The sequence below is a fragment of the Budorcas taxicolor genome, chromosome 23 (assembly GCF_023091745.1).
Source record: "Budorcas taxicolor isolate Tak-1 chromosome 23, Takin1.1, whole genome shotgun sequence".
NCBI classification, from domain to species: Eukaryota; Metazoa; Chordata; class Mammalia; order Artiodactyla; family Bovidae; genus Budorcas; species Budorcas taxicolor.
In genome coordinates, this window is record NC_068932.1 from 16,538,434 (window position 1) to 16,805,570 (window position 267,137).

Sequence of the window (267,137 nt, forward strand, 5' to 3'; positions counted from 1 at the left end):
TGTGTGTATGGTGTGAGGGTATCTTCTAGCTGCATTGATTTACATGTGGCTGTCCAACTTTCCCAGCACCACTTATTGAAGAGACTGTCTTTTCTCCATTGTATGTTTTGCTTTCTTTGTTAAAGATTGACTGTGGGTGTGTGGGTTTATTTCTGGGCTCTCTATTCTGTTCCACTGAAACATATGTCTGTTTTTATGCCAATACCATACTGTTTTGATTACTGTAGCTTTGTGGTATTGTCTGAAGTCTGGGAGGGTGTGCCTCTTGCTTTGTTCTTTTTCCTCAGGATTGTGTTGGCAATTCTAGGTCCTTTATAAATTCCATATAAGTTTTAGCATTATTTGTTCCAGTTCTGTGAAAAATGTTCCAGCCTATTATTCATTTTAATGCCTCCTTTTGGATGTATTAGCACATTTATCCAACACAACAACTAGGACTTAGTTCTAAAGTGTAGTCCAAATAAAAGACAAAAGCCACAATGGCTTTTATGGCCTAGACTTGTTGTTGCCTTACCATCTCTTCTGCCATGTTCTAATGGCCACACAACCCATAGAATGCAGAAGGGGACCACAGAAGGGTGTGAAAACCCAGAGGTGCAGATCACTGAAGGCCTCCTCCAAAGCTGGCTACCGCAAATTATGAAAATAGTTGTTACTCTATGAATCTCCTGAAAGGGTCTGGGGACTCCTAGAGGTCCACAGACCATACTGTGCAATCCTCTGACCTTGATAATATAAGCTCTCATCAGTCTACATGATTTATGCTGATTTGAAGATGATTCTCAAATCTATCTCTTTTGTAATTTCACTCGAGTTTGTCAGAAGTCACTTTAAAAAGGAGTAAGCCAGAAAGATCCAGAGACTCAGTCTACCCAGGATTTTACCTCTGATGATGTCAGAGTGAGGGGCCTGGAAGAGCAGAGAAGTTGTTCTTTAGGACAGACTTCATAAAGTGTCACGTGGTCATTCATAGCCTCATATCACATAGCCTCACATCAGGCTTTTAATATCTATGGGTTCATCTTAAATTTTGTTTATATTTATTTATTTATTGGTACACCATGGCATGTGGGAGTTTCCTGCTCAGGGATCGAACCCATGTCCCTGCAGTGGAAATGCTGTCTTAACTACTGGACCCCCAGGGAAGTCCCCACATTTTTAAATACTTTCTTTGTTCTAGATATTTTTTTTCTTTTGATGTGTACCATTTTTAGTCTTTATTGAATTTGGTACAATATTGCTTCTGTTTTATGTTTTGGGTTTTTGGCCATGAGGCATGTGGGATCTTAGGTCCCCGACGAAGGATCAAACCCTCACCCCCTGCATTTGAAGGCAAAGTCATAACCACTGGACCACTTGAGAAGTCCCCTAATTTTCATTTTTTAAAAAATTGAAATATAGTTGATTTATAATGTCCCAACGTCTGCTGTACAGCAGTGACTCAGGTACGTGCATATAGACTTTCTTTTTTAAAAATTCTTTTCCATTATGGTTTATCATATGATATTGAATATAGTTCCCTGTGTTATGCAGTAGGACCTTGTTGTTTATCCATCCTATATTAATATTTTCAAACTGAACCACCATCTTGGCTAATGCATTCCACAGATTACCTGTTACCAAGCAGTAACTTCTTCCGTTTGTCCAAATCAGTCTCAGCCAAGTATCCCTGAGATAGGCTTGATTCCCTCATGCTAAGACTTGTCCAATACACACTCACAACATGTCCAAAATACAACAGTTGTATATACCACATGCAACTCACCCAAACTCTTCATGACTTTTGAGACACCCATCTTTGTTCTCTTTCAGAAGAACCAGTTTTTTAGTGTGTGATACAGTTGTGCCATGTCTCCTTGGTCACATCAGCCCTCTCCTCTGGATGGCTATACTCCTATGCTGTGTCCTTCTTAAGACCTTGGCTGGCAGAGCTTCAGCACAGAGAGCCAGCCTTCAGCTACACTGAATTTTGTCCTAGGACAGGAACACGGTATCTCATTTCCCAAAGTCTGTCACAACAATGCTTAAAGTCCACTTTGGGCCATTAAGTTATCTATCCACCTGGCTTCTTGTAGCAGGACACTCCCTCCCCTGGCCTTTACCTGTCCTCTATTCCATGACGTTCTGGTGGGCTTGCCAATCACACTGCCATCCCTTGAACCAAAGTGATGAATCCAGGAATGATAAACATCCAAGGCAGGCCCACCAGGATCCAGAATCATTTTCAGGGAAGCCGCAGGAAGCCCCATTTGCCTGATCTAGAGTCAGAGAACTGCAGGAATGAGGCTGGAACTGCCTGCAGCCACGGTTCCTGTCACCACATTCAGAAGGTGAAACTGTAGCCAAACGCCACCAACAGAGCCAAGACGAAGACAAATACAGAGAAAGACTGAGCCTTTGGATTCACTCCTGCTGGAGGCTAGTTCCAGCTCCTTTCTTCCCAGTGCAGTGACTCAATACCGGCCAGTAGGTTAGTTTTCCACCACTTATCAATGAAAGGAGCCATCAGACAATTGACTCTTTGGGCCAAATATTATCATAAGAAACTTGTTTCCTGAAAGAGCACATGTGGAGAGAAACTAACAGATGTGGTGAAGGTCTAGAAAGAGGACTGAGAAGCTGCCAGCTGTAAAACGCAGGCAAACCAAGGAGCCGCCTTTCATGGAAGCAGACAGTTGAGTGGTGGGGAAGCACACTCCCAAATTTGGTGGGATGAAAATCAATGCAGTTTTTTGAGATGGAATATTTCTTTAACATGTGAAATGTTCCTGCTCTTTGAGCCAACAATTTGCAATCAATGCTGCATTGTGTGTTGTGGTAAAGCTGGCAACAGCCTCAAACTCTTGCATCATTAATAGGCGACTGGTTAAGTAAATTATGGAAATGTGTTCAAGTTCCATTGTTAATAGGGAAAAGAGCATGTAAGACTGTGTTAAACATTTGCTTAGAGATGTGTTTTGTATATACATGTGCATACTAAGTCACTTCAGTCATGTCCGACTCTTCGTGATAACCATGGACTGTAGCCCACCAGGCTCCTCTGTCCATGGGATTCTCTAGGCAAGAATACTGCAGTTGCTTGCCATGCCCTCCTCCAGGGGATCATCCTGACCCAGGGATCAATATGCACAAAGCAAAAAGCTCGGAGGATCCTACATTGGATAATTAGGTGATCTGTGGGGAGGTGACTTTAATGACAGAGAGCTTTCACTTTCTATGTGTGCATGAGCCCAGAATATTGAAAAAGATTAATTTCTATTTTTGCTGCTGTTAGAAAGTGACATGATGATGGTCTCCTGCTTACACAATTAGTGTCAATATTCTGAGCTCTCTGGGCTAGAGGGGTTCATTTATCAATTCATTTGTTCAAAGGATTGAGTGACTGAGTGCCAGCTAGTTAGATGCTCTTCTTGGTGCTGGGCATGTAATAGTGAAACAGAATCATCACCCTTGTGGACTTGTATACAATTGATTGTGAAAACAAAAAGCAGATGGTGATCAATGTTTGGAGAAGCATAGAGGAAAACAATAGGGGAATAGAATGCTGGGGTGGAGACAGGAGGGTTCTGTTGTATATCAAGTGGCCAGAGAAAGCCTCCCTGAGCAGGCAACACACGGACCTAAAGGGATGAAGGAAGCCATGCAGCTCTTGGGGAAGGGTCTTTCAGGCCCAGGGGACAATATCTATAAGACACTAAAATTGAAGCATGCTTGATGAGATTGAAGCCAGAAGGACTTGTGTGGCTGGAAGGAACAATGAGAAAGTCAAAGGTAAGGAAGGGCAGGTCAGTGTCCACTGGACTTGAGGCCATTGCACCACTCTTGAGAGGAGCAGCCACCAGAGGGATCACACTGGTTGTTCTGTTCAGACTAAGAGGGGTCAGGGGTAGAAGCAGGGAGAGGACCAGCTGGAAAGTGATTGGATTGCAATGACCCAGGTGAGAAGATGGCTTGGACTATGGAGATAGAGCCAGACATCCTGGAATGTGAAGCCAAGAGGGCCTTAGGAAGCATCACTACGAACAAAGCTAGTGGAGGTGATGGAATTCCAGTTTGAGCTGTTTCAAATCCTGAAAGATGATGCTGTGAAAGTGCTGCACTCAATATGCCAGCAAGTTTGGAAAACTCAGCAGTGGCCACAGGACTGGAAAAGGTCAGTTTTCACTCCAATTCCAAAGAAAGGCAATGCCAAAGAATGCTCAAACTACCGCACAATTGCACTCATCTCACATGCTAGTAAAGTAATGCTCAAAATTCTCCAAGCCAGGCTTCAGCAATACATGAACCGTGAACTTCCAGATGTTCAAGCTGGTTTTAGAAAAGGCAGAGGAACCAGACATCAAATTGCCAGCATTTGCTGCATCATGGAAAAAGCAAGAGAGTTCAAGAAAAACATCTATTTCTGCTTTATTGACTAAGCTAAAGCCTTTGACTGTGTGGATCACAAGAAACTGTGGAAAATTCTTCAAGAGATGGGAATACCAGACCACCTGACCTGCCTCTTGAGAAAGCTGTACGTAAGCAACAGAAGTGGACATGGAACAACAGACTGGTTCCAAATAGGAAAGGGAGTACACATCAAGGCTGTATATTGTCACCCTGCTTATTTAACTTATATGCAGGGTACATCATGAGAAACGCTGGGCTGGAGGAAGCACAAGCTGGAATCAAGATTGCCAGGAGAAATATCAATAACCTCAGATATGCAGATGACACCACCCTTATGGCAGAAAGTGAGGAAGAACTAAAGAGCCTCTTGATGAAAGTGAAAGTGCAGAGTGAAAAAGTTGGCTTAAAGCTCAACATTCAGAAAACTAAGATCATGGCATCCAATCCCATCACTTCATGGCACGTAGATGGGGAAACAGTGGACACAGTGGCTATTTTTCTGGGCTCCAAAATCACTGCAGATGGTGACTGCAGCCATGAAATTAAAAGATGCTTGCTCCTTGGAAGGAAAGTTATGACCAACCTAGACAGCATATTAAAAAGCAGACATTACTTTACCAACAAAGGTCTGTCTAGTCAAGGCTATGGTTTTCCAGCAGTCATGCATGGATGTGAGATTTGGACTATAAAGAAGGCTGAGCACTGAAGAATTGATGCTTTTGAACTGTGGTGTTGGAGAGGACTGTTGAGAGTCCCTTAGACTGCAAGGAGAGCCAACCAGTCCATTCTGAAGGAGATCAGTCCTGGGTGTTCATTGGAGGGACTAATGTTGAAGCTGAAACTCCAATACTTTGACCACCTAATGAGAAGAGCTGACTCATTTCAAAAGACCCTGATGCTGGGAGGGATTGGGGGCAAGAAGGAGAAGGGGACAACAGAGGATGAGACGGCTGGGTGGCATTACTGACTCAGTGGATGTGAGTCTGAGTGAACTCCGGGAGTTGGTGATGGACAGGGAGGCCTGGCATGCTGCGGTTCATGGGGTCACAAAAGAGTTGGACATGACTGAGCGACTGAACTGAACTGTGCTTTTAAAGACATGTGTATTACTTTTATAATCAGAACAAAATTTTATAAAGAATGGCAAAATGGAGTTAGCCTCTTGAGAGTAGAATAAGTGATGTCTTCAGAGGGGGAGTGAAAATGAAAGTTGCTCAGTTGTGTCTGACCCTTTGCGACCCCATGGACTATACAGTTCATGGAATTCTCCAGGCCAGAATACTGGAATGGTTAGCCTTTCCCTTCTCCAGGGGAATCTTCCCAACCCAGGGATCAAACCCAGGTCTCCTGCATTGCAGGCAGATTCTTTACTGCCTTCGCGGGGGAAGCCAGGTATGAGTGTGCACCTTTGAAGCAGTGAATATAAGCTTCATTTGAGAAACTTGAAAGGGAAGGGAAGAAACAATAAATGGTAAGAATATGCATATGCCACACAATTTTGAATGAAGTTTATTAAATATTATATACAGCCAATGTAGTAATTCAACATCTATTTGTCAAATTGATCCACTGCATAAAGAAAAATAGATGAACAGAAAAATCTGTGTCTGCATGGTACATGCTCTTGGTGTGTAATTTAAATGGCAATACTTTAAATTAATTGGTTATATATAATGTCAGTTATTTTTCTTTCAGAATATAATCTTTTTTGTAGTAACCTAGCAATAGGACTTAATACTGCTGCAGATAAATAGGACTGCTAAAAAAAAAATCAAAAATGAAATAAGAAAAAATCACTATAACTGAGAAAACAGTTACTTTCTCTCCCAGAAAGAATGATTATTTAAAATTATAACACTTTACAATGGTATTTTTGTGCTAAAAATCTGCAGGTAAGTTTTTTGGAATTCCTTCATTTAAATATGCAAAAAACTTCATGACTTCCTTATTATACCCCCCCTCCCCTTCAGTTCAGAATTTTTAAAATTATTTTTCTATACAAAGTAGGTACATGGGCTATACAAAGTCAAATGTACATATTTACAGTCCCACTTCTTAAGCTTGTGATTTTTTTCTCTTACTGATCCCAGAGAGACTGCAAAAGGTAAGTAGTGTGGGGCTTGCTTTCACCCAGAAGCATGGCTAAGCTATTAAAATGTGTTGCAGGGCATGCCGCCAGTTAGTTACACTTGCGATTAATAAACCTGTATAAATATCTCAGCATAAAAATAGGTATTTTGTATTACTAAATGTGTGAAGACAAAGGAGCAGTTGGAACCCTTTGTTCCTTGTTTTGTCGTATGTAGGCAGCTGAAGTTTGATGCAGATTTTAACAGATGAGTTTATTAAAGATGGGCAAACTGGTGAGGCATACCTGGGATTCCGGAGATATACAAAGTTGGGAGGCTGGCGTCATATGCAAATGTGGCTTTACAAATTGGTTTATTTTCTAGCTGTATTTAAAGAGGTGTTCAAAATTAATAAGCTACTTAGTAAGCACCCCCTCAAAAAACAGATAAGGTTGTGTTATGGTTTGCATCTAAGAAAGACTAGGAAACACATTAGCCAGTATAAGAATTACATTCCAAAACATGTGAAACGCTGCTGTGCAAAGTGTATGTGGATATGCACGGGGTCTATATTCGAAGGGGGAGGACAGAAACACAGTGCCCTTGCATGGTGAGGTGGACCTTCCAAAGCAATGAGTCTTACTTAAGGAATAGCAAGAAGTCCCTTTCTACACAGGAAGCTCATCCACCCTTACCTGCACTCCCCAGCCCCACCCTCCACCATTGGTTCCACAGCCTTTCCCCTTGGAATTAAGGCTCTGTGATCTGTTCTAGTTAAAAACCAATGTTTCTGGGAAGAAGTAACACATTCTTCTCATCTGTCATTTACACTTCAGTGTGAAGAAGTCAGTGTCAGTTGCTTTCCTGAGAGCAGGATTTGAAGCAGAGGGAGTGAGGATACTGTGGCTGTCTGAAGGGTAGTCAGCTGATCAGAGGTTCTAAGATGAGTAGTGGAGACAGAAGCTGAGGCACTGAAGATGAACTTTGCCCACCTGGAAAGATTCCAGACTTTGGGACCTCAGGCCAATTCTGAGCTACCTGCGGAGAGCCAGGAGTCCTGTACACAACCCTACCAACCTGGAACTGCTTCTCCTGTGGATTTGTGGGGAGGATCAGAGTTAAAAGACCCTGGAAGCAGGTCTAAATATTTCCAGCCACAAACTACCCTCGGACAAAGGTTCTTCCAGCATCCTAGTTGTTCAAAAGTGAGCTAATGGAGAGAGAAATATGACAATGCTTTCTAGGATCCCTACAGAGAAAATTCATCTCTTCCTCTCACACCCTTCTTAGCACATATCGCAGTCTCTCTTGATTCAGTATTTTTGTGTGTCTGTCTCTCCAGTCACCTCTGAGTTCCCAGCAGGCAGGAAAATGGGTCATTTCTATCTTTATCTCTCCAAGGTGTCTAACAGAGGTCGATAAACATCCTTGAATTGGATAAAGTTGTGACTGTACACCCTAGGCATCACAGAGGCCTCCCTCCTTGGCTCTGGCCCCTCTACAAAAGACAGACCTCCTGAAAGTAGCAGAATTACAGCCTCAAATGTAGGGCCACTGCAGCTGCACCTTCTAAAGAGAAGCCTCACAGGGTGTGTCAGGATTCAGAACCCTGGATTCCTACATTCCGTGTGGTCCTTGGGCTCCTCGGGGGAGACATGGTGAAAATGGAGACGTGGTGAACCCTTTCTAAGGCCTGGAGCACGCCTTGCTCGTTGGTGGCCCCAGGCATCCAGTATACATCAGTGTGTATTACATTGAGTCACTGAACACCATCCCTTGTTCTAAGAATAAGCCTATCAACCCCCAACTGTCCTGGCCTAAAACAATCCAGAAAAGCAAGGGTAGAAATGGCATTCTGTAAATGACACTATGCTGCCCTGAAAGTGACTGCTTATACAAGCCAGTGATATGGAAGGAGCCATATGGCAGGGGACCTCAAGAGCTACAGGCTTCTCGCCTTAATCACCTGGAAATACAAATGGAACTATCTGCCTGACCACCCTGCTCCGGGGGCAAGCCTTGTGTGCTTTTCTGTCTGAACATCAGGGGTGTCAATGGTAAAGCTGCATGCATGCTGAGTGCATGGGGCGCCTTCTTTGACCTCTACTTCCCCACCTACCTCCAGTGGGGGACTTGGCCTTGGGTTGTTTGGGGTCTCCATGTCTGTTTAGGGATTGCCTCGGTGGCCCCAACTGATCTGTAGCAATGTTAGGGGACCAGGAGGCTCCAGGGCAACTGGGGGAGTCTGTGTGGAACCTTAGAGGATGGCTGGGGATCTGCCTGGTGCTCCGAGAGCACCTGCAGGCTAAATGACCCTTTTGAGCCAAAGCTGGTCAAGCCTGAAGCAGCACAAGGCAGTTCTGGCTTAACTGCTCTCTGGGACCATGCTGCCAGTCAGGTTACCCAAGCTGGGAAGAGGAGGGCAGGGCTGGCATGGCTCCCAGAAGCAGCTAAGTAAATACCGACTTGCTTCATTTCTTTTTTGCATGGTTCAGCCCTGTCCGATACACACAGTAAGCTTCGACAGGCTCAGGTTTTAAATACAACACTTCTCTGTCCTCTTTTGCTTCTTACTTTATCCACTGCATTAGTTTTCCTACTGACTCAACATTTAAATAGAGACCAATTCATGAATTATGCTTCGTCCTCCAATAAAAATCATCTCTGTGGTTTTCAGTCTTCTTATAGATACAAAGGCTTTACATAGTTGCCTGGGAAAGTACCAAACTGCCTTGTCCTTCTTGAAGTACCTATTAAAAACAAAAAAACACAGACACAATGAGAAGGCTGACTCAGAACTGAGTTCAGAGAGAGAGTCCTTGATAACAATCCCAAAGCTTGTAGAAGGACACAGGTTTCTAAATCACTTTGCCCTTTCTTATCTCGTTTAGGCTGCAGAATAGCTGGGTGATAAGCAAGACATTTATTTAACACTCCCATTTTTTTCAGATGAGGAAGCCCAAACTCTGAGAGGCAGACTTTAAACCCAGGGCTTCAGACTCCCGGCCCATGGCTCTTCCAGGACTTCTCTTTTCTGGAAGAATGAACACAGCTATCCAACTCACCAAGGTTAGGGGGACTTAGACATAGAAACTGTGGCATTTCTGAAAGTCCTCTGGATATGACCACACAGTGAAAGGAAATGTCTCTCCTAAGCCCGTGCCTATGCCCCAAATTGACTCCACGTCTTTGCTACCAACCTCATCCAGGATTCCAGAACATTGAGCTACCACAAAGCCCTTCCTGGACTGTTGCTAGGTCCCTAATCGAGCTCCTTCCCTTGGAATTTCTTTTCAAGTAATCAACTTTTAAAAATTAATTTATTTGACTGCTCCATGTCTTAGCTGCAGCATGCAGGATCTAGTTCCCTAATCAGGGATCAAACCTGGGCCCTCTACATTGGGAGTGCAGAGTCTTAGAAACTGGACTTTCCCTAAAGCTGGAGGGTGGGGCGGCAGACAGATGTTGCATCATCATTACTCTTATCAGCAGACAGCATAATTTGATCATTGCATCCTTTCCCCAGTTGGCTTGGATAGGGCTTCAGAATCCTTTGAACACATTTCAAGCAGCCACTACCACTGGGTTGGAGTTGTTGCACAAACTAAAATACCTAAAAGAATGTGTCAAAGCTGCTGCTGCTGCTGCTAAGTCACTTCAGTCGTGTCTGACTCTGTGCAACCCCATAGATGGCAGCCCACCAGGCTCCACCATCCCTGGGATTCTAAGGCCATTTAGAAGAGCTGAAGCCCCAGGGCAATGGTCAGGGAGGCTGCAGGGAACTGAGATGGTGAAGATTTTGAATCTGTGAAAAGAGGACTATTTTTGTCTTACAGGCTGTTTGTTGAAAGAACTTCAGTAAGAAAATATTATTAAGCATCTATTTTGTTACAGAATCTCAAATTCTGATCTTTCTCTGCTCTGTCCTATAAAGTTGACTCCTTTAATTCATCAGGTATTGCTTTGGTTAAAGTTACGAGAAGCCTGGAGTAAATGAGGTCTTCAGACTCTCTACATATATGCTTGCACTTCATGGCAGAAACCTACATGCACATGTTCTTGTGTTGTTCCACAGGAGTTTTAAAAATTAAAATTTCCAAATGTAGGACAGACAGATGCACAACAGAAATAGAAACAGGTGAATCCCCTGGCAGTCCAGTGGTTAGTATTTGGCTCTTTCATTGCTGGGGTCCAGGTTCAAGCCCTGGTCTGGGAACTAAGATCCCACAAGCCAGGCAGTGCCCCCCCCACCCCAAAAAATACAAATAGAACTCAATAAATGCAACTGGCAACTGCCCTTCTGTGCAGTCGATGTTGGCATATTTGGTCTTCAGGTTCATAGTTACTATCATCCACACTGATTTGAGAACAAACCTATACTGCGTGGCCCAGCATTTCTGACGGTGGTATAGGAACTGAGACGGCTCTCCTTCTGTGCAGAGAACAGTGCTCTTTTTGTGACTCATCACTCCAGGTTTTTCCTTCAGTACACAACAGATAAGAAAAGCGCGATATCACTTACCAACAAACCACCCATCATCACATTTTTCCATGACATCAACAATATCTCCATCTCGGAGTTCCAATTCATCATCATTCTGTGGTATATAGCTATACAATGCTTGGTAGCTAAATCTGTAAATTCAAAAAAATGATTAGTAGGTGACTCAAATGCTGACGGCATTAAATGAGTTTTCAAAACCTGTTTCAGTTAAATCAACATTTGGGTAGTGTTTCCTACTCATCAGTGGGGAAAAAAGTATTTTATTGGCTCTTTCTCTAATAACTTAGCATTAGGGGAGATCCATTCAACATGTGATAAGTAAATTAAGATTCAGAGGGACGGAGAATCTGAGAAGCGAGTCACGATTGGTGCTTTCATTTAGTTTCACCTGGTTGCTTTAGCCCAGCTTTTTTTATCTAGATGCTCCCCCTTGAAAGTTAATCAAGTTCTGAACACAAGATAACATGTGTAGATTGTCAAGGATAATCAGAAGTTACTTAGGTCCAGAGACAGAGATTATATCCTAGTCACATACATTGGAGAGCATGAAGCAATTGTCATGTGAATATATATAATTTTTTAAAAGTATATCCAGTTACCACACTGTTTAGCAATACTACCTTGAGTTTCTTTACATGCCAACACATATTTTATTAATTGCTTTGAAATGTGGATGCCATTTTTCTAAAACTCCTGAAGGCATATCTATCCCAGTACTGTCTGGGGTTAAAATTTTTATTTACTTGCTAGTTGGCCTAAGGCAATGTAGTCTGTGCTGTTCTGACAGGCTCTAGACAAAGCTGGCAGAGAAGACAATGGCAACCCACTCCAGTACCCTTGCCTGGAAAATCCCATGGACACAGGAGCCTGGTCGGCTGCGGTCCATGGGGTCGCTAAGGGACATGACTGAGCGACTTCACTCTCACTTTTCACTTTCATGCATTGGAGAAGGAAATGGCAACCCACTCCAGTGTTCTTGCCTGGAGAATCCCAGGACGGGGGAGCCTGGTAGGCTGCCGTCTATGGGGTCGCACAGAGTCAGACACAACTGAAGTGACTTAGCAGCAGCAGACAAAGCTGGACTACTTGTGAAATTGATACCTGCTTTGGCAACAAATAAAGCCTTGTTTTCATTTATTCTTTTGACAAATGCTTAAGAAGCACCTACTGGGACTTCCCTCGTGGCTCAGATGGTAAAGAATCCTCCTGCAATGCAGGAGGTGCAAGAGATGTGGGTTCGATCCCCTGTAGGTCAGGAATTTCCCCTGTAGAAGGGAATGGCAACCGACTCCAGTATTCTTGCCTGGAGAATTCCATGGACAGAGGAGCCTGGCGGGTTATAATCCATAGGGTTGCAAAGAGTCGTACACAACTGAGCGACTATCACACTTTCACTAAGAAACACCTAGCAGTTCACAATTCTATTTACCTGATACTTTGAAACGTAACAGTAGCAGACAAAACTTCCAAATGAGCCAATCCTCTACCACTTTCAGGGGATATCAGTGAATTCCAGGGTGTGGGTGAGAGGGATTAGAAATAAGCGGAATCAGTTTCCAGAAACAAGAGGTTCGTTGTCCTCTGCTAGCAAGCCAAAGGGGCAATTTAATTTTCCATATTTATCCAGATATCGTGAGACTTTGGTAGATGCATCTGTCTGCCAGAAGTAAGGTCTCTAATGCGGAAGAAGTGGCTCTGATGAACTTCCATTTGGTAACTGAATACACTTCAGTGTTTCTGTATTTGCCTGCTGTCTCTTGCCCAAACTGGACTCCTGATGGTGCCTCAGCCCCTTCACTGTTGTGACTTCCTTGCCTGCCTCATTTCCGCGAGGTTAGTCCTGTTACCTGCCTCTCTGCTCTCACCCCAGATAGCAGGAGACTGGCTGCACACAGTCCCGTGACCTTGCGGCTTGGGTCCCTAGTGGGCTCTGATTTTGGACAGGCCCCATGCTAACAGGGACACAGTTCTATAGAATCCTTCCCTCACTTCCTCTGCCAATTCTGGTGCCCGACTCTGAGCAGAACTTTAACTTTCCTCCCCTCCTGCCCCTGTTTCCATGTGTAAGGAAGGGTCCCTGCTCCTGGCCAGGCTAAGCTCCCTCCCCTGGGCTATCTCCTTGACTTATATCTTCTCTCTTATATCTCTGATTCTGTCAACTCCTCCTCAAGTGCTTGAGCCTCTGCATCCTGTAAACACCTCCCCTGCCCTGTTCTACTCCCTGACTCTCTAGCCCCCCATCTCCTAGCTCTTTCCACTCAGCATCACACTGACTCATCAGCCCTTTTCTAACAGAGTATCTGCCTACACCCAACACTGTCACTGCAAAGATCACCAACAACTGTTCCAACTTGCCACCTAGAGGACGTTTCTCATTTCTTACCCTCCTCGGCCTCTCTGAGGCAGGAGCACCCCTGACCACACCCTTCTTGCTCTGTTCAGTACCAGTGAACACTCCTAAACCCTCACCTGTGTCTCTTGCTGCTCCGCCTCAGTGTCCCTTGCTGGCTGCTACTCTGTGGCCTTAAAGGCTGGTTCCCCAAGGATCCATCCTCAGTTCTCTTCTCGCTTTACCCCTGTCTCCTTGGGGAATCTTGTATGCTTCCAAGCACAAGGTGCCCACTCTGTCCAAGCTCAGCCCCGCACCACTTTTTTGCTGTACTCATATCTCCAAACTACTATCTTTGTCCTTTGTCTCTGAAATCCACCCTCCATTCTATTGTCCAAGTTATCTCCCCAAAACGAAATCCAATCAGATACGTGTTCCACACATATTTTGGGGCCATGCTGTGCAGCCTGTGAGATCTTAGTTCCCTGACCAGGGATTGAACCCAGTGACCTGGCAGGGAAGCACCAAGTCCTAACAACTGGATAGCCAGGGAACTCCAAGTATGTTCCTTATTTTAAAATCCTTCATTGGCTCCTGAGTGGATACAGACTAACATCCAAATGTATTTCTATTGCATTCTGGCTTCTACAGTCTGGTCCTAACCTGCCCCTTGAACTTCATCTCCATTTCCTCCCTGAACTGTATCCTGTGGCTACAGGGGTCTCTTGGTGTTCTCCAAACACAGCACCTACCCTGGGTCTTTGTACATTTGGATTCCTCGGCTAGGAAGACTTTTACCTCTTTCCTCTAACTCTCAAATCCAACTTGTCTTTCAATGCTTATTCCCAAACCCCCTTCCCCTGTGGATGGAGCTTACTCCATTGTGCATGGAATATAGGAGATATCCAATACTCTCCTTTTTTAAGGAATGGATCAACCCTATTCATTCATCTCCAGTCAGGATTAACACTGCTTCCTCTGTACTCTCACGACACTAGGAATGAAACCAGTTAGCCCAGCTCCCCTTTGCCCTGTATGGCAGTCACACTTCCTTACCGCCTCTCCCCTCCCCGTAGAGGCCCTGACTGCCTTGATTCACCCCCCCACCTGTTTTCACATTGGCTGTTGGGAAACAGCGGTACCTAGAAGCCCTCAGAGAAGCTGGGAGTGATGGGTTCACTTCCCCTAAATGGCTGCTCCCACAGCCAGTCAATGACCCACTTCCTAAGGCCAACAGACTACGGACAATGCAAGAACCGAGGCTCGCCACGTGTACTTACAAATCCTGGGAGGTCTGACTCCTGTCTGGGGCGACTCTTCGCTGCTGGGCTTGAGGTTGCTGAGAAATGATTAAAGATGATTTATTGTCAGAAGGGGATACCTTGTGATGAAAGTCAAGGGGATGAGAAACAGTGCTGCAGTAATGAACAGATTTTTCGGCAATGTTTATGATCTCATTGCAAACTGCTTCCTGTGAGGTGGCCCCGAGATATCCAGAAACCCCCATAAAACAGTCAACATGGGGACAAAAAAGAAAAAAGAAAGAGAGGAAGAGATGTAACATTCCAGACGAAGCACATAAGTCCAAGGAAACAACAGAGTTGAAGATCCAGTTTAAAAAAAATAGATATTCCAGTAGTGGAGTGCAGGAGGGATCCAGGCGAAAGCATGGAAAAAACAGGTAAGATACAGAAGAATTTGGGATTTAGTATGAATATTAAATTAAAAAGGCAGCAGCATAAAGGCCTGTAATTAGTGAGTAACCGTTACAAATGGAGTAATTTCAGGATAGAGATGCAAGTATGTATCCCCAATCATGCACTAAAATATTAATCCCACATGTAGGCAGAGTAGAAATAGTCTCTAAATTCCTCTGCCTTTTTTTGAGAGGGGAGAGGGTAGCCTAGCATCGCTCTCTCTACTACAATAGCCATAAAATTCTTAAAAATAATGGCTCTGTGAGTCAACCAGTCTACTCCAGTCTAGACTCTAGAAATCAGTCAGAATTCTCTTTAGAAAAGCTACAGTCATATTCAATAGGCATCTTACCACATAGCTCTTTTCAGATTCTGTGAGATCAGGTCCTGCTCTCAATGAATGATGAGAAGGCTGTGATCACCAAGCAAATTATAAGGGAGACATTTTAGCAGATGTCACATTGAAAAGGATTAAAAATAAAAGTGTGAGCAAATACACATACCACACCATCACACTCGATGACACCGGATACTCGTGGCCTATGGCCACCGAGTTTCCATGACAACACGGTGGGTGCAGAGGAGAAAATGCAATGTACAGAGTTAGAAGCAAGCATCCGGGCAATGAGATGGGCAGTTGGGAGCATGGCTGCAGTGAGGTGAGAATGAACAACACAGGGACTCCAGACTGGCAGGGAAGAGACACAGAAGGGCTGCCTTAAGGACAGTCGTGTCCCTCTGTGAGCACGCACGCCAGTCCCCTCACTCTTAGCGGTAAGCATCTATGAAAGGACTGATGTACTGAAAGCCGGTTCCAGTTATTTTGTTGACAGGGAGCCTCCTCTGGCAAAGCAGGCTCATAAAACTATCAGGTATGCCATTTTCTTGTACTTGTAAAAACCAGAGAGTAACATTTTGAAAAACTCCCTGGTAGTATGTGGTGTATCAAACAAGGCTGTTCTCCCAGGAAAAACTTGTAAATGATACATTCCAGCTAAGTATGAGATAGATGAGTTCTCACATCTCATAGAGTAGGGCTTGCTTACAGAAACAGGACCGTGTGTCCTGACGCAGCAGTAGAAACCATCACTCTTCACTCACCAGCTCAGGTACTACATGATGACATGAAAATGAGGTGCAATCAGGCCAAGCAGACCTGCCTTTTAAGTAACAATCCTATAGTAGAGCTGGCCAGCCCTTCACTGGAAGAGTGTTGGGAATTATTTACCCCAGAGAAGATTCAATTCCAACTCTTAAAGTCTCCCTAATTGAACATTTGAAGAGCCATCTTTGGAGAAACCCTCCAGGTTACGTGCAATAATACTGATGGGCCACAGCAACTCCAGGGCCTTCTAGAAGAGCATTCAGATCTTTAGGGTCTGACCATTTGTTTCCCAGGAAGGCCCAGAGACACTGAGGACTTTCCCTGAGCTCATCCAACAAGTTAGCAGAAGCCCTGTCTCCTGGATTCATCTACTATCTCGTTGGACTTTCTCTTTCATCCTTGAACCATTTCCCACATTATTAATTGCCTCCACTGACATTATATTCAGTGAGTCCCACAGAAACCCTGGAGACTGGCAAGACAGGGTTATCACCCCATATTCTTTTAGATCCTAAGAAGCTGATGCTCAGAGGGGCTTAGTGCATTCCTCAGTGTCACACAGCCTGCAAGAGCTGACACTGCTCTACCACACCATCCCTTCCCATTCCCCTCTGCTGTAAATGTCCCATCCACTTGCATGCCCTGTGGGGCCAACTTCCATTCCAGACATCGCTTCCATACTCTTATTCTTTGAAAAACGGCTTCAAGTTCTCCAAACCCCTCCAAACCTCAGTCCCTTAAACCAGCCTCCCTGGTCTCTGGCAGGATTAAGAGAAGAGATAGAACTCAATTAAAAAGAGAACTGCAAGGGGTTTGCTCCTTAGATGTCTCAGAACCTACAGGCCTTTGCCAGATGACTGGGAGCTGACCTCACTGCCCATCCAGCCTCTGGATCAAGGCTTCTGTGTAACACAATGACACTCCCAAGCATCTACGATGTGAGCTTCTATGTGGCATCCCTGAGTGGGTGATCTCTACAGGCAGATTTTGACTTGACAGAAGGGAAAACTTTCTAAAAGTGAGAGCTGTCCAATAGAAAGGGCTGCCTTGAGAGGAAGCGGTTGTCGGTCCCAGCAGCTGTTCAAGCTGAGGTTGCATTGATAACTGCCACAGGGGAAGCTGTAGAGCACTGTCACAGTGCCCTGGGATCCGGTTAAAATGCAGATTCTGGTCTGACATGTCTGGGGTGTTCATTTCTACGTGGGGATGCCCATACTGCTGGTCCACAGACAACTTTGGGGAGCAAGGCTCTGGAGCATTTCATGTGTCTAACACTGAGGTTCCTTAGCTACACTGAGCTAAGACTGGTTGGTCTGGATCACACCTCATGAAAATAAAAGTTCTCATAAAAAAAAATTTCCAAACTCCAGCTGGTGGCCTACCAACCTCAGGTCAAGTGTAGTACACTCTACTGACATGACCTCCAGTTTACCGAAGCACTGTAGCATCAGTTTTAAGCCCAAAGGAATGACTGGGATCAACCACACAGCAAGTATTTCACACTTTAATTTAAAAGAGGTTTGGTGAATCAGATATATTATGAAGAACCTGATAGCTTACTATCCCTTTCTTTTGTAAAGCATCTTTTAAATTTTTTTAAAGTTGCTTTCAAAGCACATAGAGGTCCATTACCTAACCTGACTTTCATACTCACCCTTGGACTTAGGGGGGGGCGGGGGTGGGCAGAAGAGGAAAGTTTAAGGTTCAGGGAAGTCTGAAGATTTTCACAAGGTGCCAGAGCCATGGGGCACTGAAACTCTAGGGTCTAATCGCCATACACCACCTCCCTCTTAGCTGGTAATGGGAGGGCTGGGGTAAGAATGATAGCAACACCCAGCTTCTCCCACTTCTGTAACTTTCCTTGAATACTTTGTGTAAAAGGTGCAGTGTGTAGTAATGATATCATCCAGTCATTAACTCAAGGATCCAATAGTACTGAAAAGGGATCCTGACCCAGCTAGTACGTTCCTTGGACTCAGGTCACAGCCAAACCAGAGGATAATCATCACTGCAGCCTTCACATCTGGACACACTTAACATCTAGTACAAACTTAACTCCTCCCTTAGAGGTGACTGGTTCCCTACTTAATGTCTGTGGAATAAATGAAGGAAGAAGGTGAGGTAAATATTTATCCTGTTAGCTAAGATTCAGTTTCTCCCTATTTTAAATGCATTCCTTAGATTTAAACTAAACATCTCACAGAGCTGAAATGTAAACCAGTTTTTGAGGGGGTGAGTGGGTATGGCATGTGGATCCTTGTTGGAGATAGAAACCACTGATATCCACCATAGGGACTTCCCCTTTATTTTCAAGGCTGTTGACTTTCAGACTTTTTTTTTTACAAAGTTATTTCAAAACTTAGTATAAATAATTTAAAATATCTCAACAATTATCCTGATTATATATTAAAATGATACTATTTTAGATACGTTGGGTCAATAAGTCAAATATACTACTAAAATTAATTTCACTCACTCCATTTTACTACCAGAAAATTTTAAATTACATACATGATGTTATATTCCTGCTGGCCAGTGCTGCTCTAAACCCTCCCTGGGTCTCAGTGTACACCCTTCTTTAAGCCCCAAAGCAGACAAAGTTCTAATCACAATCTCAGCCAGGGCTAGGGATAAAAGGACTATTATCTCATGCTAAGGACATTTCAGACTCTTGGAAATACATCCCAGTTTTTCACATGTTTAGAAAAAGAACCACCACCCCCTCCACCCCAGCGTACCCTGCATAGCCCCATCAACAGTAAGCAGGTGATAGCTACTGATTGTGAAACTGCTTTGCTTCCATGTTTGCGCAGACACACACAAGTTGGCCCTCTTGGCCTGGAGCTTGTGTCTCATTCGTCCAAGAGAGCAACCTTGTGTGCGTCCCTGCTGCCCTTCCACCTCCAGTTCACAGTGAGCAGTCCCTCAGAAACCCGACACTGGTCTCTGGGGGCTGTTAATCCCTCTGGATCCACAAAAAAACACCTGGTGCTCCTGTGAGTTACTAAGCGTTCTCTTCCAGCTCTGGGTATTTGCCAAAGCCTTGAAGCCCAAAATAAAATGTCCACAGGCTGGAGGCCAGCAGGAAGTCCTGGAGCTGTGGGCAGGACAGAGAAGCCCCACCTCCATATGGCCTAGAGCCCTTCTAGGAGTGTCACGAGTCTCAGAGGTGGTGAGCCACTCCAAACGGTCTCCTTTCCTCAGACCCTAACTCTCTGGTGACTAACGCTGGCCTCCCAGGGGACACCGGACTAGAAGGGAAGGTTCCAGGACAGACTGTCACACTAATTCATTGTCACTTGAGCAAAATACTTAACTTCTTTGGATTTCACGTTCTCAGTAATATAAGAGGCTTGGGCATGATTTACATAAATATCCTCTTCGGCTCTGAAGTTCTCATGTAGTCAGTCATTAGTGTGCATGCATCCCATGAACTGAGAACAAAGACTGGGCCGGGCTGACCTGGTTTAGAAGGAGCAGCACTTCCTCACTGCTCACTGGAGATGGGGTGGAGGGCAGCTCTGACTGCAGCCTCCAGGGTATCTGGAGGGTTCCCTTCTGGCTTTGTGGGAGGTGAGGGGCTGCCCTGATGGCAGAGAAAGAGCCACAGCTCCTGGAGGACCACAGGCAGACTCTGCCAGAGGAGGCAGGAGACCTGAGTGATTCGGGCTCCTGGCTCTAGGAAACCTCGGCAGATCTGCAGAATAGTCTCAGCCCTTCTCTTGGGTGTACTAAGAGAAAGAACCCAGCTTACAAACAAAACAAACGATAACCAATCGGTTCAACTGCTCACCACCTAGACTCAGTCTCCTCGCAGATCAGTCCACAGACAAGCTCTGATGTAATCTGAACCTGATGCCAGCACTACACTTCCATGCTTAACCTTCTCATACAGTCTGTGGCGGGGTCTGTTTCTTTCCTAAAACAATGAGACAACTGATGCCAAATGTGTATCCAAGTACGGAGACACCAAAACTCTGCAAGAGGATGCCCTTGTACTCGAGGTGAGAGACTAAGAAGAAGCACTAATGTACAGGGTGCAAATTCTAAACTTGCTAAACTCTGGATTTGTGTGAGTAATCCAGCACATCCTTAAGGAAATCAACCCTGAATATTCATTGGAAGGACTGATGCTGAAGCTGAAGCTCCAATACTTTGGTCACCTGATGTGAAGACCCGACTCATTGCAAAAGACCCTGATGCTGGAAAACACTGAAGGCAAGAGGAGAAGGGGGCAACAGAGGATGAGATGGTTGGATGGCATCACTGACTCAATGGATATAAGTTAGAGCAAACTCCAGGAGACAGTAAAGGACAGGGAAGCCTGGCATGCTGCAGTCCACGGGGTCTCAGAGCCAGACACGACTGAGCAACCAAACAACGACAACAATCCAGTAAAAGGATTCTTCCATCTTCTACTTTCTTCTCTCCTCCAACCCCGTCTTCCTCTCTTAGGTGAAATGGAGTAAGGAGGATAAACTACTTTTCCTTTCCCTGTTACCTCGATATCACACAATATGTAATGAGTCCCAATTACATGCTCATCTCCGGAAAACCTCATTTAACTCAATAAACGAACTCCTCATAATAACTCAATAAAGTGGTCAATATTTACCTCATCTTATACAACTAAGACCCAGTGTGTCTGAATTGGGAAGTGAAGAGCCAGAATTTGGACCCTGGTCTCTCTGACTCCAGGTCCCATGCCTCCCATCATGCTTGATCTGCCGGGCTATGCTCTGCTGGAGGAAGATATCCGAATAGCTGGATGGATGTGCTGATCAAGAGGCCACCTTAGCTCACCCCGTGCTCTGCAGCTGGCATAAGCTGGGTTTCTACTGAAATCCTCCACTTCTCTCCTAACACCTCTTTTAGGGGTGGATATTGAAACTTCAGGTCTTAGTTCCCTGGGCCTTGACTATGGAATGTATACATACCTGCTGGTGATTTTTCTAAGAACTGCAACCAGCGTCTCTCCCCACCCTGTACATTGTTGAACGCTCTGTGTATATTTAGAGATTTCCCTTCTCAGTGAGTCAAAGGAAAATGTTTCCCATTATTAGGTAGGTGTTTTAACATTTAAATTTCCTTTTCATTCTTGTAAGTTGTATCACGTGCTTTCCCTTTTATTTCTGATTTCTATGCTCAAGGCAGGCCTACACCTTTTTTCTTAGTTCAGGGAACTCACCTAGTTTCCATGTGGTAAGGGCTGTTCCCTCTGAGTTCACCAAAGCACAAATTTTCTGTCCTGTTTCCCTTCCCACTCTCCTTTCTCTAAGGCTGTAGTGTTGTTCTTGTGCTTCCCAGAAGCTTTGAGGACACAGAGCTTTCCTGAATACTTTTATTTAAAAATTATTCCCCCAGATTATACTGTGATAATTAGGCAAAATTGTGTGTGTGCCACCCTCCTTCCCAAACCCCTGGCCTAGACTCAGCTAACCTAAGATTCTCAAAAGTTTTGTGATCCAGAAAACGTTACAAGTCACTAGAGTGACTTTAAAGATTTTCTTTTAAAGTCAAAAATTCTATGAAGATCTCTTATACCAGTTCTAGAAGCTCCTAACAACCAAGTCTGGAGGCTAGTCAGAGAACAGTGCTTCTCTCTTGGGGAAGGCTCAGAAAATATTGATGAATGCTGGAGAATCCCAAGACCATCTTCCCCTTCACTTTCTTGACCAACTGTCCTAAATCTTCCTAGCCAAAATTATGCTCAACAAAACCCAAGAACTTGGTTGATAATTCCAAACTCTTGGGCATTTTGTATATTTCTGTCCAATTAGTCGTCCCTCAAAAAACAAAGGAAAACACTTATTTTTCCACTATGAAGGTGCACAGGTCTATTATAAACCCCCTTCCTTAAAATTTTGTATTTTTTCTTTTTCCTTGTAACTGAAATTCACACAGGATTTTTAGTTAATCAGAGATTATCAAAACTAACAAGAAGTCAGCTTTGTCTGCATCTTTTGTCTATGGATGGTGAAGCCAGAGAAGGGAAGAGACTCACCCAGAGACACATAGCAGGCTCATGGCAAGGCAGGAGATAGAGCCCAGGAACCCTAACTTTGAATGCAGCTCTCTTCCCACTGATCCTGGCTTCCCCTAAATGCCCCTTGCCCCTCATTCACTCCCTTCTGCTGTTCAGAGAATTCCTAGTTAAAAACGTGCAACCGACCCAATGTCACATCAGGCTGGGAGTCTACAAAGGAGTGAAAAGTCAAACCCTTTCACAAGGAAGTGCTCACACGTCTGCAGAGTTGGGGGTTGTGGGATGGGCTGGACAGGTGACTCAGGAGAAAGAAAGCAGCAGAACAGGGACGAGCACCGAGTAGGGAATGCAGATGACCAGTTAGCAAGGGTCACAGGACCTGTGGAGGATGGCCAGACACTGTGCGGAGGTGCTGACCAGTATCCATGTGCACCGACCAGCCCTCCAAGCTTTGCTCACAGCCCCTTCTACCCACCTGTGGACCCACAAGCCCCACCCAAACCAGAACTCACCTGCCCTTTCACACTCCTACCCCTGGGGCTTAGCTAGGCTATTTGCTTGCTTCGAATGCTACCCTCCTGCTGTTCACCTATCATAAAACTCCCAGTTCCTTAAGCTCCAAATCAAAAGTCACTTTTCTCTTGAAATCTGTCCACCCCACCCCACACTCGCCGCCCCCCGACCCCCTGCTTATTCTCATCTTTAACTCCCCAAGGAAACTGTCCGTGACCCTCCTTCCTGGTCTGCTTACTTGTTTTTGTGAACATGTCTTATCCCCCAGGAGAGACCTACGCTCCATTACTTGGGGTCACTCATATTGTATCTCTGCTTTCACTCAACAAATACTTGTTGAGCACCTCCCTCCTATCAGGTGTCCTGGTCCCTTGCGCTCTGACGGTGACAGACAAAGGGACAAATACAACAGAGGTGATAAGTGCCCCTTAGATCAGGTGCTGGGGGCCGCGAAAGCACAAAGTCCAGCACTTAGTCTAGTCTTGCAGGGGGAGGGGAAAGTGGGCAGGAAAGGCTTCCGGGAAGGAGTGGAGAAGTAAAGGACGGGTGGAAATTTTCCAGATGCACAAGCAGGGGAGACTTGGGAGGGTGAGGCTGGCTTAGCTGTCAAAACAGGCAGTTCCATGAGGCCTTCTAAGCCCAGGAAGGAGGAGAGACTTTCCTGAGAGCAGGGGGGCCCCTGACAATGCTCACCCCTCTCTGCCTTTTGCAGCACTTCACACAGTGCCCGGAACATCCTAGACACTCAAATAGAAGAGGAAATGGTCAAAACACTTCCGAGTGTCTCTTCTTGCTCTCCGGTTAGATTCCCTTCACTTATAGATCAGAACATCTACCTAGGTTCCCAACACTGATAATAAAGTTGAATTATTGGTTCGGCTCCTCGCCCCCAGCAAGGACAAGAGCAGCTGACAGTTTTTCTGATAATACAAGCAGGTCTGGAATGCATTTGTTCAAATAAGTGACACAGACTGAGGTCACTGGGTCACGAGAGAATACCTGTCATTCAAGCCCTTCCCAACTTGGGCTCTGTCAGCCCAAGAGGGCCTCAAGAGAGGCAGAAAGCTTCCTTGGAAGGACCTCATTTCCCAAGCTGACTTCCAGGTCCCAGTCCTAGGAGGGGAAGGTGAAGGAGCTGGTGAGGGAGTGGGTGGGCAGCAGCCATTTTCACATCACCCCCTGGCTCTCAACATGGAGCAAGGCCAAGGCCCAGCTTTTTGCCGGGAGAGCAGGAGGGAGGGCATGGGAAGGGCTGCACCTGGGGCCTGGAGGCCCATCAGGAAATGAAAACCAGTTTTCAACAAGCTTGGCTTTCTGTATTGCCAGCATGCTGCCTCCTCTCCGAGTTAGGAAGTGGGAAGTGTGCACCCCCAGCCTCTCCAAGCACCGCGTGTGCTTCCTGTGTACACTGGGTCCTGGCATTGGGCCGCAATGACTCACTGCCAACCACGAGGAGGTCTCCAGGCCCCAAGGGCTGACTTAGAACCTTTCCAGAACTGTTCCTGTGTTGAGAAACTGACTTTTTTTCCATCAGTCACTTCACCGCCTCTCCCCCAGCAAATTATTTCTTTCCTTGACTGGACACACCCTTCTCTCCTCACAGAACATGCCTTCCAGGAACACCTGCCCAGGCAAAGCCTTCCCCAGGTATGGCTATTTCCTCAGCACTGGCCTCAGAGCTGGAGCAACATCCTGCTTCAGGGAGCCTTCCCGCCTGCCAGGCACCACACCTACCTCCTTTAATCCTTACACTGTCCTGTGAGTGAGAGACAAATTCCACTGCTACTTTGGACAGCAGAAAGCCAGTGGGAGGTAGAGCCTGACTACTGACCATTATCACACTGTCCTTCCCCGCAGCAATGACGCTCCAATCCCCATCATCAGGCTGGGGTCGCAGGTGTGGCCAAATCTGTGCTTCAGGCCACAGGCTCCTGCAGCCTCCAGGCAAACCTCTGCAGCTGTGTGTGCCAGTATCCCTGAAGCACAGGGCTCCAAAGGCAGAATGGGAAACCCTGTATCCTGCCCAGAGGTAGGTGACTACAATCCTCAAATGAGTATCTGTTGAGTAAATGACACTTTAAAGGGAAACTGAGATTAAACATTATCATCTACCATGGGCATTGTGCACAGTGGATAATAAATGGCTTGGAGACATCTTTAAGAATTCCATTTGGTTCAAAAGACATTCTAGAATGTTCTCAGCTCTAGAAGCTCCAAGGTGGAGAGCTTGCATTTATAAAGTGCTGATGTGTTCCATTCCCAGCCCCATGCTTAGCACTTAACATGCATCAATTCGTGAAATCCTCTCAACCAGACTGTAGAGGTAGTTGTTATCTCCATTTTACAGATGAGGAAACTGAGGCTGAGAAGGGGAAAGTAACTCAATTCCAAATCACTAGAGGGTAGAGGAGAGCAGGTATTCAGACTTGGCTACTTTGGAGAAGCTGCCCAAAGGCTCTGAATTCCGGGGTATTAAACAACATAGCCAGTATTAGAACTATGATCTAACTGCCACATTCACCTCCCCGCCACCTGCTCCCAATTTCTAAGCCCTCAAAACATCCTAGGGCCACCTCGGTCCAAATCCCAAAATCTTTGTAGTCGTCCCAAACAGAAAATGGGACAGTTGCCTAAAAACCTGGCCTATCCTTCAAGGATCCCAGCACTGGGTCGATCCCCCCAAAACCAAAACACAGGTGCCCATCAGCGAGCAGCTCAGCTCCCACACAAACACAAGACAGGACAGAGACCCAGCGGGGCTAAGCACTGGCAGGCAGAGCGCCAGGGGTTATGGAAACACAGCGCAGCACACAAACCAAACCACACGGAGCCAAACTGAAGCCTGGTGTTCTCAGCTGTGTTAGAGCAAACCGAGGGTCCTCTCCCCGGCGCGACTGGGCCAGGAGGAAGGCCTGCCTTCTTTCGAGTTTTCGTACCAGGCCAGGAGGTACCCAACAGTGTGGCTTACTTTGGAATCACTTCGAAAGGCTAGAATACACTGTCCCAGGCCTCCAGCTGTTTCAGCCCTGACAACCTAATGGATGACCCCTCCATTCCCTCCTGGGTCGTATTTTTGTTTCCAAACAAGCAAACGGGTCTTGCGGGCATCCACTTGGCTGTGGGTGAGGCCCCCGCTGCCCGAGACACCTGGGCACACACGGTCATGCTGCAGGCCTACCTGGCTCGCACCCGTCCGAGCGGCCTTCCTCTCGGCCGGCTCACCACCTCTCTGCAGCTCTGAGCGCTCAGCCTCCCTTCCCGAGAAAGGGCCCCCCGGGGGCTGCTGGCGGGGCCGGCTCTCCTCTGGGGTGTGGAGCTCTGTGAGTCTCTGTTCCGTGCTCAGGCACCTGACCACGTCTGACGGCCTCAAGCAGCTCTTCTTAGAGATGGCGGGTCCACCTGGGCATCTCTCACCCGCCTCCCTCTCTGCTTTCCTCTCACGCGCTCCATTTCCATCTCGCCATGGCTGCCGCTTACCCTGGCTGCTAAAGGCGTCGCTAAGCTCTGAGATGACCCTGTCAGATCGCCCAAGCCACGGCTGGGAGAAGCTATCCTGGAGGACCCCCGGAGATGGCACATAGGTACCACTGTCTCCATTGACGTGGAAGGAGGCCTGGGCCCCGGGCACTGGGGAGTGGGCTTTGTGCGGAGGTGGCAGGGCCAGCGGGGAGACCACTGAGTGTGGGGTGGACCGGTCCGACCAGCCCGAATGGGGAAAGTTAAGGGGCAGCGAGGAGCTGGGCCTTGCAAACAAGGCCAGGGGGTCACTGCTGTAGATAGAAGCCTCGGGCAGGGGAGGCAAGGGTGGGGTCAGGGCCAGAGGACGCCTGCTCGGGACCCCTACAGTCAACGAGATCCACTCAGAGGTGACAGCATGCATCTCCGGGGACAGGGCTCGGCGGGGGTGGGGCAGAGATGAGGGGGCTGGCATGAGGAGCTTGCTGTGACTGGGAAACTTCAAAAGAGAAGGAGAGAGAAGAAAACAAAAGAAGTAAAAGGCACAAGTGTCAGCACAGAGAATAAAGGAGGAAAATAATCACACGGGATGTCCGGAGAGGACCGAAATGGAGAGGATGAGCAGGGCACGCTGGAGTCCAGAAAGGAAATCATCTGGTCGGGCTGGGAGAGAACCTGGATGTGGATGCGTGTGCGTGTGTGTGGATGCAGGTGTGTGCATGTGAATGCATGGATGTGTGCAGGCGGGGGAGAATGGAGAAGCAGGTGGCATGGAGATGAGAGAAAGGGTCCCATCAGGACAGGAACAGATGCTGCTGGCTGGTCTGCAGAATCAGATTTAAAGGGACACACTGGGAGCTCCCTACCCCCACCCCATCCGACTGCCTCTGCAATGAACCCTGACCCGGAGCCATGAGGAGAGAAAGGTGGCCTCCTGAACCACTATGTTGTACACTGAGACAAATATAACAGTGTACGTCAACCATACTTGAGTAAAGAGAGTTTAAAAAGGTCTGCCACCACTCTGGCCCTTCTTGGGCATTTATTCTCTCTAGGGGGCTCAGCGAAGAGCCTTCCAGAGAGGTGTAGGAGCAGTGTAGCCATCTTGTTTCATAGTTGCACTTGGCTACAGTCAAGCGTAAAATCTAGCTGTGTTCCTCATGCTGTGACGAAGCAGAATGCCCTATGCCCGGCCCACACTCTCTCCCTGGGAGATCACGGGATCTAGATCTCGCCATGCAAAGAATCCTTGGGTCAGCCTGCCTCATGCTTTCAGCCAAGAACCATCTCCTGGGGTCGGGAATGGCAAGTGAGAGAGGACGATGAGAGAAAAGAGGCCCCTTCCAAGTGGCATCCTGGGCCCCCGGGTCCTGCTCTTGTTCCCCTGACCATCCTCCCTGTAACTTACCATTTACGGTCAGTCTTTCACAGAAGTCACCCCACTGTGCCTCTCCTGAACCCAAGGTTTAGTTTTTTTCCTTGGCTTTGGACAGTGGGGATGCGTTTGAAATAATTTATAGTTTAAAATAAGTTGGTTCATAATTAATGTTTAGGAAGCAAAGACCATATTATGCTTATAAATCTACTTCCTTTCAGCCTAGTATAGACAGAAATGCTGTAAATTCCTTTTGCAACCCGGGTCTTGACTGCAAAGAATACTCTGAATCTGGTCTATGTGTCTGAGGATGAGGACGTGGAATTCTTTCAGTCTTTGTGTTCTGCAGGCCAATCTTGACCAGTAAGATGACTAAGAAAACCATCCTGGCCATGGTATGTATGGGACAGCGGCGGTACCCAGACAACCAGCTTTGGTCAACATGGGATGCTGCCAGAACAGAGTTTTGGACCATCTGATAATGACAGTTATTTCTCTCCCTAATCATCTTGTCCCAAAGCAATCACCCTAAGTGCTTCCTTTTCCCTCAGATAATATTTCTCTCAGCAAATTCTTGAAAAATGCCGTTGTACACATGAAAACAAACCCTGGGGTGCATACTATCTGCACTGGTGCAGACCCACCCCAGAGGGGCTGTGTGCCATTAGCACTTAGATTTGTCGTGCTGAGTGTGAAAACCAGTGACGAGAAGCTTAGGTACCTGAGGGCTTGCAGTGGAGCTACGACTTGGGGAGGAGGAGAAAGGCAGGTCGATGTAATCTGTGGGATTTTTCACCAGTGGCCGTTTGATCACATCCACATAGGTGATGGGGAAGATGCCTTGCCGGGACGTGCCTGGGATCCTCCCTTCGTACCAGTTCTCGTCCACCTGTCGAAGCAGTGTGATCCTCTCGCCCTGCAAGACACAGTGAGGCAGTGGTCCTTGCCCTAGCAGACCTCAGCACATCTGAGGCCGCTGCCTGTACCCTGTGCTCTCCTGCATGACTTGTCACATTCTTCGATCAGAAAAACCTTCCATGCTCATCCTGGACGAAATTAATCATCACTGAGATGGAGATGCTAACAGCAGTTAGAACTGCCGGGAGTCTGTTAAGCTTGGTCTTTACATATTTCACTAAAGAAGGTCAGACTCATTACTCCAAGCTAACAGGAAAATGTAATGTCTTTTCTTTTTTGGCTGCATCACAAAGCTTGTAGAAAATAGTTCCCTGAATGGAGACTGAATCTGGACCCTTGGCAGTGAGAGCATAGTCCTAACCACTAGACCACCAGGGAATTCCCCAAATCTAGTGGTTTTGACTTGCTTAATGCAAAACAGACAGATATCCAATCTTCTTCTTTAAGGTAAAGGTTTGGGGGATTCTTTTTCATTTTTAATATAATTGTATTTTTCCTGTATCATTATAGGAAAATTAAAACATAAACGTAAGGCAGAAAATAATCACTACCCATAATATTATCACTTGAGGGTCACCCCTGGTAATATTTTGGTACAGATAATTCCACGTGAATTAGACTTGCATATATTTTTTCTTATAAAAACAATATGCACTGTATTCCCTTTTGTAATTTGCTTTTTTGGTACTGAATAACATACAGTACACATCCTTCTTTATCAAGAAATATAATTCTGTTTTTCCTACCAGTGCACAGCTTAATGGCCCACTGCAGATATTCGATTGTACATACATATAATGGTTTAATTATTGGTCTCCTGATGTAGGGCAACTAGGTTGCTTCCACTGTTTCTCTTTTCTGTAACGTGGTTCATCTTTTTTCAAGGCATACCTCACTTCCCTCAACCCTCAGTAAAATTCTTAACTTTAGTACCTTCAGCCAGCCAGAGAATTTTGACATATACAGAGTTTCTGAATTCCTGGGAAGAACAGTGTCTCTGCCTGGCTTAATTGTGTTCAAAATAAGTACAACCACCTTGAAGGCAATGATAACATTGTCATCTCCTGCTCGCTGAGGGCCAACTAAGTGCCCCGTGTCACACTGGGGACTTCCCTGAGGCTGCTTCATTTAATCTGCTCCTGGAGGCTCAGGGAGAGGGCCATTTATCTTCACTTAGCACAGGAGGAAATCACAGCTCTGAAAAATTATTTAACTCCCCAAAAGCTGCATGCCTGATAACCTATGACTCTTGGCTTCGAAGTTTTTCAGACTTCTGGTGTCCTAGGACGTCCCCTTCTCCACATTAATGTTGTATAACCTAGTTGGCAACACAGCGCTTCTCACATTACTAGGTACTCAATAAACACTGAATACAGTTAATGAAAGAGGTGGGTCTGTGATTTCAGAAATACTACCTTTCATCAGTAAATTCAGTGTATGGTCTGTTCTTTAACACTTCACTGTAGAAATCCCCCAAATGCCGTCAGTGCAATTCTTCATGGGGCACAGCTCTTGGGTATGCAACAGCCCCACCAGACTGGCCGGCACCGCAATGCCCCATCCCCACAGTGACAGCACCTCCCAAGTGGGGGGTCCCCTGGTGCAGTATGAGAGGGCAGCTTACCTTTCTGAAGGACATCTCTACTTGGGTATCACCATTAAAATTAAACTTGGCGATGGCTTCACCGTATTCCAGAACCTGTACTGGTGTCAGTTTTTTGGGTTGAGCCTTCTCAGCAGGAGGAAGAAGCTAAGAAAGGGGGGAAAAAAAAAAAGAGGCAAAGGAGAACAGAAAAGAGCAGAAGGCAAGGAAATGAGGAAACAAAACACAAGTTAGATAAATGGTGCTCTGGGCATGTCCGGGTTTTTCCTGAGAAAGAGACAGAGCCAGGGTACCTCGATGTAGGTGCGGGGGAAGATCCCCACCCGGCCGTGATGCTCTCCTTCGTACCAGTTCTGATCGATCTGCTTATAAATGTAAACGATGTCTCCCTTCTGCAGAGGAAGCTCCCTGTGGACAGAGGGTCACAGCATTTTAGGAGATGTTCCAATGAGTGTAAGACTGAGATGCTCGGTGTTTTAGCAAAAGAAGACTCTGAGTGAGGTCAAAGGGGGCAAGTTACATCAGTATTTGTGACATCCTGATATCCTTTTATCATTCTATCCATTTAGCCATCCACCTACCCACTCATTTCATTATCCATCCATCCGCCAATCTCATTATCCATCCATCCATCCATACATACACTCTTCTAGCATCATGCGGTAAAAAGGCTCTGAAATTAGGCAGATCTGGGTTCAAAACCCAGTTATTTCATTTGCTAGCTCTGGTACCTTGGGCAAGATACTTAATTCCTCTGAGGTGTTGAGTTGGCCAGAAACATCTTATGTGTGTGTGTGAAAGTCTCTCAGTCATGTCTGACTCTTTGTGATCCCATGGACTATACAGTCCATGGATTTCTTTAGGCCAGAATACTGGAGTGGGTAGCCTTTCCCTTCTCTGGGGATCTTACCAACCCAGGTCTCCTGCCCTGCAGGTAGATTCCTTACCAGTTGAGCGACCAGGGAAGCCAAGAAACATTTTATGGAAAAGCCCAAACGACTGTACAGGGTTTCTGGCCAACCCGATACTTTATCTGAAAACAGGAGCTAACTCAGAGCTTTTGGAGCAATCAGCAACAAACTACAAATAGAAGACCTAGCCTAGTGCCTGTGATAATGTTAACAGTCAGTAAATGTTCGTTCACTTCCTTTTCAACACAGAAAAGGGATCTTGGAAAAGAAAAGTGGATTTTCCCTCTTCATGCCCATTTGCAACTTTTCCATATACATCCCTTTGTTTGCCTCAATAACATGTTAATCTCTAGCCAGGACTCCATTTTTAAAAGTGAGACAGAAAAATAATAGATACATTTTAAGCAAAACAAAAACTGCAACTTGAAATTTTCTTGAATTAGAAAAAATGACCTGATCTTTTCCACGTGCATCAAACAAACAGCATGGAAAGACAGCTCTCTGACTGCAGTGTGGAGGGGGCATGCCTGCTTTGTGGTGTGCCAGGTGGTCCCACGGCACATAAAAGGGTACTGGCTAAACAACGGGGCACATCCAGAAAACCTCACACAGAGTCAGCCCTGTGCTGGATCAAAGAATAAGGCTGCCTGTGTGGGTCTCGCACCAGCAGGCAGAATTCTAAACCTAACGAGGCCTGTGAAGGGAATCCAGGGCGTTTGTCTCTAGAAAAAGAATGTCTTTCGTCAATTTTTTGCCATAGCCCCTCTCAGGGGAGTTCTGAATATCCCCCCTCCATTTACCCTCAACTATGGACACACAGATGAGCAGAATCCTCAGAATACCCACCCCTGCCGGAGAGCTACAGCTTCTCAACTCTGCTACTCTAAGTGATCGCAGGTATGGAGGTGGGTGGGAGCTGTGATTCCCACCCCCCACAATACTGCCACATCAGGTAAGCAAGGAGGAGGGGGACACTCATGAGAGGCTGAGAGGTCATGTATCATTGGGGGCTGAGGATGCCTCCTTCCTGCTCCATGGACCACACCCCATCCTCAAGGAACCAGTGGCAAGGTCTGATAGTAACAAGATTTGCAAAATGATAATGTGATATACTTTAGATCTTTTCTGGAGACTCATCATGCACTTCAGCACCCTGGCACCCTGGAGGAAGTCCTGTGGGACAGAAATCTGTTTAACTTGGTTGAATCAAGTGCTTCCACAGAACACTTTTTTGAGTAACATTTATGGGGGAAAACAGAACCCAGTGACTGGAGGTGTTTAACATATTCAAGTCTATGGATCTCTCATTTTCTCTTTAAAAAGTGTTATTATTAAGTTTTTTGGGGAAGCAACATGGTACAATGAAAGCACAGGGTCAGGAGGAAGGCACCCTGTCCCCAAAAGAAACAAGGTGGATAAATGGCACTTACTTTAGTGTCTGAGCTTTAAAGTCAAACTTGGCTCTGGCAGGTCTCATCTAAACACAAGAAACAGTGACAAGTTAAAATCGCAATTCATGTACAATGAAAAGAACACGTTCACAAGTTTCAGAAAGCAAAGCAGAAAAATCCGCCCTAACCAGTTTACTCTGGTATTGAAATATGAGTAGAATTCCACTTGTCTGACCTTAGCAGAGCACTAGATGAATATTCAGTCAGCTATGCCACGCGCGAGGATCTCCCTACGGAGGGCCAGATTTGGGGAAGAGATGGTTAGAAAAGTCCTAAAGCTGAAATGCTGGTTCTCAAAGCCGATACCGTTATTAAAAAAACAAACAAAAAACCAGCTGGAAATCCTGAGACATTCCTTATCTACTGTCTTCCTCTTTGGGGAACACATTCTGTTTGCATGACTTAAATTATGCCCTGCAAGTAGATGAACCCTGATTGACTTCTCACATCACCTCCAACTCCATATATTTCTCAACATCTGTGAAATCATCCAAAAAGCCAGATATATGAGCCCTGAGCTCATGCTCTTCCTCAAAGGCTCCCATTCTTGTCGGGGAGCCCTCTCCTCCTAGTCTCCCAAGCCTGGAAGTCGTCCGCAGCCCCGCCTCCACTTTCTCATCGAGCCTGTCATTAAGTCACGCCAACTCTCCCTCCGTCCCCTCCACAACCCCTCTCAGGTTCGACCTCTGGTCCCCACAAGCACAAAGCTTCCTTTGACTTCAGTTCTCTTTGCTCTAATCTGCTGTCACTCAGAGGCACAAATAACATTCCTCAAATGCCTCCATCACATCACTGCCTCACCCTGAAGTTGGCTGAGTCTCTCAACTATCCTTCAGGTCAACTCTCAATGCCTGAGGTAGGTTAAGGTCTCTGGGTAATTTCTCCCCACTCATACCTAACTGCCTTATCTCCTAGGACACTCTTCCTGTCCCAGTCAGGCAAGTCTATTTGCTGCATCTTGTCTCAACACCCTTCTGTGTCTGGAATTTCTTCATCACCAATTCCAGCAAAGAGAGGAAAAGGTTCTTCTTTACTTACCATGTTTACTTGCACATTTTTCTTCCCCACCACTAAGAGTAGTTACTTTTTTTTTTTTTTTTAAAGAAAGACAGAGGGGAGAAATCAAGTGAGCAAGCTGTGCATAGCTGCCAGTATAATTCTGCCCCAGCCATGAGCAGCTCCAACCTACTCAAATGCTATGACTTTTTGGTCTAGGGAAACAATGTGATGAAAATTAAGTTAGTACTTCCTACTTCAATATTAGAAGGCATGGACAAAGCAGAGGGGAATATCGGTGAGAAAAAAAATCACTTTCAGAAGCTTCATCAAACTTAGTTTTAGATCCTGATCCCTCAGTGAAATACCCCCACATTATCAGGCTCCTCGAGCTGGGGTCTTGTAGGGACCTTTTTAAGGCCATGAATTCTCTGCAGGAATTTTTTATTTTTGCATTTTTACGTGCTGTTTCTGTCTATCTCCGATACATACTAGAATTCAGCTAAATGCCAACCTTAGAATCAATGTCAGAATTTCAATGTCTGCATCTGTATCTGTTATGACTAAAGAGCATAATTTAACCACTATAAGCAAATAAGAAGAGAACAATCATGGAGTTATTTACAAATGACAAGTTCACAGAGAAGGCCAAAGGACCAACATTTTAAGGACACAAATGTCACAGTGGTTTCAATTTTTAAAAGGGGAGGGGGTGCTGGTTACCTCATGACAGCCAACTGCAGAGCTGTGTGAAATTAAAAACATATTTATACCAAAATAGCATGATATTCATACTGAGTGACAACTGAATTCAGGGAAATTATATCAACTATCAATTAAATTAGTAAAACCCAAGCCATGTGATGAACAGTCAGTGGTACCTTCTGTCACTCAAAAGATTGAGACATGAATATTAACCAACTCTCAATTAAATTAATAATTATCAAATAAAAACTGTATAGGAGTATAGTTTACTATTTAATCTGTAAATTGGCTTAGGTCAACACAGTTGGGTTGGTGAAAATTTGTCTTTAAAGGGAACCCATACGTTATTTAAGACTGAGAAGCACTGATTCCATCAAACATAAGATATAAGTCATCATTGCCTATATAAAGCATCATTTCCCTCTTTATCTTCCTCCATCTCCTTGAGGCTGAATCTATCTTTTCCTCTGTTCCCAAGGCATCGTGTTACTTACTACAACAGAGGTAACTGTTCCAAGGGTGCCTCTTCCACTAGACTGCCCGCTTCCCCAGAGCACAGTCTGAGTCTTGTTTCTGTCCCTTCATAGGGTCCTGGACAGGATTAGTGGTCACCCAAACTCTACTGAATGGGACAGAGTTCATCTACACAGCCTAGTACACTGGGACACAATGGTAATGGGACAGAAGTACGTCTACAGGGTCTGGAACACCAGGACTCATTGGTCTTTGTCTTCCGACGTCTGTCAGTCAGCATCTAGGGCACGGATTCTCAACATGCAGTCCCTGAACTGCTCAAAAATGCAAATTCTCAGATCATACCCCAGAATCAGAAACTTGGTGGATGGGGACCAGCAGCCTGTATTTTAACAAGCCTTGAGGGGATTCTGACGCTCTCAAGTTTGAGAACCTCTGCTCTAGAAGGGATGCAAGGTGGGTTAGGCAGAGTGACCTGCCTCTGTCTATGGTTACTGTGCCCTGGTTGCACTTCATTTGCATGTATTATCTACAAGGAGTAGGCAGCCCTAGGTTGCCTCTGCATGTTCCCATCTCCTCCCTCACTCACAACCAGGTAGGTCCGGGAACAAGGATAACCCATCACCAGAACCTTCAGAGCAGAGTGGTATGCAGGAACTGGAATGCTGAGGGCTGGGAGCTGTCTTTTCCTTGCATCTGAGTTACTCTTGATAACTTCTGCCTTTTTTTAAATTACATTTTATTTTTCTCTATCACCTTAGAGCCACTTTCCCCTCCCCAGCTTTCCTGTTCACCTGGTTCCCTTCTTCTCTGTCACAGTCACCTTCTATTCCTTTAAAAAAGAAAAAAAAGAAAACAAAACCCAAACCATTTGAAGAATAACCAGTGGTGCCTCTGTCACTCGAAAGACAGAGACATGAATATTAATCAGCTGTTACACTGAATGATTATAAAACTGGATACACTTTGGTGTCACTCCCCCATTCCTCCACCCCCATCCCCCAAGCCCAAGACACACACACTTCCCCAAAAGGAGCTAATCTTAGGCAGGGCTACTTAAGGGTCATGTGGCAAAACAAACTCTGACACAAAATGCAGCATTTGGCCGGCATGAGAATTTCAACATGCTGACCTTCGCGCAGGAGGCCAAGGTCCAGATAATATCACTTTAAAGGCTTGTGCCTCTTTGTTCCTTGTATAATATTAAGTTTCGTAATCTCAGCTGAGAAATGTCCAAATTAAGGGAATGGAGGAAATGGCTCTCAGAGAGTTCTTACCCTCCATGGCTTGCCCTAACTGCAAAACTCTCTGGCTTTCAAAATTCCTCAGTGAGGTTTCAGTTCTCTTGAACACTTCAATTATATCATTGTAGGATACCAAGCAGCAGTACTGCATGTAATACAAGTTTCACTAAACCATCTCTTCCAAGAAGCAGCTTGTAATTGTCCACACCATGGCCACTAATGCATATGAACTAAGGTACAGGTTTCTAAGCAGGACACACAGGCAACACAGTATCATGGTAAAATGCGGATGGAGGAGACGGGACTCATGAAGGCAGCCGATGCTCTAAGGCATGCATTCAGAGTGTGCACCAGTGGATCCCAGTCCCGCAGCCAGGCATGCTTGGACATACAGAGCACAGGACATTACGGGAATCATGTCCTCCGAGCAGCCAGAGAAGGGCCAAAGCAAGCCTAAGGGAAGCCAGGATGACAGATGCTGCTTGGAGAACTAATGTGGCCTGCAGAGGGCAATGCTGAGGGGAGGCAACTATTGCTTTGGGTCAAGCAGCAAATCGAGGTGACCAAAACAGACCTCTGACCCAGTTTTCCTTTTTGCCGTATCGTCTATATTGAGGAGGTCCCCAAAGCGCTCATTAGTGATAAATTGATGGTGCGTTGGAATGACGCCCGTGTGGCGTCGAGCTGCGATATCGGCTTCTTCTTGCTCGCGTTTAAGTCGTCTCTGGTCCGCTAAAAGTTTCTGCCATGAAATTGCATAAAATGGGCAGTGAATCATCTGGTCCAGGGCATTGGAAAACTGCCAACAAAAACAACTAAGGAAAAAGGTGCTGGGTCAATAGAGAGGAAACAGATGTTGGAGGGGCTTTATGTTCCCACTGTAACCACCCCCTGTGTGCTCTGTGTAGGGAGGAGCTGGCACTGCAGAAGAAATCCAGGCAGCACTAAAGGCTGGTCCCATGTGGTTACACTGTCTGCAGACTATCCGTCGGCTCAGCTGACAGCGTCCTGCCTCCAGATACAAGGCAGCCAAGGCCACATCATCCAGGGATCCTTCTGGAGCATTCACGAGCATGGAGCATGGCAGGAGGCCGGAAGTGCTATCCTTACCTCACTTAGCCAGTGATGAGCTCCCATAACGTATTCCCACAGTAGAACCAGGGCGGGCTCTTCCTCCTGCCCACATCTGGCCTGTTAAAACTGCTGTGGGCTTTTACTAAGGGGTTCTCTGGCCAGCAGGTCATTTTGTGCTTCCTATTGCTGCTATTTGAATATGCTCAAGAGAGGAGAAATACCCATTTCAGAAAATACGGCACCCTTCCTCCTAGGCCAGCCAACCCCTCCCCTGAGTACAATTTGAGGAGGCTTCAGCATGTGCACCAAAACCTATTTACGTGATGGACAGAAAGCATCATTTAGCATCCTAATGTACTTTTTACTCAACTTCTTCCTTAGAGAAATGAAGCTGAGTTTAAGGGAGTGCTATAGACTATACATATAGGAGATAAACTAAATAAGGTACCTGAGTTTAGAAGAAATATTCTCTCCTAAATGAAGGAAACAGTCATTCATTTCTGTTTTTAAAGGCTTTTTAAAATAAGTAAACAATATGACATTTAACTAAATGTCCTCACTGACTACTGAAAGGACCCTACAGAAGAGAATTTTAATGTTTTCTTATTCTAAACCAATCCCGGAATTATTCATTAATGCATTCATTAATGCATTCCCAGAATTAATATTGCTTGCAGGAAGGCATTAATTAGAACTGATCATTTTGAGCATTCTCAGTGAAGCATTAGCCTTCTCCTAGCAGGTAGTGAAATGCCTTAAGTGACACCTAGCTCCAAAGGAGGGTGGGCCCATCTTTCTATTCTTCTCCAGGGTCTACCAATGATAAAGCAGTAACTTGTCAAATAGCTATGGGATTTCCAGTGCACAGGTTAAGTTGGGGTAAAGATTCAGTGAGAAAAGACATGAGAAAGTGCTTTGTGAAACACCATAGGGCCCTGGTTTCCAGCCCTGCCTCTGTTACAAGGTAACTTTCTACGTGGTCTGGGGCTAGCCAGTACCCTGTGGTGGTCCTTTCCTGGATAAAACAAGGGAATTGGCTGGATGACCACCAATGTCCCTTCTAGGACTGACAGGTTCTTGTTTTCTGAATTGCATTATCATCAGTGTTAATAATAAGCCACTTGTGGGACTTTCCTGGCAGTCTAGTGGTTAAGACTCCATGCTCCCAACGCAGGGGGCACAAGCCATTCCTGGATGGGGAACTAAGATTCCACATGCTGCATGGCGTGGCCTAATAATAATATGAGTGAGTGCAAATGGAGCAGAGCTCCCCTCCCAGCTTGAATCTGACCTCAGTAAATTCATCATTTCCATAGTTTAAACATATAAGCCAAAACCCAGGTATAAGGACATCAGGATCTGTGAGCCAGTATATTCAGGAAACAAGCTGCTCATCCTCTGAATCGCTACATCAGCAAAGAAAAACCTGCCTCCCAAATGGTAGGTGAGAATTCTATCACAAAACCTCCCATGTTGGATGCTAGGGTTTATACTCCTGAAACGGAATGTCACCTCCCTTCATCATAGCAGGCCAGGTGTCAATAAGTGGAATCTCATATCTCAGTGACAGTGACAAACAGAAGTCTGTTCTGTGGCCTGATGGACATGCATTGTGACACTTTCACATTGTTATCACAAAATAATTCTGTCCAGCAAATGCTTTCTTGAGTATCTCTTCACAGGTGCAACTGTCTTACTGAGTGCCGCCTGTATGGCGCGCGGAGAAGGGCAGAACTGTGGTCTTTCTTGTCCTTTGTCTCTCCAGCTGACAGCATGTTACCCTCTAGCTCTCTTCCATGTCAGCCCGACCCTAAATTCTTAATAAAAATCCCCTTAGACTCGGAAACCACCCCAATGAAACAGAACATAGGAAAAGGGCTTTGGACTTTACAGGGAAGGGGACAGAGTTGTGTACACATGACCACCTTCCCCTGCTGCCACCAGCCTCAAAACAATTCTTCCATCTTTTCACTGCAGGAAAATGGTCCTCAGAGCTTGTTTAATCAACAGGACCCTTTCTTCTGGGAATGTGAAGTCTAGAAAGCACATCTTGTAATAACACTTCATCACAACAGCAGCTTGTGATTCTGCCCATTTAGCTGATATACAGAACCACCTCTTCCTAAATCCCAAGAGAATGTGCCCCTTTCCTGGCCCCACCAGTCAGATCACTGCTGTGCACACGTTTCAGCAGCTGCAAGACAAAGGCTGATCCTGAAGTTCTTGGGGTGGGGCACTGTCACTGTTTATTGGGGTATCTCTGAGTTAAAGGCAACTTCTTCCAAATGTTTTTATAAAGTGTCTTTATCATGGTCATTATTCTTTTTACGTTTCCTCTTTCTCCTATTGCATCCTTCTCACAATATGAACTGTGCTTTACAGGGTGAGTTTCCTTGGAGAATAATTAAGTGGGGGTGAGGGTGCTCCCCTTTCGACGCACTGAATGCAGAGGTGGGCAACCTCTTTCTGAACCTCCTGGGCAGTAGACTGGCAGGACGTGGCCTTTGGAAGTTCGTGTCTTGAAAAAAGTCAGTCCTACTTTTGGGAGAAGTGGACTAAAAAAGGAGTGATCGAGCCTGTGTCATATAAAAAGTCACCTGTGAAAATCCCTATGTTGGATTCTAACTGCTAGGTCATGTCACCTCCCCAAATATTTTTGCCTGCACAAGAGCTTAGAGAGTTCAAAGGTGGCGATTACCTCTTTATCATCATGACGCCGTCGAATAAATTCTTCCGTGGATTCCAAGTAATCAGCTGGTATAAAATGCCTTGGTGACTCTGAATCTTCAAAACAATAAAGCAGAATTAAAACAGGCAAAGATTTAGTGGGAAACCAGATTGGGAAAAGATTTCACCTTTCATCCATGATAAATATCAAGTTTTTACCATTGTTGTTTGGTGATCAGTATCCAAATTCTGAAGGAAAAAACCCAAACCCCCTCCCTCCTGCTTTTTGGATCTACCTGTGAACTAGTTTCATACACAGAAAACTAACGAGAGGCCAAAAGTGAGCAAAGAGAGGACCGTCTTAGAAAGGTGTCCCTATTAATAAGGCGTGCAGGGTCTTACAGGACACACACTGTACACTCACACACACACACACACGGCCACCGAGAGAGGCTGCCTCTCAAAAAACCTCAGCATGAGTCAGGATTGGTGTGAACTGCAAGGGGTTCAGGAGTTCAAATCAACAAATTTCTCAGATGAGCTAAACGGCCAATTTTTCTTTCGAAACAGAGTTTGGTGGTTAGTCTAAATGACATGGGGAATCTGTTTTTAAAGAAGAGCAGCCACTACGAGCCATGATTAATTGCCAAGCAAAACAAACAGAAAACAAAGGACGGACCAGAAAATGAGCACCAAGGGCACAGGGGAGGAGGGAACACAGCAAGCAGAATGGAGGGACGGGTGAGGTGAGACTGGTCAGACACACAGAAGGCAACCTCCGAGGGGCGCCCCCAGTTCCCCGCGGGGGTTGTTGTTCTTGTCCAGGCCCTGGTCTGAGTACGGCACAGAGTTCCCGTTACTAAAGGCCCTCGGGCAGAGCTCCGGGGTCGCGGGTCTCTCCTGAGGGGGCTCTGAGATCCGGCTCAGCCGGGCCATGGTGAGCCGGGAGGACAGGCGTTTGGGCACCGAGGGCCTCCCCTCGGAGGGAGGTTCGTCCCGATGAGGCTGACTGGGGGGCTCTGGCTTCTGGCCCGAGAAGTCCCCGGGGCCAGGCTGTCTGAGAGGGTGCTGGAGGGGCTTTTTCAAGCGAAAGGGGAGGGGGCTCATTAGGTAGATGTTCCTGAGGAGCGTGCCCTTGTCCCCCCGGGGATCCGGGCGCCAGTCGGGCCGCCGGGAGGCCTGCTGCTGCTCGTGCCTGCGGATGGTGGTGAAGCGGGTGTAGGAGGCCGGGCAGGTGCCCTTGCACTTGTTGAGGCGGTGTTTGGGGAAGTCCCCGTGAACGCTGCCGCTGCTGCCCTCTCGGCTGTCGCTGGACACGTTGGAGCAGCGGTCCAGCTCATCTGAGCAGGCGGAGAGGGGCTCAGAAGGCACAAGGCCCCGGAAGCCCAAGGCGGAGTCCGCCATCCGGCTACACGTCGGGGAGGCATAGATGATGCTCCCGGAGCTCAGCCCATCTACCTCCCGGGGCCGGAGCTTGGTTGACTCCAGGAGGGACTCGGCCGAGCGGGCGGACATGAGGCCGCTCCGGGCCAGCACGGGTGTGGGGGACTTGCTTAGCCTGCCGGACAGATCCAGGGACGGCATGGACCGGGATCGCTGAATCAGCTGCTCGAAAGCCGTGATGCGGGAGGAGACAGTGTGCTTGGGAATGTGCTCCGAGCCCTCCTGGCTGGGGCCCAGCTCGCCTCGGGCCAACGCCAGGCCGCTCCTCTCGAAGTGGGAGGCCAGATCCCGCACGCTGGAGGAGGAGCCGGACCCCAGGAAGAGTCCGGCCCGGTTGATGTGGTGCATGTCGCGGTAGAGCATGGTAAACTGCGGGCCGGCCTTCCTCGAGAGTGGACAGGGCCTCCTGGCAGCGGCGCCGAACTCCTGCAGGCTCAGCGTGCTGCTCGAGCGGCTGTCGTAGTCCCGCCGCGAGCGCATGAGCAGATTTTCCACGCTGCCCCCCACTGGCAGTGGGAGGCCTCTTCTGGAGTCGTTCAGAGAACCCGAGACACAAAGATTTTCGCAGCTCTGAGCCTTTTCTGACGGCAGAAGGATGCTCTTCCGATCCTGCAAGAGAGCGCTGGGAGCAGAGAGCCTGGGTTTGAATTTGGAGGGTAGGATTTCCGAAATGCAGGCTTTCGCGGCGGACAGGGGCTTCTTGTGCTTACACCCAGGGCCTAATGCACTGCTACTGTGAACTACTCGGCTATGAGCTGAAGATGAAGAAATCATGTGAGCATTCCCACCTTTACGATCCACTGGAAGCATGCAGAATAAAATAAACAGACCCATTAGGTTAAAGCTGAAAGCTGCTACCAAAAAAAAAAGAAAGGGGGAGAGGGAACATGCTTATTTGTCAGAGGGTTTTGGTGGTGGTGTTTTTTTTTTTTTTTGGTTTCTTTTGTTTTAATTTCCAGTCGATGTCCGGAAGCAAAATAATCTGTGCTGCAAAGCAGGTGCAAAGATGCAACAAAAAATGGCCACCCGGTTAGAATTAGGAAAAGCTCAGCTAATTTCTAAGAAAAGGGAACCAGAACAAAAAAGAGAGAGAGAGAGAGATGCTTCAGGGAGAGCAAGGTGGGGATTCAAAGGAAGGGAACTATTAATACCAGAAAGAAAAATGGCCGGTGAGAAACTCAGGAAGGGGGCCGGGAGGGCTCAGTGGCCTGGAAATGGATCTGAACAAGTCAACACTGATCCCAGTAGCTGGAGGTTTACTCTCACTGCCATCACCCTAGGAACAGGTACAGATGGCCAAGAGACACCCCAATAACACTGTAGATGGGCCAGAGTCTTGCAGGCTACACCTCGTTACCTTTAGTGGAGGCCGAGCTGGATGGCCGCTTGAGCCCACTCAGGCCCTGGAGGGGGATGTCTCCTCCTTCCAGGACACTTTTATAAATCTGCCTCTCATTCTCCAAGCTGGTGAGATCCCCAGGAGCCCCATCGGATTCCCTCTTCACCGCATGGAAGTTGGAAGAATATACACTGAGAACAATGAAATTTTTAAAAAGAAGAAAAAAAAAACCCAGCAGTTAGTATTTTTAACAGTTTTCTAAAAAGCACACTACTAGCTGATGATAAGGAAACATAGCTCCTGGAATCCTCACCAAGCACAGTCCTTCCTAAAGGGCATTCTTATTTAGCCACAGAGCTTGACAGACAAAGCAGGCCCTCAGGGGCCCCAGAATGTTCAGGAATTGTGTTCCAACAGCAAGGTGCTCTGAGATGACCGCATTTGTGCTTTAAAAGAATAACTGAGAAACACTGCCTGGGCACAGAGCGGGGTCAGACAGCAAGGGGTTCTGGGGCCCAATGACTGCACACAAGATGAGACAGCCAAGGACATAAGTGGTGCTTCTAACATGCCACCAGCCAGAGTGGGCCATTTCAAGTCCAGCACCTGCATAACCTTTCTAGGTTGTTCCTCACAAGTGCTTTGACCAACGGAGCATTAAATTGAACAACAAAAGGTAGTTGCCCAGCTGTCTTGGGTCTCCAGGAAAATCACCAAGTGCAACCGGAAACTGGCATTCTTTGTGCACTTATGCCATCCATTGCTTTCAAAATCTGTAACACCACCTTAGGACATGCATTATGGAGTATCAACTATCACTTGTTTATATTGCTCATTTATATTTATCTTGTTCAAAGTCTAGGTGTTTTTGCAAGTTACCACAAATCCTTTATGGAATGAGGTGGGGCACAGAAAAAATTAAGAGCACTTACTCACTGAACCCTCCCCTCCCCCTAATTCCAGTTTTCTATGCCTTCACCCACAGACACACTGACATGTGGGCATACTCACACATGTGTGCACACACACTCAGATCAGGGGTGACCGCCTTTCTCCCACAAAAGCACTCAGGCTCTCCCTAGGCTGCTTTTCTGTCCTACCGAATTCCATTTACCAGTATCAATATGGATTTTTCAACTGAAAGATATAAACAGCTTGATAACATTGATTCATTCCAATATTTTATTTATTATCAGCCATAACCAGCTGCCTGACCTCACACCCCCTCTACCTCACCAGTTATCAGGACCCACCCCCTACCCACAGCCACCTCACCTTTGGCCGTTATCCAGCCGTTATCACCATTTTTTCCTGCTTCCACCAGAACAACAAACCAGTACTCAGGAAACCTCTCAGAATGGATCTGCTCTAGCCAATTGTTTTCCTTCTGATACCAAAGCCAACATGCTTTTTCCAGATGTGTACACTTTGCTACTGAGGGGCTCGTTGTTTAAAAATAATATCTAAAAGCTCTTGAACAGTGTTTTAAAATATATCATCTCTATTAGATCTCCTAACGTTGGAAGGGCATATCATCTGACCCACTTTCTCCAAGGGAAAACCGAGGACCAGAGGGGTAAATGTATTTGTGGACGGTCACAGAGTTGTTGGATCTTGCTGTGTTCCAACAGATCAGAGAGGATGGGGAAACCAGTCAGACTGATCAAGAAAGGGCCAGTCAGGACTAGCACCCACAGATTACTCAACAAAAAAGTCAAATTCAGAAGCTCAGAGGAATCTTCTGGTATCCAGTGGTTAAGACTTGGCGACTTCACTGCTGAGGCCTGGGTTTCGATCCTTGGTCAGGGAACTAAGATCTTTCATGGTATATGAGAAGACCAAAAAAAAGAAGCTCAGCCCTTGGTAGTCTGAGTTGAGCCACTTTTGGTTCGGAAAGAACAAGCCAGGAGGAGACAGCATGGGGAACTCACCCCCTGGCTAAGATGCAGAGCTGACTGCTGAGCTTCAAGAGGGATTCAACAAAAACACTCACTCGAAGGATAAAGTGAGAGAACAGAGCAATCATCTCAGGGCCAACTGTTTCCAAACGTGCCACCAGGCGTGCTCTGGAGGAGGCAAGTTGGGTCCTGGCAGGCTGCGAGTCCAGCCTGGCTCCCATGAGGAAAGTGATCAGCTGAGGCAAGCCTGCTGTCTTTAAAAACTTGGAAACAATCTGTTTCTCTCAGCCTCAGTTTCTTTCATCTGCAAAACTAGTAGGTGTAATGAGACTGTCCACAAAATCCACCTTCAGATCCGTTATCTATACAGACATTTCTTTTGAGCTCCAGACACATTCAGCTATCTTCTACACATCCCCTACCGCATGATCCTCAGACATCTTGAACCCAGTCTGTTCCAAACCAAACCTAGCTCTGTCCCTCCGTCTTCCTTCACCCAAGCCAGAAAGCCAGTAGAATCATCCTCCTTTTCCCTCCCCAGACCTAAGTAATCCCAAGCCCTGCTTATTCCCTGTCCTGGACACAGTCACATGAATCCTTCTGCTCTCCTCCCCCCTGGGACTGCCCACGACTGCTCCACTACACCTCTGCAGGAAGTACATTGCCACTGCCCAAGTCTCCAGTCCTCACTTCCTCCAGTCATCTCTGCAAATCACTGCCAATGATATTTCTAGAGAAGATCTCAATTTGTCATTCCACTGCTCATTTTACTCACTCTACAAATATTTACTGAGCACCTACTAAAAGTCAATCATTCTCCTAGGTCGAAAGTAAACAGAGGACAAAACAAAGATTTCCTGCCTCATGGAGTCAGTATTCAAAACCATTCAGTGTTTTCAGCGGAAAAAAGAAAAAAAAAAAAAATAACTGTCTCTAGACTTTGGGGAATCTAGACTATCTTAGGTGCCTCCCTTTTAGCTCAGCTAGTAAAAAATCTGCTTGCAGTGCAGGAGACCTGGGCTTGATCTCTGGGTTGGTAAGATCTCCTGGAGAAGGGAAAGACTACCCACTCCAAGATTCTGGCCTGGAGAATTACATGGACTATACAGTCCATGGGATCACAAAGAGTCAGACTCAACTTTCAGACAATCTTAGAGTACTGCATGAAAAAAATTTTTTTGTATTTATAATATAATGCTACTGTCATTCACTTTTTTACAATATTTTTAAAACTTTTATCTATTTGGCTGTGCTGGGCCTTAGTTGCTGCATGTAGGATCTTAGTTGCCACAGGTGAACTCAGTTGTGCGTGTGAGATCCAGTTCCCTGACCAGGGATCGATGCCAGGTCTCCTGCATCGGGAGCATCAAGTTTTAGCCATTGAACCACCAGGGAAGTCCCTATCATTCACATTTTATTTGCTGCTGCACGATAAAACCTTTCTTTGATTTTCCCCTCAAACACTTCCTTGGTTCCATCTCTGAATTTACCACACTGCATTCTGATTGTCATGTACGATCATGTAATTTTCCAATGACACTTTTCCTTGAGGCCAGGCAGTTTATCTTAGGAATCTTTGCATGTCGGGTGTCTAGCACCGTTGTTCAATAAATACACATTGGTGGAATAAATGATTCAATGGAGTTAAATGCCAACATGCACACAGATTTATGACATTCTTAACGCCCAGGGGAGTTTCTAATCACTCATGTAAATCTACCCTAATGATTTGTGTTTTGATCTAAAATCAGATTAAGGGGGAAAAGTGATTTCTCTAGCAGACCATCACTATTGAGGAAAGAGCAGCTTGTTCTTGAGTGCCACCTGCTGGCCAAATAAAATAAAGCTCTTTGGCTAGGCAAAAAAAATATATTCGTGCCAAAATGCTAAGTCATGATGAAAATAATGAGTGCTGCTGCTGCTAAGTCGCTTCAGTCGTGTCCGACTCTGTGCGACGCCATAGACGGCAGCCCACCAGGCTCCCCCGTCCCTGGGATTCTCCAGGCAAGAATACTGGAGTGGGTTGCCATTTCCTTCTCCAATGCATGAAAGTGAAAAGTGAAAGTGAAGTTGCTCAGTCGTGTCCGACTCTTAGCGACCCCATGGACTGCAGCCCACCAAGCTCCTCCATCCATGGGATTTTCTAGGCAAGAGTACTAGAGTGGGGTGCCATTGCCTTCTCCAAAATAATGAGTAGTCTACACTGTTGACTTACAGATCTGACAACTCCAGGGAAATAAAATTCAAAATGGGATATACACTATGGTCACAAGTATGAAAGATACTTTTTGAGATGAAAGACTGACAGCTCTATTAGGATATTGGGACCATGGGTGAATTTCTTTCTCTCTCTTCCCAGGTTCTTCTCACATTGTGATAAGGAATCACGCTGATAAAATTCTAAACTGCAGTCTGCTCACGATGTGAAAGTGGATTTAAGACAACACCATCACTTCTTACAGACTGACCACAGAATTTTTGATTCTGGGCCATTCGGTGACTTGTCTTTCTCTGGTGCTTAGGTTAAGTCAAGTCTTGACATTTCTTTCACATGTGATTCGCATTCACAAGCTGCCTGCCTCAGTGCTAAGCAAGCTGGATTCCAATTAACTGAGATTTATAGGTGCATTCATTTATTCAGCAAACGCTTACTGTACATTTTCCTACATGTCAGGCCCTGCACTCAGGCTGATTCACCCCAACTGCAAACACCGAAAAACCTTACTCATTTGAACAAACTGGGAGAGAATCAAGCCTGAATTACTGAAAAGTCCCCACAAGGAAGAACAGCAGGAGGGAAAAGCTCATCTATTTCTGTCAAGATGAGAACTGGGCTATGACTGAAAAACAGAAGTCTCCAGAGACCCATTTCCATGATACAGACAGAAAGTGAAAGTGGCTCAGTCGTGTCCAACTCTTTGCAACCCCATGTAGGCCATGGAATTCACTAGGCCAGAATATTGGGGTGGGTAGCCTTTGCCCTCTCCAGGGCATCTTCCCAACCCAGGGATGGAACCCAGGTCTCCTGTATTGCAGGCAGATTCTTTACCAGCTGAGCCACCAGGGAAGCCCAACAACAGAGTACTTGATGAAGTAACACATCAAATAGCTTCATGTACACAAGTACTCAGAGTGTCTGACAGCAACTTGCTCTTTTAAAAGGCCTGCATGGAGGGGATTCCCTGGTAGCTCAGTGGTAAAGAATCCACCCACCAATGCAGGAGACACAGGTTCAATCCCTGGTCCAAGAGGATCCCACATGCTGAGGTGTGCCACAACTATCGAGCCTATGCTCTACAGCCTAGGAACTACAGCTGCTAGCCCATGTGCCTAGAGCCTGGCCTCTGCAACAAGAGAGTGTACCGCAGTGAGAAGCCTGCAAGCCACAGCTGGAGAGCAGCCCCTGCTGGCCGCAACTGGAGAAAAGTCTGTGTAGTAACAGACCCAGCACAGCCAATAAATAAATTTAAAAAATTATATATATTTTAAAAGTCTGCATGGAAACTTCCCTGGTGGTCCAGTGGTTAAGACTCTGTGCTTCCACTGCAGGGGATGTGGGTTTGATCCCTGGTTGGGGAACTAAGATCCCACATGCCATAGGGCACAGCCAAAAAAACATTCTTTATGCCCTCAATCCTGCTCACATACTATTACACGAATGGTTCCTTGTTTTTTCTTTCTTTTTTTAGTCACTCAAAACAGTAAACTCTAGCATGCCTTTCTTTGGTTAATTTAACACCCAACTTTGAATCAATACTGGTGCAGATGAGAGTTTATAGATGGCACCAGTAGACCTCAGCAGTTCCCTGGCCTAGCATGTCATTGCTCCTACTCTGGCGGTGGCTCTGCCACGCACAGCTCTGGAAGCCAGGCACACACTACCTTCACGTGCCTGTCTCCTCACCAATAAAATGCAGAATAAAAATAACAACTGATCCTAGAATGCTGAGGACTAAATGAGGTAAAGTATAATACAATGCTAAGCACAAGACTTGGCACACAGTTAAGTGTGCAAACAACCATTCAAATTCTTTCATTCAAGACCTCTTCATTCAAGATCTGTGTTCTTAACACTGACAGCCTGTGGGAGCTGCCTTCTGAATACTTTTAACCTCTACAATCTATTTTATTCAGTTGCCACAGTTGCCTTTTCATTTATTTATTTATTTATTTTGGCATGTTTTGCCCCTGAAACTATTAGGGGGCTATATGTTATGCTTCTATCAGAATACCCGGCATAAAGCCTTAGATCCATTAGAAATTCACTCAGCCAGCCACCTGAAACACTCTCACCAACACACCCTAATCCCAGATGGTTGGCTTTCAAATGAAACTACTCTTGCAAAATGTCTTCCCTGGCCAGATATGATAGACTGGATATGCCCAAGTGACTGTAATATTTGACCCCCAAATCCATAAACTCAGCATTCTCACCAAGTCAGACTTCTATCTGCACAGCTAAACTTTGCTCTGTGCAGAGTTACCCAACCCAAATGGAACAGGGAATAATAGTGGGCCTTTCCTCTCCGTCATATTTCAGAGTGAGATACGGATTATAATCTCATGGTGACAAGAAGCTGCTTCTACCAGAACAGTCCCCAAATCTACTTTTCGGGTATGGAGTCCTTACCCTCCTGGGGTTCAAAGTTTATTGTAGTCACAAAAATACAAGAGCACCAGTCAGGTATACAGGCACAGAAGGAAGCGCCAATAAGAGGTACCAACACGTTTGTAAGGGGGTGGGGCAACAATGAAACATTTCCAGCTGGGTTGACAGCTGCATAGCAAAGTGTGGAGACAAGAAACCTTGGAGAGGATGTAGGCTGGCTTGGGGGAGGGGAGGAGAGGCTGTAGTTACTCTACGTGGAAGCGCATGGGGTGTGCATTCACCCCCCAGGCAGAATTCCAAGAACTGGTATAGGGGAATAAACCCGGATCTCTGCGAATGAGACAAGTTGGCCCCATCTTTCCTTGTGACAGGTCCAGCCTGAAGACTTCACCCCCTCATCCCACTCACCTTTGTACCAGATGCACCTCAGTCACACACCCTTCCCCCCCCCCCAGGAATCAGCTTCTCAATTCAGACAAATACGCTTACGGCCAAAGGTAAAGAAGCCAACACAGGGAAAGGCTTATCAGAGGTAAGATGAATCATCACAACATTAATTTTGAAAAGGAAGAGAAAAAAAATAATTTTAAGACTATAATTGCTACTTATCACCAAACTGTACATCATTCGAAGCCACTAGACTGAAACAAACGAAACACAAGCCTTCCCCATTTTGGACATTTCATACATCAAGCCATGTAAACGATAACTTACTATCCAGGAGGCTCTGAAGAAATTTCTGGAGTCGGGCTGACTGCTGAGCTCTGTAAACATTAAAAAAAAAAAAAAAATTACTTTGACTCAGTTATTTCAAGCCAAGGGGAAAACAGAGAAGTCCCTTTCTTGTCCTAGTTTAGATGAAGCCCTCCGGGAAGCAGGGAGCCAAACTGAGCTGGAAAGGGCTCAGTGCAGGTGGATGGTGGTGTTCTTTCTCTGGGAGGAGGATTTCTGGGCTTTTGCCTCCCAGGGGCTGCACCCAAGGCTCTCTGCATGGGTCAGGAGATGCCCACTCCTCATGTGTATCTCCAGTCGCAGGCCCACTGGGTGGATGGCCCACCACTTCGCAACATGCATTAGTGATATGGACAGCACCTTGCACCAGCTTATCCTCAGCCCTCGGACCCCTTGCCAAGCCCACCAGGCTCCGTCATGCACCCAAATGCCACAACCAGAGAGTGTCACCCAACACTTCATCAGGTACATAACATACGAAAAGAAAAGCATTTTAAAAGACCATACTTCTAGATCATTCATTTACCCCTGGAAATGGGGAGCAATGCAGTTTCACAAAACCTCTTAATGCCTGTTTCACCAAGTAGGAGAGCGTGTTATCAAATGACAGGCCACTATGCAAAAGGGAGAAAACCAAGAGCTCTATGCAGATAAAAAGCAGCATAATTACAGAGTTTGGGGTGTCTATCATCTTGGAGAAGGAAAGGCAAAGGGTGTGATATATTTGCTTTTAAAAATAACATGGTAGCTGAATAAGTCAATGTACAGCTTCACTTTGAAAGATGCTCCGATGTCTGCTAATGACCACTTCAAGGAGAACAAGCTCTCTGGAAGAGAAGAGGCACTTGGGGAAAGGAGAGAAAGAAAACAGCAGGAGGAGGAGAAGGAAGATGCTGGGAAAGGAGGCGGAGATGGTGGGACGGGAGGCAGCCTTCTTTGGGGGCTCACGCCGGCTGTCCTCCGGCCCTTGCCCCCAGTGCTCCTGGGAAACCACTGCTCTCCCCTCCACGTCCAGCCCCGGTGCCCACACTGACCTCTCCCGCCCATCCTCTCCTGGAGCCTCCCTCAGCACCCACCCATGCTGGATTTCCATCGTGGAAGAGCTTCGGCACAACCCCGCTGGGTCCTCTGGAAACACCCGCTTCCTGCCTTCCCCTGTCACAGCTTGTCAGCCAGCGCTATACCTCTGGGGGCTCCCCTGATTCTTTACCGCATAACTCTAGCTCCCATCAGCTACTTTCCCAGCAACCTCTAAAGTGTTTAGAAGCCTGCTTGGTTATCAGATGCACTGAGCCTCCCTCAGAGTCTATTCTGGGGGGACCCCTCAGTTAGCGCTCACATTTGCCCCACCTTTCACTTTTCCTCCTTGCTCTGTTTTGCCCTCCTCCTCTGTTCTGTGTCAGACAAGATCCGCACGGGGGGCTACTGGTCCCCCACCCTCTCCCTTCCTTCAATCCTTGCTCTGCTCCCAGGCCTTCAACCAGCACTTCTCTTCGGGTGACTCTGACTGACTTTCAAAGCCCCTGCCTCTCACCCATTTCCAACTGTTGCCTGGATAGCCCCCATATGATCCACAGTCAACACCTCAGAAATACCTGAAACTGCCTCCTTCATCTTCCTTCTGCAATGACTTTCTCCCCATCTTTCTTATGTGACATACTGACATCCCCATCCCTCCTGCTTCCTTCCCCAAACCCTACACTTGTGTCTCCGTTCCCTACCCTCAGTTCTTTGTTCTTTACACCAATTAGTTAAAATGTCTCACTGTGGGACTTCCCTGGTGGTCCAGTGGTTCAGACTGTGCAGACTCTGTGCTTCCAATGCAGGGGGCAAGGGTTCAATCCCTGATCTGGGGACTAAGATTCCACATGCTGTGTGCCCCCATTAATAAAAAAAAAAAGAAAGAAAGAGAGAGAAATAAAGGAAGTTTTAAAAAAATTTTAAAATAAGGCATTGGCTAAATAATTCTTTCTAAAAAGTTCTCACTGCAATTTCCTCTGTGAGTTCTCTCTCATATCCACCCTCCCCCTTGCTTCACGCTGGTGCCAGTGGAGTAGAGGCTCTCGCCCCTGCATGCCCAGATCACTGTAGCAGTCTCCTTGTCCTCTCAACCTCCAACTGGAGGTTTTCCCTTCCTCTTGAGAGTGAGGACACTAAGCTTCCTAAAACACTTCCTGAATTACATTATTGGCTGGAAGGCAAAATCAATCATCCTCTTAACCATATTTTCTGAGCCTCTATAACCCAGGGTCAACCCTCTTTTCCCAAACCTGCCTCCCACTATTATCACCCAAAATGTTCTATTATAGCTGAATTCATCTACTTTATTCCTGAATCTATATTAAATATGTTTATTTTGTGCCTTCTACCATGCCTCCCATGGATGGCCCCCACTTTCACCAGGTACCTAAATTCCATCCATTCCTTAAGATGGGGCCCAACTCCTGAGAAGTCTCCCTTAATTTTCTGGAAGATTTCCCCCTCTCCTGAGCCTTTAGAGCCCACAGTGGTCATTCAGCTCTTACCAGGTTCTGCTATGTACTACTGGAGCTCTTTTATTTATGAGTGTGGCTAGCTGCCATGTTCCTGAAGGCAATGCGTCCACTCTTGTGCTGACTTAGAACCTCTCTCGGCACGTCTCACGTGCCTTAGCTAAGGGCAGTGGGTAACACATAACTGAATCAGGGTCAAGATGGCCCATCCATGCAACCTCTTCAGGCCCATCTAGCCACAGGCAGAGCTGTGGGTACCAGACGCCATCTCTGCCCAAGAGAGGCTGCCATGAGCTCAGTAACCTTTGGCTGCTGTCCATCCTGGCACCCGTTGCAGAACCACTCTCCCTAGGCTACTTTGACGGGCTGGGGCTCCCGTCCTGCCTCTTGACTCGCTTCAGGACTTACCTACAGCCACAATTCTTCAGAACCAGCTCAGGCCTCCATTCCCACAAGAGCGACAGCTGCTGCCAGTCTTTGCCCTGGGTGGAGACTCAGCCCCCTACCGTGCCGCGCCCCCAGCTCGGTCACCTATCCGCCCTGTTGCGAGCACTGTTGCTCATCTTCTGCGTTCCCCTGGGCCTAACCCCTGGTCCCTGCAGGCTAACTCTTCCTCTGGGGACTCTGGACTCCCCAAAGCTAACTCCTCTGCATTTGCTCACAGTCCCTTCCCTCTCTTATCCTGGTCCCCTTGGCTGTAGACATAATCACCGGTTTGAGTCTCTGGCTCTACATGACTTCACACCCAAGTAACCTATACTGGTGGCCTGACCCTGCTTGTCTCAGTTCTGTTTAAGAATAACGTGGTCCACAAGCATTTTCCATGTCTCTTGCCATAGTCTGTGGATGTCCTAGCTTCTTCAGCAGTGTTTGCATTCCTTTTTTATTTTCTGTAAAGATACCCTTTCCTGGTAAGAGTCTCCTTTGTTTTGTCAGGCAGCCATGGGGAGCCGTTCTCCTAACATTTGGTATTTTTCTTTCCCTTGGGAGCCCATTTATCTTGGACTCTCTTTTCTCTCTGACACATCCTTTAATAAACCACACTGGGACATAGCTCCCTGTAAAAATATCAATGCAAGCTGAGTTTCAAATGCATGTGGCCAGGCTGTCTGGCCTCTGGAGTACATTTTTTCAGTAATAACTTTCTGACCTTGCAAATTACAAATACTACTACTCTGACGGTGCCGTCCACATAAGAGGCACTCGATTCACAGCAGCTCTGTTTTTCAAAATGATCTCTGAGGTTTCTTTCTCCCAGGGCTGCAAAAAAATATACGGAAGTTGCCCACAAAGGCTCCCTGAAAATTCAGAGAAGGTATACACCCAAGAAGGCAGAGGGGAGCTATAAGGGTGACCCCTTGAAAGCAAAGAAAGAGGATGGTAAGAGCAGGGGAGCAGTTAAATCACCAGCCAGCCTGCATATATATATATATATATCTGAAAAATCCCCTGTAAGGAAAATGCCAAGCTCAAAAAAAAAAAAAAAAATCCAAGCAAAAATTAAGTTGAGGGTAAGGGGGATCTAAACCAGGACTCAGAGAGCCATGCAGCTTAAAAATAACCAGCATAACCATTTATCACCCCGACTACATCAAAAACCACAGAACAAAGAAGAGAGCAAAGGGAACTGAGGGCATGAGAAAAACTCAGAAATACCTGTGACAGGTTTGTACTGGGTGCTTTATTAAGCGTCTCCATTTTTTCTAAATCTGCCTCTAATTCTGTTTGGCAGAGGTTGAGATCAGTTTCTAGATTAGTCTGGTTCAAGAAAGAAAAGATGGGAAAGAGCGTTTTAGTTAGGAGGAAAGGCAGACAGCATGGAAGATTACATTAGAAAAATGAGTTTGTTTAGTATCATACATTAATAAGGCAAAGATGGGCACAACTGAAATACAAGAGCTTACTAGAAAGGAGTTAAAGGCAGGAAAACCGAGAAGGCAGCATTAGGCAGCGAGAATGTAAATCCTGTGGCAATCAGAGCTCCAAACGCTACTCTACTTGCTAAAGAGAGGAACTACACATTCCACAAAAACCTACCTTTGAGGAAACACCTATTTTTCTCTCTTTTCAGAGTATGGTGACTATGACACATACTATATGTCAGTAGAATAAGTAATTGCTTTTAAAACCTCTACATATTAGTATAAGTCTTAGAGACTTTGTTAAACTGTTTTATCCCAAGCAAAAAACAAAAAGTTATCATCAAGTTTTTTTTTCCCAAAAAAAAAAATGGGAGGGGGGGGAGGAGGGGATTTATTAAAAGAAGAACACCCCACAACACACTCACACTAGTCAGGCCAGCGCATACACACAGCCCGCAGGAGGAGCGCAGCGGAATTACCTTTCTATCCTCTCTAGGAAGGATAGAGCAGTCGCCAGGAGTATAATCCCATATCTTTTTGGGAGGCTGACGGGAAGCAGAGGAGGAAATGAAGAAATGAGCATAGAGACACAAAGACAAACATGGAGACCGGCTCAAACAAAGAGGGGCAACACTAGGAGAACTGTCTCAACACAGAAAAGTGTAGAAACAGAAGGAGCAGGCCCGCTGCCTCCTGAGGCTGCCTGGGGACCCCACGGAGCTCTTGGGAGCCGGAAACGTGAAGTGGGAGGTTTGCTTCTACATCTAGGTCTCAGGGAAATCACTGTTGGATACGAAATAATGAAAACTTTTAAAAGAACAGAGAAAAAGCATTAACACCACTTTAAATGAAAACAGAAACACTTCAATTCCACATTGTTCTTTTCCAACTAAGACTGACACTGTGAGCCTACCCTTTGGAGGCAGTCTTTCCCGCTGTAAACTTTATCATGTCTTCACAAATGTGTGAATTTGGAGATCTAACCAAGGGTCGGTAAATGGTGCTAAATGTGCTTTCGGTGATTTGTGGCAAGGGAATCCATGCATAAAATGGATGTTAAATGTTGCGCTGTATAACTAGATAATTTCATTAGATAATTTTTTTAATCTTTTACAGTTTAACAAGACTTGATAACATTGCTGACGTGAGAGTCAGACCTTCCATCTCTCTTAGAAGAAAGAGTTTATACTTTGAATTTAAACAGTGAACTGTAAGGTTATTTTCGTTTTCTCCTTTCACTCTTCTTGTTAGAATGAGCTGCATTTCCAAAGCAGCAATCTGCCAGGAGAATTGTTTTAAGGGGGATTCAGTGTGGGCACTTAGTTGCTTAGTCGTGTTCGACTCTTTGCAGCTCCACAGACTGAAGCCCACCAGGCTCCTCTGTCCAGCAGGATTCTCCAGGCAAGAATACTGGAGTGGGTAGCCAAGCACTCCTCCAGGGATCTTCCCAACCCAGGGATTGAACCCAGGTCTCCCGCATTGCAGGTGGATTCTCTACCATCTGAGCCACCAGGGAAGCCCAAGAATATTGGAGTGGGTAGCCTATCCCTTCTTTAGGGAATCTTCCTGACCCAGGAATCGAACCGGGGTCTCCTGCATTGCAGGTGGATTCTTTACCAGCTGAGCTACCAGGGAAGCCCCAAGAGGGATCCAGAGGACATCTGGCAGTTACAAGGTACTTCTAAACCTGCAATCTCTTTCCCACTCTGTACACCTTTTTGTTCTGCCTGTTTAGACTTGAAATTTCTTACACAATGACCTCTGAGGACACGAGTTCATTAGTAACTCCTATCATTCTGCACAAATTTCATCATAAACAACTCTGTGGCAGCGTTCAAATTAGTTTTAAATTTCACCTTGAGCTTACTTACAGAAATCACATCAATTTTGTCGAAATTTTAGCGGGGAGGGAGGAAGAAGAAAAGGCTGACACCCAGGCCCTTTGTAATGAATTTATAGATGAAAAGTAACCTGATTCCAAGGCGCCTTCACCACTAACATCAGCAGGTCAGTAATGTGATCTCGGTATGCTTATATTCTGCAATTTGTAGAGTAAGTGCCACTGACAATTATCACTCATCTTTAAGCACTTAATACACTTGAATCTTATTGGGGATGGAGACTTTTTCAAGTCACTGATGGTAGCCCTACTCATTTACTTCCTGCAAAATATTAGACAGTGCTTACAAATAAAATTAGTTTTAAATCATCTTCCCCGAATGGTCCCTGAAGTCTAAATCAGCTGATACTCTACAATTTGTTAGACCTAAAAGGTATTATAGTCAGGGTTTACTGAAGCTTTAGCTCACTAAATCAGGGTGGCTTTAAGTGAAGGGGCTGAGGAAAAAAGGAGTGCAGGGTAAACATCTACAGTTCTGGCTGGCTGGGACTGCAGGGTAGGGACACTGCTGGGAAGTGTGTCCTAGGTTCACGTGGAATAAAAAGGAGAAACGATGATCCACACGATTTGACTGGAGTTTTAATTTCATTCTGCTCCCAAATGACTGAAAAACCCTCCAAAACAACTTCCATGGTTTATACCCCTCTTATTTCTATCTCTTAATGGCTCAGAGTTGGTTGGGGTAGGAGAAGTGAAGAGAAGAAAACAAATTCTCCCCATCACACCTTCCTCCCAAGCCCTGGGAGTACTATCCAGTCATCAATCTGGTTCAACCAGGTAACAAGCTCACCCTTATGCCTCACACCATAAGGACCTGTTCATCTCAATGATATTCCTCAGGATATGGGCACTGATTAAGCTATTCTGGCAAGTCTTCAAAAGTATCATCTTTTATGACTTTAAAAGACTTACACAAGAAGTAGTAATCCCATTTAAGAAATCTAAGGTCTATGTTAGGAACATTCTGGCTTCAGAGAAAATGACATTTTGGAGAAAAGTATCTCTAAGTCTTTAAATAATTAAAAGTCAGTTGGGACAACAGGGCAGGAACACAAATTACAGGAAGGTCCCAGTACACAGATGGACTGTTTTCTCAACATTTGTCTGGATTGGCTGTGTGGTGTTCAGACTACCATTTCCCATAGAGACAATTAATTCACTGAGCTAGTCACAGAGCCTATCCAGGCACACTGTGGCTGAAATGCTGTCAATTGCTAACAGAAAGAGTATTAATTACAATGACAGATTCCGGCTTCATATCTTTCCCTAAAAGTTAATATTTCAGTAAAACCAGTTATCTGGCAAATGAGGAGATGGCTAGAAATTATAGATTCTCAACAGGGTTTAAAAAATCAATGGTACAGGCTCCTTATTATCAACAATTTAATGCTATGACTTTCTCTTAATATTTGGCATTTTTTACTTTGTAATATAAATTAGTCTTGGTTTCCGCTGCTACTAGGTCTTGTACATGTGTGATGATTCCTCTTCTTTGACTTAAAATATACTGTTAAATTATAGCCTCACCAAAGACTTAAAATTCTGGTTTCCCTCAGGGAAAAAAATACCTATAACTGGAGTTTATGAAAAATTGTTAGTTATAGCTAATCCTGGATAATAAATTGGATTTTTGAAAAAAATAATAAAGCTAATATCACTTTCTCTGATGAAAGTATGGCATTGTTATTGCATGTACTAATCATCGTCTTTTGGGGTGGGGGGAACACATTTCCAAAGGTTTTTTTCTATTGTGAGACAACTGAGCAGGTTTTAAGAAAAAGATTAGGATATTGCTAAAGTTCTGCACGTGGAAAAGACTGTGAGAGGTCGACTTCACTGGTGTGCTAATGGTGGACAGCAGAGAAAAAACGGAGAGCGGAGAAGTGAGGTGTGCACCAAAGTTTTGGGGAGGGGAGGAGACTGGGCACGCTTCGGGTTGGATGCGTCCCTCGCTTCTGACCACGAGGTGGCACTGTTCATCCAAGGCTGCCTGGCTGATAGTAGGTGAGAGAGAAGACAAAGTTGGACTGCCTGTTCCTACAAATGGAGTGTTTACAAGTCAGGTGCTCCTCACTCTGAAAATGCCTGAACATTCCAACAAAGCTCATCATGGCTAAATCAAATGAGCAACTTCAGAGCACCAGCTAAATTCCTCTGTCTTCATCTTCATGAAAAGTATGCTATGAAATTTAACATTTTCTTGAACTATAAAGTTATTGCTATCTACTAAAAAAAAAAAACCCCACATTATTCTAAATCATGTGATTCAAATGCCAGATTCAATGCTTAAAGTCTCATACAAACATCTAATAAAATGTTTTATTTTTATACACTTAATCTCTCTACCTGTAAATTCTTTCTGCAGCTGTCATAATTGAGACTTTATAGTAACTGAAATTTTAAAGTCAGTTTCCAGTCATGTCCAGTGGAAAAATGAGCTCAGTTCTCCCTTCTGTTTGATACTCCTTTGGGTGCAAGGCCAAGAAAATCCTCCTTGAAGTGCCCAAAATCAATTTGTACCAAAGCCAACTCAGATCCATCACAGGGAATTTGTAGGCTATTGGGCTGAATATTAAGTTTGCTAGAATTCCTAACTCACATGTATAATTTTGGGAAATAGTATCCCTACCTCATAGAGATCATTCCTTAAAAGTTGCCTGTAACAGGGGAGCATTCTCAGACCACCTGTGCACAGAAAGGCCCTTTTCCTTTTGCTCTGTCACTTCTGTTACATGTGTGTTTCTAAAATTTCTATTTAAAACAGGGACACTGCTGGCCTTTCTCAGTGTATATGCTTTTTCCTGCTTGTCTTCAGCACACTGTGAAGCCTTTGTTCAAGGGACTGAACCGAAGCCTGAAATCATGCAGTCTACAAGGTGTGTGACATTTGTTGCTAGTGGTGAGAGGTCCTAAGACAAGCAATGATTTAGCCGTGTCTCCCTGATATCTTCTAGCAAGAAACACTTCCCAGAGCTCACTGTCCCTTCTTGGTGAAGTAAAGCAGTGGAAAGCTCACAGGTTGTAGTGAGAACAGACAATCCCACCACTGACAGCCAACAAAACTCTTTCCCACTTCCTGAACTCTTTACAAACAGATCCGGTTCTTTGGCAGCAACAATGCATCAACAGCATTATTTAAAAAGGTGTCTATAACCACTGAAGCTATTAAACTTACCGGTTTCCCAAACTCCAATTCCGAAAAGAATTTATACCAAGGTTCATTCTTTAAATCTATCTCTTCTGGGCTTATATCCCGACTCTACAGGGGTTGGTGACAGGGAAATGGAAGAAAGAGAAGGATAACATTATGCAGAGATTACATAGGAACCGGCCAGTAGAGATGCAGTGGTTTCCAGAAATATATAGCACCTGCATTCAACAGCAGCAATCATCTTTTTTTTTTTTTTTAACAGACATGAGCAAAATCAGGAGCTGAAACGGGCAGGAAAGGATGTGTTTATGAAAACAGGCACACTGAGGTAGGCAGCAGTGAAGGAACTGTTCACTCGTCCCCAGGCAGAGGGACACATATGGAGAGCACTGTACCCCACGGCTGCCCTCTCAACACATCTGAACACGGGCATGACAGTTTTCCTTAATTGTCAGAGTGGTGGGAGAAAAGAGAGCCCCTCTTTCCTCTTTCCAAAGAGCTAAGAGTTACAAGCAAATAACCTGGTGAACACACCAAACATTTAGCCATCTACGTCAGATGAGTAGAGCAAACACTTTTTATGGGCTAGTATGGTTTTAGTGCTTATTTGCAAGGCTGTCTTCAGGTTTTCAAAAATCAACAGCAAATACTGACACTTTTATAAAAGCCAATTTGTTAATACTGCATCTTTAATGGCACATGAGTAGGTGAGAAACCAGTCCCACACAGAGTAAAGTGAACGATGATGGAAGTAAAAACAGAAGACACAAGTGAAAAAACATTTTAAACAAGCATCCATGGGGGATGAACACAGACAGATATACCTTGTGCTTTTAGAGATAAATGTTAAAGAACTGGGGGGAAAAAAAGGAAAAAGCTGAACAAGACAGATAACAGTACAACACGGGGGAGAAACTTCTGGGTTATGTTACAAAAATAAGTTAGCTTTCTCATTTTATACAGCTCTAAGAGGTAATTCACAGACTGATAATTTGATTCCTTGGGATTTCATGTTTCGTCAAATATTTATAAAGTTCTGGTACCTTGCTCTGTGGAAGAGCATACGTTTCTGGAAATAATTAGTTGGAAAATGAGTGCCTGGAAAGCAAATCAGTTTCCCTTTAATAAACTGGAGATATGATCACATCAGATGAAAGTGTTAGAGGCTCAAGGCTTAATTCTTATGTGTATATGTTTCAAAAAAGCTTAATAGTCACAGAAGAGAGAAATGGTGATATCCTGACGATATGAAATAGAAAATATACATTTTCCATTGAGATTGAAAACATCGTAAGAAACGTGCCCTCGGGGCCACAACACATAGAAAGGAAATCACACGTCCTGTGGACACATCTCCAAGTGACTCCTTCACAAAGCAGTTCCTCTGGACACATTTTTCTTAACATTCAGGTAACGGGGCTTTTGCAGCTTGTTGAAATGGCCGTAAACTTTCTTAGCAACCTTCACCAGTCTCTAAGATCCCTAATAAGGATCTTTACTATTATTTCTACTTTTGCTTTAAACCGGGGAAGATCTGATAGATAACTTTTCTTTAACTGAAATTAACTGAATAGAAGTTAGTTGAAATCAAAGGAAAATGTGTATTGAAACATTCTGTCCTCTTGCATCCAGACTAAACCTTCTTCCAACTGTCTTTAGGGGCAGAGGAGCTTAAAATCTGGAGAATGTGTGTTCCATCTCAGTGGATTCTGTAATTCTGTAAAATACTGGAATCTATATTTATTCAGCGAAATGAGGTGCAATACTGACAAGGACACCACCATTTAGGAGGGTCAGGTTAGACATGGGGACACCCTAGGTCCCTGTATGATGGGGCTTCGTGAAACCTATTTCATGTTTATTACTTTAAAAGACTACTTATGAACTGCTCCCTGGGAATAAATTTTTTTTTTTTTATAAAATGTACCAACTTTTTCAGACAACTGCCTGAATGTCCTGGTACTCAGTTCTGAAAGAATCAACCCATTTTATTGTCAAAGGTTTTCACAGATTGTTTTATTACCAAGGTTAATGATGGGTTGAGAATTTAATCAGGAGGCATGTCAACCAGCTTGCACCCAGAGCAGCCAACCTTAGCCCTTGGAGCTGCCCAGTGAGAAAGCTACAGAGGTAATAAATACCACGCAGCACTTGATTCTGCACTGAAAACTCCTTTCTAGGTCCAAGCACAGAATGGACAAATAGGGGACTGTCCTTCTGGATGGTCCCATCACTTCATGGGAAATAGATGGAGAAACAGTAGAAACAGTGTCAGACTTTATTTTGGGGGGCTCCAAAATCACTGCAGATGGTGGCTGCAGCCATGAAATTAAAAGACGCTTACTCCTTGGAAGAAAAGTTATGACCAACCTAGATAGTATATTCAAAAGCAGAGACATTACTTTACCAACTAAGGTCCGTCTAGTCAAGGCTATGGTTTTTCCTCTGGTCATGTATGGATGTGAGAGTTGGACCGTGAAGAAGGCTGAGCGCCGAAGAATTGATGCGTTTGAACTGTGGTGTTGGAGAAGACTCTTGAGGGTCCCTTGGACTGCAAGGAGATCCAACCAGTCCATTCTGAAGGAGACCAACCCTGGGATTTCTTTGGAAGGAATGATGCTAAAGCTGAAGCTCCAGTACTTTGGCTACCTCATGCGAAGAGTTGACTCATTGGAAAAGACTCTGATGCTGGGAGGGATTGGGGGCAGGAGGAGAAGAGAAGGGGACGACCGAGGATGAGATGGCTGGATGGCATCACGGACTCGATGGACGTGAGTCTGAGTGAACTCCGGGAGATGGTGAGGACAGGGAGGCCTGGCGTGCTGCGATTCATGGGGTCGCAAAGAGTCGGACACAACTGAGCAACTGAACTGAACTGAACTGAACTTCTGGATGGAGAGCAGGCTATCTGTTCTGGCAGGCAGAGCAGATTTCACAAAGCCAGGCTGAGGTCTCTGCGACAGGGAGCTATCTTTTCCCAGCTTGGCAAAATCCTCAGAAAAGGCAGGGGACTCATGAGGAGAATGCCTGATCGCTCAGAAGAATAGTTCTGCTGCTTGGATGGGAGCTGGAGACTAGCTTCAGACTGTAATTAAAGAATCTGAATGTGGTGTGTTCATTTACATGGCACTTTGTTATGCTCACAGATCTTTTTTACCCACATTATCACATGTGACCCTCTCACTCAATGCTCCGGTGAGGTTGGCAGGCCAGATAATAATTCCATTTTACAGGTGAAAAGGCTGTGGTTGTTCAGAAAAGTTAAGTGATGCCCCCAGACATAAGGCAGTGTCCGAATTGGAACTTGGAACTCAGAAACCTTCCAATTCCTAGTCCAGTGCTGCTTACCTTTCTCATCCTCCCCAGGAGAAGGGGGTGGGGCTGCTGAGTTTGCAGATGATACCAAGCTAACATAAGGGCAAGGGACAGACTTGAAAAGTCAGGAAGGAGCCCAAGGTGACTCTGAACTGGGAAGAAACTAAGTTGGGTAAATCCCCAGGTTTTACACTTCCAAATAAATACTGTGTTTATAATAATGATTTTTACATTTGTCCTTCTCACGTTATCCCTATGGGAGCAGGAACCCCAACATCTAACCCAGGGCTTGGGACATAAATGTTAATTCTACAAGCGGACCCTTGAACAACCTGGGCCTCAGGGATGCATGCAGTTGAAAATCCGAGTATAATTTACAGTATAATTACAGTATAATTTACTGGCCCTTAGTATCCAGGCTTCCTCCACATCCACAAACTCAACCAACTGCAGTTGTGCAGGGCTATAACAGTTACTACTGAAAAGAATCCACAATTAGGTTGACTGTGCAATTCTTCCAGCTGGAGGTGCTTGTGTCTGCTTAAGCCTGTGCAGTTCAAACCTGTGTTGTTCAAGGGTCAACTGTACATATTTACTGAATTGAGCTGAGGTTCAGTTCTGTAAGGGACTTGGGAGGGAAGTATGTAGAAGGGCCACAGCCTAAAAAACATCTATTTCTGACAAAGCAGGGACCAACCAGTAGCTCTCCAACTCCAAGACCAGAAGAAAATGGGCTCATACGACAATAAGAGGGAGGCCAAACAGTAACAAAGAACTTCATATGAGTTTGTCAAATAGCTGAACAGGTCACCACGGCTGCGAATCTCCTGCGAATCTTCTGAAGGTAGCACAGTGTTTGTCTGGGATTCTGTGGGTTTGCTGCAGGGACAAGATGAATGCTAAGGCAATCTTCAGAGTCTACCCTTCAGCCCTTTGTGTGAACAGGACAGATGTGCCTGTGAGGTCCCAGTTCAAATTGCCAGGCTTAAGCAGACACAAGCACCTCCAGCTGGAAAAACACTCGGGGGAAATAGGGATTCTCCCCCATAAGCAAAAGATGTGCCTTTCTGGGAGAAAATTTAGATCCTCTATCTGTCTCTAGTTGGTACACTTATTCACAGCTAACCACGACAAAAACGTGTGCACGTGCTCATGTGTGTGAATGTGGTGGTGGTGGTTGGGGAAGAAGGGGCCCCTCAAATTCTGGCAAACCAAACACTGAAACCAAGAGGCGGGACTCACACTGAAACTCCCATTCCAACTTTCCTGTTCACTTGGCAAAAACAGCAGGAAGAAAAATTCAAAGATGAAGGACTGATGCCACCTCTGTGAAGAACAGACTATGAAAAGATGAAGATTCTCTCTAAAATGAAAAACTACTCTTTGGGAAGAAACAGCTGGACAGCAATGTTCCTCTGCGGCCGGCCTTGGGTGTTATGTCCTAACTGGTTGGCCCAGGCCCTGGTACAGCTGGAGGGGCTTCCTATGTGGGAACAGCCAGAGGGTGCTTGAACATCTACGTGTAGGGTCATCACAGCTCTCCAAAGTGGGGCCCGTGGGCGAGTGAGCTACTTCTCAGGGTTTGTGAAAACAATATAAATGCTCCCAAGGACTATGAGATGGAGGATACTGTGACTGCTGTGGTATCAATGAGCACAAAATTATGGATTTGGGGTTTTTTTCCCCCCTAGTTTTGAGTAGTGGTCAAATTACTAGGAACCAAGGAAAGGAAGAGGAAACAAAGGAGAAATTAATAATAATATCGCCAAAACAAAAGCACACAGGGGCCTACAGAGTCTGGAAGCACGAAGTGTACGGATACGTGATGTATGTCCCTTGCTTGTTATTCAAGTATCAGGAACATACTCAAAGGACATAGCTTTCTTTCTAGGAAGACCTGTGTGGAAGGTTACCTTCCGTGTTTATTATCGTCTCACAGAGAGAGAACCTGCAGTGAAGGGAGGAGACAGAGGCAAAATTCTCTACTCCTCTCAGAACTTTTTGCTTAAAATAACTTTGGTGCACAGTAAATGCTGGAGAATGACAACTCTGAAGCATTTTGGTGAACTGTTGAACCTTTTTTCCTAACTAAAATTACTTACCCCTTTGTGCTTTTAAAGATGTCACCTTTGTATTTTAGTAAAAGTCAAATCAATTATTCCTTAAAAACATGTAGAGCGAAAGAGGCGGAGGGAGAAGAATTTGAACCCACATTTCAGGGGCCTTCTTATTCTGGACTCAGTGTGGTAACCTCATTTTAATGAGAATCAGTTCCCAGCATGACAATTCCCTCCTGCTAGAAAGGCCGGGAGGGCTGCAGGGTTTATGGAGCCTTGGAGGTCCCTTTAACCATGATCAGAATTCTGAAACCAGCTTGTTCTAATGAAGGGTGAATAAAAGGAAGTGTGACAGGCAGATATGAAACTCATCAGTCTGTAAAAATTCTCCCTTGTCTTTACAGGGTGGCCTCCTATGCCCATACAGGCCATTCTCCCTACTGATAACTGCTTGGAGATGTGAACTTGTGTAGCAAACCACAAATCAGATGGAACATGCAATGTGTCCTCTCTATTGAACTTGTCAGAAAAGGAAGACCTAAAAGCCACAGTCTAACAGCCTGGGGCTTTTTTCCCCCCAAGTAACATCATCATATTAATTACCTGGTTTTTAATGATGTACTTGTAACTTCAACAAAATGTATGCATGTTCAAGTAAGAGTCACCTCTAAAACTACAATTTTAGTCCGGTTAGTAATAAGCCTGATAAACGAATGGTTAGATGTTTTTTAAAAAAGCAGCAAAATCAACCTTTATACTAGCAGACTTAAAATTAGTGAAAATCACGCACAAAAAGAGCAACAAAGCCACAATGAGAGGATTCTTTCAATGCAGACTCTCAGCACTTATTTGTGAACACCTGCCAAATGAAAAGAGTAAAAATACTTCATATTGCCACTGTCTTCTAAACAAAGCAAGTCTATCTCAATGGAGAAAGAATGTAATCCAAGCGCACAATGCATCCGGATTAAAGAACTCGGGCAGGGCGAGACAAAAGCACTTCAATATGCACATTACCATCTTTTCGTTGGTCAGAACAGAGGACTTGCCCGGCTGATACTCGTAAATGCTTCTGGGCTCTGCGCGGTATTTTCTTGTATCCACTTTCTTATCTGGAGGCTCCCAGTCAGTCCTGTAGAAAGAAAATCCTATTAGAGCTATTCTCATGAAAATTGGCATCCAACTGTTCTGACGACTTTGGCCGACTGTAGTTTAATCAAGGAATTTTTATATCCGAGGCACAAAATGGGACTCTGCACAGAGCGGTCAGTTGTGCTGCTTTCCTTCTTCAAATAACCAGTTAGATCCCTGTGTTTGCTTCACAAAAGGCTTGAGGTGTCCTGTACTCGCAACCAGGCACCGGGAAGCAGGGAGACAAGAAAGGGAAGAAAAGCAGCAGCTGTAGCTGCAAAGTGTGCTCTGGAAAAAATCCTTCACCTTGCTCTGCTCTCAGGGGCTTATCACCTCCCAGACATGCCTGTACTTCCCACTCAGGCTGGTGCAGTGAGAGAGAATGCAGGACCTGGAGCCAGGCAGCTGTGGTTCCAACCCTACTACAGCCCTTGCTAGCTGGCTCTTCTGGGCCAAGCACTCAGCCTCTACTGAACTCAGTTTACTCAGCTGCTAAGTGCGGTTGTTGCAAGGATTAATGAGACAGTATGTCTCAGCATGTAAATCACTTTGCAAGAGACCAGGCCCACAGTAACCACTCTATAAACACTTTGGTTTGGTTTGGTTTGTTTTCGGGCGCACCGTGTGGCATGTGGGATCTTAGTTCTCCGATCAGGGATTGAACGTGCGACCTCTGCACTGGAAGCATGGAGTCTTCACCACTGAGCTGCCACGGAAGTTCGAAACGTTACTTGTTTTTATAACCATGTTCTTCTTCCCTATTCCACACCCTACCCTGGTAATCACCCAAAATGCAGCCTTTGGCACAAGTACTTAACCTGATCCAGTGGGGAATTTCAGAGGATACATGAAGCCTTGGAAATTACTTGCAAAATTTTCATGTAGGCACATAATTGCATTTTGCACTGTGATTATAATCAGTTTTTCCTGCAAGGCTACAAACTTCTTGAAGGCAGGGACAATGATCATGTGTGCAATGTGCCTCCATAGCATCTTGTTCAATCGCACACAGAATGCACCCAGTAGATGCTTAATGAATGCACTTGTAAGGATTTGCAGGTATACCCAGCCTTCCTTTCAGATTAGTTATCAAACTCTGAGGCAGATGTCATGTACATATACGTGGGATTTCAAAAATAGCCATTCATTTGTCATGAAGATGGAAGAAGTTTGGAGGTATGAAACAGTGTATATTTAAAGGGAAAATAATTTTGTTTAGCCAGAACCTATTTTGGGTTGAGAAGTGTTAGAAAATGGAGCTGGGAGATGCCTGGGACACTGGTCCAGATACCCTGGAGGCTGTTCCCAAGGGTATGCTGCTGCTGCTGCTGCTAAGTCGCATCAGTCCTGTCCGACTCTGTGCGACCCCATAGATGGCAGCCCACCAGGCTCCTCCGTCCCTGGGATTCTCCAAGCAAGAACACTGGAGTGGGTTGCCATTTCCTTCTTCAGTGTATGAAAGTGAAAAGTGAAAGTGAAGTCGCTCAGTCATGTCCGACTCTTAACGACCCCATGGACTGCAGCCCACCAGGGTCCTCCATCCATGGGATTTTCCAGGCAAGAGTACTGGAGTGGGGTGCCATTGCCTTCTCCGCCCAAGGGCATAAATAAGACTCAGTAAAAGACAACTGGGTCATTTAGTGTGGGCATTAACAAATGACAAATATCATTTCAACCGTCAAGCCTTATGTTTTGATAATGTGTTGAATAAAGAGATACTAAAAACTGTAGCTTCATTTTAAAATTATATTCTCTGCTATGGGCCCCATCAGTATGCATAGAGAGTATTAAAACACATGACAAATCTTATAGTTCAATATTCCTCTTGTGAAGAGGGAAAGAGTGATGATAATTATTGTCAACATTATTTAAGCCCATCTGATGAGCCAGGACTACAGGATATGTTACATGCATTATCTTGTTTTAGCCTTGCAGTATCCAGAGGAATGTAAAATGTTTCCCCATTTTACAGATGAGAACATTGAGAGTCAAAAAAATAAATCACTGCTAGTAAGTGATAGAGCAGGGATTCGAACTCAGGCCTGGCTCCAACACTGCCTGACTTAGAGAAAGAGATTATGTATTAGAGCCTAAAATCATGGAGCTTATGAGAACACTTACCTCTCTGGGCTTGATTTTAGCGAGGAAGAGCGGGTCGGGAGGGGAAGTGTGGCCGACCTCTTAACTACCTTCTCACCATCAATGCAGCTCATCTCACTTTTTGAGCGAGGCACAGAAAGGGGAGATTTGGCTGGAGAATGAAAAAGTGGGTGCAAAAGACTTTTAAAATGGATGAAAACAGGAAGATCCTTCCCTCGTCCACCACCCTGCCTTCCACCCCCACAACCAAGAAATTCTAAGTCACTTACTGTCTTCAGAAAAGGAATATCGAGGAGAGTACAGATCTGAGTCATCATCTAGTGAACAAAACAAGACGTAATCAGGAGACATCCGGCTCAGGTTAGAGAACTGCCACCATCCTACACCAACCGTTGTCCAGCCACACCTGGGAGCCCAGAGAAGGAGCCAAGCACCAGAAGCTACACCATGGCAAACCACACAGTTCAGAGCTGGGTTTGGAGAACCCACCCAACAGAACAGACCCGTAGTCAGAAAGGTACACTCACAAATCCTGTGGGAGGACTGCCCCTGACACCCAGAAACGCATGGGAACAAAGAGCCAAAGGTCCTCTCGAGAGAATTTCCACAAGCAAAGCTGGTCCCTAGCCTGGCTGAGTGGGAAACAGGCTGAGATGGATGCCTGGGTGTTGGCACTGCCTCTGGTCGATGCTGCTGAGTTTCAGAGTCCCCAGGCCTGCCCGGTGGGATGGGGAGGCCCCAGGTGCGGTTTCTAGTTGCCTGGCTCAGCTGTGACTCATCTCATATGCTAAGGTTCCATATATTGAGTTGGCCCCAAAGTTCATTGTTTCTTCCATAACAGCTTATGGGAAAACCTGAATGAACTCTGGGGCCAACCCAAAACAAAATCATTTAGCAAAGTGGTAGTGCAGCTAAGAAAACAGTTTGAGAAACCCCCTGTCATCATTTGTTTTGATTCCACTGTAAACGAGTCCCTCGAATAGCCTTCCTTCCTTGGAACCCCACATGCCCTTGGCAGATCCTCGCATAATCTGCTCTGCAAAAGTGCCACTTGGGGTCAGTGTCTAAATTGTGACTCTGGATTGAGTCAAACACGCAGGTTTCTGCGGTGGGAGATGACTCTCCAAGGGTGGGGGTGGGGTGGGGTGTGTGTGTGTATCTTGTTAAGTCACCCTATGGACTTTAGCCCACCAGGCTCCTCTGTCCATGGAATCCTCCAGGTAAGAATACTGGAGTGGGTTGCCATGCCCTCTTCCAGGGTATCTTTCTGACCCAGGGACTGAACCCATATCTCTTACGTCTCCTGCATTGGCAGGTGGGTTCTTTACCACGAGTGCCACTGTAAGCACAGGTCTCCAAATAAGCTGAACACCGACCCGGGCACCAAGACTTGCAGAATCAAGACTTGAACCCTTCGCAGACATGGCTGCGCGGAACTAAAAACAAGACCACGGGTACTCTCACTGGAACAGGTTTTTCAGCTGGGACTGCCCTGGAAACCCAGGATATTTAGTCACTATACCCATGATGACCCCTCCAAAGCATTTCTCCAACAAGAGTTAGGCTGAAATAGCCTCTTGCATTTTCTACTAGCTCACTAACCTGAATTCAGAATTCATGAATGTGGAATAAAGACCCAACTCCTCTTAAAATCAGTACAGCTTTAAATAACAAAGCACGAGAACTAGCTTGCAAAGACAAGTCAGAGAACCCAATATAATATGTTGATGGCCAGTCCTTGTCTCCATGTTAAGTTTCAAAGCCGAAAAGGCAAGAATATTTTATAAAATGTACATAAAGCTAACACTGCTATTCTTTCCAGTATTATTCAAAAACAGGATCTCTATTTCCCTTCCTACCTCCCCTCCCCTCTCACTATTGTATCTGTCCCAGGTTTTCCAGCTCCAAAAATGGAAAGGTTTTGGGTACTGAGATGTCTTTTCTCCTCCCTCCCTTCCTCCTTCTTTTTGCTTTGATATTGGCTAATTCTTATCCTTAAAGTTGAACAGAGCTTAAGGTTCTTCTACCAATATAGCTAAGCCTTTCCCTGCTATAAACTGAACATGAGAGCTTATTTAACTTTTGAAAATAGGGCAGAAGAGATAAAGTGGGATCCAGAAATAGATGTTTCGGAGTACCCTTCTGAAGACTTCTGTGTTGCCTGCTCTTGTTTGTTTTGCTGCTTTTGTTTTTCAATAGAGCTTCTGATTATTATACACATAAGAGACCACAGCATCAAAGAAAACTAAAAATTAGCTTTGATTGTAGTGATTTGATTGGAAAAATGGTGCCTGCCAAATGAGAAATTAGCTTAGTTAGGAACCAATGTAGGTATTGTTTAAAATCCAGCCTAGCACTCTAGCTCAAAACCCTGTCTATCTTTGAATCATGGAGAAGTTATAACCTAGCAACAGATGATAAGGTAAGGGTTAATTTATACCTATTATCTGGTTCTAAAGGTAAAAGCAGAGTTTTCACGGGGGAAAAACAGCATTTAAATATTCAAGGCTTTTTCTTTTTTTTAATTCTCAGCTTTTTAAAGATTTTTGCTCCCTAGAGCTTTCTAATGTGGAATTCCAGAACACTTGTTAAAAGAAAGTGAGAAATAGTTCTGAGATGGAAAACAAAAAACAAAAACAAAAGACAGCATGGCTGGGGGAGTTAATCTGTGTATTTTGATAGTGTGAATATGGAGGAAGGGGATTTCCCTGGTGGTCCAGCAGTTAGGACTCAGTATTATCGTTGCCAAAACCCTGGGTTCAATGCCTGGCCAGGTAACTAAAATCCCACAAGCCGCACAGCAAGGCCGGAAAGAGAAGTAGGAAAGAAGAGGGGTGGAAGGGGGTGAAGACAAGAGAGAAGTGTGAATGCCTGAACATTCTTAAAGCAATTTCTTTATCTGGTATAAGCGGAAAAAGAAATCTCCTCCATCTCAAGGTAGCACAGGACAGGGGCATCTCCATGAACAAGCTTTTCATTTTTCCCAGTGTCCATGGGATCCACCTCTGACATGTGGATTTCAGTTCACTGACTTTCAGGTGGGCAAACTCAAGTTGCCCAGATTCATCTGAACATTAGTAATTTGGACTAGTGCCAGGGGGGTGCATAATTTATTCCTTGAATTTTTGTCTTGCAAATCTAACGGAAGAAAACTTCACGTATGTTTACGAATAAAAATAATAGGTGCTGCCATTATTAAATGCCTAATAGTAACTGGTCATTTACTAATACTGCCTCACTCAATCCTTGGAAAAACTCCTGGAGGTATGTAAGTATATATCTCAGAGACAAGGAAATTAGGGCCCAGGGAGGTTATGAAAATTTGCCCCTAGCACAGTGCGGAAGACAAAGCAAGAATGCATTCAGGTCTTTCCAACCCCACTTCCCTACCTCTGCTGCTCCTCAGCCCTGAGATGATGATCAGACTCTTGTAACCTTCAGCCCAGCCTCATCTGCCTGATTGCAGGGAGAACTGTAGCTATTCCACTGTAATAGAATAGACTCTGTAATTGAGGAGGAGGCAAGGGAGGGTGTTGTGAAAGTCATACGCTGCAGTGCTGGCCTGGGTGACTTCTAGCCCTGGAGGCCTTTGCTCTTATATTTTCCACATCACCCCTTCCCTGGTGACACTTGAGCAAGTTTTTTGAGTTACCCCACCACCCGTCTAGCTTTCTTCCTGCTCTTCTCTGGGAAATGGGTAAAACTGAGTCACGCTTGCTACATCTTCCACTTGCTGCTTCTTGTACCTTCTCCTGGCAGGCTATGTCTATGCTGGGACAGATGGGGATGCAACTGGGTGTAAGGCTCACCTTCTGCATTTCTATACACCGGAGCCAGCCAAATGTGTGTGTGTTTAACCATAGTTAACACACACTAGACGAAAGAGCCAGCCAAATGTGTGCGTATTTAACCATAGTTAAGACACACTAAACAAAATGTTTCTCCAGTTGTTTATGAACACAGATATTGTCTATGCATGAAATCCTGCTTTACTATTTCTCCGAGTCCTTTCAAAGAAAGTCCCAGTGGGCTCAGCGGAGCTGGATCTTGTGATTGCTGCTAGTGGTGGAGCCACATGCTGTGTCCCCTAGAGCCCCAAGCAGCAAGCAGCAAATCTTGGCAGCGACACCAGAACTTCCTGTGCCAGTGACTTGCAGAAAACTCTACCGCCAAGCAGTATTTACTGGGTGTGAACAACTCACCCCAGGGCCCTGAAGACCCCTGCTGGGCTAAGATGTTTACACACCAATGGTTTCCCTCTGGGCTTTGGCAGTTGTCCTTGGAGGCTCCATTTGGGGATAGCTACTCTCCTAAAACTGCCAGGAGGCACATAACTGCCTTTTCAACCACAGTACTTTAAATAGACTAAAAAAGATTTCCTCTATTTTTTCAAGAATTTATAATAATCTTAAAGACACTGGAGAAAATGCTGGTTGTTCTATTTAAAAAAATATGTAATTGACCAAAATGAGATGATGGGCAAAAAGCACTATTTGCATAATCGCTTGCCTATATCAATTAAATTTCAATTTTATGCATTTTTTAGGCTTTAAACTTATTTTTCCAATTATCAGTGGTTCATTTTTAACTCAATCTTTTCCCACAGCTCAAGTTAATTCTTTTTCCTGCTTTACCCCACACACTTAAAAGGAAGGAGAAAGGAGTCAAGATAGACCCAATGCACCCACCCAACAAACAAAATGGTCAAAGAAAAGCATATACAGAGGCACATATACAGTCTGGGTGGGACTGGGGAGCAAGAATAAGAAAAAGGAGGAGCAGGGCAGGATGGTCAGGAAGAGTCCAGGGGGCTTGGGAAAGAGCCCCAAAGCTGTCTGTGCTCTGAGTGTACGCGAGTGTGCTAAGTGACTTCAGTCGCGTCTGACTCTCTGCGACCTTATAGACTGTAGCCCGCCAGGCTCCTCTGTCCATGAGGTTCTCCGGGTTAAGAATACTGGAGCGGGTTGCCATGTCCTCCTCCAGAGGATCTTCCTGACCAGGAATCAAAGCCGAGTCTCTTACACTTCCCGCATCGGCAGGCAAGTTCTTTACCACTAGCACCATCTGGGAAGACCCAAGTTCTGGTTAGACACAATCAAATTCTAAATAATGAAAAAAGATCAATATAGGATACAGAGTAGCTACAGAAGACAAACTTAGGGGAAAAAAAAATTGAATGTGAAGGAGTAAAGAGAAGGAGGTAGAACAGGACAGGAGCAGCCAGAACAGGAGTCTGAAAGGGCCAGAGGGCTAGAAGACGACTCACCGGCCTCATCTCTGAAGGCATTCGTTCCTCCCTTGAAGATGGAAAGGGACCAACGGTTACCTCGCTCCGCTATCTCACAGGTCAGACTTCTGCACTTACTCAGTGGAGGCCTTCTGGGCAGCTCTAGTTAGGGGACCAAAGGTGACCGCTGCGAGCACTCAGCTCCGCCTCTGGGCAGTACTCGCTGGAGCTTGGGCAGAGGATCCTGGCCAGCCACCCTCACAACAGAACCATTTGCTCGAACTCAAGCAAAATAAGGCTATCCTAAGAAATCCTGAAAGGCCAGTGGAGGATTATTTTAACTCAGATATAGATATGCCTAAGAAAATAAGCCTCCTAAATCCTTGCCTGAATGCATCCTCATCTAAGAATGGGGAAAAGGTCAGTGAGATGGATGACTGTGACGTGATACATCCCCACAACCTGAGGATGCCTTGAAGTGGGGTCTGGAGTCACTTCACCAGGAGATGGCAGTGACCGCCATCAGCCTGACAGCCTGAAGACGCATCCACAAGCAAGGGGAAAACGCTGGTCTCTGGGACTTCACCCTTGGCTGGTATAACAGCCCTTACGCTGACATGGTCAGACGGGTTCTCACTGGCCATGGACCACATGCTAACATTTTAGGTACTTGGTTTTGCTGATCTGGAGGCACCATTTGAAAATATCTCCCATCTTCTTGACATGAAGCATGTCAAGAAAGCCAACATCATCTGGCTACATTCAGAGCAGACAGGCTAGTTCTTTTCAATCTGTATTCCCCACTCTCATTCTGTATTCAAATCCCCCAAACTGCACTGGCAAGTATGTGCTTCCTGTTGTAGAGGGTGGAAAAGGGGGAGGGGGTCCTCCTCCACTGCAGTGGTCCCCAGTCCTGACCACGTGCCAAATCACTCGGGGAGCTCTCCTAACTTCATATTCCCAGACACCACCCCTGGAGCTGCTGGCTCAGCCAAGTGGAGCGTGACTGACTAAGAAGCAGGCCAGTTGGATGCCTGAGTTAGGCATCGGAGGGTCCTGGCGAAGGGGACAGCCAAGAACACAGAGTGCAACAGGAAAGGGGAAGGAATCCACAGAGTGAATAAACACCCATGTCTGGGGGGCCCCAGAGACCTGGGTTGAATTCCTCACTTTGCCACTTGCTGTGAGATCTTTCACAAATTGCTTAACCTTTCTGAGCCTCACGCCCTCACAAAAATGAGGACTTAGTTCACGGAGCTGCTGGGAGGATGAATACGAGATAACAATTGTGATGCAGCCAGCATGCAGCCTTGTATTCAGTAAGTGAAAACTGAAGTGTTAGTTGCTCAGTCATGTCCAACTCTTTGCGACCCCAAGGACTGGAGCCTGCCAGGCTCCTTTGTCCCTGGGGATTCTCCAGGCAAGAATACTAGAGTGGGTTGCCATTGCCTTCTCCGAGGGATCTTCCCGACCCAAGGATCGAACCCAGGTCTCCCACAGTGCAGGCAGAGTCTTTTACAGCGTGAGCCAGGGAAGGGCTCAATAAATGGCAGTGGCAGCAGTTACTGCGGTGGCTGTGCTATTATTAGTAGTAGTAGGATTATGAGTGTGAGACGCAGAGGTACTGGCCACCACACTGCCGTTTCCTAAAGCAGGAGGCAGTGGCGGGGCTTCTGAAGTGGTTTCTCTATAGCATGTTCCTGTGGCTTCCACTTCAGGAGGAAAATGTGGACAGGATGTCCAAAGACTCAGTCTAGCAGACCCTCTGCGGTCTGGGTGCAACGGTGGGTAGTGCTGGCTCTGGTCTCTGTCAACATTCCCTCTCTCCGCTCTCACAATCAAAAGACCTAGTAGCATCTCAGATGCTAGGAAAGGACATGTGCCTTTAAGAGAGAGAGTATGCTCCATGCTCACTTAGTCGTATCCTCCGACTGTGACCCCAAGGACTCTCTTTGTGACCGCATGGACTGGAGCCCACCAGGCTCCTCTGTCCATGGGATTCTCCAGGCAAGAATACTGGAGTGGGCTGCCATCTCCTTCTCCAGGGAATCTCCCTACCCAGGGACTGAATCCAGGTCTTTCGCACCTCCGACACTGGTAGGCAGATTCTTTACTATTGAGCCACCTGGGAAGCCCTTTAAGGGAGAGGCTGGATGGTAGGTAATTCATAGGCAAGTAGCTCATAGGCAGGGGAGAGTGGGTCAGGTGAAGGTTTAAAAGAAAAGGGAAGCAAAACTCATTTGCTTATTAGCCTTACTTCAGGGTTATTCCCAAAGGATTTCTGGTAAATTATTTTTATTTTTGTAAGCTTTCTAGGGACCAGGGTATTTTAGAGAAATTATAAGAAATAAGTCTCCTGAATTCATTCTACTCTTCCCCAATTTCCCAGCCTCAACCCCTCCCAGCTACCCCCTTGAAATAAAGAATGTAACATTGCTCCTTTCCCATAGAGTGGTCTGAAAGATTAGAAAATGATTACAAGTGACTGACTGCTCCTTGGTGGGATTTACGGCTTTTTAAAAGTACATTTTAAATCTCATTGATTAAGACATGATGATTCTACTTATCCTCTGTAAAGTCCAGCCAGAAGTTTACTTTTTCACTCTAGCTTGAGGGAAGGATGGGGTGGCTAAGCTTGACATAAACTTTCACATAGTCCTTTACTATTTGGAGAATCAGCTTTGAGACACTTAGAAATGTCTTTTATACTGTATAATCAACTAGAATTTAGGAAAAAAAAAAAAGCAGTAGCCCTTAGGCTAGGTTTTGATAGGTTTATTGCAAATAATTCTAGTTTCAAATTCTGCATTCAAACAAAACAAAAAAAGCAGCAACAGTCTTCTTCCCTCAGGGGACAGACTCAGAATGACAGCTCACATTTCTCAGTAAATCTGTTTTTTAAATGTTTGTTTAAAAAGGCTGCCCTTGTGGCTCAGCTGGTAAAGAATCCGCCTGCAAAGCAGGAGCCCTGGGTTCGAACCCTGGGTTGGGAAGAGCCCCTGGAGAAGGGAAAGACTACCCATTCCAGTATTCTGGCCTGGAGAATTCCATGGACTGGATAGTCCGTGAGGTCTCAAAGAATTGGACACGACTGAGCAATTTTCAATTTCAATGTTCATTAAAATCCACGAGTAGAGCCTGCCTTGATTAGGCACTGCACTGTGCTAAGTCGCTTCAGTCGTGTTGACTCTTTGTGACCCCATGGGCCGTAGCCCACCACGCTCGTCTATTCATTGGATTCTCCAGGCAAGAATACTGGAGTGGGTTGTCATTCCCTTCTCCAGGGGATCTTCCCGACCCAGGGATCAAACCTGTGCCCCTTATGTCTCAGCTTTGGCAGGCAGGTTCTTTACCACTAACGCCACCTCAGTTAGGTGCTAATCTGTCTTTGACACTCTTCTTAGAAAGGTATAAATCTTTCCCATATTAAGAAGGGTGTGCAGATCCCAGGGTCACTGACTGGCCGCACAGAGCTGGAGAGGTACTAAGGAAAGGGCTGATGAGGACCTGCCGAACGAAACTCACAGACATCAAAACCACAAACCAGAAGCTCTCTCATTACTTAACAAAAAATTAAAATGAAAACTTTACAGTGGGATAGCTCAAACAATGCACTCATTTGTAAAAAGCCGTCATCTAATTGAATACATCTGTGATCTAAGTCTGGCTTTGTCTTCCAGGCAAGAGCGGGGGCGAGACACAACCAACTCTGTTTTTAAAAAAAATCTCCAGGCAAGAAGACTTCTGAGAAACTTGCGTTAAAATCTAATCATCTTGGTTATTATGAATCTTTTATATCCAATCTAACTTTTTCCTCTTTATTCTTTAAGATGATTTCTTCCTTGTGGGTCTTTGAAAATAAAAACTAGTAAGGTCTGCTTCATAAACTATAAGTGAAAAGTTATCATGTCATCCCTGTTTATACCTCATGGTAAAATAAGCCCCACTCTCTCTCCTGTACCCGACTTGATGTGAGCCACCAAACAGACATCATTGTCAGCCAGGTTTGCTAGGTGTGGCAGTTGATGACATGGCAGCTCTGGTGTGAGGCTAGAAGGCAAAACTCTGCCTGCAGCTCAACAGCCAGGCTGCCTGGACACTGCTGGCACTGCCTGCGACAAGCTAAGGCATTCTTCCAGGCCAACGGGAGTCACTGTTTTTCTCCACAGGCCTCCTCCAGGTGGCCTTCCCCTGCCCATGTCTATGGGATTTTGCACCTTCAGGCATGCTGTGTGCTGGTCATCTTCCCTAGAAAGGAATCCTATCTTATGAGAGGGTTGGGTACTCATGTCCAAAAAAGCACAAATCAAAAACTGCAGTTGATTAAAAGTACCCTAAAAAACTTTCCCACTCATCCTGTTCAGCCCACTGTTTCTGAAGCAATGTTTTCGCTAGAATCAGCACCCCAAAGCAAAAGTGTGGGTTATCCCACACTAGAGACTCTTGCTGAAAATAAGGAGGTCACTGATTAAAATGAAATCATCAGCTTTAAATTTTTTAAGTATTGATTCCTTTGGCAGACTTTTCTTTTTGTTCAAAATAGGCCCCAGGTGTGAAAGTGCTGGAAACCACTGATGTGCACACCACAGGGAGACCGAAAATGGAATATAATATTTTAACTAAAATTGTATCTAATACAGCTCAGCGCATCATCTCACGTGCATTAAGTGATCGATAAAAGTTTGGTGAATGATCGAACAGACAACTTCACCAAAGATGAGAAGGGTTGAGCAGGGTGACATGCTGAGCTAATTAGAACAGAGATGAACTGAGGAGGGGGCGGCACTGGGCTTCATCCTTAGGAAAGAACTCAGATTCTGTGGTCCAAAGCCTTCACTCACCAACATTCTCCAGGCAGGTACTCAGGACCCACTGTGTGCCCACAAGATTTTCTGTGGCCTTCTGGACACGTGGTCTTGCAACTGCCACTACGCTGGACCTAGTACCATGAAGGAGCCTTGTCTAATTCCCTGCTTGATGTGAACTTTGGAGGACAGATGACATATCTTATTCATAGCACTAATCCTCAGTTCCCAGGACAGTGTCTGGCACACACAAGTGCTCAATAACTACTCGATTGGATGAAGCTCAGAGCATTCAACATCTTATCCTAGAAGAGAACACAGTCCAAGTTCCTTCTGCCTACTCCACCCACTCCCCCTTTCCTGGGTCACTCATCTGAAGAGCAGACAATCCTGGAGACCAGAATAATTCTCAGAATGTTGCCCTTCACTCACCTTTCAGAAACTTTGACACTTAAGACTATATACTCCAGAAAAGAATATTTTCTAGATACAAGTATAGCCATTCTCCCCTAGCAGGTCCAAATTCCTAGCCAGCTCTTTCATTAAAAGGTTTCTAGCTTGGCCAAAACCCTTATTATTTTTCAAGGGATATCATCTCCCACCGTGACTGAATTCCATACCTGGATACCTCTTGGGGAATTCCCTACCAAGGAAATATACCTGGAGATACACTGAGGACAAGAGGGGCCCAGTGGAGAGTGAGCTGCACTTATGGGAACCTGGTGATGTTTCTCTTGCTGATGCTGGCTCGTCCAACTCCCGCCCATGAACCCTAATGACTCAGCTTCCCTGAGTCACTGCCCAGCCACCAGCACCACGTGACCACCCCAGATACAAAGCCCTGGGTAGCTGGGCGCAGCCAGCTTTTCCCAGAGCCCTAATGTTCAAAGCATTACAACAAAGCCACATTGGTTACCCCATTAATCATGTCCACTTCAAGGGAACAGGATTAAAATACCATCTGGACAGACTCCAGTCACACAGTTAGCGAGGACTTGAGAACACCACAAAACACATGGTTACAGGGAGGCAAACGATGGGGAGACAGCTCTCAGCCCCCAGCAAGAGCCCCACGGTGAAAAAGAAAGTGATAGCACTGCTACGGAGAGAGGCACGTGATCTTCCTTTAATTACCTTCAGATTTAGGACTAGGAGTAGATGCAGGAAACTGGTAGGTAGGAGTGTAAGGGTTGTCCTCTGTAGCAGAGAAAAGCAGTGGATTTTGAAACTATCCACCACCCAGTGGAGGAAGTAACACATCTCCAATTGACTCTTTCAAATGACCGATTACCTATTTTAGTGTTATTAAAGCACACGGCATCACACTTGAAAAGAGATTAATGAATTAGAAAGGATTTGGTTATTTTCATATGGCACATCATGCAAATGAGTGAAATAAAATTTCTGCCAACCAAAAACGACTACAGAAAACAAAATCTAAAAGCCAAATCTTATTCCTAAAATGGAACTATAAGAATTTAAGGCTAGATACACTCTCTAAGTTCATGGTACCTTCAGAATTTTGCTGGATTTCAGGAAGTTCAGGGAATTTGTACGTAGGGAAATAAGGGTTTTCTTCAGGAGTGTCTAGGGAGAGGAGAGGGTTTGGGAGAGAGAATAGAGGAAGACACAAATGGAGAGAATGAACAAACAGAAATCCACACACAATTCAGGCTCCTTGAATTCTGGAACATACTAAGCTTCACCAGTGATGGAAGAAACTCAAACTGCTTTTAAAAATCCAGTCCTTTTGCCTGAATTACTGAGACACCTTTAAAGACACAACATCACTTCTCTTCTTAGACAAAGAATATATACAGGCTCCAAAAGGGAAGAGGCATTCAGTACAAAATTTCAAACTTTCCCCTTTTATAGGCAAAAAAAGGAAATATGCTAATAAACAGTGTGTAAAGAAAACACTATCATCAAATGATTTTTGTTTAAAAAAAATCAAAGCTTGTGCCATAGATATTAGAATCGGGGCAAATAAGTGGATTCTTAATGTTTCAAACACCTCTCTGCCTAGGGCAGGTAGTTTTGCTCAGAATCTGTAATTTAGGTTGAGTTAAAAGCTATAATATATGAGAAGACCAATGCTGCCAGAGGAGCAGAAATACATATTTTTCACATAGGCACCTGTGTCTCAGTATTCGGGTCACCAAAGCTGGGTCTAAATGTGAGAGAGACACAGAGTGCTGGAGGAAATGGATGTTGGCTTCTACAAGTGACCAGTAGAATGGGCATCATCTGAGAGCCAGCATGTAGCATCTCCACCATGACTGAGCTCATCTACCTCAAAAAAGAATGAATTTACTCCTGGCTCAGAAACACTAAATACTGAGCATCTCAATATTTACAAAACAGTTTGAAGAGGGGCACCACCAGTTTCGTTCTGAACATTGTAGGAGCTGGCATCCACAGTTAACCAGAGAGACCAATTGTCTGCAGCACAGGCTGACCAGACCCTGGCCAGAGGCTTTTCCTCTGCCTTCATGTGTCATCTGTGCCAGGCGGCCAGACTGGATTTGGCCACAGGGAAGGACAGGATGCTCTGCCCACTGGAGCAGTGGTACCCTTCCCATGGCACAGCTGCATCCCTGCCCAGCAGCTGACTGGCGCATTGGAGGATGGGAGCTGTGTGGGAGCGCTGACCTGGGGTTCTCCCACCATGCTGGGTCCCCTGCTGGCAGCCCGGCAGGCCCCTGATTAGGAAGCACGACTCCCCCAGCGTAAGCAGTTTTGTAGTGTCAGCTCTTGACTGTCTCTTGGGGCTACCTGCCAAGTTCTGGCTCCCAGCCGAGGAAGCTGATTTTTCATCTTAACACCACCATACATCCTACTTCACAAGGCAGAATCTGCTCTCATTCGGACCTTGCAGCTTCCCTCAGAGGGAGGCAGCAAAGGGGTCAACACACAGAGAGGGGAACACGATTGGTCCAAGGTCACCTGAGTACTTGGGGAACTAAACCCAGATGAGAACATTTTTGACTCCCAGTTCATGCCTTCTCAGCTCGCTCTGCCTACAAGGCAGTCATGGGCTGACACTGGGAGGTTCACCTAAAGCCAGAAGCGGGTGGGAGTCGAAGCTGCTTGCAGCCCAGGCAGGCAGATGCTGAAGAGCACACACAGGATGCTGAACTCGGCCTGCTGCGTCCCCAACATCTGGGAGGGAGGACCTGCGAGCTGCCCTCAGCTCCTCCCACACGTGGGGCAGGCACACAAGTTCTTCTGCCCCCTCTGTCCTGAAGGTGCACGGCTGGGTTCAGGCAGGTCAGGGCCTAATGAGGTCAAGCCGCAGGGCCCAGTCTGCCAGCCAAGTGAGTCTAGGTCCTCACTGCAATAGTCAACATATGGGCACAGCACAGTTTCTACAAATGAAAATCAGTACCTCTGTTTAGTTTGTGGATCTGTTTAAACATGGTCTTGTACCAGTCTTTTGATCTCTCGGTGTTCTGGAGAAAAACAAAGAGTAAAATAAAATGAGAATCTCAGCACACTTCAGAACTTTCGGGATTATAGAAGCAAAATGCAAAATGACAACATCTCAAGTCAAAATGCACGTAAGTCTATATATCTTTGTGATCTCTCGTTTAAACCTTTCTTAAGAAGTGTATTCAAGCCACCTCCATAGGGCCAGGTATAGAATGCATACATCAAGACCTAATCCCTTACAGCATCCAATGCTGGAGAATTTCCATCCTAACCACAAAGCTGGGTAGTTTTTTAAGATAAAAATAAAACAAGGAAAGAGACAGATAGGTGGTTAGATCAAATACCTTCACTTCCACTTAACAGATGAGAAAATGTGATAAAGAAAGTCAAAGCGATTGCCTGAAGTCACAGAGCAGGTGAGTTGGTCAGCGGGAAGGCTGCCCAACACAAGGGTTAGAAGGAAGTGTCTGCTCAGTTGCGCAATCGGGGCAAGTCATCCTTCCTTAGTTCCCATTTCCTTATCTATAAAATGGGAATGGTATTAGTATCTACCTTGTATGGTGAATCATGCTTAAATGAGACAGTGCATTTGGAAGTGGAAGATGCAATCATTATTAGTAACAAGTCTTCCTACCACTTATTATTATTATTTCTTAGGAACACATAACATTTTCCCCCCTCCCTGTGGTGCATGGCCTGTGGAATCTTTTGTTTCTCAACCAGGGATTGAACCTGTGCCCCCTGTATTGGAAGTAATGAGTTTTAACCGCTGGAACACCAGGGAAGTCCCATATAACGGTTCTTTTGAGGCTTAGTCCACTACTGTTTCTATCAGCCTCCCCCGCAAGGGACACAAAAACCTGTCCTTTGCTCAATGGAAATCACAGAGAAACACACTCCAGGCAGTGGTCTGGTCCTGGCACATGGAGAGGGATGGGATTCACCCCAATCCAGCTTCAAAAGTGAGGCATTCCTGGGAGCCCAGGCCTGCAGGAGGCTGGTGGATCTGCAGGGAGGGGAGGGCTGGGGCAGGGCTGCTAAGAGACCCACCCTGTCCCAGGCCCTGCAAGGGGAATGCACCCTGTGAGTCACTCAAGAGTTTCCTACTTTCCCGGATGACGAGGTTATCTCCCACCTCTCCACTAGGGGAACTTCTTCCTGAACCTGCTGCAGCAGGGACACTAAGCCTCACACCCTGCCCAGGGTTCTCTAAGCTTGGACCACAGAATGATGATAAAGGAGACAGGAAAAAGGGCCCACAACCTTCTCCTCTTGAACATGCATGTGCCTGCAGCCTCTCAACAAACAAATAGCCTTTCTGTTCTATTGCATAGAAACTGCTCTGCCATTGTTCCACCAGCTTCTCCCCACATTCATCTGACCACAAAAGCCTGTTCTCCTGGATTCAGTAACAGCTAACATATGCCTTGGGAAAAGCTGTCGCCAAGCTCTTAGAGTCTCCACCGGCCTCCGTGGGCTTGGAGAGGGGACAGTGGTGAGGATCCTCCTTTTGGGGTCTCTGCCACCCACAGAGGGAATTCACATGGACTCAGGAGTGTACACGTGTCACCAGCTTAGGACAAAGCCTAGGAAGGACTTCCAGGTCCACACTCGTACCCGGAGTGGGATGCCCACTTCATCCATGCAAACATCGCTTAGGTCCTGAGTGCTCTTGGCCACCCGCCGGCTGTCATCCTTCACCTTCCTCTCAGCTGCCCTGCTAGGGGAGGTGGGTTTTTCCTGAGCTGGTGCCGAGTCCTGCTCTCCCACTCTTCTTTCCGAGACAGGATCTAGAAGAGAAAAGCAACCATTAGCTGAAGCTCTTGTGGTAGCGCCAAAGCAAATTCCCCCCCAAACAATCCAGCTGGGGGAGAGTGTGTTTGCCAATTTGCAACTGGAAGGAGCTGTGCTTTGAGCACACCAGCACACCAGGGCCCAGCCCCTGGCTTCTGTAAATAAAGTTTTATTAGAACATAGACACAGCCTGCGCCAATACATTATTTATGGCTGCTCTGGAGCTACAACGGCAGATCAGAGTAGCTGCGACAGAAACCATATGGCCTGCGAAGCCTAACATGCTTACCATCTGGCTCCCCCTTCTTTTTTTTTTTTTTGGTATTTATTCTTTATTTATTGAATGAAAGATTCTTTAGATTCTGCAGTGTTTTACAAATTTTTAAAGTTTCACACACATGATTTCATATAATCCCATAACTCTTTTTCCCCCTGCCCTTAAATTCTGCCCCTCCCCATGCTGGTAACCACTAGCTTATTCTCTACATCTGTTTGCTCTGTTTTTTTCACTAGTTTGTTGTATTTTTTAGAGTCCACATGTAAGTGATATCATCAGCATTTGCCTTTCTCTGACTTATTTCACTTAGCACAGTGCCATCCAACTCCATGAATGTTACTGCAAATTTTCACTTTTTCTGGCTGAGTAGTATTCCACTGCAGGCGCACACCACATCTTCTTTATCCATTCATCTGTTGATGGACACTCACACTGCTTCCATACCTTGGCAACTGTAAATAACGCTGCTATAAACGCTGAGGTGTAAGTATCTTTTTGAATTGGTGTTTTTTTTGTTTTTTTCTTCAGCCATATACCCAAGAATGGAATTTCTGGGTCATGGGGTAGATCTATTGTTTAGTTTTTCCAAGAAACCTCCATACCATTTTTCATCCATTTGACCCTTTAAAAAAAATATGTAGACAGTGTGGTAAGTGCCCTACAGTGGTCTGTACCTGGTGCTCTAGAAATCCAGGTAGTTCTGATTCTTCTAGGAAGTCAGGGAACAGGTAAACCCACAAGAGGGTGGCCAAACACTACTTGGAAGTTCTTGTTTCACCTAGGGGAAGTCACTTAACTTTTCTGTCCCTCTGTTTTCCCATCCAGATATGGGGATAACACTTCAACTGGCCAGCTCACATCCACGTGGGAAGGCCCTAATAAGACAGCGTCTACCAAGTGCTCAGAAAACAGTAAACTGCTAAAAGGACATTATGGTTTATTTAATCCAATTCAGGAACAGAAGTTGCAGAGAGCTAATAAACATAGCACGTGAGGTCTATAGATTATAAACTTAGTGTATTCTGTTATTCCAAGGCACGTTATTTATTTACAGAGGGCATTTACTAAGTAAGCACCTGCCAGGTGCTGTGTGTTCACATGCACTGTGGATGCTATGCATTCACAGCAGGTGTACCTTTCCTAGCCTGGCCTTCAAGGAGCTCATGGGCTAGTGGCAGAAAGAGCAGGGCAGCCAGCAATGAGAACAGAGGCGACCAGGGCTGACAGAGGAGTCTGCACCCAGGTCAGCCAAGGAACTGGGGTTCAGGGCCACCTCTCAGAGGAGGGCTCAGTCAGACACATACAGGAGGGGAATAGTGCTCCCGGCAGAGGGAACGGTGCTCCCGGCAGAGGGAACAGTGTAAGCAAATGCCAGGGGCCCCTGAACTCCTCCTCTGAGCTTATCCTGTGCCAGGCATTGTGTTAAGCTCTTCAAGTTCATAATCTCGTCTCATCCTTCCAATAACCCTGTGTGGAAGAAACTACCATCATCCCTCCATCTACAGGTAAGGGGAACCAAGCACAGAGAAGTCAAGCTGCCTTCCTGAAGTCACACGGCAGCACATGGTCAAGCTGGGATTTGGCCTCGTGTCCACCTGACTTCAGCGGTCCTCCTGTCTGGCCACATCCTGTCTGGCCTTCCTTGCTCAAAGAGGGGACCAAGGTTTTGCCCTTGAGAGACTGACCTGATCTAAACAGAGAAGTTGAGAGAGAGAAATGGGCTGGAGAAGGCAGGGAGACGGCTACCTCCACTCTTTTCGACAGAGTAGAAGGGCCATGGAGACCCTGAAGAAGCATGAGAGCAAAGCCCAGGAAGAGGTCCCAGCAGAGGGTGATTATGGAGCCATCAGCACGAAAAGTGATGGCTAAAGGTAAAGAGATGGGTGAGGTCAGCAGAGGAGATAAGAGCAGAGTCAAGGGCCAAAGTCACATACTGAAGAATGTCATGGTTACAGGATGAAAAGCAAAAACAAGGCATCCCAGAAGCTTGCAGGAGTCACTGGAGGAATAGGAGATGAAACCAGAGAGGAACAAGCAAGTGTCACCGAAACCAGAGAAGACAGAGTTCCAAGAAGTGGGATGTTAAATGCGTCAGAGGAAAAAAGAAAAATAAAGCTGAGGCGGCAGCATTACCTTAGGCAAAAAGAGAGTCACAGGATCACTCTGGAGCACATTTCAGGAGGAGTGAGGGGGATGCCAGGTGGCAGGGAAAGGGAGGAATCCGTGAGCAGGAAGTGGGCAGTAAGTAGGAGCATTGAAGGAAGGAGTATGTCAGGATCTGCCCAATCTCCAACAAGCTTCTAAAACAAATACTCATTCTGGGGCCACAGAGAAATTTCTAAATGCTCTGTGTGAGACAGCTTTGCGAGTGCTTCAGAAAACCCCATCATTTTTTTTTTTTTTTTAAGATATAGGGATTTTCATTCATTAAAATGATTTCTCACAGCACTGATTTTTTAGATTTTTTATACAATTTTCAAAGGTTATACTCCATTTATGTGTGCTAAGTCACTTCAGTTGTGTCCGACTCTTTGCAACCCTTGGACTATATAACTCGCCAGGCTTATCTGTCCATGAGATTCTCTAGGCAAGAATACTGGCGTGGGTTGCTGTGCCCCCCATTTTTAGTTACTACAAAATATGGTGTGATCCCTCCTTGGAGCCTATCTTACCCCCGGCAGTTTGTATCTCCCACTTGCTCTTCTCCTCCCAGGTCACCATTAGTGGGTTCTCTACTTCTCTGAGTCTGCTTCTTTCTTGTTTTATTCACCAGTTTGTTGTATCTCTGACATCATCACCTTATGCTTTAAAGGATGCTAAGATCAGACTGGTTTTATGGGATGAGTTCTCAGGCTCCCAGGAAATTCTAATAGGAGGTCTCAAGGATTTGGCAGGAGGCCTGGGATGGTGGGGGGATGTCAGGGTGGGTGGATATTGACTTACCAGAGTTCACCCTTAACATGGCTCTGCTGAACACTCTCCTCCCCTCCCTGGAAAAGCTTTGTCTAAGTGTGATCAGGCAACACAGATGAGGCTGATTTCAGGCTTAGAGACGCTCACAGTCTGCAACCTCTACTGTCATCTTTTCAGGGAAAGACCACAGATAAGCCAGTCTCGGCATTTCCAGACCCAGAGTGACTCTTTAAGAAACTGTTAGGGCAGGTGGTTTGAGCAACAATCACTTAATTGCAAAACTCAGGCTGACAGTCCATGGATTTGCTCCCAAGCTGCCAGCATCCTTTTGATCTACAAAAATTAGCTCTGAATGATTTTATTTTAGAAGCCTGTGATCATGTGACTCGTGACTGACTGGGTTTCAATACACAGAGGGCTGAACTGCAGCCTCTAAAGAAATGTTTCTTTATACAGTGGAAATCCAAGGTGGCACTTCACTGAACCACGCAGGTAACAGGGCCACCCTCCGACATCTTAGGGGTTACAGCGAAGTCTTGCTGCTTTTTCTCACTAGGCAAACACATGACATCCTGGAGCACTTCCTTCTCGTTTTCTACTGTGCTTTCAAAGGCATGTCCTGGAAAGGGCCACTAAGTGAAGGATGCTGCTGACAAGCTGGACAGGGCATCTGTGTCTGTGAGAAGTGGAAAAGCATTTCTATTCTTCACACCCAAAGTGACTGAGGAACACAGCCACACTTGCACTTTCCTCGGGGAAGGGAGGGGGATCTCTCTGTACCCTATGCTGGCCCCTCTGTCCCAGCCTTTGTTTTCTGGTCTTCCTACAGTGGGCAAGAGCTTCGTGAGGCCAAATCCCAGGTCTCATTCCAGGATGAATCTCATTGAACATGACTCCCCTTAGAGGTTCAATACAAAATCTGTTATGAGAGGGAGGCTGGTGGGCCTTTCAGGGCCCATCACCACTGAGGTGAGGGGCAAAGCCCCACTCTCCTTACTCCAGAGCACCAGCCCCACCAGCCCTCTCTCCTGCAGGAGCTTCTGAACAAAACAGTGCTTTTTCTTTTTAAACAAAACTACTTTTAGTGAGTACCTACGTCACGTCCCATGCTATCAAACACGATTAGGAGGTCTGTCCCAAAACTAAAGGATGGAAGCGCTGGGCTTATTTTAGAGCAGAGGAAGTGGCCTGAGTCTGCCAACATTAAAGAGAAGCCGTGATATTCACAAAGCATCTTCCGGGGTGCAAAGCACATGCCCCCCTCCTATCACACAGGAGCCCTTATTGTTGCTGTTGAGTCACTCAGTTGTGTCTGTCACTCTTTGTGACACTGTGGAAGTATAGCCCACCAGGCTCCTCTGTCCACAGAGTTCTCCAGGCAAGAATACTGGAGTGGCTGCCATTTCCTTCTTCAGGCGATCTTCCTGACCCAGAGATCAAACCCACGTCTCCTGAACTGGCAGGTGGATTCTCTACCACTGAGCCACTTGGGAAGCCCCACAGGATCCCGACAGTGACTCTCTGAGGCAGGAGCGAGGATTACCAAGCCTATTTCCCAGATGAGAAAACTGGTTCAGAGAGGTAAAGTCACTTCCCCAGGGGCAAACAGCTACTATAAAAAAAGGAAGAATAAGGACCAAATTCTGTGTCCCTAACTTGTGTTGAGGTGCCCTTTCAGACTCCCAGAGGCAGGAGGGCGCCCAAAGGAGCTCCTTTTCAGAGCCACCCTATTCTCAGCCACCTGGGCTGAAGCCAGGGAATGAAGTGGGCTAGAGCAAGGCAGCTCCTGGAGGGGCCACAAAGGGCACCTGAGCTCAGCCACAGCTTGTCCTAACCCTGCAGCCAAGTACCGATAAAGTGGAGAGGGTGTGAGAACCCTGTATCTTCTCCACTGGGCTCTCCACGGATCACAAGGACTGCAGTGGGAGGAAGGGACCCAGAACTCACGGAGCAGCTGCTCAAGAAAACAGTGCTTCTATTATCCACCAGATCAGGATCCTCAAGCCCTGAGTTCATGAGCATCTGCAAATCCACCACATGTCATGTGTTTGCATACACGTGGTTTTTCCTTGAGACTGAATCTACTACCTTGTTTAGAGCCTCCAAATGAGTCTATGACCAAGGTTACAAGCCATAAGCCCACACCATAAGCTGCTCCAGGGAAGCACAGTTCCCTGATATAGCCCCAGATCCTGGCTTGGTGCCTGACGCCGAGGCGCTCAATACAATAACAAGTGAACCAACCGACTGACAACAGTAACTCGCGTCTATCAAGCACTTTCGAGCACCAGTGCTAAGCTGTTGACAAGCAGAACCCAGGGGCACTACTGCTTTCCCTATTCAGCAGATAAAAACTGATTTCATAGTTTAGATCATCAGGAACCTGCCTAAGGACACACCATCAGTAAGTGGGAGAACCAGGATTCTGGCTAGGCAAAGTCGGAAGGAAATGCCTAAAACATTCCCATTCCTGGGTTCCCTCCCCACCCCAACCATGCCCCAATTCTGCACACTTATCAGAGTGAGCCCTGACACATGATTATACTTGCAGTCACTCCCTGCCACTGTTGACCCTTGAAGACACTTGCAACGCTGGTACAGTCAGTACAGAGGGCAGCTCTAGGGCCACCGGGGAGTGAGAAATGCAACTTCTCGTCTACACCCATGACACCCAATCTCTGGAGGGGTGGCCCAGGAATCCGGGATTTGGCCAGCTCTCCAGGAGGGTCTGATGCCCCCTCAAGTTCAAGAGGCAGTGCTCTTCTGCCCTCTTCTAGGCACTGCTTGTCTGGAGGCTCTCCCCTAGGTCCATCATCCCAGGGTCACCTACTAGCACTTGGGGTTGCCAGCCAAAAAGAAGAGGACTTACCCACATTCCCCAGTCCCAAACCTGTCACATTCTAGAAGACAGACAGAAGCAATAGGAAGGTGACTTCTTCAATGACACTGGCCAGGAGCACTCCATCTAAAGCACAGTTCCTTATTGCTTTCATTCAGAATAGAATGTTCTTACCCATCAAGGTATTTGTCACAGCCCCACGGGACACATGTACCAGTTTGTACCATTAGGGTACAGCTACCAATCTGCAAGTTCCAGGGAGGCAGCAACCATGCCTGTTTTGATCACCCTTGCAGCCAGCAATAAGCTGAGTTCCCAGCACATCAGAGAAGCTCATGAGACTTCACTGATGCACACATCAGGTGGTGGGCAGATGGCTTTAGCAGGAACACGTGTTAATGTGTAAATAAATATTTCTTACCTACCTGAAAGGCTACTGAGTCGTTTCTGCTGTTCTGTGATAAAACAAACAAAAAAAAATACACAGTGTAAGTGAGATTTACACAGACACAGTAAGACCAAGAAGTCCTTGCACAACTCGTTAGGATCCCCAAATCTGTGTCTCACTGTCCTTTGAGCTTAGAAGCTAAACTGGTGTGTAGTCCAGCTGAATACAGGGGTATTAATGTGGCTCCATCATCTGGGTGTAGCGTCTCCTGTCCCTCCCCCACCAGGACTCAGAGAACTGTCACTGTTTTCTGGTTGTTTACATCCTGTATTAAGATGGTCTGATCACTGAAGGAGACCCTCAGCTCCCCTGGTCTCAAGAGAGCAGGACCTTATGCATCCCAGTCTTGGTGCCTCTGAGGAAATGGAATCATAACCATGGCAGCTACCATCTGAGGGCCTCTACACACCAGACACTGTTTCCAGAGCTTTCACTCATGTTAAGGGTTTTAATCTTCACAATAATCCTAGCAGGTAGGTCAGCACTGGCTGAGAGACCTCAGTCAAGAGGCACAAACTGCCCAAGATGACGGTGAAAATCAGAGCCGTGTCTAGAACCTGGGTCTCCAGGTTTCTTTTCAACTCTCTAATCACCAGGCCCGGCTATTTCTTAACATCAGAGGTCCATCGGTTTTCCCATCCTCCCAGCACCCTCACAGAGGGGGAGCCAGCATCTCCTCTGGAGAGTTTGGTGTGTACGTGCTTTGGGATAAGCACAGAAATGACCTTTACCTTCTACAGATGCTAAATATAAAGCAGCCACAAGTATAAAAATAGAACACTTGCCAGCCCCTGGGTGCTGTCACCATCCCCCTTGGCTGCGTCCCCACCCTCCTTCCAGAACCAGCGTGGCAAGAAGTAAACAGAGCAGCAGGGGAGCTCGCGGCCGGTGGAAGCCGCCGTGTTCGTGTCAGGCACACGGACGAGGTTCGCACCAGCTGGACCACAGAAGCTCAGCAGAGCCCCAGCTCAGCTCTGCTGGCAACCTGTCAGATGGCACTGACCAATCACGTGATGCCTCAGCCTCAGTTTCCTTGTCTGTTAAAGTGCTCATTGAATCTATGGTTCCCGAATGCTGGTCTCCAAGCTGCAGGCAAGGCCTTCCCCAGCAATCAAGAGGATGTTTATTCAACTGACGAGATGACGTGGTGTCCTGCCTCTGAGGTGTGGGAGGGCCTTTCTTTCCAAGGAGGAGATGTGTGCAATGTGGATCACAGCAGTTGCTTTTCAGGAGTGTTATTTAGGGCAAAGTTAGAAATGAGCAATCCTAGGGTGGTCCCCAGACTGTTTCACGTGACCATGAGATCCAGAAATTAGGGACCACCAAGCTCCTGTCCCCCATGTGGTCCATGGATATGTCTTGCAAGCTTGCTAAAATATGCAGAACTTCTCCCCAAACCCTCCCCCGTCACACATCAAAGACCTTCTGAATCCAACTCCCAGAATTCTGTGTGCACTGTGACTAAGAGCCTCCCGGGCACCCAGACCCTCTCTCAGTCCTCAGGGTTTTCCAGTTCAAACTCTCCTCCCCAGACTGATGGTAAGCCATCTGCCCTCCGACACATGTGGGATGGGAAACTCCAGAGGGAGTGATGGGGGCGACGTTTACACAACTGTGAGAGCCGAGCCAGAGGTGCAGCTGGGGTTACTGTCACATTGTGCCCCTGGGCAGGAACAAAGGGAGCGTTTTCTACGATGACCACACCAGAACTCTAGAAGTGGATCAGAGTTATCATTCCCTCAGGAGACTTTGCAATAGTTAAACTGCTTTCACGGGTTCTGTTGATGGGGCAAAGCAGGGCTGTCAGGCCGGGTACATTCCAAAGCAAAGCCCAAAACGCCTGACCTAAAGCAAGCTGATGACTCCCACTAGGGGCTTCCATTCTCCTGCACTCTTCTCGCCTCCTTAAGGAGGTTACGGTTTACTCTTTATGGGAAGTTACCTTTTAATTCCAAACAATGAAGGTATTTGAACCCTTTTCGGAAGGACGTGTGATTCAGGCTGCAAGGTTCTGATGTTTAAGCCCCAAGGCAGGACATGGGACAAAAGAGAAAGGCAAGAACCAAAGGCATCTGAGCAAACAAGAAGATTCCATTTGTTCAGGGAAGAAACAAAAAGGAATTGCAGGCACCACTGTGCCCAGAAACATCTCACTAGGTGTCATCAGAGGCAGCTGGCATTACACTTGGCATTTCCCAAAAACCAAGTTGCCTTGGGAATAAATCTTGTCTTTAGAGAAAATGCCTTTCCTTCTGGGAACTAAGTTGCTTCTTTTTGAGTGAGTTTTGTTTTTTGTTTAAAAAGATGAGTCATAAAGAAGTTCATAGAGAACCAAAATTTCACTTTGTCCTGCATAACGGACACTTTCTGGGCAGAAAAAGCTACTGCCAGTAAGGGGTATCCCACTGCTGGAAGGAAAATGGGCTCTTCTGTAGCTTAGTGTGGGGTTGGGACTCTTCATCTTTTGAAGGACACAGATTCATGGGTGAAAATTAATAGCGGAGCCCCACAAAATGAAAAAACAGGATTACTAAAATAACTTAAGATTTGAGTGGGAAGATTTTAAGTGAGAGAAAATGTTTCATTCATCTGCTTTTCCAGTTAGAGACAGGAAACAGAAGAACTCCATTTAATATGGAAAACAATTAAAAATAGACTCCAGTCGATTTTCATCCAAGTGAACACAGAGAGGGAGGGGCAGGGAGGAAAATTATGAAGTGGGTGAGCAGGCAGTCAAGGAAGATTCGGTACTGAGCAGAGCTCTGAATACAACGATTAAACCTCCACTGTGCTTTGAAATTCAGACTCAAGAGCCCCCTTTACATTAGGAAACTGCTTTAAAACTTTACATTTTACAGTGAAAAGGACTTTTGTAAAGGGAAAGTTCATTCCTGCATGGAATTTCAAAAATGAAAACTTTCAGGACCTCCTAGGTAACCAGTGGCTAGAATTCTGTGCTCCCAGCGCAGGGGGCCCAGGTTTGTTCCCTGGTCAGAGAAACAGATCCCAGCATGCTGCAACCAAAACCCAGTGCAGCCAAATAACTAAATTAAACTTTTACAAAAAGGAAAACTTGGGACTTAGAATCATCTTCTGGAATTTTAAAGCAGAAAGGTCAACATATACAATGATTACCTCAATGATTACCTTACCTCTTGTTTCCCCTAAGACACCCCTTCAGAGAAGGGGAAGAACCAACCAGAAGCAGTCAGAGAAACTCTAGAAAACAAACAGGAAAGCCCTCAGCAGCGCTGTCTGGGGCCACTTAGCATAAGGGACAAAGAATCACCCCAGGCCCAAGTCCCCAGAGGGCGCTGCTGAGGGGGCGCCCAGTGCAGCGACTTCTGGAGAATGAAGCCCACGAGTCACTAAGAGAAAGTTCAAAAACTTCTGTTGTAGAGATACAAAAGCAGTTTCTATTTTAGAAAATTTCCCATCCGGTAGGTTTTATTTTTAATTTTGGTGTTCAAAATTTTGCTTTCTAGAAATTCCATGTCACAGAACTTCAGGATTTAGAATGGTACTTAAAAGAGATGACGGCACCAAGATTTTCCCAGCAAAGCTCTGACTAGAATTCCCATGAGAGGAATTAAGGGGCAGACATTGTCCTTTCTGTCTTTTCTCTCTTTTTGGAGCTCCCATCTGAGGAAAACTGAATACCCAGGCTTTGGGACACACGTCACCTGCTTATTCAGACACCTGGCCTCATCCCCATACGGGGGCCTCTGTCTGCTGTTGCGATCTACTTTGTGGGTCATTGGAGGAAGTGAGCTGGGGCAGGCGGCCTTGGGGGAAGAATGGGATTTGTGAAAAATTCTGTGGAATGGCAGAATCCTTGCCGCAGACATCACAGGACAGCTAGGCTGATTCTGGCCAGCTGGGGGCGGGGTGCACCTCACAGACCCCTTACCTCGATTGTGTTGCAAGAGCACAATAGTGGGATTGACAATTGTCGTGGAGGGGTAGGCAGATGATGGCTTGCTAACTGATGCAAAGGTCTGGGAATCAGTTCCAGCGTGGGATGAAGAAACTTCATTTAATAGAGGGCTCGAGTCCTGAAAAGGAAGCAATCATTGTCACTCAGTGCAACTACATGAAACCGAGAGATAAGGCTTTCTAAAAAGAAGAGATTTCAAGCTTTACAAGGACCTTAAATATAAAAAGAAATGTAACCAGTGAGACATGTTGGTTCCAGTTAGGAGTTTAATGTGGAATGTTTATTCTTTTTGTTGGGATTAGTAAGGGGAGAGAAGGAAGGTGAATGTTACTCGAAGTCTCAGCAACATCATTCGTTATTTTCATCTGGTCAAAACTGTGGCTCAATCCGGTTACTGAAAAAGCAAATTCAAATCAAAGTAGCATAACATGCGAAACTCATGCAATCCACAATGCAATTTCAGAATGAGAGCTGGTTTAATTGGGGGAAAATCAGGAAAGTTTAGTACTTATGTAAAGAAACACTGAGACGCTGTGAGGACGAGAAGCCATCGACATATTAATAAGAACAGGGAAGAGTTAAGTATTGGAGCTCTTGGAAAGCTGTTCTCATCTGTACCACTGAACAACCCTACCAGCACTCACTGCTAGGACATTATCTATTCCTACTGCGGCATTTTTTCACGCCAATACTGAGTCACAAAGATCTCTGAAGACTTATGAAAATCCTGATTTTGAGAGTCTGAGGTGTCTGCCAGAAGTACCAATAAAATTATTACTACTGCTATTACAATCTGCATAATGGGAATCATATCGGTCTTCTTAGAGACATGAAAATAAGATCTCAAAATGTAGTAAGGATATGTAGTTTCCTCTATCACTCCTATAAATTTTGCAAAGTTTCTATTTTGAAGCTTACAGACCCTAAAGCCAGAATAAAAGGTTTGAAGAACAAGACTGATAGTTACCTTCCAGATAAAAGTGTAGCTCAAAGCAATCAGTATGCTCCACCAGAGACCAAGGACTCTATAAGCACCTGTGGGACGGGGGCCCCGCCTCCCTTCCTTATCTTCCCCCCGCACCTAGCACAATGACCTGCAGACCCCAGCGCTCAGTAAACGCCACAGGAATGACAGGAGACATCTACCAGCTACTTCTGTAGCAAGGGAACACGTGCCCATCAAAAGAGAGGATGTGCGTGTCAGCACCCAGGACAGCACCTGACACACAGTAGGGGCTTCCTTAGAAATACCGGCTTGATCAGCCCACCTTTTAACAGCTGTTAGTTATGAGTGGCAGCTCAATTTAGTGAATAAAACCTTTCTCCAAGACTCGAGAGACAAAATATGATCTTGGACAAAAGTGCCTCAAAAACAACTACACCTGTACTCATTTACTTCCAAAGTGATGTAATAAAGATAAATGACACAGGGGTGTCAAAACTCTGCCACAATTCACCCAAGAAACACACACAAAGTCAGGCATACAGCTCTTTAAAGTGTAAGTGCCTGGGTGGATCACATGAACATTAAGCATCTCCTAGATTTTACTCTGGCATAAATCTTATTTCTGGAACATCACAAAAATGACTATTGGCTAAAAGAACTTGGATCGATTAACATGAAATTTTCTTCCTTCTTACTCTTCAATCACTGCAAATGGAGCAGATATAAACTCACGGTTTGCCCACCATCCACAGGAGCTCCTGGTTCTCTTGATAATTCTCACTCAATGCAGGAACCTGACCAGTTTCCTTTTTCACCTGTTACTCTGTACCCAAGGCCAAACCAGAAGTTATCAGGCCAAAGGAAGTCCACACGAGGCTGACCAGACAAGTTTGAGAAACTAAAGATACTGGCCAACTAATCTTTCCTGGCACATCTGAAAAAAACTCAATATGAAAATCTAGATCTAAGCAAAGGACAAAGGTAGAGTCACATTTGTCACTGCAGTCATGTGACCTCTTTGTGACCCTACGGATTGTAGCCCACCAGGCTCCTCTGTCCATGGGATTCCCCAGGCAAGAACACTGGAGTGGGTTGCCATGCCCTCCTGCAGGGCATCTTCCCAACCCAGGGACCAAACCCACATCCCCTATGTCTCTTCTGTTACAAATTCTTTTACCGCTGAGCCACCAGGGAAGCCCAAAGTGTAGAATACACAACAGCGCTACTCATGATGATACTCTGGTGCCATAAAAACAAGACTGGCTTTACATGCTGCTCCAAAGAAACATTCCCCTGCCTGTACTTTCCAAAACAAGAGTGGCTTCTAAATTCATCTCTAAGTTGAGCTGGGGTGAGGAAAGCGCATCAGTGAATAATCTAGCACCTTTCTCCAACAGAGCTGAGGGGCAAGGCTCGAAGCTAGGATATCTAAGCCCCTGGGCCACATTTGGCCAGGTCCTCACCTAACCATTGGGTTTCCCTCGTGGCTCAGAGGGTAAAGAATGCCTGAGATTCGGGAGACTCGGGTTTGATCGTTGGGTTGGGAAGATCCCCTGGAGAAGGGAATGGCTACCCACTCCAGAATTTTTGCCTGGAAATTCCATGGATGGAGGAGCCCAGCAGGCTATAGTCCATAGCGTCGCAGAGTCGGACATGACTGAGTGACTCACATTTTCCATTTAACTGCATCACATTGTATCTAGAGGTCTGAGCAGAGGACCAAGCCTGGGATGTAGCCTTTCTCAGCTTTTCACCTGATAGCTCACTGTAATTTCTCTTACAAGCCAAAAAAAACAAGTTTATTCCCGGCTCTCTGCATGACTGGCTGATGTTTCATGAGCCACTGGAGCCAGTTTTGTAGGCACACCTCTTTAAGGAACATTTAGTTACATCAGCCAATTGCATGACCCACAAGGTCACTACATCTTAAAATGCGGTCCACAGATCCTCAGCATCAGAATTCCCCCCGATGCCTATTACCAAGCCTCAGTCCTCAGCCCCTCCCCAGACCCAGTCAATCAGAAACTCTAGGAGTATAACCTCAGAGGACTCCATGAACACTATACTTGAGCACCTACATACCACTCAGATAAATCCTGTTGATGGTTGTGCCTGCAGCATTTAGCAGAATACCTAGAACACAACCGGAACTCAATGATGAATGGTTAACTAGCTACATACTTATTTTTGAGGGGCTCTGGCTCATTTGCTAGGGCACGCCCTCAGCACCAAAGCCGACATTTGCTGAGCACCGTCTCTGTGCCAAGCCCTGAAAGAGAAACTTCTCTGTACTTGGTCCCACTGCGCCCACAGCCCCAGCAGATCATGCGTCCCCATTTTATGACTCACACTGAGGCTCTTTCAGCCTCTCGGTTCCCAGGGCTCCTGAGGAGAGAACAGACTTAGTCCTTTGACTCAGTCTTTCCTCTAAAGCTCTTGGCTTTGCCACTACGATGGGACGCGTCCCTCACAGATCAGGACCTGAAGTATCAGGACACTTAACTTCCCGTGACTGCTGGAGCACTGTTTTGCCTCAAAATTCCCTGGTGGCCACTATGCAGGGGCCTCGACAACATTCTTCCTTTTGAGGAAACGGTGCTAACACTTGTACCAGGCTTGTCTCTCCACATACTCAATTAAACTCCTTTTGTAAAACCCAGTCTCTGCCATTGCTGTATATAAAAGAAAGCCTGCTAGCTAGCAGAATCAACAAGAGTGAATCTCTGCCTTCCCTAGAACCTCCCTGCTCCCTGCTAGAGAAACGCTGAGCACCGGGCCTGCTGCTGGCTTTTCCATGCAATTCTGCAGCTCTCCTCAGCTCTCCATACTACATCTGCCCGGCCCCCCAAAGAGCACAGCTAGTCCAAGGAAAGGCCACGGAAGTGGTTTTCTCTGCAGGAAGATGTGCATTCCAAACAGGACAGAGAGGAAGAGCATCTCGACAGACTGGTGGACAGCCACGGGGGCCCATGGAACACACAGGGGAGGCATGCGCTAGTGGGGGTCATCACACAAACACAGGGCGGCCGACGTCGCTCTCAGAACTTAGTGCTTCAGTGAGAAAGGGGTTGGGGGTGGTTTGCTGTTTTCTGACTGCCGGGAGCAGACATTCAGGAAAGCTGGGAGAAAGGGGATCCCGCAAGGCTTACGGTACTTGAAACAGCTCCCGTGAGGTCAGGCTCCGAGACTCTGCGGAGGCCCTCGGGGACCGGAGGGACCAGCGGAGGCGGCGGTGAGAAGGACGGTGGAGTCTGGCTAGCTGGGGGGAGGGAGCCAGGGGCGCTGGCTGGCTGGCTGTGGTGGGACCGCCTCTGCAGATGAGGGGGAATGAAATCGTCTAGAGTCGGGAAGGTCAGAGGTGAGCCGGCAGGGGCAGCCGCCGGGACCGGGGGGCCGTGGGGCCCCAGAGATGCTGGAGGTCTGTCAGTGCCTTCGTGCCCTCTGTCGGTATTAACCCGGTAGAGAGGGACAACTATTACCTCAGGCGGGGCTGGGCTGGAGGAAGCGGCGTCCTGTGGGAAACAAGGGGGTCGTTACGTGAAGGGGAAGCGCGGGGAAGAAGGAATCCCATATTTAAGCAGGCGAGAGTGGACATGCAGTGAGGTACTCTGAGAAATATTTAATCAGTGCCCTTTCCTCCGAGTACACGAGACAGTCAGCGCTGGCCAGCTGGCCTCCTGACACTCTATGACACAGAGGGAACCCCATCCAACTTCACTTTCCATCCATCTATTTTTGAATCCTTTTAACACTTGAGAGAGAGAGAGAAAGAGAACAACAGGCAAGCAGGCTGTGTTTAACCCCCAAAATGGCTTGCAGAGCCTGAAAGCTTGGGAGTGAAGACCATTTCTCCGGCATCTTGATACAAAATGTATAAAACATATAATATCTCACCATGTTATTAGTCTACGGATTCCACGCTCCAGCATACTTACATATTTACAGGAAAGAGGCAGGGAGATCGAGAGGACTGTGCTGAGATGTTTAGAGAGAAGAATTTGGGATCAAGCTGCAGCATTATTAACAAGGAGAGGGAGGGTAGGGTGGCCCAGTAAACAAAAAAGAGCTGCTCACATGAGTTTTGAGAAGAGACGGTGGAGAAGACACACACACATTCCTAATTTCTTGCCTTGGCTGGATAACACGGCTGCAAAAGGTAAGGTTCTTTTTTCTTCCGGTTTTCGGGATCAGAGGTAACCTGGGGGCCTAGCCCAGGTGCTCTCACTGCGTCTGGGAACGAAGGCCAAGGCCCCAGGGAAAGACTCTGGCCACAGCCAACGGCATCTTTACGGATGTCAAAGGACAGCTTGGGAGGGCTGGGAGGGGCAGCAGAGGGCGGCGTCCCTGTGCCGGCTGTGCGGGAGACAATGGTGGGAGCCGGTGCCCGAGCGCCTGCAGCTTCAGTGCCTTTGGCTGGGTCACGTGCAACACCAGAGAGGTTTTCCGATGCCACCGGGCAAACGTTACGGGATAAACAAGGTACATATAAGCTGCTGACCTTTTTATTCCCAACTGCCTCATGATGTGGGTTAGAGCTCACATTCTCTCTATCGACTGTCCTGGCGGCTGCACAGCGCTGCTGGGGTTGGGACCAAGCGCCAGGGAATGTGGAACCTGGAAGCGGGGGCCCAGGACATGGCACACCTCGGGGGGCTGATCCGGCTGCCAGGGGTACAGAGATGAGCCGGGGTAGTGAGGGGCTCTGCTGGCTGAGGGTGCCAGGTGGGAGGTAAGGCTTTGGTGAGCTCAGGTAGAGTGAGTCCCTGGAGGGACTGCGGGTGCTGGGGGGCTGCCATGCAAAGCGGTCCTCTTTGCGGAAAGGAGGGCGTGGGAGAGAGAGGACCTTCGCAGTATTTTTGAGACACAGTAAAAAGAAAGAAAGAGGAGGGGAAACGGGAAGAAGGATGACCATTAGAAACAGCAGCACAACATGATCTGAAGAAAAAACAATTCCCGACATGACTGTAAGCAAACCCTCAGCTTAGACTCCTCCTGGCTTGTTCATTTCTCCTCACGATAAAGTCAAGAACTGGATCATACTCACCTGAAGAGGCAGGCTGGCTCCCCCCTACATCACACGATGCTGAGCTCGGCCCAAGTGCTAAGTCAGTCTGACACTAGTTCTGGACTGACCTGCACCCCCTGGGACCTCCTGACCCAACAAGGGTGCCCAAGGGCTAAGTGCCAGTGGAAGAAGCCTACGAGCTCCCAGCCTTCTCCCATCTCCTTTCCTCAAAGACTTTCCACTCCATGCCTTTGGCTTCCAAGCTTTGAGTTCCCTCAAATTCTTGAGCGTGTTTCATTCTTTTCCCTTAGGAAATGTAGGACCGGAAGAATCCTTCAGAGCTGTGTTCACCAGTCTCAGCTGAGTCCCTAAGATTCAGCACTAAATCCCACAGCAAAATAAGTTAAAGCCTACCAAGAAGAGATTGCTGAAGACTTAGAATCCATGAGTGCTCTTGTCTCCTAGGAAACAATTTGATGGAACCACTTATTAGACGGAAGACAGTCATGAGATTACAAGCATGTTGTCTTCTATTTTTGATGCACCCAGAACAAAGGGGCAGGCCATGAAGCAACTGACTGGCCGGATGGATTGGCATCTGATGGTGCCTGGTTTACCTGATTTCAGCCCATTCCCCATCCCCATCCGGCCACGAGGCACAGAGAATCCTAGAAAAGGGTGATCAGCCTCAGGCTCGTGGTTTCTGTGCAAAGCTCTGGTTCCAGGCTCAGAGCTAGAAAACTGCAGCCCTCATCTCATTTCCTCTCCCTCAACACGGCCCCTAGCTCCTCTTGGGGCTCAGTGGGGCAGAGGGTCGGGGAAAGGGATAAATCTCCAGATGATCTTCATGTCAAGGAGAGCCATCTATGAACCTGTAGTTCAGCTGGGAATTAGGCCATAAGGAAAGTTTATTTCCTGGGATGTGTGTCCCCACAAAATTCACAAGTTGAATCCCAAACCCCAAGGGATGGCATTTGGAGGTGGGGCCTGTGGGTGGTTACGAGGGTTAGGTGATGTCATGAGGGTGAGACCCTGTGATGGGACTGGCATCCTTATAGGATGAGCCAGAGAGACCAGCGCCCTCTCCTTCCATCAGGTGAGGTTACAGGAGAAGGGGGCCGTCTGCACTTCAGGAAGAGAGCCCTAACCAGAAACCTAACGGACAAATGCCTGACCTTGGACTTCCCAGCCTCCAGACATGTGACAAATAAATGTCTGCTCATCGAATCACCTGCCTTTGTTATTTTCTTACAGCAACTTAAGACACCCAGACTTTCTCCACTGGCCCCTATCTTTAAAGATCACCCACTATGAGAAGAAAACCAGAACCTTCCACTAAACTGCACCGGTGAGGCAGAGTTTGGATGATAAATGGATTATAACCCTAAACTGGGAGAGTGGAAGGGTGTGGTCTATTTGGGGGTTATTTTGTATTTCCTTTTTATTTTTTTGCAGAGTGCAGGCAGCAGGGGAACAGATGTTAGCGAGGGTGAATACGTGAAATAAAGTATGGGCCTGGACTATACTCTCAACCGAGAGACAGTAAACAATCTACCCCTTAGGCTAAGTAGATGCCTAGCCTCTCCACAGGGAGCCCAGGACAGTGCCCGTCGAATGTGGCCATATATCCACCAACCAAAAATACAAAATGTATTTTCAGCCACCGGCAGGAGCAGAACCTTCCAGGTGTACACTCTCCTGGTGAACTTAGGCTGGAAGTTGGGGTGTGCTACTGGACTAAAACAATGCTCTCTAGAAACAAAACACTTGAACGAGCATGCACCAAGGCGAGCTGATGTTGGTGGTCAGGGAGGTCAGTAAAAGGCAATTTTGAGTGAGGTTCAGAATTATTTTGAGCTCAAGTGTCCCCCATGCGATTCCTTCTGGTCCAAAGATAGCAATTGGTTTCATTGAGTTTTTAACTTAATGTGGCTGTGGCCATATAAGGGGCCAGGGCTGAATTACATCAGGGCTGAAGCTTCCCAGGGCCCTGACCCTGTAGAGAGGATGCTTCCCCAGAGTGCTGACAACGTTCTTGGAGCCAAGGCCTTCCTGTCCTGGGGCTCCTTTTAGCTCTGAGAAGGACGAGGGTAGGCACAGTCGCTTTACATGGAAGGAACTACTTTCTCTTTTATTGTAAACACGGTGGGAACCACCTAGGCAATTGGCACTTCTCCCCAGCTAGCTACTAATGAAATTCCATTTATCTTTTTAGAAGATGGGACAGTGAAAACCATGAGGCTGCTTGAAGAATCTGCCATGATCCCAGTGTATACAGTTTCAGAAACTACCAGTCCCTGCTCCATTGGGGCCCGCTACAATGATGCTGTCAGAGGTGGGAAAGCCCTGGTTGCCTGTCCCCGGGGGTAAGGCGAGCAGGGCAGTGGGAGGAAAGGCAGAGGTGGGAGCAGCAGGACACAGGATTCCCCTCTGGCCCATGAGTCCCTGGACTCCTCCTTAGGAAGAGATGCTAGGTCTGCAGGGGTCTGAGAGCTGTCTTCGTCTGAAACCAAGCCAGGGCAGTCAGCAGCCCAATTACCCAAGCTCCATCTATTTCAGCATACTCTATTAGCTCTGGCCATGGCTATGGAAACAAGAAGTCATTTTTGCATTCAGAAAACAAATCTATGACCTAAAGGCTCTTGAAAGCTGGACGGTCAACTTTACACTGAACATACAGAAAACCTCTTATCTCAGCAACCTGCCAGGTATCGTTTCAGACACCCCACTACAAAGAAACTTCTCAGACAGTAAGAGATGAGAAGATGCGTACACAATTCGTAGGCACTGTTACAGAATGGTCATCCTTCCTTTGAGGCTCACCCTCACAAACTCCTTGAGGGCAATGTTTCACACAGTGATCTGAATTCAACAAATGCTCGACAAAGTTGCCATCAGTAAGTGTATTTAAAGGGGATTTTTGTTCACTTGACATGCTCTTAAAATCCTCTCTATAGAAGAACTGTTTTAGAAGCCAAAAGGACTTAGTGAGCTACCCTTCGGGCTAAGTCACTGATAGTGGAAGAGGCTGTGCTTCTACATGCGCCCGGGGTTAATCAGCACTATCTCCTACCCCAGGTACAGAGCCAACTGTAGCCAACCTGAAGAGTGCTAAGAAGGAACTGTGCCCGCCACCAGCAGCAGACTTAGATGCTGGGAAAGGGCTTAGAAACGATGGCACATCATTTGCTGGACAAGGGAGCTCCCACGTCCCGAATCTAATGAGGCCTTCAGGAGGCCAGGCCCATTTGCAGCTCCTGGTTCTCATCAGTGGCCCTGCACCAGGGGTGGGAGTACAGGGGGGAACTTTGATCAGGGAACAGGGTTCTGAGCGAGGCTGCACACAACTCAGAAACCTCCTTTAAGCCTGTGGAGATGGGGTCTGCAGAGGGGAGGGAAGGCATCATTTCCGACTCAATTTCATTCCAGGGAAGAGTGTAATTTTATGTCCCCACGAGCAGAACCCAGAGAATCACTGGAAAAGCAGGGTGGGAAGTAGGAAGGCACGTGGATTCCCTGGGTTCCTGGGGAGTTCTGGGAGTACATGCACAGAAGGCGGGCGTGGGGAGGCGGACTGCGTAAGGAACACATTTCTGCTGTTTTTGAGCAGCACAGCTCTTTTTAAAAGAATGGATTGCTCCGTTCGATGGCTGTTACTCCGCTATGTAAAAACACTCTTTACGGATTGCCTGAATTACAACAGGGTCTATTCCTTTCGTCAAGCTGGCAAAGTGGCAACAGGGAGGGGAAGTAAGAAAGATCAGGAAAACAACTTGGGAGGAAAACTTCAGCAAAATTATCCCTCCTCCCATGTGTACCATGTGGGGGATTTTCTTTAGTGGGGTAGTGCTAGGCAGTTTTAAGCCGTTTGAACTTCCGTCTGCTGCTTCTAGGTTGCTAGATTAAGCGCTGGCCGCAGCTCCCTAATCTAAAAGCCATAAGGACAGAGTTGCTGGAACTCTTACAGTTCCAACTCTAGCAAATTAATGGACTAAACACAGGAGTGGACTCTCTTTTTGAATATTATACTCTAAAGAGTTGTTATAAAATAGGTTCAGACCTTTTTCCTGGCTTGGCATTCCCTCTTTCAGATCATTTCCATACACGTTTCAAACCTAGGAAACACTAGGCTGATATTTCTGATGCTCGGTACAGACCAGCCTCACCCTATGCTTCCGTTATCCTTGACCCCAACTCCTGTCTAACTCTGGTCCTCCTGGGGCTTTCCCAGAGGTGATCAAAAGTGCAACTCAGAACCCAGTCCATCATCCAGCCGAGTGAGTGGGCAGGCACAAGTGTAAGCTATCTGGCTCAAGAGTGGTCCCCATCCTGCCCTTGGGCACACGCCTACCTGGGGCTTGCTGGAGGGAAGGCTGGGATGCACACTTCGGTAGCCCTTGGCAGCAAGTGAAGAGGGCTGGGCATTTCCATTGGCATCGGCATTGGAAGAAAGCTTCCACTCATCTGAGGGATGAGAAAAAAAAAAAAGAACCCTTCACTCTCAGGAACATTCCTTGGGTCCCTCTGATTGAAGGGTTCCCAGTGGAAGGCAGGGATAGAACAGATACAAGAGAAACCATACCTGAGGAATTCTCTGACTCCAGAACTACGTGTGGCGCAGAAAGGAGGCAAACAGGCAGAAAAGAGGGAAAACAGAAATGGTTACATTTGCAGGAAACAAGCACGCTGTGCCCAGAAAGACGAAAATCCAGCACCCCGTTGCCTGACACAAAATGCCCTCAGTCACGATGGCCTAATTACCATAGGAACCCACTCTAAACCATGATGTGCTCACAGGCGCTGACCTTTGAAAACACAAGGCTCACATTCACAGTAATGAAGAAACAATTGTTCTTGACATTCTTACTTTACAGACAAAAAGGCCACAGAACTCTCCTGTCCAGTTCTGACTCACTGACTTGCACTCCCCTGTTTTTAAGCCTGATGTGGGCTCAGAATGACCTCCCCTCATTAGCAGGCTGGGCTAATGAACAGACCCGGAGAGGGAGACGTCCATAAGCACTTTTTCCACGGCTACTGGCGCTACGGGTCGGGAAGAACGTGATTTAAGCCCAGAGGTATCTGCTGTGATAAGGGCTTCTCTCTCCCTGCCTGCCCCTCTTCTTTCCATTAAACAAACCCCATAAACATTTCAAAATCTAGTCATGAGTTTTCATCAGACTACAAGGCACCCCTGTCTCCCGTCAGCCAGCTACCAACCTGCCCTCCATCTATTGCCTGGCACAGCTCAGAGACCCTAAGTCTCTTCTAACCTGACCCACTTAACCCCGCAAGGCAGGAGAGCACAGTGGTTCCAAGCTTGGCTGGGAAGGCAACTGGACCTCAATTCAAATCCTGGCGCCTCTGCCTATAGGTTCCGTGGCCCTGAGCAAGTTATAAGCCTCAGTTTTCCCACCTGAAAAATGGGGATAATGATATACTTGTGTTAAGAATTAAATGGTATAAGGTGCAAAGTGCTTAGCACAGTGCCTGGCAGAGCTCAGCAATGTGTGTTATCATCTCCATCTTCTGCATCGTCTCTTGCGTCTATTCTCTATCTTCTATGCAGCCCAGGGGTCAGCAAACCTTTTCTATAAAGGGCCAGATAGCAAATACTTTAGGCTTTGATGGCTACACGGGCTCAGTCACAACCATTCAACTCCGCTGCTCTAGTACAAAAGCAGCCACAGACAGTATCAAGTGAATGGGGTGGCTGTGCTCCAATAAACCTTCATTTATGGAAGCTGGAATTTGAATTTCATATAATTTTCACATAGCCCATTCTTTGATTTTTCTTTAACCCCTAAAAATATAAAAACCCAGATGCAAGGAAAAAATATGCTTATGCTTTCTGTCCAATTGTGGCAGCCCAGTTTGAATAGGAACTTTTTTTTTTTTTTGCAACTCAGAAGTAACCCTCTGATCAGTAAACAAAAGCCTGCTTTACTCCAAAGAAGAATTTGAGTTTACAAGTATTGGAAAATTACTTCCCGATACCCATGCCTTCTGATTGATTTCACTTTTAAAACTGCAAGAGTTCAGTCTAATTAAAGGCAAGCCAAAAAATAAAAATACACACACACACACACCCCATTCCAGGTTTACCAGCTGTACAAAAACAAGCATAGGCCAGATTAGGCCCAACCACCAGTTTGCCAACCCCTCATGGACTCAATCCCTCAGGCTCCTCCTCCTGGCTGCCACCTCTTATCTCATCCTATATAAAGAGGGGAATAATAGACTGCAGCTCTCACAGCCCATGGCCCCATTTCAACATGGGTCCCTCAGGGATTAGAGATATGTCTTCTGGATGTCTAGCTGAGATTTTAAAAAGCTATTTATTGAACACCTTTCTAAGTGTCAGATGCTGTTGGCCACTTTTACACATATTAGTATTTAATTCAGTGTACACAAGTCTGTGAGGTAGGTAACCACTCTGCTTCATGGATAAAGAAACAGAGAGGCCAAGTGACTTGCCCAAAGTCACAGAGCCAGGAAGTGACAAAGCAGTCAGCTCCGGTCTCTAGAATCAAGCGCGGCACTCTGTCTGCCACCCACAGCCACCAGTCCCACCATCTGCCACAAAGCAAAGCCTGCATTCCAGGGAGGTGGTGGAAGCCAAAGGGTGTCAGGACGAAAGGCTGGGCAGGAGAAGGGTTTCTAGTGGTCTGCATCCGTGTACAGCAGTCTAGCTGCATCAAGAACAACCAGGAGTGCCTGTTAAAATACACTTCACGGGGCCCCATCCCAGAGTTTTTGACTCAGATGAGAAGTCAGCCTTGAGAATTTACATTTCCAACAGGTCTCCAGGTTCTATTAAGGCCACTGGTCCACAGCCCAGAGCTCCCTTTGAGAATCAGTGCTATAATAATATATATTCAAAAACATCCTTATACTGAGGAAATGGTTATTTTTGCAAATTTCTTCCTCCTCTGAAGCAAAGCTTTTATAACCTGTTCCAACTGAATTATTTTTTGAGCAGATGGCCTGTCACATTTCTGCCACTACCTTAGGGACAATTCCTAGATATCTGCCTTCTTGTCCCAAACACGTAGCTGGGAAATTTATAGGACTTGATTTTTACTCATGTTACTGCAACATACAGGCTTGTGTGATCAAGGCCAAATATAATCCTCACCGCCTCGCACACCTCACAGGGTTGCTGAGGTCAGGGACGTGACATGTTTTAAAAGTGACCATTTTTAACACTTACTGGTGTATCCATCCAGATCTCTGGCCCCCAGATTTCCTTGCACACGAAGGCCTTCAAACATCAGAGGACACGTTGTGGCAATGGTTCTCCCTCCACCCCTGTACCTGTCACTTTTACTACCTTATTCTTCCTTTCTAGGTTATTTCTAGTCAGGTTTTGTTAAGTCATTCTACGAAATCTATCAGATTGACACACACGTTAAGTGTCAATAGATTCTGAAGAGGGGCTATCAGTAAAGGATGTGAACTTTGTACATGGATGTGGGGGCAGGTTATTTTGTCTGCTCTGTGGTTTGTTGGTTGGTTGGTTCTGTTCAGGTGATGCTGGCACACAGAGGTGTCATGGAAAGCCAAGGTAAGTCTGCTCCTCCAAACCCCCAGGTATCATAAAGGGACCATCACTGTTGAATCAGACAGCCTTGTTTGAGTCCTGTTTTGCTCACTTCATATCCTGAAGCAAGGGACAGAGCCTCCTATGTGAAATGGGAGATGATCTCTTTTAAATATTTACTGATTGTATTTTGGCTGCATTGGGTCTTCCCTGCTACTGGGGGACTTTTCTCTAGTTGCGGCAACCAGGGTTACCCTCCAGTTTCAGTGCACAGGCTTCTCACTGTGGTGACTTCTCTTGTTGCAGAGTACAGGCTCTAGGGCACAAGCGCTTCAGTGGTTGCAACCCCCTAGGCTCTGGAGCACAAGCTTAGTAGTTCTGGTGCACAGGCTTAGTTGCCCCGAGGCACGTGGGATCTTTCTGGATGGGGGATCGAACCCCTGTCCCCTGCATTGGCAGGAGGATTCTTATCCACTGGACCACCAGGGAAGCCCTATCTATCTCTTGAGTCACAAGGACTGAATGGAAGTATCTGGCATTAAGTGTGTGCTTAGTAAGATTGGAATCCAAAATATAAGGAAAAAGAAATTTCCCAGACATAGAAATTAGAGTGGTTGACTTCCGCCATTTGATAGGTAGTCATAAGAACATAATATCCTCAGGGATCAACCCATTTTTTTTTTTTTTCATTCCAAGTCTTTAAGACTGTTCCCCTATCTCCATCCCCAAAAAGGCAGTTCCCAGGACCCTACAGAACATTCTTTTCTTCCTTAAAAGAGCTGCGTTCCTGACGTTTCATCAGCCTTCATCTGGTACCTAGTCCTCTGAACCTTCAAAGCTGGTAGCAGCCCAGGGCCATTTGCGTCTAAGTGCGACAGGTGAAATTTTATATACATGGTCATCAATTATTAACTCCTGGTTAGGTATACTGTAAAAAATGCTTCTCTCAATAAACGTTGGCTCAGAGTTCCAAGGTGGAGGAGGGGATTAGAAAGCTGGATCCTCAGTTGCAGCTCTGAGGAGACCAAGCCTTTTCATGAGAAAAGTTCAATTTATTTTGCTTTATCTCTCCCTCCATCTGTTCTTGATACACAATCTTTTCTGGTCCGTGGCCACAGCTTGCTTATTTTCCTTTCTCTCATTCTGTGCTAATTTCATTTTGGTCTCTTGTAAGGTTGTTTGGCTGATCATTTCTCGGGATCTCAGGGCATTTTTCATTGAGTTAGTTCTGTTTCCCAGTAGGGTATCCAAGAGTTAGAGGAAAAGGTGTTAAAAGTGGGTCTAAGAGTGTTCCAAATCTTATTTAATTTTTATTAATGCTGTGTGGTAAAGAATTTACCCCTCTCCAAAAGGAGGGCTGGCCTTTGCTCTCTGGCTTCCAGGAGTCAATCTCTAAGAGCCTGGGATGTCATCTTCACAGGACTGTGTCTATGCTATGCCAACAGCATGACTGAGGTTGGGGGGACTTTTGAGTCCACAGCTAAAGGACTGGAGAGTGAAGCGAACCACTTGGGCAGTGGATGTGTTGCGTGTTAGTCGCTCAGTTGTGTCCAGTTCTTTATGACCCCATGGCCTGGAGCCCACCAGTCTCCTCCGTCCATGGGATCCTCCAGCCAAGAATACTGGAGTGGGTTGCCATCACCTTCTCCAAGGGATCTTCCCAACCCAGGGATCAAACCTCACGCATTGCAGGCAGATTCTTTACCATCTGAACCACCAGGGACACCCCAATGTAAAAGAGCCCCAATAAAAACCAGGGACACCACAGCTTGGATGACCTTCCTGATCACCACCGCTCTGAGTATGTTCTCACACGCAATGCTAGGAACTGACGCATCCTGACTTCACAAGTGAGAACCCCGCCAAAGCCATGTGTCCTTCCCCAGACTCCACCCTATACACTCCTTCTTTTCGCTGATTTTCATCTGCATCCTCTCACTGTTCACCAGAACTGTAAGTATAACAGCTTTCAAATGAGTTCTTTGAGTCCTGCTACCAAATTATCAAACCTGAGGGTGGTTTTGGGAATGCCCTGACCTTGCAGTTGGCACCACAGTGAGAGTCTTCCCTTGTCAGGACTTTGGCCTCCACTGACTTCTCATCTGGCCCCTTTTATCACATATGAGCTCATGAAAAAGACTCTTAGTTAATGGGGGTAAGGAATGTCTAACTATTTTAATGTCAATTTTCTTATCTCCTTGCTACTGCTATTTCTGGAGAGCAAATGCGAGGAAATGAGCTGGTTACAGGTCCAAGAATCTCTACATCCAAAGCTAACTTTGCAGTCAAGAATCAGACAGAAAGGATGAGAGCCAACAGGCACAGAATAAAGGATAAGGGTCGAACTGAAGCTTGGCTTTTGAGTCAGAACAAAGGGATTGATGGTCTCCAGGCCATACCAGACAGGATGACTGGCATCACGCCCACCACCAGTTCAGGCTCCCCATCTCCTCTTGAGTAAAACCACCCTGACCTGGGGACACAGGAGGAGCCACACCTGAACCAACAGGGCCATTACCCAAACCCAGCCAGGATATCACACCAGCAAGCAGGAAGAAGCTTCTCTTGGAGGCAGAGAATCAGCATTAAGATTACTATAGTTCTTTCCAGATGGTTCTGATCCAAAACCAAAGTCTACATTCAAAGACTAGGAGGGTGGTCAAGGATCCAGAGTCAAGCTGCCACTAAAGGCAGGAGTCTGGAGGCTGAGTTTTTTGTTTGGTTTTTTAGGTTGTTCTGGTTTTTTTTTTTTTGGCAGAGGTGCCAGGAACAGAACTGAGGGCCTCAAACACGGAGGCTCAGTTTAACCTGGGCAACTCTGAGGGCTCCATCTGTCACTCTACCTCAGAGAGCATCTCCACCCTCCCAGTGTTTACGTGGATGCCGACGGCTCCCAAGTCTGCAACTTAAGACTCCAAATTTCCGAATGCCTATTAGAAACTTCCTCCTAGAAGTCCTTCTCTTGCCAAGAAACTCAATACATCAAGGAATGGAATTCAACAGTCCTTCCGACTCCCCTATACCCAGCATCTCCATGAGTACATTTATTCTCCTGGTCAACCAGGGAAGGCGCCTCCTGCTCGGCACGGAGTCCCACCTCTCCAGGCTCCTGAGACATTGCGCCAGCCCTGCCGCTCCACTCTTCCAAATAAACGCCTCGCCTGCCCCCCATCACCACACTGGTCTAGGCCCTCAGAGTCTCTCACAGGAATTACTGTAGGTCTTTCTGCAGCGGGCTCCTGATTTTTAGTAACTAGGCTGGTTCCCATCCAAGAGCTCCTCGTGCGTGCCTGGCTCTGGGCTGCGTCCTGATATGGATGAGTCTGCGGAATCCCAACAGCCCTATGAAGTTCATCTCCACTTTACAGATGGGAAACTGAAGCTCCCCAAGGTTAACTGGTAAGTAGCAGAGCTGAGCCTTAAGAGAGGACTGTGTGATTTGAGAACTAGACCACCTCTCATAGGACAAGGGAAGCAAAGCAAGGACAGGGAATAGGGGACATCCCTGAAATGTGGATGTCAAGGGGCCATACAGAGAAGGAAATCAGGCCACAGGGGGCAGTAACGTGAGAACAAAGCTTCTAGTCCAGGCAAATGATCAACATCTTGGAGACTGGCAGGGATGGAAGACGGTGGTAAAGCCAAGGAGGAAGGCAGAGAGAAGCAGACCTAGAGGCTGGGGCACACACGCTGGGCCTGGTGGTGCAGGCGGAGCAGCTGGTATCTGACATGCGCTATCTGTAAAGACACCAGGAACAGGAAGCACACCTGATCCTTAGCAAGAGCCAGGCAAGGCGTCCTGCCTCATGCTTGGGCTCCCAGTCCAGGCTGGCATGGCTGCCTGCAAGCACAGCTGAGAACTGTTTTCATGAGGCGATTCAAGGCCCAGTGGCTTGGTGTGGGCCAGCAAGCTGTCATTCAGAGGCTCAGGTGAAGGGAGTAGGCAGGGGTGAGTAGGGCTGGAGAGCCACACACACCCAGCAGAGTCGAGAGACAGTAGGATGCTCACCAAGGACCCGAAGGATAAGAGAACAAGAATGTCCCTCCAGTCCTTAAAGGCTCACAGGAGCTGCATCCTCTTTTAAACTCACCTCCAGTGCTAACTTATTGCTGTTGGACACCCAATCAGTGTATTTCCCTGGCCTCCCACTCAACCCCAGCTTTTTCCTTTCCACCCAAACTGGCCTGGTATACGACCCTGAATTTGTCTCCAGTGAAGAAGACCCTGTATCAGTTTAATTTCCAAACTTCTAAATTTACAAAATATTTTGGAACTAGAAAGGCTTAGAAACCATTGAACCTTCACCCTTCACTCGTCTTTCAAACGTGTGACATTACGCATGGTCAGAAAACAGTGAAGCAGGGGCCCACACCTGATTCTCCTGTTGGAATAAACTGCTTTTTGTGCTCGCATAATGCACCTAAAATTTTTTCCCTTTTCTCCCTTTCTCATCACAATTCCTGGTGACTCCTGGTGATGTTTAGCTCCTATATGCTGCAGAATGAATGTCTGCTGATTTGGATTTAATGATCTCTGTTATCTGGCAGAAAATAATCTACAAAGATTAAATTTAGTGTAAGATATGGCTTCCCTGATAGCTCAGTTGGTAAAGAATCGGCCTGCAATGCAGGAGACCCCGGTTCAATTCCTGGGTCAGGAAGATCTGCTGGAGAAGGAATAGGCTACCCACTCCAGGACTCTTGGGCTTCCCTTGTGGCTCAGCTGGTAGAGAATCCGCCTGCAATGTGGGAGACCTGGTGGCTCAGATAGTAAAGAATCCACCTGCAATGCAGGAGACCTGAATTTGATCCCTGGATTGGGAACATCCCCTGGAGAAGGGAATGGCTACCCACTCCAGTATTCTTGCCTGGAGAATTTCACGGGGTCGCAAAGAGTCAGACATGACTGAGGGCCTAACATCTTCACTTTCATGTGAATGACTGATAGCCATCCCCTAATCCTTCATGGTATTTCCATTTTAAAAACAAGATCCTTTAAAATTCAAATTAGCTGTTACAAATCTGCAAGATATAGAATTATCTGGGGACTAGAGAGAGCTTCCTAAAGTGCCCAAACCACTGCATAGTACTGGAGTGCAAGCCTACAGATGGCAAGGCAGAGTAACATCGGGGCTCTGTGTTGTGCCACATTGTGACCACCAGGGGGAGCTCAAGGCCGCTTCTCGTCCCATTCACCACCAGAGGAAGGGCCAGGCAGTTGACTGGTTATTTTATCAGAACATGGGGCTGCAGTATGTTCTTTCTCTTCAAATTATCCCTTAGGGTTCTCTCTTCCCCAGAGGTCCTCCAGCTTGGGAGCTGCATCTTCCCAATGTCACCACCTTTCCTGAGACCAGAATGGCAAGCTGTAGTGGGGCAAGAGTTAGGTTCAGGAGGGCAAGAGTTAGGTCTAGGAATACAGTCAAGAAGCTGCTATCAGCCTACAGTGCTGGAGGCCATTTACACCTTCCCCTGAGCCTAGGGATAAAGCAGCTTTCCATGGGGACCAACACACCAGAATAGGGCTTGTACTCAAACCCCAGCCTGGACTTGTCCTTGGATATCTGCTTTGGTACCTGTTCCATGGGCTGGGATGGACAGAAAGTCAGGTTTCCAGGATGCTGGACACTAACCATCTTCATCCTATATAATTCCATCTATCACAGCACACCATTCCCCACCATACCAAGAGAGTCTGCATGTCTCTGGCCCCAAGGAAGTGGTCATCACCCCAATTCATTTTCTCTCTGCATTTCCTTCCTTCAAGATGGGAGAAAACACCCATCCCCTATAGTGAGAGTTCTCAGATGTGGTCCTGGGACCAGCAGCATCAGCATGACCTGATGGCAAAACCTCGGACCCCACCTCAGGCATACAGGTAGGAATCATAAAGCCTAGCACTCTGAGCTAGGTTCTGGGAACTTGGCTCTCCACTCAAGGTGATTCTGATACGATCGGCTGAAGTATGAGAAATACTGCCCTTCAGGTTGGAAAGGGGCTGCCCCAGCCTAAGGTAACAGTGCCTGGGGAACCTCAAAGTCAGCCTTTCCCAACTCCCAGAAACACCTGGGCTGCAGAAAGGGCTCCCCAGAGAGTTCCAAACCATCATAACCTGCTAAGAGCAGGTTAAGGTCTGCCAGCTCATCTCATGCCACCAGGTGTGGCACGAAACACTTTACACAGTTCATCCTCACAACAATGCTGGGAGGCAGGTATAGTTCTCAACCCCATTTTTCAGATGGGTTCACCAGAGTTAAGAGAGACCACCTATCTCATCCATGGCTGAATAGCCAACAGGGGGCGGAGGCAGGACATGAATCCCATCTATAATGTTCCAAAATCCCAGATCTGGGCAGTGGCTCAGATGGTAAAGTATCTGCCTGCAATGCAGGAGACCTGGGTTTGATCCCTGGATTGGGAAGAGCTCCTGAGAAGGGCATGGCAACCCCCTCCAGTTTTCTTGCCTGGAGAATCCCATAGACAGAGGAGCCCGGTGGGCTACAGTCCATGGGGTCTCAAAGAGCCAGACTCGACTGAAGTGACTTAGCATGCACGCACTTGTGTCTACTGTTTCTTAAAAATAACCAATCCAAAGTCCCAGGTCTCCACCACAATGTGGAGCTCTAGGCACCCGGGTTTCCTGAGAGACAGGATGGGGCGGAGAGGGGGCTTCGTTTGTCTCCTCCCTCGGTTCCTGGTCTGCACTGGCCTCAGACATGCTCTGCAGACCTGCTGCCTCAGGTTACCTCCCTGTCTTCTTGGAAGCTAATGAGGCCAGAAAGCCACCTACACTTCTCAGTCTCCCTGGGATTCTGCCCCTGCCCCACCTGGATGGTCACAGCTGAGCTCCCAGAAGTGGGGATGGGCTCCGAGAAGCCTAACCTGGAGGCTATCTCAGCACTCCCTCCCAAGACCCCTAAGCCTTCTCTGTCCTCCTGAACACAGTCTGCAGAGCTGCAGACTGCCCACTTTCCATCAAAAGCTAGAATACAGTGGTCGCTGCCATGCCTTTGCCTGAAGCCAGTGAGAACCTGTTCATTTAGGGCAGTGATCATCACCCACCACAGCAGGGACAGGAGCAGACTGTGCAGGGGCCCCTGAGAATCAGGAGGCAGCCGATGGATTCCACGCCCTCCCACCCCCACCCCTAGGTCTCCAAAGCAGCGCACCTGTTTTCCTCTCCTGCTTCGGGGTCTCCTGGGGGCTCACAGGGCTACTGCTTGGGATCTCCCTGTAGGAGGACGAGGCCCGGAGAGTCACCGCTCCCTTCCCAGTGCAGATTCTTGTCGGATCCATGTCTGAAAAGGAAAGATCCAAAAGGGGAGACTGAATCCAGGGCGCCTGAAGAATTAAACCTATAATCAGCCAGCAATTTGGTCCAGCTGGGGAATGAGATGAACCTGGTTACAAACAGGCAGAGTCTTGCAGTCAATGAAAATTAATCTGTGGATGGTGGAGAGGGACAAATCATATTTTCAGGGTTTCCCACCCATCATGAGGTTAGGAGTGAATGGAGGCACAGTGAGTTCTGAGTCAATGGATGCGTTACAATGTCGGCTGGGAATATCTCCAGACCAAAGAGGGTTGATTTCTTTTATTAAATGAAGTTTAGTCTGGTGAGCAGATTTCTGACCAATTAGTAAGGCACAGTTCAAGTAAGAATTTATAAAAGATATCTCAAGTTCCCACACCATCCTTCTAATAAAAGAGCAAGTTGACAGCACAGGGCATTCGGTGAAGGTTCAACAGACAATCATTGCTCAGAGCAGTCCCTCAGCGGAAAAAGCAAGACAATCTCCTTGTGCCAGCAAGCCAAGCCCCCTGCAGGGGTGAGACAGGATGTGCTGCCTGGGGAGAAAGATCACGAGGCCCGGAACTTCACATTCCAAACTTAATGAAGAAAATTCACACCAAAGAAAACGGCTAGAAACGCTAAATCCTTCGAGGAACAGTGTTTGCGGCACTTCCAGCCGAGCCTTCCCTGGGCCTTGACCCCTCCTACAGTTCACAGTGGCCTCACAGCAGACCCAGGTCATCTTTCAGAACTGCACTGAGGATTTCAAAATAGGCTTCAAAACAGGCTGTTCACCCTCCAGGAAAATCAGTAGGAGGAGGCAAGAAAGTCAGCAGACCACACAGTCTTGGGAGGCACACGTGCTGACCGTTTCTCTCCGTGAGGCTGAGTGGAGCTGAATTCCAGTTATCCAAGTTCTTAAGGCCCAGCCTGGATCTCAGGCCTAAAACTGTCACGAGTGGGATTGTGGGGAAAGTTAAAGGTGGGCAGCAGGCAGGATGTGGGCTCAGATGTCCACCTCCTCCCCGTTCCTGTGCCACGGCTGAGAAATACCAAGTCTTTTGGCTCCTCCTTCCCACTCAGCAGCCCCCTTTCCAACAGCATAAACAGAACGATCATTAGTCACAAAATGGATTGATCAGCTCCATCAGCACCTCTTGCACAAAACACACATTCAGCAGAGCGGGCAGTGGCCTTGAAGAGCATCTGACTTGTCCAATCCTACCAGGATAAGTGACCAATGTCAGGGAAATACTGGGAAACGTGATTCATGGGCTTTTCAAAAGGGTGAGGGGCACAGTGACAAAGCCAGCCCATCCACAGGGTCCTGTGTACACAGCCAGGTGGGCCCAACTCCTGAAAGCACCACCGCTGGGAATACAGAGCCACCTGGGCCTCACTTGTCCCATGCTGTGCAGGAGGAAGCTACTGAAGGAGGAAAGAGACATAACAGGCTCCATTTGGAAAGCAGGACTGCACCTTGGGCCTGACCGGACTTTGAGCTATATGCCCAGAATCTATGGAAACAACATACCAACTAGAAAACCAGGCCCCTCAGATGGAAGAGCCCCAGGGCCCATACCTAGATTCTCCATTGCCTAAAAGAATACCCTAATTATCTGTGTAACCAAATAGAATTATACATTCTATTATGCTTAGTGGGGTATGACCACAGGCCTATGGATAACTGTCTACTGTTAACTACCTAGGCTTAAGGCATATGAATCACGGGTTAACTTTGATTGTATCTTTCTCTTCCTTTGTTCAGACTAGTTTCAAGGAATTTGGGGAGGTGGGTTTAAGCAAGTACACTTAGGGTATATAAGGTTTTCACAAAAACTGGTCGGGATCCTTGGCTAAGAGGAGACTCTGCCTTGGGCCCGCCGGTGTAATCAACTGCACTCCACTATCTGCACTGTCCTTCTGAGTGAGTTTGTTTCCCGAAATGCGTGGCTACAACACTATGAGCTATGAGCTACGACCTGACATCTGAACTCTACCAGCTCCGAACTGTACCGGCTCCACAGAGAGGAGAGGCACGGAGCGAATGCGGGGGCGGGGGGCTGGAGGGGGCTGCGGGGGGGGGGGGGGGGGGGGGGAGGGAGTGCTCAGGGAAAAGGCCCTGCCAGCATCCCAGAGACACAGCCTGATCAGGCAGCAGCTTGAAGTCCAGCCCAATTCAGAAATGCCCTGGGCAGCCACGTTAGTTCCCGGGGACAGTGGAACTTTAAATAAACTCTGGGGAGCTGGCACCTCTAGGAAGAACCTAAGTCGCCCAAGGGGCTCAGACCTGTACCAGCTGGAATCAACGTTCAGCCTCTGGACTGACCTTCTCCCTAAGCAGGGAAGGGCAAAGCACCTGTCAGCCCCTTTCCACATTTGCCCGCGGCACACAGAAACACAGAAACACACACACACACACACACACACACACACACACACACACACACACACACGCGCACGCGCGAAAGGAAACCAGCCAGAGAAGTGAGAGGGAATGGCTCCTAAACATGCAAGAATTAAGCCTCCAAGTCTTTGTTAGAAGGAAAGAAGATCATGCATGATCTGCTAACAATGAAAAAATAAAAATAAAAAAGAAACCAACCCAAGGAGAGATACCTGGAGGGAGTACTAGGCCTGCAGAGTTTTTCACTGTCTTCACAGGGATTATTTTAACAGCAGAAATAGAGCGTGCACGTAAAGGGCCGGCAGTTGCTGAAAACACAAAAGGGTAAATGGTGCATCCAGAAAAAAAAACATTTGGGAAACCCTCAGGCAGTGGAGGAACCGGCAGGGACAATAGGAGGAAGTCACCCGCAGAGAACAATGGGAAGAGCAGTGGACGCAGGAACTTAAAATAGCCCGCTTTCGCTCTTCAGTCCTTCGCCCGGGTGGGCAGAACCCTCCCGCCGCTGTACCCCAAATGCAGCTGGCCAGTGCCTGTGCCGCCTGGCACACCAGGAACCTGCCAAGGCTCTGGGCAAATGGACTTACAGAGACGCAGATGGCCTGGCAAACAGGAAGGGGAGACCAAGTGGGGCCCACGGGGCCCCTGGGAGACGGCTGGGCTGTGTGTTGGGAGAAGGCTCCTTGGAGGAGAGTTACAGCTCACGGGCCCCAGAGGAGTGGAGGAAGGACAAGTCTGAGAGTCGCCTGGTGCTTTCGGCCCTCATAGTTGCTACTCCAGGATCTTAACTCCTGGGGTCTTGGGCCTGCTCTGACAACCATAGCCCTCTGGCCCCAGGCAAATCAGAATGGCCATCTGTTGGGCAGCAGATGGTCTACTTAAACCCACCCCTTCCTGGGCAAGAGTTTGCCAAAGTGTCTGAATGCACACTTAAGACTCTGGGCAGTGCCCACGTGTCTGGCCCAGGACGCTGACAGCAGCTGAGCTCCCTGAGTTGGGGTACTGCCTGGTATGCGGGCAGAGGCTGCTGACCTCAAATCCAGGTGCTCAGACCTCCCTGAGCCCCCTGCCTCCGCAGGTTCTGGAATCACAATGGTGGGCATTTTCCCAAACCCGCCTTCTCACAACAAGCATGTTGTGAGACCTCCTTCCGTGCCAATGGCAGCAAATAAAGAGAGGCGGACGCTCACATGCTATGGACCAACATCACACCAACAGGCAACACCCAGAGGCCTCAGGGCCCCAGATCCACATCATAACTGAGGAGGGGGTGGTTGGGCTGTTTGGGAACCAAGCCTGTCACGGCTGCATCAGTATCATGCTGACGGGCTTGCCAAGGGGACGGGAGGAAGGAGGGACCCCTGCAATGGGCAGTTCACCTTCCAGCCCACCAGGCCGCCCTGCTGGCTCCAGGGTGCGTCTGCCTTGACTTTCCGACCAAAGGTGGGTCTTAATCGAGGAGAGAGTAGAGTGGCGCGCACCTCCACCTGCCAGCCTGCCGTACACCCCCGAAGTCTCCTGACGGATTCACAGGGCTGGGGTTGACAGCGAGCATAAGACACCCACGTCTCCCTGCTTTCCTCAAAAGATGCTTAAACACTCCCCTAAGGGCACCGCCCTTCAACATCCCCTTAGCAACCTGGCCCAGGTTGGGAACACTGCCCCACACCAGGTAAGGAGGAGGGCAGCCAGGCAGGGAGGCACAAAGGGCAGGACAACAGGACCCCTCCTGCACAGGGACCCCTAACCCACCAGCCCAGGCTCCCCACCCCTCCTGTCTCCACGCCTTCACTCTTGGCTGCTCTTTCTGACTTTCCACTTCACCCTCTCTCAAAGGCAATACTTGGCTGACCCAGACAGTAATTACAGACAAAGTCCAAACATGTCAAACTGTAAACGTACTCTGAGAGAGGCTGCACTGTGACTCAAAAGCCCGATGACAGGACTTCTACCCTCCCTCTCTGATACCATAAGACATAACGGGATGATAGAATCACTGGAACCTGTGTTTCAAGAAGGGAAAAATACTACAGATCATCAAATTTCTTCATTTTCTACATAAGGAAACTCATAGCCATAAAGACAATGGGCCTCCGGAGAGGTGTCTGTTTCTGAGCGGCAGGCCAGGACTCGAACCCCTGCCTCCTCTCACTGCAGAGTGACATGGGAATCTCGCTGCTTGGCTGTTCAGGATAAGAGAGAGGATGACAGACAGGACCTCAAAGGTCATCCTATCCATCATTCCTTTCACACTTGCATCTTTTGTCCTAAAATTTTAAAAATTCAAAACCTGGGAGGATGCCCATGAAACGAATGTCACCAAAATGATTTATTTCAGCTATTTAGGCTCCAGCCTCAGGGTCAGGATGCTGAATACGTCACTGTTTATCACCGGTGAAGGTAAGATGCCAGGTAAGAGACACTGCGGGATGATAAACACCATATACATGAGGCCTCTGTGATTTGGTGGGTGGTTCGCAGCATCCTGTGAGCTGGGAACAGTTTAACATGTCATCTCACAGTGGGAAACGGCAGCCTCAGACTCAAGTCTCAGAAAGCCTGGGAACAGGTCTTCAGGTCATAGCCTAACTAGACCAGTGACTGTTCCCACCAGGCAGGTGGCCCTGGGCCCAGCTCTTTCTAAAAATGCCAGGCTTCCCTTCGAGAGCCTTACCTTTATCTTGCCCATTGCTGCCCGGTGCCAACCCATTCACCACGGCTTTGGAAGCACCCACGTCACATTCTGCAAGAAAGAAAGAATAAGAGCATGAGGCTTGTGATCACATCTCCCACCCTTTGTGAGTCCCGCCAGGGAAAAGTTCTGGGTCCCAGGGGCTCTCTCAGGCCTGGAAAGGGGCCCCGGAGCGTCATGGGAGAGCTCTGAGAATGCTTTGTGGCTTGAACCAGGGAGGATGCAAAAGCTGTTTGGATGGGATGTGTGTTGTGATTAATATTTTCTGGTCTCCTGGCTTGGTTTCACTTCTGACATTAAAAAAAAAAAAAATCTTAATTCCCTCAAAGTGGTATCTCCTGCCTGGCAAAGGCTTATCCACCATTCCAAGGCTGCTCAAAAGCATCCCTGTGAATCCTGAGAGCTGTCGGACAGTCAGGATAGAACCTCAGGCTCTGTGACACTTCCCTCCACACCACCCCACACCTACAGCCAGGGAAGCCACGCTGGCCCAGCCCCCCGCCCACAGTCCCCAGCCACGGCTCTTGTGTTCTGGTTGTGGAGATGACCTGGCTCCCTGACCGCTCTCCCTGGCTCCGTCCTGCCCCTTTCTCCACCCCAGCCCTCAGTCTGCATCACTAAGACCACCACCTACACCCCATAGGGCTGAAAATCCCCGGGGTGCAGGACAAAACAAGATGGGACAAAGCAATGTGATTTTCTAAGACCCTCCGTTTTAAATGTACTGCATTTCACTTCTAATTTGAAAATAAAAATACTACTGGAGTCTAGAGTTGGGAAGTAAATCTTTTTTTTTTTTTTAATTTATTGGGCTGCACTGGGTCTTAGTTGTGGCACACAACTAAGGATGTTCAGTTGCGACATTCGAACTCTCTCGATCCTGGCACGTGGGATCGAGTTTCCCAAACAGGGATGGAACCCAGGCCCCCTGCATTGGGAGCTCAGAGTCTTAGCCACTGGACCACCAGGCAAGTCTCCTGGGAAGTCAATCATTTACATTATCATTTCTACGAGGAAAAAAAAATTGAACTTGGAATCAAGTTCCCCCAAACGTACAAATGATTGTTCGGAATATACTTCTTTTAGTAAGTGAGATGGCCTGTATATTGGCATAAGTGGTTATATTCAAATTAACAAATTGACCTTCGTGATGATTAAAAGCAAACTGACATGCAAGACCCAGGGGCCAACAGCTACCCAGGGACACAGCCTGGGTACTCACCCCAGACTCTACGCCCTTCAGCCACTGGTCCCAGCCCTTTTCCGGCAGCAATTCCCTCCTGCGCCTGCCCACCGTGACGGTCTCCTCACAACCTCTTCAGTAAATCAGATGCTTTCTGATCTTCAGGCCTTGGATCTTGAGAGGCCCTCAGCCAGGAAGGCCTGCGCCTCCTCTTCTACCTTGGGGAAACCCCCTGTACCTCAAGGTTTACCTTGAATGTCACCTCGTTGTTGGTGGAGACCTTTCAAAGTTCTGCTCAGCTGAAGACACCGAGACCCTCACTGCCCACTGGCAGCCTGAGCGCCACCCAGTTCCCCATCCCAGAACTGATGGTGGAAGCCGGGAGAAGACAAGGGGCAGGACACATGATCAGCAAAGTTGGGGTGACTCCGCTGCAGCCAAGAGCCAAAAGTGTTAGCTGCTCAATCATGTCCGACTCTTTGCAGCCCCACGGGCTGTAGCTCACCAGGTTCCTCTGTCCATGGAATTCTCCAGGCAAGAATACTGGAGTGGGTTGCCATTCCCTTCTCCAGGGAATCTTTCTGACCCAGGGATAGAACCTGGATCTCCCACATTGCAGGCAGATTCTTAACTGTCTGAGATACCAGGGAAGCAGCCAAGAGCCAACCAAGTCACAGATATAACAGCCATGGTTTTATAAAGCCTCTATTTGCCTGATCTAAGGGCCCTTGCTAATCATTCCATAATTAGCACCTGATTTTTATCCTTAATATCCAAGCCCCTAGATTTAGGAGTTAAGAACTCTAATTTTATAGGTAAGAAATCTAAAGCTCAGAAAGGATGCCAGGCTCTAAGATCACTAAGAGGGGATTTGAAGTCTGTTCTGGTCCATCCCATGACTTATCTTCTTTGTACCCAGCTGGGATGAACATTTATTTTTAAAATAAAAAATGGCTTTTATATATAGAATACTCTCTATATACAAATCAGATATACTCTAATAATGGCTTATATAAATTCTACTTCCCCAAATGCCCCAAACCCCAATACCGAATTTGGCTGAGACTCAGTCATCCTACCTGAGCTCTTAATAATCAGCCTCTGTGACATCAACTACACCAACAGGTCAGCCCGGGTACTCCTAGATCCAGAGGCAAACAAGGCCGCTGCCCTCTCCCGCCCCCTCCAACCATAGCAGCCAGGACCACCTGATACTGGCCCCACAGGCCAGTCCTGTTCACTGCCCCCAATTCATCTACAGAAGGTTAGTTCTCCAAAGTTCCCTTTGCACCTACATTTCTGGGATAGATGGAAAGAGGGTGTTGGCAGAAAGCCAGAAATAAAAGTCAAAGAAATATCATCCATTTTCCTTCCCCATCTTTTCTCTCTGACTATTTTCTTGGGCTCCAAAATCACTGCAGACAGTGACTGAAACCATGAAATTAAAAGATGGCTTGCTCCTTGGAAGAAAAGCTATGACAAACCTAGATAGCATATTAAAAACCAGAGACATCACTTTGCCAACAAAAGCCCATATGGTCAAAGCTATGGTTTTTCCAGTAGTCATGTACAGATGTGAGAGCTGGATCATAAAGAAGGTTGAGTGACAAAGAACTGATGCTTTCAAATTGCTAGAGAAGACTCCTGAGAATCCTTTGGACTGCAAGGAGATCAAACGAGTCAATTCTCAAGGAAATCAACCCTGCATATTCATTGGAAGGACGATGCTAAAGCTCCAATACTTTGGTCACCTGATGCTAAGAGCCAGTCATTGGGAAAGACCCTGATGCTGGGACAGATTTGAGGGCATGAGAAGGGGGAGAGAGGATGAGATGGTTGGATGGCATCATCGACTCACTGGACATGAATTTGAGCAAGCTCCAGAAGGTGAAGGACAGGGAAGCCTGGCATGCTGCAGTCCGCGGGGTCACAAAGAGCTGGACATGACAAAGTGACTGAACAATGATCCCAGCCCCATGCACCTGCCCTCATTTCTCCTGATGGTCTCCTTCTTAGGACTGCAGGCCTGGCTTTAAGCATCCCTATCTGGCTGAAGTAGCCCCAGGGTGTGGGACAAAGAACAAAATGGGACGAGCATCCCCAAGCCAGCCGCCTCAGAGCTTCCACAAGGCCCAGACCCATGTTCTTCCTTTCCTGTTTTTTTTTCCCCCCCTTAAACTCAAACAACCAAACTTGAAGAAATTTGGAAAAATAATTCCATCACCACAGACTCTCACTTCTGCAGCACAGTGTGCTGGTGACCAGCCGCCTGGAGTTGGTTGCCTCAGCAGTCACTAGCCGGATGACCCCAGACAAATCATTGCCACACAGGGCCTCAGTTTCCCCATCTCTAGAATGGGAGTGGTAAGCCATGCCCACTTTTGTGGATCTGCAGGAGAACAAAAGGAGATAAGCAGGTAAAGCCCTGCCCTGATGACTGGCAGCTCAGCTCAAACTAGGAATAAAGACAATGCATTGTCTTCATGCTGCCCTTTCCATCAAAGGTTAACAAGTATTTTCTGCATAGCTGCCTTCTTTCTGATGATCATTGTTATGAGTGGTATAATCTCCCATCAAGTAAACACACAAAATGAATCTGCTCATTCCCCACCTTCACGGGGGTGATGTTTTTGTTTCCTTCAAATTAATACAGACATTCCCAAGAGGGGAATTATCGTGTCAAAGGGTCCAGATTTCTTGGACTCTGCCTAGGAAATGCCTCCTTTCAGGACCACGCCTAAGGGAAAACCTGGGGAGAAGTCCCAAGGGCATCTCCTCATCCTCCACGGCCCCTCCCTGCCCACCTCTTCTGCCCTTATTTCTGCCAGGAATGGTGATGCCAGTTCAGGTTAATCCTGATATTAGAAGGACAAGAAACTCTGGGTGTTGGGGGGAAGTGCTGGCCTATTTTAAATTACAGCAAGAACAAAAAGCCCAACGAGAAGAAAAATTGAGTTACAGAGTAGGGGCTACTGGTAATGCCCGAGCCCCTGTGGAGGGGAAAGGAAGGGGTGCAGCCTTTTCATGAAGCAGAAACATCACGGAGTCAAGGACCAGCCCAGTCCTGCTCCTTGCAAGGCTGGAAGCTGGGCTGATGACCCACGGATGGGACACTGGTCAGGCCTTGGGCAGCACAGAGCTCAGCACTTCAGAAGTGTTGCCTCACTTAATCCTCACAAACCCCCATTAGGCGATTCTTTCCTGATGGCCATCTTACAGAAGGGTTCACCACAAGCCAAAGCCTGCAGGGTGGTACTTGTGGCCCTGAGCTGACCCACCCGGGGCCCTTCTCCTCCCAATAAGCCCACGCTGTCCGGCAAGGGTTGGGATTCAGCTGAAAGGGCGTGTGAATGTGAACACACGGAAGGATTGGTTTTCACCTCCAGAGGTCTCTGATAACACTCTGGAGACATTGCAGGATTCGGAAGCGCCTAAGCAAGCTATCCACTAGGTCAGCCTGTGGCCCACCCGGCCTGCAGGCCTCGGGAGGTGCCAGGGAGCACACAGTAGCCAAGGTGGGCCTCGATCTCCAGATGGAAACTTCTCTGCCGCACATCCTGGCTGGAAAGCTGACAGCTCTTGGCTGCACCACAAGCAGGGACCTACCTATTCCCTTCTGTCTTCCCTAGCCCAGGTGTTCCGCCCCAACTTTAAATTAAAAACTGCTCAGTGTAGGTTTTGATTTTTGCTACCAGAAACATAGCAAAAGGGTGGCTTTGCCCTGTTAAAGGAAGCGATGGATTAGCTCATTCCTTGGGGCAATTATGGTCAATACGTTTACTTTTGCTACAGTCACTCAGATTAAGAAATGCCATCAGGTGTATACACATGTCAGCATTGATCAAATAGGAGCCTGCTGGGCTACAGTCCACAGGGTCGCAAAGAGTCGGGCACAACTGAGTGACTGAACACACACACACACACTTAAAATACCTAGTTTACTGTCAGCTCAGTTCAGTTGCTCAGTTGTGTCCAACTCTTTGTGACCCCATGGATTGCAGCACGCCAGGCCTCCCTGTCCATCACCAGCTTCCAGAACTTGCTCAAATTCATGTCTATCGACACGGTGATTCCATTCAACCATTTCATCCTCTGTCATCCCCTTCTCCTCCTGCCTTCAATCTTTCCCAGTATCTGGGTCTTTTCTAAGGAATCAGTTCTTCCCATCAGGTGGCCAAAATATTGGAGTTTCAGCTTCAGCATCAGTCCTTCCAATGACTATTCAGGCCTGATTTCCTTTAGGATGGACTGGTTGGATCTCCTTGCAGTCCAAGGGACTCTCAAGAGTCTTCTCCAACACCACAATTCAAAAGCATCAATTCTTCACTGCTTAGCTTTCTTTATTGTCCAACTCACACATCCATACATGACTACTAGAAAAACCAAAGCTTTGACTAGATAGACCTTTGTTGGCAAAGTAATGTCTCTGCTTTTAAATATTCTGTCTACGTTGGTCATAGCTTTTTTTCCAAGGAGCAAATGTCTTTTAATTTCATGGCTGCAGTCACCATCTGCAGTGACTTTGGGGCACAAGAAAATAAAGTTTGTCACTGTTTCCATTATTTCACATGAAGTGATGGGACTGGATGCCATGATCTTAGTTTTCTGAATGTTGAGTTTTAAGCCAACTTTTTCACTCTCCTCTTTCATTTTCATCAAGAGGCTCTTCAGTTCTTCTTCACTTTCTGCCATAAGGGTGGTATCATTTGCATATCTGAGGTTATTGATATTTCTCCCAGCAATCTTGATTTCAGCTTGTGCTTAATCCAGCCTGGCATTTCTCATGATGTATTCTGCATATAAGTTAAATAAGCAGGGTGACAATATACAGCCTTGACGTACTCCTTTCCCGATTTAGAACCAGTCTGTTGTTTCATGTCCAGTTCTAACTGTTGCTTCCTGACATGCATACAGACTTCTCAGGAGGCAGATCAGGTGGTCTGGTATTCCCATCTCTTGAAGAATTTTCCACAGTTTGTTGTGATCCACACAGTCAAAGGCTTTGGCGTAGCTAATGTAGCAGAAGTACATGTTTTTCTGGAACTCTCTTGCTTTCTCAATGATCTAGCGGATGTTAGAAATTTGATCTCTGGTTCCTCTGCCTTTTCTAAAATCACCTTGAACATCTGGGAGTTCACAGTTCATGTACTGTTGAAGCCTGGCTTGGAGAATTTTGAACATTACTGTGTAGCGTGTGAGATGAGCAATTGTGCGGTAGTTTGAGCATTCTTTGGCATTGCCTTTCTTTGGGATTGGAATGAAAACTGACCTTTTCCAGGCCTGTGGCCACTGCTGAGTTTTCCAAATTTGCCGGCATGTTGCGTGCAGTACTTTCACAGCATTATCTTTCAGGATTTGAAATAGCTCAGCTGGAATTCCATCACCTCCACTAGCTTTGTTCATAGTGATGCCTCCTAAGGCCTACTTGACTTCGCATTCCAGGATGTCTGGCTCTGAGTGAGTGATCACATTATCATGGTTATCTGGGTGATGAAGATCTTTTTTGTACATTTCTTCTGCGTATTCTTGATACCTATTCTTAATATCTTCTGCTTCTGTTAGGTCCATACTGTTTCTGTCCTTTATTGAGCCCATTTTTGCATGAAATGTTCCCCTGGTATCTCTAATTTTCTTGAAGAGATCTCTAATCATTCCCATTCTATTGTTTTCCTCTATTTCTTTGCACTAATCACCAAGGAAGGTTTTCTTATCTCTCCTTGCTATTCTTTGGAACTCTGCATTCAAATGGGTATATCTTTCCTTTTCTCCTTTGCCTTTAGCTTCTCTTTTTTTTTCTCAGCTATTGGTAAGCCCTCCTCAGACAACCATTTTGCCTCTTTGCATTTCTTTCTCTTGGGGATGGTCTTGATCACTGCCTCCTATACAATGTCACAAACCTCCATCCATAGTTCTTCAGGCACTCTATCAGATCCAATCCCTTGAATCTATTTGTCACTTCCACTGTATAATTGTAAGGGATGATTTTGGTCATACCTGAATGGTCCAGTGGTTTTCTCTACTTTCTTCAATCTAAGTCTAAATTTTGCAATAAAGAGTTCATGATTTGAGCCAGAGTCAGCTCCCAGTCTTGCTTTTGCTGACTGTATAGAGCTTCTCCATCTTTGGCTGCAAAGAATATAATCAATCTGACTTTGGTATTGACTATTTGGTGATGTCCATGTGTAGAGTATCTCTTGCATCGCTGGAAGAGGATGTTTGCTATGATCAGTGCATTCTCTTGGCAAAATTCTGCTAGCTTTTGCCCTGCTTCATTTTGTACTCCAAAGCCAAACTTGCCTGTTACTCCAGGTATCTCTTGACTTCCTACTTTTGCATTCCAGTCCCCTATAATGAAAAGGACATCTTTTTTGGGTGTTACTTTAGAAGGTCTTGTAGGTCTTCATAGAACCGTTCTATGGAACTGTACTGATGATGGAAGTAAAGTTCAATGCTGTAAAGAACAATATCGCATAGGAACCTGGAATGTTAGGTCCACGAATCAAGGTAAATTGGAAGTGGTCAAACAGGGGATGGCAAAAGTAAACATCAACATTTTAAGAATCAGTGAACTCAAATGGACTAGAATGGGCGAATTTAACTCAGATGACCATTATTTCTACTACTGTGTGCAAGAATCCCTTAGAAGAAATCGAGTAGCCCTAATAGTCAACAAAAGAGTCCAAAATGCAGTTCTCGGGTGCATTCTCAAAAACGACAGGATGATCTCTATTTGTTTCCAAGGCAAACCACTCAATATCACAGTAATCCAAGTCTATGCCCCAACCAGTAATGCTGAAGAAGCTGAACGGTTCTATGAAGTTTATTGTGTATCAATTATATCTCAATAAAGTTCTCAAATAGGGGGAAAGGGAACCCATTATAAAGATGAGAACATAGTACATGTAAAGCGTAGAGTGTAGTTCTTAATATACAGTAGGTACTCAGTAAATCATTACTAATAAAGCTGATGATGACAATTTATAACAAAGCTCTGGCACCTTCCCAGGACTCAAAAAATAAAAAAATGAAACACAGTTGGGGCCTTAAGAGTAAGTGAGAATTCTGAGCAAATGGTCCAGCTTTGTAGATTTGTCAAGAAGAGACAGACAGGATTTTAAATGACTTACCAGAGCTCATGGTGGTGACAAGTCTTCCGCAACTGGGGCTCTGTACTGCTCTGCATAAAAATACAAACATACAATGGAATTGATGAATGGCAGGTTCGAGATAAAGCCCTATGGTTCACTTTAAAAAATGCAAACACCGTATATACGCCTTGATAAAACCAGGGGGCTGAGCCAGGAGTCACTTAGCCAGGCTTCTGGTTCTTAACTGGCTGTGTACTGACATGACCTTGGACACATCACACAACCTCCTTGACCTCTGTTTCATCACCCATACTTGGTTTTGATACTATCCAAGAATCCATTCCACCTCTAACATTCTATTAAAAACCTCAAGTTACACAAGTCCCTGTGGATCGAGGAGAGGGTGAGGAAAGGACAAACTTTCAGGACAGAGAAGTAAAGTCACGACACAAACTGGTTACTGGGGACTAATAATAACATTATATATTGCTTACTATGCTCAAAGAAATGCTGTAGGTGCCTTAATTACATTAATTCACTTGATCCTCACAAAGACTCTACAAGGTAAGTACTAGCATTGTATTAGTTTACAGAGATGAGGAAACCAAAGCATACAGAGGTGAACAGCTTGCTGCCCATGTGACAGCTGCTTCTGGAATCCAGAGAGGCTGACCTGAAGGCCCAGGCACGTAGGAAAGACACTACTGCCTTGAGGTGGGAATGCAGTCCACTTACTCACTGATAACCCTCTCATTTAATACGGTCCCATCCGAAGTCCCCCCAAACCACTGGGCTGCTGTCACTATAGTTGCACCTCTTCTAGACTCTTATCTAAATGGTTTCATAGTATATGTAACCTTCTGTACTTGGCCTCTCTCATTTAGCATAGAACAATTTAGCAGCTGGCCATACACATGTGGGTCTATCTCTGGACTCTGTTCCATGGATCTGTCTTCATCTAATCCATGTCTTGATGACAAGAGCTTTATAGTAAGTCTTGAAATCAGGTAATGTGAGTCTTCCAGTTTCATTCTTCTTCAAAACCATTTTGGTTCTTCTAGGTCCTCCACATTTTCATAAAAATTTTAGAGCCATCATATCAATTCTCACCAAAAACAAAACCTACAAAGAGCCTGCTGGAATTCTGAATGAGAACATGCTGAGCCTGTATATCAATCTAGGGAAAATTAACGTTTTAACAATATTGAATTTTCCAGTTCATGAGAATAGACTCTCTCCTTTTATGCAGATCTCCTTTAATTTCCCTCAGCAGTGTTTTGCAGTTTTCAAGGTACAGGTCTCACACTTATTTTGAATACAATGTCTAGCTGAACACATCTGAAGGACAATCTGAAAAGCAAGTCTTCAAGAAATGAAGAACCTTGCTATTTAATATGTGGTCTGCAGACCAGCAGCACCAACATCAGCTGGGAACTTACTGAAAAATGGAGAAAGTTAGAAATCAAACCCTTCATCAGCTGCATCAGAACCTGCATTTTAACAAGATCTCCAGCGGGTCTCTCTGTACTTTCAAATGTGAGACATAATGGTATAGAGGCCATCAGCTTCCCAGTTCATGAATTCTGTAATAAGGTCATGGTATGGTCCCAGGGTCTTCACCAAGGGATATGCTTTAATTTCCTCTTTTAACACTTAAGTCAGGCACTGGTTTCCTTTCTGGGCAGTTACCTGGTTCACCGCCCTTGGAATTGACTGCATAGAGCCTGGGGGCAAAAGGGAAATCATTCTAAGTCCATCTCAGCTCAAAAGAGCAGTAATTCTGCCTGTCACTGTCAAGTACACCTGGGACTGCCCGTGACCTTCAACTGCCCCTCCAATTGTTCTCTAAGCTGTGGAACCATTCACTCTTTCAGTTAAGAACACATGCTGTGTTCTGCATGCTCGGGTGGTTTCCAATCTTGGTTATGATACCTCCATTTGCTTCCCAGGGCCAAAAAGGATGTCAGGATATCATCCAAATGCTTTACTTTTTATATAATTGTAATAATTATGCTACGGTTTTATTTAACATTTAAAGCACAACTGAAGAAACATTTTTGTTTCAACCATGCAGTTATCTTAACAGAGTATTTTTCTTTTACAATCCTTTCTAACCTTTATCTGTATAAACAGTATTTACATAGTTGTAAGCTATGTCTGGACAGCTTTGTGTTCCAGTTCTCAAATATTTCATGAATAGTTTTCTGGATTTTTACAGTCATATTCATCATTTTAATGGCTATAACATTCCATAGTTCATTTATCAACTCCCTCTGTACAGTTTGTTTAAATTTTTTAAATAAATACATAAATGGAATACTACTCAGCTATAAAAAGAATGAAATAATGCCATTTGTAGCAACACGGAAAGACAGCATCCATATTGAGCAAAGTAAATCTGACAAAGACAAATATCATATGGTATTAATTTTATGTGGCATCTAAAAAATGATACAAATGAGCTTATTTACAAAACAGAAATAGCCTCACAGACATAGAAAACAAACTTATGGTTACCAAAGGGGTAAGTGGGGAGAGGAGAATAAATTAGTTTGTGATTAACAGACACATACTACTATATATGAAATAAACAATAGGAATCTTCTGTATAATACAGAGAACTACATATACACACAATATACACATAAAACCGAATCATTCTGCTGTACACCTGAAACTAACAACACTGTACATCAACTACAGTTCAATTTTTTTTTTCAGAAGTACATAGCACAATAGCATTCTTAGGCTGGAGAAGAAATTGGAGAACTGGAGATTCTCCAATTGGAGAACTGGAAATGTCTTATAAAGCAAATAAAAAAGGGACAGAGGAGCCTGTTGGGCTGCCGTCTCTGGGGTCGCATAGAGTTGGACACGACTGACGTGACTTAGCAGCAGTAGCAGCAACTCATACGTGTTGAGTCTTGACCATCTGTTATATGTGGGTCACCCTTTGTACATTTTATATTTCTTAGTACAGATTCTAGTAGCTTCTACATGTCAGCCCAACCCTTATTTAAAAAGTGGTCTAAAGTACATATGGGCAGGGACAGAATCCCAAATACTACCTCAAACATCTACCAACCAGAGTAGATGCCAGGTGTAGCGCCCTCGGTGGGGGGAGGGGGGCCCTCCCCAGGCCAAGTGCTTACAGTTTAGTGGCTGGATGGCAAGAAGATGGAAAGAGAATGGGCCCAGGGTGATAGGACACAATTCCAGTACCTTAGGAACTTGTACGACAGTAGGAGGCGGTGATGGCAATGTCTAGGTAGTTACCAGCTCGGCACAGAGACTGTGGGGGCAGTAGATTCTGCTCTGCGCTCTCACTTGACTGTTTACACAGGCAGCAGGTGACACGAAGCAGGGGGTAGTTTAAAATAAAACCTGCAGCAGTAGCACCAGGGATGGCGCCTGGTATCCCGTCCCCGGCAGTGGCTGCAACAGCAACAACACCCCACCCAGGCTATTCTAGGGCCTTGCGTTGGCTCTGAGTCCACCAGCTCAGCCTCTCTGAATTTCTGCCCCTGTTCTGAGGGTGATTCTCCTGCTTCTGGCTAACTCCAAACTACCTGAGATCTTGCCAATAAATCCCCCTTTCAGTCTGAGTTAGCCAGAGGCAATGTTTGGATGTTTGCAACCCAAGCAGCACAAGATGAGGGGGAGGAGGGGGCCCCCAAGGTTTTGCTAGAGAAATGAGGCATCATTCCTCTCTCCTGAGTAAGGCCATCCACAGCTGAACCCCAAGAGGCTCAGCAATCGGTTTTGTCCCTATGGCCTGAAGAGCTCAGAGTCAGGGCGGTGGGGATGCAATCAGGAAGCGGCACAAACTGAGGCTGAGCAGAACACTGAAGGCTTTGGAAGCCTCAGTCTAATCCAGGCAGTTTATTTAGAGATAGTCCGAGTATTACCATCACATGTAGAATGTGAGAGTTTACTTTACATAAAAACCTCTGACACTTACTGTTTATTTAAAAATGAAGCTGTAAAGGGTTTGAGAACATGATGGCACATCTTTGGAATTTCTCCCCCAAGTCCCCTCCAAAGGAGGCAGAGAGCCTTTGGGTAAAAGCCAAAAAGATGAACAGTGCTGCCTAGTGGCAAAACTGGACCATTGCAAGGGAGCAGCAATCCCCTGGGGGGTTGCAGGAACCTACAGTGTCTCAGCTTGGGTGGGCCAGGTAGGGTCAAGCCGCCATTCCACCCCTTGGACTGTTGGGACATCTGTACTTGGTCAAAACACCACACATCAACACAAACATTCCACCAAAAGAACAAGATGTGAAGTAGCCAGTCTTGTTACGAATGCATCCCATCAGTCTGATTCCACAACCCTATAATTCTGAGATAAGTCTTAATGACACAGTGAATAATTACTAAAAAGCGAAAGTTATGCTCATGTTTCCAGCTGAAGCAGAATCCAATAACTAAATATGGACTGTTTATTGGGAAAGGAAAAAAGGTCCTTCCTTATATGGATGATTCAGGAATATATAACAAGGGAGGAGTTGAACTTGTCTGTAAAAATGAACTCAAGGTCCAGCAAAGATTCTTGGAAGAGAACGAGCCCCTGGGTGACCTCTCACACAGCATGCTCCCTATGACTTTTGGTGTTTTGTCTCCATTGCTTCTTCACACACACACACACACACACACACACACACAACTGCAAGATACTAGAAGGGTGACACTGTGTCATCCTCGGAACTGAGCATTTACTGTTCAGTTATGAACTTTGTCCCCATCTCTATTTAGTCTTCAGAACCTAACTTTCAAGTCTTACGTTCAAAATAATCAAAGACTGTCTTTAACTCCACTATAGCTTGGCTACAAGAAACTAGTTTCCCATTCAACCAAACTATGATAATATTCCAGCTTTGAAATCCAATCTGGGACTTCATATCTATACTGATAGTTACTTATCTAGAACTATCTATCTATAACTATGTTTGCAGGTACTTCCAATGGCTTGAAAAGAATAATATAGACAGCTCACAAAGCCCACAGTACATGCTTGACCTTACTGCTTTTATACCTGCTGACCAACCAGCAAAGGCATGTTTCTCCAATTTGACAGTTCATCCTCTTGTCAATCTCTAGTTGAGTCATTTCTCTTCAAATGTATTCTTGACATTATTAGAGAGGGTACAGAGACTCTTCAGAAAGCCAGAAAGGATAAACAATGAGTTGCTAACACCTCCTTTCAAGGGGAGGAAGTTAGGATACACTTGACCCTGACATTAACTTCAGCCTGGAATTCCATGACACGGTAGGGGGCTCAGAACACAACAAGCGCATGGTTTCTGTGAAAAGACTGGTGCTTCTGGAGAGAGAGCAATAGGAAAACACATCAGAAAGGCCATCCCCCCCATCCTCCCATTTCCTCCTGGAAACCCTCCAATATGGTTTCCGTTCTAACCAATTATCTAAAATGGCCTTCAGAAAGGTTTCCAGCGCACACACACGGCCAAGCCCAACAGTTTCTGCAGTGGTCGGGGCCTCACTGACCTTTCCACTGAATTTAAGACAGTTAACTCCTTCCTCCTCCCCCAAGCACTTTCTGGTACCAATTTACACTGAGTCATGAGGCTTCCTTCTACAACAGAATGGGACCTCTGCAGTTCTTCTAGGAGTTTAAAGATCTAGAGGACCCTGGGCTGTGTCCTCATTCCTTTCCAACTACATGCTCACTTCCTGGAGGATTTCACATGGACTGTTAGAACCAGAAGGATCCGTGCAGGTTACCTAGCCCCTTTGCCTGGTTTTCCACCTGTTTTGGAAGAAAATTCCATGAGCCCCTCAGGCTACTAGGATAGCAGTGCAATTATGGATTTCATTCATTTACTCTTGCTGAGCTTTCCTTGGATGAATGGGCTCTACGGCTACTAAAGAAACAGAAATCTAACACACGCCCTCATTATTTCGGTGCAAAAACAGATTCAGAAAAAGTCTCCCATAGTCTTGCTCTTCATTCCATCTACTAAGCCCTTGTTTCCCTCCTACTCCTCTTTTTTTCTTTAATTTTTACTGGAGTACAGTTGATTTAGACTTCCCTGGTGGCTCAGACGGTAAAGTGTCTGTCTACAACGCGGGAGACCCAGGTTTGATCCCCGGATTGGGAAGATCCGCTGGAGAAGGAAATGGCAATCCGCTCCAGTACCATTGCCTGGAAAATTCCATGGACAGAGGAGCCTGGTAGGCTACAGTCCATGGGGTCACAAAGAGTCAGACACGACTGAGCGACTTCACTCATTCATTCATAGCTGATTTACAATGTTGCGTTCGCTTCTGCTGTACAGCAAAGTGAATCAGTTACACACATACAGATATCCACTGTTTTTTAGATTTTTTTCCATATAGGCCACTACAGAGTATTCAGTAGAGTTCCCTGGGGTATATAGCAGGTCTCTATTAGTTATATATTTCATATTTATCTTTATTTTATATACAGTAGTGTGTATATGTTAGTTCCAATCTCACAGTTTACTCCCCCCACCCTCACTTCCCCCAGGTAGCCATAAGTTTGTTTCCCATGTCTGTGAGTCTGTTTCTGTTTCATAAGTAAGTTCATTTGTGTTGTTTTAGACTCCACCTATAAGGGATATCATGCGATATTTGTCTTTCTCTACCCGACTTACTTCTCTCAGCATGACGATCTCCAGGCCACCTCTGCTGCTGCAAGCGGCATTATTCCATTGCAGCACTATTTGCCATAGTCAGGACATGGGAGCAACCTAAATGTCCATCGACAGAGGAATGGATAAAAATGTGGTGCATATGCGCAATGGAGTCTTACTTAGCCTCATACCCTTCTTCCTCCTCAGGGCACCTGTGGTCTCCTGGCAATGGACACTGAATTCCAGAGCAGAATCAACCCTCCACAGCTAACGCATGAACTGGTCAGTGCCCCTTTCCCCTTCTAACTTCTGACATCACTCACCAAACGTGTCCTGTGTACTGTGTACTAAATGTTCACCAAACGTGCAACGTGACCTGGTAATCAGTTACCAAAACTGGCCAAGGCTGTTACTCATCTTTTCCCACCCTGCCTTCCCAGTCTCCACTCCTCCAATCAAGCCCTCTGGACAGTGAGGCCCCTCCAGCAGGGCAGGGTCTTGCTCATCTCTGTCTCCTAACGTCCAGCGTGATGCCTAGCTCAGAGCAGGCACGCATTAGTGTTGGTGGGGTGAGCGTCCCTTGTGCAGGTCTGAGTGCACTGCTTTCTCTCCCTCCCCCTGGCCTTCCATCCCGCACCTGCTGCATTGTCTCGTCAATTCTTCTGCCCTCATGACTCATGCTCCCCAGCCACCTCTGCTTTTCCATCCTCACACTCACCATTCCATTCCACTGCCTCATTCCCAGACCATTCAGTTCAGTTCAGTCACTCAGTCATGTCGGACTCTTTGCAACCCCATGAATCGCAGCACGCCAGGCCTCCCTGTCCATCACCAACTCCCGGAGTTCACTGAGACTCACGTCCATCGAGTCCGTGATGCCATCCAGCCATCTCATCCTCTGTCGTCCCCTTCTCCTCCTGCCCCCAATCCCTCCCAGCATCAGAGTCTTTTCCAATGACTCAACTCTTCGCATGAGGTGGCCAAAGTACTGGAGTTTCAGCTTTAGCATCATTCCCTCCAAAGAAATCCCAGGGCTGATCTCCTTCAGAACGGACTGGTTGGATCTCCTTGTGGTCCAAGGGACTCTCAAGAGTCTTCTCCAATGGCACTGAAACATGTATACTATCATGTAAGAAACGAATCGCCAGTCTATGTTTGATACAGGATACAGGATGCTTGGGGCTGCTGCACGGGGAAGATCCAGAGAGATGATATGGGGTGGGAGGTGGGAGGGGGGTTCAGGATTGGGAACTCATGTATACCCGTGGTGGATTTATGTCAATGTATGGCAAAACCAATACAGTACTGTAAAGCAAAATAAAGTAAAAATAAAATTTTAAAATAGAAAAAAAAAAAAAGACTCTTCTCCAACACCACAGTTCAAAAGCATCAATTCTTCGGCGCTCAGCCTTCCTCACAGTCCAACTCTCACATCCATACATGACCACGGGAAAAACCATAGCCTTGACTAGACAGACCTTCATTGGCAAAGTAATGTCTCTGCTTTTATATATGCTGTCTAGGTTGGTCAAAACTTTTCTTCCAAGGAGTAGGTGTCTTTTAATTTCATGGCTGCAGTCACCATCTGCAGTGATTTTGGAGCCCCCAAAAATAAAGTCTGACACTGTTTCCACTGTTTCCCCATAAGCCTCAGAATCACCGTATAGCCCATTGGAGGGGGAAAAAGAAAAAATCCATGGGGGGTCTATAAGCTCAGAGGGGCTGGTTGGACAGGACAGGGCAAAAGGAAAAAAGGCAGTGAACCTCCTAGGGAAGAAAAATGTTTATCTAAAATGCAGGCCAGATGATACCATCCAACAGCGTTTCTTTACACCTACTATGCATCCAAAATAGTGCCGAGCCCATAGGAGACCAATGTGAGTCAGACAGTTGCTGTCCCTGAGGCCATCATGGAGTTGCAAGAAAACAGATATGTCCCATTTAATATAAGATGGGTAACGCTCTGCTAGTGATCTGACCCAAGTGCTACAGGAACATAGAAAGAAGAGGAATAAATTCTGTAAGGAGAAAGAATCAAGGAATGATAAATACTAAAATGTTTAAATGTCCAATGGCACATATTCTAAAATCACCTGGAATGCCACACTTTGGGAAACATTGGTCTAAATGTCCAAACTCCTTAACCTACCGTAAGGCCCTGTAAGATGAAGTCCCAATGACTTTTCTAGTCTCATCTCCCCCAAGTACTCAATAAGCCCTAAACTCCATGTGTATAATATTTGTCATTCCCATGGAATCCTGAATGAGATTTCCCATTTCCAAGTCGTTAATCTCATTGTTGCTTCCCACTAAAGCCTGCTCCCTTATTTCCCCAAACATTCAGACCAATTCTAGTTGCCAGATGCACTGACCCAACAAAAATGGAAGATTTTAATTTTGGCTTTAGTCTTCCATTTTTAGTCACTATTAAGAGAGTCATGATGATAAGGAATTCATTTAATAAGACTTATTTAATAATCTTGGAATTCAGAAATCCCATGCTCAAGTTCCCACTGAATTCATCACACTTTCATCCCAGGCCCTTGCCAGAGGTAAGATCAAGCAAGATCTGGAGTTGGAAAGGTAGCTGCCGATAAATCTGCAATTACTGTTTTCCCTTTTATACTTATATGAAGTCTTTCAGTAAATATGCAAAGTTGATTCTGCCAACAAAATTGGCAATAAGCAAAAGAGCCCAAAAGAGTTTCAAGTCTTATACATGTAAAATTATTTCATCTTTGGACAACAGAATTTAGGAGGTAATGCATGATTACAAGTTATGTAGTACAATGGATGGTTGAAAATAAACACAATAGAGCGGTTTAATGTCCTTCTTTTACAGTGTAGTCAATACTTTTTGCAAGAAAAATTGTTAAAGGCATGAAGAAATTCCAAGGAAAAAATATGACTAATCATTTTTTCCACTTCTTAAATCAGTCCACAAGTTTAAAAACATTAATGCTCAGTGTGAACAAATGCAAAGCCACTGACATTTTCCTACAGTCAGTGACACTGTAAACTGTTACCATTGTTTTCAGCATAGAACATCAAGACTTTATGTAGCTCACATCCTTTGTGCTTTAGGGGAACCTAGCTCAGAGAACGGAGAAGGCAGTGGCAACCCACTCCAGTACTCTTGCCTGGAAAATCCCATGGACGGAGGAGCCTGGTAGGCTGCAGTCCATGGGGTCGAGAAGAGTCGGACACAACTGAGGGACTACACTTTCACTTTTCACTTTCATGCATTGGAGAGGGAAATGGCAACCCACTCCAGTGTTCTTGCCTGGAGAATCCCAGCGACGTGGGAGCCTGGTGGGCTGCCGTCTATGGGGTCGCACAGAGTTGGACACGGCTGAAGCGACTTAGCAGCAGCTCAGAGAAAGAACGCCAAATGACAATAAAGCTACGTAGACAGAAATGTTTACTACAGCTTTATTAATCATGAAAATCTAGAAACACTGCTGTGTTCAGTAACAGGGAGCCAATTACAACAGCCACTCACCTCCTACGTGGACTGAACCATTAAGAAAATAATGGTTATGTAGAACATACAACATGGGAAAACACTTCTTATAATATCCAGTGAATGCCACAATATTATAGAGTAATTAGCCTCCAATTCAAATAAATTAATTAATTTAAAAAGATTAGGTGAATAAAAAGCAGTAACAGGTCTGCATGACATTTCTGATTATAAATATGTAAAAATCAAAACACATGCACATACTACAAAGAAAATATGGCCAAACTCTAACAGTGATGTGGTGGAGTAGAGTTACAGGCAACTTTGAAATTTCATTTCTATTTTCCGAACAGTAGATAATGTGGTTATAAAACACTCCTTCTTTCATGATGGGAAATTGTTTTTCAATCTCATCCCTGGCATTTGATATGCAATTGTGTCATCTTTAGAACTTTAAAGAGCAAATTCTAGCAGACAAGCTAAAAAAAAAAAAAAAAAAAAAGGCCACCAACAATCTTGTCCACTAGAACATGGCAGCCCCACATGATGTAATCTTTTCTCACAACCCATAACAAACACCCCAAATATGGAATTACAGCATTAATTGCCAGTGTTTGCGTTAATGAAGCCAAACTACTCTCACGCAGTTCCTTATGAGGACAAGGGGGGCAATAAAATGACTAGAACGTTCAGCCAGATTTCCTAAAGAAGCAATGGTTCCAAAATATTTTATCTTAAAATAGTCCACAGAGACTGCCAGGTGACAACATGCACAGCAGCCCATGGCTCCTCCTCGCTGCCAATCCCCGACTCCTAAGTTGAGTCCATGGCATTCCAGAGCCCCGAGCTCCTCAAGCTCTTTATATGTACAACTCTGGGCACACACCATTTCTGAAGCATGCATTGTTCACCGAGACAAGTCTTAAATACAAAAACTGGCCCATTTGTGTTTCCCAAATATGGCTGCGTGTACAGACCCAAAACAAAGCTGTCTCATTGCAGCATCCAGTACACTCGAAAACTTCCACTTAGGAGATCTAGATAATTGAAACAAGGGCAGATTCCCAAATTTGTTAGATAACAGCAAAATATCTTAGCTCTGCTTAAATTGTAAATACATAACTTCAAACTAATAGAGGCAAGCCCAGCATATAAATGACACCTTTCTTCAGAAGTCGGCACTACACAATGTCTCCCTGAGGAGACTGCACAAATGAAAGCATTTTGAATTCTCAGGAGAGTGAAGGTTGAACCACAGGCTATAGGTAGAGAGACTAAGAAGTTACTGTGTGTGGCTGAAAAACAATTTAAAACAGCTGAAAGGGGGTCTTTTAGAGGTTGAGAACGAGAAAGAAGGGTGAGTTTGATATGGCAGGAGAGGTGTCCACTCTTAATCCCTAATTCCCACTCAACCTCTCTTTTAAACCACAAAATTCCTAAGGCTACGTATTCACCACATCATATATCATACAGACATCTGCAGTGCAGGCCCATACCACGCTCAGGAATGAGGGAACAGAAGTTCCATTCAGTAAAAAGACTCTGGGTCTTTTGCAAATACATAACTTAAATACCTCAATTCATAATACTGGCTTATTCAGAAATTGTTTGTTTTCTTTAGGTGTTCTGAAATTTTACTCACAGTACACTAACCTAGCAAAAACCCAGTAGAAACACTGAAAACATCATATTTTCTGAGAAAACCTCTCAGCAGCATTTGTCTAATAACTGAGGTGGAACACATAGTCTGACCAGAATCAATAACCCCTGAACCCAAGCCTTGGAGGCTGAGGACTGCATCAGACCCTTGGTGCCTAACAATAATATATGTGAGGTGCTGATTTCCATTCATCACGCGGTGAATTGCAGTACTTTGGCTGTTTTTCTTTTTTAATTGCATTCTGAACTAATTTTAGACAAATTTTTAGTTTATCAGGTATAAAAGCTACATCCAAGCATTTGAGAATACAGTGTAAATTTCTGAAACGAGTTTTCCTCCAACTAAGCTAAAATCACTAAAAATATTCAATATAGTGTCAAGGTCATAGCAAACATTCAATAAAAAGTTTTTGGTGTTTTTTTTTTTTTTAACCTATGTTATTTCTCAGACCAGATTACCTGGAAATCAGTTGGTACCTATTATACATTTATATATTAATAAACATTATATGTATGCATATATACACACACATTTATGACTTCAGTTGTTCTATGCATATCCAACTATATCAATAGTCACTTTGAATATCAATGTTCTAAATGCATCAATTAAAAGAGATTATTGCATGCTTAGTCACATCCAACTCTGTGACCCCAGGCTCCTCTGTCCCATGGATTCACCAGGCAGAGAATACTGGAGTGGGTAGCCGTTCCATTCTGGGGTATCTTTCCAGCCAGGGAGTCCTGCATTGCAGGTGGGTTCTTCACCGTTTGAGCCACATGGGAAGCCCAAAAGAGATTATTGGAGTGGATCAAACAGCAAGACCCAACTATGTGCTGTAAGAAAGCCACTTGAATTATAAAGACACAGATTAAAAGCAAACAGATGAAGAAAAATATATTGTGTTAACAGTTTCTATGTGTGTTTAGTGGCTATGCAAAACAACCACACACACAGAAAAAAAAAAAGTTAAGAGAACTGGATTTAAACCCAAACTCTATCAGCCTCAGTTTACTCACCTACAAAAAGAAGCAAATAAAAGCTAATTTCATAAGGTGTTTCTAAATTGTAAAAGCTATATGAAATATTGTAAAGTGCTGTTACAAAAGGAAAAGTATTCTGGTGAAGAGATGCCAATCTAGTCCTGTTATCCATTATTGCTTTAAGAGATGGATGAATATCTTATCACAAAGTTATTATCAGTACTTGATCATATAAAGCATCAGGCTATACTGAAGTAGCATCCAAAAACCAAGAAATTCATCTCTGGTTCCGCCTTCCTATGCAAAGTCAGGCAATGAAGGACACTCTGGACAAAAGCATCATATTTCAAGATACTTCAGAGTTGCTCTCTAAGGTTGGGTCTCAGGGAGCCACACCGTTATTTCAAGACCCATTTACTGTGCACGCATACTCTGCAGGCCTTCTGCACATGCTTCAGAACGGACAGATGAACCATCTCTTCGTTTCCTAAATGCCAACTGTGAGCCAGACCCTTCTGTACATTAGTTCTACTCTTAAGAACCCCTTATAAGGTTTCCAAACCCTTTTTGCAAATGAAGAAACTGAGCCTCAACAGATATGAAAAGACTCATTGAAAAATCTTGCAGAAGTAAGAAAGATCCTGGCACTGGCCCCCAAGCCTGGGTTCTTTCCAACCCATGATCCTCACCCAAAGAGGCACGACACAGTCCCTGCCAAAAGCAAGATGCCCTTGTGCGAAGGCTGTTCAGAGATCTGACATGCCTTCAAATGAGATGCATAATTTTCAGGGGGCATTTTTACCCAGCTGCGGTAATCAAAATTTATCAACCAAGGTAAGAGACGGTGCCTGCCCTCAGAGAGCTTACATTCTAGTTGAGAAGACTAACAGCCTTGAAACCCTGACGAGGCACTAAATACAGCATGAAGGAGCATTTCTGGACTGCCCTCCACTGTAGGAATATGCCAGCCAAATGCCAGCCAACAGAATGCCAAGCTTCGAGACTCACCTGGGAAAGACCAGGGGACATGCTGACAAAGCCACCCTCTGACTGTTTAAAATATCCTTGTAGTTCTTACAATATTAACTTCTCTGGAGAGGGTTCACTGGGGAGATTAGATCACACACAGTACTTGCTGGCAGCCTTTAGGAAGCAATGGCACCCATCAACACCCCCTTACCCACACACACCTGTAAAGACTTAGACGGACTCTAGAATAAACAACCTGGCTTTCAGCTGCTGCTCTGCCACTTAACTAGATGCTCCAGCCGACTTCTGTCAGCTAACCTTGGTAAGACTCAGTCTGCTCATCTATAAAACAGGAATAATAGCCATCAGCCTCAGAGGCTCATGGTGAGCATTAAATGAGGTCAAACGCATCAAGCGATGATCACAGTGTTCAAAGGGTTCAACAAATTCGAGCTTCTTTCAGGAGGATGAGCATCATCCAGGTATCTGAGGATCAAAACCACTTGGTTTCTCTGAGTAGGAGCTGATGTTCTCTTTTCAACTGCAGGTAGATTAGACTCTTCAAGTTAATTTAAATGAAAGTCTCACCCAGTTCTCCTTTCAAGACTCAGCTCACTGTATGCTCTTCCTGTCCCTCCTGAAGTCGCCTGGCCTGTCTTTTCCCAACATCACAAATCTCAACACCTCAGCTTCCCATAAGAAACAAAGTAGTAGCCTACCTTTTCTCCAAATAGTAAATTCTCACGGATAGTTGTGCTACTGCCTAGGGATCACTTAATTTCCATATAAAAATGATCATCTTCCATGTCTTCTGCTACTCACAAGGCTGTTTTACTCACGAAGTTGCTAAGGTGGAGATTCCAAGGTGGGCTGGGTAGCATTTGGTACCCAGCACTGAATGTACACAGAAAAGTATATGGAAAGAACCCTGGGTTGGCAGTGTGCCTCAACCACAAAATGGCCTTGAGTGCAGGCAATGGCATCTTTGCTGGTCTCTTCCAGGACACAGAATGCAAAATAAATTCTTTGGAAGTTTCCTAATTCAAGATTAATCTGCCTGGATGGGTGGGGAGACTGGGGGAGAATGAATACATGTGTATGTATGTCCACCTGAAACTATGACAACATTGTTAATTGGCTATACTCCCATGCAAAATAAAAAATTAAAATTAAAAAAAATTTTTGAATGATTAACCTGACTAAGGCATGCAGGATGAACCACAGAAGTGGGGGAGCAGGGAGAATATGGGGGCTGACTTCTGTGAGCTGAGGTCAAGCCAAGGGAGGGGACAGTGACATCAGTGATTTTTTTATAAGCCAGCCCCCTCCAAAAAAATTTTCCCTCCACCGTGGACACCCTCTCTACCCAGGAAAGCCACTCCCAGAGAACTTGTTTTGCTCATCTAGCTGGGCAAAAAAGCTCCATGGAGGCTTTGGTCACACCAATCACAGGTAGCAACTTCCACATTCATCTTGTCTTGCGTATCTGCAGCAATAACTGCAGAGAATTTGATTTTCTGAGCTTACTCCTTACATGTCATTCTGCCACATTTGCCCACAGCAAATTTTCTTTTTTCTGCTCAATTGCTTTGGTGGCTGACAACACAGAATTATCAAAAAGTAAAAGATGTCAAAAATCCTTTTAGAACTCAGACCAGCTTGCTAACCAAATAGGGACACAACAGCAACCACGAAAATAAAAGATGGCTGGGGTGCTTAAGAGTTCATTTTCAAACAAATGTCAAAGAGAACAGTTCTCAACACAAAATGACCTTGCCTTCACAACTCACACAACATAATGTACAAATAAGACACTGGAAGAAAAGAACGAGGTATTCAATCACACTCATCGTAGGACTGGGGACAGGAGAATGAGATGATGACGCTGAGCTCCTAAGAGAACATTAAATCCCTCACAGTCAACTATCAGCAAAAAGTTCTAGGTGCTCAGGCAGTGACTTTAACATTATGAACCTCAGCTTTCTGCCACATGCAAAACAGGGATTAAAATAGCACTAACTCGCCTCCTATAAGGATTAATTTCCCTCCTGTGCATTACCCACATAGCACAGTGAGAACTCAATAAATGGTCACATTGACATAACTGGTCTATTTCCCATCTGTCTCAGTCTCCCAATATTCGGAGACTTGGAGGTGAGTAGAAATATGGTTTAATAAAAGGCTTTAACTAGTCACTACTTTACTGTAACAGTTTGTCTACTGGGATTCTGCTTGAAGCGGGGACGGCAATGCCAAGAAATGAGGCTTTGTGCCTTGAACAGAAAGCATAAAACGTGTGGCAGCCCCACCCAGCACCCTACTTTTTCATAAAACTTTGCAGGTTACAGAACATCAGTGCCAGCGGTGGCCTTGGCCACCTACAATCTTTTAAATAAACAAATAAATAAAAAAAGAGTGGGGTGGGTGGGAATGCAATATGATCTGTCTTTAACAAGGTTTCATGGGGCCGAGGGACTCAGAGCATCACAGAATTTCAGGGCTGGAAAGGACCACAATTTCCAAATGTTATGAGTCTTGAAGTCCAGACCAATCCATCAAGATGAGAGAATACTACAACCAGTCACACACGCTCCCTGAAACAAAGAATCTCCACCCTGCCAAGCCCTTCCAATAGGACAAAGGGGAAAGCCAAGCCAGCCATACGTGTCATAGCTTCTATGCCCATTGTCCCACTGTGCTCTCTAGAATCTAAGCTCCCTGAAGCTAGGCATCTGTTACCACATGAGTCTGTAAGTCAGGAGGATACGACAATATCATTTTAAATTCCTTCTTAAAATTTCACTTTGCTCTTCCCTCTGAAAAAGCAGCAGCACAAAATTAACATCTAAAGTTTCATAACATTTATAGTAAGTCCAATGTCTCAAACTAAAGTAAAAAAATCGTATATACAAGTACAAGGCTAGGAAATAATAGCTTTCTCTTCGCAAAAAAAATAAATCATTAAGGCAAATCTGCCATCAAATGCCCTTTGGTGTTTCTGAACCCATTATTTCATTCAATAAAAGTTCACTAATGCGAGGCACTGAATAGTGTGGTTCTTCTATTTTAAATTTACAGTAAGTCTTACATGTCTGGAAATCAATCCCTCAAAATTCTAAACAGAGGGCATTTTAAGAAGACTGCAGAGATGGGAGAAAGGATAAAGGCCCCATGCAGAAATCACTCCCACCCTTTAAATATGCAACAAAAGTCTTTCATAAATATGTAACTTTAGAACTCTTGGGTTGGTTTCCACAAATACCAAAGCTCCCTTTTGGGGGACTGAGAATATAATACATTGGCGAATATAATTACACTTCTGAAGGGAATCTAGTTTAAGAACCATATAATTATAGACTCTTCTTATCTAATAATAAAAGTGCAAAGATAAATAAGTTTTCTCTTATGTAAAAATGTAAAGCCAAGCTAAACACACTAGATTATAAGGGGGGAAAAAAAACTAAAAGATGAGCTAAAACTCTTGAAACAAAAATGAAAAATACTTGAACTCTCAGCATGGTATGAAGCATTTCTAATTCCCATCTGCTAACATCACAGCTCAAAAAACTAGCCGGCAAATTTAAACGCAGAGAAATCTGGTGCAGTGAGATCTTGGGAAGCACAAAATCCAGGACGACACAAAGTTCTCTGACAAGGCTTTGCTAAATTGTCAAGTCCAACCAGTTGAACAGGGACAGAAAATCCCAGTTACATATACGTGGAATTGAAAATACTCACACTCCTACTTCATTGCCGGGAACACCGAAGTCCAAAGAGAGAGGAGGGAGGAGCAGGAGGGTTCAGGAATGTGCCCGAGACGCTGAGCAGAGGAGAACTGGCTGGAAAGGTCCTTTCTTGGGAGTCTCCCAGCAATCAGCATTTACTCACTTAACATGGACAAGTAAGTGCCTGAGCCCTTCCAATGAAATACCAGGCGGGAAACCCTTCTCTGGCCACTCAGCTCAGCTCCCTCATTAAATTCAGAGTGAAACCAGCTGCCGGGAAAGGCAAAGGGTGACCCCGCCAAGGCTCTGGAAATTCCTAGCCAAGAGTAGATTGAGTGCCTGGATCAGTGCTAGAAGGGAGATTTCAGGCCGGCTTACAGAAGATAAGGAAACCATCCTCAGAGTTCTGCTCTGCTCCTGGCTGGAAATAAAGTGTGGTTCTCCATAGAATGTGTTGGGTCCACATGCCAGTCCACTTCAGCCTCACTGTCATCAGGGAAGAAGGACAGATGGAGGAAGAGGGGCAGGGAAAACCCAAAGATGAATAAAATGAGGCAGATGAACAGACCAGCCAGGCAATATTTTAACAGGGGGAAAAAAGATCAATTCTCTACAAGAATTATTTACATTATATAGACAAAAATACACACAGAATTCTTCACTAAATAGAAGGGCTTGTTTACTATTTGTTTTTGTGGGTTTTTTGATCCTTGCAGCCTTTTTCTTTTTGATACTCTAAGATTGGACGTTGGATGTTTAGTCACTAAGTCATGCCCAACTCTTTGCAACCCCATGGACTATAGCCCACCAGGCTCCTTCTCTAGGCAAGAATACCAGAGAGGGTTGCCATTTCCTTCTCCAGGGAGCTTCCCTGACCCAGGGATTGAACCCAAGTCTCCTGCATTGCAGGTAGATTCTTCACCACTGATTTTTAAAAATTTATTCATTTAACTGGAGGATAATTACTTTACAATACTGTGATGGCCTCTGCCATATATCAACATGACTAGGCCATAGGCACACATGTGTCCCCATACATGTGTCCCCCCCACCGCTCCTCACTTCCCCTCCCCATCCCTCCAGGTTGTCACAGGGCACTGGCTTTAGGTCCCCTGCGTCATACATCAAACTCCCCCGGCTATCTGTTTTACATATGATAATGTGTATGTTCCGGTGCTGTTCTCTCAAGTCACCCACCCTCTCCTTTTCCCACTGCTTCCAAAAGTCTGACTTTCTTTTTAATTGAAGGATAGTTGATTTACAATATTGTGTTAGTTTCAGGTGAATAGCAAAGTGATTCAGTTATATATATATATATATATCTTTTTCAGATTATTTTCAATTATAGGTTATTACAAGATATTGTCAACAAAGATCCATCTAGTCAAGGCTATGGTTTTTCCAGTGGTCATGTATGGATGTGAGAGTTGGACTATAAAGAAAGCTGAGCGCCGAAGAATTGATGCTTTTGAATTGTGGCATTGGAGAAGATTCGAGAGTCCCTTGGACTGCAAGAAGATCGAACCAGTCCATCCTAAAGGAGATCAGTCCTGGGTGTTCTTTGGAAGGACTGATGCTGAAGCTGAAACTCCAATACTTTGGCCACCTGATGCAAAGAGCTGACTCATTTGAAAAGACCCTGATGCTGGGAGGGACTGGGGGCAGGAGAAGGGGACAACAGAGGATGAGATGGTTGGATGGCATCACCGACTCAACAGACATGAGTTTGGGTGAACTCCGGGAGTTGGTGATGGACAGGGAGGCCTGGCGTGCTGTGGTTCATGGGGTCGCAGAGTCGGACACGACTGAACAAGACATTGAATATAGCTCCCTGTGCTCTACAGTAAACCCCTGTTGCTTATCTGTTTTATGTATAGTGGCTTGTATCCATTAATCTCACACCCCTAATTTATCCTCCTCCTCCTGTTCCCCTTTGGTTTCTATAATTTTGTTTTCTATGTCTTTGGATCTGTTTCTGTTCTGTAAATAGATCCATTTGTATAATTTTTCTTGGATTCCACATATTAAGTGATATCATATTTGTCTTTCTAAACATAGGTTAAGTTGTATTTAAATCTTTATTTCATTTGTTTTGCCTATCTTTGAAGTCTACACAAATGACAGTACGAAATTATATTGAAATATAGATATGTGAAATCATTTTGAAGTCAAAGAACTTTAAGATAATCTAAGTGATAGCTGCTCTTATGTCTTGATCTTTTTTTTTTCCTTTTAAAATAAAGATAGATCTGTAACCAAGTATGGCAAGACAAAAACTGACATCTTTTGGCTTTCATTTCATTACTACAGAAGCCAAAAATGCTGTTTTGTGTAACTATGTGGTTGGAAGACCCCTAATAGAACAATCATTGCCTTTTTTGTGGAGAACTGTCTCTTCTCGTCTATCCCTAAATTAAATAAAATACTGGTTTTAGCTTTTGATTGATATGAGGTAGCAATTTCCTCCAAATTCAGTAATTTCCTCCAAAGATACTTTTATAAATTCACAAGTGACTTAATAACCGACGATTTTCTTAAATGTAAGTTTTCTTCTTATGGCTATTGAGAAGGTATTTTAAAGTCCAACTTGCAATGCTATTCCCAGTCAACTCAATGAATTAGAGAATTCAGAAAAAAGCAGGAGGTATCTAAAAATTGTTTTTCGTATGTGCCTTTCCACCAAATTTTTAATTTGTATTTTAATTTTCATTATAAATTTGAATTATCCAGATTTTAAACCATTTTCAATTCTGGTAACTAAAATAATTTTTGCAGGTCTCAATACTGCCATAGGTTGATAAACAGGCGAGGTACCTGTTTAAAATGGAGACTGTAGGTTCTGCTCTCAGATATGTTGACTGAGAAGTTCCAAGAAGGCCCCGGAATCTGCTCTTCTGACATACAGTTTCAGACCATCATTTGAGAAACACTGGTCAATGTGCCCAGCTGAAGCTCCAACACTCTGGCCACCTGATGTGAAGCACTGACCCATTGGAAAAGACCCTGATGGTGGGCAAGATTGAGGGCAGGGGCAGAAGGGGGCAGCAGAGGATGAGATGGTTGGATGGCATCACCGATTCAATGGACATGAGTTTGAGCAAGCTCCGAGAGATGGTGAAGGACAGGGAGGCCTGGTGTGCTGCAGTCCATGGGGTCGCAAAGAGTCGGACACCACTGAGCGACTGAACAACAACTGTATCACCAAGTATGAGACGCCCACAGCTCTCGCACAGAGCTGACCACAAAGCCGAAAACTACCATGAGCATGTTACATCACTTTAAACATAATTTCTAATTTGTACTGATTGTGTCAGAACTTCACTTAACCAGGGTGACAGTTTTTCATTTTTTCCCTGCAAAATGTTCACAGTGAATAAAACAATGTGCAAATGTAATTCCACTTGCAGGGCCTGCCAGGCATGACTGCTCCCCATCTGTACACAGTCTGGCACAGGGTTTCCGAATGAGGAAGTAGCTCTGCGTACACGAGTCTATTAGCTTAAATATTCCTAAACTGGATGTCTGAGAAAGCAAAGAATTCAACTGTACACAAAAGATAGGATGATTTCATACCATAACTCATAAAATGACTCTAACCTAGAGAAAGATGTATTTGGACACATCCAGCAACACATCTAAAGAGCAAATGTTTATTTTTTAATTAGACAGGCTTTGATTTCTAATAGTCCATTAATAATTTATTCTATCATGCTATTGTTAGGGGACAGTTCTCCCCTTATATCAGACTCAAACTCCCAACTTATAATGTGTTTCCACTAAATACAGTCTTATTAATTATACAGCAACAGGAAAGTTTCTTACAGAAAGCAATTAAACCCCCCCCAAAAAATCAAAAGTGGTTGTTTGAGTACTAAGCTTTTTAAGAAGAATTCCCTTTTCATCTCATTTCAAGAGTAATTTTTTTTTTAATCAAGTTCATTTTTTAAAACATGAAAGAAATATAAGCACAGAACTAAACATCTGAACATTAAAGATCCAAAATGTCAGCACCCAGCACAACCTCTTAATCTGTAGGACCAAACTGCCACAAATATCACTCATACCCGGGTGAACTTGTTTCTGATCCAGGTAACTGCTAGGTATTCAGGACTATACCTCTGTAACACATAAACTTTAATTTGGGGGTAAGAGGGATTCCCTGGCGGTCCAGTGGTTAGGACTCTGCCCTCTCACTGACAAGGGCCCAGGTTCAATCTCTGGTCAGAGAACCAAAATCATGTAAGCTTTGAAGCTTGGCAAAAAAAAAAAAAAAAAAAAAAGTAAAATTTGGGGATGGGGAGCATATATTCAAGCTCTGCTTCACATTTCTTTTTAGCCCAGTCTGATCCTTTTTCCTTAGTAATAAATTAAACACAACTAATGTTATCACCAAGAGCCCCCTCTTAGTACGGGCACTGTGCTTCACATGTCACATACAAGGGCTCATTTAACCCGCTAACCTTATGATATATGGACTGTGCTGCCAACTGCGAAAGCAGGCAAAGGCCCAGTGTCTTCTCTGGGGTCACACAACCAGGATGTGGTGGAGTCATGACAGAAAACCCCACCTGACCTTAAATTCCAGGCTCTTTTCTACGACCTCACTCTGTAAAGGTGTGTCTACACTGCTCTGCTCATTTTAAGGACGCCTTCCTAGTACACTCGCTTTTGTAGTAATGACTTGAACCTGCTCAACGGCATTCTGCACTATCACCCTGCCTTTCCGAAGTGTCTGCTTCATCCCCACACTGTGCTCAGTCCAGCTGCAGACAGGAACAGAGGCGCTGCCCTCGAGGGGCTTGCATTCCAAGCCCTGCAGGCAGCTTAAAAGCAGGACAGGGTTTGGGTTGTATTTTTTTTTTAAAGCCACGTGATGCTTGGCCTTGGTCCACTGCTGGCTGCTGAGAGTGTGACAGTGAACAGAAGCCTGGACTGAGGCTTGTGAGCAGAGACAAGGGACCCCTTTGGTCCACGACACAAACTGAGAGTTAATTAAAGACTCTTCACAGTGTTCACTCTGAGCCTTTCTCAGCACCAATTCCAAAACTAGAATTGCTTGTCTCTGCAAATTTCTAGCCACAAGCAAACTGAGTGCCTGAATCAGTGCTAGAAGGGAGATACTAAAAGGAAAATATTAAGGTTAAATCAAGTTTGTGGACATTTGAAGAAAAAATTTTAAACCTGTTCATAGTTACGATGCTGGCATCGTCATCAAATCCCAAACAGACCTGTTTACTCCCTTGACTCTTGTCAACTCAAGTGGCAAAGATATCGCAAGTTCCAGTAAACACATGGCTCATTCTCATGCTGGCAGAAGTGCTGGAGGGGGACTGGAAGGAGTGTCCATGGTCAAGCTTAGGCTACAGCCTTCACAGGGGCAGTATTCCCTACAGCCCAGCAAGGCAGTTACCAGTTATCAAGGGAAGAGGACCCTAACGTAATAGGTCAGTGTAGGTAGCCCATGGTCATAAACGTCCCATTTCCTCCCACCACTAACTCTTGGCAATTCCATGCTTCTCTTTAATGAGAAGCCTGTTGCCTCTCTACCCACACCCCTGCCTTCCCTCAGAGGCACTGATTAAGAATGCAGCCTCGATTTGCAGTAACATGGATGGACCAAGAGATGATCACAGTAAGTGAAGTCAGAAAGACAAACACATCACTTATACGTGGAATCTAAAATACGACACAAATAAACTTATCTACGAAACAGAAACAGACTCAGACATCGTGAACAGACATGTGGTTGCCAAGGGAGGAGGGAGCATGAGGTAGGATGGACTGGGAGTCTGGATTAGCAGATGCAAACTGCTATATGGAGAATGAACAAGAAGGTCCTACTGTATAACTGAATCCCTTTGCTATACAGCAGAAATTAACACACTATAAATCAACTATACATCAATTAAATCTTTTTAAAAAAGAATATAGGCTTAATGACAATTATCATTTCCACTTAGTGGATGTGCAACCGTGGGCAAGTTACCTGGGTTCCTCATCTCAAAATGGGGTGATCGCAAGTGGCTACCACAAGACTTGATTGGGATAATACAGGTGAAGCACTTGGCACAAAGCCAGGCATAGTGCACAGGCTTGATCAATGACCGTGGTCCCTCAGGAATCAGGGCACCCACAGTCTTGTCCACTCTTTGTCCCACTCACGTGACAGCTCCTGTAGCGTTTATTCCTCTGTAAAGCAGAGATGACTCTGAAGGGGGAGAGGTGAGAACTATACACATTCTGGCATTTTCTCTGCTCTTTGCAGGGATCTCTTCTTGCAGGATGGTCAACAGATGTTTTGAGTTTTTGCTTTATCTAACAAGGAAGAACCTTTTAAAACTCTCAGCAGACTCACACTTCTTTGGAATTCTCTCAGTACCTTACATAGTGGAAAGCATTCAGTAAAAATCATCATCGGGTCTGTTTTGATACGAAGGACCTTAGAATCTTTAGAAATAATCTTTACTGTATTAGATAAGAAAACAGTTTAGGTGGGGAAGGAGAAGGCTGCCCATGATGTCAGAGTGAGTTTGTGACCCAGACAGGAATGAAACTAGGGCTTTTAACTCTCATTTCAGCACTGCTTCCCCCCAAAAGATACTGCCCCGAGTCAAAACACAGCTAACCAGCTTTACCGTTCTACAGACCAAATGGTAAGGTCAGTGTCATGCTACTGTCACGTTTCAAGAGAAGCAAAATTCTGGGAATTCACTGATGGTCCAGGCGCTTTCACTGCCAGGGCCCGGGTTCAATCCCTGGTGGGGGAATTAAGACCTTGCATGCTGCGTGTGATGCAGCCGAAAAAAAAGCAAATGATACTAAGAAATATATCCTCACTATGAAAAATTCTTCATGATACTAACTTTCTATATACAAAGAAATAACAGAATGCTCTAGATAGTGAAATATACTGATTGCTAAGATTTGCAATGTTCTGTTTCCCCGCAAAAGTCACATGTTGAAAACCTCACGCTCAAGGTGATGATATTAGGAGGTGGCACCTTTGGAAAGTGCTTAGATTCAGGGCAGAGCCTTAATGAATGAGATTAATCCCCTTATAAAAGAGGCCCCACAGAGCACCCAGCCCTTCTGCCATGTGAGACAATAACAAGAAGCAGGCAACCTGGAAGAGGTGAGGGCCTTCTTCCAGGTGGAAGACCTTGCTGGAACCTTGACCTTGAAGTTCCTAGTCTCCAGAACTGTAAGAGGTAAGTGTCTGCTGTTTATAAGTCACCCAGCCTGTGGCATTTTGTTACAGCTGCCTAAGAAGATGAAGAAGTCCAACTTTTGAAGAATAAGAAATATTATGAAATGAAATACTCTGGCATCCTCAGTACAATTTCCCTTCTATGGGCCAGAAGGTATCTAGAGAGCATTACTTTAGGCGATGATGACAATCCTGGCTTGTGTCATATGTTCCAGACTCTTAGGACAGCACAGTCCGCAATCTTCTCTTTGTACCAACTCACAATGTAAAGTTCCACCCAGATTCCAGTTTTTAGTAACTAAATGAAATCAGTTAAGCATTTTAATTAAAAATAAACATAAGATTTAAACAATGGGGAACCCATAAAGAGAAGGCTCACAAGCTCACTCCCAGCAGCATCCACCCATGAACTTAGAACCGAGCCTGTGGACAGCTGTAGTTGCAACGCATTATCTGTCAAAGCCCTCCATGTATACCCAAGGTGACAGCAGACCCAGCTTGAGCAGCAATGTAGATTCCCCAACCAGAATCTTTAATTACCTATTTCCATGAGAAAGAAGCAAATGACAAGGTGAGTATCACGAATTTCTTTAAAAAAATTGTTTCTAGATATTTTTTTGAAGTCAGAAAACACTGAACTCCGACTCCTACACTTTCTATGATTACCAGACTGAACCATTTCAGTGGCTCTTTTAATTCAAAAATAGTCAAGTATTGGATTATCACACTGATCTAACATATGGCATTATAAGGATAGAACCCAAGATCTCGATCATCAAGAAATAATTTTCCTGAAACCCTCAAGTATGGTTTCAGGAAGATTATTTCATACTAACTTTCTTCAGTGAGTTCTGGGGTGGAAAAAGTGGGAAGATCTGGGGCTAACAGTTGTCCAAGTTACCAACAACTCCATTGACTAGAACTCAGAATTTCCTAAGCATTCCTATTAAAGTTTTACTGAGGAATAATTTATGAGAAGTCTGTGGCATGTTGTTAAAAAAAAAAATACATCTGACATTTAAGACCATTTTAAAACATCTCTCTTGTAAGAGGAGCTGGAGGTGCGGCAGGTTTCAGCCTCGCTCATGCCTGGGGGAGAGTTGAAGATTTTAGCAGTTCTGGGCAGGAGCCTGGCACTGCTTCAAAGCTCCGAGGCCTGGGCAGGCTCTCTTTACAACCTGAGGTGCTGTTGGGCAAACAGCATCTCCATTCCTATCTGGGGCCTCAGCACTGTTTGCCCTTCAAGGTTCCCTGCTGCCTAAGGAAACATGCGAAATATTTCCATGAAGGACTGCTGTGTGGAAGCAACAGGAAATAAAGGTTTACTCCAGTGACTCCCTGCTAATGCAGGGGCGGAGGTCGCATCTGAGAATCACAGTTTTCCAACTGACTTGTTATTTTTACCAGATGTGTTGTGCACACTATTTGAGAGGTGGTTTTGTTTTCTGGAATAAAGGGGACTTGATCATAAGCTATATTCTGGTTAAGCATTAAAAACCAGCCCAAATTCAAAGCGACAGGGAAGAAAGGAACCTCCTCAGAGACATGACTTTTATATTTTATTAGGGCATAAGAGACATGAGACATTCATGTACTCTGAAACTTCCTGAAGGAAGTAAAATGTCAGTTCTTAGAAAAGTCAACCTTTACAATCTTCTAACAAAGGTATTAGACTAAAGAGACTTTACTGGACCAGCGTGACCCCAATATGAAAACTGGAGCCAGGGGCACCCTGAGAGGCCCTCATGACATCTCTTGCTTCTCCCAACCACTTGCCCACCTCCCACCACTGGCACCATCTCCATTTGGATAAGGCACCTATGAATAGAGCGCCCTTTCTTTCCACTCCCACAGCCAAGCCTTTCCCAAGCTGTGCCATATGTTTGAACGTTCCTCTACCTTCTCCTAGCCCCTTCAAGCTAAGCTGTCTCATTCATGCCCTTCCAATGGTTCCCATATCCCCCCAAAACATTTTCTAGAATGGGACGGATCCCCCAAAAGGATGGAAGACAGACTTCCATAGCCCCAACCCACCTAGACGTGGAAACTACAGGTTTACATCTTTCTTGCCCATATATGTAATCTGCATACTTTTCTTATTAATTTATATATTTGTCCAAAGCACTATTTTCTCCCGTCTGCTGGTTCTAGCTCAGAACATGAGCTTCAGAGAGCAGTGTCATCAGCTTCCCCACATGCAGAAAGACTGACGACACAGGGGATATTCTGCCTACAGAAGTGTGGAGCGGAACCCGGGGGCTGAGAGGCTGGCAGGGCAGTGTGGAGTTTGCCTCCATTTCCCAGCTGCTACCTCCGGGTAATATGCCTTGCCTTTATAAGCTTCACTTTCCTCCTCTGCAAAGTGTGAAATAATAGGAACTTATCCTTGAGATCAGTATGAGGACTAAATGCAACATACATAAACCTTGCATACACAGAGGAATCCAAGTCCTGCACTGACCAAAGCCGCTTTTCCCAAACTCTGCCTACACCTTTTATAAATAGTTCACTTATTTAGATCTTCTTAAATTACCCGATTTGACTGTGGTGTGTTTCCTGCCAGGACTCCAATATGCTCAGTAAGTGACATTTTCCTTAATTCGTCTTCCCTTGCTCTCCCCTGATATCTGGCTTTCTACCCTGAGAAGAACTTGCTGCTTTAAAAAATATACAACCCTGTATTCTTCAACATGTAGTTACACAACACCTTGAACACTGACATGATATGTAAGTCTGGTTGACTCAAACCATAAGTTGTCATCATGGCCAGCTTGACCCCTATTTCAAGCTTCTGAATTCCTCACAGATCGGCAGGGCCATAAAATCTCCAGCCTTGAGGTATAGATCACCTAGACCAGCATCTCCCAAAATGTGTCCCACAAAACGCCACTGCCAGAGAAGTTAGCAGGTATGTAAAAGAAAAGGTATTACAGAATCTAACAAGTTTGCAACAACTTTCCATGTGACCCTCAATGACACTTAGGCATCTGAGAAGCACTGTCATAAAGAATCCTGTTGAAATTCACTAAAACAGCATTTCACCAACTTATCTGGCCACAGAACCCCTTGCCCATTCTTATTCTTGGAGCATCCATTAACATCGTGCAGAACAGATTTCTGAAAAACACCCCAGGATGGGGAAAGAGGAAAAATTCACTTTCCTAAAAACAGGTCAGTTATAAAGGGCAGAGCTGGCTTCAAACCCACGCCTCAGACCCCAAACCTCTGCTCCTCCCACTACGGCTGAGGCTTGCTAAGTTCACTGCCCAGCAGAATCACCAGGTGTGCTTGTTAAACTGCAGATGGCCGAATCCCACTTAGAATTTCTAATTCAGCGAGGTTGGTATGGGTTTCCAACTAGCTTTCAGGCAATGCTTGAAGCAGTGAGAACCCCTGCACTACACCCACCCGTAGTGGTACAAGGGTGAAGAGGGCCTTGGCCCAGAGACTGAGGACCTAGTGGGGAAGCCAGGGCATAAACACAGGAAAACGCCTAAACGGCCACAAGGTTAATAGCTAACAGCTCAGCACACAAGGCTACGTCTAACCCATATAGCAAATCCAACAGCCCAGAGTCCAGACTGAAAAACTGGACATTGGGAGCTAAACTAGACCTTAAAGGACAGGAAGGCCCAAGTGAAAAAGGAGGAGGGGAGCATTCCAAGTGGCAACGATAGTTGGTACTGCCCAAATATTTGTTTGTAGAGTCACAGCCTTTCGTAGCTGGAAGGGACCTGGCCTCATATCTCTTGAGAGCACCCTGGTTCTTACATTTGAATATGGGTGTGACTGCTATTTAAAAAATCCACAGCAAAACACTTAACACAGATAGAGAAGCTCCTCTCCAAGTAAGTGATTTGGAGGATCCAGCAAAGGTCTTCCTGCTCACTTACCGTGCTCATCCTCTCACCTGGTACCCAGCAGCCCACCGCCAGGACATTAAAGCAAGGCCCAAGGTCAGCTGGCCACTACGTCTGCAAGCTCATTCTTTTCTTAGAGGGTGTGAAACAGTCAAAATTGCTGCAAGTGCCGTTCTAATGGGGCTTTGAGGACATGCAAGTTTCTAGACATCTTCTTCACCCCCCACCCTTCAAATAAAAGACTATCTGGGAATATAAGCTTCCGAAGTTGGCTAAAGCAAAGTTGCTCCAAGGAATGTGCAAGAGTGAAAATGCCATTCTCTGTGATCGGGTCCATGTGGCCCCTAACTCCGGTCTTGCGATGCTGTCCCTAGCTGCTGCTTCCAGTGAAACAGCAATGCCCTCACTGGGGTAGGGATGCAGCAAGCCGGCCTTTCCCTCCTAACATTCAGTGAACCTAAGACAGAATGCAAGGGACACTAATTGAGACACGAGCCACCCTTTCAGTTAAGGCAGAGAAAACATGGGATAAATCAGAGGGCAAGTCCTGAGGAGAGTGAAGATGAAGAGCTGAGGGTGGAGGTGGTGATTTCCAGGGGAGTGAGGAAGAGGGATGCAGGAGGGGATGGTAGGATGGCAGATGGTTCATGAGCACCTGCCCACTCTCTGTCACCCTCATAACGTCCTCTGTGGTGGATCAATGCTTCCATTTACAGAGAAGGAAACAAGTGACTTGCCCCAGGTCACACAGCAAGCAAATGCCAACATGGGGGTTTTAGCTCTGGCTTGTCTGAATCCAAAAGTGGTGGCCTTCGATGATGTGAGATGTACAGGTAATACAGACCCTGTGACTTCCAAAGTCAACTAAAACAGTAAGTATATGCTCCAGTCTTTGCCAAAGAATGGACTTATAATTTAAAATACACTGAAATTAAATAAATTTGAGTCAGACAGACATAGACACACACAAACTATATATTTGCCTAAATGTAAAATGTAAGGATTCATTAAGCTCTACATTAGATATGTATGAGGGGAAAGTTTGGACCATTTGTTAAAAATTATCACCACTGGCAATACACTTTATGCCTTTGAAGGGATTTGGGCATATTAGTACGATAGCCTGAAATATAATCTTCTGTTTTCTCCTCCAGGATACTACACAAAAGCAACACAGAATAGAGGGAGGGAAGGGTGAACATTTCAGTATACTTAGGAGAGAAGGAACCCACAGATTCAAAAACTATATTATGCTTCTGAAAGCCACTAGGAGTGGTTCAGAAACAGGCAGAGGTAAGTACAGGATCCATGTGTTCCCACATCACCCAAAATGACTAACATTACTAAATACAGACCTGTCTACATGCCCAGCACTGGTCTGTAAGCTTTACATAAATCAGTGTCTTTAATCATTACCTCCTACCTATGAGATAAATACTCTCTTAGAAATGGGGCACAGAAGGATAAAGTAACCAAGACAAAATAGTTCAACAGTAAATGGAGAAAGGAGGATTTAAATCCAGGCCTTTGGGCTTCAGTGCCCACACTTATCAGCACTGAGACAGGTTGCCTATCCTACAGCAGATGTACGAGATAACACTATTCCATGATTTCACCGGCAAAGGATTAAAACAACCGAAACGACATTCCCAGGCCACTGTTGGTGTGTTATGACATCTATTCAATGGAAATAACAGATCATGAAGTAGCTCAAAATACAAGATGGAATGATTTCTGAGATGATGATTAAATAGAAAAGCCAAGTCCAAAACCCCGTGGACAGTATGTTGTCCTTTGTAGGAGGAAAATATACATACATACATATTTAAAACACAGAGAACATTTCCACAATAGTACACAAGAAACTGGTGCCCACAACTGATGCTGAAACAACAATGGAAGAGACAGAAGATTCGCTTTTTACTACAAATCTTTTTCTAATTTTTGAATTCTGAACATGGTCATATCTATGTTTTTAAGGCAAACTCAAAAACAAAGATCATTTGAAGAGAATCATGGTGAAACGGTTTCCAACCTAATTCCCAGTAGAAAGGATGAATACATGTATATGTATAACTGAATCACTTTGCAGTACACCTGAAACTAACTGACACAACATTGTAAATCAACCATATACTTCAATAAAATTAAAATTTTTTAAATAAGTCATCTTAAAACTAAAAAAGAAAAAGGAAGGGTGAGTAAACAAAAAGGGATCAGAACAGTCTTTCTGACAATTTTCTATTCATTCCATAGAGAGAAGTGAATAACTTCCTCCAATTTTTCATAATAGATTCTGAAATGCTGAGAACTAAAAAGGAAAAAAAAAAAATTACACCATTCACTTTCTTCAACTCAGGCATTTGTTTCTTAAAAATGCAGTGGACACGTAGCAATAAAGAATTCTTCGTGTAGCTGGCAATAAAAGGTGTTTCAATGCTTGGGCTTGGGGTGTGCATGAGAGCACGTGAGAAATCCCTAAAAAATAAAGATGACACAGGTAGAGACCCAGCACAACCGTGGTGTGGCCAAAATAGAAGTGGGCATGTCACCTCCATGCCACTAAAGAAGCGGAGTCGCTCATGTCCTACAAAGCATGCAAGGCATCTTGCTTTGCCAAATTTAACCAGGGACATTATTTTTAAGTTACTATAATTAGTTCACATTTGTCTATGAATCAGCCTTTATGAGGCAATCGTATCTAAGCCCCATCACATGAAACCTGAGGCGACATCATCTCTGTTTATTATTTTGAAAAGAAAGAAAGGGTGCCAAGTTTCCTGCAACACCCAACTCAAACCCTGAAATTTGGAGGACAGAATGTCCTGTTGTCCATGTTTGAAGATAGGAATATATTTTCATCTAATACATCAGTCCCAGGTTCAGCTGGCAACAGGAAGGAACTGAATTCCAGAGGTCAAAAATAGGACTTGAGTATTAAAGCACCTTTCAGTGCTCATATAGGATCCTATTTATGTTTTAGCCCTTTCCACTATGGCAGTTCTAAGAAGTGCTCATGCTTGTGAACAGACATGAAAACATTTCAATCTAAAGCTCTCTGCCTACAGATTGACAAGAGATTGGCAAATGTGAGCATTTCAAAGCTATTTTTACATTCCCTGATCCACGGCTTTCATAATTAAGTTTCTCACAAAGAATGAAGAGTTTCAACAGCAAATATAAAGGCAAGGGAAGGGGGAATGTTCCTGTTTAGCCAGGGCTTCTGCTGAATGAAATGGCTCATGAAATCAGGTACATAAATACAGTAGGATCTCCAAAAGGAGCCCAGCCAGGGAGCAGGCAACACTAAGGCAGTGAGCATCCGGAAGAGGTTTAAATGGGCAACATTAAGTCCCAGAAACAAACTGGAGGCTCAATGCTGTAATTCACAGAGAACATCAGCATGGCAGGAACCACAGCATGTTTGAGTGAGGCCAGGAGGTGCAGGAGAGAGATAGCTGCTATTCACCTGTCTAGAAATTATACTGAAGTATTAAAATTTGCATGTACATCCATGTGTCCTTGAAAAATACATATAGAAGTACCATATGCTCTTTTATGGCAAAGACCATGGGTTCCGGTTTTGATATTTACCAGCCAGATTCGCTTTTAACCCAAAAGAATTTCATTTCTTCCCCTCAAACATAACAAAAAAAAACAAATAAGCAACAGGGAATGATATGTGCCCTGTCTAACCTCACAGGAATTCTATAAGAACTCAAGTGAAATAGTTTTACAGTTTTTTAAAATTCACCAAACATTTATATGACACGATATGCCAGGCACAAGGTGCTGAACAATTCTTACTTTTAACAGACTGCTGACACAGGTACTGTTATTATCCCTGTTTTAAGGATAAGAAAACAGAGGCTCAATAATGTGCTTCTGGTTGCACAACTAGGAGGTGGGATCTGAGCTCTGGCAGACTAACTCTTTCCAGGTGAGGGCTCCACAGGTAGCTCAGTGGTGAAGAATCTGCCTGCCAATGCAGGAGACGTGAGTTAGATCCCTGAGTCAGGAAGACCCCTGGAGGAGGAAATGGCAACCCACTCCGGTATCCGTGCCTGGAAAGTCCCATGGGCATAGGAGCCTGGCAGGCTACAGTCCACGGGGTCGCAAAGAGTCAGACACGATTCAGCAACTGAGCACACACGCAGCCTGAGTCTCTAGTACGTGCTGCTATGCGCCACACTATGTAGCCCATCATAATTATCATGAATTCCTTCCCTAAATCCCAGTTTCACAAATGAGGAAAAGAATGCCCAGAGGTTAAGTCACAAGCAAGCCAAGATCATAAAGAATGCATGGCAAGGAGCCAGGATTTGAAATTGGGTCTGTGCCTCTCCAGACCCTGCACTTTCTTTTTTTTCTTTTTATGCCACAAGGTAAGGAGATCTTGGTTCCTGGAGCAGGGATCAAACCTGTGCCCCCTGCAACAGAAGCTCACAGTCCTAACCACTGCACTGTCAGGATATTCCCCAGACTCTGCACTCTTACTGAAGTTAAAAAATTTCAATCCACAAATATTTATCCTGCAACTCCTGTGTTCTAACACACTTCTTCAAAATGGTAAGGAGGTGGTGGTGGAACCGAAAGGCTTTTGTTATCACCTAGTACTAAACTAGCCCCACCCACGCTCACCAAGTCCAGACGCTGCTCACAGCAGGTGCCCAGCGATAGCTGATGCCACTGAGGATGAAGATGACGACAGGAGTATTTCAAGTGTTGGCATATAGTTTCAAAGGGGAATTAGACTCCTCAACCTGGAGGGGAAAAAGCCCTACAGGTCAGAATGCTGACAGTTATTAAGATGAACAGGTGTGACCGAGCTAACAGGTGGGACCTTTGTAGGTACTTTGTTAATTCCTACTCAGCTTTCAGCTGCAGAAGCCGGCTGACCAACTCATCCTGATTCTCCCTGGACTTCCCTAGTAGGCTCATGTCACCCTGGAGGGGTAAATATCAGGTTGGCCTTCCACCCCGACACCCCTGGTTCCAGCACAGGTGCTTGCAAATAAAAGGCACTCACTCACACTGTGGATCAGATGCATGGAAGGAGCAGTGTTTTATTACTCCCAGCGCACTCGCACTCCACAAGAGTTGCCAAGCAGCAGTTCCCACACAGCAAAAGGACTATGTGAGAATCATTTTAATTAGCACTTTCATTGTTTGTATGCAAATGTACATTCCTAAAAAAAAAAGAGCCCTTTATTTTATTTTTTTTAAACAAGCCCTTAAAAGAGCTCTCCCCTAGGTTGACATCCCTGAGATTTTTCTGTAAATCCTTTTACATAGATAGTAAAGAGAAACTTCAATCTAGCTTGAATCTGTAATAATGGAGTTAAGGTGCTTTTCTTTACAGGAATGACAAGCCTAAAATGAGGAAGGGGGAGACACAGGCGCCAGGACAGAGCTGCTCCTTGACTTACTCATCCCAAAATAGCATGCGCCTCAGAGCACTCTTCCAATACCCGCTTCCAGAAAAGTGACATGCCCCCCTACCTGCATCCCCCTGGATTAGAGAGCCCTCAAAGTTATCACAAGCAAACTTGCCAACCTCCCCTTCTGTTCCCTTCCCCAAATGCCCTGCTACAAGCTCAGGCAGTCCGTTCTCTCTGCTGGCCCATCCCTGGTCTGTTCCCTTCCTTTGGTTCTGACCCAGGGGCTTGGCAGCTTTGGTTCTGTGCCTTAGCTCAAGGAGAGGCCCAGATGCTCCTTGAGAATTCAACCCTGGCAGAGGGCTCCGTGGACCCAGCCCAGGCCAGCCCAGGCCAGCCCAGCCCTGGGTGGGTGTTCCAAAAAGTTCGTCTCTTGGGGAGTCAGGGTGGGAATAAAAGTTCTGGGTGGTCAGCAGGACTGAACCCTGTCGTGAGTCACTAACCCAGCCCTGTACAGTTATACCAGGCAGCCCAGGCAGCCAGTCACCACTTAAAATTAGAGAGAATGTGACAGCAAGAAGCAAACTTCTCAGAAGGGCACACAGGGAAGGCAGCAGTCGGTTACCTGAGCTCGGAGGGAAAACTCCTGCAGTCCAAAAGGGTGGGGAGGACTGGAGTCAGGAAAGCCCCGGAAAGTTCTTTAAAGGGCTGCAAAGCACTGGGAATGCTCAATTTGCATGTCTGGGCCACAGGAGGAGGGAACGCTTAGACACTGAACAAAAGGATGGTACTATCTGTCAGAAGATAAGTCCAGAGGCTAATGTCTGGAATGACTTAAAACACAGGAGAAATGTGAATAACTGTGAAGGGTGGGTGTTTGGTTTTTTTCCTTTCTTTTTTTTTTAAACCTATGATCAGAGCCAGAAGCAAAGCAAAGAAGTAACAGGCCTGCTTAGGGAAGCTAGTGTAATGCGACAGCAGGCAGAGAAACAGCTGCCGACCCGGTACTGCGCACCTCCTCCATCTGAGAGATGGTTCCTCATCCAGGAAGAAGCACCTCTGGTAAGAATGACTGAAAACTGAAGACAGGTGTGGAGCCAGGAGCACAGCCACAGCCACTTTAAGTCAAATCAGGTCTTCAGGCTCAGATGAATCAGAGCCACAGAACTGACAGCCACAGTCGAAGTATCAGCAGATGTCAGACATGAATCACTTAATCCTTCAGAAACCTCTGAGAAAGGAATGGTGTTGAAAGATGAGGAAGTGATTAACAAGAGGAAGGTTCTAGAAGATACCCAGAGAATCTCTAGCCTGGAGACTTCACAAGATCTGACAGGTTCACTAGGAATAAAAACCAAATTAACCATTCCGTTTTAGATTAGATTAGACTCATAGTTCAGTTGAGTGTAACTTCACTTGAGTCCCATAATGTCCTTGCAAATACCATCAAAGAAATGTGAGCAACTAGGCGGGTTTATATAGAGACAACTGAGCCACCAGGTCACCCGCATGTGGATTTAGCCCGACCCTCTTCATTTTGGTCAAGAACATGCATCTGGAGGTGACACAAATGAGGGAGGGACCATCACCTTGTAAGACGATAAAATTGCTCATAGGTTATAAAATGAATCAAATCTAACAAAATGAAATTAAGGTGAAAACGTGAAGGCTACATCTCTTTGGAGGAAACTGGAGAGGGGGCAGTACTTTGGCTGACCATATGCTTCATGTGACCAAGAGCCTGAAGTGGTTACCAACACTGGCAGCCAAGTCTTGGCTATCTCAGGGTCCTTATGATGAACCCCAGAGAGCCTCTGGGTAGGAGGTCCTTTAGCTTCAGCAACCAACACAGCTCTGGAACTGCAAGAGAGCCCCTTCTCATTTAGGGAGTTCTTGGAGGAGAGCTCAGCTCTGGCTGGGGCTACAGACAGGACCCCACTTGAGATACCTCTTAGGATACACCTTCAGGTAAGATGAGATGCTGCAGTGAGACGCTGACACCTTAGAAACACCTGCCAATTGACACCTGCTATCGTCAAGGCTGGTTCTGTCTCAAGGTGGTCATTCTCAAAACTGGCCAGCATAAGGACCACTGCTGATGATGGGATGGGAGAGGGAGGAGTGAGTGTCAGGAGCGTTGCAAATTTGGTGACGTCCTTCTCACCCAGTGACCCTGACTGACAAGCCAAGATCCCTGAATGGAAACGCCTGGTTGGAATGTCTTCTTAGCTCAGTGAGACAAGCACCTCGGGAGTCATTTATTCCAAGGAAGGGGACGTCCCTAAAGGAAATGAGTAGATGCTAAGCAGAGAATACAGCAAATCAAAATACTCCTGATGCAGTCCAAACCCTTGGCTGATGTACTTTCAGTTCAATACCTGGAACTCAAGACCAGCCCAGAGGGAATCCGAAACAGACTCCCAAGTGGCTGGGAGCCAAGAAGGTCTAAAGTGACTTCATAAACCTCTAATATCAAAGACGCTGGGCTCGTCTGAAGCCAAAGAACCTTTGAGCTGAAGTGGGCTAAAGGGGGCATTGGACACCATCTAGCTCTTACTATTAAAAGTGGGGAGGAGAATATGGAGGTGCTTGTGGAAGGCACTGCTGGAGAGTTCCCTAAAGTAATGAATTTGAAGACCCTGGTCTTCAGAGTACTTTTCAAAAATGAGCATTTTTTTTCCATCGTATGCTATTTGGTTAGTTAACAGAGGAACCAAAAGGTTCAAACCGGTCAACCCATCCCTTGTGCTCAATGACTGGACCTTCCATTCCTGGAACTGACCCTGAGATACTTTGGACCACGGGAGATGGGCAGAGAGTTCAGCCGATCTGCAGTGAACTGAAACTGACCTCACAAAACTGCATCATTCACGAACAGGCAGTAAGGGAACTAGCCACACCCCACCCTCTGTCGCTCCCAGACTTTAACCCTAAAAAGAACATTCTAAATCTCTGATACTGTCCAAAAGCTCAGAGACACATTTTGGAAATGGAAAATATACAAACAAGCATTTCTAGACACTCCACCTGGTATCCCATACTCCAGGGATGGGTCTGGAAACTGAGAGGTAACTTTCTCTCTTTCCCCCAAGGCGCCTCCTTTCAGTGCCCTGACGGTTCTGCTTGCTCCAAGAAGGAAACTTCCACCGGATACTACCGGTCTTCAACACGCGTTGAGGGCAATCTGGAGTCAGGCGCAGGAGTGACAACAGCCAGGAGGGACAGGCTGAAGCAAAAGCACTGAGTATTTGAAACCACAAGCCCTGAATCTGCAATTCCTCTGTTTACTTAGAAACAGTTGCTGATGCTCACCCCAAAGATAAACAAGGACAAACCCGGAAAGGGAAGGGGAAGCAGTGAGCTAAGAGCTGCCGTAAAGCTGGCAGCACGCGGAGGAAAAGCGCTGTCAGGACGCAGTCTTCCTGCCGACAAGAAGAATGAGATGACTGCTATGAATAGTGATTAGAGGCTGCACCCGGGCGCGAAGCAGACGCAGAGACTCACCACCTTCACACCCTGGAAAGTCATCCGCAGACAATTTGGAGGTTGCTATGCTAGAGCGGAAAGAACGTAGCATGTGAAGTCGGAAGAGGTGACTGAGTCCCGGCTCTGCCTCGAGCAAAGCTGTGTGACATCAGGCCTGGCACTCAAACTGTAAAATGAAGGAGTAGATTTACAATAGCCAAGACATGCAAACAACCTCAATGTCCATCAACAGATAAGTGCGAAAAGAAGACGTGGTGAAGGCCTACGATGAAATATTACCCAGTCTTAAAGAATGAAATGCCATTTGCTGCAACACGGATGCAACTAGAGATTATCACACTAAACAAAGTAACTCAGGAAGAGAAAGACAAATACCATATGATATGTGGATTCTAAAACACAAAACAAATGAACCTATCTATGGAATAGAAACAGGAGGTGGAGGGATGGAAGGGTTGGACTTTGGGGATTAGCAGATGTAAACTATTATATATAGGATGGATGAACGACAAAGTACTACTGTATATGCAGCGCAGGCAACTATACTCAGTATCCTGGATGGGAAAGAATATATGTCTATAAGAAAATAGAATTAAATGAATGAGTTAGACTAGCTGCCATCACAGTTTTCTTCCAGTTCTAACATTCCATTATACTATTATACTAAATACTGCCGCTCAACCAGTCATGTCCCCTTCTACTGAATCCTTCTGTATGTCCAGTGCTCTGCTTAGTACTAGAACAGTCTTGCACTCAAGGAACCATCCAATCATTTATGCCAGCAGCCTGTAAACAAGCTTCTACAGTATGCAGGGAGAGACATGTGGACAGGGCAAAGAGTCAGCTGACCCAGCATAGAAAGAGGGCAATCAGGAACAGCTTCCCAGAAGTGATGCCCAGCCCAGTAGTTGATAGACCAAAGGAAAGGGAAAAAGGAATCTTATGTACAAAATGATCCCCAGAGAGGAATGGCCCAATAGGGCACGCATGATGGGAGTTCAGAGAGAAAGTAGTAAGAAAAGCTACCGTCAGCACCCCAGAGCTCCTACAGCCCTCTGCCGTTCATCCTAACACCTCCCTATACAGCCACACTCTCAGGGTCAGCGCACGCCAACACAAGGCCAGTCCACCAAGCAACCATCCAACTCCTGCCCCCAGCCTGTCCCTCTTCCCCTGAGTCACATGGCCAAGCCACACCTGCTTCACACACAGGCTTCCTCCCTGTCACACAGCAGGCCTTGCTTTCAGCTCCTGCTCGGTCCCTGGTGCCCAACCCACAGCAGCTGTTCCAAATAGTTTCCATCTTCCTCAGAGCCACGGCCGCAGCCCACCCACCCCACTCACACTCAGCAGACCACCCTCCCCACCTCCTCTGCTCCTGGGAACGCCTGTCCAAGCACTGCTCTGTAGCAGCCTTTCTGCCCACCTGTCTCAGCTCCTTCCTGCATAGCCTGGGCCAAGCTGTGGGGACCTCTGCTCATCAATACAGAAGAAAGTAAAAGGAAATAGAAACCACAGTCATCCATTCATGCAGGCTGTTGCCCATGCTTCTGACTGGACTCTGAAACAGCACACCTAAGTGGGATGAGGTCTGTGTGTGTACCCACATGCCAAAAGGTTTTATGCAAATATTATTAGCTACTCCATAACCATTGCTTGAAGAAACAAGTAAACAAGATTTTGCTCACTTTTTTTGGGGGGGGGTGGGGGGCAGCACCATTCAGCATGCGGGATCTTAGTTCCCTGACCAGGGATCGAACCTATGCCCCCTGCAGCGGAAGCACAGAGTTCTAACCACTGAACCGCCAGAGAAGTCCCCAAACAAGTAAACAGATTTAGATGTTGAGTTGCAAATACACAGTATCTCCAGTCATGTGAACCAAGAACATAGCCTAGGACTCTGCCAAAAAGATCCTTTGTATTAACACAATGCCAAGGCCTTCACCAGCTGGTCCCTGCTTTGTTCCTACACACACAGTCCATTTAATGCCAACCCAAGCAGCACTGAATCATGGTAGTACCACTTAGTTCTGAAATAAATTTCCTAAAAACACAATATAAATGCTTGTAATATAAAAAGCATACTCCTATAGGTTCCATATATTGTATGTATATTAGACTAAACTGTGTGTATAGTTATTTATTTTTCCATGTTCTTGGTGCCAGCATAAGCTCTCAGCCAATGGACAGCATAGCACGGCCTGAGCCAACTGCTGATCCAGCCCCAAGCAAAACACCCTAGCGGCCTCTAGGGCATCGCCCTGTGTTAACATGTTTACCCCACTAACATCTGTCTGTCACTCATTTATTTTTTTGTTCTGGTCAACAATTTTGACTCATAATGGCCAACAGATGGTTCGCAACTGGTATTGGACCTGCTAACATGAAATAAAGGAAAAGCATCACCCAGGATTGGTAAATTCAAGTGTCCAAGAGACTGACCAGTTAACATGGGTCAGCTTATAGGCTGGGAGCTGATCAATGGAAATACTCTATAGAATGCCAGGAAGATAAATCCATCTGCCCACACCATCTACTAAACAGAGCTAGAGAACTCTCTTGCAAGCTCAGGGTGACACTGTGAGCTCCTGAGTACAGAGCTCCTTATACATTGTTCTCTCGTGTTTATTCCAGGTAACCACGAGGAAGAAATGGCATTAGAAATCCTCCTCCATTTGACAGGGACAGAGTTAAGGGACAAAATAGGTGATTAAATAGTTAATTCCACTAAGGAATTGAAAATTAAAAATATATATATATATATAAAATATATGGGAGACCCCTGAAGTTAATGAACACTCAGGAAAGCAGGGTTGCTGCTGCTGCCGCTAAGTTACTTCAGCCGTGTCCGACTCTGTGCGACCCCATAGACGGCAGCCCACCAGGCTCCGCCATCCCTGGGATTCTCCAGGCAAGAGTACTGGAGTGGGTCATCATTGCCTTCTCCAAAAGCAGGATTGCTTAGCAACAAAACCATGCAACAGAAGCACAAGACATGCCCAAAAACAATGGTGGCATGAGCCCCACATCCTGCCCAGTGAGCTCAGTAAGTTAATGACCCCAAATCATGCTGCTGCACACATGAAAACCAAGTTTATGGAAAGGTGACATTTCAGCGTGAAAGACCCTATCCACAGCCAGGACAGTATCAGCTTGACCATATAGAGACAAGAAAACTCCCCTGCTCAACCTGGAGGAGGAGCTAATGATGAAAGTGTGATGTCAACTCAAGAATGAGAAAGAAGGTGGTCTTTTTCCCCTCCCTGCTTTTCCTTTGATTATAAAGGAAAGTTTTCAGGGTGTGGCACTCTCTCACCCTGATGGCTTGTAAGTTACATGAACATGCTATTCATTTCTTATCTACCACTTTGCTTCTCATTGAATTCTTTCTGCGCTGAGACATAAAGAACTGGAGCTCCTCAGCACTTTCTGAAACACCACCTAATGGTTTCACATTGAGATGTTGGTCCTCTAACCCCCTAGAACTGGTTATGTAGTTGGTCCCCAGAGTTTCCCAGAACTCATGTGCAGGCAGCTCTGCGTGTGTGGGCACGTGACAGAACATGATAATTCTAGACTGTTGGGGTTTGAGTGAAATTCAAACACAGTCTCATTACATATAAGAAACAAAGCCTAGGAAGGGTGGGTTGTCCCAGGGTAGGTGGCCAGTAAGGGCCCAGGAGGTTACCAGAATGAGAACTACTGTCTCTTCCTTGACCAGTCCAGCAGACCAAGAGTGTCCGAAGAGCTTTCACCCAAAGCCAAGCAGCTAAAAATGAAAAAGGATTGAGAGGCTATCTCCATTCTGGCTAGCATTTAGTTTTCGGAAGTTTACAGGAATAATTTTAGGAGGAAAAGGGTGTTATTAGAAACAGACTGATCACAATAGCTTGTAAAATGGGAATGATTTAGATTAAATTCACATGGTTATTGAAGTGTTAGGATTGCTTGTTGGCTTTTGTTTGTATGACACTCCTTTCCTATAAGGTACCAGGGACCAAAAACCGAACAGCTCTGCTTCACCAAAACATCAGGGACTTCTGTCATCCATTTTTATATTTTTGTCTGCTCATTATAAAAAGGGAAACTAAGAAATGTTCAAGTTCCTTCAAGTTCAGTAGTTCAGCTCCATTTGAAAGAAAGAAAAAAAAAAAAAAACTGGAACTATTTAAGAGTAAATATAATTAGTAGATTTGTATAAATGTTTCCAACATGGTAATTTTATGAGCAAACCACATTATACAGAGTACATGATATGTTTCAAAATTAATATAATGATTGCATATCTGTAAAGAATACTGAAAAATTACATTATTGCTATCTTTCCTTCCCCTCTTATTTAAAAAGGCATAAATCTCTTCAAGGGAAAAAAAAAAAAACATGTTTCACTCCACAGTCAACTATGTTTCTATCACTGTAAATGTAGTTTCCACATTTAAAAAGGGGGATACCAAAATGATTCTTTGCTGAACCTCAAGATCCTTTGATCTGTCAAGATAAGATTTTAAACTGATACTGAAAGTAAGGAGTTACAAAGGCTGGAGTTATACAGGCTGAGAGGGCTAACCAGATAACAGAAGATGGTCTGGGGACTGCAACAAATTGGGACTCAGACGCTCTCACATGATGGGTCAATGGTTGTTCCACTCCAGCCCATACTATTCCATGTAAGAATATGGCTCAGCACTGTTAGATATTCTCATTGTGCACAGCAGCTAGAAACCCAATCATGTGAAATTTCCCCAACTTTGAAAATTCTGGTCACTTTCTTTAAAAATTTTTTAAATACTGGTGTTTTATAGACAGTTGCACCCCCACTCCAGTACTCCTGCCTGGAAAATCCCATGGACGGAGGAGCCTGGTGGGCTGCAGTCCATGAGGTCGCGAAGAGTCGGACACGACTGAGTGACTTCACTTTCACTTTTCACTTTCATGCATTGGAGAAGGAAATGGCAACCCACTCCAGTGTTCTTGCCTGGAGAATCCCAGGGATGGTGGAGCCTGGTGGGCTGCCGTCTATGGGGTCGCACAGAGTCAGACACAACTGAAGCGACTTAGCAGCAGCAGCAGCATAGACACTTAGTTTGAAGGACAAAATGCTATAAATATGATTAATTCACTGAAGCAAATTCAGTGTCTAGAAACACAAATTTATTGGAAAATGAAGAATGGATTCATATCACTGTTTTTTTTTTAATATGCTCTTTAAACCTATATTATTCCCTTATAATAGCTTTTCTCTTGCCCAAGGGGAATGAGGATGGGAGAATACATAAATTTGAGGGAAAAGATTGAAATTAGCTGTTAGAAAGCAAGAAGGGTAAAGATACCTTTACTTCCTTCTTTAATTAAAACAACAGAAATTCATTTAAGAGTATTTTCAGCTTTTGAGTCCATGTTGGGACAATTCCAGAAGTTGCACATTTCATCAAAGTCAGGCTGCCTTGAACATAGCAATTTTCCCTAAACTTTTTGTCTAATCAGAAATGCCACCCAGAGGTACCCAGAGGCAGCCACTTTTATAATGGTATGCTAATGGTTTATGTGAGTAAGTTAAAAGGCATGATAACCAGATGGGGGAATGTCATCTATTTAAAATGTGAAAGTACTATCTATGCAAATTATGTTGGTACATGTGCATCTGGGGTGGGGTGGGGTGGGTGTTCTTGACCTTTCCTCTCACAAAAGAGCCTAAGAATCAATACCTGATTAGAAAACTGAAAGTTCAATTGTGCAAGTTCAAGCACAAATAATGTAGTCTTTTTTTTTTTTTTTTCAAACACACTCCTGCAGGAGCCTTTTTTTTTTTTTTAACTTTTAAATCACTGATGGAATCAGCAGACCGGAGAAAATCTCTCTTACTGAGGAAAACAGAGTGAGTCATCTCTATGCTGATAAGAGACTGAAGGACGAGGGCACTGCTGAGAAGCAGGTATCAGGTGGTGGCTAGTCTAAATTAGTCAGTGGAGCAATCAAGATCATTTCTTTCCGTGACATTCAGTGATCACTGGAGGTGATGTTGATGGCCTTATCTCAGTGGCATCCCCAAGCACAATCTAACATTTTATTCCCCAAATCTGGTGAGGAGGATGAGGGACTGAAAATATCTCACTATTTGTAGTGACTAGATAGAAAAGGAGAAAGTATCTTGTTTTTACACATGGTTGGCTGGCAAACATGATACAACTCCCTGTTTGTTTTAAAAGTATAAAATCGAATGTGTGAATCTCTTGGAGAAACATCAACACCTAAGAAATGTGGCTGCTGCACGGAACGAATGTCATGCCTCTGTAGGACACAAAAACGTTGGCCGGAAAACAGTTTCATGAACCTCTGGGAACACAAGCGAACATGGTAGCCCAGGAAGATACTTTTAGACAATGACCCCTGTAGAAACGGACCCCGAAAGATCACACACTCCAGTGTGGTGATCCACTCATTAGTCCTAGACATTGGATTCAGGCTCTGCTTTCAAAAAAAGTTACAACTTGGGCAAATTACTGACATTTTCTGACAGGTACTGAGATGTTTAAAACAAGGAAAATGAGTTTGGGAAGATCATTTTGAATGAACTCTGGGGTTAGGAACTATCAACCACAACTGATTCCAAATCCCATGTTCTGATCCACAAAGCAATAGTAAGACTTTGCTCTACAGGGCAGCAGGGAGATGGCCCACTGAAACGAGTATAATTTGTGCCTCAACTCATGGCAACGACACCCCATTTGAATTCACATTTGTCTAAGGTGGCTGAGTAAAATATTAGCCAGAAACAGCCTTGATTCCTTTCTGAAAGAGCGAAAGAGGAAATGAAATTGGCCTGATTGACATTTTTGTAACACACAGAAATGTGAAGGTCAAGTTAAAGAGGCCGTAGGCGAACAGAATTTGCCACCCCAAAACATATCTCTTTGGCATATTATTTTAACCCGGTTATAGTTTCTAAGAAACAACAGACATGGGAAAAATTCTGAAAACCAAACAGAAGTGACCCTTTTAGAAGAAACATTTACAGGTAAATCTTCATTTGTAAGGGTGTCTCCCTGCTGTACCAGGGAGAGGAGGATGATCAGACCTCTAGAAACTCTTATCAATGGATAAGATGATGACTAATCTACGTAACAACCTTACCTTAGCTTACAGTCAACTCCCATAACTGACTCTCATCCTCTTTTATCTTTAGCTAAGGACAGTATCGAAAGCTAGAGTATTGGACACTTAGGGGAGTTAACTTGAGTTTTCCTGGGTTTCTCCCTTGCATACAGGTTGTTACACTTTTGTTTAGTTTTCTCCTGTTAATCTGTCTGATGTCAGTTCAAATCTTAGACCAGTCAGAAGGACCTAGAATAGTAAAGGAAAATTTCTTCCCAAAGCCTCACACCAAGTTGCTGATGATGACATGAAGCGTTACAACAAATAAAGGCAGTGGAGATTGAACCAGCAGTGACCTTGGTCAACATACACATCAAGCAAGAGTCCCGATAAAAACAAGTAGTGAAGGAACTTTAGATTTGTCTAGGTCATTTGTTAAGCCCAGAAGAGGTACTATTATTCTTTTGAAAGGTAATACATAAACCAAAAGGGTGGAGATTGAAAAGTAAGTTCCCTTCACATACCACTGCCCTCCTCCAAGGTTACTCATCTCCAGCAGCTCCTCCTAAGACGGCCCACATGCACATGAGCAATGAAGCCCTATTCTGCACACCTGGCTTTTTCAAAAAAACATAAGGCAGATAGTACCATTTTTAAATGTCCCACCACTCAAGTCTCTGGGGGCATGGGAAGGTACCAAAAAAACTTTTTTCCCCTCATTCCTAAAACCACTTACTGAAAAGGAAACAGGAGAAATCCTCACCCTATGACTGCCAGTACGTTTCATTCTTTTTAATGTTATTTAGGTTCCACTCTGAGAAAAGATGACGAGTGAAAACCAGGGTTGCAGTCAATCGTCATGAACATTCCACTGAAACCTTCGTTTTGCCATAAATCAGTGGTTTCAGACATAGAACGCTACCCAATAAGTGCTCATTTTCCAGAGATTAGATACTCCCTAAGGCTCACTGAGAGTATTTTCACTGAAACACAAGGGTCTTGAGATGCAAGTGAAGGCAGCCCATTACCCTGGGCAATTGGAAACAGCACATTTCAGCATGCTGCTTAGCCCACTGCCCTCAACAGCTGCACAGTTCTCCATGCTTTTGTCATTTGCACAAAGAGCCTATTAAAAAAAAAAAAGCCAAGCCTGGAGAAAAAGTGGAAATGTTTCAAAGAAGAGAATCTTGAAGATATCCAAGAAGGTCTGGGGAGGGCTAACCTGAGGCTCACAGGGCAGCCAGAGACGGTGGGACTCTAAACCTGCGAGAGGGAGGAGGCAGACAGGCTTTGAGCTGGTAACTTTGGAAAGGGGGCAAAAGTGTCTCTGGGGTCTCGAGATAAACAGACTAGAGATTTCCCAGGTAATGCGGGAACAGAAAAACCAAGGAGCCCAGGGAGAATATGCAGGAAGCTCAGTGGGGTGTTTTCTCTGGGAAGAGGACAAAAACAATATAGAGCTGTCTTCTGTGCCAGAAACCCACAAATAGATGAAAATGGAAAATGTGTTTGCTCAAAACATGACCTTCTCATATCAGTGGCTGGCGATTAAAGGTGTATGGGTGGCCCTGAAACACATACATCTACTACAACCATCACTGTCGGTTTCTGCTGCCTTATTATCTGGTAGCGGAGAAGGCGATTATCTTGCAGCATTTATCTTTGGTATTTCAAAGATATCAAAATATTTCATAAATTATGGTCCTGCAAATCAAGATTGTCTGTTTGGCTTTTTCATAAAATTATATCACAACTTTCACCGCCAAATTACTGATTTTCAGGGACTGCTTTCCATTTAACAAACCTTCATTTAATGAAATTTTGTGATCAGAGAATGAAAAAAATCTGTGATGTATTAACTAACAGTGAATTAAACTTCATCAAAATGGCTTGTCGAAGTTCTAGTGCATATAAAGAACAGTGTAACTTACAGGCTATTATTGGCAAAGGATGCTGGATCCTTCTGCTTGCCAGCCAAAGACAGCCATGTGCCAACTGCATAAATGCAGTTTATAATTCACTCAGCTGGCCAGATTTTAAATCATGCAATTCTAAAACTAATTTTCTTGATTTGGAGGAGTCACTGTATTTCCATTTTTTAAAAAAACATAAGGTGAGGCTTTATTACTATTTTCATGTCATCTCACTTGAATCATTTTTATTTGTATTACATGAACTTATCCCTTATTCAGCAGTTTACACCCTGATGCTGGGAAAGACTGAAAGCGGAAGGAGAAGAGGGTGACAGAGGATGAGATGGTTGGATGGCATCACCAGTTAAATGGACACAAACTTGGGCAAATTCTGGGAGATGGTGCAGGGCAGGACAGGGAAGCCCGGCGTGCTGCACCCCATGGGGTAGCTAACAGTCAGACACCACTTGGTGACTGAACAAATCCCTTATTCATTAGGGATGTGTCTTCATTCACCTCTTAGTAGGAATTTTATATGGAAAATCAACCCTTTGCCTTTCTTTTCTTTGTCCAAATTCTACCTATCCCTTCTTTCTCTCCCTGAATCATCATCTCCAGTCTCATAACTTAAAATACCATCTACATACTGATGACTCTCAAAGGTACCATTTCCAGCTCCAGCCAACTCTGAATTTCTAAATCTCTAAATGACTATTGAATGGGCATTTCAAACTTAAAATGCCCAAATGGAACTCTCAGGGTCCTCCCCAAACCTCCTTCTCTGTTCCCCATCTTAGTAAATAACACCACCATTCACCTAGCCAAAAACACTGGACTTACCCACTTTCCTTTTTGCTCATACCACACACTCAATCTAGCAAGTTCTACCTTCAAAATATACCCTGAGCTTGACCAGATCACATCATTGTATATTCACCATGTTAATCCAAGCCATGCCCTTATCTCTTGCCTAGACCACAAGGGCCACCTACTGATTCTATTCTTGCCCATTCAGAACCCAGAGAAATAATTTTAAAGCTCAAAGAAGATCATATCACTATTTAACTCAAACTTCTCAAAAGGTATCCAATCACACACAAGGTTTTGGAGTAAATCTCAACTCCTTATCATGCCTATAAGATCTACCACTGACCTCATTTCATATCACTCTGCTCCCTAGAACCACTCCCCAGCTCAAGGCCAGCCAGACTGGCTGCCTTCCTGCCCCTCTATCCTGCCAAGCTCAGCCTACACCAAGGCCTTTCTTTTTGCCTTCTGTTTCCTCTGCTAACCACTTCTCCCCAGATTCCTTCACCACATTCAGATCTCTGCACACAATTTCTACCCACCCCTCTCCAAACAAAGACCTTCTTAGACCTCTTTCAAAAGGAACCCCTCAGGTTTGGGGCAGAATGGATACATGCACATGTATGGCTGAGTCCCTTCACTACTCACCTGGAACCATCACATACCTGTTCATTGGCTATACCCCAATACAAAATGCTTCTGGTGTTAAAAAGAACTCCACACTTCTTTTATCGCACTTATCACTCCCTGAAGTTTTATTATCTATTTAGTTATTTCCTTCATTCATAAAACACTTATGTCATGAGCACCCACCACCATGTACAAGGTGCTCTTTTAGGAGCTGGGTAGAGAGCAGTGAATAAGTAAAGACCCCTGCCCTCATGGAGGTCACGTTCTTGTCACCCCACTCAAATCCAAGCATCAGTCCACTGAGTCCCCAGCGCCCAGAGCAGTGCCTTGGCACAGAGTGGGCATTCATGTATGTTTACTGAACGGAGGAAGTGTCCCACCCACCTGAGACCACCTGCTTCCCCGAAGACTCCACCGTAGACCTCTTCCTAAAAGATGGGACTCTGAGGAAGCCAGAATGTCCACTGTGTCCCTTTAGGCACATAATGGGGACAGTCAGCTTCCCATGTTTCAGTTGGGTCCCTAACCTTGGGCCTGACCAACTGCCCTTGTTTCCCGCCCCACCCCAGCAACCTGCATACTCCCCAGGTGGCCATGCCTCCAGGTCATGTCTCACTGGGTCATAACAGCATCTGATTCACCTAGTTAGGAGTGGACCAGGTAGTCAGCAGCAAACAAATCAGTTTCTCTCAATCAATAAAGAATGGCTGGAATCAAGACGCATGGGTCATACTGCCTTCCTGGCTCATGGTCCCCCCAGCTCAGAACTCACGTGAGACCTTCACCATCAACTAGCTAGTATGCCTCCAAGCACTCTTAGCATTAGAACCCACTGGTGTTAAGGACATATTTCTGCCTCTTTCAGCTGCCACACATGCAAGACATTTACCTGCTGTGATGAGTAATTAAGTTTCTTTTGGAAAGCGGAAGAACATTTGTTAACTGTGAAATTATCTGATGGCAAATAAAAATGAAGGTAATTGTGAAACAGAGTTAATTTATCTTTCTAAAAAATGGCAGCTGGAGTGGTAGGAAGGAAAAAAACGAAAATGCAAATCCCTTGAAGAACCACTCTGGAGGACTTGAAATACGTATTTAAAAATCCATGTTTCTAACATACACGTTTACTTCTCAACTTGTTAGCACAGAATCAACCGGCTCTACATCTCAGAACCAAACAGGATTACTCCATATTTGCTCAGCATTTGATTCCCTTGGAAGCATTTTCATATAATCTTTCAGCAGAGCAGGAGTCATTTCACTGTCTGCAGGCCCAGGGAGGTAAAAAAAAGAAAAAAAAAATGCACCTAAGAACCCACAAAAAATAGCAGGACCAAGGAGGTAGCGGAACTCATATATGCCTAGGCCAGCCCCAGTTTCCTTCCTTCTATGACAGAAAACGCAGTGTGGTTCTCTGAAAATCCCATTCTATAGTCCACTGAAAATATGGGCCTCCGTTGTAGCAACAGCAGCAACAAATAAAATAAAACACGTATTTACCAGTGGTGTAAGGTGCTGGAAAGATGCATTGGTCCTGGGGCTCTGGGCAGGGAGAAGGTCTCACAAACTCTTCCAGCAAATGCCACTCCTGCAATGACAAACATAAAAGACATCTGAAGCAGGCGCCCTGTGGCCTCTCTCCAAGGAGGCCTTCTAAATACCAATGGTTAGGCATTCTGTTTAGACTCAAAACCTCCCTCATCTTCCAGCCCCACTTCCTTCTCACCCTGACCTCCCCTGGTAGAAGCCGAATCTTTAGTTCACTGGCTGAAAAGGTCCTGTGAGAATCGATGGATCTCAGGCAGAAAGAAGCTCCTGAGACCATCTATGACAGGTGCCAAGTGGGTCACCTCTAGCCTGTAGACGTATCAGTAATCTGCAGGATATGTTCAGAAAATTTGAGCCAAAAATTCAAAAATCAAGAACTGTCACATAAAATCCCAGATTTCTGGCTTCTCTTTTCAAAAAAGAGAGGATCTGTCAACATGGCCCCTGTTCATGTCTGAAAATAATCAGCTGGTGCTAAGAAACAGCTGCCCTTCACAGCCAGGTTTGACTATTCCAATATGCCACAGTCCCTATCGCTCCCCTTCGTCTCAACACAGAGAAAAGCTGTGGTGATCACTGTCCTTGTGTTATTTTGTTTGAGATACAGAAATATTTCCCTCTTCCTGTGATTCTAACAAAAGTGGAAAATTTTGTTCTAAAGGGTTGAGCTCTAAGAGGGGGAAAAAAGGTATAAGCACATATAGCAACTTAAGTTAGTGACCTCATTTCTGTAGACATTTGCAACCCCTGAACAAGAATATCACTCCCATTTTACATAAGTGAAAGGAGGAAACTGACTTACCTACTCCTACAGTTAGAACTGGCTCTGTCTCTAGAACTAAGGTTCAACCCAGGACTCTTTCAGTATGCCCCCCTGCATAGCATCTTCTATTACAAAGCAAAAAGTCAATTTTATATATATATAACATACACACAGGGGTATGTGTGTGTTTCTCTCAAAGCTAAATACTCAATTCAAGGAAACACAGTTGAAGTAGCCAATCTACTCTGTACTAAAACGCTTGCCATACCTTCATTTGCCAAAGAATGTAAGAGTAAGTTATATCAGATTTCCTATGGGCCTGTTTCCTAATGTGACATTTTCAATAAAATTGTGCTGCTTTAAGTACAGAAGTAGTTCTCACAAATACCATGAACTGGCTACTTCAAAAGTGCTCAGTTAACATTCCAAACTGTCTGAAACACTCTTTATGCTAGAAAAATGTCCCTGAATATGCATCTAGAATGCAAGGCTATCCATAAGCTTATATACAGGTACAAGCACTGTAATAAATTAACAATGTTCAACTATAAGGTCAGGGAGTTATTTATATCATTCCCCTCAAAGAATGTATTGATTCTCTCACTCAGCAGGTATTTACTGAGTCCTATTACACGCCAGGCAGCAGGCGAGGTGATGGATACATGAAAAGGCTCTCTTTGGGCAAGAGATTCAGACACTCAGAGACTTCGACAACAACAGGCGGATGTAAAGATCTGGGCAGGCGCAGGTGCCACGGGAGCCCTGAGTAGGGGCTCCGAGAGCAACTGAGGGGGAGAGACACACCCTAACATGGCCAGGGGTCAGAGGAAAGCCTGAAGCAGGGATGGGAGTGCAGCAGGCAGGGGGCTAATCAAGGGGAGGTGGGAATGACAGGGACAGTGTGGGCTGGAGCAAAACTTATGAAAGCCCCTTCGATTTATACTGTCCAGACCTTGTATTATCTTATAGGTCTTAAAACACTCCACCTTATGCCACCTGACCCAGCAGCATCTATCAAGACTTGATGCACAGCCCACATGTGCTCTCTTGAAAGCTGACCTTGCCAAGTGCCCAGACCAAAAATGCCACTAGTTTCAGCCCCGCTGCCAGGCAATGCCCTCTGTCACTCCCTCAGGGCAATCAATGCTGTCCCAGAGTCTGCAGGACCCTAGAAGCAAAGGGGTCGAAACACTCAACCCTCCTGTATTTCCAGAACCTCCATGATGTCTGAGAAGACAGTAAACAGATTTTTCCCTGTGCCTTCACAGGATGGTCCTGTTTCTACCTCGAGACCTGGATTTCTACAGCCAGAATCGACTATGCAGTCGAGACTCAGGCAGCAAGTTTTGTGAGAAAACGTTCCCAAATATCTGCCCATCAAAATGCCCAAGTATTTGCAGGGCAGCAATGGAGACATAGAGAACAGACTTGTGAACACAGTGCAGGAAGGAGAGGGCGGGATGATTTGAGAGAAGAGCACGGAGACATATACCTCACCATGTTATAACAGATAGCCAGTGGGAATTTGCCGTGCGACACAGGGAGCTCAACCAGTGCTCTGTGACAGCCTAGAGGGGAGGGATGGGGAGGGCCACGGGAGGGGAGTTCAGGAGGGAAGGGACACAGGGATGCCTATGGCCAATTCATGCTGATGTATGGCAGAGGCCAACACAATATTGTAAAGCAATTATCCTCCAATGAAAAAAAAGAAAAAAAAAATGCCCAAGTGGAGGTTCCCCTTTCTTCACGGATAAGAAAGAGAGGAGCCGCTGGCCCTGATCCAGGTGTGGCAAAGCCAGGGCAGCATCCCCAAAAGACAAGCTTCGGGAAAGGGACATAAAGAGGAGTGAAGGCCAAATACACGGCGATGGTTAGGGTTCAGGGTCAAGGTCTGTACAAGGAAACAAGGACGCATCTCTGGATCTGTAACTGCGGGGCAGGTTCCCAAATCTGGCTGAAAATTAGAATCACTTAGAAAATGAAAACAGCTTCTTGGGCCTCAGACCTATCAAATCAGAATCTTTGGTTTGGAGGTCTAGGAATTATATAGGTGATTCTGATGCCCAGATTCTGATACTCATTTAGAAAAGGGTTGCCTCTCACCTTTTTCCAGAACAACCTTTCACCCTTCAGAACAATGTCAAGGGCATTAGCTGAGCATCTTTCTGGCAGGATTCAAGAATGCAGGCTTGGGGGGAGTTGTACATCCTTAGTCTGTTTATTACTATCCCTATCGCATACTGTCACCACGACCACTTAACTCCTCTTTACTTTAAATAAAAATAGAATGGCAGCAGCCAGGATGGCAGCTGGGTAAATGAAGCCAGCCTCCCTCTCTGCCCTAATCCCTGTATACCATGACCCAATGCCAGGGCACCCAGACTACTGGAATTGTCCAGTCTCAGCAAATCTGAGCCCTTTTACACCTGTGTCAGCTCACCCTGACAGAGCAAAGGGTCTGGGAGCATCTGATCACCAACATGGCCTTTGAAGAACAGCTCCAAGGCACACAGTACTCTGATCAGGTCTCTACTGCCCACCAAAGAGCAGGACACTGCAGATCGATGAAATGCCTGGAAACCTGCCAAGCTGGCCCAGCACTTCTCTTCCCAGATTCCCACTTGCGGTCAAGAAACGGCCTGAACAATCTCAAGCCAAGAATGGCAAAGTAAATGCTGTGTACCACAAGGATGACAGATCGGAGTAAGCCTGTTTCCTGAATGGACCAGCCTAGACAGATCTCTTCCCTGACATCAACAGATGCTACTGGGTGACCTTCAAACAGCCCAGCACTGGAGAAAACCACAGCTGACCAAGGTCAGTCTCCCTGGCTGCAAGGCCCAGCAGCAATCCATCGTATCCTTTACCAAAACAAGGAGACAAGCAGCCCCTTCAGTCTAAGGGCTCTCCTCTCTGGCCATAATGCAAATCTGGAAGGGCCCAGTGGGGCAGGAAGTCTAGCAAAAGCACCAGATGCTTCTGGGGGGATAAGCAATCCAAAATTTCTTGCAGTACCTTATATCCTTGCATAAAACAAGAGCTTTCTCTGACCTAACCCTCCAAAAGACACCACAAGAGTTGCCCAAAGCCCTGCCAAATACCCTGAACCATCAGCTCCCTCATCTATATCCCCATCTCTAGCCCAACCCAAGAACATTAAACAATCCTGGATGTTGGGAAAGTCACCCTGGCCACCTTCATTCCTACTCAACACCAATCCAGACCATCCAACCAACTCCGGACCAACAAAAGCCTCTCTGGACACATTCATAACTACCGCATATGTCTCCTTCAGAGCACAAATCATTTATTTTTATATTGTTTTCCCACTAACATATGGATAAGGATCCATGCTGCTGTCTGTTTTGTCTTTGTGTCGTTGTTTAAGCTCTTTTGTTTGTTTGACTGGTGATCTCTGTATCCCAAGTGACTTCAAACTCTCTAGGTTCCTTCAATGTATACCACAAATTTCATGCCTTCCAACTAAAGGATGACCAAGTCAATCCATTCCCTAACCGCTGAGTCTGGCCTCTGGAATCTAATTAGTCACATCCATCAGTTAGTCCACTAATTCAGTAGACTAGGGAGGACCTTGCTCAGAAGGTCAATGTAGGATTGGTAAAGTACTAATCCAGTTGTATTCCCAAGGTCAAGTTCAACTGCAAAAGCTGAAGTCAGCAGGGAAAGGTTTACCAAGTGATGAGGAGAGAAGAGTCAAGACATGCAATCTGAGGTTCCTAATGGACCCTAACCCTCAACCTGATGCTGAAAGCACCTGTCCTCTGCCTTAGAGGGATGGTGGGGCCTGGCTCCTATCTCCCACCAGGAATCTGATCATAATTCTGGCTATGAGGCATGATATGACACAGCTTCAAAGTTCTGGGACTGCTCAATTGCCAGAACTGTTCCCTGTTACTCTTCAGCTCCTGTGAACTTCTGGGTCCCTGACCATTGCCTGGAATTCTGGTTTCATGCCCTCCCCAACCCTGCTACTTCATTCGTGTGTGTCCTAACTCCACCTGACCTTGAGGCATCCTGCCCATGACATTCACCCAGATCCTGGCTCTACCCCCTCTGCACACACCCCTCCAAAGCCTGGCACACAGGAGTGTCCACTGAAGGTAACTCGAACTCCAAGGCCCAACTTTCTTCCCAAGCTCATGGGAGACTCTCCACCCTCACAAACTCCAACTCCTCCATCAATAAACCCAGATGGTCCAGGCGAGACAAATCAATCCCCAGCTGGCCTTCAGGCTGACCAGTTCAGGAAAGAAACAAACCACAATGATTATCTTTCCTTTTTATGCAGATTTAAAAAATCATATTGTATTTATTACTTTAAGATGTCTTTAATATATACGAAACGAACTGTTTTGACCTCTGAAAGCTCTTCCCTACTTCTCAAAGCAAATCCCACTGGGTCCAGGGCCACACCCTCAGGACCTGAGTGTCACTGAAGCTTCCAAGATGCTCAGTACTCAGCTGGCTCCTATCTCCCAAACCCTGCTCACCTCTGGTCTTATTGCCCAACTGTCCCCCTTCCACACCCAGTGACAGTAGAAAGATATCTTTGGGAGCTTTTTATAGCTCTCCCACCTACTCCACAGATTCAGTAGGAAGGAGAATGAAGTTTCCAAGTCCTCTGAATGACACAAAGCTCTTAAAGTAGAATAAAATTAGTCAAAAAATAGCAAAATGATTTTTAGCTCCCTTAAAAAAAAAAACAGCACACCTACTTTATTTAAATGACTCACAGTGACTTCATACTTTCTTCCACTGGGATATGCTCTCCTTCCTCCCAAAGGTGGTGGGACCCTCCTTTCTTCCCATCCACTCCTAAGATAAGATATCTCCACAAGACACTTGTTCGGATTTGGGGGCTCCCAGGGAAAATCTTGACAACGAACAAGTCAGGCAATATTCCTGCTCCCAGGATGTGATAAATAAGATAATTATGGATTGAAAGTAGTTTTTGCTGGTAGGATTGAAGTTAGGTAGTCAGGGCTGCTGCTGCTGCTAAGTTGCATCAGTCGTGTCCGACTCTGAGCGACCCCATAGATAGCAGCCCACCAGGCTCTGCCGTCCCTGGGATTCTCCAGGCAAGAACATTGGATTGGGTTGCCATTTCCTTCTCCAATGCATGAAAGTGAAAAGTGAAAGTGAAGTCGCTCAGTCGTGTCCAACTCTTCAGGACCCCATGGACTGCAGCCTACCAGGCTCCTCCATCCATGGGATTTTCCAGGCAAGAGTACTGGAGTGGGTTGCCATTGCCTTCTCCAAGTCAGGGCTAGGCTTAGTTAAGAAGCGATATTTGACCTGAGATCTCCCTGGTGAGAAAAATCCCAGCCACAATAAGAGACAGGGAAAGAGCTTTGCAGACAGAAGGAGGAGCAAATGTAGAGACTCACAGGGAACGAGCCTTGGGCCACCTACAAGGAGACTCTTCCAGCTCATCTCTCCAATACCCAGCTTTCCATGCACCTCCACAACACCACTAAGCTCAGTCTAATAAACCTTTGCTCAAGTGCTTCCCTAGTGGTACAGTAGTTAAGAATCCACCTTGAAATGCAGGGAATGTGGGTTCAATCCCTGGTCTAGGAACTAAGATCCCACATGATGCGGAGCAACTAAGCCCATTGCACTGCAATTACTGAGCCCAGGCTCTAGAGCCCACGTGCCGTAACTACTGAAGCCCATGGGTCCCAGAGCCCACGCTCCGCAACAAGAGAAGCCGGTGCAATGAGAAGCCTGCATACTGCAACTAGAAAAAGACGGCACGCAGCAACAAAGACCCAGCACAGCCAAAAATAGCTAAATAAAAATTTTTTTTAAATAAAGAAACCTTTGTTCAGGCAAACTCTGCTGCCTTAGTAGCTGTTAGCTCCCTCTTGTCCCTCAAGGTCCCTTTGGTTGTGCCCAGTGCCCTTCCCCTCTATCCCAGGGTGATATATCCTGAAATCCTTTAGTCTGTTTCCCCCGACCGACTGTCCCCTGATCACTGGGGTCCAATCTAACTCATCCCTGTTGGCCTTAAACCTGGCACATGGGTGGCACTTAGTCAAGGTGCACTAAATTAAATCACCTCGCACGCACACACGTAAATGAGTGCCTCTATAAACTGGTGAGATCTGAATAAGGAGAGCAGACTGCAGCAGTGCCCACTTCCTGGTCTGGATGCTGTACTAGTTATGTAAGATGCTACTAGGCGGAAGGGCACACGAGAACCCTGCATCTTTTGCAGTGGGGAGGAGGGGGAACTTCCTATGAGTCTGTATCTCTAAGTTTTAAAATTCTTTTAAAAACCTCAACAATTTTGTACCTTTTACATACTCTAGCTTTGTGGTTTCTCCTTAAAAATGGCACGATCTGGTGATACTAGGTTTCAAGACAACGGCAGAGGGGGCTGTGCAGTGACTGTCCTCCCTTAGGTGGGCCGAGCTCTCAGATTCCTCTCCCTAAACACCAAAGCCAAGTGTCAGCTGCTATTCCTCGGGGTGCCTGCACTGCATTTTCTCCTAGAAATATTTCTCTATCAAAAGTAGGGAAATGAAAGGCCAATAGGGTCTTCTACTCCCAGAAAAAAGAGAGACTGCCACATTTTGGTGACAAACATCCCCGTAAGTTTGGATTTGAAACCCCTCCACCCTTCGTGGCATGTTACCTGCCCGGCCTGAGGCACTTGAGGTTTGGACCCTGGACTGTAACTTTCTAGGATCAAAGTTTTTACTCTAAGTCAGCAAATAAATTTAAAAACCAAACCACTGGAAAAGAACGCAGTTTAAATACACAGTATCCCCTTTGGCCCTAAATATCAATATTTTGGTTCTCTCATCTCACCTTTCCTGAGCACACAAGATGCTGCCCTCAGCCACCAAAAAAGAAGGCTCTACCTCTTATGCATAATCACACCCAGATATATAAGCAGGATTTTGTTTTTCCACTGAAATGGCAGTTCTGTTCAGCAGGGGGAGGGAAAAGGCCCTTGGGGCATGCCTTTCCCCCACCTTTCCCATCACACCTCCACCACCACCTCCCAAAAGGAACGTGCTTGGAATGCAAGTGTCCCTGAAAGGGGGTGGGGCCAAGGCACAGAGCCCCGGTGAACTGCCCAGTGAATGTTTTCAGAGCAGCCGTTTCCAATCAGGCTAGAGAGTCACCTGGGGCGCTAGACGATGCTCCTCAGGTGACACTCTTGCAGACAGGCACAGCACTGATTCATCCCTTGGTGTTTTGAAACTATTATTTTAGAAAAACCCCTCACTAACCTGGGCACCAGGGCAGAACACACCTCTCCAGCCAAGAGATGCCAGAGCTGCGTGGTCCTGTAAGGCAGTCACTAGGCATACATGGCCACTGAGCCCTTGAAATGTGGCTGGTGTGAACTGAGACGTAAAAGGAACCTACACACTGGATTTTGAAGACTTGGTATGGAAAAGAACATAAAATAGCTCACTGATTTTTAAAAGTACTGATTATATATTGAAATAATGTTTAAATACACTGGGTTAAAACAAGCATGCATGCTAAGTCACTTCAGTCATGTCTGATTCTGTGCGACCTCATGAACTGCAGCCCACCAGACTCCTCTGACCATGGGATTCTCTAGGCAAGAAAACTGGAGTGGGTTGCTGTGCCCTTCTCCAGGGGGTCTTCCCAACCTAGGGATGGAACCTGTGTCTCTTATGTCTCCTATATTGGCAGGAGGGTTCTTTACCACTAGCACCACCTGGGAAGCCCAGATTTACAAGTATACAGTTAAAATTAATTTTATTTCTTTTTACCTTTTTAGTGTGGCTACTAGAACGTTTTTTAATTTATTTTTAATTGGAGGATTAGAAAATCTTAAATGGCACACACGGTTCACATCTATTACACAGCCACACTTGAGGAGACACTCAACGTTCTAGGGTAGGGATTAGAATCCTAATGGAAAAAAATGAGGGCTCTGGTCAGGCTTGTCAAGGCCTACCAAGGCCTACCAAGTACATGATACTCAGCAGGTTCTCGATGTCTCTGAAGCTCAGTTCCTCTCCAGATACAGGCATGAGAACACCCAGCACGCTGGGCCCAGGGAAGTAAAATAAGAGTATCTGGAAGCATCAGACTGATGTCTTCCTAAAGCTGGTACTCAACACTTGTGCCCTTCTTCCACTAGCAACATACAAGAGGGACCAGGGCAGGTCTTCTTTCTGTCCTTGCCTGATCCCCAAAACACCAACATTTCCTAGAACCTTCTGGATGTCAGGCCAACCCTTCATGCTTTTCTGCAGAAGTGTTTCTCCCGTGTTCCTAGGAGCCCAGAAAGGGGCCAGGATGCCCATGCACAAACCTGCAAGTTCCAGCAGCCTTTTTATTCTTCTGATACCTTCAGTCACTGGAAGAAGTCATCCTAATGAACACAAACACTAGACAGCAGAGCACATGGATCAATTCAACCCGGGAGGGGCTCTGGCAGAAGACAGCACCTTATCTCAAGCAAACAGTCACTGCTCCTTCCCTTCGATTAAAAACCTCCCCTGTGCTAAGCCATCTCTGTCTCAAACCAGTACAAAAGAGTAATTCTTGAAGAACAAAAATTTAAATATCCTTCCCAGTATTTCTGTCAGTAAAATATGACCATGAAACTCAACCTGTTCTTCCTTCTTAGGGCAAATCTCTCTATGGGGGGGAAAAAATACTACGTGAATGAATCACTACATTTTCCCCACTGAGTCTGAACTGTCTCATATTTTTTTTGGAAATAGGGTACAAAGTGAATAAGCACCAAATCTGAAAACTCGGATACATTTTTAAATTTTTCAATGCAGAAAAATGATCCGGGGTTTGTTCACTGTAATACAAACTACACGTTGACTCTGGCACATCAGCCCTAAGCCCCTGCACCCAAACCACAGAGCATTTTCCTAGATCACTTCCCCCAAGTCTGCTTCCCACATTGCTCTGCTCCATAACTAGCCTCCATCTCCCAGACAGAACGTGCCGGAGTAGCATGAACGTAACTGTCTCCATGCAGCCTTGTCTCACTCGGGAGTCATACTCACAATCACATAATCATAATTACAATCCAGCCCAAACAAAATTCAAAATGTTATTGATCTCTTGAATGCCAGTGGGAGGGAATGCAATTCTTAATGCATTGGAAAACATCTTTAAAACCCCTTCTCCTTCTCTACCACTTAGTAACCCATACACAGCCAGTAGCCACCCTTCTATAGATTCTCCTCTTCATCTCCCTCCAACCCCCAACTCGTACACACTTTCCCTCTCTTTTTCTTTAGCCTCTGTTTCTTCTTCTCACCACAAGTATTGGGCCTTTTCAGACACAAATACAAGCCCTCCTCGCACACATTCACACATACACACTCACACAAACTCTGACTGACCCATCTCCAGCACAGCCTCCACTCTACATGAAAAAGGCCCAGGAACTGAGCTAACCAGGAGAAAATTCTCCTTAAAAGGTAGAGTAACTGGGAAGGCTGAGTAATAGACAACAATTTTGTTTAGCAGAGAGAAGAGAAAGTCCATGAACACTGACAGTGGCATGTGGCCAAGGAGTGTTAAATGTTACTCCTTAAACCAGCCAGCCCAATTTCAGAGAAGATGCTCTTTATTGACACCCAGATTATACTAATACCTCTGCTGGAAAGACAGCCCAGCAGAGCCATGAAGAAGCCAGCCCACCCTGACCTCTAAAAGCTTCCAGCACATGTTGACTGTGTATATCCATCATTATATGAATGGGAAAAAGGAGCAAATGGAGAGGGGGAGTTCTGAGGTCTCTGCCTACAGCAGAGAGTCATCCTGGTGCTTGGAGAAGTTACCATGACCTGAATGTGTGGAACAGGGGGCCGAGCACCATATAAAGGACTTCAGAGATAGCTCTGTTTATGCAACAGCTTTGTGCCTTCATTCACCATGCACAGAGGCAGCATCAGATGCAGCGAGGAGGAACAAGGAGAAACTATGATGAGAATGACCCAGCCTCTACTTTCAAGGAAACAAGCAGAGGGGATAAGAGCTATACAAGGTCAAAACTGATGAAGAGTTATGTCTGCTCATGAACAAGGTAAGAAGACAGATAGGACAGCTGTTGGGCAGGCACAACTGAAAGAATGCCAACCTACAGCCTGGCTCTGCTAAGGATTCGCTGTGTGGCCTTGGGCAACTTCCTATACCTCTCTTAGTCTATCTCCACGCCTGCAAAATGAGAAGACTGGCCGTAGGCGATCAGTGTTCCCTTCCAGCACTGATGTTCCACAGTTCTCTGATTTTAAGGATACCTGCCATGTGGGTCATGAACAGGTGGAGAACAGAACAGAACAGCAGGCAGGACAAGGAGTACAAACGATTCCAAAAATCTGAATTACTAGGATCACTGTCACTCTGTGAAAATACTCACTGTACCTTCTAGAGCTACAAGCGTGGTCAGAGTTACAGGTCCGTTTCTAGCCCTCTAATACCAGAACAACATGCACACTGTACCTTGAGTAGGCTGCTTGCTAATGGGCCACACTGAAGACACATTAAGAGCACTGCCTTCCTCCCACAGTGGTGAGACCCTTCCTTGTCCTAATGAAAGTCAGAGTTCATCAAGCTCCCTAGTTGGCAAATGAGCAGAATGCCTCCCCACAAGTCACTGAGCTTGGAGAGGCAGAACCAGGAGAGAAGCCCAGATTGTCTGACTCCACACCTACTGTTAAATGCCAGTAAGTAAACTGCGTGGGAGCCCTGCAAAGCGTGGACACTTAGAAACTCCACGCAGACGCACCTGACTGGCCTAAGAGGATGGGGGAGGATCCTGTAAAGGCGGAGCCAGGAGCCACCTCTCCTTCCTCCACCTCCTTGACAAGCAGAGTCATCACCAGCTGCAGGGGTCGGTATCCATCTTATATCCCGTTACATGTGTATACATATCCCGTCTTTCAGCAATGCACGTGGTGACTTGTACTCTAGACTGAGGTACCCCAGATCCTGGGGTCCCACTGGAATCCTATGCAAATCTGACCACTTTCTAAATGCACATACATGGGCAAGTCATTAAACATCTCAGGGCCTCAGTCTCCTCATCTGTAGAATAGGGATAATAGAACTCTACACCTCACAGGGTTATGAGAAGGATTCGAGGAGGCGATACACATAAGTGCTTAGTACAATGCCTACAACCACATAAATGTTACAGTTATTACCACTGTACTTTTTCTGGGGAAGAGTCCACAAAGTTTTCATCAGCTTCTCAGACCCAATAAAAATTAACGTCAGCCCTCTTCCATGTGCTATCCTTGGAATGGAACCGAGGTCATCCTGTGGGAGGTTTCTCCCCTAGCTTCCTAAGGCTTCCTCACTGTTCCAGAAGGAAGGGATGCAAGGCTTTCTATGCTTCCTACTCGTGGAGAGCAGGAGAAAAAGAACTCTGCTGAACTGAATAAGCATTTCTGTGGCTGGGAAATGCCTCCTCGGACCCTAAGGCCCCACCCTAACAGTGGGAAATTAAAAAGGACAAGACCAGACCCCAACTCCAGTTTCTACACAGCTGGGAATAAGCCCACTCTGTCCTGACCCACTGGGGTGCAGGAGGAGGGCTACAGGTGCTGTGGCCCAGGCCCCCCTCCATCCCAGGTGTCTGGCCATCTTTCCTATACCCCCTGCTAGGGAGCTGTGAAGAGAGAAACCACTAACTCCAGGTACACAACAAGGTGATATACTTCCCCCAAGGTGACGGGACGCCAAGAAGATCCGAAGCTGAGGCCCTAGCCGAGAAAGAAAAGCTTGAGGAGGAAAGAGATGAGGAAAGAGATGAAAGTTTGAGGAGGAAAGAGATGAAAGAGACGGGAAGCTACTCGGGTCCAGGCTTGGCAGCTCTCTGGTCTCACGACCTTGGACACGTTACTCAACCTCTGAGTCTCAGCTTCCCTGTCAATAAAATGGAGGGGGTGGTGCTAATTAACAATCCTTGCTTCAGAGGCGTTATGAGGGTCAAATGAGGTCATCAGTGCAGACACTTAACACACATCCGACACACTGGAAGTGCTCACTCAGCTTGATGACCATGAGGAGGATGAGGATGATGAAGGCGGAGGCAGACGAAGGTTAGCACGGCCACGAACTCTTACTGTCCTACTGTTGTTCACATGTTGTATTAAATACAAAATCAAGGCCGGCTTGTGGGGGGAGAACTACCAGTACCAGAGGGACACACAGGGTCCTGAACCCAAAATACAGAAGAGCTCTAACTGCAGAACCCCAGCCCACCTTGGGTAACAATGAAGGTGGAGAACACAGTGCCTAACGAAGGGCCTCAAACATCACGCTTTACCCTCAGTGGGAACAGCACCACTTCACAAAATAACCCAGTAACTCACTAATAGGCATTTAGTCTTTGATCAACAATGAGGGAATTACTATTCAACAAACACGACACTGGCTTAGATGAAATCTTTTAAAGCAAGGGACATTTAGAAGAAAACTAAATACATGTGAAAATAAAAGAGGCACTTTTTTGACAGTAAGAAAGACTGGGGATATCAGTTCCCAGGGCAGCCCCGGCTCCCACCATCTCCGTGTTCCAATCTGTCATCCTTCCTGAGTTCTCTACCTTGTTACCTTGCTGGCAGACAAGGAGTAAGTTTGGAAGCAACCATGCCTTCCCAAATAATTTCCTCCAATATAAAAGCAATACATGTTTATCCTATAAAGCTGGGAAAACAAAGGAAATCTCAAAGGAAATGATAATCCAACCCCCAGCATTACCATGTTGATCTATCACTGCCTGTTTCTCAAAGTCAAATCTTTTTCAAAGAATGATATTCTATGGCTTTCCTAAGATAGCCAGCACGTCTGCAGATCAGTAAAAGCTGTAAGAATCAAGAAAAGTTTAGAACTAGTTGACAAAAGGGACACAAGACACGTGCACACACGCACACACACACGTGTAAGACCTGCCTCTCAGAGATCTCTCGAGCTTACAACACAGGATGGTCGCTGTGGCCACCCCTGAGCTAAGAAGTATAAACTCAGAGGATCAAACAAGAACTCCACCCACTAAAACAATGCTCTTTAAGTATCAAAAAGTCTAGCATTTCAAACAAGTGTTTTTTAAACACACATTGGGAAAAAAAAAAAAAAAAAAACCCAAAACCTAGGATGTGTTCCTTGGCATAAATCTGGGTCAGTTCCTGGTGGGGTTCCAGGCTAGAATTTCAAAAGATATGTAATTATTCCTCATGACACTGATACCATTCTATCAGACACAAATAAATCAAAATCATAACAATAAAGAAAAACAAAACTGAACCTCTCTGGCAAACACACTCAGTGCTTAGAAAACATGTTTTTACCAGCATCTTTCATGGCTGCCTCTTAAAACCACTTTCAATATCACTTATGCCAAAAAAATAGGAAGAATAATTTGTTGACAAGTTTCAAGGTTGCCCCCATTTGTTTATTGGAGGGGCATCTCAGACGAGGTTGTTAGCTCAGCAGGAAAAGACTTTGCAATAGATGAGCGCCGAGTTTTGGAACAGGGCAGCTCCTTGAGTGAGCAAGCTTCTCACTGTTGCAGGCTGTAAGCAGAGGTGTACAAACCATGTGGCTTCCAAGGTCCCTCACAACTTTAAGATTCGGTCTTCATTTCAGAGGGCACTGCCCTGTGGCCTTCCCTCATTCCACATTAAGGAGAAAGATGGCAAGATCACTAGCATGGATTCCAGTAGTCTTTTCCAGAACTCAGAAGGGCCTCAGAGACAGACAAGGACAAGAGGCGGGGGTCACTTCCCAGCCTGGAGGAGACAGGCTGGCCCAGAAGAATGGTCTCTAAGAATGAACAAAGAATTCAGAGGTGTCTGTGGGTGGCTCTGGAAACAGAGTGGAATGCCAAGACTTGGGAGTCCACAAGCCATATGCAACAGCTTTTCCGGAAAAGGCAGCACTTTTGGCACTTAATACAGATCGCTCTGGGTCCCCAGGACACAGGCAGCTCTGCCATTGCCCCACAAACCCCAGACATCACCAAATATAGGCAGAAGTCACTTCCTTGAGAATGTCCTGAAGCTCAGAGCTCAAGAAAGTTGCCTCCTAAGACCCCCAAAATAACCAAGCCCAGCAAACAATGACCTGCAATTAACTAGGATGATGTGTTTTCTCTATAATCTACAGTAAAAACAAAGAGTAACAAAATAGTTATTGGTCCAAAAAAACCACATCCAGAAGACGGCCTAATTCAACCCAGCTTCTTGGCCCTTGGTTACAGTTGATCCACGGACCTAGTAACAACACATGGCCCAATTAAAACCTAAAACTTAGAATTTTGGACAAACTTTAAAGTTTCATTGGCAAAATCATATAAGGCCAAAAGGTTTGCATGTTATTCCAAGTAAGGACCCTCCATGTCCCTTAGAATAAGGTATGACACTTGTGACTTTTGGAGAAGACAGGAATTTTTCCTCTGAAACTAAAGTGCGTGGGGCAAAGCACACAGGGTGGAGAAGAAGAGCAAAATCCTCAGGAGGAGTCAACAGATAATACCTTGAAGTAGCAAAACATGCAAGCTATTAAAAAACGTGGAATACCAAAAGACAGTGGCTACGACTTTTAAGTGATGCCATTGGGCTGTGGCAGGTGAAAGTGAGGCAGTAAACAGTTCTGTAAGACCCATCTGGTTCCTGAAACCATGCATGCACACACGTGTGTTTAGTCGCTCCAGTCGTGTCCAACGCTTTGCAACCCCCTGGACTGTAGCCCACCTGGTTCCTGTGTCCCTGGGATTCGCCAGGCAAGAATACTGGAGTGGGCTGCCATGCCCTTCTCCAGGGGATCTTCTAGATCCAGGGATCAAACCCAGATCTCTTACATCTCCTGCATTGGCAGGTGGGTTCTTCACCACTGTGCCATCTGGGAAGCACAAATGAAACCATATGCATGTGTCAGTTCAGTTCAGTTCAGTCGCTCAGTTGTGTCCGACTCTTTGCGAGCCCATGAACTGCAGCACGCCAGGCCTCCCTGTCCATCACCAACTCCCGGAGTTCACTCAGACTCACATCCATCGAGTCAGTGATGCCATCCAGCCATCTCATCCTCTGTTGTCCCCTTCTCCTCCTGCCCCCAATCCCTCCCAGCATCAGAGTCTTCTCCACTCTTTGACAAAACTACAAGTTATAAAAAGAAGAAAATGGGGGTGGGACTAGGGTACCTTGGATGCATGTATTTCCCAACTTAAATACTTTAGGGAAATGATAACACTTAACTGTTGTTTCTCCATATTTACTAACCAGAATATTATATTCTAGTAACTTTTCCTTGATTAAAGAAATATTGTTCATTGTAAGAAAAACTTGGAAAGTAACACCCCCTCCCAAAAGTGGAGAAGGAGGAAAAATAATTATACAATCATTCTCCAGAGAGAATTACTGGACGATTTGGAGGTAGTTTCTTTTTATACATATCTATAGGTACATATATCAGTAAAAAGAGAATTTGCTTTAACTCTCTGGAGTTATCCAATGACCATAAAGTTTTCGTTTGATTTTGGAGAAAGAACATTTTATTTTTTAAAGCATTAAGTAACTTAGGCCTTTGCTTCTTTTATTAGTCAAAATTAAGATTTTAAGGACAGGCATGCCAGGTTGTCATATTTTGACTACAGGGTGCATTTACAAAGAAAAAAAAAGTACTTTCTGGATAGCGGTGTGGCAACTTTCAGAATTCTTAGACATCAAATTGCAGCAGTGGGGTGAAAGCCTTACTGAAAATTGGTTTCACCTCAAAGGGTTTTCCAGCTCTCTGCCCGTGTGCCTGGTTCCTTCCCGTGCATGTCTTGCTTCTCTCTCCCTGCCCACGGTCACTAGCTCTCCTCCCTCCTCCACACCACTTTCCTGTTTCATCCGTCTCACACCTATACCATTCTCCCCGACACCCTAAACCTGACGGAATACGGACTTGAAGTCATATTCTTCTTACTTTTTGCATTTGCAGAATTGTCTTTAAGTTTAAAACAGGAACATAAAACATTCCATTCATCCATTTTCTAAGGTCCCTGCTGCCTTTTTTGTTCCTTTTTTTGAACAAAAGCAGCTGTAAGTCTGACTAGAAAACCCTCAGAAATAAGAGCTTTGACCCCTGTCTGGGAAAGCCAGTGTAGGCACAGAACGGGCCTTGTGTGGGCAAGGGAGTTTCCCAGAGAAGCCAGGGAGGGGGACTAAAGCCAGAGTCAGCTCACACTTCCCCTGGGGACCTGCAAGAGGAAGGGCCAGGCTCCCCCACACAGCACCACCCCCTGTGAGGACATCAATAGATCCAGAAGGCAAACCTGGGCTTCCCTGGTGACTCAGTGGTAAAGAATCATCTGCAATGCAGGAGACTTGGGTTCAATCCCTGGGTGGGGAAGATCCCCTAGAGAAGGAAATGGCAACCCATTCCAGTGTTCTTGCCTGGAGAAACCCACTGACAGAGGAGCCTGGCAGGCTATGGCCCATATGGTCGCCAGAGTCGTACATGACCTAGCAACTAAACTACCACCGAAAGGCAAACCTAAAACCATCAGGGTATCGAGCTAAAGAACCACCTACTCCTCCATCCCTCTGAGAAGGACCTGCATGTTTCTCTGATCATCCGAAACGTTTTGAGTCTTTTCTCCCCTACAAGAGCTTCTTCTAAAATCAGGTTACCCTCATGCTATACATATAGGGCTTTTGTAACTCAGATGTTGGATACATCTTAAAAGAACTTTCTGGTTCAGATTAATCTGAAAAACTGTGAGTTCTCTCTTCCAGCCCTAAGAGAACTGCATACTTCACACAGCTGACTTCAACAGCTGCAAGGGTCTGATGAAAAAGAATATTGACCAGGCACAATCCTAGGACGGCCTCCCATAGAAAATACAAATCTGATCTGATAACCCCGCCAGCAGTGAATTCACCTGCAGCTTTATCATCTGGCCCTCACTTTCCATTTTAGTTTTAGGCTCCTAATGGGATCCTTCCCCTTAGATGCTTCACTGAGCTCAGACATGGGTCACATACACATAGTTATAGCATCTATTGCAGGTCCCTGAGTCCATGTCAAGAAAGGGATAGATTCCATTTGACAGGCTTGCACTCTAGTATCAGAATGGTTCTTAGTCACTGCTGCATTCTTCCTGGTAACAGTTCTAAGCCATTTCCTTGTGAAGATATATGAACATATTTTAAAGAAAGAAAGGAACATAAATGAGGCAGTTCCGCTTTCCCCCAAGTATTTCCTGAAAAAAGGCTCCTGTTCTGAGAGGTATACCAGTAATTCCCATACCGTGAGTTTTTGGCAAATGAAGCCGGAAACTGGGGGAGGGGCGCAGAGGGGCGACCAGACGAGGTAGTTCGGTTCTCAAAGAGCAGCGAGACAAGTTTTTATACAGTGGCAAATGTTCCTTTTGGACTTGCTTCAAACCTGTGTGTGGGCCGATTCTCTGAAATAAACAAAATCCTCTTGTATAACAGAGGTTATGGGGTGATTAAAAGGGTGAAGATCCTGATGGAAAGGAAGTCACCCACGAATCACCTCTGACTTTAAATAAGATCACCTCATGCCTGCATTGCGTCTCAACTCGAAAAACCTGGTTAGCAATGTGGAGGGATATCAAAGGGTCTGTGTAGCCCTGGATGGATGGATGGATGTTGTCCCCCGCCCCCTAGCCTCCCCTTAAGTCCAGTGACAACCTGAGCTTGTCTAGCTTTTGAGAGCATTGAAACACCCTGATCCATCCAGCAAAGAGCTGGGATGCCAACCCTGGCTCCAATCAGCCCCCATACACCGCCAAGGGAGGCACAATGTCCCAAACAGCAGTTGGCCAAACACGTGAGAGGGAGGTGCAGCTGCCGAGCTTTCATATTTATCAGGAAGAAAGAATGTTGATTTTGCAGATTTTTGATAATGTTTTCCCAGCCAGTGTTATTCCCAACCCATTTAAAAATGCAATCAGAACACCACCCCTTTCCTCATCAGCCTCCTTGAACTTAAATGGTTCCATCCACCTCGGCCCTGGAAACCCTTCTCTCTCTACTAGCCACACCTCAGTTTGGCCATGTGGAGTAGCAGAGGAAAACCAGGAGCTTTGCAATGGCAGTTTCAGGGCAGGAGGAAGAATATTAAATTCAGACTTGGGCTTAAGACCCTGGCAGCACGTGGTTGCAAGATCTCTGTGGGCTAGCCAGGTTTATCCACAAGGGACTCTCGCAGCTCTGTCCTTGGGTCTGTGGTTGTACTGAATTGCTGCCATGGTCTCACTATAAATTTAGTAACCCAGATGCAATAAGCTACAAATTAAAAAAGACTAGAGTGAACCAAAAAGTTACTTTAGACTGAGAGCAAATAATGGGCCAAGCACCGGCCATCTTGCTGGAGGGAGCTGGCACGCCACCGCAGAAGGGATCCGGAGGAGAAAGAGCCCTTTAGAAAATGCTGAGACTTTGCCCAGGCCCTTTTGAAAACTGGGTTCTTGGGACATTTCCTGAATTTCCTCTCCACAATCTTGAACACTGACTATTATGTGGAAAAAAGAAACAAACATTTAAGAGGACAAAAATATATCCTTGGGAGACACAGGAAGAATGCTGTTTGAATTAAGGACTTTTTCTCCCTCATACACAAAAACTCATACTCAACCAGCCTTATGAGTAATCTACTGCCATGGTGGATGCCCGGCAAGCTCTGTCATAGCCAGCAGCCTCTGCCAACAAGTGGTGCAGTGGAAGAGTTGTCTGTCCAGCTCCCTTTCTGATGCTAGTCTATTTTTGGTTAAAAACTTCGTCTTCAGTTAGGGACCAGACTTGCCTGAGGCTCCCTCCTTGGAAATACTATTTGATGACAGCAATCCTCAAGAGCCTGTACTAAAAATGGCTTTCCAGCTAAGAGGCACTGTGGAGATCAAGGCAATTCTAGACCCTTATTGCCATGGTTCTGAGCTGAATGTAAGGATCAAGGGGTGACCAGCCCAAAAACATCATGGAAAAGCTACCTACCCCACCATTGATTAAATGTCTGTATGCCCATCACTATGCACACATCATAGCTTCTAAGAGGCTTATAGTTTGAGATAAAAATCATTCCAGTGACAGCTCATCAGACAGCCATATAAAGAAAAACTTAAAAACCCATTATGAGTCACAAAAAGTTGTGAGAATGGAGCAAATGTGGGCTACAAAGGTCACCCAGACTTTGCACTCGGAGAAGGCAATGGCAACCCCACTCCATACTCTTGCCTGGAAAATCCCATGGACAGAGGAGCTTGGTGATCTGCAGTCCATGGGGTCGCGAAGACTCAGACATGACTGAGCGACTTCACTTTTACTTTTCACTTTCATGCACTGGAGATGGAAATGGCACCCCACTCCAGTGTTCTTGCCTGGAGAATCCCAGGGACGGCGGAGCCTGGTGGGCTGCCGTCTCTGGGGTCGCACAGAGTCGGACACGACTAAAGCGACTTAGCAGCAGCAGCAGACTTTGCACTAAGAAACAGACTCCAAATAAGCCCTGAATATTCACCAGAAAGACTGATGTTGAAGCTGAAGCTCCAATACTTTGGCAACCTGATTCGAAGAACTGACTCATTAGAAAAGACCCTGATGCTGGGAAAGATTGAAGGCAGAAGGGAAGGGGACAACAGAGGATGCGATAGTTGGATGGTATCCCTGACTCAATGGACATGAGTTTGAGCAAGGTCTGGGAGTCAGTGATGGACAGGGAGGCCTGGCATGCTGCAGTCCATGGGGCCACAAAGGGCTGGACATGACTGAGCGACTGAACTAAACAGACCTCTCTTAGAGGACAAAACCAATATTCTGAGGTTTTCTTCTACTCCAAGAAGCTACAGCCCAGGTCATCTGCTGGTCGACCAAGAAAGAAACCATTAAGCAAACCGCATCCCCTTCTAGCTGTAAGTGTCTCCTGGAGCTAGAATACAGATTTAAAAGGGGGAGACTTTAAGGAGGACAGATGGCCAAGCAGCACTCTGGGGTGATTAGAATAAAAACGGTGCCCACCACACATTAGCAGACTAAAAAGCAGGTTAAAATCTCTTCAGTTATTTCCTTAAGTATCATTCTTCAATGCAAGCATCAGAATCCCTGGAATCTCTCTAGACCTGAGAAATCAAAGTCTCTGAGGGGCGTGGCCAGGGAATCGTTTTTAACCAGACACTCAACATGGCCCACAAAGTGTGAGAATTGCTGCTAGCCTATTCCAGCCTGTCCTCTTCTGACATGGGAGTAATTTAGGAAAAGGCTGGGTGCTTCAGTTAGGAAAGAGGTTTAAACAGAAACCACACATGTGAAGAGAGGGAAGAGGCTGGAACAATCAGAATCTCTTAGAGGGACAGACAGAGAATGTGCTGATGAGCCATAAAGCCCAGCAGGGAGACTCTCCCTCCCCTGCAACCTTGGAAGATCATAAGAAAGAAGGTGATTTCTTTGCAGGCACCAAAAAGGGCTGGAGTGTGGGTGGGTCTGGGCCAGCCTCAAGAATGGAGGAGCTCACCAATGTGGATGGGACTGTCCAAGTTAGGCCCAAAGCACGCTGCAATAAGTACCTTTTGCCCCACACACCGCAGTCCTGAGAAGCATAACTACCAAGTCCAAAGGGATCCAAGGGAACAGTGAAGTTGCTTCCACCCAACTCCACACATCACAGCCACCTGGCCAATGCCCACTTAGCTCTGGCTACCACACGGCCTGGAACTGACAGCTACACTCACCATTTCCCATCTCTCTCTCTGTTCAGTTCAGTTGTTCACTCGTGTCTGACTCTTTGCGACCCCATGGACTGCAGCACACCAGGCCTCCCTGTCGCTCACCAACTTCCGGAGTTTACCCAAACTCATTTCCATTGAGTTGATGATGACATCCAACCATTTCATCCTCTGTCATCCCCTTCTCCTCCTGCCTTCAATCTTTCCCAGCATCAGGGTCTTTTCAAATGAGTCAGCTCTTCGCCTCAGGTGGCCAAAGTATTGGCGTTTCAGCTTCAACATCAGTCCTTCCAATGACTATTCAGGACTGATTTCCTTTAGGATGGACTGGCTGGATCTCCCTGCAGTCCAAGGGACTCTGAAGAGTCTTCTCCAACACCACAGTTCAAAAGCATCAATTCTTCAGCGCTCAGCTTTCTTTATAGTCCAACTCTTACATCCATACATGACCACTGGAAAAACCATAGCCTTGATTAGACAGACCTTTGTTGGCAAAGTAATGTCTCTGCTTTTTAATATGCTGTCTAGATTGGTCATAACTTTCCTTCCAAAGAGTAAGCATCTTTTAATTTCATGGCTGCAGTCACCATCTGCAGTGATTTTGGAGGCCCCAAAAATAAAGTCTGCCGCTGTTTCCCCATCTATTTGCCATGAGGTGACAGCCCTGAGGCAGTGGCAGAGCCAAGCAGCTCCGGGTCTGGGCGGTATGTGCCAGTGGGTCTCAAAGTGTGGTCACCAGTATGGCAACATCAGCATCGTGTGGGGACGTATTAGATATACAAATCCTCTAGCCCCACCAGAGAGAGAGCTAGTAAATCAGAAATTCTGGAGAAGGAGCCTAGCAATCTGTAGCTTAATGAGCCCTGAAGGTGATTCTAATATAGCTGAAGTTTGAGAACAAGTATGGTATGCTATTAACATGAAGCATAATGGTGAGTCAACAAAAGTGACATTCATTTACTTAAGCCTACAGAACACTTTCAAATTTGGTATCTTAGGGATGCTCTCCTCTAATCCTAAGATCCTATAATTCATTTGAATTTCATAGCAATGCTGAGGTAGATAAAGCAGAATTAGTATCTCATTTTACAGGCAAAAGGATTGAGGTTGAGAGATGGGGTGACTGACAGAGATTACCTTACCCAGAGCCCTCACTGATGAGTCACTGGGAAGTTAGCAAGATTCACCTCTAAGTAATTAAGAGTTACCAGCCCACACCAATTTTTCTTCCCATGGCCCACAGGGACACTGCTGGCAGCAGCAGTGATATCAACATTACTTTTTATCCAGCCCACTGTCACTTACTTCAAGTGACTATTTCTATGACCTCCCTCCATTCACTCTGGATGTGAACTCAAAAAGCAATTTTAAAAACACCACAAGCCAAATTCACTTAGTCTCAGTGCTGACCTGACACAGACAGCAGTCCTCGACTGATAAGTGGACCATGCACCAAAAGCTCCTGTACGGACTGGAAGGCTGGACTCCAGATTGCAGAGATGGAGTTGGATCCTCAAGATGCAATCACAGAAGTCCATCCACAGAGGGAGAGGGAGAAGAGCACACAAGCAGATCTGGCAGGAGGCCAGAAGGTTTAAACCCCAGTTTTCCCATCACTGACCAAAAGGAGACAGACCCCAAGTCACTGAGCCTTTCTAGGCCTCCATTTCTTCACCCATAAGTCACAAGACTCGCCTGGCAGGGTTGGTCAGAGGATTAGATGACAATGTTTGTAAACCACAGAGTAGATCATATGCATGCCACAGAGCAGACATGTACCAAATGCCTGAAGATTATATTAACTCCTAAACCAGTAGCCATACTATATCATTGTCCTGAAAACTACGCAATTTTTAAAAATACGCATACATTTGGGACTTCCCTAGCAATATACCGGTTAAGACTCCGTGCTTTCACTGCCAGGGCCCTGGGTTCAATCCCTGGTCAGGGAACTAAGATTCGGCAAGCTAAGAGATGTGGCCAAAAATATAAATATATATATATATATATAGCATACATTTGAAATTACAGTAGGACTGACTGCGGGAGGATTAACTGCCTCCTAAAAGACCAACGGAAAAAGGGAGGGTGACAGGCTCAGAGGGTGTCACAGAAGGTCAGATCACCCATCCCATCCACTCCCCTAGTCTTTTTTCAGCTCAGTTCAATTGTCACTTCTTTGTGAACCTTTACTGGCCTCCCAGTCTGGGTTAACTCTCTCCAGTGTATCTAGACTGTAAGGGTAAAGTTCTAATCATTGTAAGGCAATGAAGAAGTCTGTCTTACAGTCTGTCTTCCCCATAACCACATAAAGCCCATGGAGTCAAGGCCCAGGTCTGTTTCTGCTCCCCAGTGTCTCCCTGATACTCTGTCCTGTGTCTGGAATACACTGGGCACTCAAATATTTGAGAAATGAATCATACCAGTCTATGTTCAGCTGGCTGTGCACATGAACAGATAAGTCACAAGGTCTTGACTCACAGTTACCTGAAAAGCATACAACTCTTTTGGCCCCAGTTAAAAAAAAAAAATCAATCTGCCTCTGCCAAATCAACTAGCTAATAAAGGCTGATTATAAAACCTGCAATGCTATTAAACCCACAGGCATCCTCTTCCAATGGGCACAGATCTCCCAGGGCCTTGGTTTGTTCACAGGGCAAGTGCTAAATGAAGTCAAGATCCAGGCAGGTTTGGAATTTGTTGGGGCTCTTCCTTCCTCAGGATCAGTGAAAGAGGGACAGATGACTCCAACCTCATCCTGGCTTGAACTCTGAAGGCATGGGAAATGCTGCTGTGAGCTGCAGTGTACCCAGTGGCTACATCCAGGAACAGTCCAGGGTGACCCTCAAAACCTAATGGAGCAGGTATGGGTCCCACTCTGCAGGTGAGGAAACAGACCCTCGTCGGTCAGGCACACACCATAGTTAATCACATAGTTGATCACATAGTTAATAAGTACCAGAGCTAGAATCAGAACCCAAATTAGATTGCAAAGGGTCTGCTATTAGCCATATTCAGGTTCCTCTCCCCACACTGAGTGTAAGTTCCTCCAGACTGAAGGGTATACAGGCTTCGGTGAGTCAATGCAACATGGTTAAAATACACTTGCAGAAAGACAACTGTTCTGGGTTCTTCCATGACTATACAACCCAGGATAAGTCCTTCACCTCCCTGGGCCCCAGAGAAGCTGTTTCCCCAGTAATATTGAAGTGGGCTGGATGGTCATTACAAGAGGAGACCCACTGAGCACATAACCATGCCTATAAGTCAAAACCTATCACAAAATCACATCTGCCTGGCCCCTGCCACGAGCCCACCATGCTGTGGCTCAGCCCTCCATCACCCAAAGTGAAGGTTAACTAGAGACTTTGAGGTTTCAGGTGGGGATGGAAGGAATGACAGGCCACAGACTTTCCTACTAGGCCCCCTGAAACTGACTTGGAATAAAGCAAGGATAAGCAACAAGCTGGGACTCTGGGGCTTCCCTGGTAGCTCAGATAGTAAAGAATCGGCCTGTAAAGCAGGAAAGCCAGGTTCGATCCCTGGGTCGGGAAGATCCCCTGGAGAAGGGAACAGCTACCCACTCCAGTATTCTTGCCTGGAGAATTCCATGGACAGAGGAGCCTGGCAGGTACAGTCCATGGGGCAGCAGAGTTGGACACAAACCAAAGCCAGAAACACTTTCTTTTCACTTTCAAGCAACAAGCTAAAGGAGGCTGTTTACCATACACTTAATTAAGCCAGAATCACTGGAACCAGCAGGAAATTGAAGGGAAAAAAAAAATGCTGTGAAAGAAGCAGGTATATATCCCCAAGCTTCCCTTGGGCTCAAACCCACCAGTTTTCCATGCAGCATCAGCTCCCTCTAAGATGTGTTCAACATACACTCAAGACCTACTGCAAAACAGCCTTCAGAGACCAAGGCCATCCACCCAAGCCACCTCACTCCCTAGCGTCGGCCCCGGCTGTAGAGAGTGATCTGGAATTTACAGTCTCTTCTACAGAGCCTTACAAGGTCAAAAATGTTCAAGCTGTATAATTCCAATGATGAAAAGGCTGTGGAACAGCACAGACTAAATGGCCAGTATGAACGACACTCCAGGAGCCAAAATACAAGAGCTGAAGGTGAAGTCAGCGGTGGGCACAGTGGGAGCCGAGGAGCCCAGCTGGCCAGGCTTCAGTGGCACTCGAGCCTGTGCTCCTGCCCGCCCTGGTGAAAGTCACCACCCCCTGCCGGTCCCCGCCAAGGGTGAGCACAGTCACCTCCCAGCACCAAAATAGGAGTCACAAGCAGCTGGCATCCATCCTGGAGAAGGCTGCTGACCCCTGAGCCATCACCCTCTTTGCAAAACCCATACTGACTTCTACATGTATGGCAAGACATGGGGAAACGGCCAAGGACATTATCTAAAATGTTCATCAAAATAAAGTCTGAACTATGAGGAGGAGCAGAAAGGGGAGTGAAGGCAGGCACAGCCCCCTTCTTTACCACAAGCCTAGGTGCACAAAGTCCAATAATGTATACAAAGTATTGCAGCGGCTGGAAAAGTAGGGGAAACAAGGGACACACAGCAAGAACAAAGGAGAAGGGGGTGTTCCCTGGAGGTCCATAGTTAGGTCTCTGCGCTTGCTGCCAAGGGCCTGGGATCAATCCCTGGTTGGGGAATTAAAATCCTGAAAACCATGCAACCAAAAAAAAAAAAAAAAACACAGAGAGAATAAAAAGTAAAGAGGAGAATGATGGTAACAGGAAGCCTAGTGTCAAGTTGCTCCTACCTGACGCTGCCTCGGTAGCCTTGGTCTTGCTCCCCTAGCCCTACTTACCAAGGCTGTTCAAGAGAGCAGTGTGTGATTGCCCTCAGCCTTGCTGCCAAACAGCAGACATCAAAGACATAACAAACCTAACCAACCAACTCCATGACATCAGCACCCAATCTCCCGCAAAATAAGAAAAGCAAACTGACAAACGTTGAGCAGACCCACCACCCAGGAAGATACCAGACAGAGTTCGAAGACATTTTTAGCATCTAAAACAAGCTTTTAAATGCCTAAATATACTTAGGCAAGGGCTTCCCTGATAGCTCAGTTGGTATAGAATCCGCCTGCAATGCAGGAGATCCCGCTCCAATTCCTGGATCGGTAAGATCCCCTAGAGAAGGGAAAGGCTACCCACTCCAGTTTTCTGGCCTAGAGAATTCCATGGAGTGGACAGTCCATGGGGTCACAAAGACTTAGGCAAAACCTTTCAAATGGAATGATAAAATACACCTTGATTTATAAAACAAACACTTTAAGTTATTTAAAAACAAATGAAGCATTATGTTTGTGCAGTGAAGAGTATGAAAAAGCAAAAAGCATTTTGCAATAAATGCTGGAAGGTTTAAGAGACTGCAGTAAGACTGAGGATAGATCTAATCTACGAGATCTAAAGGTATGATTCTGCAAATTAACAGAAAGGGTAGTAGGCAGCTAAACCGAGACCAGATATTTCATTCTTTGTAAAATGTGTTAAAATTGACATTTCTGCAAAAAGATCATGTTTGTTTATATGTATATATATGTGTGCTTGTGTATATTTATATACATACACACTAACCTTAATACTCCGAATACCACCTACTCTGTTAAAAAAGACACAAACAAAAAGGATGGTTCCAGTTCTATCCACACCCTGAATTTGATGTACTCACCACAGATGGGTCCTGTACCGGATGAGACAGAAGAATGTTTATTAAACAGCTACTGTGTGCCAGACCTCAGAGCTAAAATTCCCCCTTTTGCTTGACCCCTTATTTTTCCAGTCTCCAAGGAGTAAGAATGGAGGGAGAGGGCTGAAGGTCACACCACGCCTTCAGATACAGCTGATATTTAACAGCAGGCAGAGGTAGAAGGCAAACACAGAGCTCCAGCGACTGAATAGGTCAGCCCTAATTTAGAGATGACTTTTTCATCTTAAGAGGAAGACAAACAGAGATGAGTTAACTCTTCCATCATCCTTTCTCTGGCAGCTTCTGAGCCAATCTTCTTACTCTTCAGGTTCTCCTGATGAAGGGCACACCTTCCTTCCCTAGTTTTATCTTCTTTCTGGTCACCGGAAACACTGATTCTGGAATTCAGCAGGACCTCGGTGTCAGAAAAGTGAAAACTGGGGCTGCTCCAGCAAAGAGTGTGAAGTCATATCACTAACTTCAAGACAAGCTTCCAGTCCTCAAAGCTTAGAGCCAGGTCGCAATGCGGTGGCAGGTCAGAGAGACAGAAAGGAAGGAGCAATCTTTTCCATGTCCCAAGATCCAACCCACGGGGGCCTCCTTTTCTCCCTTTCCTATTGCTAATTATTCCCCTTTTCGTTTTTCTTTTTCTAGTCAAGTGACACATAGTTCTTGAGGCTTTACTTAAACATGCACATTTCCCATTTTAACACAGCTTTTATCAATGTAAAGGGAACACCTGAAACATCGTGAAGTCGCCCCTGGGGGATCTTGTAGAAAATCTTTTGTTTTAAAAAAAATTGACCTCTGACGTGAAATTGTGCCAAACACTATTTTATGTTGGACCACAACTACTAGCACCCTACTCCCTGCCAACTTTATGTCAATATTCAGAATCGTGGGTGCAAAGTGCTGATAATGAGCCTAGGCCCAGGGTTTTTTCTGCATGACCACATACAGGGCATACCTGAGTGACTGGCAATCAAATAATAATAATGAATAAGAGCAGCCACCATGTATCAACACCTGTTCATAGGTCAAGCATTAGACCAGTGCTTAAGTACCTGGTTCAATCCTTACAACTGTGAGCTCAACTTTATCAGCCCAGTTTAATGATGAAAAAAGCTGAGCTCAAAGACCTTGCTTACAGTTTCACAGCCAGTAAGAAGAGAAGCCAAAATGTGAATGCAGGACAGTCCAACAATTCTTCTCTTCCTGGTGATGGAGAAAAATCAGATAGGACTCAATGTCTGGAGGACATGTGGCAAGACCCTTCCCAGTTCTGGGGGCCCCTCCCTCCTGTGTGTGGGTCTCGTCAGTGGAAATCAATGCTGGGGGTGGGAAATCTGCATGCTAGAAATATCAAGGGAAATGACAGCAGTAAATACCTGTTCGATTTTCATGATTTTTGAGTGAGGGAAGGAGAAAAGGAGAAATCTGCATGGAAACATTCTCTATGCCCCCAAAGACGTCATTTACCTCCCCACTTATCTCAAGCTTTAACACTAGAACATCCTGAAAGTAACTTGCTTTGTAAAACTTCGGCACAGAGAAGCAAGGGCTGACCTTGCATTATTAGCTTCTCTACTTCAACTTCAGGTCCCACCGATGGAAACGACAGGGCTGCAGGAGCGCTGCCAGCCTGGCTCCCAGCTTTTGACTCTGCAGCAGGTCTCTAGCCAAGTTCTACAACCCTGAGTTGCTGAAGACTGTGCACATGTGCATGGTGTTAAGAAAAATACTAACAAGAGGCAATATACTCCCATTTGAGAAACCAGAGAAAATAAAACCAACTTTCCTATCGTGGTATTATTTGGGGACATTTCCTGGCAGCTTTTTTCATCTACATTTAGCGCGTGGTTCTGACTGTAGCTTACATAAAATTCTGTTGCTTGTTTCTCCACCTACCACCACTTCTGTTTAACTATCAAGGGTCCCCTGTTCTGTTTAGCCTTTCCTAGCCATCCCCTTGCCCAGGTGAAGCTGATCCCTTTCTTCTCTTTCGATGCTTCCACTACCCTCTGAACACATCTGAGTCACATTCCTCTAAAATTTTACTAACGAGCTTACACATCAGGCTCCCCCTATAAACCACATAGTCATTTCAAGCAGTGTGACTGTAAGCTTTGATTATTTTTCACATAGTTGGAAGAAACACCACCAAAATGTTAACAGGGGCTGAGCTGCAGGGTCGTGCCATGACCGATTTGTTTTAGCATTCTTTCCATTTTTTGATGTGGTTCCAAATTTCCCTTAGATAACATATAATTTCTTTCATGCATATTTAACTGACTATAAAACTTTCTTAGAACCGCAACTGATAAACTTCAAAATCAGACAAAGGAGAAAGGGGCCGGATGCCATGAGACATGGGCAAATGTCCCGATTTCAAAGCAAGAAGGAAGGCGATGCTGACACCTACAAATAAAAGGCCCTGATAACTACAAACCAAGAATGACTTCTGGCACAACTACAGAACAAATGGTTTGAGGGCTTTTAGAAAGGAATGAACTTTGGGAAAAGGTACTATGGGTCTATGGGTCCACAATGGCCAAATGACCAAGCTATATCAAAATGCAACCAGTTGTTTCTTGTGATTACCAAGCTCACAGATCAGGTGAAATGAGATTTTATATATATATATATATATATATATATATATATATATATATATATATATATGTATTTTTTAATTTCAGCAAAGCATCTTAAAAAAGTCCCATGATTCACTTGTGGCTAAGTTGGTGAAATAGTCAAGCATCTTGACCATTTCATTCACCTGAACAACTACCCCAACAGAATGTTCATCACTCTCTCTTTGGGCTGTCACTGTACTTTGTGTATGTCTCACAGCACTTACTACACCTGGATGAGCTCCTGGTCTCTCTTCCTATTAGCCCTGGGGTCAGCACTCTATCAGAGAAGGCAATGGCACCCCACTCCACTACTCTTGCCTGGAAAATCCCATGGATGGAGGAGCCTGGTAGGCTGCTGTCTATGGGGTCGCTAAGAGTCGGACACGACTGAGCGACTGCACTTTCACTTTTCAGTTTCATGCATTGGAGAAGGAAATGGCAACCCACTCCAGTGTTCTTGCCTGGAGAATCCCAGGGACAGGGGAGCCTGGTGGGCTGCCGTCTATGGGGTCGCACAGAGTCGGACACGACTGAAGCGACTTGGCGGCGGCAGCACTCTGTAGATGTGTACCCTGGTGTCTCCAAAGGCTTGATGATGATCTGGAGAAACAAGCTGTCAGCACAACACAGTGTTTTATTCTTCTCCACACCTTGTCCATGTCTTCTCAGCAATGACTTGACTAAAGATAGACCCAAGAGGCAGGTTCATCAATGCCCCAGACAGCCCAGGACAGGAAAAAAGAGTTAATGCTATATAGATGGCAGAATCAAGATTCAAACGATCCTGACAGCCCAGCATTCTGGGCCAAAAACAAAGCCGGTTGTGCCAGTCCAGGCTGGGTGGGGGCACTTTGAAACTTCCTCGCATCCACGAGACCTGCCCGGGCAATCATCCACGTGAAACAGAGCTGGTGCCGTCTCTGACTGTAAGGTTCATCGGAGCCCACAGTGCCAAGAGTAATGCAATCTTAAATGGCATCAAAAGTAGGCCAGTGTCCAATTCACGGAAAAATGGTAATACTCCCACTGTACCCCACAGTGGTCAGGCTCAAGTGCAGGATTAAGCTCAAGATGTCACACTTTTAATGATACTCTTTAATGGGTTAAAATCACATAATTTGAAAAGCACCCAATGGTTTATCATGCAAACTCTCTATTCCACCCAGCCCAGCAGTCCCCTAGTGTCCTCCTCAGAGGCAACCAACATTACCCATTTCTTCTGTACTCCAAACACACAGCATCCACATGTAAGCAAATAACCATACCCTCCTTTTGCACAAATGGCAGCACACCATATATGCTGCTCCATACACTGCCTTTTTCACTTAAAAAAAAACATATTCTAGGGCTTCCCTGGTGGCATAGTGGATAAGTCTGCCTGCCAGTGCAGGGGATGTGGGTTTGATCCCTGGTTCAGGAAGATCCCACATACCAAGGGGCAACTAAGCCTGTGTACCAGCAACTATTGAGCCCACATGCCTAGAGCCTGTGCTTGCAACGAGAAGCCACTGCAATGAGAAGCCTGCACACCACAATGAAGAGCATCCCCTGCTCACAGCAACTAAAGAAAGCCCACAGATAGCAACAAAGACCCAGCACAACCAAAAATTTAAAAATGAAGATATTAAAGATACTTAATTATATATATATATACATGTATCGTACATAGTTTTACGGCAATTACCTGAGAAGCAGTCTCACTCTCTTCTGTGGCTGCACAGGATTCACCTGCTTGGAGACCCTAGCCTGATGAGCATTTACGTTATCCCAGCCTTGTGCCACTGTAAACCACACTGTAAGAAACAAACATCATTTCTCACTTATGCGGACATAGTCATAGAACAAAGAATTGGAATTACAAGAACAAAAAGTGGATGCATTTGTAATTGTGATGGATATCGTCAAATGGGACACTGCTTTTTTTTTATCTTTTTTAAATTTTATTTTTAATTGGAGGATAATTACTTTACAATATTGTACTGGTTTCTGTTGTACAACAACATGAATCAGCTCTAAGTATATTCCCTCCCTCTTAATTTATAAAATCTTTTTGAGTGGGGAGGGAGGTGGGAGGGGGGTTCAGGATGGGGAACACATGTATCCCCATGGCTGATTCATGTCAATGTATGGCAAAAACCACTACAATATTGCAAAGTAATTAGCCTCCAATTAAAATTAATTAATTTAAAAAATCTTTTTGAGTAGCTGCAAGATTTATTGAGTATTTATGGTATGGAGAAAATATTGGTTGGTGTCAAAGTTGAATCTCAAAAGCTGGAATATGGGACATTGCTTTTTAAAGAGAGTCATGGACAAAATGGAGTTTTCCAAAAGAGGGGGCTGGAAATTATGTAGCAAGAGGTAAAGAGGCTTAGTGCAGAGAGATGAGCACCATCAGCTTCAAAAACCCAAGGCCACCACCAAGAAATTCCAACCTAGCTCACTTACCACAGCCCGGACAGGTCCTCGGGGACTTAACACACATCATCTCGCTTGACTGTTACAACCCTGAGGGATAAGCATTTCTATCCTTATTATGAAAACGAGGAAACTGAGGCCAGAGTCCTCTTGCCAAAAGCCACAGAGCCAGCAAGGGGCAGACCGGGGACTCACACCAAACTGGGCAGCTCCCCTATCCGTGCTCCTCACCCTCCCAACCTCTGGCTCCTCCAGCTCCAGCTGCACAAGTGAATCACACAAGTGGCTTCCACAGGAGCCCTGCCCAGATTCTGACCTGACTTGTCAGGACACAGAACGTACAGGCTTAAATGCCCTCCTCTCAGGTGACTCCACTGCGCAGTCAAGACTAAGAACCACTGCCCTAGTCTACAGTAGCTCTTCAACGGGGGCGGGCATTGGACTCCCCTGGAGCCCTCATAAAAACTCAGGCCCCACCCGCCCTGAGTTTCAGAATCAGCAGGTCTGGGGCGGTGCTGAGGAGTTTGCAGCTCTAGCAAGTTCCTAGTGATGCTGATGCTGCTGGCCGGAGGACCAATGCTGTGAGAACTGCTGCTCTAGAAGCAAGAGCTACCACTGCTCTTAGTAATAGACAGCAATTAACATTTTACAGGACACCATCACCCCAGTGAACTTCCACTGTTTCGGAAGGTCCAATGGGATAATATTCTCTGCGAGATGAAGTGAGAACAGATGCTCAAGTGTCTTAGCCAAGTTCACACAGGTTGCAAGTGATACAAAACTTTCATTCCTTTTTTTTTTTTTAGTAAATGTCTTTGCCTTGACTTGCTGACATTTAGTTTAATGATCCTCCTACTACACTAACATCAGACTCCAGGAGGTAAAAACCTTGTCTCTTGTTAACTCTTTTTTTTAAAAAAACGATTTTTTTAATTACTGATTTATTTGGCTACAGTGGATCTTAGTTGCAGCATGCGGGATCTTTAGTTGCCAAATGTGGAATCTAGTTCCCTGACCTGGGATCGAAGCCATGCCCCGTGCATTGGAAGTGTGGGGTCTTAAGCCACTGGATCGCCAGGGAAGTCCCAACCTCTTGTTTACTCTTATTTCTGAACTTGAAACCATGCTGGTGCTCAACACATATGCCTGAATGAATGAAGTAATGAATCACGGTGTGTAGGTACACTGAGATATGGTGCCCAAAGGAGAAAATTATGAGACAAGTTGATGACAGCTCATATTGAAGAATTCTAACAATTAGAAGTATTCAAAAATTAAATGAACTGCCTCAGTGAACAGTGAACTCCCCATCCTCAGAGAGACCAGCAGAAACCAAAAGGCCAAGGCACAGAAATGTCACAAAGCAGCTCTACACTCCAAGGCGACCTCCTTGATCTCTAACAACTTTTGTAAAGCTAAATTTTGATTCTGGTGCATTCCAGCAAAGAAGAGGTACCCTCTAAATCCTTCTTTTTAAAAAAATGTATTTCTTTATTTATTTTTAGCTACTCTGGGTCTTCATTGCTACACTCAAGCTTTTTCTAATTGTGGTGTGAGGGGTCTACTCTTCGTTGCGATGCACGGACTTTTCACTGCAGTGGCTTCTTTTGTTGAGGAGCACGGGCTGTAGAGCCTGAGCTCAGTAACTGTGGCACACAGGCTTAGCTGCTCCGAGGCATGGGGAATTTTCCCGGACCAGGGATCAAATCGGTGTCCCTTGCATTGCGAGGGGAATTCTTAATCACTGGACCACCAGGGAAGCTCTCTAAATCCTTCTTGATTATGGGTCAACCAGCCTGTCAACCGGAGAAAGCAATGGCACCCCACTCCAGTACTCTTGCCTGGAAAATCCCATGGACAGAGGAGCCTGGTGGGCTGCAGTCCATGGGGTCGCCAAGAGTCAGACACGACTGAGTGACTTCCGTTTCACTTTTCACTTTCATGCATTGGAGAAGGAAATGGCAACCCACACCAGTGTTCTTGCCTGGAGAATCCCAGGGACAGCGGAGCCTGGTGGACTGCCATCTATGGGGTCGCACAGAGTCAGACACGACTGAAGCGACTTAGCAGCAGCAGCCTGCCAACAGCTATACTATGTAAATTTAGGGAAGTTACTTCACTCCTGTGCCTCAGTTTCCCTGGACACAAAATGAAGGGGTGTGTCAGTCAGTCCCTCGGGATTATCTAACAAAAAGACTGGCAAATAATAAACAACGAACAGATGTACCAAAGTACTTAGAATCCATACAACGTCTGCCTCTTCTCTCCGCCATTCTGCACTGCAACTAATCCGGCATCTAATTGGTATTTCCATGAAAATTAAACTTCACGAAGAACCAAGGGCAAATTCAAAATCAAACTGATTCCCCCTGCCTTTGAATTCCATGCCTTTGTCAGTTTAACAACTGATCTATTATATTTTTTAAATCCATTCTTCCAGCAGCCACCTATTGGACATCCACTGTGGGCCAAGAATTGTGCAAGACCCTTGGGGAACACAGGAAAGAGTCACACCAGCCCTGCCTTCTGGGGTACACGCCTACATCCACCTCCTTTCATAGTTCCAAGACAGCTCTGCATTTCTCCCAGCTGGGTTGTGTGGAGGGCGTCACCATAATTTAGTAGTGTAAAATTCTGTGTTTACAGATCAATTTTGACAAAGAAAACCACAGCACAGAATAACAAGATGAGAAATGAACTAAGATCCAGAGGGAAGCTTTTAATTTTTTAAGACCTAAAATACTAGGTGTCAAGGTTTCATCTTCATGATGGAATAAAATACAATGTCCTCACTTAAGACCACTGTATTCACATCTGAGTGATATGAAGCAGTCAGGTTGAGAATGTCTTCAGGAAGCAGCTTCTCAAAATTACCAACACTGTGACATCCTAGGGGCTTTTAGGAGATTTCTGAGGGGAAAGGATAAGAAAATGGGGGAGACTCCCAGCAGACATCTATTACTAGCCCTTAGTTACTGGCTCTGAACACTAAAAACTGTGTTTTCAGATACATCACCAGAAGAATGAGGACTGCTATTAAAGCCGTGTGACCCTCCCTTAAAAACCTCACAAAGATGATCGGAGGCGACCCAGAGCAGAATGTCATTTGTCAAACAGAGGATGAAGCCTTTGGCTCCAAGTTAGACAACGCGAACGACCCCGTCAGAAGACAGGAGCCAAGGGAGAATGACTCAGAAGAGGGAAGCCGGGCAAACACTCCAAAGCCAGAGATGAAAAGTTAAGGTGGGTGTTTACTGTAACGATTCAGCTCATAAACAGATTCTGACAGCCACGTTCAGGTGCATGTCAACAGGGCTTTTCTTCCTCAAGGAATATCAAGGCCAGCCTGCTGATCCACTCACAAGCACACGCCGTCAAGATTCGGGACACCTCAACTATGCAGCAGTTTGCTGAAGGCATCAGAGCTAGGATAAAACATCCAGAGAACTAACATTTTATTTTTGCAGTTCCTGTGGCCATACCTATGGCTGAGGAGCTTAGGGCTGGAAAGAATAGAGGCTGAAGTCATGGAGCCCAGCTCCTCAAACTTCAAGATGTCCAGGCATCACCTGCAGAGCCTGTTAACAGCAGAATCCCAGGCCCCACTCCCAAGAGTCTGACTGTATGACTGGGGAGAGGCGCTACCCCCACCCCCCAGGACTCGGTATGTCAAGGAGCACCCTAACATTCTAAGGCAGGTGATCCCTAGGCTGCTGCATGGAAAACCTGACCTAATCCAACTGCTGTTTCTTCATTTGTTTTTTTTTAAATAAGTGAAAGTAAAGCTCAGAGAGGTGAAGTACCTTGCCCAAGTCCAACTTCCTAAATACAGGGCTGGCTCCACCAGGAACAGATCCATAAGTACAAAGAGATGCCACAAGTTGTGAAAGGGTACAGTCAACCCTGAGGGTAGCAGGCAGCAAGCTAGTTTCTTAAACAGAGCCTTTCACTGGTGAGAAGTAATGAAAGAACCTGCCAAGAGACCTCCCGCAGGAAGACTGATAGGCAGATACAGTTGAGTTATATGACTGAGGGCCTATCTTCCCACAGGACTCTGTCCTGTCACCTGCATGGTCATTTCCTGTGGGCACCTGCAGGGCAGGGACTGAGTCTCTTCCACTTGTCCATCACCCTCTTAAATAGGGTGAACTTGGTTATGAGCTTGGTTACTGTCAGACGAATGCTATTACCCACCTCGGCCTAGAATGCCTTCCAAAGGGCTGGGCCACCTGGCACATGTCCTGCCCAGCTTTCAGCCCCTTTCTGGTAGCACAGCCTCTGAGAAGTAACTGTCCTTTCCTCCTACCTCTCCCAGAGGACCCTGTGATGCCCATTAGCACCCAGGTTTGTAATCACCTTTGTTTACCTAGGAGACTCCTCAAGGGCAATGATTTTGGTCTTTGAAACCTGGGCCCCAAGCTCAGCTTGCCAAGCATAAGTTGTTCTAAACAAATGTTTAGACGGTGTCAACAAAGGAGGAGGGGCCGGAAGGATGAGAGGGAGAAAGGAATCTGAAATACTTCACTGCAGACTCAAAACCCTGCAAAGTTGCAGATGTACTTCCGTGGGAAAATGAAAAAAAAACCCTATTATTTCCTTTGTTCATATTTGAAAAGTCAAGTCACTGTCTCTCCAGTGCCACCACCATCAGAGAGGTGTGGTGGCTGCACTGGGAAAGAGCCTCACCTGTCGATTCTCCCAATCCCACACACACCTGTGGTCCATGCTCAACACACAGTCAGCTCCCTCCTCCCAGTGTATCCATGGCTTCCAGAGACCCCAGGGTCCTCCTGCACCACTCATGGTCTGTACCTTCTGAACAGAGCCTGGGGCACTCACCTCTGCCCACTTGGTCCTGCTGCCCTCTCCTCCCAGACAGCTGTGGGCAATACTCCCCAAGGCACAGGCCAGGCAACGCACCCTTGGAGGGACTCCAAACATCCAGAGCTTAAAAGGGAGGCTTTTCAGGCAAAGCTGATCTCTCCTTGAAATGAGGCCACAGCCAGACACCTTCCCTCCCCCCGCTGTGAGGCATCCCTGTGCTGGATATGACTAACAGTTCACCACCTTAAAGCAGCACTAAGGTTAAAACTTCAAGCTCTACTCTGTTCTGACACCCTGACACTCTCACCTTCACAAGCCCAGCTGGCAAGGCTTGCCCCACCCTTTACCTCTCTGCTCCCTCGGCCTGGGGAGCTGCAGCTAGGACCCCATCTTGCTCTGAGAGGCTAAGTGACTTGCCCAAGGTCACACAGCACGAAAGCAAGACAGGGGGGAAAGCAAGGCGTTTACACTCAGACCCTGCAGCCAGCTCTCCTCCTTGCTGCCACACTGACCACCACTGACACACCATCTCCTGAAGCCGGGGTGGTTCTCCTACCCTCTCAGTCAGGACCTTCCTTTTTCTTTTTTTTTGACTGTACCACGTGGCCTGTGGGATCTTAGTTCCCCAACCAGGGATTGAACCCATGCCCCTGCACTGGAAGAGTGGAGTCTTAACCACTGAACTGCCCGGGAAGTCCCTAAAGCCTTCCATTTTCAAATCCAACAAACCTTTGGGTTCTTTGGAGAGTTTATCCTATTCTCATTTTAGTGGCTATACAACAAAACCAGATTTCCTGTTTCTTTCTTGTGTTTATTATGCTCAGGATATTTTTCCTAATGCCCTGAGAATTATTCCTGTAGGAAACATTCGGCTCCTCTGAAGTTGTCTGGACTCTGAAACCCCTTTCCCTGAGAACTTGCCTTCAGGGACGTAACAGGGCTGGCGGCTGCTGATAAGCCGCAGCGTAGAGCAGGAGCACTTGCTCTGACGCTGGGTGTTCACTGTCCTGGCTCTGCCACCACCACCGCTAGGACCCACCAGCTTCACCTTCCTGAGCCTCAGGGTCCCCAGCCAGAAACACACAGATAACACAACCTAACTTACGAAGTTGCTGCCAAAATTCAAGATGATGTAGCCACTATACCCAGCACAGGGACTGACAGGCATAGCCCCCTATAAATGGAGCTGAGATTATTTTTTCAACTGCTTTCAGGCACTGCCCACAAGGACGTGGGGGAAGCACAATATACAGTTTTCCTGGTGCCCAGAGAATTCTTCCTACAGGCCCCCTGCCACGTGTAATTGCCGTTGGAGGAGAAATCAGAAATGAAGAGGGCTGCTTTGACACTTCAGGAAGGCAAAATAGGATGATTACGTACTCTCCTAGGGCTAAAAAGCCCTCACAAACACTCCAGCTCCCTCACTCCCAGCCCACAACCTTCTGGCGGTGTGTTATGTACAAGTCACTGGAGCTCAGCTGAGTCTCATTTCCTCATCTGCAAGACAGAGATAACCTTACCCACAGCCCGAGCCCTTCAGGGTGATGGGAGGCAGTGTTTCTCAGTCTGTGATCTGCAAACCACCTGTGTGCTGGGCGCTGATGGACTCCTCCCCAGCCCCTAGTCCTTCTTCCTTCCTACCGGAGACTCTGCTGTATCCGGATTCCCACCACTGCTCCAGATGGCTCCAGGAGTGTGGTCACCCCCAGTGAACAGTGACTGGCCCACTCCAGCCAAGGAGGCATGGTGGAAAAGAGGTGGGGGAGCCAGGAGTCGACCTGTGTCCTCGTTCGTCCTCTGGATGTGGCTGTGTCCGACTAAAACCTTTGGAAATGCCACAGCCGGCAGATGAAACCAGCATCCAAGATGGCAGAGATGGGAAGAACCTGGGGCCCTGTTGACATCACGGAGCCCCTGAGTCAACTCCAAGGCCCAACCCACCTCTGGATTCAGAATCGCCCCACAGCACAGCTCAGGGGAGGGGGGCATAGTCACACTGCAGGCCATGTGAACAGCGGGTCACGCAGCTGTGTGGAGCACCCCCTCCTGTCTGAGAGACAATGAGTTTCCCTACTGCTGGCCAGTGTGAGTTGGAGTTTATAACTTGCAGCTGAAAATATTCAGAGAACCTGCACAAACCTACGGGACAGAGTGGAAAATACAGATTCCTGGGGTCCCCCCCCGGGGAGGAATAGGCATTTTTAACAAGAACCCCCAAGGGATCATGATGCTCCCCAAATTGGAAGAACTACTGCTCTAATGGAATGTTAGACACGCAGAGCAGGGCTAGGCACACAGGCGAACTCGAAGTCCCAGTTCCTTTTGGGTCAGACCAGGGCCCTCCTATTTCCTGTGTAAAGCTACTGCAAGTTGTCAAACAAGCCTCACCTCTTCCCACGAAAGGCTGCTCAGCACAGTTTTAGGGAAACGTCTGCTGACACTCGGCCAGAACCCTGTCCCGTGACTCTACTGGTTTCCTGTGCAGCAGCGCCCGGAGCCGTTACCTGCATCCCCTTTCAGCGCCATGCACACCACATGGCAGAGCGGCTCGCGGCCCCTCGTCCCACCATCCCCGCACTCCCTGTGGCCCTTCCAACTTTATTAGAAGGTCTGGCTATTTCTTATCGTGCACCAATCACCCCCTGCGGCACCAGGAAACTCCAAGGGAAGCTGGATTTATTAGCAGAAGATAAAAGAAGGCGCTGGCAGAGGCTGCCCGCTGAGTCCTGAAAGCACGGTTTCCGAAATGTCAGAGGTGCAGTGTCCTCAGGGGTCGGACCCCAACCCCCTCCTTCCAACGGGGAAACTAAGACCCAAGAGGGGGTGAGACTTGGGACTCTATTCAGGCAGCTCTTCAGCATTAATCAGACAGGGTAGAGGCAGTGGAGGAAGTGGGGACAGAGAAGGCTTCGTGTGGGGAAAAAAAGGACCGAAGGGAGGGGCAGGCACTTATTTAGAGGGACCTTTGAGGATACTAGTTGCCTAGATAAACCATAATGGCCAAGTCTGTTTTGCACTTAATATCTGAGTGGTTATTAAATGCAGAGCACTTCACCAGGGGTAGAAGTGACAGGAGAAGGGTCTAGAGCTGAGAAGATGAAGAACCTCGGTGTACCAGTGAAAATGAGGCAAATGCAGAAAATAAAGGCAAGTCCCATTAGAAGAAGTGTCTTCAGAAAGCCTCCCCAACTCCCCCGAACTTGATAGTAATCAGGCGTCCATCTCTCTGTGCTTCACAGAGAGCAATGCTGAGCAATGCTCACAGCTGAGCAACGATGATGCTGTCACCCCAGCTACGACCCTACACTGAAATCGCCTGTTTGCTCATCTCCGTCTCCGACAGCAAAGAGGTTCATCACCTGGTTCATTTCTAGCACGGGTCCTGGCACAAGGAAGAACTCAGTAAAGGCTGCTTCATGAAATGGATAAATGGATGGATGGATGGATGGATGGATGGATAGATAATGGGTAAGTGAATGTGTGCGGATGTCAATGAGTTCTGGCTGGGGAATCAGGGAAGATTTCATGAAGGGCTGAGGCATCTAAGCTGGATATTGAAGCATGTGGGCACGTGGCAATGAAGGGGAGACCCACTTCATCCAAAGTGCCTAGCACCATTTTAGGCATAAAGCTGGTGCTTCATAAACGCTTCCCGGATGAGTTTACTACTGAACTGGCCTTCCTAAGTGAAGGAAGCTCGTTTCATTTCCCACAGCCTTTTGTTTCTCCTGAGGTAAACAGAAGCAACTCTTAAAGAGCAGTTAAACTGATAAACCAAGAGAAAGGTCATTGCCTACCAGTCTCTGCAAACATTCCTATGCAAAGACAGTTTAACAGCATAAGGAAATTCCATTTCTACTGATGTGGAGTTTTCCAGGATATACTGTTCCATGACAAAGGCAATTTATATCACCTCCTTATATATCTGCACATAAAAAAACTGGGAGGAATATATAAGAAACTTAAAAAAAAAAAAATCACCAACCTTTAGAGAATATATCATTTATCACCTAAACAGGGAGGATAAAATCAGTTTTGCCAGTGAAAGAGGATGTTATTGATGATTCCCAGGGACAAAGAACCTAAGCTAGGACTGCTGTGGCAAGCTGGAATGTATACTCAGCCCACCTAATGGGGACCAAGTCTGGGAAGAAAGGGAAGTGGACCTGGCAGGGATGAGAATGAAATTTTTCAATGTATACATTTTTATAGCACTATTTTGACTTCTGAACAAAGTGTATGTATCAACCGTTTTTAAATGGGATTATCTTTTCAATGGGGAAGAAAAAAAAAGCCAAAGAATTTAACCTTCCAACTCTCCTGAATAAAGGAAGCAAGCTCATTTGGGGACACCATCAAATAGCCACCCTGAAGAGCAGCCCTAGAGATTAAATGAAATCCCTGCTCACAGCACAACCCTTTTTGCAACAGACAAGAAAACAGCCCTGAGAGAAGAGCGCTGTGCATGGCCTAAAAAGGCTTTGACTCCATTCGGGGCCAGCTGGGATGGGGAGCACTGGGGGAACGTAAACAGTGCGACAGACATAAAGCAGTTCAGGTTTTACACAATCATGGCAACAAAGTGAGACTGATTCGGGTCTGAATTAAGCTCTTTCTATTGTTTCTACTTAAAAAGGAAATGTATTGACTACAGTCCTCCTCACAGATTTATCTTCCCTGACATCAGGCACATTCATAACCTATTTTAAATTCCAAGGAACAATGCTGGGGTTTAGAAAAACGAATACCAGTGTGTTGCACCAGAATGTTTTGGAGGCTGGGAAGAAGCTTCTCTGGCTTTTAATTGCTCAGGAAACAGGCGCGTTGGAGATGGCTTTCTTATCAGCCCTAACTTCCAGTTAGAAGGCTGCCTGTCCAGGATGCAGGAGCTTTTAGAGCAGGTCTGTCTGTGGAAGATTCACTTTGGAGTAATCTTAGAGACCACGTGTGGTGTCACTTCAGCTTTTCTTCTCTCTCGTAACCATCTCCTCCTTTCAGGCGTCACCACAATTTGTCAAGCTCAGGCCTGAATTACCTGAACTTGGGGCTGTCTCATCTCCTGCCTCCAGGCTTCACCAAGGACTGTGGGCACTGATTTCCCCAAGGCCAGCCTGACCATGTCCCACCCAGGGCTCCCCACAGCCTTTAGGACAGCAGGACCATCTGACCATCCCCCAGAGAGGGACACCTGAGAGAGGGGGCTCCATTAATAATCACACTGGAGTAAGAGGCAGAGCCTCCCTGGAAGCAAATCGGAAGGTGAGGTCATCAACTGTAGAACAAATCCAGCCTCTTTACCCTAAGCTTGAATTCAAGACTCTCCACCCTCTGGCCCCAACTCACCTTTCCAGTCTTTCTGCATTTTGCATTGTCCAATTCCAATGGACCTGCAGTTACACCGCACACCCTGAGCTTTACTATCCCCGTGCATTTGCTCCCAACATTTCCTCCTCCTGCCTCCACCCCACCCCAGCCCTGGCCAGAGCGCCATCTACAGAGGCCTAACTCCTACCCTCCCTGCAAGGCTTTTGTGTGTTAGTCACTCAGTCATGTCTGACTCTTTGTGACCCCATGGACTGTAGCCCACTGGACTTTCCTGTCCATGGGATTTCCCAGGCAAGAATACTAGAGTGGGTTGCCATTCCCTTCTCCAGGGGATCTTCCCCACCCAGGGATTGAATCTGGGTCTCCTGCATTATAGACAGATTCTTTACCATCAGAGCCACCAGGGAAGCTCTACTCTCCCTGCAAAACCCAAGTCAAATGGTGCCATTCTTGACGGCATTCATTCAACAGTATTTACTGACTGCACAGTATGTGTTAGGCACATAGTGAAGAAGGCTGAGTTCCACCTGGTGTGTGTGGTGGGGGGTGGTGTACACAATTGTGACAGCAGGTAGTAAGGATGGACACAGGGTGATATGCTGGAAGCTCCTTGATTAAGTTTTTGTACAGACACACCCAGTATCCCACAGCTGAAAAAGTTCCACCTCTTATGGAACTTTGGTGTATGTGGTGGGAGGTGGTGTACACAATTGTGACAGCAGGTAGTAAGGATGGACACAGGGTGATATGCTGGAAGCTCCTTGGTTAAGTTTTTGTACAGACACACCCAGTACCCCACAGGGCTGGGGCTCCTTGAAGGTCGTGCCCAAGAGACCCAACTTACAGCCCTGTTGAACCCCACACACACCTCTAGACTCAACAGGTACTCAACAAACATTTGATGAGCAAAGAATTACTATTAGAGAAGTTTCCTCATTTAGTCTGGAGACAGCATTCCGACAAGGAGTTCCAAGTTCTCCACAAATCTGTATGGGATCCAAGGGGAGCCTAAATTTCCACCAACCTTAGAGAAACGCCCCACAGCCAAGAGCTGTGCTTCCCCTTCCACACTGAGGCTAGGAGGGGACTAAGGTTACCTGCTTCGATATTACGTTGCTTCTCCAGAGGTTAAGTGACTCACCCAAGTCCACACCACTAGGGAGTGAACCCCTGGAGAGGTCAGAAGATGACACAGCAGTAGTAGGACGTAATGACCGGATAAACAACCAGAGGAGTCACTGGGCAGAGGGTGTCTGGAGTGTGGAGGTGACTCTGGCAGCTCAAGCGGCCAGAGAGCTTCAGGAAGGAGGTCTTGGGGTGGGGCCCAGGTGATGGAAGGCTGGGAGGGCCAGCAGGGGAAAGGCGCTGCGATGGAAGCTTGGCGACGGAGGGAGAGCCTGACACGGGGGTCACAGGGGAAGGCCTGCTGCTGAGGCCAAAGTCTCACCTGGTGACATATACCACCCAAAACAAGAACACACACCTGCTATGCCTGTACCTGACCTGGAAGAGGGGGCTCCACCACTGGTAACATGCAGATAAAACGGCTCAGAGAAGCTCAAGTAAGGGCCGTGGGTGCCCAGGCTTTCCCAAACATGTCTGCAGCTCTACCCTGAGTGGCCCTGGCGGACAAGAGTCCGATTAAACAGTAACTAGTAACAAAGGAGCTTGGCGAGCGTCACGGTCACTTCCAAGGGCAACTGCAACATGGGTACCCCCTTCTCAGACATTCCGGTGGTGAGTGGTCATAGTGACCACTTCCTTTTACGAAGGAAAAAAATAGACAATTAGCTGCACCTGTTCTTATTTCAGTTATACCCAGAGACAGCCAAATGTGTTCCTAGCAGTCGGGACTGGACCCCACCCACCTCTCACCTGCTGCAGCTCCGCAGCCCTGGGCCACCCTGGGCTTACTGGAATTTTTCCTCTCGGCCTCCACTCACCACAACCACCACGCCAGCCCCTTGGGACTCAGTGAGGAATCCAAACTGCAAACATCCCTAAGGTTCAACACAAGTCCCTGGAGGCAAGGGAACAACTCAGGTGGGCTTTGCAGGTGGCCTTCTACTCACCCTATGCCTGAGATAAAGACACACCCAGGCCCCCCTAGGGGCAGGAATGCTCAGCCTCAGCACACTGACATCTGGTGTGGGGTAACTTGGTGGTGGGGCCGTCCTGCACTCCAGGATATACGAGGAGCATGCCGGCCTCTACCCACCAAAAGCCAGGAGCACCCCCTACATGACAAGCAAAATCTCTCCAGACATCACCAAATGTCCCATAGGAGTAAAACTGCCTCCACAGAACCATGGCTAAAGGGCTTGCTCCCTAAATGGGCTATTCTGTATATCCTCAAATACCCAGACTCCTGAAGCTCCCAGTACTATAAAACAGCTTAGGGGTTAAAGGCAGAGCTTTTGATCAGGTGGATCTAGGCTGGAGTCCTGGCTCTACGTCTTACTATCTCTGTGACATGAGGCACATCACAGCCTCTTGGAGCCTCAGTTCCTTCATCTATAAAATGGGAGCAAATCAACAGCACCTAGGCCACGGCAGTTACATAAAAATGACACGTAAAGATTGCCAGGCACAGTGAGGATCTGATAAACGTTAGTGAGTTTTTACAGGCCTGGAAAATTCCCTTTAGCCAAGCCTAGAGTTTAATCTTCTATTTCTGTGGTTTCTGATCTCCCTCCCCACCCCACTTCCTATGCCCTTTCCACCTGTTAAATGCCTTTGGTCTTAACCTTTGGTCTTAAGGAATCCTTCCTGCTGGTTCAAAGGCATCTGAGGTTAAAGTGAAGGAAAGCACACACACACAAACACACACACACACACACACACACAGAATCTTTCAGCTCCAACCCTGCCCAGACCAACTCTCCAGACAAAGGCTTCCGTTGTTGTCTAAAAACAAACTTTTCCACAGGGAGGCCTTAAAAGAGCCGTAACAGTCTTGAAGTCTCCAGACTCTCCTAGTTTTCATCCCCATTCTGCCCCCAATCCTGGCATAGCCCTTCTCCTCCTGGGCCTCAGTTTCCTAATCCATAAAGTGAGGGGTCTAGACCCTGGGGATCACCAAGATGCTGTGCTATACTGGAACGCCGCAGCACAGAGGGTGGCTGGACCCACATTTTCAGTAAGTGCTTAAGAAGGAATAAGTGTCATAAAAACATATCTTTCCCCCTTTTCCCTAGGTTCCCCTGAGAACACAGAATTTGCAGAATATAGAAACAAGTTTCTGTTGCCCTTGGAGGCAGGAGTCAGAGGCCTGAGTAAAATGAAATCCTGCTGTTCTGAGACCTTGGGCAAATTAGTTCATCTGTCTTATCCTGCTGCCTTATCTGTAAAATGGGATAATAGAGGCAGAAATGATGTAAAGATTACGAGACAACGATCATGAAAGCACCTGGCACAAGAGCTAATACACACGCTAGGTATTCAAAATACGTATGCCTTCCGTTCTGGGCTCTCCATCTGAAATCCTGTACTGTAATTCCAGGTCACTCTCCTTCTCTGGAAGTCCTTCCATCTGCCCTTTCCCCAGGCTCTATCCAAGCCCTCCTCTGTGAGGAAACCTTCTCCACACAAACTCTTTTTTCTAAAGGTCCAAGGCCACAGTTTCCCAAAAGCTGACTTGGGGAGTGGGGTGGGAGGGGCAGGTGGAGAGGAGGGGGCAGGAGTTCACTAACAGCCAGTTCCCTGCCCTGAGAATTTCCTTTCTGTGAATTCAGGAAGATTAACCCCTCCCCTGCTCCACTGAGAATGGAGCAGAGACCTCAACACTGTCCTGGCTGAGATTTTATATGCCCCTTATGTCAGGGTCTTATGAGCACCCTAAGAGGGCAGGGTAAATCAGAACATTCTTCTCCCCCAAATTCTTCATCTAACCTGATCACCCAGAGCCTCTCCCCCACACCCACTGCTCACTCCAGGAAGATGTTTCTTTGCTCACCCCCATAGGGCAGCCTCACAAATTCACAGATCTTCAGCCCAGATCCTTCCCCTTGCCATAAAGAGCTCAGGAGATCAGGAAATTGGCCCAAGATCTCTCAGCTAGTTCAGAGGCAGGGCTGGGTTAGAACTGGGGACTCAGAGCTCTAGACACACCAAGCCTCTGCTCACAGCCTCTTGCCCATCAGCCTGGCCCCCTCCTGTCTCAAGCGTCACCATCCTCCCAGGCTAGGAAGCTCACGGTCACCTCCACCTCTCCCCCTGCCTCGTCTCATCACCAAGACCAGGAACCCTGATAAAGGGCCACCGCCTGGTCCCTATCACATCAGGACAAGGACAACATGCCTTTTTCATGCCACTCCCTTGTTTAACAACCTGCCACAGCTCCTCAGTCCCATCAGATCAAACCTTTCCTGCCCTACAGCCTCGGACCCCAGGCACCAGCTCCTCCAGCTCCTCAACCCACCCGGGCCTGGCCCTGCTCCCCTCCACAGCCCCTCCCCTCTCTCTTGGATCCTCTCGGCTCCCTCCCCAGACTCTGGCCCATGTGACTCCCCTCCTTGGAAAGTCTTCCCTTCCCACCCTGGCTCCCCATCCTGTTGCCCTTCAAGGCTCCCTCTCCAGACCTCAGCCTGGCATTCTCCTGGCCCCCAGGGTCACTGCACTGCTGAGCTGTCTGAGCTTACCTCCTCACCAAACCACAAATGCATCACCCCACAACCTGGCTACATTCCTTCCCCCTCCAACCTCAGCCTGGCATTCATTCCACAATCATTACCTGAGTGCCTCTAAGGTGCCAGAAAGTTCTTGCACCTTTTAGGGTAAGGAGAGTTTCAAGAGCAAGGACATCTTACATGCTACCTCCTCTGTGACTACCCCGAGCCCAGCATCCCATCACCCCCAGGAGTCCTCCCATCTCCATTTCAGGATGTCCTAGTTGTCCTCGAGCCCATGTCCTCCCGAAGTCCTCCCTAAATTCCAGACCTTCTCTTCCTTATTCATGGCCAGACCTCCTATGATACCCACACCAAGAGGATGCTCACTGAATGGCTTTCACAGGAAACTGAAGCATTCTGTCCAGCAGGCCAGTCCGGACTCCTGGGTGGCCTCAAGCTCTGTTCATCCAAGTGACCTCTCACTGTTCTTCCAAGATTGGATTAGGGCCCAGAATGAGTCAAATGACCTCTTATCATTCTTCCAAAATTAGGCTTTCCTCTTTAATTACACCTTATCTAGCCACACTATGTGGATTCTAATTACATAATTACTTCAAGCCCTGGGACTTAAAAAAGAAAGGAGTGCGCAGAATTACACAGGTAAGTGAATGCACCAAATATTCATACTTATATATACCATGCGCCATGGTGTATACAATGTTTGTGTACAATTATTCATATACAATTTTATAAGCCAGAAAATATAGCCTATGAGTGGGTATCTAAATCACATTAAGCAAGTCAGCATAGATGAAGGAGAATATCATGGAGAAGCCTAACCCTGAGGGAGTTTTTGAAAGAGGCTAGAAGTCACTCCCCAGCTCTCTCCCCTTCCCCTTCTGCAACGAAAAGAGGGAGTGGTGTGACCTTCATGGGAGATTTTTCAAAGTATGACCAGGCCTGATCTCTCCTAAACAAAATACACACTCTCTTCTGAATTCCAGGTATTCACTGTCTGACTCCTAAGGCACGTTTTATACAGTTCTAGAAGAAGACCCCACCTAGACTGTGTCCATCCTGCAGACAGGGGCTGCGTCTCACTCATTTCAGCATTCCCAGTTCTCAGCCCCTGTCAGTTCCAGGAGGGCCATCCAGTAGGCCCGCCTGTCTTTACTCCAGCCTTATTAAAAAGTCTTTGTCTCTCTCACACCACCCCTATCTTCACCAGGAGTGCTCTCCCTTATATGGGCCCAGCTCCCTCCCGTGCAGCTCCCCTTGCCCACTGTACTTGCCCTAACTTGTTGCTCATCACATATTGGCATAAAAGCTCTTCTATGTGCCAACCTCTCCTTTTAGACCAGTGGTCAAAAACCTTTTGATCATACCTTCCTATTGGTAAATAGCTTTGAGCATATTTACTTATAAGTTAATGATAAAATCTGGACTACTATAAATAGGAAAGCTACGTCTTGCTCTTCTGTTTGAGTTAAAGAATAAATAGAACTTCAACTGATAATGTTTTCTCTTGTTCCTTCAATAGCAATCCTGAGAGCTCACCCACTGTTCTAGGCCAGGAATTCTGCAAGGACAGCAGGAGTGTTTGATTCCCTTTGTATTCTCAGAATCTGGGACAGAACTAAAAACTTAATAAAGGAATTCATTTGCCCCATAGACAGGGAGCTCCTCCTGTGGGCCAGGCACATGCTAGGTAGGCACCAGGGATAGAACACCCAGCTGTTAGCATCTGGGTCCTACAAACCGCTGGGTGGGCAGACAAACAGGATCAGCCAAACAAGTCTGACAAAGTGGCTGACACAGATGCTTTGCAGAATGCTCTGTCCAAAACCACTGAATCAGGACAGTCTCAAACAGGGGGGTGAACATGCTCCAGAGGGTCCGAGAAGGCTTCCCCCCAGGAATATGCTGCCTTCAGCTGAAACCTGAAAGATGAGCAAAGCTAACTGGGTGAGGGAGAAGAGAACACTCCAGGGTAAGGAAACCACATGGGCAAAAGTCCTGAGGCTGGACAGAGACGTGTAAGCGCCAGGGGCCAACAGAGGCCAATAAAACAAAATGAATGAACAAGCCCCTAAAGGATGGCGAGTTTCTCCCCCTCACTCCTCTCTACTATCAAAACAGACTGCCCCCAGCTTCGTGCCTCTGAAAGGGTCACTCAGCCCTGCTACGTGCCCAGCCTCTGAGCCAAACCGAGCAGGTGGGCTCTCTGCCTCCCAGCCAGCCCTGCCAGTGGCAACCGCCCCCTGCTTCTGAGGAGCTCCAAAGCCACAGGAAGACACTCCTGAAAACCATACATGTTGCCATGGACACCACCAATCAAAGGCTCCTGGGCAGTTTAATTTTTTAAAGAGAGTGTTAAATATTTTACATCTTCTAACAGCACAGCTTCTTCCTTGCCTACAATGCAAAAGAAAACCCTATACTCCTTGAACTAAAGATTCACACAAAATAAACACCAATGTGTAAGACAGTCCTTGGAGATGTGTACCCACGGTCAAGGGGATCCTCTGGGTATCCTGGCTGCCTGGGTGTATGTTCCTTGCAGAAGCAACCTGGACAATCCAGAAAGAAGCACAGCCACAAAACGTCTTCCCTACTGGAGCTCTTCTGATCCCAAGAAGGGAAAATTATTTACAATGATGCTTCAGGTGTGTTTAAATAGCCCATGACTTTAATAATTTTTTAAAGATAAAACCAAGACCATGGATTGTGATGCAGGCTAGCGGCTGTAGGGCCTCCTCTAGCAGCAGCTGTCCCCAAGAGAAGCTGTGTCTTCCACCAGTGCTCAGGCATGACTAACATTTCCCAGTTCCTGGGAGGCCTCTCCCCCTCACACCTGCCAGGACTGGCTCACTAACGTACCATGTCCAACAGAAAAGCCCCACAAAGCAAATCCAAAATAGTCCTCAAAGGCCTGAGCCCATGCTAGCCTAGGCTCATGGGCCTGGCAACCAGGTTTTCAGCAACTACCACCAAAGCCTACCTAGGCCCTGGACTCTCCCGACCCTCAGCGTTCTCCAGCTACTCTATTTTCTGTCCCAACTGGGACTGTGCTTTCTCCAGGGCCTGATTCGTTCTGTCCTGCTTCACGTAGCCCAGTTCCTACTTTTGCCTGGCTCCTCCATCCAGATGTCTGGCTTGCTCCCCAGCCTACTGCCCGGGCACTGGGGCAGCAACTCAGATCTCCCAGATCCAGTTCCAGTCTTTCTTACCTCATCCCTGGCTTCCAGATCCAGCCTCCTGCATGCACTGTCTACAAAGAGAGACCCAAGCACAGACAAATCAGCAGTGTGTATGCTACAGCAGCCTTGCAAAGACTCCCAAAAGCAATGTACCATGAAACTGTTCCCATTTTCTCTCCTGTTAATTTGTTATCAGCAACTACAACCCCTGGCCATCATTCTGTATTGGTGAGAAACAGTCACCCAAAGCTGGATCTGCCCTGACTAAAGACAAACTCTGAGTAGAGAAGAACAATCGGCAAATGAATTGTCTATTTATTTACAACGTCCGACAAGGAAACTGTTCACGTGCACAGCCACAATATAGACACACATTCCAGGCAACAAGAGAAACAGGATTTCACACATTATGTCCTAGTGACCCTTCATACTGGGAAACCAAGCTCAAAGGTGGCCCGCAAGCAGATGGGAATAATCAATTCATGTAGGGACTTCCCCGGTGGTCCTAGTGGCTAAGACTCCACATTCCCAATGCATGGGACTTGGGTTCGATCCCTGGTCAGGGAACTAGATCCCTCATGCCACACCTAAGACCCAGTGCAGCCAAATAAATATTCAAAATTAATAATAATCAATGTTTAAGGCATGCTAGAAATGAGGAATGAGTTTCCTCATCCGGAATCAACTGAGCGCCTGTTCCTGTTACAGCTGCCATGAGCTAGAAGATCCCTCTGATGATGAAAAGTCAAGGCCCACGTGGGACTGACACGGACAGAGCCAAGTGCAGGTTAAGGTACAGCAGTCAATACTCCTCCTGCTCACTGGTGTTGGAACTCAGGCAGTATCTTTATGCCATGTTGAGAATCCGGGTTGCCAGGAACAGACTCCTCACAGTCATTCCTGCATCGGTCATGACTACAGGTCCATCACTGGCCTCTCTCTACTGCCTCCCACGTGGGTTATATGCATGTCTAGAGCATCCTCACTCCCCCGACAGCCCACACACTTGTCACCCAAAACTTTCCTACTCACAACCCAAAACAAACTGGAATGCCTGCTGGGGAAGACAAGAGCCCAACCCTCTGAGTGTTAATGAGGAAATAAACTCGAGGAGGGTGGGGCTTATGTCTACACTGTTCACTAGTTATTTGTTTAATGAGTGCAATGAGACTACGGTTATTAAAGTACTTCTTAAACAAAAGTTCCACATGTAAGCAGGGACTCACCTCACAAATGGGCACCCTCCCGTCCCTGGAGCTAACAGCAGAGCTCTCTCTCTCTCTTTATCCAGCAAAGTGGGCTGGATGGACATCAAATGGACCTGCCTGCAAGGCTGAGCTATAGTAGGAATGCAAATCACCAAGGGATAGAAACTTCCAAGAAAAGACCCGGATCCCAACCACTAAATCACCTGGCTCTGACCCTTTTCTCTTCTGCACTCCTTTGGAACATCCCTTTGGCTCCATGGGTAATGGTCAACATCTGTGACCTCATCCTTCCAAGGGGGAGATGTCGGCAGAAGAGGGCAGAATGTTTGGGGACAGGAGAAAAGGTTATGGGTAGAAGCAGACCAGGAGGAAGGGGACATCAAAAGGATTCTTGCTCCGAGTACCAGACACCAGTATTGGGGCTTCGTGAACATGCTGGCATTTTCACATCAGCTCACATGACCGAAGAGGCTTAGAAATACTCAGTTCTATGTCCCTCTCCAGATGGTTGGTCAGCTCTACAAACACAGCTTCACTGGCCAATGTTCTTTTTCAACTCCACGGTTGAAAACATCCCCTTGACACTACCAGTAACTTCTGACCCATTCTCATTCGCAATGCAGCCACCAGCATTAGAGTGATGACTATGTGTCAGGCACAGCTCTAAAGATTTGTACAATCCTGTGACGTGGGCACTATTATTTTCTCCATTTTACAAGTGAGGCAACTGAGGTGCAGATGCATAACTTATAGAACAAGGATGGGGACCCAGGCAGCCTGAGCACAGAGGTCACTCCCTTCATCACTCTGCTCCCCGATCTCACTTCCAGAAGAGAGCCAAGCTCCAGCTCAGGCCCATCCAGCTGCAAGACCTTAAACTAATGGCCCTTCTGTGCCTCAGAGGCGTGTGAAGCAAGGCTGATCACAGACACCTGGTCTGCTGTCCACAGGGCAGCCGCTAGTCTCACGTGGCTATGGAACACTTGAGACGCCGCTAGTGTGACCAAGAACCTGCATTGTACGTTGTACTTCATTTTAGTAACCCACTCCAGTATTCTTGCTGGAGAGTTCCATGGATAGAGGAGCCTGACGGGCTATATAGTCCAGGGGGTCACAAAGAGTTGAACACGAATAAGTGACCAGCTTTTAGTTAATTTCAACTTATAGAGTCACATGTGGCTAGTGGCTACCAGATTGGAAAATCCAACTCTGGTCTCTAAATTCTAGGATGCCGGGTGCTGTTTCTTTTTGGTCACTGCTATAGTCACAGAGACCAGCACAGACCCTAGCACAGCCTGTAGTCAGAGCTCAGTAACTATTTGTTGAACAAGGGCTTTTCAGGTGCCATAGCTTCAGTGCCACACAAGCATCAGTTGTTCGGGTTCCCTGCCCACTGGACATCTAGCCTCAGCTTGACCAGGAGCTCGGGCCTCCCAAAGCAGATCAGGAGGGAGAGGCTCTCAAGATGAAAAACTATAGAGGCAAGTCTTCTAAAGGTTCAACAGAAATAAATCTACCTCCCTGAAATTTCCACTTACTCATCCTGGCACTTCAGCTCACAGATCCGGGAAAACCAAAATAAGTTATGAGACAGCACTTAAACATTTTTAAACACTATAAATACAGTATAATACCTCTAATTCATTTTCTTAATTAGTATGAATACAAATCTTAGTTCACTGTGAGGCTGGTTAAACAACTACATGACTGGGATCTGCCTGGGGGAACAATCCCCTACTGTCAGGGCTACGGCCCAGGACTGTCGTCTCCGCTGACAATGCATCCACATCCCCCCTCTCCATGAGCGAGCCAGGGCGTATACAGCTAAACTCCCAACCAGTGAGGCGTCGTTCTGCAAACAAGGTTTGGGGATCCTGGCAGAGCAACTCACATTTTCATATCTCCTTGATGTACTCTTTCTAAGTGGAAAAATCTAAGTCTGCACACATCTCCTATGAGCTGAGGACTGTAGCAGACACAGGAGATATTACAGCTCCACGCAGCCCGCACCAAGAGCCCACATCTAGAAAGAGTAAGAGGTGAACTCTGCAGACTACTTACCCCATGCAAGTCACTGAACCAGATCAGGAGAAGGACATATAAACCAAACGCGATCAATTCAGTGTGACACACGCTGTAACAGACACATGTACAAAACACTGAACTAAAGAGATACCCGGAGGGACCCTGCACCGTGGCTCACACACAGCAGGCACTCAGGGCAATGAACTGAATCAAATTTTGACCAACAGCTCAATTGAAGGCTGAGGAAACCACAATCCAGACAGGTTAAGTGACTGCTCAAGGTGACCCAGGTAGTTAGTGACAGGGCTGGACATGACAGGTGGGCCTCGTCACTTACCCGCCCAACAGTCTATAATCCATCTCCCGGTGCTTCTCCTCTGACCCCTCATGGGGAGGGAGGCAGGATCTGCCCACTGCTTGTTATCACATCCATCTCAGGATAAACAATGGATACATTTTTGTAAGATGGTATGCTGGGGACTCTCTTGAAATCTGAGGAGTTACTGTGTGCATGCCATCCTAGAAACATACGTTCAATCATCTAACAAACATTTCTTGGGAATATACTATGTATCAGGCACCTGTTTAGAGGCTTGGATAAAGAGATGAAACAAACTCTAGTCAGATCAGAACACCCACATTTATCTCTGCTCTCTCCCAGAACCCCACGAAAAGGACAGCAGAAGAATCTGCTTTTTAATGGAAAGGAGACAATGGCTGATGAGATATGCTAACAGAATTCTGAAAGACAGAGAGCCAATTGCCAGGCAGGCACTGATTCAGGTTTCTGCTTCATCTGCTCTCCTGAGTACAAGCAGGGTAGAAAACCACTGAACCAATGGTGCTTAGGCCACAAAAACAGGAGAAGGTTCAGGAAGGGAGGGGGGCGCCAAGGACTGTGAGGGGAGAAGGGGAGCGGACTAGGAAGAGGTGAGCCTGCTGAAAGTTGGCGCGGGGAGCGATCAGACTCCAGGGTCCCTCTTTCAATCTGCTCAGTCTGGTGACCTCCATCCCTAGGCCAGCAGGACGTGGAGGATCACAGTTTAGGCAAATTACACCAGACACTCTGATTCAGATTCAGACACAGCTGAGGGAGGTAGGGAAAGCAGGGAGCAACTTTCAGAAAATGGACGGAGTGAAAGTCTGCACACCAACCAGGGTACCCTGCCTCCTTCCCCATCAAGGCTCCTAGAAGGAACAACACACAGCCTGTTACACCCCCCAGACACACTCCTCTCCAGGAACACCCAACATTCCCTGAGAAAAGATCTACAGACACCAATATCTAGGCGTCTCCAGTGAAAAAAGGGGAGGCTCTCTACTGAATGACCCTACAGTGAGGTTCACAAGCCCCCTTCCTTGTCCCACAGATCCCCAATCAGCATCTTGGTGGCCACTCTTAAAATATAAACCATCAGGGATCAGCCTGCATGGAAAGATGGTTCCAATGGGAAATACAGTAACCAAAAGAAGCAGGAAAAGGGACTGGACAGAAACAAAGACAACACAGGAGAGGCAGAAAAGCAGCAAAACAAACAAAACACAACATATATAAGTGAGTTCACTGCACCCATGAAGCAAGAACAAGATGCTATTTCGAAAAAAAGAAAAATGAGTCTTCAGAGAACTAGGAACTTGCAGAAAGTAAAACGTGCAAAAATGTTCCAAGCAAAACCATGAAAGCATAAACTAAAAATTCAAAAGGATTATTAAAGCTGAAGATGTCTCTCAAGAGGTAAAACAAAAGTAAAATGGAAAACAATCAAAGATTTTAAAGTTACAAACTTGACCCAGGATGTCCAACATCTAAGTGATGGGAGTTCCAAAGACAAAACACGAAAAAGGACAAAAGGAAATTAACAGAGAAAAATATAAGAAAATGTCCCCAAAATGAAGAGCGTGAGTCTTCAGATCAAAAGAGCACAACAAGGACCCGGCATAGTAATTTTCAAAACAAGAACAATCCAAATACAGGGAAAGGGAAAGGATTCTAAAACTTTCAGCAAAAATAAAAGGTTATCCATAAATGATCAAGAAACAAAATAGCATCCAAATTTTGACATTAATATTGGAACCTAGGAGACAGTGGAGCCATGCCTTCAAAATTCTAAGGGAAAAGAGCTTTTAACCTAAAGTGACCCCATGGACTGTAGCCCACCAGGCTCCTCCATCCATGGAATTTTCCAGGCAAGAGTACTGGAGTGGGTTGCCATTTCCTTCTCCAGGGGATCTTCCTAACCCAGGGATTGAACCCGGGTCTCCCGCATTGCGGGCAGACACTTTACCGTCTGAGCCACCAGGGAAGCCCCAAACAAATCAAACCACCAATCAAATGTGAACGCAGAATAAGAATAGTTCAGACAAGCAAGTTTAAGGTAACTGATTTGTACAGACCCTCTCTCAGAAACTCCTGAGGAATAAATCAAGAAACAGGAAACGGAGGCTCCCACCAGAGTAAAGTGAGGGAATCCCCAGGACGAGTCATGCCCTAGGCCTAGAAGTCAGTCAGCTTGGAATAAAGGGGAGGAACTGAGGCCTCTGGGAGTGAGACCTCCAGCTGAAAACAGACTGCAGTAAAAGAAAAAGAAACACGTGTATAAAACAGAGAGGGTTTCAAAAGCCTCCCAGAAACTCTGGGAATCAGTAATAACCACAAAGGAAATGAAATAAATAGGGAAAAAGCAATTATTAACTCAAAAAAATGTACAAGAAATTTCATTACAGTACAACTATAAGGCTCAGCCAGGAACTCTATTTACACAGTCAAAATAATATAAGTGTTGACTATCAGTGTAACAAAAAACTGTGATAGACCACACTGGGAGGACATGTAGGAAACCAAGCATGTGGGGAGAAGAGAAAAGAGGGGAATAAGGGCTCCTCTAATCCACAGCAGGACAATAGTACTATCAGCAGAAACAGCTAAAAGGCCTGGAAGTGACTATGGTAGGCAGAGTAATGGCCCCTCCAGGATGAAGATGCCCATATCCTAATCCCCGAACCCACAAACATGGTATCAATACCTGGCAAAAGGGAATTAAGGCTGCAAATGGAAGTAAGGCTGCTAATCAAATGAACTTCAAACAGGGAGATTATCCTAGATTATCCAGGTGAGCCCAAAGTAACCACAGGGTCCTTAAAAGTAGAAAAGGGAAGGGGAAGGCAGTCAGGAAGGTGTGACTATGTTAGAAGGTCAGTGATGGACGGAAGTACTCAACTGGCCATTGCTGGCTTTGAAGATGTTGAAAGGGGGCCATGAGCCAAGGAATGCAGGTGGCTTCCAGAAAGTGGAAGACACAAGGAAGAGAATGCAGCCCTGGCACCATCTTGACTTTCACCCAGTGAGACCCTTTTCAGACTTCTAAGCCAGAGAGCTGTAATTTAAATTTGTGTTGCTTTAAAGCCACTACGTTGGTGGTAATTTGTTCCTGCAGCAACAGAAAATCATGTTCCGTGACTAGCCCTGGGGAGTGGATCATCAGATGAGGAGTGACACAGCCTTCTTCCTAAGCCTTGCAGTGTTATTTGACTTTTAAAGTCATATATATGACTCTGATACAAATTAAATTTTAATTTTAAAAGAGCTGGGACACAAATTCTCTCTTGCCAGAGCTCATAATCCAGTAGAGACAAACAGGGCCCCGGCTACTGCTGATAGGCAAACACGGGAAGAAAGCACCTCTTTGAGATGTGAGGACATCTGAAAGGAGTAGGCGTTCACTGGGCAAAGGAGAAACAGGCCTGCTGGAGAGGGATCAAAGACCAGGGGGAACATGAAACAGTTCTGAATGATGGCACATCAGTGGGTCTCGCAGAGTCAGCAGGAAAGGCTGGGTGGACAGTGCCCAACACCGCAGGTGTGACACCTGCCCCACTGCTGGCTTCTCTGACTGGGGTCTAGGGCTTGCTGTGTATATTTAGGGCTGGTATGGACAAAAGAAGACCCCAAACAACGTGTTTCTGGAACATCAATTGCACCCAACAGTGAAGTGTTTTAAATGCTTTTACACTAAAAATTAGCACAGATGTATTACAGAAGACAAAACTCATGTGAATTTTTAACATAAAAATTGGTGACTTCTTGCTTGAGAGGCCCACTGTAGACACTAAGCTATCTGCTGACCTCTGAGCATCAAGATTCAACCATCTCTATAATTATTACAAGAGTCAGAAGAAAGGTTAAAGCGCCATCGCATGCATCCATCAGAGCACCTGGGACTTCACACCAGCAACCTCTCAAGGGCTGCCTACCCTCCCTGTGTTGGGTCCCAACATGAATGGGAAAGTTGAGAAGCATCTCATTCTTTTCCAAAGTGGTCTGGGTCCTGCTATTGCAGGGTAACTTAGCTCTGCCTGGGGAAACAAACAAAAACTACCACACTGAATGTTTCCTGCACATCTTCTCTTGGTCATAAGCCTGTCCATCTTTCTCCCATCCCCCCTCTAAAGATTACCAGGATCACTGAAAAAACCCCAGCTCGACCATCAGCACCTCCGACCCCTTACAGCACAGGCCTCTGTTAAAAAATACATTGCAGACACTCTTTCCATGGAAGGAAGTCAAGAAATAGGGCACATCTCTTGGGAGAGGGTGTCCCTTGTGTGCACAAACAAGGGTGGAAACTTTTTCTATTGTTGTGGCTGTTTTTGTTATAAAAACAATAATATCCACGTAACAGTGAACTGGGAAATTTTTTTTTCTGTAAAGACCCACTACTGACCACCGAGGAGGATTAGAGAGGGAAAAAAAAAAACCATATATATATCTCAATGGAAGACCACACAGAATTAAAAACCAATTTAATTGCATTTGGTTTGTTTTTTCGTGTGTAAAACCCATACACACATTCAAAAAAAGTGAACTCAACTGATTTCAAACAGAGAGGATGAGATTTTAATAACACCTTAAATATATTACAATTAGTTATGTCATTGACAGAAGATAAAAGATGGGAGAGGCGATCAAAGAAAAAGATACAATAGGAGGAGAGAAAAAGAAATGGATAGAGGAGGGTATGGGAGAAAAAGGACGGGAAGACAGCAAGACACAGGGACAGACAGACATCAGTAACCACACACAAAAAGAAGGAACAATTAAAGCATTCACAGAGACACTTTCTAGGCCAAAATAAATGACACTGCATATGCCAGGGTAGGCTTGGGCTATAGACTTCAAAGTAGTTTCACCTTTTATCCTTGCCTTCGAATGGTTACTAATCTGGCTTACCACTGTTCACAGCTCTTTAATTGCTCATTTAAACATTCTGAGGCTTAGCTCAGGTCAAGGGCTAGAAGCTCCCTTCAGACAAGCCACAGTCAAGCAAATCATTTACCTCCAAGTATCTGCTCTACAAAGGGAGTACGTGAAACACTCTTACACAAATCACCGTCTCAGAAAATGTACAAAGCACCAATGACAGACAGGAGAAAATGCTGTTTGCATTGAAAAGAAACTCCATAGAAAACTTTTTAGTTTTGCATTTAAAAAGCAAAAACAACAACAACAAAAGCAACCCAGAACTGGTACTTCAGCAGAACGGGTTCCCACCTCAGCATTTTCCAGCATCACTCCCAGCACATTTGACTTTCCACGTGTTCAAGTTCTGCCCGCCCCACTGGCTTCAAAGGCTTGAGTTGGCTCTGAAACCAAACACTGCAAGCTGAGGGTCAACGGAAAGATCTCAGGGGACTGACTCCCAAGTCAGTCTCAGCCCTGCCTGTACTTTCTATCCATCCTCTCCAACGATTATCTAAAGCAATCCCTTACTTCACTCTAAGGGCTGCAGAAACCTGCTATTTCACAGCTGATAGAGCCTCCCCCTTTCAGCTCCATCTCTTTTTCCTCCAAGTCAGGTGTCTATGTTTTCCCCTTCCTTACCTGACCAGCCCCCAACCTCCTACCTGGTCTATTTCCCCAACCTCTCCCTTCTGCCCCTAATCTCTCCTGGCTCTTCTCTACCCTGTCTTAGTATCATTGCTCTCAGAGGAAAAAGGGGCATAGGAGGTATATTTAGAACACAAAACCTAGAGTCAATCCACCTGAGTTTCTGCCCGGCTCTGTATCTTGCTAGCTGTTTGACCTTGAACAAACAGCCAAGCCACCCAACCCCTCAAATTCCCCAGTGAGGGGGATGAACCTGGCAACCACAGAGGTCTTGTCCAACTCTCAGGTCCCAAATATTCAAACACCCACCTGTATAACCATAAATAAAGCAGTGAGTTAAACATACACAGGCAGAGAGAATGAATAGAAATTCCCTTTCCTCAGCATTCTGTCACCCCAGCTAGTGTCCCCAATCAACCCCCCACACTGAGGGGCTGTACCTCATTCTGAGCTGTTCGAGCTCTAAATTACTTAGATACAGCAAAGCCTCCCCCGATCACACTAATCAAGGGACAGATGAATCTGAATATCCAACAGAAGTCTGAGTCCTGGAATGTTTCTTTCATGCCATAGAGCAATACTGTGAATTTAACATCAGCTTAGCAAACAGAAAAGAATCTAGAAATGCCATCGAAAACTGTCTTGTGAATCTAAGAACAGTTATGTGTCGGGAACCCTGGAAAATAATCCACTCCTAAGTCCTCCACTTTCCCAACAAGGGCAGAGGCCCAGAGAGCAGAAGCCACAAACCCAAAGCCCAGCGCAGATCCATGACCGGATCAAAGCCAGAGGTCCTGCTTCTGGCCCAGAGGACTTTCACCAAAGCTTTTGAGACCATCCATTTCCTTTTTCAAAGAGACAGATTAAACCCCAAATTACCAGTGAGTTCTCTCTACAACAAATCTATTTCCAAATCCAGGGAAGCAGACCAGAGCTAAGTTTGGATGGCCAGATGATCACTAACACTGCCTAACAAGCTTTCTTCCCTGAACCCTGCCCGGTCATTCTCTGCAGAGAAAACCCCAGACTCTGCTATCCATATGGAACTCTATTTTGGAGAAGTGGGAAGCGAAGACCCGTACAGTTCTTTGTTCTGACGCTAAGAAGCATCTGCTTTCCGATAACTCCTACCTCACCTTCCAACATTCCAAGTAGCTTCAGAAAAGTTCTTAGAAACTCTCCAACTAGAATAAAAGCAAGCAGGAGGTAACAGGAGGAAAGGTCCAACTGAGGGTGGGTGTGTAACAGACGATGATAATACCCTCCCAGCTCTTCACCCTAGGGGTAGAAAGCATCTCTTCTCAGCTGCTAATACCCTGCACCAGAGACAGTGCCACTCAGCGCCCTCCAGCAGAGAAATGAGCTCTCTGCAACCCCTGAAGAACTAACCCTTTCCTAACCATCCACTCTAACAGTGCCCAGGACAGAGGTACCAATAGACCAATCCTCCCCAGCCCTCCCCTCCCACCAAGAGCCTGAAACATCAGAGCTCTGATGGCAAGGAGCTATTTAAGGCAGCATCAAGAGGGTGGGGCAGAAAATTGCTGGCAATATCCTCCTCCTCCACCCCTCCCTCCCTCACAGCCAACAGACACAGACACAGACACAGACACAGACACACACACACACACCCTGTGGCTCCATAGACAGCCATTAACCTCCCCTATGTCTCTAAGGTCTGGACATCTGGAGTCCCCAAACGTTCAGCATGTTTTCTCTCATTGAGGCTGCTCCACCCCCTTCTCTTCCACCACCACCAAGCCACCTTTCCAATCAAAAACACAAAATTTAATCTAGAGTTCAACAACCAAGGGGCTTGGAGATAGACAAGCCCTCCCTGGCCTTCACTTAGGAAAGAAAAAGGGCACCCGGGGTAGCGGGGGAGGGGTGATGTCAGAGGCCTGATAAGCTAGACAGACTCCATGCTATCGCTAAATGAACCTCCCTCCTATTGATGGTGAGATCAATTCGGGCAATTTCGGCAGGTCGGCCCTGTGACAAGAGGGGCATCCCAGCGCTCAGTTTACAACAAAAATCCAAAGGCTCAGCCAGAACATGCTGGGAAAATCCAGGGTCTGGATAAAAAGAGCTACACTCAATGGGATCCTTTCTGCTTTTATGTAGCAATGTAATAGCGTAATAAATTCTGTCTGCCTGAGGAAAGCATGCACTGGTGAATTTCAAAGCCATTTTAAGACAGCGGATGCACCGGGATGCAGAATTCAACAGCACATTCCTTCGTGGAAAAGAAAAAAAAAAAACGTAATGATTTCAAGCTTGTTTCCCCCTCTATCTTGAATGGAGCTAGCGCTTATCAAGGAAGCCACCTCGGAAAGCAGCCAGAGGAGAGCCGGGGATGCCCGGGGAATCCGGAGAAAGGAATCGCTTTCTGTTCATCTCGGTGAGGAGCTGGCTAGCACGAAGCTGCCAGTCACTCTGAGGGACGAAGGATGAAGAAGCATGGCCGGATGGGCAGGCTCCGGCGTCCCCGGACACACATACACACGCACCCGCTCATTCTGGCGGGTCCTAGGCCAGGCCGATAGTCCTTGCTCTCCTCCCGCCGCCCTCTCCTCCAGAGGGATGCTAATGAATGAACACACCTGAGAAGCCTCCATCCTGCCGCTCGCTCCCTCCTTCTTCCTCTGGCTGCTGCAGAGGAGCCTCTCCTCGGTAGTTTCACTTTACAGCGTAAACCCACTCGGGCTTTGATGTCTCCTCCACCCACCCATATTGCAGCCAGCCTGAAGCAGGCGGACGTTCTCCTCCTTGCAGAGGCCATGATCGCACGTACCCCCACCCACCCAAAAAAAAAAAAAAATCTGGAATATCCCAAACCCCGGCACACTGGGAAACTTTCCCTTAAAAACTGAGGATCCACCAAGCAGGCAGGAAGGAGGGATCGACCGAGGGGGGCCACGGTTTCCCCCGCGACCACGGAGGATGCTCTGGGGGGAGGGGGTCCCCCAAGTCCTTCCAACAGCTGGCCCTTTAAACGCACCTCTTCCGAGCGTGAGACAAAGGCGCCGCCCGCGGGGGCCGGGCTGGCGCACGCCCCCAGCGCCGGTGCTGGCGATCAAGCAAGCGCTGGCCGAGGGGCGGCTGGCGCGGGCTTACCTTGCGGGTCTCCGGGCTGGCGGGCAGGCAGCGCGCGTCCTGCCCCACTCGCACTACACGCTGCAGTTGGCCCCGCTCTGTTTTTCTGGGACTCGGCGCTGACTTCACCGACACTCCGCGGCCGGCCAATGGGCTGCGGCGCCCGCCCCCTTATTAGCATGCGTCTGGAACCGTCCACTCCGGCGGCGCCTGGGAGGCGGGCGGTGCTAGGGGGCGGTGCCGGGCTCCGCAGTGACAGGAAGGGGCGTGTGTGCCAATGGGAGGCGATGAAGCGCCTCCCCGCCCCGCCTCGCTGCACTGTGAGCCGGGCGCGCGGGCCCGCGGATCTCCGGCCGAGAACGTGCCCGCAGTCCCAGTAACCCTGTTTTTGTCCTGTGCAGCCTCGGGCTGGGCTGGAAGGTGGCCCGGCGGGCCCTCTGATTCTTCTGAGAGATCATCCCAGGGGAGCTGGGAAGGAATCTTAGGCATTAAAAAAAAAAAAATGCTAACCTGTCTTGAGTACATATAACTTAACCCCTGTACCCCAGTTTGCTCATCTTTAAATGGTCTAATAACCAGTACCTATTTCGTAGGACATAGAGAAGATGAATATAATTAATGTATGTAAAGCTCTTCCCAGGTGGCGCTAGTGGTAAAGAATCTGCCTGCCAATGCAAGAGACAAAAGAGACACAGGTTCAACCCCTGAGTCGGGAAGTTCCCCTGGAGGAACTTCAGTATTGGCAACCCACTCCAGTATTCTTGCCTGGAGAATCTCATGGACAGAGGAACCTGGCGGGCTACACAGTCCACTGGGTCGCAAAGAGTCCGACACGACTGAGGCAATTTAGCACACACACACTCATTCATGTAAAGCGCTTAGATGGGTGCCTGGCCGTCCGGCCGCATGTTTCTACTATCAATACACCTGACCAGCCAATATGCTTAATGCTTCCTAGTTTTTCTCTGTTTTGATCCTCATAGTCTTAGAGGAGAGTCGCTATTACCAATCCATATTTTTCAAGTGAGAAATCTGAAATGGTTTAAGTGGCTTGGTCAGGGTCACACTGGTGCAATCAGGATTTGAAGCCAGGCTCTGAGACTTCATTCATGTAATATATTATTCAGCTAGGCCCTGGGGTTACTGCCGAAAATAAAACAGACAAGCCTCCTCTGCTCATGAAGCTTCCATTTTAGTGAGGAAGACAGGCAAATAAACAAGTGAATAAATAAACAAGATTGGAGGCAATGTGTCAAGTAGTGTGAATAAAACAAAACAGGGTCAAATGCAAGTGGAGAGACAAGGTCTTTGCTAGATGGGTTCAGAGATAACCTCTGTGATATCCTGACCTCTTCCAAGCCCTCTCAGTGTTACAGAAAGAAAACAGGAAATTCAAAGAGGAGAAACCCTCCTGCCCAAGGTCATTGCCGGCAAGTAACCAGCCTGAAAGTTGCTCCTGCCACACCTAGCTTCCTGCATCCCTGGGGCATCCTTGAAGGTGGGGCAACCATCCCTTAGGCTAAACACCACTGATTTTTGTCACTGCCCTTGGGAGCATGTTCCCAGTTAGCAGACTGTGTGTGCACAGGAAGGAAAGACTCTGATGACTGCACAGTCTCATGGGAAACACATCTGCTAAGGTGCTTGGATATCAAGGAGCAGTGACAATTGTTTGCTGAGCACCTGCTGTCCTAGGCTGTGTAAAGAAAAAAAAATTCGAAGTCTCCTAGCTGCCCAGGAGTTTATTCTACAGTTGAATAAACAAGAAACCACTAGAAAACTTATTAATCTAAGGAGCCCCCAGTCCAAACCTCCCCCAGCTTGCACCTCATCCTGTTGTTGTACAAAGAACATTAGGCTAGAAGTCCAGCTTCCCAGGCTCTGCTATGAACTTCCTCCACGATCTAGGCAAGACAGTTCCTCCTGGGCCAGTAAAGTAATGAATGAAATAGCTAATACACTTGTCCCTCTGTATCCCTGGGGGATTTGTTCCAGGATCCCTCTCAAATACCAAAAGCTGCAGATGCCTCAATTCCCTTATCTAAAACGGAGTAATACAAGGACTGTGATTCTCTGGTGGCTCCAGTGGTAAAGAATGCAGGAGATATGGGTTGGATTCCTGGGTTGGTAAGATCTCTGGAGAAGGAAATGGTAACCCACTCCAGTATTCTTGCCTGGGAAATGCCATGGACAGAAGAGCCTGGCGGGCCACAGTCCGTGGTGTCACAAAGAGTTGGACAGGACTTAGTGACTAAAGAACAACAACAAACAATACAAGGAATACAGCTGACGCCCCAGGATCAGTGCGCTTCACATCTCAGGATTCAACCAGCTGTGAAGCAAATTTCATCACATTTGATTTAGTTGAATCTGCAGGCACAAAATCGTTGATACCACATTGCAACCCCAGGAGGAACTGTTACTATTATCTTTAGTTTATCCTCAGAGGAAAAGAATGACAACTGGAGAAACTAAGTTAATTGCCTACCCAGCAAATTCAGGGTAACACCATTTAAAATAGCTTAAAAAAAAAAACAACCAAAGATTCAGTTTGAGAGGTTTAGTTAAGAAAATTACAGTACAACCAAATGACAGAGTATCACACTGCCATGAAAAATGAAAAAGTATAATGATTCATTAACATACAAAGATGCTCATAATATATCACTGAATAGAAAAGTAAGTTGAAAACTCATTTTGTACTGCAGTCTCACTAGAACTATTTCTTATGGGTTATGAATATCTTCTCCTCATCTATATTTTTTCTTTTTTTTTTCATCATGAACATCTACCAAACTGTTCAATGAAAATAAAACAAAAGCATCTTACAATAAAAGACAAGACTCTACCCATGGAGACTTGATCTCTAGGCAAAGCCTTCCCCTGTAAGTGGGAAACTGCCTGGAGAAATCTTTAATGAGGCCTCAGTCTTTGAGTCATCCCTCAAGTGTTACACTCCTCTGCTAGTTCCAGTATGTAAGTCATTAGTGTTTATGAGATAAATGAGAACATACTAGAAGGACAGATAGGAAGGGGAAAGGGTAGACAAAAAGAAGGAAAAGTCTTACTACCCTGCAACACTCATCTGAAATGTCTCCTCCAAAAAGTGTTCGGGTAATGGCGTATATGGGAAAAGAATCTAAAAAAGAGGGGATATATGTATGTGTGTAATTGATTCCCTCTGCTGCACACCTGAAACTAAGCCAACACTGTGAATCAAATATACCCCAATAAGCTTTTTTTAAAATAACAAGTGTTTAGAATTGTGATCTAATAACATTTTGACACTGAAAGTGACCCAAGAAGTCGTCATGTAAATTTGCTGTTGTCTGCAGTCTTTCACTGCTTCTTCCAAGTAACAGGCCCTGTGCTCAGTGCTGGTGAGACCTGCCTCCCCACTACCAAAGGTAACCCCTGAGCAAGCAGAGGCCCAAGGAAGTCTAGCTTCACTGGGGTGCTGAGAAGTTTCCCACACTTGGTTCTTTACTCTCGCCATCCTGAAATTCTCCATTTGTAAACAAGAGACCACATGTTTTCATTTTGTATTGAGTCCTATAAACTATGTGGCCAGTCCTGGGGAAGAGAAATACCCAGACCTTATTAGTAGCCTATCAGTGATGAAGCCTGGAGTAAGGCTCAAGGCTTTCTACTCTCATCCCAGCCATTCTCATATCATACAGTCTCATTCCTTGGTCCCAAGAGAAATGTGAGCACTCCCTGCTTTCTAGTCCTACAGCACTTCATTTCTTCCTTTCTCATGGAATTTACCATATTTGGCATGAACTTATGCATATATGTGCGTAGTCTTATTCCTCACCCTCTCTTCCCACCAGATTGTAAATTTCATGAGGACCGTGACGTCCTGGCTTGTGTCCGCTCATCTCAGACAGTGCTTAGCACTGTGCTTTACACACTGGTAAAAATGTGCTTACAGTTAATTTAATCTTATTAGCAACTCCTCATTTTCTCTTCACGTACATCAGATTATTCCCAGCAGTCATTCTGCTGTTGGAGAGAAATTAAAATATCAGGCAGAAGGGTCGAGCACGTAAACCAGGATCATAAACACGTTGTAGGAAGTATCATTCAAGCAGGCCATAGGGTGAGGAATTGGGAGAGGAGCTAACAGGATTTTGAGGAGGGCAGCCCAGAGATGTCAGTCTTTCCTCCATCTTCAGGGTCACACATCCTGGGAGAGGGGGATAGGAAAAAGGTGATCCAGAGATACCAGAAAGCATAGTAAAGCCTGTGGGCAGAAGAATCCCTGCTCCAGTGCCTAATGTGGAACTCTTATGCAAGTTCTCAGGTCCCTCATCTGAAACAGGAGGGAGACATAACCCTCCTAAGATTTACTTGTGAGCTGTAGATGACAGCAAGTGTGTAAAATGCTCGACATATAAGCACTCACTAAGCAGATATTATTACCAATATTACTAGGAGACCAAGTTGAGAATGATGCTTCTTAAAACATGTTGATTTGGGTAACTTGTTTCTCCAGTTACCCGGAAGATTGATCATAGTCATTTTCAGACATTTCAGCTGGAAAACACCAGGAGGGAAGAAGAAAATCGAGTGAGAGAAAAGGAATTATGAATCAAAGAGCTTAGCTGTTAAATCACTAAAATCTCTGGTGGTTGTTGGTACCTAATTTCTTCTGTATCACCTTGAAGAAAATGAAGCAAGTAGTAGAAAGTAAAACTTCCTTAAAGAATGGATTTTCTTGCTTCTTCCTAATGAATTACTAAGAAAAAGCAAATCTACACAGTCATGCCTGAGGGCACAAAACTGATTTGAGTATCATGGAATGCTAGATCCAAGAATTCCACATATTTTGGAGGTCAGGGCTGGCAGATGCTACATTTGGGGATTTCGGAGAGATGAGCAGAGGCTGGTCAGGAGTGGGGCCACATAGAGAATGAGAGGAGGCAGGGACCAAGGACATCACTGTGGTTAGGAAGCAAGGTCAAGATGAGAATGAATCAGTCACCCCAATGGTCTAGCCACCAGGCCTCTGTTTATCGATCTAAAAATGCTTGCTCCAACATGTCTTATTGTTTGCTATAGTTGTTCAGTCGCTAAGTTGTGGCTGACTCTTTTCGACCTCATGAACACCATGCCAGGCTTCCCTGTTTGTACTCCACTGTCACCCGGAGTTTGCTCAAACCCATGTCCATTGAGTCGGTGATATCATACAACCATCTCATCCTCTGTCTCTCCCTTCTCCTGCCCTCAATCTTTCCTAGCATCAGGGTCTTTTCCAAAGAGTTGGTTCTTCTAAATGAGGTGGCCAAAGTATTGGAGCTTCAGCTTCAGCATGGGTATATCCAGTGAATATTCAGGGTCGATTTCCTTTAGGATTGACTGGTTTGGTCTCCTCGCTGTCCAGTGTAGAGGGGGTGGGGATGGGGACAGTGCAATTCCTGCCCTCCAGAAACTCACATGGGTAGAGAAAGAAAGTAACAAAAAAACTGTATTAAATGGTTCAAAGAATGAGATGATTGCCAGGGAGTTTTACGTCACAGGACAGAGGAGCTGAGAGCCACTTTCAGATCCTAGAGTCTTAATGATTAATCTACAGAAGGGGAAATAGAGGGGTAAAGAAGGAAACTGATTTGATCGTGTGTTGTTGCTTAGATGAAAATATGCGTACATAATAGAATCCCAGTTCTATACACTTGTGTTTTTTTATTTCCCGGGGCATAAAGTTTGAGACTGCTTCATAAGAGGCTTCCCTGGTGGTGCAGAGGCTAAAGCTTCTGCCTGCAATGTGGGAGACCTGGGTTCGATCCCTGGGTTGGGAAGATCCCCTGGAGAAGGAAATGGCAACCCACTCCAGTATTCTTGCCTGGAGAATCCCATGGACGGAAGAGCTTGGTGGGCTACAGTCCATGGGTCACAAAGAGTCGGACACGACTGAGCGACTTCACTTCATATTATTAGATAGCGGAAATGAGACATTTCAGTGTTGACCTGGGTGGACCTTTGGGAGTAACCAGATGCACAGCACGCACTTCTGACCACTTCCACTGTATTAATGGAAGGGTCTGTCCTAGGCTGGGGGTTGGGACGTGGAACAAGAGGAATAGGCAGTCTGAAGGAAGCTGCTAGGAGATAATTTTTTCCTGACTAGGCAGGGGATTCATTGAATACAATATGCTGTGTTTACTTGAGAAAGACTCACTATTCTAAAGTAATTCAGTTAGTGAAGCGTTTACTTGAGAAAACCATTTTTATAGCTGGTGGATAGAGCTGACCATTCTGAGAGGTGCATTCTGGCTGAGGTTGGAGAGATCAAAAGGGGGAAGCCAGAAAGAGGGAAAAGAAGGTGGTACAGGAGAAGTGGGGGAGAACAAGAGAACCTGAGAGAGATGGCAAGAGAGAGAAATACAGACTGTTTTAAATGGCCTGCGGGAAAATATACAGCAATTGTAGAAACGGGGCAACAAGCCTCAGTAAACTAATGTAGCCTTAACAAGGTTTAAAAATCAACAACAATGGTGTTAAGGGAATAACTGACATTCTGGAAGCTGTTGGAAGCTTGTCAGAGGTGATTGGAAGAGTTCACTGAGGGAACTCATTACACAAGGCCAGATTGAGTCACCTGGGTGCCCTGGGCAGGTTAGCAACATTTTGTCAGCATTCACCAAGAGGAGACACCGAGCCCTGGGGAAAGGGCAGTAGGGAAGATGGCAGGCATGCCTATCAGGTGTCAGCCATTCTCCATTACCTCAGCAAGTCTGTCCTGTCTCCAGACTCGCTTGCCCTGTCTCTTAAACCTGTCTTCTAAATCTTCAGTTACCTCGACCCACTTTTGTGAATGGTATTTTAGTGACCATCTCTAGTTACTGGGCCATGCCTCTAAGGGATCTTTCCACCTTGCTGCCCCAACTGGCTAAACTAGGCAACTCTCTCAGACGTGTGTGCCTCTCTGTGAGAGGAGGTCTCAGAGAATTACCCATTTCCCGGGATGTTTGGAACCCTCTTTCAATGGGCAATCTAAGCTGTGCTTGCTTGGGCTACCTGTTTTTCTGACTCTGTCTGTAGAAAGGAGATAATCTGAAAGAATCATGTCCTTTGGCTCAGGAAGTGAGGTCAACTGAACTTTATACAAGGAGAAGTAGACAGAGATACATATCTCCTCCCTTAGGCCAAAAGAACCAAGGGCTTCTGCATTTGACATTTATTAGAAATAGGGAAGCCCTAGAAATATAACAGAACCCGAAAGCATGCTAGACTCAGTTTCTCAGAATCTGTTGCAGCCCAGTCTGCCACCTCCAAAGATGGAAAGCACTCTAACAAAAAGAAAGTGAGGACCCCAAAGGGTCAGTAGCAGCCCCTCTGTCTGACCCAGTGTGACCCCTGGACTAGGTTCAATGGGGTTAAACAATGTGACTCCACCAGTTAGTATTTCAACTGTAGGCTGAGGGACTTCCCTGGTGGTCCAGTGGCTAAGACCCCCACACTCCCAATGCAGGGGGCCCAGGTTCTATCCCTCATCAGGGAACTAGATTCCACATCTCACAACTGTAAATTCTACATGCTGCAAGAATCTCAAAGATCCCAGGTGCCACAACTAAGACCTGACACAGCCAAATAAATAAATAGTTTAAAAATAAACTGTAGGCTGCTCCAGTCTTGGGTTCCAAAGAATTCTATACCTGGACTAGGGCTTCTAACACTTAGACAGTTCATTGAAGGGGAGAACAGCCAGCTAGGTAGCCCTGGGATCGTGGGGAGAGAACCCTCCAATCATTCAATTAACAAATCATGTGTCCACCCTGTCCCAGGTCCTCTACTCAGGGCTGGAAAACCAGAGAACAAGGATAGGCCCTCATCTGCTAGATGTTCACAGTGAAGTGAGAGAGACTGATAAAGACATGGATGATTACAAGACGGTGTGATGGACACACTTTTTTTTTTTCTAAATTAAGATAAATTCACATATCAGAACATTTGCCCTTTAAAAGTATACAGTTCAGTGGTTTTTAGTGTATTTGTGAGGTTGTGCAACCATTGCCACAAACTAATCCCGAACATTTTCATCACTGCAGAAAGAAACTTGTGTCTATTCGCGGTCACCACCCTTGGTCCCCTGCTTCCCTCTCCCCTAATCCCTGGTAATCACCAATGTACTTTCTGTCTCTATAGGTTTAGCTGTTCTGGACATCTCATATAAATGGAGTCATACAACATGTGGCCCTTTGTGTCTGGCTTCTCTCACTTATAATAATGTGAAAAAGGTTCATCCTTACTGTAGCATGTATCAAGACTTTGTACTTTTTTATGATTAAATAACGTTCCACTATACACATATACTACAAATTGTTTATCCTATCATCAGTTGATAGACATTTGGTTTGTTTCCACTTTTTGGTTATTATGAACAATTCTGTTATGAACATGCACGTACAAATTTTTGTATGAACATGTTTTCAATTCCCTGGGATATATACCTAGAAGTGGAATTGCTGGGTCTTACAGTAACTTTATATTTAACTTTTTGAGGGACTGCCAAACTAGCTTGAGTTAGTTTTCTGTTATTTTAACTGGCAGAACCAGTACACCTTGCTGAATGAAGAGCATGGGCCAATTTATTATTTTATGTATGTATTATTACCTTATATATTTCAATAAAATTTTTCTGAGGATAAATATATTTGCAACTAATCATTTTAGGCAATTTTGAAAATGCAGAAGAGTTTAGAGGAAAAAGAAGGCATCCATATCCCCAAAGTCCAAAGCTACCACTATCCCCATTTGGCTTGCATTTTTCCTTTTAATCTTTTTTCTATGCACATATATTTTGTATATTCTTTACAAAATAATGTCACATTGTATATTCAGTTTTATATTCTGCTTTTCTCTCTAATCATTATATTGTAAGTAGCTTGGCACTCACTGTTTTATAAACTGGTCTCAGTTTTATTTATTTTGTGTTTTTCTTTTGAAAATGTTATCTTTATTTCCTTACTTTTGAAGAGGGGGCTAAGATGGAGGATGGGGAGACTTAGGGGAAAGAGGAGAGAGAAGACATGGAGAGTATGTACTTGAGAAAGAGTGCCAACAGAGTGGAGATGGCCCGAGTTTGCTTTCTTCAGGTCCCTATTTCATCCTACCTGGTTCTGGGAAAGGCCTAAGGCAATGCTGTCCTCCTGGCTGTGGCTCAGCTCCCCAGGCTCTTGCTGGTGGCAGTACTGCAGGGGCTGCTGCTGCGCCCTGTGCCTGTGCCCTGAGGCTGAGCCAGAGCTGGCTCCTGCAGGCTGCAGTGCAAGACGGCCAATTCGCAATCCTAGCAGAATCAATCTATTGGAAACTAATGAGGCACAAATAGTTCATGCACTTTGAGGCTGATCTGCCAGATGAGATAAACAGGGCTCAATCAGCAGGGAGAATCAATGATGCAAACATGCATTTCAATCTAGCATTATCCCCCCCGAGTTGCCCACGACATCACATTCTATTGTTTTGGTGCTTCTGTGGCAATTCTTGTCTAAGCTCCTGTGGGCCAGGCCAGGAGAACTCCCTTACCCAGGGTTTCATGTGCCCAGGGGTTGGTACATGCCAAGATTTGGCAACTGTGACTGAGAGGCCTGGACAGCCAACATGTGTGAGAAGTGGGGACTTTCAGTTGTGCAAGAAAATGCTAAATTCTATGTTTTAAAACCACCCTCTGTAATAGGTGATATAATTAGCAAGGAACAGCATTCTGAACTTTCCAAGAGAATAAATCTCAAAAGCATTGTTCTATTAATTCATTTATAAATGAATTTATATAATTCATTTATAAAACACAATATATAGTGATCTGTTTTAAAGTTCTATTATTTCTGTGCCACTAAGCTCATTTTCCCTTAAATAATCTGCTAGGAAGATGTGATCATTGTGAAAAAATTGAAAATAATTGATAAGCGAGAAGAAAAAATTTAAATCATCTCTATTAAATTTCATCTTGCAAAATTTTCTCACCATGCAGAATTATTTTGAAAATAATCCATGTAATCCATGTTGTTTTATAGCCTAGTTTTTATTCCAGTCAGGCCTTTTCCACAGTCACAACATTGCTTGGGAAGGTCTGATGACCTCTCTGTTTGGTAACCTACTTGGCCCGTGGGAGGACTGACTGGGATGGTTTGGCTCAGGTAAGTGTGGAAGGAACTGGTTAACATAAAATCTAACCACTGATGGGAGGTGGGTGTCCTGCAGGAATTGGGGCCCAGGCAAAAGGTGAGCCCCACAGGCCTGGCTAGTCCGCTAGCTCCAAGGCAACCATTAGGAATAAACAATGGCCAGTGTCTCCTGTTGGAGAAGGGAGTGGCAACCCATTCCAGTATTCTTGCCTGGAGAATTCCAAGGACAGAGGAGCCTGGTGGGCTACAGTCCATGGAATCTCAAAGAGCTGGACATGACTGAACAACTAACACACACACACAATATCTCCTGTGAAGTCAGCAGGTTAAACCTAAGAATGGCTAGAAAACCAAGAAGGCCCAGACTGAAGGCCCAGTCTGACCAAGAAGGTCGAGGGTGAGAGCATCCCAAGGTCCCGGAGGGATGGCCTGAAATAGTGAGTCTCACCCTCAGAGGAAGGCCTGGATCCATTTGTGCCGGCCCAGCACCCAGAAGGGTGGAAATTTAGTAAATATTTGTTAAATAGAGGAATGGGGCTTCCCTGGTGGTCCAGTGGTTAGGACTTCACCTTCCACCGCAGGAGGTGCAAGTTCTATCCCTGGCCAAGGAACTAAGATCCCGCATGCTGTGTGCAGAATGGGAAAAAAAAAATTTTTTTTAATTAAAAAAAATTTAAACAGAAGAATAATGGTTTTACTTCATCCTAGTCACACTTCTAGTTTTAGCTCAGATATTACGTACCCTGGAGAACAGATCAAAATGGGAACATCCCCATTTCCCATAGGGAAATGGCCTGAGGATGGTCTTGGAGATGGTCAAGGGCAAGATGCATGAGAAGAGTAGGGTTTAGAAATGTGAGTAGTTTTAGGTAAATGGTTAGAGATGTTAATTGAAGCTAGAATGTAGTGGCCTTGAAGCCTAAGATCATGAGTTTGAATTCTATCTGGTAGCCAGTGAGGAGTCACTGAAAGCTTTTCAACAGGGGAGTGGTGTGATGTAAATGGCAGGCGAGCATGACTTGCCTGGTGGCAACAACAGGATGAACTGAAGCCTAGAAAGATGGGAGGCAGAACAATCAGTTGAGAGGTTACAGCAATAGTCCTGGTGTGAGGCAACAAGGGCTGGGAGGTAACCATGGGCGATGGAAAGGAAGAAATATTTCATTCATCTTTTTGTTCATCGTTTCAAAAAATACTTAGTAACCATCCAGAGCCAGGAACTGTGCTAGATCCAGGAACTGAATTCATAAAGGAATTCAATGCACGACTTGCCTTCTACTGAGATACAGAGTCCTAAGTAAAAGGAGTTAAAAGATGATTCCTCCCCCTCGCCCCCGCCCCGCTCAGATGGCTAGGATCATAGTGTTGCCATTAAGAGAAATAGAAAAGTCAGGGGAAAGATCTAGTTTGAGCTGTTAAGAAGAAATCATTCTGAATTTAGTTTGATGAGACAGCAGGACAGGAAGAGGGAGCCATTCAGCAGACAGGTGGAAATGTAGGACTTGAGGTCAAGAGAGAGACCAAGGCAGAAGGTGGGGAGCGTGGGTACCTCTCTGAGGAGGGGGCCTTCAGGTCCACAGGAGTGCTGTGACTTAGGAAGTTCTGAGCAAGCCTGACCAAATTCCATTCCAAGCTCAGAACAGAGAAAGAAAAACACAGACCTGGTAAAACCTGCTCCCTCTCTCCTGTGATTCCTGACACTCTGGCCCCGTCACACATGTTGAGATAATTTTTCGGATTATTCAAAGCCTCCGATCTGACTCCCATTTCACCTCTGGCTTTGATAGTGCTCTTCCCCCTCTCAGCTAGGAAAGGGTGTACTGCAGCCAGATGGCAAACTGTGAACAGAAATAAACTCTTTTCACATGTAGCAAGTATATTTATATCCGATCCTATAATATCACTGCGAGCATAATTATAACCAATCCCGTAATTGCGTTGCGGGTATCAGGCATCAAAAACCAGCTCAATGTTGGTGATCAGGAAGATGTGACTACTGGAACAGGAGCCACAGGGCCAGTTGCTGCCTTTCTGTGAGACAACAGGAGTTCATAGGGCAGGGCTGTTTACAGAGTGTCTGGGGACTCTGCCAACAGAGGTGGGGAATAAGGTGACAATTTCATGGGATACATAGCTCAAATTCCCATGTTAGTAGGGCTGCATGCTTTTAGCCTTACTTTTTAAAAAATTATTAAATGAAGGCTTATTTGCTGTATAAGTTTAGGAAATATGAGAAACTATCTCTAATCCCACAATCCAAAAGTAATATTGTTTATGTTTGTAACATTTTTGTTTGCCATTGCAGCATTTTATTGTGTACGCATGTGTTTTATGTCATTGTTATTGTTTAGTCACTAAGTTAACTCCGATGTTTTTGAGAGCCCATGGCCTGTAGCCCGCCAGGCTCCTCTGTCCATGGGATTTCCCAGGCAAGAATGCTGGAGTGGGTTACCATTTCCTTCTCCTGGGGATATTCTCTGACCCAGGGATCAAACTCGCATCTCCTGCATTAGCAGGTGAAATCTTTACAACTGAGTCACCAGGGAAGTCCCTTTTGTGTCATACTGTAAGTAAGATTTTATATCTCTTTTTTCTCTCTTAATATCTTGAGCACTTCCCTATATCATTAACATATGTATGTGTGTGTGCTAAATCGCTTCAGTTGTTTTCAACTCTTTGCAACCCTAGACTGTAGCCCATCAGTCTCCTCTATCCATGGGATTCCCCAGGCATGAATAATAGAATGTTGCCAGGCCCTTCTCCATGGGATCTTCCTAACCCAGGGATCGACCCTGCATCTCTTATGTCTCCTGTATTGGCAAGCTGGTTCTTTACCACTAGTCCCACCTAGGAAGCCCCTATCATTAACGTATATCCCCAAACATTATTTTAAACCTTGTCATTATTTTGGTATATTGTGGAATATTATACAGTAGTTAAAGTGAATGAATTGGAGCTTCATGTATCAACACATAATTCTTATGACAAGATTAATAAAAAGGTAAATTTCAGAGTCAAGTATATAATCCCATTTTTGAGAAGTAAAATATAAAAAATATATCTATTATTAATGTTGACAAGCATGCAAAAAAACAGGAAAATGGATGGAAGGAATTTTCTCTGGTGAGGGAAGAAAGAAGTTGAAACTAAATGAAAGTGATGTAAGGAGGCTTTGTTTCTGTAATTTCTTTAAAAATTAATCTAAAACAAATATGCCAAAATCTTAAGGCTTATTAAATCTATGTGGTAAATAAATCTGTGTTCACTATATTCTCTGTATTGTTCTGCACATTTGAAATACAGAATAGATTGCTATTTTTTAAAATAATAGACTGAACCTCCCTGGCAGTCCAGTGATTAAGACTCCCCACTTCCACTAGCCGGAGTGGGGATTTGATTCCTGGTCAGGAAACTAAGATACCACATGCTCCACATGCTGCCAAAAAAAAGAAAAGAAATTAACAGACTATTTTTCAGAGCAGTTTTAAGTTTACAGAAAAATTAAGCAGAAAGTACATGAGGTTTCCATATACCTTCTTACCCTCATCCCCAACACTTACATACAGTTTTCCCTATTATTAATATCTTGTCTTAGTATGGTCCGTTTGTTACAATGGAGTCAATATTGATATATTGCTGTTAACTAAAGTCCATAGTTTACATGAGGGTTCATTCTTTGTGTTGTATATTCTATGAATGAATGAATGAGTGAAGTCAGTCATATCCAACTCTGCGACCCCGTGGACTGTAACCTATCAGGCTCCTCTGTCCATGGGATTTTGCAGGCAATAGTACTAGAGTGGATTGCCATTTCCTTCTCCAGTGGATCTTCCCAACCCAGGGATCAAACCTGGGTCTCCCGCAATGTAGACAGACGCTTTACTGTCTGAGCCACCAGGGAAGGTTTTGACAAATGTATAGTGACATGTATCCATCATTACAATATCACACAGAGTAGTTCCACTGCCCTAAAAATCCCCTGTGCTCCACCTATTCCTCCTTCATTCCTCCCTACCTCCACCCAAACTCCTAGCAACCATTGATCTTTTGGCTATCTCCACAGATTTGCCTTTTCCAGAATGTCATGTAGTCGGGATGGTACAGTATGTAGTCTTTAGTCTTCTAAATACATTATTTTAAAATCAAATCTTTCAAGCCAATCATAAGATGAAAACAAAATCCACCATAAGTTTCACTATTTCGAGATAATCACTATTAACCATGCATGATATGCTTAGTCGCTTCAGTTGTGTCCAACTCTTTGCAACCCCGTGGACCACAGCCCGCCAATCTTCTGTCCGTGGGATTCTCCAGGCAAGAACACTGGAGTGGGTTGCCATCTATTCCACCAGAGGATCTTCCCAACCCAAGAATCGAACCTGTGTCTTCTGTGTCTCCTGCATTGCAGGCAGATTCTTTACCCTTGAGTCACCAGGGAAGCCTGGTGACTTAACTATGCATACAATGTATCTTTTTTCCCATGTAAATGGCATCACAATTTGCAAAATGTTATACTACCCCCCCCCCCACCCCGTACTTCTCAAAAATATATTATGAAACCCAGGTGATTCAGAATTCTTCTTAAGGACTTTGAGAAATGTCTTGTGGTGTGGAGAAGTACAACGTATCAGTGAGTTAACTAATCCTTTATTATCGGACATTTATTATCTTGCCACACATTCTTGTGTGGCAAGAATCTTTTCCGGCTGTCAGTAAAGAATCTGTCTGCATTGCAGGGGACCCGGGATTCGATTCCAGGGTTGGGAAAATCCCCTGGAGAAGGAAATGGCAACCCACTCCAGTATTCTTGCCTGGAGAATCCCATGGACAGAGGCTACAGTCCATGGGGTCACAAGAGTCAGACATAATATAGCGACTCAACCACCACCATCTCCCTTTTTAAACTAGAAAAGGCCCTTCAGGTCTCTACAGAATTGGGATTATTCAGCCTTCTAGACCTGTGTCACTTGGATGACGTGCTTGACACTTGATTTACTTCCCAAAGACACAGATTGTGTATTTCTTTTCCTACTCTCATTCCCAGCCGCAAAGCCTAGCACAGAGCAGTTACTGGGAATCATGAGTTGAATGGATCTCAGTGTCCCTAAGCAAGCTATGCTGGGGTCAACTCTAATGAAACTCCTGAAGCCCAGAAGGATGGACTTTTTCAAGAGCATGTGTTGCTCACTAGAAACCCAAGGAAGAAATCAGAGAAGCCTGTTTTGTAGAGCAGAGCTAGCTGGGCTCCCTGAAGAACTGGGACGATGGGATTGGGCAGGAACAGAGGGCAGTTGGCATGGATGCTGAGTGGCTCTGGTGTGTGGGACAGTGAGAATCAGCTCCAATGCCCTGGGATGACTGAAGTTTTGTGTAGGCAGAGGAAGTGCTCAAGTTCCCCTAAGAGCATTTTCTTTTCCTCTGTCAGTTTAATCATCATAACTTAACAATTAGAACTTGGGGTGTGGAACAGGGCTTCTGGTTCAGATCCCAACTCAGCTACTGTCAGCTATTTGACTTTGGGCAAGTGGCTAAGCCGTGATGGCTTCAGCCCCCAAAGGAGAATCAAATACAAAAGCACCACCTGAAAGAGTCATTGTAAAGGGTAAATGAACCGCTAAGCATAGCGTCTTCGATTCAGTGGAGACGCATTTGGGCAAACTCCGGATAGTGAAGCATAGAGGAGCCTGGGATGCTATGGTCCATGGGGTTGCAAAGAGTCAGACCTGACTTAGCGACTGGATTCCAGTAGGAACAAGAAATGGAAATCCCTTACATTAGATCATTCAAAAGAAATTTGTATAATACTTTAATGATTTTTGCAAGCTACCTGCCAGTCTATGTATACTCCCTGTGTTTTTTATGTTTATTCTCAGGTGTTGCCATCTTTAGCTCCCATCTCATTTGGTTGCTAAATCCAGCCATTGCAAATGGATTTTCCAGTGGATACATGGTTTGAATTCATCCAGTTCTACTTCCCACTCAGCGAGGAGGTTTCTGTCTGTGTTATCAACACATGGCCTCATTTGATCTAGGAGACATTTTTGATTCCTTTTTTTCCTTCAGTCATTTCCAAGCAAACCTTGTCAATTCTTGTTGAGCTCCTAAATCTCTCCTCTTCCCAGTATCACCCCTGGCATCCACCTAGAGCAAGCCTCCCTCATCCCTCGCCTGGATTGCTAGGACCCTAACTGGTCCCCTCACTTTCACACTTCCAGTCTCACAGTCTGTTCTCCCCCAGGAACCAAGCTACCTTTTAAAATGTCAATCAGATCATAACTGTGTCCTCAACTTGGGTCAAGTTCCTCAGAAGCAGATCCCAAGACAAGGATTCATAAGCAAGTGTTTTGTTTTAAAAGTGCCCCCAGGAGAAACTGGTTAGGGAGTGGGGGGAGCTGCACAGGTGAACAGAAGACCCCACGGGAAGAAGCCTAGGAGAATATTGTTCCTGGGCTTCCACACTCCACTCTTCCACACTTCACTCTCCACTGAGTCCTGGGCTAAGAGCAGTTTGAAGTCGTTCTCTGCACATACAGGCAAAAAGCTCCAATGGCCCAAAGGCTTTCCTTGGAACTAAGTACCAAGAGCCGAATCTTACAGCAAAAGTACACAGAAAAAGCGCCAGGGGACTGGCATGCAGTAACCAGGATGGGATCCGGGAGCACCCACAAGAACCGCTGCAGCTTCCTCCCTTATCGCCTGTCTCAGGCCCTGTTTATTTCCTTCATAACACATGTTGTGATTTATAAGCAGTTCATACAATCGTTCATCTCTTTATTTGTTGCCTTTTTTCCCCACTGAAATGCAATCTCCAGGAAAGGAGTGAGCCGATTTGCCTCCCTAGAATAGAGATGGCACGTTGTGGATCCCCTGCAGGAATCAAAATGACTGGATGAATGAACAGTGGGCACCCTCAGTATCAGGGAGCTTCCACAGCCTAAAGCAGCTCATCCCACTTTCAGAAAGTCTTGACTGAAAGTTTGACCCAAGACTGAATTGTAATCCACTTCCCATCATACTCACGGTCTTCTCTCTTGAATGACTCAGGAGACGATTGCCTCTTCCAAGTCAGTCCCACAAATATCCAATGTCTCACCTTTCTATCCTCCAGACTAATCAACCAAGCCTCTCCAAAGACTCTTTGACGTGGATTTTAAAACACTGGCATCTGTGATTTCACTGGTCTGAGAAAATTCTTCTTAACTGCCTACATGATGCATAGCAACCCCTCCCATCCTACCCTTTGAATACACCCAATCTTGGGTGGCAAACTAGGTCAAGTCAGATAAGAATTTGGAGAAGCAAAGCTGAACATCACTCAGCCAAGGCTCTGGAATTAGCAGTCTTGGGTTGAATCCCAACCTACTTTTTCTTAAATGACTGATCTTGGGCAAATGACTTAATTTCTCTGAACCCCAGTTTCTTCACCTGTACAAAGGGAAAAACTAAGAGCACCTACCTAACAGAAGTCGGGTAAGGGTTAAATTGAATGACCCAGTGGATGTAAACCACTTAGCAGAGTACCTGGCATGTCTCTAAGGACTTGGAGCTTCCACAATCTATACTTAGGATGTAATAGCGCTCTACTTTGCCAACAAAGGTCCGTCTAGTCAAGGCTATGGTTTTCCCACTGGTCATGTATGGATGTGAGTTGGACTATGAAGAGGCTGAGCACCAAACAATTGATGCTTTTGAAATATGGTGTTCGAAAAGACTCTTGAGAGTCCCTTGGACTGCAAGGAGATCCAGCCAGTCCATCCTAAAGATCAGTCCTGAATATTCATTGGAAGGACTGATGTTGAAGCTGAAACTCCAATACTTTGGCCACCTGATGCAAAGAACTGACTCATTGGAAAAGACCCTGATGCTGGGAAAAATTGAAGGCAGGAGAAGGGGACGACACAGGATGAGATGGTTGGGAAACTCCGGGAGTTGGTGACGGACATGGAGGCCTGGTGTGCTGCAGTCCATGGGGTTGCAAAGAGTCGGACACGACTGAGCAACTGAACTAACTAATAGCACTTTATGCCTCTGCAAGCTACTTTTTTCCCAGTCAAATCTTCCTGCTAACCCAGCTCCAAATCAGACACCGCCAAACTCCTTCAGTCAAGATAAGACATTAGGTCCTGCATCCAGATGTTTTGCTGGCTCTTATTTCTTCCCATTTTCTCCAGCTCAGGCTTCTACCTCTCCGTCCTACCCCTGGCTACTCATCCATCATCCACGTGTTGATTCTCCTTCTCTTTTTCTTGTCCTTCTTGCTCAATTCTTGCTTTTTGTTTCTCCTCCCAGCTTTATGGTATCTTGGAAACTAACCAGTAAAGTCATTTTTTTCTTTCTCTTTTTAATTTTCCTTTTCTATTTTGTTTCCTCCCTTGGCTCCAGACAGCCAAGAGGAAATGATCAACCTAGTAACAGTAAAGTCAGGAAGTGCTACTAATTGCCTTACCACACAGGCATCTTAAACTATGGGCTGTTTTCCATCTGCTCCTTGCCACAGACTGAGCGGTAAAATCAAGACTGGAGAGGAAGCCATCAGCAGTGAGGAAGGAGGGGAAACAGGAAGCTCTCTTTCCCTCTCCACTCTGTGTGTGCTTCCTGTTCCTTTCCTTGTATATTGCATTACTGCACCACAGTGAGTTGCCTGTCTTGTTCCTGACTTTAATGGAAATCCTTCAAATATTTTGCTATTAATTATGATTTTTTTCTAACTCTTGTACCAAATAACTTTTATCCAGTGGAGATAATGGGCTCTTTGATGTCCAGTTTGATAAACTTGTACCATAGGCAGTTGTGAATTTCTAGATTGGAAGTAAAGCAGGAAAATCAGGGAGGCAGGGTGTAGGCAAGTAGGTTGACCTGCAAGGCGTCCTGGGAACATCAGAAGGCAGAACTGAGGCCAAGCGTGCAGGCTGTGGGGTGATGGAGCATCCTGTCCTGAGGGATTTTTCCTGGTACTGATAGTTACTCCTCATATTCAGCTCTTAAACTGTGGTGTTGGGGTTCAAAGACTCTCCTGGACCCTTGAATGTATGAGGGATAAAACTTGGCTCTACTTATAGCTTGTGTTTCTTCTTTCATTAATTTAAATAAGAAATTCTGGATTTTCGAGAAGCTTTTGGGCCCTCTCAAATTGGAGCAGATAACTGAAACTTCATCCCTTTTCACGTGAGAGCTTTTTGGAGGAGGATCTGATCCTGGTTTTCCATTCCAATCAGCTGCTGTGAAAGCCACTTCTTGTTCTGGCTGGGGGCAGATCAAGCCTCTTTTTCTCCTTGATAGAAATTCAGGAAGGAAACCAAGTAATTCCCAGAAGAGACAAGGGCTGACCACAGTACCATCCAAAAGGGCTTTTAAAGATTTCAATCTTGAATATGAGAACATTGGCACTCAAGGTTGATTATTGGCTCTACAGAGTCAGCTACATAGAGGCTTGGGAGGAGGTGTGTGGTCCTGCCATTTTGAGAGGAAAATCTTCGATGGACAAGAGGTTGCACCTGAAGCATTGCTAAGGTGCCCTTTAAGACCAGAAAACTTCAGTAAAAGTGTTTGTGACAAGCATTCAAAATAAAATACTGAATTCTCATATACAGACATTTCTCAGTATACCAACCTGTACACACTGTGGGACTGGTGAAAGGACATTCTAATATTAAAGTTAATCCATGTGGCATCTATTGATTGCTGTTCTATGCCTATTGTATGGTGGCTCTGGGAGTTTTTTGCTTTGTTTTTACCATGATTAACAGAAAATTGGCCAACCTGCCCCCAGATAACCATGACTGTGCTTGACATTTGCACTTAGTTCCACTCTTAACTGAAGAGGGGTGAGGAAAATAAGTGCTAAGAAACCTGCCATGGAGGAAAATTTTAAACAAAGTGGCAGTGTGTCAGACAGCCTGAAATAGTATGAGAAGGTGGTGAGTAAATAAAATCTACGAAGAAAAGTTGAAAAAAACTGGCATAGCTGAGCCTTAAAAAAAAAAAAAAAGTGACAGCTCATATATGACTGTTTCCAGTACAGTAAACTAGATAATACACACACTACAAAAATACCTCCGATAGTACACTGGAAAAAACAATGGACTTAGGAGAACTAGGCCCCAGTCCCGCTTCTGCCGACCTATGGCCTCAGCAGCCTTTTCGTCTACCTCATTTCCATCTCCTTAAAATTTTAAAGCTGGACAACTCTGTGGTTCCCAGCCAAGGCTTCCTTTCAGGCGCCATAAGAGCAGAATGTTTGAACATTTCAAGCCATTCAAGACCTACAGTATTTTTATTATTTATTTACTTATTGAAGTATAGTTGGTTTACAATGTTGTTCTTATCATTTATTTTATACTTAGTAGTGTATATATTTTAATCCCAAACTCCTAATTTATTCCCCCTTCCCCCTTTGGTAACCATAAGTTTGCTTTCTATGTCTGTGATCTACTTTTGTTTTGTAAATAAATTCATTTGTTCATTCATTTGTCATATTTTAGATTCAACATATAAACAATATCATGATATTTGTCTGTATCTGACTTACCTCACTTAGTATGATAATCTCCAGGTCCATCCACCATACAGAGATACAGTAATTTTAAATTATTACATGATAAATAGCTTTATTTAGTGATCAGAATCATTTGAACATGGGGCTTGCCAGGATAAAGAATAACAGAAAAGGTGCTTGGTGATAAGAGTTTTGGAACCAGGCTGTAAGATGCTCTAGAGGAGGGATGGTATCTGCTTCATCTCAGAGTCCTCAGTGCTGGCACATACCTCCTTAAATGCTTATTAAGTTTCAAACATATACAGTACAGAGAACACAAAATAAACTCACATGCACCCATTAACCAGTTCCAAGAATCATCCCTTACGGCTTATGTAACTTTCCAGTGCTCCTATCCAACAAACCCCTAAACCTTCTCACAGGTTATTTTGAAGCAAGTCTGAGACATTGTATAATTTTACCCATAAATATTCTAGTATGTCACTCTGAAAGATAAGTATTTTATAACTACAACATTATCACATCTAAAAAATGAACAATAATTCCTTAAATATAATCTAGGGACTTCCCTGGTGGTCCAGGGGCTAAGACTGCACTTTAAATGCAAGGGCCCTGGGTTTGATTCCTGGTCAGGGAACTAGATACCACATGCATCAACGAAAATCAAAGATCCCATGGGCCACACTACCCGTCCCAACCAAACAGATAGATACAAAAAAGAAGAAGAACAAGAAGGATCTTAGACATTATCTGGGAAATTGAGTCCACAGAAAGTAAGAGCCCATCAAACTCTACTGGATTTGGACCAAGAGGGATTAGGAACAGATGGGAGGCTCCCACAATCCCACTGGCCAATGACAGGATAGTCAATAAGTATTATAACTTCATTGAACCCAAGCTCCTTAAATATGCTTAAACTTATGAGTTCCTAACAGCACTTAACAAGCAAACAAACAAAAACACCCTTCTGAAACAGTCACAGCAATGGCATGAGGTCCATGGATGCTGACCACAGAGGTATCTGGTATTGTCCTAATTCCTTCCTTAACTAAATTTTCTTTGTTCATCTCTTTCTTCATTTAGGTGACATACTCCATAACCTTCAAAAAATCATTTTTTTGTTTGAACTAAATTATGTCAGTTTCTATTGCCTTATACCCACATACCAGCAAAGAAAAACTCTAAACTAAAACCACTGTTAGAAGGACCACTGGATGAGGAGCCAAAGTACCTGGATTCACCTCCCTTCCTCTGACACCTTCATCCCTATCATCACATCTTTAAATCCCAGACTTATTTTTCTCTGCCTATAACCAGAGCTGAAGCAATAAGGTGAAATAAAATAATAATGATACTGATGATGGTGGTGGTATAAAAATAATACCTGTTATTCTTTTGAGTACTTTAAAAAATTTTTATTTATTTATTTGGCTGCATGGGGTCTTAGTTGCGGTGTGTGGGATCTAGCTTCCAGACTAGGGGTCAAACCAGGGCCCCCTGCATTGGGAACACAGAGTGTTAGCCACTGGGCCACCAGGGAAGTCCCTTAAGCACTTTTTATACCAGGAACTATGCTAAGTGCTTTACACAAATTATTTGATTTAATCTAATCTTCAGTAACACAATCCAGAGTTCATTAGGAAGTTTTTGACTCTGCATAAGAGAAATCTCAAACTCACAATAAGGAAATTAGTTATTTCATATGTAATAGAACTTCCCTGGTGGCTAGGTTGTAAAGAATCTGCCTGCCAAAGCAGAAGACGTGGGTTTGACCCCTGGGTCAGCAAGATCCCCTGGAGAAGGAAATGGCTACCCACTCTAGTATTCTTGCCTGAGAAATCTCAGGGACAGAGGAGCTTACCAGGCTACAGGCCATGGTGTCACAAAAGAGTCGGACGTGACTTAGTGACTAAACAACATATGTAACAAGAAGTCCATAGCAAGGGCAGCTTTAGGGATAGTGATAGTGAAGTCGCTCAGTCGTGTCCGACTCTTTGAGACCCCACGGACTGTAGCCTAACCAGGCTCCTCTGTCCATGGGATTTTCCAGGCAATAGTCCTGGAGTGGATTGCCATTTCCTTCTCCAGGGGATTTTCCCAACCCAGGGATCGAACCTGGGTCTCCCACATTGTAGACAGACGCTTTACCATCTGAGCCACCAGGGAAAGGCAGCTTTCAGTTCAGTTCAGTTCAGTCACTCAGTTGTGTCCGACTCTTTGCGACCCCATGAACCGCAGCATGCCAGGCCTCCTTGTCCATCACCATCTCCCGGAGTTCACTCAGACTGACGTCCATTGAGTCAGTGATGCCATCCAGCCATCTCACCCTCTGTTGTCCCCTTCTCCTCCTGCCCCCAATCCCTCCCAGCATCAGAGTCTTTTCCAATGAGTCAACTCTTCACATGAGGTGGCCTAAGTACTGGAGTTTCAGCTTTAGCATCATTCCTTCCAAAGAAATCCCAGGGCTGATCTCCTTTAGAATGGACTGGTTGGATCTCCTTGCAGTCCAAGGGACTCTCAAGAGTCTTCTCCAACACCACAGTTCAAAAGCATCAATTCTTCGGCACTCAGCTTTCTTCACAGTCCAACTCTCACATCCATACATGACCACAGGAAAAACCAGAGCCTTGACTAGACGGACCTTAGTTGGCAAAGTAATGTCTCTGCTTTTGAATATACTGTCTAGGTTGGTCATAACTTTTCTTCCAAGGAGTAAGCGTCTTTTAATTTCATGGCTGCAGTCACCATCTGCAGTGATTTTGGAGCCCAAAAAAATAAAGTCTGACACTGTTTCCAATGTTTCTCCATCTATTTCCCATGAAGTGATGGGACCAGATGCCATGATCTTCGTTTTCTGAATGTTGAGCTTTAAGCCAACTTTTTCACTCTCCTCTTCCACTTTCATCAAGATGATCTTTAGTTCTTCTTCACTTTCTGCCATAAGGGTGGTGTCATCTGCATATCTAAGGTTACTGATATTTCTCCCCATTAGGACTGGTTAAATTGGAGGCTCGATGATGTCATCAGGGACCCAGGTTCTTTCCATCTTTTTGTTCAGTTGGCTTCAATATCCAGGACAGCTCCTCTCATGACTGTAAAATTTTTGCTGAATTTCCAGGCATCCAATTGAACAAGACAATGTTTAGCAGAGGCACGGGCTCTTTTAAGTACAAGAAAAGCTTTCTAAGAAGCTTTTGGTTGATCACCCCTCTCATCTCAATGGCTGGAACTGGGTCATCATACACACATGCTTAATTCAAGCACTGACCAGAGTGTAGAATTACTACAGTGGCCTAGACCAAGCATGATTCACCCCTGAGTTGAGGGGGAAGGAGTAAAACACTCTGAAAGAACAATGAGGCCTTTTTCAGCAAAGAAGGGAGGACACGGTTAGGCAGTTAACCAACAGTGCCTTCCACCAGCCTATGAGACAAACAGGAGGCAAAGTGACTCGCCCAAGGTCAAACAACCAGCTGACGGCAGGCGTGGGTTCTGAACCCAGAATTATCTGTTTCTGAAAACTATTCTCTGGCCCTGCACTCTGAAAGGCATTTAGTTCTCACCAGATTCTTTTGCCTTTGAGGAAACCCAAATCTCTGCAGCTTTCCTTAGTGTTCCATGAGATGAACTGGTGTGTGAGCTGCCACTCGATCAGATTCCAGAGACCAAGCAACATAGCAAACACATCTAGCTAGGCCAACTCATCGCTCAATCTCTTCTCCACAGCTCATTCCATTCTCCTTGGCCATGGTAGATACAAAATTTAGCACAAGGTAAATTCATCAAATAGCAGCCTTCGGGTCCAGATTTCTGGCTCTGTTAGTGAACCTCATAGTGAACAAACACCCCTTTCTATGTTGTTTCATTTTTCCTTTTATTCTGGTATTGCCCTCTTTGAGAGATTCTTTCTTCCCAACTTCACTCACTTGTTTCTGGTGGGGACTTTTAATGACCAAGTAACATCAAAGCAGTTGACAAATGGGAAAAGCACAGACACCAACCAATCAGAAGGAATCCTTGCAGCAGTGGTAATGCAGGGTCCTAGAAGCCCCAGGCTGGGTCAGCAGTAAACATTTCAGTTGTTGGATCATAGGGAAGTCCAGGGTATTCCAGGAAGGGCCAGGTGGCCATGGAGGCTTGGACTAGTAGGTATTTACCAACTAGTAAGGAAGCATTGGCTGGATGGCATCACCGACTCGATGGATGTGAGTTTGAGTGAACTCCGGGAGTTGGTGATGGACAGGGAGGCCTGGTGTGCTGCGATTCATGGGGTCGCAAAGAGTCAGACACGACTGAGCGACTGAACTGAACTGAACTGAAGGAAGCATTTCATTTAGTGAGTTCTTAATTTCGGATATTGCATTTATCAGTTCTCGAATGTCTGTTTAATTCGTTTATATATATACATTCCAGTTCTGCTAAAATTCTTCCTCTTTTCACATGCTGTGCTCTTTTCCTTTGCTAGATTTTCTCTCACAAGTTTATAACACTTATTACACTGTCCTAGTCTGCTAACTCAAAGGTCAGAATCATTTGTGGGTCTGCTTTTATTCTCTACTTTTTCTTTTAATTACTAGTCACATTTCCCTGCTCTTTGCATGTTTCTTAATGGTATAAAAGACTGATCATCTCAGTCTAGTCAAGGGTTCAGCTGAGCCGGGGCTGAATTGCTGTTGTAAGAGTCCCAGTACAACTCTGGGTCATCTTGTTCCTTGGATGGAGCCCACTTGAGCTTTTGACTCACAGTCTGGTGGATCTATGTCTTCTCAACTCTGAAAGCCTGTGGAAGATTTAGTTCTGTTCTTAGGAGCTCAGGCTCTTCGTTCTGCCCCACACTGTTTCAAAGCTCAGCAACTGTCTTGAGGGGACAGCTGCCATATTTGATGCGGCCCTCATCTCTCTGTGTTTCATCGCTACTGGAAGCCTGTGGGAAATTTCTCTCCGCTGTGAGACACTTATAACCCAGTCTCTCCTGATGCATCCCAGAGTTCAGCAAGTGCTACACGGGGAACACTGGCCATGTGTTTAGAGCTCCTCTAGATTCCAGCGTTGGCCAGATCACACTGATCATCCAAAGCTCTATGAGTTTTTTTGTCCCAGGAAAGACCTTATGCCTGGGTCAAGCTCTATCCTAGCTTTGGCAAATGTCTCCAAGGAAGGAAATGGTCAGAGATCCCATTTAGAAAAAGCTCTTTCCTCTCCAGAGTCTTATTAGTCTTTGTTGCTGCTACTCCTCTCCAGTGTCTTTAAAAATATAATTTTTATAACTTATCCAGTTTTTTCTGGTTGTTTCAGCAGGAACATTGGATTATTGTTGCATACTACATCCTATCAGAAAAGGAAGTCCTATGAAATGATCTCAAGATTTAATCATGGTACAGGTAAACAGGTATGTATGGCTGAATCACCCCAGACCATGCCATAGCCCCTCCTCTACAGAGTCACTACAGTGGGGGGATAAGTGGCCTGAGTAGACCAACCAGAGTCTTTCCACACTGAAACTGGGAGCTGAGAGTCTTTTTATTTTTGTGGCTAGCCAGGAGAGGGTGGTGAGACAGAGTTCTGAGAGTAAGTCTGCAAGCTTTCGCTGGCTATGTCCCATGTTCACGGAAGTCTCCAGTAGGAGGAAAGGAAGCCCTTGTGCAGAAAGCAGAGGCACGGGAGCATTGAGGGGATGTTGGGACCCCTGATTCTAGTCACTCACCTTCACTGTGGTTTGCTTACCTGAGGCACAAATTTCTCTTTTTGGCCTGAGCTAGTTTCAGTCTCTTGAGAGGGTGGGCCAGCTCTAAATTGTTTTTGCTTCTGGGCTTTGTGAGACACCCCGTGTCCATATAACACATTATCCTTCTCTTCGTCAGCAAGGTGGAGCTGGTTTCTGTTACCTGTAACTCAAAGAGTCTTAACTAAGACTGCTTCTTTAATGACAGGCAGGTTTATAAGAGCCTGGTGAAACGTATCTCCCTCACTGCATAGAAGGAAGACAGGGAGGATGCATGGTGAAATCGCTGAGACCTCAGCTTTGGATCACGAATCCTCACCACGAGGGGCAGTGGATGCTTTTAGATTCTGGACATCCAGCCCATCATCGGAGGAATTTTGGACTTACCTAAGAAGTTGGCTGAATCTTTCTGCCAAATCCATGCTGTTTCATTTTAACCAAACAAGGAAACTGAATTCTTGCCCTCAACAATAGTCAAAGACGGGAGAGAATGGAAAGAGGGACATTCCTGTGTTCGCACATTTTACCTACTCCTGGGGCTCTGACTTGCAGACAAGCCTGAAGTTTACACCAGAGGGTAAACAAGATAGCTATTTGGACATCACACACCACTTTGCCAGTTTCCGTTCTCTTGAATTATTTACCATCTAATTGTCTGCATGGAAACAGAATCTGGCAACACAGAGATGTAGTCTTATTTGTGAGTCAGGGAAGGAAAACTTGAGTTCAGTGGAGGACCTGAAGCAGAAACACTTCATGGCTTTTGGACATTTCTTTGCTTTGGGAGGGCTCTGAGCATGGGAGTAAAACCAGCACAGCAACAGGCAAACCAGGAGCCACTGGTTGGAGGTGCCCGAGAGCTGACAATCTCCCTAGCAGGCAGAGGCCCAGTTCCAGGACTCAGTCCCCTGAGTCTTGATTTCTTCTCTGCAAAAGACAGACTACAATGTGGGATGGGATGGGAATAAAACGCCTGGAGAATCCCAGGGACAGAGGAGCCTGGTGGGCTACCGTCCATGGGGTCGCACAGAGTTGGACACGACTGAAGTGACTTAGCAGCAGCAGCAGCAGAGTTAAAAGACTGTTATCATAAACTTTATTTGCCATCATACCACTAATTTCCCACAGGAATAAATATTAGTAGCTATGAAAACAAGAAAAATGTTCTAAAAATATTGCAAGTAGGAAAATAGAAACTTCGGAAAACGGAAAAGTATAATGATGAGTAAAACTCACTATTAGTCCCAGTGAAGGACAGGGAAGCCTGGCATGCTGCAGTCCATGGGGTTGCAAAGAGTCGGACATGACTGAGTGACTGAACAATGAAAAGAGCAACTCAGCAAGAATCACTCACAACAGAGAGTGTGGAGAGAAAGGAGCCCTTCTACATTGTTGGTGGGAATGAAAATTGGTGCAGCCACTATGGAGAACAGTATGGAGGTTTCTTAAAAAACTAAAGTTACCATATGATCCAGTAATCCCACTCCTGGCCATATATCCAGAGGAAACTCTAATTTGAAAAGATACATGCACCCCAATGTTCACAGAAGCACTATTTACAATAGCTAAAGGCATGAGAACAACCTAAATGTCCATCAACAGATGAATGGATAAAGAAGATGTGGTATATATGCATAGTGGAATATTACTTATCCGTCAAAAAGAATGAAATACTGATATTTGCAGCAGCATGGATGGATCTAGAGATGATCATACTAGGTGA

General features: G+C 45.7%; 1 protein-coding gene across 3 annotated transcripts; it reads right to left on the bottom strand.

Moving 5' to 3' along the window:
• Nucleotides 1-5,869: 5,869 nt before the first annotated feature.
• On the bottom strand, nt 5,870-239,210 carry SORBS1 (sorbin and SH3 domain containing 1). 3 transcript variants are annotated; one of them, XM_052660714.1, is made up of 35 exons: nt 239,092-239,210; nt 176,613-176,700; nt 160,448-160,569; nt 127,365-127,414; nt 119,037-119,105; nt 116,575-116,670; nt 113,831-113,959; nt 103,701-103,724; nt 103,470-103,582; nt 97,263-97,625; nt 93,141-93,285; nt 89,208-89,237; nt 82,577-82,749; nt 80,916-80,979; nt 79,040-79,114; nt 78,662-78,724; nt 67,765-67,812; nt 67,517-67,646; nt 65,282-65,396; nt 58,917-59,000; nt 54,321-54,386; nt 53,636-53,737; nt 49,470-49,519; nt 42,267-42,439; nt 39,498-39,583; nt 36,300-36,467; nt 32,286-32,332; nt 30,238-30,352; nt 29,966-30,091; nt 28,145-28,339; nt 25,771-26,547; nt 15,341-15,400; nt 14,572-14,630; nt 10,981-11,093; nt 5,870-9,208 (listed from the first exon to the last, which is right to left on the bottom strand). In XM_052660714.1, exons 4-35 carry the CDS (start codon nt 127,372-127,374, stop codon nt 9,141-9,143), a joined length of 3,936 nt encoding a protein of 1,311 aa, XP_052516674.1. In that variant the 5' UTR covers nt 127,375-127,414; nt 160,448-160,569; nt 176,613-176,700; nt 239,092-239,210; the 3' UTR covers nt 5,870-9,140. The 3 variants fall into 3 exon arrangements, with proteins under 3 accessions (XP_052516674.1, XP_052516673.1, XP_052516672.1); XM_052660713.1 differs by lacking the exon at nt 160,448-160,569; XM_052660712.1 differs by lacking the exons at nt 15,341-15,400; nt 78,662-78,724; nt 79,040-79,114; ... (2 more) ...; nt 116,575-116,670; nt 160,448-160,569 and adding an exon at nt 40,243-41,709 and having other exon boundaries at nt 14,572-14,762.
• Between the last annotated feature and the right edge of the window lie 27,927 nt (nt 239,211-267,137).

Coding starts and splice junctions, on each gene's coding strand:
- SORBS1 (XM_052660712.1), bottom strand. Junction 53,738..54,320: donor TTCCTAGAGAGGATAGAAAG/GTAATTCCGCTG, acceptor TTCTTGAACCAG/ACTAATCTAGAAACTGATCT. Junction 36,468..39,497: donor GGCGTCATGATGATAAAGAG/GTAATCGCCACC, acceptor ATTTCATGGCAG/AAACTTTTAGCGGACCAGAG.